At 37.1% G+C, this 288,358-nt stretch overlaps 6 protein-coding genes across 12 annotated transcripts in view; 3 read left to right on the forward strand and 3 right to left on the reverse strand.

Annotated features, from left to right (window-relative positions):
* Positions 1-37,406: 37,406 nt before the first annotated feature.
* LOC117932215 (sodium/hydrogen exchanger 6-like) lies at positions 37,407-78,682 on the reverse strand. Its single transcript, XM_034853334.1, has 22 exons — positions 78,335-78,682; positions 78,172-78,223; positions 77,594-77,653; positions 77,447-77,471; positions 77,263-77,348; positions 77,057-77,168; positions 74,269-74,331; positions 74,127-74,146; positions 73,949-74,046; positions 64,581-64,609; positions 64,447-64,478; positions 64,302-64,349; positions 64,158-64,218; positions 63,977-64,074; positions 63,802-63,877; positions 63,683-63,702; positions 63,362-63,459; positions 63,130-63,239; positions 59,449-59,532; positions 58,654-58,751; positions 58,479-58,567; positions 37,407-37,790 (listed from the first exon to the last, which is right to left on the reverse strand). Exons 1-22 carry the CDS (start codon positions 78,519-78,521, stop codon positions 37,747-37,749), a joined length of 1,590 nt encoding a protein of 529 aa, XP_034709225.1. The 5' UTR covers positions 78,522-78,682; the 3' UTR covers positions 37,407-37,746.
* A 3,874-nt stretch (positions 78,683-82,556) lies between these two features.
* LOC117932118 lies at positions 82,557-208,951 on the reverse strand. 2 transcript variants are annotated; one of them, XM_034853170.1, is made up of 47 exons: positions 208,328-208,951; positions 207,364-207,441; positions 203,886-203,998; positions 203,635-203,728; positions 196,481-196,524; positions 196,170-196,238; positions 187,810-187,871; positions 181,787-181,994; positions 177,051-177,119; positions 176,856-176,935; positions 174,615-174,764; positions 164,756-164,819; positions 153,696-153,797; positions 153,263-153,460; positions 153,064-153,191; positions 149,707-149,857; positions 144,848-144,946; positions 144,659-144,760; positions 121,037-121,095; positions 120,845-120,947; positions 118,027-118,212; positions 117,823-117,939; positions 115,014-115,297; positions 109,384-110,930; positions 108,025-109,277; positions 106,108-106,236; positions 105,857-106,012; positions 104,803-105,420; positions 104,658-104,729; positions 104,101-104,565; positions 103,792-103,975; positions 103,026-103,698; positions 102,798-102,914; positions 89,579-89,852; positions 88,743-88,856; positions 88,567-88,650; positions 87,589-87,639; positions 87,332-87,511; positions 86,933-87,258; positions 86,480-86,854; positions 86,198-86,261; positions 85,604-85,750; positions 84,767-84,871; positions 84,579-84,689; positions 84,389-84,493; positions 83,762-83,831; positions 82,557-83,603 (listed from the first exon to the last, which is right to left on the reverse strand). In XM_034853170.1, the coding sequence occupies exons 1-47, from the start codon at positions 208,422-208,424 to the stop codon at positions 82,906-82,908; spliced, it is 10,575 nt and encodes a 3,524-aa protein (XP_034709061.1). In that variant the 5' UTR covers positions 208,425-208,951; the 3' UTR covers positions 82,557-82,905. The 2 variants fall into 2 exon arrangements, with proteins under 2 accessions (XP_034709061.1, XP_034709062.1); XM_034853171.1 differs by lacking the exon at positions 196,170-196,238.
* On the reverse strand, positions 140,443-142,623 carry LOC117932119. Its single transcript, XM_034853172.1, has 2 exons — positions 140,978-142,623; positions 140,443-140,660 (listed from the first exon to the last, which is right to left on the reverse strand). The coding sequence occupies exons 1-2, from the start codon at positions 141,555-141,557 to the stop codon at positions 140,623-140,625; spliced, it is 618 nt and encodes a 205-aa protein (XP_034709063.1). The 5' UTR covers positions 141,558-142,623; the 3' UTR covers positions 140,443-140,622.
* An 11,385-nt stretch (positions 208,952-220,336) lies between the features above and the next one.
* On the forward strand, positions 220,337-228,382 carry LOC117931542 (geranylgeranyl transferase type-2 subunit beta 1). Of its 3 annotated transcripts, none has more exons than XM_034852509.1 (10): positions 220,337-220,479; positions 223,715-223,815; positions 223,906-224,056; positions 224,159-224,275; positions 224,647-224,713; positions 224,817-224,965; positions 226,956-227,089; positions 227,212-227,310; positions 227,435-227,510; positions 228,082-228,382. In XM_034852509.1, the coding sequence occupies exons 2-10, from the start codon at positions 223,750-223,752 to the stop codon at positions 228,174-228,176; spliced, it is 954 nt and encodes a 317-aa protein (XP_034708400.1). In that variant the 5' UTR covers positions 220,337-220,479; positions 223,715-223,749; the 3' UTR covers positions 228,177-228,382. The 3 variants fall into 3 exon arrangements, with proteins under 3 accessions (XP_034708400.1, XP_034708401.1, XP_034708402.1); XM_034852510.1 differs by lacking the exon at positions 220,337-220,479 and adding an exon at positions 220,562-220,655; XM_034852511.1 differs by lacking the exon at positions 220,337-220,479 and having other exon boundaries at positions 223,733-223,815; positions 223,887-224,056.
* Positions 228,383-255,993: 27,611 nt separating this feature from the next.
* LOC117932256 (probable methylenetetrahydrofolate reductase) lies at positions 255,994-266,408 on the forward strand. Its single transcript, XM_034853405.1, has 11 exons — positions 255,994-256,469; positions 256,996-257,056; positions 257,129-257,208; positions 257,886-258,059; positions 260,293-260,466; positions 260,582-260,682; positions 260,815-260,926; positions 264,833-264,913; positions 265,015-265,192; positions 265,578-265,912; positions 266,015-266,408. The coding sequence occupies exons 1-11, from the start codon at positions 256,065-256,067 to the stop codon at positions 266,099-266,101; spliced, it is 1,788 nt and encodes a 595-aa protein (XP_034709296.1). The 5' UTR covers positions 255,994-256,064; the 3' UTR covers positions 266,102-266,408.
* A 4,282-nt stretch (positions 266,409-270,690) lies between these two features.
* LOC117932143 (uncharacterized metal-dependent hydrolase YabD) overlaps positions 270,691-288,358 on the forward strand; it is a 24,504-nt gene continuing 6,836 nt past the window's right edge. For 2 of the 4 annotated variants that reach the window (XR_004654116.1, XM_034853221.1), the window contains exons 1-4: positions 285,810-286,003; positions 287,594-287,829; positions 287,918-287,991; positions 288,119-288,200. Coding sequence is in view for 3 of the 4 variants with exons in the window: in XM_034853221.1 (XP_034709112.1) it covers positions 287,695-287,829; positions 287,918-287,991; positions 288,119-288,200 (291 nt within the window). In the remaining variant the exon portion in view is untranslated. Of the gene's footprint in view, positions 270,942-285,809; positions 286,004-286,764; positions 286,832-287,593; positions 287,830-287,917; positions 287,992-288,118; positions 288,201-288,358 lie in introns of those variants that run through there. The other 2 variants (XM_034853222.1, XM_034853223.1) reach the window with 2 other exon arrangements.

The following is a 288,358-nucleotide window of genomic DNA, read 5'->3' on the forward strand; positions in this document are numbered from 1 at the left end:
GTTTAATTTCCTCCGACCTGTTCATCAATATGTTGGTTATTATAGTTGGATGCTATCACACACGTAATTTTTGGGTAAAGTTTTTGAGTTTGTGCAGCACCTAGACCCGCTCTAGGCCAACCTTCCTCCTAGTCACAAAGCGCACACAATATTTACGGGGCTCTCCCCAACTTGAATCTTATTGATTTCCAACATATTACAAGAAGCTCGACTCCCACAATACTCACTGGGTTGTTCACTTGCTTTTTAGGAGACACACCAGCTTTCCTTTTGTAAAGGTTGCACCAAGCAGTCTTAATCCTACCAGGGAACGAGGTCTTGAGTCCTAGTCCGACTCTAACTCAAGCTCAACAGATTCCACCTTGAGTAGGACTTCGAGTCCTACTCGATTTCAAACTCCCAAGCCATAGCTCACTGTCTCCTTGTGCATGAAGACTCAGTTTCCCAATCTGATTAGGAGACTTCAGGCCCTCTCCTCCTGCATCAGGTCTTAGTCTCCCACTCTAACTAGAATTCCCATGCCAATAGGGGTCTCTTATGCTATATATCAATCCACATTGCTTGCTGCTGCAGATGACCACACCTTGCTTGGGCTCATCCCAATGCCAAGACGTGTCTGACTCAATCTGCTTGCTTATGACTCATGTTGCTGCATTAGTGCATGTTGGGCTCACGCATCAAGGCCCTTGCCGCTAAGGCCATGCTCATCCCTATTGTAGCGAGGTCCCTTCATCCGAGGCATCCTATCCAAGTTCCATTCAGTCCCTTTGTAATTGTGCCCACAGGTTGTGCCAAATGAAGACACCCAGCTTGTGCATGTGCGTGAGTCTTAGCATGCTGTCACGCCAGCCATGCTTGTGTGTTGCTGCTGCCCAATCGTGCTAACAACTAACATACCGTTCTGAGGTAACCATCTCACACTTTTGCACCTTGCTTGCTCATGGATCACTCAAGGGGCCAAGGTGTTGCCCACATGAAGCTCTAGTGCCGCCAAGTTTAGATTGAGGGGCCAACTAAACCTCCCCCCTCCCCCTCTCTTGAACCTTTCGACATCCTCATCGACTTGGCTTGCAAGTACTCCTGTATCTTATCTTCAAACTGCCACAGGGTGGCACCCTTCTCCCAGCTTGCTTCACTCTCTTACATCCCCTTCCAATAAAAAATTCGGTCCACTTTACTTTCCAATTTCCCATATTCTTGTCTTTTAGAATGCTCGCCATGCCCCTGTTAAACTCCTTACGGATGTTAGGAAGTGGTCTTTTTGCTTGCACTTTGTCTGGATCAGGATCCTCATGATAGGGCTTTAGGAAGCTTATTTGGAATGAGGGGTGAAGCTGCAATCTCTCTGGAAGCTTTAGTTTATAAGCAACAAGACCAATTCTCTTCAAGATTTCAAAAATACCATCATACCTCGGGATCAAGCCCTTTTGATACTGTTTGCTTTTGATTTTCTTCCAAATCTAAGGAGTGAGCTTAAAGATCACTTTATCTCCCACCTCATACTCCAACGGTCTATTCCCTTTATCAGCATACTTTTTCATGTGTCAGTTTGCCTTCTTTAAACTCTCCCAGGCTTCATCAAGTAATTCTTGTCGGGTCTTAGCATACTTGTATGCTATAGGACTTAAGCACCATCCTGACTGATAATTGGCTTGCACATCCATAGGCATACGTGGTTGGAACCAAGGATGAAAATATTGGTAATTAGGGATATATCGGTAGTTCGACTTTACGGATATATCGGATATATTAGATTAATATCAACGGATATTTTGGAAAAAAAATTCGGTAGGCCAAAAATTGATCAAAACTAATGGAAATGTAAGAAAAACCTCATAACAATGTAATTAGAAATATAATATACATTTTAAAGTTGTTTTGTTGAAGAATTTGATATATGTATGATATGATTTGCAATATTAAATGTAATTATATCATGTCAGTCGATAAGAAATGTGAATTTTGTAATTGTACACTCATTATGAAGCTTCATGAAAGACTTGATTTCATTAAATATCAATATTTTGTACATATTACATTGCAATGACCTTTTACTACCAAAATGAGGACTGATGTGGTTCAATGGAATTGGCAAATGAAGGAACCCCATCTTGTTGTTGGAGACAATATTGGTACCAACTCATTGAGCCTTGATAATATTGATTAAAAATTATAACATGCCATGCATATATCTCTCGAGTCCTGCCCATTGCCTCTACATGGATAAGATACTCAAGGTTGACCCATGTGTTTATGTCAAATGCATTTGACATGAAACTTGCTATGACATTTGTGCAGTAGAGGGGTAGTTCGGCATACCATACTCTTCATCAGTTGAACTTGAAGTGACCATAACTCATCACATAAGGAGGATAGACCTTAGCCTCATTTGAGGAGTCACTAAATTGAGTTCCTATACTCGTAAATTCAAAACTCCCTAAAAGTAACTCCTCATTATATGGAGTCATCATTTGTTCTCTTCCTTTATAGGGCTTCCCAATAGCTCCTATGCCTGGACCAACTCTTCTAGAGCCATGGTCTTTATCTTGTATGCAGTGCATGAAATCATTTTCACTGGTGAATTGACTCATTGGATATTGACTTTGTTGGTGTTCTCCAATATCTCCTCCTGTGTTATCACCTTAATCATCAATTCCACCTCTTAAACCATCGTAACCAAAAGCAGAAGTACCAGCAACGCTAGGTCTACTACTTTGGCCAGCACTTGTGGAGTCAACCTCTTTGTGGGAATCTAATGCCCCTTGAAATGAATCCTCAATATCTTTGCCAAAAGTTTCATTATGAACTTCTTCGGACAACTCACATTCAACATTAACTCCAAATTCTCGAGCATGAGTGGTAATTCGTGGATCAGGATTACTAACTTCATCATCCAAGTGTATATGCCTGACCCATTGGAATAACTGGTTATCTTCTTCTTCACCCACCTTGGCTGAAATGTCAAAAAGATCAAGGTAATCTTTTTTAGCAACTCAATCATTTTCTACCTCCATATCGCGTAACTTTAGCTTCATATTATAGTAACAAAAAACTAATTGCTATAGTTGGGGGTAAACCAAACGATTTCGTTGCTTTATGTTGATTAGAGCAAACATGCTCCAATTTCTCCCACAAGCAGAAGATGACACAATTTGTGAGAGAACTTTAATGGCCAACTTCCTCAATGTAGGTGTTTGGTTCCCATACATGAACCACCATTCAACTACAAGGAAATTCATAATTGTATAAATACTTATGTAATGAATTTATAATAACGATAATAAATTTTTTTTTCTATTAACAAATAGTACTCACCGGGCACCATGGTTGACCTTTATGCAACCACCGCTCGATCACTGAATCCTCTCTTTGCATCTCGAAAAAGCACAAGCTATGTATTCAACATTTTTTTTATTAATATCATATTTATTAGTAAACATTCAAATAAAATTATGAATGAATTTATTCTTTGATTAGATTGAGCAAAATAAGAGTTTCTTATTTACCTCATTTCCAAATTGATAAATCAATTCAGCATTTGGGTCTAATTTAGCAAATACATCATAAATTGCTTGAATTAAATCCAAATCACTACCAACTCCAGGCCTATATTGAAACCTTTGATTCAAGAAGTATGCTACAATAAAATTATGTAGATTTAGTATTGTGTAAAAGAAAATGAAATAAAATCAAAGTAACAATTGATGAAAATTAAGTACTTGTTGCATGAAGTGGATTTCTTAGTGTTTTCTCCCAACGATCTTTGATTATTTTGAAGACCCAATCGCCAACTTGTTGATGAATGAGATTCTCTTTCATCACTTGCATAAGCTCGTACACAAATGGCATTGTAGGAACAAATTTTGAATCCATGATTCAAAGCACCACGTATAGTGGCTCAAAGTATGAAACAACATGTGTCACTCTATCCCAATACTAATGGTCAAACATTAGTTTCTCCATATCTCATCCAATGTTTGTCCGACTGAGCATGTGTAGTGCCTATTCATCATCATAAACAATTTCTTCAAATCACCCTTTATTAAGAGGACTTTCAAGAGTAATATAATTTGTAGCAAACCTTGTAGCTCCCAGTCAAACAATGTCTCCACCATAGTACTTTCTCATTTCTGCAAGTAACCAATCATGATTGTAAATGAAGTTAGTTATCTTGCGGGCACTGCGTATCACATCTACAATACTAGGTCTTTTCCCAATGTCTTCAAACAATAAGTCGATGCAATGTGCCGCACATGGGGTCCCATATAAGTTAAACTTTTCATCAACAATTTCCACGCTTTCAAGAACGTTGACCTGTTATCTGTGATAATTTGGACCACATTATCTACCCCAACTTCTTTGATAACATTATTCAATATCTTGTATATGTATTTATGGTCTTTGATATTGTTCAATGCATCGACTGAGTTAAGGAACACCGTACTCCCTTTTGAATGGACCATGAATTATACTTAATCTTGTGGGCCTTGTCCATCCATCTAACATTATGGTGCACCCATATGTCTTCCATTTATCTCTCTGCTAGTTCACATAAGCTTCCATATTTTTGTACTCCATTTCCAAGTACTTATTATTTATTTCATATGGAGATGGAGGTTCGATTCCCATTCCTATAAATCATATGTAAGAAATATTTGAAACATCACACAAAAGACTACACCTACTCAAGATATGAAACAATATAAAATTTGAGAACTTAGAAATTACTTGCTTGTTGTGCACCAATAATCATATTCTTGAAGTGGTGAAATATTGCTTTATTAGGTGCGACACTATCATAAATGAAGAATTTGCTTATTAAGTGTCCCATCGTTTCTTTAATTGAACCACCCTTTAATATATCTTTAATATTTTTTTGTCTTGCTCCAAAAGATTTATAGAAGGGGGGTACAATAGGTGGTGATAGGTCTAAATGTCACGTATTTTGAGATTTCCGCATTGTCAGTGCACCACTAGGGCATGACGACTCTCCTATTTTACGCTTGCTTCTTATAATAGTTTCATATTGTTGTCGCTCCTGTTAGAAAAATTCTAACCTATGGTAATCACCCTAGAGGGGAGGTGAATAAGGTGATGGTTTTTTTTTTTTTTTGTAAATTTAAAATATGTGAATGCAAGAGACAATTATATGCAAGTATATAATAAAACAATATAAAGACAACTGCATATAAAGTAATAAAGTAGGGAAGAGAGAATGCAAACACAAGATTTTATAGTGGTTCGACGCAACCCGACCTACATCCACTCTCCTTTAGCTTCAATCCTAAGCTTGAGGTTCCACTAATTTAAGGATTCCAAACCAAGTCTTCAAGCAATACAATTGGATTATGGTTCCAATTCACCCTCTTGGACTTTTGGTTCCAAGCACCCTTTACTCTTCTCAAGAGATACCCCACTCTTGAACAACCTCTCAAGTGATACCCCATACTTGAGAATCCCTAAGTGATACCTCACACTTAGATTCTTCCTCTCAAAGATATACAAATGATTAATCTCACAAAATCCTAATACAAAAACTTTAAGCTCAAATGATATAAGAAAACTAGGATTGAATGATGCACTAAAGATATGCAAGTTTTAGAACAATGATGCACTAAAAAACACTCTTCCAAGGCTCAAATATATTCAAGAAAAGTTTGGGAAGGTTAAGCTCATGAAACAATGAAGATTGAATCCTTTTTATAGTAGAAAACAACCAAACTAACCGTTGGGGGTTTGACCGATCGAGTTAGGGGTCGACCGATTAACTAGTCATTAGCATTTAATGCTTGGCAGGTGATCGTTGGACCCCGACCGGTTACTGTTCACACCTTGACCGATTGAACAATCGTTCTGGAAAAAAATAGAAGATTTTTTACACTCCTTGACCAATTGAGTTGGGGGGTCGACCGGTTCAATCGGTTGAGCCATTTTTTAGCTCAACAACCAATTTTTTCAACTTAAAACCTTTTAAACAAGTTTGGAAAACATTTGACACAAGGTTTTAGTTGAAAGCATGAAATCATCCAATTTTAAAAAATTTAAAACAAAATAACTCTTGGATGATTTTGGTGCATAAGTAAATAATGTAATGCATGAAAATCCTAATGCACCAACAACCTTACAAAGAGATCTTATGAAGCTTGGGTCTTGAAAAACACTTCTCTTTGAGTTGGTCTTCTTTTTTATGATTTCTCCTTGGCTTGATTTGTCTTTGTGATTTCCATTTTGGAAATTGTCTTGCCTAATCACACTTGAAATATAATCATTAGTTCTAAATCTTGTTTTGTTATCATCAAAACCGAGATTAACCAAACCTTGGTTTCACAGCTCTCATTTTGTTACCTTCGATGCATGAACCGCTTCTCGATAAGCATCCCGCTCATCCGGGTGCATATCTACTAGATACATGTACACTTCTTCATCTTCATCATCATCCTCGTCAATGACATGTCTATGTCTGGCCCCTAGAGTGCCACATAATTGAGCCTAGATCTCTTCAATATGTGCATCTTTCTTTGCTTTTGCTTTATTTTTTTCACGTAACATCTCTTATTTCTCTTCTTTCACTTCGGGTGGCACTGTAGGACACTTTTTAGTATTGTTATTTGGGTCTCTATATGCTAAATGATACTTGAATCGACTGATGTCCCCACTCTTCATCAATAGTCCACAAAAATTACAAATTGTCCCATTTTGGTTCCCTTCTACTGGTGAACAATACTTCCAAGCTACATCTCGGCCGAACATGTCACTACCACCACATCCATCTCCACCTCCGCCTCCACCTCTACCTCCACTTCCACTTCCACTTCCACTTGTACTAGCCATTGCAAATCTATTGAACAAGTAATTAAAAATAATTTAAATTAAACAAGTAACTAAAAAAAAAATTATTGCAAATCTAGTAATCATGTCAATCAAACTTATTGCAAATGTACTAATTAATTACGATTGAAAATAAATTTTTTTTGAAGAAATTGGGAAGTTACTAATATTGTTAATTAAGTTAATAAATTAACTAAGCTAAATTAATTATATGAAAATCTACTAGTTCATTCAAGAGTTAAAAAAATGTACTAATTAATTATGATTGAAAAGAAAAAAAATTGAAGAAATTGGGAAGCTACTAATATTGTTAATTAAGTTAATAAATTAACTAAGCTAAATTAATTATATGAAAATATACTAATTCATTCAAGAATTAAAAAAATGTACCAATTAATTATGATTGAAAAGAAAACAAAAATTGAAGAAATTGGGAAGCTACTAATATTCTTAAGTAAGCTAATAAATTAACTAAGCTAAATTAATTGTATGAAAATCTACTAATTCATTCAAGTGTTAAAAAATGTACTAATTAATTACGATTGAAAAGAAAAAAAATGAAGAAATTGAGAAGCTATTGATATTGTTATTTAAGTTAATAAATTAACTGAGTTAAATTAATTCTATGAAAATCTACTAATTCATTCAAGAGTTAAAAAATGTACTAATTAATTCAAATGTACTAATTAATTAAGATTGAAAAGAAAAAAAAAATTGAAGAAATTGAGAAGCTACTAATATTGTTAATTAAGTTAATAAATTAACTAAGTTAAATTAATTGTATAAAAATTTGCTAATTCATTCAAGAATTAAAAAATGTACTAATTAATTCAAATGCACTAATTAATTAAAAATGTAAAGAAAAAGAATTGATGTACTAATTAATGACAATTGAAAAGAAAAAAAATAAAATTGAAGAATTAAAGAATATATTAATTAATTACATTGCAATACAAAAATAATTACAATTTAAAACAAACACACCTTAAAAATAAAAAATAAAAAATTGAGTAACCTTGGGAGCAATAAGAGATCAAAGATGAAATGTGGATGAAATTGGTCAAAAATGAGTTATTTATGGAAAAAAGTTGGGCCAAAATAACTATTGGAATCTCATTTTACTGTTGGAAAAAAAAATTGGCCATTAGATCGAAATCTGGGCAAAATTTGACTATTGGATCATCATATAGTCGTTGGGGTTCAATTCTGGTTGTTGGATCACATCTAGATTCAATCTGGACTATCAGATGTATAGTGTATTGACCGTTGGAGCTCGGACCAGATCTGGACCATCAAATTAACATGAGGAAGCTCGAAGCCATCGAATTTTTTAAAAATCGATGATACATCATTAAATTTCACTAAAATTCTGCAATCACTGGCGATTAATTGAATATTTTGTCGATTTATCGTCTGAAGCTAATTTTTTGGCAATTTTTACCAAAATTTTTCAATATTTCTCCTATCAATATTTCACACCCTTATTTCGTATCGTCGATCGCTGAAACACGACATTTCGGCGAAATTTAGACAAAAAAATCCAAAATTTTCAACCATGGTTGGGACCCAATTGCCACCTCAAATGGGCTCTTTCCTATTGTAGAACTCTAATGTAAGTTGTAAGACAATTGAGTTGCATCCATAAGCTCTAGTTAGTTCTGCTATGTAGCTAATACATAGTGCCTTAGGTATTCTTCCAACAAAGAATTTACACTCTTAGTTTGCCCATCTATCTGAGAGTGATTGGCATTGAAAAACTTGCACTCTGTTCCTATCATCTTAAATAACTCTACCCAAAATATGCCTATAAACCGTAAGTCTTTGTCACTCAAAATATCCTCGGGTATTCCAAAATATTTTACCACATTGTCGAAGAAGAGTCTTGCAGCTTCCTCGGCAAGACATTCATTTGGCGCTGGATTAAACATTGCATACTTTAAGAATTTGTCAACTACCATGAGAATAGACCGATACCACTACACCTTAGGGAATCCAGTAATGAAATCCGTTGAAAGACATTACCATGGTCTTTCAAGGATAGGTAAAGGATGCGACAAACCTGCTTCCTTCTTCTGCTCTGTCTTGTCCATCTAACATACCATACATGATCTCACGTAAGCCTGCACATCATCCCTCATCTTGGGCCAATTTAAGGATTGTGAAATCAAATCAAATGCTCTCTCTTCTCCTTAGTGACCATCCCACTTAGCATCATGTGTTTCCTTTAACAATTCCCATCTCAATTTGCTAAAGGGAACATATACTTTTTGCCCACATAACATAATAGACCATCATCCAACCAGTAGCGTCTAGTGGTGCCTTCCTTCACTTGTTCCACTAGTTTATTGTATGTAGAGTCTTATGGAACTTCTTGTCTCACCCTTGTAGTGAAATCTACCACAACTTGGGATAAGGATCCCATAAATTTTGTTACCTTCTTGTAACTCAAGCCATCTACAACCTGATTATGTCTACCCATTCTATGCACCCACACAAAGTCAAAGTTTGCCAAGAACTCCTACCATCAAGCTTGCTTAGCAGTCAACTTCTTCTGAGTTGTAAATAACATGTTAGCCACATTGTTTGTTACTACCATGAACTTGGTCCTGATCAGAAAATGCTTCTATGTCTCAAGGTAGTGAATGACCTCAATCATCTCTTTCTCATGCGTGAAGTACCTTTGTTCTGCTACATCTAACTTCCAACTCTCAAATGCTACCGAGTGCCCTTCCTGCACCAACACACCCCCTAAAGCTTTGTCTGAGGCGTTTATCTGTACCTTAAACGAAAGCTCGAGGTAAAGCAGTCTTAACATTGGCTCTAAGGTAATGGCATCTTTGAGCCTTTGGAAGGCAGTCTAATACTCTAGTTCCCATCTCCATTCCCTCTCTTTCTTTAACAAGTTAGTGAGATGAATGACTATCTTGGAGTAGCCTACAATAAACCGTCTATAATAGTTAGCCAACCTAAGAAATGAATGTAGTTTTATTACCTTAGTAGGGGTAGGCCAATCCTAGATTGCTACCACCTTAGACCCATCCATCTAAATCTGATTATTAGACACCAAGTGCCCAAAAAACTTGATCTCGGTTTGTGCAAACTCACACTTCTCCTTCTTCACATACAACTGATTCTCCCTTAGTCTCTGAAATACCTTCCCAAGGTGGACTAGGTGATCTTGTAGAGTTTGGATATAGATCACAATATCATCCAAGTATACCACCACAAACGAGTTTAGAAAGTCGAATAAGGCGTCATTCATGAGATTACAAAATGTGGTAGGGACATTAGTTAGCCTAAACAATATAACTAAAAATGCATAGCTCCCATATCAAGTCACATAAGTAGTCTTAGACTCATCTTCCTCAACGATACGAACTTGCCAATACCCTAATTGCAAATCCAACTTTGTGAAGTACTCAGCTTTAGTTAGCCTATCAAACAAGTTCGCAGCCAATAGAATCGGATACTTGTTCTTGATAGTGACTTTGTTCAGTGCACGATAGTCTACACACATCTGTAGTGTCACATCTTGCTTCTTTTAGAAGAGAATCGATACCCCATACGGTGCCCTTAAAGGTTGGATCAACCCTGCATCCAATAACTCAGTCAACTGTCTTCTCAGTTTCACCAGCTTAAAAGGAGTCATGCGATAAAGGACTTACGCAGGCGGCTTAATCCCTATCACTAGCTTAATCCGATGATCATTAAGCCTCCTTGGTGGAAGCTTCTTAGGCACCTTCAAAGGCATCACATCTACATATTCTTGCAATATTGGCACAATCTCATTGGACACTTCCACCATCTTTTTTGGCTTGATCTCAATCAAGGCAGCAACATAAGTGAGTTGCCCCTTCCTCAGACCCTTCTCCACCTGTAGGTTAGAGCCCCTCCTTAGACGGTTTCTTAGGCAGCTTGCTCAGTCCATGCATGTAGCAAGGCTACTTCTCATTCAAATGTGGCAGCAATGCTACTTTTGTCCTATGGAAAAAGTCATTGCCCAATATGAAGTCAAAATCATACAACGACACACTTAGGAAGTTGATGGTGCCTTTCCAGTTCCCCAACTGTACCATCATATTCTTTGCTAAGTTGTGGGTCACCTATGCTTGGTTGTTCATGACTTTCAGCTAACTATCATCCTTGCTAAGCTTCAAGCTTAGCTTCGTTGCTTCCGGCGTCGAAACAAAGTTGTGAGTTGCCCCATTATCCACCAAAGCCACAACTTTCTACCCACCCATAGCCATCTTAACATACATCAATCCCTTATGAGTCTCTACTCAGATTGCATTCAAAAGCTGAAGAGGCTTACCTCTCGTATGGGTCTTCGACTCACTATTGTCCTCATCAGCAACAATAAGAGCATTTATCTCATCTTTCTTTGGGCAGTCCCTTGCCCTATGTGGCTTGTTGCATACAAAACAACCAGCTGGCCTGGTTGCTAGTGAGGAATTTGCCTTCTCCTCCACTCTAGCCAGTGAAGACTCAGGTTTTTTGTTCGGTTTGCCACCATTCTGATTACTACTTAAAAAGTTCTCTTTTATAGCTTGTGAAGAATCCAGCAAATGTTTTAACTCAATTGGCACATTAAAGACCCTTGCAAATGTTTCAGTTTTGGGCAAGTTTTGATGTTTTTGATAGCTTTTTTATCATTAAAACAAGCCAAGAATAAGGGAGAATTTTGTATAGTCCATGGCAAAGCAAGTTGAAGCTCAAACACATGAAGAATCCAAGGTTTGGAGAGCTTCGTAGCCTTTTCCAAATCAATCAATTATGCAAGGAAGAGAATCAGAGAAGGAATCTAAGATCCAGCAATTTTGCATGGCTATGCGAAATGCCCAAAAGGAGTACAAGCTGCAGGACAGAGAGCAAGACTGTGAAAAATGAATTTCGCACCCTATGCGAAATTTCACAAGCCTTGCGAAATTCCTCCTGTGTAATTTTTAGATATTTTTTGCACCGACTCCGTTAGATTTTTATCTCAAGATATTTTGTGTAATTACCTATTTTCTCCTTGTAATCAGCTGAATATATTTTTAGATATTTAGGATATCTAAATGAGGGGTTAAAAATATCTCTCTATATATGTCTTAAAATATCTCTTTTGTAATATCTCGAAAGAAATTCCAGGGAACACTTGTAAAAATTCTTGTAGTAAAAAATACACAGAGCGTTGCTCTGCCTTACCTATTCATTTTGTTTTTATTTTCTTTCTAGCCAAACAACCTCTGAGGATGTTTTCTCAGAGGATGAGTGGCTAGGTTTTTCGTTTCTTGGACTGAAGGAAGCTAGGTAAGGGATCCGGATACAAAAGTGGGAGTTTTTCTTGCTTTAAACGAGGAGAGTTATTACCCGTTAATGGTTTTTATTTTTAAGGTTTAACTTAAAATCCCTTAAAATCACCTGGGCCAATACTTGGTAAGCTTTTCGGACTCCCTGAAAATCTATTAGTTATCTCTTACGAGCCTCTGGGAGGTGGTTTAAAGGTAGGATTACCTAGAATGGCCAATACTTGGTAAGCTTTTTGAACTCCCTGGAGATCCATTAGTTATCTCTGACGAGCCTTTGAAGGGTAATCCAAGGTTAGGATCACCTTGAATGGCCAATACTTGGTAAGCTTTTCGGGTTCCATGGAATCCATGGATATCTATTAGTTATCTCTTACGAGCCATTGAAAGATGATTCACAGTGAGAGGTCTTTAGTGTTTGAAACCATTAATGGGAAGCAATTGTAGTTTTTCATGGACCAGTGGGATCAAATCTTGATTGCTAAATACACACCAGTTCGGGAGGTAACCATTCTTCCCCAATGCGAGGAAAAGATTTGGAATCTCCCCATTTTGTCTAAGGAACCTGAACCTAGTGACCTAAAACTCCAAGAAACCTTTTCTTTGTAATTAATCTCAGTTACTATTTTTGGTTAACTTAAAACCAATCATTTTCAACCAAAATTATGTTTTCTTTTAAAGCTAACTCATAAAAGAAAAAAAACACCATTTCAATAATTTAATTAATATCACTTATGATATGCCTGTGGACGATCCTAGAACCACTATACTATGCTAGCTATGCTACCCTAGTGTATAGTGAATTAGGTTTATAAATTTTGTTGATAACTCCCATTTAAGGACTGAATTAAATAGATCACCAATTGGAGACGAATCACATTCTTCTTAGAGAGCTTAAACTCCTCATTTTTACCTGACTGATGCTATTGGTTCTTCCATTTCTAGCTCATAGTGGAGGAAGAGCTCAACTTGTAGTATACCAAGTCGTCAGCAACCGCCATAGTTGCAAGCAAGTCTTACACACCTTGCCTCTTTAATTCTGCCTGAGCCCACCATTGCAAGCCAAACATGAAGTTGAACAACTTGTTTTCTTCGGACATGTTTTTTATGTTAAGGATCAACGAGCTAAATTCCTTGACATAGTCTCTAACAAAACTCGTTTGCTTGAGTTTCTTTAGAGACTATTGGGCCACCCACATTGTGTTCATAGGTAGAAACTGATCCCTCAGTTTCTTTTTCAACATCTCCCAAGTGTTGATCCATGGTATACCAATCACAACATCATCACTGGTTCTCGTTTGCCACCAAAGCTTTGCATCTCTAGAGAGATACATGGATGTGATCATTACTTGTTCATTTGTAGGGATACAGGCAGCACTGAAATATTGTTCCATGTCCCAAAGGAAATTCTCCAAATCATTGGCATTCCGGGCACTGTCCAAGGGTTTGGGCTTAGGCACTCATACCTTTGCAGGGGCTAATTCTAAAGTGGAAGGTGTGCCCTACAACATAGCCTGCTTCAGCAATGCGATCTCCTCTTCAAGAGATCCAACCTATCCCTGGAATTCCTCTACTGCCAATTTGATCGTATTTGTGAGGGATTCCATCTGTTCCTCCACATATTTGCCCCAGATTTAATTTCTACGAGTCCACATTGTACTTTGAGTTCCTCAACGGTTTCTATCACTCTTACAAATAGAGTGGAGCCTACATTGCAATTACCTATGGTTGCTTCCAACCATGCTACCTACTCGCATAAGGCTTCCAAAGCACTACTCTTTGAAGCTATAGGCTTTGATACCAACTATCACACATGCAATTTCTAAGTAAAATTTTTACGTTTGTGTGGCACCTAGACCCGCTCTAGGCTAGCCTTCCTCTAAGTCACAAAGCACACATAATATTTACAGGGCTTTCCCCAACTTTAATATTATCGATTTCCAACAAATTACGAGAAGCTCTCTACAAGGACTCCCATAATACTCATCGGGTAGTTTACTTGCTTTTTAAGAGGCACGTAGGCTCTCTTTTTATAGAAGCTACACCAAACTATCTTAATACTACTAGGAAAATAGCTCTTGAGTCCTAGTTCGAGTCTAACTTAAGCTCAAAAAATGCCACCTTGAGTAGGACCCTGTGTCCTACTTACTTTCAAACTCCCAAGCCACAACTCATTGTCTCCTTATGCATGAAGACTCAGTTTCCTAATTTGATTAAGAGTCTTCGCGTGTTAGGAGGCCATCTCCTCATGCCTCAAGTCTTAGTCTCCCACTCTTACTAGAAGCCCTATGCCAATAGGGGCTCTCATGTTATATATCAACCAATAGTGCTTGCTATTGCAAATGACCACACCTTGATCGGGCCCATCCTAATGCCAAGACGTGTCTGACTTAATCTGCTTGCTCATAACTATTGTTGTTGCATTAATGCATGCTAGGCTCACACATCAAGGCCCTTGTTGTTAAGGTCATGCTCATCCCTGTTGCAGCGAGGTCCCTTTGTTTGGGGCATCCTATCTAAGTCCTCTTCAGTTCCTACGTCATTGCGCCCACAGGTTGTGCCACATGAAGACACTCAGCATGTGCATGTGAGTGAGTCTTAGCATGCTATCGTGGTGGTCATGCTTGTGTGTTGTTACAGCCCAATTGTGCCAACAACTAGGATACCATTCTGAGGTAACCATTCCACACTTTTGCACATTGCTTGCTCATGGGTCACTCAAGGGGCCAAGGTGTTGCTCGCATAAAGCCCTAGTGATGCCAAGTTTAGTTTGAGGGGCTAATAGATGCTCACTATGTAATAAAAGCATGGAAAAATTACAAGCCTGTTTTATGAATTGTTTTTAAAAACAAGTTTTTTGTTATTTCAAATTCAAAAACATGTTTGATAATTTTTTTTTTCTTTTTGATAACTAGAAAATAGTTTCTAATTACTAATTTTGAAAATAGGGAATTTTTTAGAACATATTTTAATTGTTTTTACTTATTTTCTAGAAAAAAAGTACAAATTTAAAGAATTAATGCTTAAAAATAAGATATTACAAATAAAAGTTAGTTTTAAGATATATTTAGAAATACAAAAAGTAGGTTAAAAATATTCCAAGTTTTCAAATAAACTTTTGTTTTATAAAACATTATAAACTTGTTTTTAAAAGTCTCAAACAAACCTTTTAATCAATTGAGGCAAAATCCTCGATCATTTGAGGATTGGTTGCCTAACTAGTTGAGTTCCAAACCCCCAATGGGTTAACCGATTATTCAACTAGTTGAGTCCAAGTGTTGGGTTTTGGGGTCCTTGAGCTAAGTCTATAAAAGCTTTTATGAATAAGAAACCTTGAAGAATCAATTTCTTACCAACCAAAAATCTCATTCAAAGCTCTTTAGTGCAATCATCGCTTCATTTGCAAATATTTTGTGCACTCAATCCTAATTTCTCTTGTATTGTGAGTCAAACTTGTTTCATTAGGATCAAATTATGTTTTCACTTTACCTTTCATTCAAACATGTAAGAAGTAGTATTCAAGTGAGGTAGATCACTTGATGTGTTTTGTGAAGGTCCAATATTGGAATCTTCGAATCCAATTACACTTATTGAAGACTTGGGTTGAAGCCTTAAAAAATAGTGAAACCCTCACTCAGAAAGGAGTTTAAGGAGAGTGGATATAGGAGGACTATCAAACCACTATAACCTTGTTTACAATTTCTCTCTTTATTTTCTTTATATTTGCATATTGCACTATATTAATTCTTTACTTTAATTGATTTTAAAAAGTGACCAAGATTCAATTCACCCCCCTCTTAGGTGTATACTTAGATTTGAGTCAACATATTTTCAAAAAATGAAAGAAAAAGAAGACATTGACATTTGATTTGAAATTGCATAAAATTGAACTAAAAGTGTTTGAATTCAAAACATGAACAGAAAATGCTAAATTACACAGAAAAAGCTTAGGTAACAAGTCCAAGATATAAACACGTCTTATTCTTAAACTATTAACTTAAATCTACTAAAAAAAAACTTCCCAAAAGCTTGCTCTTTGCTGTTGCTAAAGAACATTATTTGTAGTTGAAAGGTCTCTTGATCATGGATTGTTTTCTTTATCTTCTCTATATATGTCAACCCCCATCCTTATTAATTGGTTTGCTTCCATTCTCCTACAACTCTTAGGTGACATGCATGTCGCTTTTATTGGGAAAAAAAATCTTTACCTTTTTATAGGTTGATTACTCTTAGGTTTCAAAATGACATGCTTTGTGAAGAAGGAAAAGCTTCAATGATGTGCCTTTGTGTGCTTTGATGTGGAGGAAGAAGATTGGAAGTAAATAAGAGGGGAGAAGAGCATAAGAAAATAAGGGGAAAACATCATGGTCATTTTTGTTAGGCTTCTGCTACTCTCAAAGTAGTAAAATTAATGAAATGAGATTTCACTAAGCTTCTACTACTCTCATTGTAGTGAATTAAGGCTTGCAAATTGGGTTATTTTTGCATCATTTGTTGCTTTTTGGTTCGATTTTTCTCAAAAAAAAAAAAAAAAAAAAAAAAACTCGCACAATACATATCAAGACACCTTGTGATAAAATAATTCAATTAAAATATACATTTTAGTGCTTGATTGATGCAAAAAAAAAAAAAAAAAAAATGCCTTGATTTTCATGATTAAATGTATCATATTTCATGCCATTAATCATACTCCCCTCAATCCCTCTTTAGTTGGTCCTTTAGCTAAAAATGAGTTAGAAATTGGTTAGACTAAAATTTGGAGCTAATGTTATGGTTATCAAAGTCATTCAACTTGATCAATTATTTGTCTAGGTGGTCTTTTTAAAGTTCCCCTTGGTTTTCTAAAAATGCTTTTCTAACACGTGGATATTCTCTCATATACTAGTAACTTGATTAATGAAATTATAATCTACAATATCAATATATCAACCACCAAGCTCAATCACACATCAAAATGCACTAGATTATTGATGAACCTGAGTTTTTGTCAAAGAATAAATAGAACGTTAATGTTAGAATATGTAGCTTCACAAGCATGAAATTAATTACATGAAACAAAGTATTTTAGAACTACATAATAATAGAATATGAACAATGAGAACACATCGTGAAACCCCATCATTCCTATTCCTATTTCAACAAGAATAATCATTTTGTCCACTTTATTTGTACAAACCACATATAATTAGGGTTTTACCTTCTCTAACACCCGTTTTATTATGCAAACAAGAAGATCTAAGTTGTTCATTGGACACATGTTTCATCCACTAAGAAGGCACAATAATTGGACTAACATATGTGGGCACTCTTATTCAATTTACACAGGATTAAACAATGGTGCACAAGTGCTAAAGTATGATTGAACAAATGATCTACAATCAATTGCATAAAAATGATATGCTAGCTACTAGAATATGATTCAATGTGAATATATGACCGAAATTCTCTATTGTACCAAAATACTTAGCCTTTTTACGTAGTAACTCTGGTCAAGAAAAACTAGAGAAAGAGTCACTATTGCTTTTGTAGTATTCCGAGTATCGTCCTCAAGGACCGGCTTATGAAAATCGTCAATACTAGAATAAATGAATTTTTTTTGTTTAAATCTTAAAGTGAAAAACAATATGTGAATAATGTGAAACTAAGTAAAAGAAATTAAATTAATAAAAAAAATGAATATTGATTTTAAATTCAACTAATTCCAGTTTGGGGTTTTCCACAATCCAACCTAGGGTATCGAAATTAGAGAAAACAAGGGTCTATTAAGTAATATGATTTTAGGGTTATGGGATCCTTGGCCGCTCACGATCAAGTTGAGTTCTATAACTCAAAATTGCATCTGAAACCTAATTTTTCCTTTTTAAAATAGATTCCTAAAATCATCAAATGAATGAGATTGATTACCAATTTAAGATTTGGATTTTTAACCCTTCCTACTCCTTATACCTTTGTTTAGGGGCAAATAATGATAGGGAAGACGAGGATAACTATTGATCAAGAATTACTAAGAATCACTAGTATCGGGTAATAACCTACCATATCATTCCTTAAATGAACTCACAAGGATAGGATAAAAAAATGATAAATTGTCACCCAACCAATAATTAATCTCATTGTTATAATAATTTACCCATTGTCCTATATGTTTCCTAGCCCTTAGGTTTTCATGCTTCAAGCCCCAAGTTGGCTCTTAGCCTCTCATGGGGGTAATGTCACATTCACAATCCATAATAGGGTAAAAATCCATAATTTGAATAAAAAGAAACTAAAAAAAATATATTTAATAAAGAAGAAAAAGAAAACAAACCAAATTTCTCATCTTTTTCCACCGCCAATGTCAAACTCTCCGGAAAAAAATCCAAGATCCCTAAAACCTAGAATTGAGAGAGTTTATATAATACCATCAATTACTTAACATGTGGCACACTCTCATTGGCCACTTATTACAAAATAATTTCCTAAAAATGATTAAAAAAATAATAAAATGGTGATTTATAGTCGTGAGGGGTCCACTTAGGGGGGATGAAGTGCCCTAAATGCAATTCCCGAGGTAGAGGAGGTGAAACATCAAAGTGGTAGTGGGTGAATTCGAAATTAGTGTCATTTTGAAGTGGATTTCGAATTCATAAGTTGAATAGATGCAATTCCCGAGGTAGAGGAGGTGGAACATCAAAGTGGCAGTAGGTGAATTCAAAATTAGTGTCATTTCAAAGTGGATTTCGAATTCATAAGTTGAATTTCGAAATCATAAGTTGAATTTCGAAATCATTTCGAAATGACCCTCCAGCTTGGTGCAGTTGTCTTCAAATGGCCATAACCTTTTCATTTTAGCTCTAATTTGCAAACCGTTTGAAGCGTTGGACTCCTAACTTCCCAAGCTCGAAAAAATATATATTATGCATTCAATGGACTCCAGGAAGTCCTCTAAATTTGTCCTCAAAATCAGAGTATATAATGCCATCAGATTTTTTAGTTCTAAATTTCCATGTAGCTGAATCTTGCTTCATGCCTCATTTCCTATGTTTTCTTGTCTTCTTTCTTACTCCATAATGGTCATTTCTCATCTTACAAATGCATGATATCCTTTTCTTGCCTTTCCTTATGGTCCATGAGTCTTGACTCACTTATTTCCTCATTTAGCCCTTTCTTGATATTTCAAAATCTAAAGTGATTCAACTTGCACCATTTTCTTCCCTTGAACCTGAGATAAGTCTCCAAAGTACAAATTAAACTCATGGATAAATGTCTTTGGTGCACAAAAAGTGATTCAACTTGCACCATTTTCTTTCCTTGAACCTGAGATAAGTCTTCAAAGTACAAATTAAACTCATGGATAGGGCCTTAGCATCTGATTGTAATAAAGAATATTAAAAAGAAGCTCAATAAGGAACAATTAGAGATGTTCAAGAATTCTAGCTATGGACATTTTTTTGTTTATACTAGAACTTAAATTTTCAACTTGAATTGTGCACATGTTATTATGTCAATGTCTTATAAAGAAGGATGATGAAATGTGGTTTTTAGTAAGCTCAAAGGGATTAAGATTTGGTCAAGATGAGTTTGGATTGATCATTGATTTAAGTTTTGGCCTCATCCCTCAACATAATCAAACATCATTGAGAATAAGGGATGTTTGTTTTAATGGTGAAAACAAAGTGTGTAATGATCATTTAGAGAAAAATTTTCTCTCTTTTGGTAAATTGAAAAAAAAAAAAAAAACCTTGATAATCTTAAAGATGAAGATATGGTCAAGTTGGCCTTATTGTACTTTCTCGAGCATGTTCTACTTGGGAAAGAAGGAAAAAAATTAATATACATGCAATGGGTTGGTCTTTTTTATTGTTTAGAAGTTTTTAATAAGTATCCATGGGGTAGGATTTGTTATGAAATAACATTTTTTTGGCTGCAACAAGCCTTAGAGAACCGAGTGTTAAAATACCAAGGTAAAAAGCAACAAAAGGGTAATATAGCACAAGAGACATATAGTCTAGTTGGATTTGCATATGTCTTCCAAGTTTAGGTGTATAAGGCTATTCCGATTATTGAAATGAAATATGATAATCATGTTGTTAAGAGTTACCCACATATATTAAATTGGAGTATTACTTCCACACCGAGGTTCATTGAGCTCCAACAATTTTTTTTTGTATATTTTGATAGTATTGTTACTTATATACTTATATATGTTTAAGTTTGTTGATTAAATTACTTAACTTGAATTCGATAGTTATCCTTGTGTTCGCTGCTTAAACCTACTCTAGAGGAATGTCAACAAGATTATTACAAGTATTTGAATAAGTTAAAGTCAATACAAGGTGTTCCTCCAAAAGTTTTAAGCCATCCAACAACCCAAAACATGATACTATGGGTGACCTAAAAGACGAAGATGACCCATTTGAAGCCAATGCATATGTTGCTTCTGTTGTTGTTGCTGCTGTTGCTTCTACTGCTGTAATGGAAAACAAGAATAAAGAGGATCACTCGTAAATGTATTCCAAAAATTTTAAAATTTCTAACTGATGATGCAATGGTTCTTACTCGAGGAATCTTTTGGGTTTAGCTTAAATCTTTTATTGAATCATCATAGTTTTAATATGAATTTGAGGTTTCAATCCCACCTTTAATTGAGGTAACTTCACTATCATACATTTATTTATAAATGTCATTTTTAATATTTCAGTTGTAATACAAAGTTCAAGTGAATATTCAAATCGAAAACTTAACCTCGATTAAGTTCTTCACAAATGAAACTTAATCATAGCCAAGTCAAGGTGGATACTTTGATGAACATAACTTAACTATCATAGGTAGACATCAATTTTGTAATCTCAATTATAATATAATAATGCCCCAATTTTTATTTTTTTAAGTTATGACTATAATTTTAGTGTGATTTCTTCTTACTATTGGGCCTCATATTACTAGATAAATTATGTTAGTTTAACTATTATTTTTTACCTCTTCTTATGTAGCAAAATGTTAAAGCAAGATGAGAGAAACATGTTAAAACATGAAAGCAATTCCAAAGGTAAGCAGATGACGTTGTTGTTGATTATGCCAATGAGTTTCACCCAATTCCTTCCATGAAATGGTTTGAGGTGGACATCATCTATGTCCCTATTAATGTTTGAATTATGCATTGGGTATTGAAAGTATTTCACCTTGCTCAAAGGAGAATATTTGTGTATGACTCATTAATAGACATTAATAGTAATAATCGATTGAAGGGTGCCATCATATCTTTAGCTAAGTTTTTACTGCATATTTTGCATAACGCATCATATTATGGGGATAATGGTGATCCTAAGAGTGATCAATAGTGGGGCATGATGTTCCTCAACAAGAATATGAATAAGTACTCAAATATCTAAACTTTCATTTTATCATTTCACCTCTAAGTCTTATACAATAAATTTTTTTTAACGATCTTAGTTTTAATTACTAGTGTTTCATACAGTGGTGATTATGGAATGTTCTTAATTAAATATGCAGAATACTTAATGCATGATCATCCATGAGCTCACTGACCGATGCCCGTATGGATTGATTTTGAGAGAAAGTGGCAACTGAATTGTTCTACTTCAAAATTTTTCCCATGTAGTGGGTTTGAATTTGACTATGTAATGGATTTATATATTGTTTAGGGTTGACTGTTAGTTTGGATGAATTTTTCTTGATGCTTAAAGTTATAATTTTTGTAATATAGTTTTCTATGTTAAAATGATGTTCTTAAACCAAAGTGAACATTTTGATTATAATATTATATATTTTGTTATTAACACTTTATTTGAATGGGTCTACAAATTAACTTGATCACTTACCCTAGCATATTTAACATTAAACTCCCTCGAGTTGATAGCTCATAACCTGATGATTTATTAAATCTTAAGTGCAGCTTCATGTTAGCTCATGTGGTAAGCTTGGTTTTCATTGACAATGCTTGTTGTTAGCAATTTGAAAGCCATCTCTAAAGTAATTCTCTCAACTCTTTAACCATTCACAACTGGAAGATCTAGCTCTTACATCTTTTAATACAACATTCATGCACTCAACAATCCTTGTAGTCATGATATTATATATTTTTCCATTATAGTGTGACCGTATCTACCGCTCAACTCTTACATCCACTAAATATCCGATTGCTCTTAGAGAAATCATCTCTAACATACTAAATATAACCTCAAACTCTAGCATTCAATATGCACAGGAAGCATCAGGAAACAACTTAATGTACAACAACATTCTTGAACTTTGTTTTCAAGTTTTGCCCTAAATGGTAAGTGCATAAGCTATGGATTGCATGGGGAAGCAACTTTCGTACTACTTTTTCAATGCTATTATGATGATTTGAAACCACCACTAAGTTATCTACATGTCCAATCACAACACATATTGTAAGAAACCACTCCCAAGAAGCATCATTTTTTGAATCACCAATTTCGAAAGCCAATGGGTAGATTTGATTGTTTCATCAATTGCAATTATTTTAACTTCAAGAATGTCCCATCAACCACAATTATTGGCCTTACTGATGTACGAAACCTAGAAATACATGCACCAAATTCCATAAATAGATGCTTGAATTGATTATCAACATTAGTAACAATATTAGTTCTTATCCCAATATTCTTTTGCTCTAATATTTAACAATAAGATGGTAAAGCACCATAAGACTCTTTACATGATCCCCTAATGGAGTTAAGGGCAAATTTTCTTACTCTCCTTGCCTTATCATAACTAATCTGAGCATCATACTTGTTTCACATATTTGCTATAATGTCTTTAGGTCAGTATTGATGGCCAACTTGATAAGTTTGTCTCATACTTTCACCCACCAACCAACTACTTGTTTGGCGATTATCATGAGAAATCATTGAATTCTGTTATGTTTTCATCACCAACAACATTAAGAGATTCTATTAATCCATCATTTACATGTCCACCTCCATGCACAAACATTGACTCTACATTATTTTCAAATCTTTTATCCAGAATGATGCCTAATGGAGTTGGTAACTTGTTGTTAGTGCAATTTAAACGAATGAAAAATTTAACATCTCCATCATCTCTTAGTTGAATTGGTGATGTCAATATATTACTACTAAGTGCATTCTTCATTAAAATTGAACACTTAATTGGATATAGTTGAAGAATGTGATACACAACTCTCAAAAATGCATGATATGATATATTCTTCTTCACAGTAATGCATTTACCTTCACTTCCTTCAAAGTGGTATGTGTTCCCATCTTATACCCAATTCCCTTTGTACAAAAGCATTATTCCTACTTCATTAATGACTGAAAAAATAAAGATTCCAAAGTACCATGTTAAGAATGAAATAGTAGAACATAGGATATATATACTTGATTGGAGCCAAAATATGTGCTCTAATTGCACATAGACAATATGATTTGTGCACCAAAGTACAGTCAAATTACATAACATGACCTAAATTGATGCTAAGGCCTTAGCCATGAGTTTAGCTTATATTTTGGAGATTTATCTTAGGTTCAAGGGAAGAAAATTGTGCGAGTTGAATCACTTTAGATTTTGAAAGATCAAAAAATGGTTAAATGGGGAAATAAGCAAGTCAAGACTCATGGACCATGAGAAAAGGCAAGACGAGGATATCATGAGTTTGGAAGATAAGAAATTATCATTATGGATTAAGAAAGAAGCCAATAAAACATGGGAAATAAGGCATAAAAAAAGATTTAGTTACATAGAAATTTAGAACTCAAAATCTAGTGGCAACATATACTCTAACTTTAATAAAAAATTTAGAGCACTTTATGAAGTCTATTTTAGGTATATTATATATCGTTTCAAATCTTGAGAAGTTAGAAGTCCAAAAATTCAAACAGTATACAAATCGAAGTTGAAATGAAGAAGTTATGGCCATTTGAAGACAACTACACAAAGCTGAAGGACTATTTCGAAATGATTTCGAAATTCAACTTATGAATTCGAAATCCAATTCGAAATGACCCCAATTCCGAATTCACTCACTTTGATCTTTCCTCCTCCCCCTCTCCCACCTTGGGAATTGCATCTAGGGCACTCTATCCGTCCTAAGTGGGTCCCACATAACTATAAATCACCATTTTATTTTATTTTTTTAGTCATTTTTAGGTAATTATTTTGTAATAAGTGGCCAATGAGAGTGTGTCACATGTTAGGTAATTGATGATATTATATAAATTCTCTTAGTTCTAGGATTTAGGCATCTTGGATCTTTTCGAAGAGTTTTGACATTAGAGTAGAAGCAAACGAGAACTTTGGTTTATTTCATTTTCTTCTTTATTGAATATATTGTTTTTAGTTTCTTTTGATTCAAAATATGGATTTTTATCCTATTATGGATTATGAATGTGACATCACCCCCATGAGAGGCTAAAAAGCCAACTTGGGTTTGAAGCATAAAAACCTAAGGGCTAGGAAACCTATAGGGACAATGGGTAAATCATTATAACAAGGAGATTAATTATTAGTTGAATTACAATTTATCAAATTTTTTTATCCTGTCCTTGTGAGTTAGTTTAGGGAATGATACGGTAGGTTATTACCGATACTAGTGATTCTTGGTAACTCTTGATCATTAGTTATCCCGGTCTTCCCTATCATTATTTACCCTAAAATAAAGCTATAAGGAGTAAGAAGGGTTAAAAAGTCATATATTAAATTAGTAATCAATCTCATTCATTTGATGGTTTTAGGAATTTTTGTTAAAAAAGAAAAATTAGGTTTCGGATGTAGTTTTGAGTTATAGAACTCAAGTTGATCCTGAATGGCCAAGGACCCTAAAACCCTAAGATCACTTTACTTAAGAAACTCTTATGCTCTCTATTTATATATCTTAAGTTAGATTGTGGAAAGCCCCAGACTTGAATCAATTGAATTAAAAATCAATATTCATTTTGTTATTAATTTAGTTTCTTTTACCTGGTTTCACTTCATAAAAGTTGCGTCATATATTGTTTTTCACTTTAGGATTCAAACAAAAGCAATTTATTTATCCTAGTATTGACAATTTTCATAAGTCGGTCCCTGAGGATGATACTCGAAGTACTACAAAAGCTGTTGCAACTCTTTCTCTAGTTTTTCTTGACCAAGTTGCTATGTAAAAGGCTTAGTATTTTGGATAATAGAGAAAATCGGTCAACACTTTTATTAAGTTTAAACTCTAGACTATATAATGAATCTTAAAACATATATATATATTAAATGACTCACTACATAATAATATGTCAATAATTTAGTCTCAGTTTTAAGTACAATAATATAAAAACAGAGTTTTGCTTTGAAATAGCAACACATAAACTCAACTTATAATGTTAAGTTAAACCTAACAAATAGTAAAATCTGTTGTACAATCAAGCAATGCAACACTTCCCATAAATCAAGGTCCAAAGGAACAATATATAACTACAATGGGTATAACCATACGAGCAATACTAAAACCATAATAATTTTACATGCATGTGATTTATTGCTTACCATCATTTAACCTTGTCATATAGCTAAAGCTTTTCAACTTCTTTTGGACTAACTATTCCCTTTTGCACATTTCTAAACTCCTTTTTCATAACTAACAATGGAGTCCCTATTTTTTACCTACAATGGTAAAGTGAGGTTTTAAATTTCTAGGAAACAAAAAGAAATAAAATGATAATATTAAAAAAAAAAAAAATGTTAGTTGCTTACATTTTTAACATCTTTTCGTGACCAAGAATAAAAAGTAGATGAAACAATAGTGAGAACTTAGGCTTTTTCTCTATTGGGAAACAAAAAAGAGCAAACAAATGACCAAATAAAAAAAATATAAAAAGTTAATGTGCTATAAAATAAAAGGAAAGGGAAAGTTGTCTTAGAGGGAAAAATGAGGGACGTTTGTGTCCCAGTCGAGTCATTTTTTATCCTTTTTAAGGGATGAATTATTCTTGCAAATATGGGAGTTATTTTAACCACTTTAACCAAATAACTCTTTAAAAAAAAAAAGGCTACATTGCATGATAGTTTGAAAGTGAGCTTATACATAATCTTACTTGACCAGAGAAGGCCATTTTGGCCCAAAAATTCAAGAAATAAAGGCATGAGGTGGTTTTATAGGAAGTAGAAGATTAGAAAAATAATATATGTTTATATTATTGTAGAATTTCTGAAAATTTTTATAAAATTTTTTTGTAAAGAATTAATTTAAAAAAATATAAATGTATTGTCTTATATAATTTACATTAGAATTTTTAACTAAAGAATATCAATAAGAAATATATATTATAAAATTAAGGTGATGAGAAGATTTAATAGAAAGTATGAGATTGGTAAAACATTATATGGTCAAATTATTGAAAAAAAAATGAGTGTTTTTTTTTTAATATCAAACTTTAAGTGATCTATAACTTCTTATATATCTCTAAAAAAAATCAATTAGAGAAATTATAAAAAAAAAATAGAAGAATTGAAATAAATTATTATTAAAATGTCGATATCTTATAGATTCATATATGAACTATAATAAAATATAATACTACTATAAAAAAACAAAAATAAATTATTATTATCTTATACAGTCACAATTTGGATTCATTCTTTTTGCTTTCATATGAAAAAAACTAATAATTTTATGGTACTCACATGGTAAACCTCTTTTTTACATTTTTTTTATCTAATCAATTTAATCTAAAATTGACTTTTATAAATATATAAAATAAAATTTTATATACAAAATAAATTATTTTAAAGGAATATTTTTTTATTTATTTTATAATTTAATTTTTATTTTATTATAAATTATCAAGAATAGTTTATAATACTAACATTAAAATCAAATACCTAGAAATAAAGCCTATGGATGATTTTATAGGAAGTACCAAATTAGGTAAATAATAATTCTTTATGCTATTAGGTAAAATTATTTTATCCTATGCATTAACACTTGAGATTAATTTTTATGCTCGAATAATAGGAGGAAGACTTATAATATTATGGTTTTTACATATGTGTATAACCAATTTAATCCAAATGGAACACTTATAGATAGATAAAATATCAAGTTATATACTAAACAAATGGATCTGAATGTAATATTTTTTTTATTTTTTAAATTTAGTTTTTATTGTATTATATATTAGGACATTGAGTCTTGTTTGTATGTTAGAAATTTTGTTCCTTTTCATGTTTGGTCATAAAAGTCCTTCTAGATAGTGACTTGCTCTCCATTGAAGATCAAGAGTTGTTATTCGTCTAATCGAGAAGTCACGGGTACGTCTAAAAAGGTTTAGCTTGTGGCAAGTTAGGCTCCTATGAGGTATAGAGAGAATCAAATTTGTTTTTGAACTTAAAATGCTTTAAATTAATGTTTTGAAAAATGGAAAAACCTCTCAAGCGACCTAAAGCGCTCAAGCATTGAAAATCACTCAAGTGCTCCACACCGCTCAAGTGGCCAAGGCGTTAAAACAGTGCTTCAATTGTCTCGAGCAGTCATGCTAATTATGTCGAGATTTTTTCACTCAAATTCAATTTAAGAGTTAAAGATCTTAAACTTATTAAGACGGTTTCATTAAGCAGAAAGCCTAACATGCCACACCATTCTTGATATCTCATTCAAGGATTCAATCTTTGAATCTTGAGTTGAAGACCTTCATCCCTTTAGCGAGGTTGAAGTGTATCCATTAGAGCAATTGAAAGTTGTTGCATTGTAGATGTGGATCAAATGGTAGGTATTGGAGAGTAAGTCTTTAGGATAAAGCAGTCAGGTAAATCTGTGTAACTTGATCTCATATAGTGGATTTATATTAGTGGTCTTAGACCTCATGGTTTTTTATCTCCACAATTAGTGTGGGGGTTTTTCACATAAAAATCCTTGTGCCTCATTGTTTATATTTTTCATTATCTTAATTGTAATGTATTGCCTATCTTTAATTGAATTGATAATCATTAACTACTCGCAGGTAAAAAGTTGATAATACATATAAATCTTTATTTAAATTTTTAAATACACCCATTCACCTCTTGCCCCCCACCCCCTTAGGTGTTACCCTACTAGACCTCAAGATTTTTTCATTATATATTATCAAGTATAGTTCAAAGTATTTACATTGAAATGAAAAAAGATAATAGGTGATTTTATAAGAAATGTAAGATTAAAGGAATAATAGATAGTTATATTATGATAGAATTTACTAAAGTTTTTCAAATTTTTATAGTGGATTAATCTTTGAAAATCTAAATTTATTGCATTATATAGTTATTATTAGAAAAAAAAATCAACAATATCAATAAAAAAATACCAATAGACAAAATTGAGGAGATAAAGTAGTTTATGGAAATCAAGAAATGGTAAAACCTTATTTGGTCAAATTATTGGAAAACACATAAGTTTTTTATTAACTTGAAATGACCCATAACCTTTCATATATCTTTAAAAAGATTCAACAAGAGGAATTGTTAAAAAAGAAAAAAAATGAAATAAATAATTATTAAAATATCATTTCCTTATAAATTCATATACTAAAACCATACTACATCTTGATTAATCCTTTAATTATGTCCATATGCATATTGAAATTTTCTACCTTAGTTTCTAAGACTACTCTGCACATAAGTTTTTTCAAGCATATGCCCTTTAAATTAGGTCATAAACCAGCAACATGGTGCATACAAATCTAATGACATGCATTTGTCTTGGACCAATCAAGATAAATATTGGCAATTACAACCATAATGCTTGGATTGACCATTAGACATTAATAAAATTAAAACCCCTTCTTTTAGTGTCTCAATTTGCAATACATGCTAAAAACAACCCTAACCATTAACATTTCCACTCTCAATAAGTGCAAAATTAAGAGGAAACAATTGATTATTTCTATCACAATCCATGACAATAATTATAGTGTTCTCTGTTAGGATAGAGCCCTTAAAAATATGACATGATGTAATAGATTTGGAATCTTATTATTTATTTAACAATATTCTAGTTTCACTTTTATCTATCATTATTCCATGCATTACACTTTATGAGCATTCTCGCCTAACATCTCTAGCATTGTACATGACTTGAGTGCATTAGGAGTTGCATAAAAGATCCAAGTCACGGGTTCCTTGCAAGTAGATGATTTGTTCATAGCTGGTATGTGAACTCAAACAATCCATTTAAGGTTGTAATGTTAGGATAAAGCCTTTAAAAGCATGACATAATGTAACAGATTTGGAATATATTATTCATTTAATGATATTTTAGATTCACTTTTATTTATCTTTATTCCATGCATTATATACTCTATGAGCATTTTGACCTAGCATCTCTTACATTGTACATGACTTGGGTGCATTAGAAGTTTCATGGAAGATCGAAGTCATGGGTTCTTTGCAATTAGATGATTTGTTCATAGCTCATTTGTGAACTTAGGCAATCTATTTGAGGTTGTAGTACACCACTTCCAAATTAGAGGGATGACTGGTCTTGACTATCGAGATGGAGTTCTCATGATGAGTCCACTAGTGTGTATGGTTATACATTGGACAAGACCTACGATGAGTCATGATATAAGACCATCAGGTAGTCATGACTTTACCAAGTTGTTATATTGTATAGTCTCTCAACCTTGAGAGAATATTAAGCTTGTGAAAAAGTTAGCAGTATCTTTAACCTATAGGTGAGATCGTAAGTTGATCATATATTCCTTATGGATTGGGTCATTATTTATGAAAGTCAATAGCAATAGGTATTCTCAATAGAGGCACCATGGTATCTCATGGACTTGAGACAATGTGTCCACTTAGGTGATCCTAAGGACGTGTGATCATGAAATCTATGGACCCGTAATAATTCCTTTAGTGGAATTTAGCATATGCTCTTAGTAAGCTAAAGTATGTCATTTGATCACATAATAGGAGGATCTGTAACTCAAGGATTGTAGAGGTAGTCTTGAAAGCCTGATAGCTTTCACTTTGTTAGACTACAGACGATCAATTTATAGGGAGACCATATACGATGGATAGTAGGTCACAGAACTAAGCACTTGGTGTCTCGTTGTTATATGCATAGGGTATTGGAGTGTAATTGACTCTCTATAGTGGGATGTTGAGTCAACTTTAGAATTGAATTATAAGGGAGCTAGTATGTCTTATAAGTCCCAGTGGTCCCCACTCAAACTCATATTCCTTGATGGCACAATTTATGAGAGTTGGATGGGTTTTTAGTTCACTTTTGTGCATAAGGGTGTTTTAGAAATTATGTAAGGTTGCACAAGGATAAGTGAACAGTATCTCTGAACTAGGCTAATTGATTAATTAGAACCCTATTAGGTTAATTAACCTTTTTAGGTTAGATTAAGTGACCCAAGCCCATGGTGGGCTTAAGTCACTTAAGTCTAATACGAAGCCTATAAATACCCCTTTTAAGGGTTATGATTTCTAATTTTTATCATTTTCTCCCTATAGTCCAGAGAAAGAACTCTAGCCTCTAGCCTTGAGATCTACACCATCTTAGTGCCTAGACTTAAGGAGGAGTCATCGGGTAAAAGATCATAGTGTTTACAGGATCAACTATGAGTTTAAAGTATTCTATATTGACTGGAATCAATCCAGGAACATTCAGATCAAAGGTATATGACATTATTCTCTAGATTTATGTTTTCTATGGTAGTAATATTATTTTTTGAATACTAAGTTTTCGGTTGAGATAGATTTAGAGAGCTTATGATAGATTTTTATGCACCCTAACAATCCAAGGCATAGGAATAGAGCAATCCAGGGTTTCCTAACATGTAGTGCACTACCTCTTAATTAGAGGGATGGTTGGTCTTGGCCATCAAAATGAGTTTCACATGGTGAGTGCACTAGTTTGTATGGTTAGACATTAGATAGAACCTATAATGAGTCATAACTTAAGGCTATCAAGTAGTAATGACTTCACCAAGCTACTTCATTGTGTTATGATGTGAACCTCAATCGACACACTTTGAGACCCAACAAACAGTATTGGAATAATTGCCCAAGAAAGCTAAAATACAGATTTTTTATAGAACCCTGACCCAACGTTTATAAGTGAAATGCGAACTAAAAGTATAGGTAATAGACCTTGACCCAATGATTACAATGGAATCACGAACAGAAGGTATAAAGTTGAACGCCATAAGGAAGAATCCCTAATAAGTTCACAGTTCTTGAAGAACCAAAAGAAGAGCAAAGTCTCACTTTTTTTTTATTGTTTTATTCAATAAAAAGTTATCCCATATTACAATGAGTGCATGCTATTTATATGTCATGAAAAAAACTTACTAAATTTTAAAACCCTAAATAAAAGTTGATTTGGTCTGAAATTAGCAGATCCAAAATAGGAAAATAGCTAAAAAAAAAAAGGTATTAAATATTAAAACCCTAAATAAAGGTTGATTTGGTCTGAAATTAGCAGATCTAAAATAGGAAAATAGCTAAAAAAAGGTTCTAAATAATAAAAACCTAAAATTAAGGTAGATTTGGCCTGAAATTAGAAGCTCTAGAATAGGAAATAACTGATATGAAGCTAGAAAGTCAATCAGTCATTAATCCACACCATAAATCATGCCCAATCAAGCTAGATTAGCCCTCAATAGCTTGGATTAAATTTATTACACCTTCATCTTTCTTTGGGCCAAGCTTGGAATGTCCTGTGTTAGAATCAACCCAAATCTCTTGAATTAGCCCATTAAGTGCTTCTTTGATCTTCTTGGATCTTGCTTTAGTAATAGGCCCAATTGGAACATGCAATGGATCCTTGAATGCTTGTTGATTCTCATCATGTTATCTCTCAACCTTGAGAGAATATTGAGTTTGTGCTAAGTTAGTAGTGGCTTTGACCTATGAGTGAGATCGTAAGTTGATCATGTATTCCCTATGCATTGGGTCATTGTTGATGGAAGTCGATAGCAATAGGTATTCTCAATAGAGACCATGATATCTCATGGGATTGAGACAAAGTGTCTCATTGGGTGTTCTTAAGCAGGTGTATTCATGAAAACTATGATAATAATAGTTTCTTAAGTGGAACTTGACATAGGCTCTTTGAAAGCTAAAACATGTTAGTTAAACACACAATAGGAGTATCTATAACTCAAGGCTAGTAAAGGTAGTCTTGAAAGGCTGATAGTTTTCACCTTATTAAACTATGAACAACAGTTCATGGGGAAACTAAACACAATGGATAACAAGTCATAAACTCTGAGTACATGGTGTGTCTTGTTGTTATTTACATAGAATATTAGAGTTCAATTGATTCTCTATAGTGGGATGTTGAATCAACTTCAAAATTAGATTATGAGGGAGTTAGTACTCTTATAGGTCCCAATGGTCCCCACTTGACCTCATGTACCTTGTCGACATGGTTTATAAGGGTTGGATTGGCTCTAGGTTCAGTTTTGTACATAAGGGCATTTTTGGTAATTATAGAAGGTTGCACAGAGGTAAGTGAACAAGGTCTCTAGATTAGGCTAATTGATTAATTGGTAGACTTTATTGGGTTAATTAATTAATTAAGACTAATTTAGGATTAGATTAAGTGACCCAAGCCCTTAGTGTGCTCAAGTCACTTAAGCTCATTAGGGAACTCTATAAATATCCCTTTAAGGGCTAGGGTTTCCATAGCTTTCCCATACAATTGTCTTCCACCTTTAGAGAGAAAGAGAATCATAACCTCCATCATCTCTTCTCCATCACTGGAAGTGTGCTAAGATCAAGGAAGAGTCATCGGGTGGAAGAGGTTGAGTTTATGAGACTTTCATTGACATCAATTTGATTCTTCAACACTTAAATTTAAGATTTGGAACATCCAAACCTAAAGGTTAGTATTTTAACCTTAAGCCAACATCCTTATACTTCCCAAACAAGTGTTTGTCATCAATAGTTAAAACAAGGTGATAATGCTTGAATCCCTCTATAAAAGGATGAAATGTCTAAAAAACTCATTGAAAGTCCTTGTTTCACATATTCCATAAGCATGTTTTAAATATTACAATACATCTTAGATTTACTTGCTCTAAGCCACCAAAACAATGTGGCAATTTTGCGTATGACTTATAGAGATCACCAAATCATTTAGTCATTGTTTTAAGCTTTCCTTTAGAATCTTGGTGTATGAGATTTGACACCCAATTTTTTAAATGCCACTTGTTTGAAGGACAACCACAAAAAGTGTGAATTGTGTTTTAATCACTCTCTCTATATGTGCAACAATTAAGTTGGAGTTCAATTGATGATGGTCTTGGTTCATACAAGGATTCACATAAGTGTGTGTGCCACTATATTTGTTTATTTCAAATAAAGATATTCATCCCATGGCATAAAGTTTCTATGGATACTAAGACTCTTTAGTTTCTTACATCTTAGGATCAACAACTTCTTTGTCGATGACACAATAATATACTTTTAGTGTAGTTAATAGAGTATATTTTCGCAACATGTTGCAAATTTTCTTTGGAATTAAAAATTTATCTAATTATGAACTCTCCATCTTAATTTCCTGTAAGAGTGCTTCCTTATGGGGTCTAGCACTAGATACAACATGATCAATGTTTTTAATATTTTCAAACTATGGTGATGATGCAAAACGATATTGAATTAGAGAGAATAATTAAATAGGTCCTCTAGATCCTTTAGATCTAAGTTGTTTGACATGTTACAACCTTTCCCATTCATAACCATATATCTCCTTTGTTCTCTTTCAATTATCTTATGAATATCTAAAAAATGTGACATATGTCACTATCATTGTCTTCATCATTATGAAATTCAAACACCCCTGCTCTATCGTTTTCAACATCCTCAACTCCCACACTGTCATTATCACATTTTCTTTCTTCACCTTTTTCCTTGTTTGCTTCTCCTTTATACTCAAAATATATGGAATTGAAACTCTTGACATGTTATAACCTTCCTCATTCAAAACTACATCTCTTTTTTTCTCTTTCAATTGTCTCATGAATGTTTTAAAAAAATGAATAAATATCACCATCATTGTCTTCATCATTACAAATTTTAAATTCCTCTCTCTATCATTTTGAACATCCTTAGTGTAAGGAAACCTAGATCTTTCAATTTTTTATCCTAGGTTAGGTTAAGTGCATGTGAATTTTTATAGACTTTTTCTAAATCCTATGCACAACGAAAACAAGCATATTTTTATACAAAACGGATTTGGATATTAGTACTAGAAAACATTACCTCAAATTTGGACGTTCCCAAATTTATTCCTTTCGATGTAGATGAAAATTGAATCCTCCAGAAGTCTTGTACACCCAAGATCTTCCACCCAATGACTTTTCCTTAATCTTTGTGCACAACCAGTGGGATGTATGGGAGGGTGGAGGCCATGACTATCTCTTCTCTTTCTGAGAGGTGGAAAACAACTCTCTTGAAAACCTTATCCTCTTAAGAAGTATTTATAGGGTTCCTTAAGTGGGGCTTAAGTGTCTTGAGCCCCCTACGGGCTTAGGTTACTTAATCTAATTCAAAATGAGTCGTAATTGATTAATTAACTCAATATGGTCATCTAATCAATCAGTTAGCCTAATCCAAAGATTTTGTTTATTTACCCTTATGCAAGCTTACGTAATTATCAAAACACCCTTATTCACAAAAGTAAACCAAGAGTCAACCTAACCCTTATAGATTGTACCAACAAGGTGTATGAGAGTGAATAAGGACCAGTAGGAGCCATATGACAGTACTTGTTCTCTCATAAGCCAATTCTAAAGTTGATTCAACATGTCACTATAGAAAATCAAATGCACTCTAGTACCCTATATAAATAACAAGGACATACTAAGTACTCAAGTCCATGACCAACAATCAATTGTGTTCTGTCTCCCATAGTCTAACAAAGTGAAAGTTATCAACCTTTTAAGATTATTTCTATCATCCCTAAGTTACAACTTCTCTTATTGTGTGCTCAGTTGACATGTCTTAGCTCTTCAAAAGCTTGTGTCAAGTTCCACTTAAGGAACTACTATGGTCATAGTTTACATGAACACATCTCCTTAGGATTGCCCAAGGGGACACTTTATCTCAATCTCGTGGGATATCATAGTGTCTCTATTGAGAATACCTATTGCTACCGACTTCTATCAACAATGATCCAATCCATAGGGAATATATGATTAACTTACAATCTCACCTATAGGTCAAAGTCATTTTTAACTTTGGCACACGCTCAATATCCTCTCAAGGTTGAGAGATAACCTAATGAAGTAGTTTGGTGAATTCATGACAATTTGATAATCTAATGTCATGACTCACCACAGGTCTTGTCTAATATATAACCAAACACATTAGTACACTCGCCATGGAAAACCCATCTCAATGGTCAAGACCAACCATCCCTCCAATTAAGAGGTAGTGCACTACAACATCTAATGGGTTGCCTAGACCCATGAACTGACTATGAACGAGTCATCTACTTGCAAAGAACCCATCACTTGGATCTTCCATGCAATTCCTAATGCACCCAAGTCACGTACAATACAAGAGATGCAAACCAAAATGCTTATAAAATATAATGCATGGCATGAGAATAGTTAAAAATGAATTGGAAATTTATTAATAAATTTCAAAACGATAATTGGTTTTGCACAAGAATAGAAGTATAGAAAAGAAAAGAAAAGGAAATGGGCGTTTGATTGGATTAACACCATCTAGAAGAATGGTTGACTCTAAGTGGAGGTTTGTTTGAGCAGTATTAGGATAGAGCCCTTAAAAGCATGACATAATATAACAAAATAAGATTTCATCAATATATTTTTATTATGATTTAGGTTTTCACTTTTCTATCCATGATTGCATTATTATTATCTAAGCATTTAGGTCTGCATCATTTATATTATACATGACTTAAATGCATTAGGAGTTACATAAAAAATTCAAATCATGAGTTTCTTACAAGTTGAGGAATGGTTTATAGTAGATTCATAGACTTAGGTAATCCATTTAATGTTGTAGTGAACTACCTTCTAATTGGAGAAATGACATGTTTTAGTCATTAGGATAAGTTTCACGTGGTACATGTACTCACATATATGGTTACACATTAGATAAAACCAATGACAAGTCATGACATGGTTATCAGATAGTCATGACTTCACCAAACTACTATGTTGTACGAACTCTCAACCTTGATAGTATTGAGTTAGGGTCGAAGTCTTCAATGGTTTTAACCTATGAGTGAGATCCTAAGGTCGTCATCTATTCCCTAAAAATTGAGTCATTGTTAATTAAAGCAAGTGGAAACAAGTATTCTCAAGATAAGCATTATAATATCTCATGAAATTGAGACAATGTATCCCTTTGGTGATCCTAAGGATTTGTGATCATTAAATCTATACTAGCAATAATTTCTAAAGTGAGATTTGGCATATGCCTTGTATAGTCAAAATATTTCAATTAGTCACAAAATAGAAGGATTTCAAACTTTAGGATTGTAGAGATAATTTTAAGAGACTAATATTATCATCTTATTAGATTACAAACATCAGTTCATAGAGAGTCTACATGCAATGAATGATAGGTCTCAAACTCGAAAATTATTTAAAATTAGATTTAATAAATTGTTATCTCAATTTAACATTATAAAATATTATAGTGGAGTTGATTCTCTTTAATGGAATGTTGAGTCAACTCAGAATAAGATTCTAGAAGAATCAATATTTTCTTATAGATAGTGCTCAAACTCACAATCTTTGTTGGCACAAAGATTTGAGGGAAATTAGATTTAATCATGTGTATGTATAAGAGCATTTCGATAAATAAATAAATAAAGCAAGATTGCATAAGAATTTATGATTATTTTTTAGGGCTTTTGAATTAAACTAATTAATCAATTAAAGCTAATTATGACTACTTCATTAATTAGAACCCTATAGGCAAAATTGACTCAAGCTCATGATGTACCCAAGTCACCTAAGCGCACATGAGAATTTATATAAAACCCAACTAAGGCTCATGATGCACCTAAGTCACCTAAGCCCACATGAGAACTAATTACAGTGTAGGATTAGACACTTTGTGCTCTTCCATCTTAAAAGTTGTGTAGCTCTACACTAGTGCCAAACTATAAGGACAAAGCAAAAGACAAACCTAATTTTCGAAATCTCCACATTGGACAGATTTTTAACACCTAAATCTAAAAATTACTTTTGAAAATTTTATATTCTTACACTGTAATTAAATCTAGTAGCCCCAAGATCTTAGTAAATATGCACCCTAGATTACTTAGCTAAATTTCACTAGAGAATCTGTAATCAAATCAAGGAGAAATTCATGCAAACAATCACCTATATAAGCATTATATTTTTGCACATTTGGGTTTAATGGGTACATAGAATGTGAGGCTAAGGAACTAATGCTTAAGTGGATCAAGTGAACATGTTTGATTGCATTGATTAGTGGACATTTTCTGAGCTCTCCTGTGAGTTCTACAATGGTATAATGGTATTTTAATTAGCTCCTATATGAAGTCAATGATGATTTAAGCACAGCCATTGCTTGCCTTCATCTTCCTAGCTACTTGTGGAGTGCAACTCAATCCATACATCCTTTACAAAGTTGACTCCTCTTGCAGTATATGAATTTCTTAATAAATTGGACACTGGGAATTTTAGCCATGGAAACTTGCTCTTCTGGAACTGGATGCTGCTTCACCTGTTAATACATCAAAGAATTCATACATGTGATAGAATAACTGGAAAACTTCCCAACTGTGCATTGCAGATATAAACTTCGTATCTAAATGAGGACTCATACTTTGCATTATGAAAATATAAACACTTCAATTTATTACTTTGAACAGTTGGGCATATATATGCATACATGAAGTTTTCAATTATGTACAAAGATAGTATGATTCTCCAATTCATAACTTTTTTGTCTTCTCCCATTGTTTTGTAGGACAACTACACAATATTCATGTGCTTCAAATATTAGTTGATAATTTTCCAATTTACAATTTTTGTCTGCATTTATATTATGCAGTATCTCTATGATTGATTGATGTAAAATAATACAGAGACACACTTCAGTCTAATGTAATAAATTAATATTTATAAACTTTTTAATAAGCGACTATTACTATTTTAGTATATGAATGGTTTATCTTACTATTGTAAAATATTTATGGATTGTCTATACATTTATTAGATTTTCTGTGTTGATGGCCCTGTTTGAATGGGTTATGCTATTTTGGGATAAGATGAGCCTTATAAGATTCTGTTTAGCATTCTCTATTAGCTAACTATTATGTACTTTTTGCAATCTAAAGACTCCAGATCATGTATTTCCGTATCTATTAACATTTCCTAAAAGTTCACTTAAAATTTTCATATTCTGTGATTAACTATTATTATATTTTCCAAATTGAAATTGATATGTCAAGAAATTATTTCCTTTTGCAAATTGATGTCTTGCCTGATATTTTTTGTATGTTTCTGATCCATCATATCTTCACTGATACAAGGATTTAAGACTTTTGATTGTAAGTCAACTGAAGCATTTCCTTAATGGTCCTTTACCCTCCAAGGAGTACAGGAGAACTCAAATGCAGAAAGCACTCATTGAAGAAGGATGGGGAATCTTATTCATAAGATGAACTGCTTATTTTGCTTTTGAATTGTGATTTGTTTTATTCTCTTTCTCTTTTGATCACATCTTGCAAGTTTTGGAAGGATTTCTCATCTTCATTGTACCTTTTAATCCACTTCAATGAAGTTTGCTGTTTCTGGTCAGAAAAAGAAGCATCAGAATCCACTGTCACTTGCTACTTCAATTGTCCATGTGACAATCTAATTTATCTGCCCTACTTTGATTTGACTGGTATTAGTTGTATGCCATGTTGAAACTCTCCCCCCACATCCACTTATCCTAGTTTTCTAGGCAAAGAGTTTTTAAGGAGTAAATTCCTAGCTTCTATGTGACAAGAAAGGAAGAAAAAAACTCCAAAGACAAGGTTGAGAGCTGGTAAGATAGATTTTTTTTTTTCATTTCTTTTATTTAAGTCATCATCTCCAAAGTCCTTGAAAGTTTTCCTCTTAACTTAACTGGGAATCCAATGGCAACTCCAACAGTGAAAGGCTTGTCCTAAGGGGTAATGATAGGCACTGTCATCTCTAGAGTTGCCACTGCCCCTGACTGGCCAGGATTACAATAAGAAAATAAAATTTGTGAAGATGGAGAGAAAACATTGAAGAGGAAACTGTTTGAATTCAAAGAAAAAGGCAATGGAAGGATTTGGTACTACCAAAAAAAAAAAAAAAAAAAAAATCCCATGGGGCATTGCTTTCCTTAGGTTTTGAGGAGGAAAGTAAAATTTCCATGAATTGTCAAACAGATGGAGAGGATTTTTTACTTGGAAAACTTTCTGGTTTTCGATAGGAAATACAAAGGATGTTCATGAGCACAACTCAGGAAATCTACTGGAATAATAATTGAAGGTTCATATGCCTGACAGAATTTGGAACAAATAGAAGACCTCCTTTCTTGGTCTTACTAGAGATATCTAATAGCAGTGACTAGAAGTATCTAGAATACTCCATAATCATGCAGATACAGGGCCTCATGAGCAGAGGCCACCTCTGGAGGGGATTGCTCTCAAATATTTGGATTGAGTTGACTCCATTGGGTTGGAGATACCTTTTCCTGAAGAGGAGATAAAGTCTGCTCTAGACAGCTTATGCAGGAATAAAGTTCTGGGCCTTATGGTTTCACTGTACATTTTTCACAGAATCGTTGGGATATCGTCAAAAAGGACATGTTAGGTATGTTGAGTTGAGTTTAGATCTTTTGAGATAGTTTTAACACTACTTTTTTTGCTGATCCCTATGGAGTGGGGAAGGGAAAGATTCAAAGGATTTTAGGCCTATAAATTCAGTAGGTCTATACAATATTTTGGGAAGGATCTTGGCTAATAGATTGGAGAAAGTTGTAAGGACAATTGTGTTATAGACCAACATGAATTTTCTGAAGGCCATCAAATTTGGATGCAGTTTTGATAGCCAATGATGCCATAGATTCTAGAATGAAGAGTTAAAGAGTAGTGGTTTGTAAGGTGGATTTGAGGAAGCCTACGAGCATGTAAATTGGAATTCCCTACTTAAAATGGGGCGACTCAAAATGGATCCATTGGATAAAATAGTGCATATCTTCTGTAAAAATTCTCTGTGATGGTAAATGGCTTTCCTTATGGCCCTTTTCAAAGTTCAAGGGGTTGAGACAAGGGAATCCTCTATCCCCTTATTTGTTCCTACTAGTCATGAAGGCCCTTGGTTTGTCATAGACCAGGGGAAGGGGAATTCATAGCAGGTTTTAAATTGGGGAGAAGAGGAAAAGGAGAAGAAGTTTCTCACTTACACTACTGATGATGGTCTTTTCTGTGAGGAGACCACTAGAAAATATTATATTTGAAGTGGACTCCTTTCTGGTTTGAAGCTGTCTTAGGTTTGACCATAAATTTGGAGAAGAGCCAATTAATCCGTATGGGAGAGGTCCCTAAATTGAAGATTAGGTTTGTTGCTCAGTTGTAAGGTGGGCAAATTACTTTCCACTTATCTTGGCCTTCCTCTATGTGCTCTTTTCAATCTTCTACAGCCTGGGATGTCATGGAGGAGAGGGATTTTAAAAAGTTAGATTCATGTAAGTGTCAATATTTATCAAAGGATGGCAGACTAATCCTTTTGAAGAGCACTTTATCCAGCTTTCCAATTTACTTCATGCCAATATTCATTATCCTAAGGAGGGTGGGTCGGTAAGAGATTACAAAAGATTCAGTGGGATTTTCTGTGGGGAGGTTGGTCTTTGGAAATGAAACCTCTCCTATTTATTTGGAGTGCAATTTGCATGAATAAGAAAAAAGAAGTCCCAGGTATTGGAAGTCTTTCAGTTATCAACAGGCTCTGTTAGGCAAGTGGAATTAGAGATTGCCACATGTAGGGATAAATTATGGAGATGGGTTGTCCCTAGGTAAGCTTAGCAAGAAGGTGGGAGTATGGGTCTCTGGAGAAAGGATGGAAGGTTATGGAGTTGGCTTTGAAAAGCAATTAGGAAAGGATAGGAGATGTTTCAAGATAGAACCAATTTTGAAGTGGGTGACAACAACAGGTGAGTGAGGTTTTGGCATGAATTGTGGTATAGTGGTGCTATACTAAGGGAATCTTTTCCGACTTTGATTTCAATAGTAAGGTCAAAAAATGCTTTAGTGGACCTTTGGGGAGCTATGGGAGAGGGTGGGTATTAAAATCCTTTTTTTTTTTCAGGGAGCGTCAATGACTGGGAATTGACTATTGTGGAAGCTTTTCTTCAACAAATTCAATATGTGTGGGGGTGACTAAAGGTTGTGAGGATAGGCTGCCATGGAAAGACAAAAGAGGATGGGAAATTTTCTATAATTTTTTATTTTTTTAGCTCTTTGAAAGTTACTTTGGAGTCTCTTTCACATCAAAAGAAATATGGAACTCAATGACCCCCACAAAAGTGTGTTTTTATGCTTAGGATGCAGCCTTAGGGGGCAATTTGGGAGAGGATCGTAATATTGGATCAAATGAAGAGAAGAGGAAGGCTTCTAGCTAACTGGTGTTGTTTGTGTAGAAACAATTAGAAAACAGTCAACCATATCCTCCTTCATTATGGTATAGTGGGTGGTTTAAGGTGGTTGGGTTGTGCACTTTTTGGAGTCACATGAATGCTGCTAAGGTTGGTTAAAGAGTGACTGTCTAGGTGGCATGGGAATTTTTCAGGAAAGAAAAGAATACGAGTTTGAAGAATGTCATTTCTCTATTTGTTTTGGACCATTTGGAAGGAGCAAAACCATAGGATTGTTAAGGGGAAGGAGCTCTTTGCAAGATGTTTTCTGGTTGTTACCTATTTTTATGATCTAGATGATGTTTGGAAGTTTATTATTCCTCTCTTTTTCTCTTTAGTGATTGCATTGGTTGTAGATGACTCTTTTGTTTTTCTATTGGTGTCCTAGGGGTGCATTATTTGCATATCCATAACCCACTCCCAACCATGTAGATATCGTCCAATCTACACTCAAAGGGTCCTCATGGCTTTAAAACGCATCTACAAGATTAAGAGGAGCTCATACATATATAGCTTTAGGAACTTTTTCCCCTATCTGATGTGGGATATCACAAGGAATGTTCCCGATAGCCTCTAGAAACATATTCTCTTCCTTTGCTTAGTGTTAGCTTTGAATTTGCTAGGATAAAATCTAGCATCAATTAGAGAAAAGTTAACGTAGAAACATCAGCACCCTTGAGTTGGTGTGAATGCCGCATGAGTACTCAAACAAGGATTAAGTCCATAAGATATGCTATAGATTTTATTTTAGATGAAGAAGTTGGTAGTGCCTATGAGTTTGGAAAATAATGGTACTTTGATCCTTATTTTCTCACTTTGTTGAATGCACAACTTTTTTGGAAATGGTGCCTATCAAAAAGATTTGAAAAAAAAAAAAAAAACCTTCAGAAATTCCCTTCTCTCTCCATTTCTTACTATCCCACACACCTAATCACCATTGCAGGGTTCTATGCCTCTTCCTAACCTCATTGTTGGCAGCCTTGGACATGAAAAGTTGTTTGAACATGGTGCTTCTACTATCCTTCTAGTTGTGTTGCAAGGCCTTAGAGGTTCTAAGGAGGCAGCTCCTCCTCATGAATACTCTTCTAAAGACCCTTGTTCCTCTTATTAGAACCCTTTTGGCTTCCACAAACATTAGCCTCACTAAATGCAAGCACAGAAAACATCTCTTAAGTAGAGGTCATAAAACACTAAATTTACAGAAAGTTTTTTAAAATAGCAGGAAACTCAAATATTCCAAATTGCAGTCCATGTTTGTAAGGGTGGAATTTTTTAGATTTCTTTGGCATTTCAGGTCCTTTAATCATCTATGAAAATTTGAGTGACTAGAAGTAGTGCGTAGAAGTATCTACTTTTGGTTCTTCAATGGAAATCTCAGATTCATTTGAGATCCCAAATGTTTTAAAAATACATGAGACTAAAGCCTGTGGTACTCATACTCTTTAACTTCACCCAATGTAGGCATGACAAGGGGTGTGAAGAATGAGATACTTATACACACCCACACCAAACACCTAAACTTGAACCCATGTAACATAGATTGTGGCTAGTCTTGCCATTGAGGCTTGACTCAAGTGGTGAAGGGTTGTGGAGGGTTAGTGGGAGGTTCCAAGTTCAAGTCCCAATGGGGAAAATTTTACCTATAAAAATAAAAAAAATAAAAAAAATAAAAAAAATTGTGGCTACTCTTTTTCAGTATGAATCAGACTCTTCTCAAAATGAGGAGAAATTTTTATTTTTCCTGGTATATTGCTTGAATTGTCTAAGACCTAGAGTTGGAGGACCTCTTTGATCCAACATATTTGTCCTAGGATAGGGGAGGAGGTTTTAATGTCATCAACAGTGTCTTAAAGAATATCTTGGCATTCTAGACTCATGGAGCATAAAGATTTTTGATAGAGTTGTTAGAGATGATGACCTTGTTAATCCCACATTCAAGAACGAAATCTTTACTGCGTTTAAAAATGCAGGATACCCATCTTCAAAAGAGTATATAGATTTTTACTTTCCAATGACTAGGTATTTCGTTTTCCTTGTAATGATAGAAAACTCCCCCAACTTGTTTTAATCAATTGTTAAACTGTTGTGGACCCTAATCCATTTAATTGGGGTTTGGTCCCATTTCAGTTTGAGGCTTTTACTGAGTGTGGTGAAGAGATTCCCAGATTATTGTTTGGGAGGTCACAAGCTTATGTGAAAAAATTGCAGCTTACTAAAGCTAAGCTAAAAGAAAAGGTTCTATCTTAAGGGATATTGAAACTGGCAACCCCAGAGGAATAGGTAACCAGTCAATTGATCTTAAATCCCTTGCTTTGAGGAATATGGAGTTAAAAGATATTCTTTTGAGGGAGGGGGTGCTTTAGAGGCAATAATCAAGAGCGGAATGGCTCAACTAAGGAGATTATTAACTAAATTTTCTATAGGCCAAAGGTAGAAGATAGTAGAAATTGACAAAATCATGGCCAATAGACTTTTTCTATAGGGTTGCCAAAGGTAGAAGATAGTAGAAATTGACAAAATCATGGCCAATAGACTTGGGGTAATGGTAGATAAACAGGACTGCATTTAAGGAGGTTTTTTAAGGTTTTCTGTTGGATTCATGAACAGCCAAATGGTGATCCCTAGAGGACTGGGATTGTGAACCACTCCCCCATCTTTAAAGAGGGCTAGTTTGTTAGAGCACCCCTTTTCTGAAGAGGAAATTAAAGAGGTCATCTTCAAAATGAATAACAAGCCCTAATGGTTTCTCTTTAGCTTTTCATCAGGAGTATAGTTAAATTGTAAAAGAGGATTTGTTAACAGCAAGGCGGTGGATTGAAGCAGCGATGTCACTTCTATCACCTTTGTTTTTTCAGAAAGGCTCAAACCAACAGTGTATTTGACTTTAGGCCTATCAGTTTTGTAACCAGTCCCTATAAGATTTATTGCTAGGTGGTATCCAAGTGTCATCTCATCTCACAGGGAGCTTTTGTGAAGGGAAGACAAATCTCAGATTTAGTGTTAATTGAAAATAAGATGACAGACACAAAATTACATTCAGGTGAGGAAGGGGTAATAATCAAAATTGCCTATGAAAAAACTTATGATCAACTTCACCCTGGCTTCATCAATCATGCTTTATACAAGATTTCACCCTAGATCAGAATCACTGGATTTGGGCTGCTCATCCTTCCTAAGTTTTTTGTATTAGTTAGGACACGCTATAGGTTGTGTAAGGCACTTAGCAGGCTCAGACAGGGAGAGAGCAAATTGATGCTTACAGCAGAAGATAGATATTTGTAAGAAGACTTCTTAGTAGGAAAAAATACACATTAGAATTTATACTTGCATTTGTGGATGATACTATTTGCTAGTCTAGAGCTAGAGAAAAGGATATTAAATGTTAAGCTTATCATCTTAGTCTTTGGGTGGGTCTTAGGGCTTAATCTAAATCTTGATAAAAACACCCTTTCCGAATGAGTCATCACCATCAGAATAGTCTACACTCCATACTAAGTTGTAGAACTTTTTATTGCCTTTGTGCTCACACTTTTCAAGTCTATTCAGAATTATCACAATTAAAAATCTTCTTATCACATAAATCCTTAAGATCTCTTCCCCTTTCTCTAGGAACCTTTATTTCCATTGTAACCTCTCTAATTTGGAGATAGAAGAGCTTGAAAAACTCGTGTCCTCTCTCACTTGTGTGTATTTATCTCCATTCATCCCAAATGTGAGAGCTTAGCCATCATCTTCTTCAGGATTATTTATAATAAAGTCTTTCTTTTTAGCCTTGTCCAATCCATCAAATTCAATTCCTTTCTACTCAACTAATTTGTTATGGAAATCTGAAGTATCATCTAAGGTTAAGGCCTTTACTTGGCTAATGGCACACAAGAAGGTAAACACCAATGACGTGCTACAATTGAAAAGAACCTACAAAACCCTTAGTCTTGATTATTGCATTTTGTGTATGAAGAGTAGAGAATTGATTGATCATCTTTTTTTACATTCTCCGTTAACTTTAAAACTATGACATAGACTATTTAGACTAGCCAACTTGGATTAGATTCCTCCTAGGAGTATATGTCACATGATGACTATCTCATATGGGGGATTGGGAAGCTCTATCAGAGGCAAGGTTCTTTAGCAAACCTCATGTCTCATGTTGATATCGATTGTTTGGTGAGAAAGCAATGTTAGGAATTTTTAAGATAAAGTAAGGACTTCAAAGACTGGGATCTCATTCATTTCTCTTCCTCCTTTTATGCTTCATGAACCTTAGCATTTAAGGGAATTCCTCTCAATGTGGTCCAGGCCAACTAGTATTCAATGTGTAGATTGAAAGGGTTGGGTTAGAAAGGAGAGGAGCATTGATTAGGTCTCTTTTGGAAGTAGACATTTATTTGATATTAGAGCAATGAGATGTCCTTTTTGTATATTCCCATGTGGTGCTATACACACTTTTTTCCTTTTTTCTTTCTTTTATAACCAAGGAACCTTCTAAGACAAGGCCCTTCAAACTTCCTATGGGTACCTAAACCTTAAAGAGTGTTGACCATGCCCACTACAATTAGCAACAGGTAATTCAGGGCATTCAACCAGCTATGGGAATTGAACCTAGGATAGTGTGCCTCACCACACATCCTGACATCCCCCCAACCAATTAGGCAACCTATTCATCCATATTTAATACATTTTTGTTTTCTAATAAATAAAAAAAATCATGTAACTCTCATTTTTTAAGACCCTTTTAGGAAGGATCTCTAGAAGTTTAGATGGGTGGAAGATAACTTAACCAAAAAAAAGGCGAAACAAGTGGAAGGTAGCTTAGCTATCCTTACAAGGAAGAATTACACTAATACTATGGTCAGGTTTTTGTGAGGAATAGCGTCTTATTAAGTAAGTGGTCTTAAAAGTTTCTTAAGGAGGAAAATGATCCACGGCACAAGGCTATCAAAAGCATTTATGATTCACACTCCAACCGATGAGATGCGAAATTCTAGTCAGGCTTTGTGATTAGAAAGCTAGTACTAAGAGCATCCTTGATTTATCTTATGTTACCCTTTTTTGGTCAATAACAATTTCAAGATTCATTTGTGGGAAGATCTATGATGGGGAGACCAACTACTATGAATTCAATACATAACATGTTCTCTTAGTCCAAATGTTGTAGTCAACATATATTCATAGATGTGATTTAGGTAAGTTACAACTGTGAATTACAATTGTAATTTATTCTATTGTTGTCATTTATACAACTGTAAATATTTTATATAGTTGTCTATTATTTTGTATAGTTGGATATGTACTCTATATAAATACCTATGAGATATATGAAATATTCATTTAGCAATTTATCAACTTGGTATCAAAGCAAAAAGTAGAGAATTTTCATTGTTGCCTAGCTGACACTTCTTCCCTTCTTTTCACCCTCTTCATTATCATATCATGTTTGCAAAAACATATGTAAGTATTTCTAATAGCAAAAGATCATCCAAGGTGACCATTCATGAGAATGCCTCTCCAACAATTGCTATAAAGTTGGATGGTACTAATTATCGTGTTTGGTCTCAAATTTTGGAGATGCATATTGCTGGCAGAAATAAGAAGGGATATATCACAAGAAGAAAGGTTGCACCCACAGAGGATGACCCAAACTATGATGAATAGGAGGTCGAAGACGCTCTAGTCAAGTCTTAGTTCATCAATTCCATGACTAACTGATTGATATCACACTTTGTGCAATGTGGAACGGGTAAGGAAGTTTGGGATTCAGTCAAGAGGAGTTATCTTGATGTCTCTAACTCTTCTCAAGTATATGAATTGATGAAAAAAATCCTTTCAATCACTCCAAGGTGACCACCTTGCAGAATATTACAATGAGTTAAACTCAAAATTCATAGAGCTTGATTATCGAAGGCCTAATGATATGGTGTGTATAACTAATATTGAGAAACACAGGAAGCGTATTGCTGAGGATTTCCTTTATATATTTCTTGCAGGTCTTGATCATAATTTAGATCAAATTAGCAGTCCAGTTTTGGCCACATTTCCTTTACCAAGTCTAGAGGAAGCCTATTCACTAATCCGTCATGAAGTGCAAAGGCAGGTCACCACGGGAACAAAAGATCACTCTGAAGTTTCCACAATGGTTGTCCATAAGAATATCACACAAACAACATCTTTTACTCCTACCAACTCTTCTTCTCGCTTCTGCACTCACTAGAATAGCACTAGACATACGGTAGATGTTTACTAGAATAAACATGGATATCCGGAGCCTAAGCAAGCTGAAAGAAAGAACAAGAAATCAACTCAGGCTGCTCTTACTAACACTACTCTTCTAGCTTATCCTTCTCAGGTTTCTTGATTGTCTTTTCAAGAAGGTAATTCTAGTTTGGCCTTTATCTCTAATGTCTCTAACACTTGGGTAATTGATTCGGGGGCTACTGATCATATCACTAGTCATTCTTCCTTGCTAGACCCTCTAATGCCCTCATCTGTTAAGTCCATTCAAGTTGCTAATGGGACTCCTATGCCAATTTCAGAAGATAAAAATATCTCACTTTCCCCCACTCTGTCTTACCTGCCCCTAATCTCTCAAATAGTCTTCTTTCTATTAGCAAGATTACCAAACATCTCAATTATTCTGTAACCTTCAATTCTACTCACTGTGTGTTTTAGGACAATCTTACGAAGATGATGATTGACATTGGGAAGAAGAGGGGAGGTCTATACCACTTGGAGGGGGCAAGGGACTTAAAATTTGAATCTAACTGTGGTTTTCAAGTAGCAAGAGAGATGTTTAATAGAGAAAAGATTCTTTTATGGCATTGTTGATTAGGTCACTTATCATTTTCTTATTTGGAACGTTTATTTCCTCAGTTGTTTTGAAATTTTTCAGTTTCTAATTTAAGGTGTGAACAATGCATTTATGCTAAAAATCATCATATACCTTTCAAAAAAAGTCTCAATAAAAATCCAATTCCTTTTACCCATGTTTTTACGAACGCTTGGGGTCCCTTTTCTACTCCTGCTTTGGGCCATAAATACTTCATGTCTTTTATTGATGACTATACTAGGGTGAGCTGGATATATTTGCATAAGTCTAAGAATGATGTTTGACATATTATTCCTCACTTTTCCAAAATGATTGCTACACAATTTAATACTCAGGTTAAGGTCTTTCACTCTGATAATGGTCGTGAGTTTGTGAATCAATCCCTTGTTGATTTATTCAAAGAAAATAGAATCCTTCACCAGAGGCATACATACATGCCACAACAGAATGACATAGCAAAGCGTAAAACCCACCACATTCTAAAGGCGTCCCGGGCTTTATGCTTTACTATGCATGTTCTAAAACGTTTCTAGGTTGAGGCTATCTGACTGTTGTCTTTCTCATTAACCGAATGTTTGCTTGTGTTATTGATTATCAAACTCCTTTGCGAATGTTATCACAATTTCACCCTATTCCTTCTGCTTTGAATTTTTGTCCTAAAGTTTTTGGTTGTGTATGTTATGTTCATATACACTTTCATCAAAGGGATAAGCTTGATCGTCGTACTCTTAAATGTGTCTTTCTTGGTTATTCTAATTCCCAAAAGGGCTATAAATGTTTTCATCCTCCTATAGGCAAATATTATATCTCCATGGATGTTCAATTTTGTGAAGGGGACTCTTATTTTTCTGGGAATGTGTCTTTGGTTCCTCTTCAGGGAGAGATTAGTAGTAAGAAAGAGGAAAAATTATGGCTCGAAGAGAAGAGAGTATGGATTTTAGGTCAAGGGGAGGATTCAATTGATTTGGGTAAGGGGGAGTCTTTAGATGCTCCCAACCCTATGGCACCTAACTACGAATTTGAGGAAAGAAGGGATGAAAGACTAGCTAGATTATTCCAACAAGTTATACAAGGAAGAACAAAGATGCTATTGTCATATCCCCTCTAGGCTCCAATACTCCTCTTATTGATACTACCATGCCATCGAATAACTCTTCCAAGTCAATCTTGAGATACATGTTCCTTCACCTTTAACTTCAAAAACTATTACCTTGAATCCACAAGTTGGTGATCAAGGTAGAAGATATAGTCTATATGATTATAAAGAACCTAATAGATTGGTTTCTCAAAATCATTCTCTAATGTTGTTTATCCCATTTCTAATTTTGTCTCTTATCATCGTCTATCTAAGACTCACCTTGCTTTTACACTTCATTTGTCTTCCATGTCTATTCCTAGTCATTTTCAGGAAACCCATAAAGATCCTAAGTGGAAGTCTGCTATGGTTAGAAGAAATAAAGGCTCTCCAGAAGAACTCTACTTGGGAGATGGTTGAGCTCCCTCAAGAAAAAAAGATAGTGAGATGGGTGTTTTCAATAAAGTACAAGTCAAATAGGATAATTGATAGGTACAAAGGAGTGGTTGCCAAGGGATACACTTAGACTTATAGAATTAACTATCAAGAGACTTTGAAATGAAGGACTTGGGTGCTCTAAAATACTTCTTGGGCATTGAGGTGTCTCAATCCAAGCAAGGACTTTTCCTCTCACAATAGAACTATATGTTAGATCTTTTGGTTGAAACTGGTAACTCCGCTTGCAAACTTGTTGATACTCCCATTGAGATAAATCATGGCTTGTTCATCTATCCTGATCAAATTCCAACGAACAAGGAAAGATATCAAAGACTAGTGGGGGAAATTAATGTACTTAACCCACACTAGACATGACTAGTCATATGCAGTTAGAGTTACAAGTCAATTCATGCATAATTTGAGTGACCAACACATGAATGAAGTAAATCGCATCCTAGCCTCTTTGAAGTCCTCTCCAAGAAAAGGTATTATGTTCTCCAGACACGAACATCTAGATATTGAGGGTTACATAGACTCTGACTTTCCAGAATCCAAATTGGATAAAAAGTCTACTTCGAGATATAGGTCATTTGTAGGAGGAAATTTGGTGACCTAAAGGAGTAAGAAACAAAATGTGATCTCATTGTCTAGTGCAGAAGCTGAATACTGAGTGTTCAATCATGCAACTATGAACTTACTTGGCTAAAAATTCTCTTGAGCGAGCTTGAGTTTGGTCCTAAGAAACCTATGGTACTCTTTTGTGATAATACTATTAGATAGTGTACAGTTATTTCAGTTATTTACTTTTCCTTTTTTTTCCTTATTGTATTGTGGGTCCCACTAGCATGTATATATATATCCAAGTCCAATGTGTATTATTAATAGTTTTTAATAACAAAAATTAGGTATTCTCCCTTTTCTCTCTTTTCACATGGTATCAGAGCCTAGTGTCACGAACTTAGTCGTTCACTAAGCTCGTGCGGCACTTAGGCAAGTCAAGACGCTTGATCTTGCTAAGTCAGCCTTGCTCCCAATGCTTAGCTTGCTAGACTAAGACGTTCCCGACTCGAAAGCTTAAGAAACTTAGTAGGCAACTCTTTAAAGAATGGAAACTTTTATTAACTCAAGGAAGCTTTTACAAGTGCTTGGAAGCTCACTTGCTTGGTTAGGAAGTGATTTGGGTGGTGCCTTGGCCAAATGAGGGTCTCACTTACTTATAGGCACCAATGGAACTCTCTGGAACCTTAGAGGGTTACTTACAAATCAAGAATATTCTAGAACTCCCTACACTAATTTATGTACAACCCTATGTACAATAATATACAAGAGATCTCTAGAATTCTCTAGAAAGCCTTGGACTTCTCTCATGCCTTCCACCATAGTGTAGAGATGTGTGGACATCTCTAGGCATCTCTAAAACCTTCCACACTCTTCCCACCAATGTCTTAGTATAGATGGTTCCAGGAGTCTCCAGAAGCCTCTCTCCTCCTATATAAGCCCATGGGAAGGGTCATTTGAAGCATCTTGTGACACTAGGGAGAAAAAAAAAAACCTAATTATTTCCGTTTTATGTGTGAATCAATTCTGGGAAACCTTTCAGTGACTGTGTTTCATTCCGATTACCTTCCCCATCTCCTAAAACTTTCCGGTCAACTGTATCGCCGTCAAAAAACCCTCACCGCTGTCAGAAAACCCTCACCGCCAGCGAATTTTCTGGCGAAGTCCTTTTCCGACACCGACCATACCATCAGGTGTGCAAGGAGGAGATCTTCAAGTTTTGTCAAAGCACCGGAGGGAGAATCTCAGTCACACGCCGGCCACACGCATTTCTTCTCCAGCGGCATGAACCTCACGCACCGTCGCGTGAGGGCGCGTGGAGCACTTTCCGGCAACGCGCTTCCACCTCCAGCCTCGCCTGACGCCGTCTAGCCACTCTCCATCTGTGCTTGTGCCATCCGAGCCCTGCAAGTGCATTTTTTTGGGTTTTTGTCTCCGCCGGCCCTCTAAACAGCCTTTCCGGCGACCTCCGGTGACTTCCTCTCCACCCCGAGCCCTGCACATGTCTTAGGAACCACGATCTGAAGCCGTATTAGGGCTCTCTTCGATCCAAACATATTTCGTTCTCCAGATAAGCAGATATGGCTACTAAAAGTTCCATTTTTTCCTCTGTTATATCTAGATCTCCTATGATCACTTCGGAGAAATTAGTTGGCAGTGAAAATTATTTGTCTTGGTCTGCCTCTGTGGAGTTTTGGTTTATGGGTCAAGGTTATGAGGATCACCTTGTTACGTAGGAGGTGGATATCCCTGAGGTTAACAATGTACAATGAAGGAAGATAGATGTACAGTTATGTAGTGTGTTATGGCAATCAGTTGATCCTAAGATTCTGCTTCATCTTTGGGCCTACAAAACATGCTTTAAATTTTGGAATCAGACGAAAGGGCTATACACGAATGATATCCAACGTCTTTATAAGGTGGCTTCTACTATTGTTAATGTCAGACAACAAGACATGGATTTATCTACTTATATTGGCCAGATTACCTCTCTTAAATAGGAATTCTTGACCGTGATACCTCTTACTACTGATGTTGGGGATCAACGAACACAGATTGACAAGTTCTTCATGGTTCTTACGCTTATTGGCCTCCGTCCAGATCTTGAGACCGTCCGCAATCAAATTCTTGGCAGTTCCTCCGTTCCATCCTTGGATGATGTGTTTGCTCGCCTCCTCCGTATCTCCTCCACTCAGACTTTGCCATTTGATAACACTTCAGACTCTTCTGTGTTAGTTTCTAAAACTAACTCTCGAGGAGGACACAGTGGAACCGAGGTAGAGGCCAACGTCCTCATTGCACCTATTGCAATAAGTTTGGCCACACTCGTGATCGGTGTTATCAGTTGCATGGGCGGCCTCCCCGCATTGCCCACGTGGCCTAGTCATCTGATCCTCAGCCGCCTCAGCCTCCGAGCTCCTCCACATCTCAGGGTATTTCCCTCACTGATAGTGAGTATGATGACTATCTCCGCTATCAGGCCACCAAGTCAGCTTCTGTTACTTCTGTTGCCCAGACTGATAATGCTTCTGCTTGTCTTACCCACACATCTTCTCTTGGACCTTGGATTATAGATTCTGGCGCTTCAGATCACATATCTGGTAATAAGGATCTTTTTTCTTCTATTACTACTACCTCTGCCTTACCTACTGTTACCTTAGCTAATGGTTCTCAAACTGTGGCTAAAGGCATTGGTTTGGCACATCCTCTCCCTTCTCTACCTCTCACTTTTGTCCTTTATACTCCTGAGTGTTCCTTTAATCTTATTTCCATCAGCAAAATCACTCATACTCTTAACTGCTCTATTACTTTTTCTGACAAATTTGTGACCTTGCAGGACCAGAGTACGGGGAAGACGATTGGCATAGGACGTGAGTCTCAAGGCCTCTATCACCTCACCTCGCCTTCAACTCCTGCAGTTTGCATTTCCACTGATGCTCCCCTCCTCATCCACAATCGCCTGGGCCACCCTAGTCTATTCAAGTTCCAAAAAATGGTCCCTCGTTTTTCATCTTTGTCGTCGCTTGCGTGTAAGTCCTGTCAGCTTGAGAAACATACTCGTGTCTCGTTCCCAAAGCGTTTGAATAATCGGGCAAAGTCTCCTTTTGAACTTGTCCACACTGATGTTTGAGGTCCTTGTCGGACCGCGTCTACTTTAAGATTTCAGTATTTTGTCACTTTCATTAATGACTATTCTCGATGTACTTGGTTATTTTTAATGAAAAATCAAGTTGAGTTATTCTCTATTTTCCAGAAATTTTATGCTGAAATCCAAACCCAGTTCAATATTTCTATTCGTGTATTACGCAGTGACAATGTCAGGGAATATTTTTCTGCACCATTTACTTCATTTATGTCCCAACATGGGATCCTTCGTCAGTCTTCTTGTACTCATACTTCTCAACAAAATGGGGTAGCTGAACGTAAGAATCGATATCTTGTTCAGACAGCTCGTACTCTCCTTCTCCATAGTAATGTTCCTTTTCGTTTTTGGGGGGACACTGTTCTTACAGCATGTTATTTGATTAATCGTATGTCCTCATCTGTATTACACAATCAGATTCTTCATTCCCTTCTTTTCCCTGACCAACCACTTTATTTCCTTCCTCCTCGTGTTTTTTGTTGTACTTGCTTTGTTCATATTCTCACTCCTGGACAAGACAAACTTTCTGCCAAAGCCACAAAATGCATCTTCTTGGGATACTCCAGACTTCAAAAGGGTTATCGTTGTTATTCCTCTGAGTCTCATCGCTACTTTCTCTCCGTTGATGTCACCTTCTTTGAGGACTCACCATTCTTCTCCACCTCTGAGTCTCTTCCTGTTTCTGAAGTCTTACCCCTTCCCATTATCTCCCCACCTGATGCAGTGCCTTTTCGCCCACTTCAGGTTTATCATCACCGTCATCGTGTCGCTGTTCCTCCTTCTTTGGCCGAGGTACCTGCTGACTCACTTCCTATCCCTTCTACTTCTCCTGCCCCGGCTTTGCCACCTTCTGCTGACTTACCCATTGCTCTTCGAAAAGGTAATCGATCTACTTATAATCCTCATCCCATTTACAATTTTTTGAGTTACCATCGATTATCTTCACCCTATTCTGCATTTGTTGCTGCTATATCTTCTGTTTCTCTTCCCAAGAGCACCCCTGAGGCTCTTTCCCATCTAGGCTGGCGACAAGCAATGGTAGATGAAATGGCTGCTTTACACTCCAATGGCACTTGGGATCTTGTTGTTTTACCCTCTGGTAAATCTACAGTTGATTGTCGTTGGGTCTACACAGTTAAGGTTGGCCCTAATGGTCAAGTTGATCGCCTTAAGGCCCGCTTAGTTGCTAAAGGCTATACTCAGGTTTATGGTTCTGATTATGGTGACACTTTCTCTCCCGTTGCCAAGATAGCTTCTATTCGTCTATTGCTCTCCATGGCTGCTATGCGTTCTTGGCCTCTTTATCAGTTAGATATTAAAAATGTTTTCCTTCATGGGGATCTTGCTGAGGAAGTTTATATGGAGTAACCACCTGGTTTTGTTGCTCAGGGGGTCTGGTTTAGTGTGCAGGTTACGCCGTTCTCTATATGGCTTGAAACAATCTCCTCGAGCATGGTTTAACCGTTTTAGTTCTGTTGTTCAGGAGTTTGGCATGTTTCGCAGTATAGCAGACCATTCCGTTTTCTATCATCATAACTCTTCGGGGCAGTGTATTTATCTGGTAGTTTATGTGGACGACATCGTCATTACAGGCAGTGATCAGAATGATATTCAGAAACTAAAGCAACACCTTTTCACCCACTTTCAGACTAAAGACTTAGGGAAACTCAAGTATTTCTTAGGGATTGAAATAGCTCAATCCAATTCCGGTGTGGTTCTTTCCTAAAGGAAGTATGCTTTAGACATCTTGGAAGAAACCGGTATGTTAGACTGTAAACCGATAGACACTCCTATGGATCCAAATGTCAAGCTTATACCAGGACAGGGGGAGCCTTTACGAGATTCTGGGAGATATCGGCGACTTGTAGGTAAACTGAACTACCTCAACATTACTCGTCCAGACATTTCTTTTCCTGTAAGTGTTGTTAGTCAATTCCTACAGTCACCATGTGATAGCCATTGGGATGCTGTAATCCACATTCTTTGATATATCAAAAGCACACCAGGCTAAGGTGTGTTGTACGAGAACAGAGGTCATACCCAGGTTGTTGGTTACACAAATGCAGATTGGCTGGCTCACCCATAGATAGACGTTCCACTTCCGGGTATTGTGTTTTTATTGGAGGTAACTTAATATCCTGGAAGAGTAAGAAACAAGATGTAGTGGCCAGATCTAGTGCTGAAGCCAAGCATCAAGCTATGATCTGGCAACATGTGAACTCATATGGCTGAAACATCTTCTTCAGGAGTTGAGATTTGGAAAGGATGAACAGATGAAGCTCATCTATGACAACCAAGCCGCTTTGCATATTGCATCCAATCCAATCTTCCATGAAAGGACCAAACACATTGAAGTTAACTGTCACTTCATTAGAGAGAAGATCGCATCAGGATGTGTGGCGACTAGTTTTGTCAATTCAAATGATCAACTAGCAGATATTTTTACTAAATCTCTCAGAGGTCCTAGAATTAAATACATTTGTAACAAGCTTGGTGCATATAACATATATGCTCCAACTTGAGGGGGAGTGTTAGATAGTGTACAGTTATTTCAGTTATTTACTTGTCCTTTTTTTTCCTTATTGTATTGTGGGTCCCACTAGCATGTATATATATACCCAAGTCCAATGTGTATTATTAATAGTTTTTAATAACAAAAATTAGGTATTCTCCCTTTTCTCTCTTTTCACAAATACAATAGTTATTAAGATTGTAAATAATTCGATAGAACACGATCGAACTAAGCACATTGAACTTGACAAGAACTACATCAAGAATAACCTAGATTCTGGCATGACAAGGGTTCCCTACATCAAAAGTGCAGATCAATTGGTGGGTATGATAACTCATGTTGTTATTACTAGTGGTCCATTCTATGCATCACTATCCAAGTTGGGCAAGTGTAATATCTATGCACCAACTTGAGAGGGAGAGTCAACATATATTCACAACTATTATTTACAACTGTGATTTAGGTAAGTTGCAACTATGAATTACAGCTGTAATTTATTTTATTGTTGTGATTTATACAATTGTCAATATTTTGTATAGTTGTCTATTGTTTTGTATAGTTGGCTATCCTAAAATAAGTTTTGCGTGCTCTATATAAGTACCCGTGAGATATGTGAAATATTCATTCAGCAATTTATCAACTATTATCCTATCTTTGTCATTTTAATTCTTTTTTGTCCTCTTTTCTAACCATTCTTTGTCATCCACCATAAGCAATTTCAACTTTTTCCATAACTTTTAGGACTCAAAAATTGATGACCTTTCGATCTTGCATTCCTTATCCCATGTTTACTACTTGTCCTCCTTTCCCAATGACAAAGTATAGTTGTTAACCCTATAAGGTTGTTGTGCTTCATTCTTTCTTTCAGACTTTATTCATATCTGAGGATCTATTACTTCCCCTCCAGCCAATTTCAATTGAAAACCCAAAATTCCATATAATGCTAGTCTTTGGCTTGGCCTAAGCTTAATAGAAAGACCATAGTCAATGACATATTGCAATTTAGGAGACCATTTAAAGATTTCAACCTGAAGCATTGTGTTACGTTCCGAGGTAGCAGTGAGATAGTTGACCATCTATTCTTTAAGTGTTTGATAATGGCAAAAGGCTTGCAGCATAGACTTGTTGGACTTGTTAGGTTGTTTACATTCCTCCTAGAAATATAACAAATATGACAGTGGTTTTTTGAAGAAAAGACTAGAAGCAGGGTTTTCCGGTGAGTGGCTATACTTGCTATCCATTGGTAATTTCACTGGAGAGAACTGTCAGGATTTTCAAGGGTAGATGGTGCCTTACAGAGTCAACTGTACTAGTTACTTTTGGGTTCTCAAGAATTCCAGTGTCTAATCATGTTGGATGGAGGATCTTTTCGTTGCATGAGTAAAAAGTTTAAAGAAGCGCAAGTTGAGTGGGTACCACTCCTCATAATAGGATGCCTAGGTTTAACTTTTGATGGATACTCAGTGAAAACCTGAGGCAAATAGATATTATGGAGTATTTGAAGATCACACGGATGGAGTGGGAGGTGACTCGGCCATCATTACATCCTAGGTTTCATAGAAAAAGCAAGGACCTTAGTAACTGGATGCTCAGATGCATAAGATCATCAACTGGTCTACAAAATTGAAATTCTTTTAACACTAGAATCCCTTGATTAGCTAAGCAAAGAGTGGAGATGGTGGTTAAATGAGATGCCTCAGAGCTAGAGGTTTTATAGGGGATTCCATGCCTCCTTCAGTCACAAATTTTTGGATGGTTCCTTGGGTATTTTGATTGTTTTTTCTGGGTTGCTTTCTTTCTTTTTTATTGGCTCCACAATCACCCTAATTAGTAACTACTCATATTCTTGCATTTTTTTTTACTCATCTTTCAACAAATTGTTGTTTCTGATTAAAAAATAACATCCACTGAGTCTACAGCAATGGTAATTTCCTAAAGCCAAATATCTGCACCTCTAAACCTATAATAATTTCCTCAAACTTATGATTTAGAATAACAAGTTCATTATCTATGATTAGGTTAAACATAAGGTGGTTTTCAACTAGCAAGTTAAGCTGGAGTTTAACAAATTATAGTGACATTACTCAACCATGCTCAAAAGGATCAATAATGGCATTAACTATTCACATTTGTTGAGAGATACTCAAAATTTCAGGTAGCAGAGTCATGACTTCATTTCTTAACAAGTTATATATTATCAACTCTGAACTTACCAAAGTATTCTTGTTCTTCATCATCTCCAGTTTGAGTTGTAAAGAATGGAGTGAGATAGTTCTTATCTAGTGCTCTAAACGTTGCCGTGCTGCAAAAAGAAAACAAAATTAGATGCATTCAAAATTAATGAAAATGCAAAACCTATTCAGGTAATGACAGGCAGATCTCCATTACTTCTTATGGAACTCTTTAAGTCTCATCTTGAGCCTGTTCCCAGATGACTCTTCCTCATCATAAGGAGGAGAAATATAGCCATTATTCACTTCAAAGCTCTGAAACAAAAATATGAAAATCAATAAATAAGTAAATAAAATCAATATAATAAACAATCAAGATTTTGATGAGTTAAAATAATCATCAAAAAGTACAACAGTTCACTAACTCATGATCTGCAGGACACTAAAATACCAAAGAATAAGAACCAACTGGTTAATAGAGAAAATGCAGCTGTTACAGTTTTTTTTTTTTTTTTTTTTTTTTTTTTTTTTTTTTTTTTTTTTGATAACCTAGGAACCTTCATGGTCAAGACCTTAGGACTCTCCATGGGGACCCAAACCTCAGGTAGCTGTCACAGTTGCCAATAAGTATACAAATAACTTTCTTTTTCCTTGTCTCTTTTGAGAATAGAGAACAAAAATGACATCTTACTCATAAGCCCCTGAAAGGGCATTTGCATACAGATCAATGTAGGAAATAGAGGTTTGAGCTACCATTTCAAAATTTTCTTTACTGGTGTCAACTTTCTGATAGACAGTTTTAAACTGGGATATTTTTTCCTGCATGAGCAATAGGTGGGGCCAAGGGGAGAGAGATGTTTTCTACCCAAACAGATGACGACAGTTTAAGGTGGTGTATATTCTTGGCAAAATTTTAAACAATAGAAGAACAATATAAACCAGGTCCAATAGATCTATGTACTGCCACTGAAATACACTAACTAGCAAATAATTAATCTTCCACATGACATACTTCAGCAATGGGACCATCATGGCCATCACCTACAACTTGTAAAGCTTCCAGCATGGTACCTGTTGATCCTCCAATCAACAAAACCTACAGCACCTCTTAGAAGGTTAGTGGTAAATTACATGAATATGGAAAGCAAATGAAAATTTTACAACTAGAACATTATGAGAGAAGCTTGTAAAAAAGAAAATTTGAATTACTGATAGCCCATAAATTTGGTTGTCAGCTCTGTTACATGGGTTCGGGTGTTGGGTGCAAGTATGTGTATAGTTGTCAAATCCTTTGCATCCCAAAATCTTAAGACACATGGATTTGGGTGAAAAATGATATCAACTATGAGTGAGGGTACTTGGATACAACTTAATGAAAATAAATCAACACTAAATATAACAATAGTAAGATAAGTTATCTATAATACCGCATGGTTAATTATAGTTATAAAATATATTTATTATATCTTTTCTATTATAATAAGATAGTTAGAAAATAAATTTATTATACTTTTTTAATTTGACAAGATGCTAAACATTGTTTTACTTTTAGTGTTACCACTAATAGGACATGAAGAACCTATTTATTATCGGTCTTTAATTTTAATATGATGTTGAGAAAAGTTCTTAAAAAAATATCATACCACATTATTAGTAAAGTTTGATTAGTTTAAAACTTTAAAAGTTTATAGCGATTTTATAATAAAAATCTTCTAATACACTAAATGTTGATAAAATATAATACATATTTAATTTCTCATCATGCAAAAAATTTTGACTTTTTTTAAATTAATTATAATAACTTACCCCTAGATTTTTTAAGAAATTAATTTTGATATTTATCTTTAGATTTTGTTTGCTATTAATTATCATATTTACCTTTAAATTTTATCTATTATAAGTAAAAAGAAAAAAAAAGTAAGAAAGAGAGATAAATAGGAAAATAATTCTCAAATGCAATATAAATACAATTTAAAAAAATTAAAAAGTAAATAAAATAGTAATGAGATAAATAGCTATATCCAATAGAATATAGTTTTAATCATAGGTTATTTTCTGTCACTTGATGTTGAACATTCCAGTTAATCAAAATGAGAGCTTCAACGGGGCTCCATTTAGTTATGCCTGGGAGAAAAGAAAAATAAAAAAATAAATGAAAAAAGGCTCATTTATTGCTTAAGAGCAACGTTTTTAAAACCAAACAGGTTATTAAACCAAAAAAGTTATCTGTTCACGATTCACTGGTCAAATCGGTGATTGAACCACAATTGAACCGGTGACATCATAAATATAATATATATATATAAAATTAAAAATTTAGTAATATTTCATTTTTATATTTGATATATCAAATTAAATGATAAAAGTAAATATAAATATATTTTTAGAGAGCCTAATTTTTAAGCCCATTTATACCCATTTTTAGAGAGTCCATTTAAACCCTCCATTTTCACACTTCATCTCCACTATCCATTCAAAAATGAACTTGTATTTGTAGTCTATCAAATACAAGGTCTCGAGTTTTAATCATAAGTTATTTTCTATCACTTGATGTTGAACATTCCAGTTAATCAAAATGAGAGCTTCAGCGAGGCTCCATTTAGTTCTGCCTGGGAAAAAAGAATAATAAAAAATAAATGAAAAAAAGTTCATTTATTGCTTAGGAGCAATGTTTTTAGAATCAGACCGATCATTGAATTGAAAAAGTTATTGGTTCACGATTCACTGGTTGGATATATGGTTGAACCACAATCGAACAAGTGACATCATAAGTATATAATTTATATATTATTAAAATTAAAAATATTTATAAGAAATTAAACATATATATATATATATATATAATATTAAAAAATTTAATAATATTTCATTTTTATATTTGATATATCAAATTAGATAATAAAGATAAATATAAATATATTTTTAGAGAGCCCAATTTTTAGGCCCATTTATACCCATTTTTAGAGAGTCCATTTGGAACCTCCATTTTCACACTTCATCTCCACTATCTCCCACCAACCACACCTCCCACTTTCTCTTCTTCTTCTTCTTCTTCTTCTTAAACACACACACACACACACACATATATATATATATATGATATTTCATTTTTATATCTCTTCACATTACCAGCCGCACCTCCCCACCTTTCTTTCCCTCTCTCTCTCTCACCATACCCATGCCTACCTTCACCACTGGCCACCTCACCGCCAGCAACAGCTCCCATTTCATTTTTATATCTCTTCCCACTACCAGCTGCAGCTCCCCCCTCCCCCCTCCTCTCCTTTTCTTTCCCTTTCCCTCTCATTATACCCATGCCTACCCTCACCATTGGCCACCTTGCCACCAGCCCTCCCCCTTTCTTTCCCTCTCCCTCTCACTATACCCACGCCTACCCTCAACACTGGCCACCTCGTCGCCAGCCCTCCCCTTTCTTTCCCTCTCCCTCTCACTATACCCACGCCCACCCTCCCCACTGGCCACCTCGCCGCTAGTCCTCTCTCTCTCTCTCTCTCTCTCCCTCCCTCCCTCCCTCCCTCCCTTCCTCCCTCCCTCCAATGAACCATTTAGTTCACTAAGAACCGACCAGTTCACTCAGTTCATTGGTTCAACCACCAATTGTAACGGTTCAAGGCTGAATCAATAGGTCATCGGCTCAAAAGGGCGAATCAGATCAGAAAGGTCACCAGCCGATGGTCGGACCGGCCACCCCAGTCCAGTTTTTAAACATTGCTTAAGAGAGTTTGTCCTATCAAGTCGTCTCCATATGTGTTTAGATAACTTAAAACTCCAAGTGGCATTATACCTTACAAGATTTCCATGCAAACCTGATACACTTTGGGACTCAGATTTCCAATATTTCCATTTGGAAAGTTCTTGGATTGTGTCAAGAGCATTGGTGTTGGTGGCAGCAGGAAGATGAGGTAGGGGTTGTGGAGGTGGAAGTGGTGGGTTGCAGTGAACTGCATCCATTAGTGTCCCGACTCCTTGGAAATTTGGGTAAAAGTTGGTGTTCTGGTAGATTTTTCTAAGGGGAAAAGAAAATCCATGATTACTTTTAATCTGAGAAACCTTTATTATAGAAATCTACAAGTAAATAGAAAGCCACAAAGATAATACTATATGATGAAAAAAGAGCAAAGGAGAAACACAAGCTTTACAAAGCAAGGAACATAAATCATAACACTGGAGAAACAATTCCAAATTTCCAAATAGCTAATGAATTGTTTATATTGCCCATTTTATAAACCTAATACAAAGGAGTGGAATATTTTATGACCAGATTGCTGGCAGACATACACATCATGCATATCTAATATCCATTACCTCGAATTAACCCTCACATTCACTCACATATGTAATAATAGATCTAAATTGGAAAACACAGCAACCAGGCTGCATCCTGTTAAGCCACCAATATGACCCAAAATCGTAAGTTCATACATAACAGGCAAAAAATGTATACCAGCCTAACCATCCCTTAGTACAACAAATCATTGATGACAGAGAAATAGATGGGGAATGATAGGGAGATGCAAACTCAAGGCCTCTAGTAAACCGGAGCTCTGATACTATGTTAACACATCAATCTGACCAAAAACTAAATCTAGTAAAGGTAATGGATGAACAATATATACCAAGCTAACACCTGCTAAAGGATTTCAATTAAAAGGACATCAACTGGGTTGCTTACCGTCAAAACAACTATTGCTGTGGTTGCAGTGAATATTGTCTGGCCATGCCCTTCTGGGAGATCATGAACAGATTGTAGAGCAAGGGCAAAAGCCATAGCTCCTCGAAGACCTAGTCATGTACATCATGCATGATTATTCTATAATATTTCTTAAAAAAAAATTAAGAAAAAACAAAACACAACAGAAAAAGAGAAAACAAAGAAACTGGAAATATTCTTCTTATCTTCTTACCACTGTACCAGAGCGCCTTTTGATGCTTTAAAGGTATTTGTCGATGAGCAGGCCGAATCAAATTGACCATATATGCGCAAGAAAAGACATTTGCCGCCCTTCATGAAACAATTACACAAACTGGTTAAAGGTTTTCATGCAATAATCTTCCAATCACAATGCCCACATGCTCTCACCAATCAACACAATATGAGTAATTGTTGATATGCATTAAAATGACCAAAAATATGAAAAGTACAAGATAGGTAAACACTGTATAATGTTGTAAATGGTGATATCACAGTTAAGGATACATAAGTTTAGGCAACAAGCCATACATACCTTGCAACTATGATAAACAGCTGGAGCAATAATGGAGCAAGTTAAGGACAACAGGCAATTTCAATAGACAAAGAACTGAAACCACTAATTTAATTCTCACAGTGATGACACAAGGATACAATTGAGAAAAAGATGAATCCAACATGAGACCAACTATGTTGTTCCATGGCAATATCAAAGCCCATGTATATAAATCTGCAGATCAAAAAAAAAAAATTCAAGAAGGTATAGGAGATTTTATAAAGAAATGCTAAGTTCAATCACTTAATATAAGAAAATTAAATGTTCCCTTACACAAATGTCTCTGCTAATGATGATATCAAATGAAAAAATGCAGAAACAAATCGCTGAGAATTTTCCGACAAATTTGAGAATGTGTAATGCTTCATAACCTGGAAAGTTAACCCCAGATTTCTTTAACAGCCTCAACTAAGAATAGGTGATCTGACAATCAAAATAATTGATATCCACTTACAATCCCAGTGAACAATATTGACACAATTCCAGATAGACCCAGACCTTCTGCTAACATATACCTAAAAAAAGATTTCTACATTAAACTGTTGCATGAGTCAAGAACATTCATAGAACAAGAAAGAATGGCCTGGGAGATTCTTACGAGAAATATGGAAAAAGAACAAATAGACAGCACTCCAAGTTCAGAAGACTGAGCAAAGAATGGGTAAAGTTTTACCATCAGGACCTTTCCAGATAAATTGTGAATTACAATTTAGCAAAAGGAAAAACAGATATGCAATACTCACTTGTCAATGTCCAATCCTGCATACTTAAAAAGGTTCTGGAGGTTAAGGTTTCACATTACATTCCAATAGCTAAAAGGTAATCGCTAAGTTTAGATGGTTGATATAGAAGACTGGTAATTGATTAAAAAGGATATCAAAGCAGCAGTAAATCCAACTCCAACACCTGTACAGCCATAAATAATGCATTGTTAAAAACAGTGAGAGGAAAACAAAAACCTAGGAATAGATGGCAACAAGAAAACATCTAAGGAAATAAAGAAGTGTCTCAAATTCTTATTTGGTATATATGTTCCTTTTGGTAAAAGATTATTATATAGATTATTTTATGTATTGGTATTTCCTTGTAAAATTATTTTCCTTCTAGAATAAAGAAAGCTGTTAGTAATACTTGTAGAAATATTATAGGTCATGAGAGAGAAAAGTGATGGAGACAAGTGTCAGTCACCTTTAAAAGTTTATCAAAGGCACAAAGGAGTGGGCTCCAAGGCCCAAACTTTAATTTGGCGCTCTATGGACGATAATGGGCTTAGTTGGGATCTTATATAATGCGATATGGATTTAGCCTGGACAGTACTTTCCAGAAATCAATTTATGGGCCTGGTCAATGGTCATAAGTTATTATTTTTAGTTATTACTATTATCATTTTCCAAGAGTCTTTAATGCGGTCTAGTAGTCAGTCCAAGTTTTTATTATTTTCAAGTTGCATTATTACTATGTGACTAGTTCCAAGGAGTTATAAGTCCCTAGAAAAAGTTCTATATGGTAGTTGATCAATCTTTTGAAAAGAATCAATGAATGAATGATAAAATTTCCAGCAGCAAATATTTTCTTTGTGTGATACGAAGAGCACTTGGGTGTGAAGCCTAAAGGTTTCTAGGAATGGTTTTTTTTATAAGAAGGTATCTAGGAATGATTTCTAGAGTTCTTTCAATGACTCCAATACTCTCCTTACATTTTATTTCGTGTCCAATATCAATTTTGGTATCAAAGGGAGGGTGACATCATGGCTACACGATCTGGAAGGAGTTTTAGAGGAAGACTAATTGATAGCTGGTGTGATGAGATACTGATTTAGATGGTGGATCAGCTTGATAGTCTCCACATTTGGCTAAGTAAAGTTGAGACACGAATATCTCAACCCACAATCAGTCATCACATGTTGAGCAAGAGGAAACATTTCAAGCTAGCAACCAAGAAAATGTAGAGGAGCAAGAGGCAATTTAAGCACCACAATACCCTATGTTTGAATGGGCTAGAGGGTTGCTTGAAAGAAGATGCGAAGCTCGTGACGCTGTTGGAGATACCACAAAGAAAGTGAGAATGGAGGCTCCTAATTTCGAAGTTACTCAATTTGTTGATTGGCTAGCTACAATTGAAGAGTGCTTCAATTGGTATGACATGATTGTAATAGGCCTCCCATACGTTATGTGTTTACTAGAAAAGGGAAGAAGAGTGTACTGCCACCTTACTAAGGCTAGGTCACAATCTGGATACGGGCTAAGGGGGGTTTTAATAGGAAAAATAAGGGAATTAGGGGGCTGGATATTGTGTGGATATGGTAGGAGAGTGATAGCGTCTCAAATCGCTATCTGAGTATCAGTTAGGTCTCTTGTTTCTTGAAATTCTTGAAATTCTATAATAAATCTCCATTAGATACCTATCAATTTGGTATCAAAGCATCGATCCAGATGGCTCAAAAAAAGAATGAAGGTCGGGTGGATCTTCTAGAGAAGGAAGTTGGAGAAATCAAAAAGGGGATGTAGCGCTTACCAAGAATGGAAAAGGCGGTGATGGACCTTGCCTAGAACATAGTGCGAGTTCTGCAGTCACTGGAAGAGACACAAAAGGTGGTGACGGCATTGTCAGCAGGGCGGGTTACGACAACTATTGTGCAATGAGAAGACCATGCAAGATGGATCCCTGGAGTTGGGGAACCCAGTGGGGGGTGGACGGCGTCGGATGAGACTAGGCGAGGCGGAAACGGGGAATGGCGTGGCGGCCAACGGGTGGAGATGCCTGTATTTATGGGAGAAAACCCGGACGGCTGGATCTTTTGAGCCAATCGATACTTCGCAACGTACGGACTCACGGAAGAGGAGAAATTAGTTGCCGCCGCGATGAGTTTAGATGGGGACGCATTCTCTTGGTACCAGTGGATTGATTTGAGGGAGGCGTTTGGGAGTTGGGAAAACTTGAAGAGGTGGTTGTTGCTTCACTTTCGTTCGACTCAAGAAGGGAGCCTTTGTGAGCAATTCCTGGCAGTGCGACAACGAGGTTCAATGGCAGAATACCGGCGGGAATTCGAGATTCTAGCGACTCCCCTGAAAGGGATTTCGGAGGAGGTAATGGAAAGCACGTTTATGAATGGGCTGCTTCCTGAGATCCGGGCTGAGCTACGTCTACTGCAACCATATGGGGCAGGGCCACTTGATGGAAATGGCCCAACGAGTCGAAGATAGGAATTTAACCATGAGGTCGGCCCATGAACCAAAGGACCCAAAGAGCACCAAAATACTGTCATCTGCAAATCAAGGTGATTGGAAGATTGGGAAGAATTTTCAGACTAAGGCAGTGGTTGTTAGCGAGAAGACAATGAACCAACAGCATGAGATTCCAATAAAGAGACTGACGAAATCGGAGCTTCAAGGCCGTAGAGAGAAGGGGCTCTGTTTTAAGTGTGATGAAAAGTTCTCACCTAGTCATCGCTATAAGAAAGAATTAAGGGTTTTATTGGTGCACGAAGACGAGGAGGAGGAGGATAATCAATTTGACAGCAGAGCAACCGAAGAACCTTCACTAGTCGAGCTGAAAGACGCTGTGGAATTATCTCTAAATTCCGTGGTAGGTTTAACTACGTCGGGGACGATGAAGATCAAAGGAACGATCAGGTCAAAAGAGGTAATCATCCTTGTAGACAATGGGGCTACCCACAATTTTTTATCCCTTGAGTTGGTTCAACAATTAGCACTACCATTGACTACAACAACCAGTTACGGGGTGATGATGGGAACCGGGATATCCATAAAAGGAAAGGGCATTTGTAGGGGGGTTTGTATTTCGATGCAGGGGCTCACTGTAGTGGAAGACTTTCTTCCACTTGAATTAGGCAACACTGATGTAATTCTCGAAATGCCTTGGTTGGGGACTTTAGGAGACGTGAAAGTAAACTGGAAGATGCTAACAATGAAGATCAGAATGGGGAGTGATAGTGCTAAAGGGAGACCCGAGCCTTAGTTGGACTGAAGTGTCTCTTAAGGCAATGGCTAGAGCACTGCAGCACCATAGCCAAGGGGTATGGGTGGAACTCTGTCAGACTTCCACCACTACAGATTTGAGTGAAGAAGTACAAGAGGTTCCGAAAACAGTCAAAGAAATGTTAGCTCAACATTAGCGAGTTTTTGGGTCAATAACAAGGTTACCACCAAGTCGTGATATTGACCATGCCATTCAATTAATTCTAGGAGCATCTCCGATTAACGTTCGTCCCTACCGGTATCCACATATTCTAAAGAATGAAATAGAGAGATTAGTGCAAGAGATGCTGGAGGCAGGAATTGTTCGGCCTAGCTTAAGCCCATTTTCTAGGTTAAAAAAAAAGATGGAAAATGGAGGTGTTATATGGATTACCGTGCTCTCAACAAAGTTATAGTCCCAGATCAATTTCCCATTCCGGTGATCGATGAGTTACTCGACGAACTTCATGGTGTGACCATTTTTTCCAACTAGACCTCAAATCGGGCTACCACCAAATTCGAGTCCGACAACAAGATATCCACAAAACAGCATTTCGCACCCATGAAGGTCACTACGAGTTCTTGGTGATGCCTTTTGGGCTAACCAATGCACCAACGACTTTCCAATCATTAATGAACAATATATTTCGGCCACACCTTGGGAAATTTTTGCTCGTATTTTTTTATGACATATTGGTTTATAGCAAGGACTTGAAGGAGCATTATGATCATTTGCAAAGTGTGTTGTCCATTCTGGCGAACCACCAACTGCACGTCAATGGAAAGAAATGTCTCTTTGCTAAACCACAGCTAGAATACTTGGGCCATTTGGTTTCTGCCAAGGGGGTTGCTGTTGATCCCAATAAGATTTCAGCCATGGTAGAGTAGCCCACACCCATATCCATTAAAGAATTACGAGGATTTCTAGGATTGACTGGATACCACCGTCGATTTGTCAAGGGATATGGAGCTATTTCTTGGCCCTCACTCAGCAACTCAAAAAAGATGCTTTTAATTGGAACCCAGAGGCTAAAGCGGCCTTCCGAAAATTGAAAACAACTATGACAACAATTCTTGTTTTGGCTTTGCCCAAATTCAGTCAACCTTTCATTGTAGAGACGGATGCCTCGGGGTATGGTTTGGATGCCATTTTGATGCAAAGTCATAGACCAGTAGTTTATTTCAGCCAAGTCCTCTCAGCAAGGGAGCGACAAAAGTCCATATATGAAAGAGAGTTAATGACTATTGTCTTAACAGTTCAAAAGTGGCGTCACCACCTGCTTGGTCGCCACTTTATTGTGCAAACAGATCAAAGTAGTTTGAAGTTTCTACTAGAGCAAAGAGTGGTGAATGAGTGATACCAAAAGTGGGTTGCGAAACTGTTGGGGTATGATTTTGAAATTCAGTTTCGGCCTAGACTGGAGAATAAAGCAGTTGATGCCTTATCTCGCATCCCCATTTCTATGGAGTTGGCTGCCCTCATGATTCCCAATCGCTTAGACACGTCGTTGATCAATTCACAAGTTAAAGCTGACCCACACCTTGCTAAGATTCAGCAAAGGCTGTTGGTTGATCCGGATGCTTATCCTCGGTATTCTTTGGACCATAGCATTCTCCTCTACAAGGGGTGCCTAGTTCTTCCCAAGGCCTCACCCCTTGTTCTTTAAGAGGGCCATGCTAGTGTGATTGGAGGGCATTCCGGGTTCTCGAGAACTTGCAAACAACTCACACGAGATTTTTTTTGGGTTGGCATGAAGAACGACATCAAAGAGTTTGTGGAAAAATGTCTAGTATGTCAATAAAATAAGGCCTTAACTTTGTCACCTGCTGGGTTACTACAACCATTGCCTACAGAAAAAATATGGGATGATGTGACGCTAGACTTTATTGAGGGGCTTCCTAAGTCTGAGGGTTATAACTCCATTTTAGTTGTTGTGGATTGGTTGAGCAAATATGCTCACTTCTCACTGCTCAAGCATCCTTTCACAACTCAAACAGTAGTTGTTGTCTTTGTTCGGGATGTTGTCAAATTACATGGAATTCCCCGTTCAATTGTTAGTGATCGTGACAAAGTATTTCTTAGTCGATTTTGGATAGAGCTATTTCGGTTGCAAGGTACTTCTCTCTGCCATAGTACCGCATATTATCCTCAAATGGATGGACAAACAAAAGTGGTCAACCATTGTGTGGAGACATACCTTCGATGTTTTTCATATAACAAGCCCAGACGTTGGTCTACATGGCTCCCATGGGCAAAATACTGGTATAATACCACATTCCACTCCTCCACTAACATGACACCATTTTGAGCAATTTACGGGCAAGACCCACCACCATTGCTACGTTATGGATCAGATTCCACCTTTGTTCTAGCAGTGGATCAGTTATTGCAAGAGCGTGATCTAATTTTAAATGAACTGAAGGATCATCTCTGCTGTGCACAATCCAAAATGAAGTCATCTGCAGATGCACATCATCGTGCAATTCAATTTGAAATTGGGGATTTTGTCTATATAAAACTTCGTCCATATGGACTTCTTTCCCTTGCCAAGCGACCCAATGAGAAGCTCTCCCCACAACATTTTGGTCCTTACAAGGTGGTGCAGCAAATTGGTCCAGTGGTGTACAAGTTGGAGCTTCCTTCTTCGACAACTATTCATCTAGTGTTTCATGTTTCACAGCTTAAACGGGCTCTTGGTTCTACTGATTTATGTCAGCCACTTTCCCCTGTTCTTGCTGATGATTTGGAATGGTGGGTGGAGCCTGATCAAGTCTTAAATATTCGTCAGTCTCCCAATAACAATCAGCTTGATATTGAAGTACTTATTCAGTGGAAAGGACTTCCTCAATTTGAAGCTTCTTGGGAATCAGCTGACACAATTAAAGAACATTTTCCTGACTTCCACCTTGAGGACAAGGTGTCTCTCATTGAGAGGGGTAATGATAGGCCACCCATACGTTATGTGTATACTAGAAAAGGGAAGAAGAGTGTACTGCCACCTGGCAGTTAGTTGTAACAGCCTTACTAAGGCTAGGTCACAATCTGGATACGGCGCGGGGGGAGGGGGGTGGGTTTAATAGGAAAAATGAGGGAATTAGGGGGTTAGATATTGTGTGGATATGGTAGGAGAGTGATAGCCTCTCGAATCGCTATCTGAGTATCAGTTAGGTATCTTGTTTCTTGAAATTCTATAATAAATCTCCATTAGATACCTATCAGATTGATGATCGAAGAGTATTGCTAAAATGAAACTTGTGAGCTTAGCCAAAGTTTGGTGAACAGGTGTTGAAGGAGACATTAGAAGGATGGGGTCAGCACCAATCGACACATGGCAAGAGATGGAGGCTAAGCTTCAGGAGAAATACATGCATACAAATTACAATGATAAGCTATGTGACCAATTCATTAATTTAAGGCAGAACAACATGCTTGTTGCTAAGTATATGAACAAGTTTGATGAGTTAAAAACAAGGAGTCTAATAATAGAAGACCCTCAACAAATACTTACAAGATTCAAAGTTGGACTAAGACCTAAAATCAAGCGGGAGTTGTTGCGTCAGCCATTATATAACTTGGAACATACTATTTGAGTTACATTAGACATAGAGGAATATGTGGGATATTCATTCAACAAGAAGTTGGGAGTTATGACTATGGAATCTACACATAAGAAGCTCCATGACACAAATCGCAGTATGAGGCCAAGATCACCTCATCTATTCAACCCACCTACAAGGTCTAAACCATCTTCTTCTCAAATGGTTGATCCAAAGAGTAAGGGTATAAAATGAGCATTTATGGGACACATCCTAATGGATGGGATATCAACATGTTGGTTAGATGGTCACATAGACGCCCCTGAAAGCCTATTACACAAGTTTTTCAGGATTTGTCCCCATACGTTCGTCAGGTGGTGGGGAATGGGGAGAGAATCTGATTCTAGGAAAATCTATAATGGGGATATCAACCTTTATGTTCACAATTTTCAGGTCTATATGCAGTTATCTCAATGAAAAATCTCACCGTCTCAGCTATTCTTGGTAATTCCCATCCTTCTCTTGGAATTTTAACTTCCGTCACAATCTCACTGATATAGAAATTGAACTTCTTGAAAGACTTATGTCTTCACTTAATTCAGTGCACTTGGCTCCTTTTGTAGTTAATTCAAAAGCTTGGTATTTATACTCCTCAAATTAATTCACAATAAAATCTTTTTTCGTGGCCTTATCCAATTTCTCAAATTCAATCCCATTCCCCAAGCCAAATTTCTCAGAAAATCAAAAATCCCCTCAAAGGTCAAGGCCTTTTCTTGGTCAATTGTACATAGGAAGGTCAACACCAATGACATGCTATAATTGAGAAGACCCTACAAATCTCTTTGTTCTCATTGGTACATTTTATGAAATGGAGATGGAGAATCGATTAACCACCTTTTTCGACATTGCACATTCACCTTAGGGCTATGGCATAAGCTTTTCACTATAACAAGGATTGATTGGGTTCCACCTAGAAGTATTGGAGATGTGTTGATTATTTCATCTAAAGGATTAGGGACTTCAATCAAAGGAAAGACTCTTTGAAAAATCGCTAGCCTCACCTTACTGTGGTTGGTCTGGCAAAAGAGAAATGTTAGGATTTTTAAGGAAAAGTGAAGACCGGATGAAATATTATGGGATTTACTTCATTTTTACTCCTCACTATAGGCCTCTTGTACTATCACTTTTAGAGGAGTTCCACTTAATGTTTTACAACTTAGTTGGCTTCGATTTATGATTCAAAAGGGGGTGGATAACAATGAGAGGAGATGAGCCCAAATGTTGAGATCGTTTGTGTTTTTTGAGGTTTGAGATAATTGGTGGTTACCTTTGTGTATGGTTTTCTGTTTAGTAGGGGAGTTTAGTTTCACTTTGATCAGGTTTTGTTTTTGTGGGAAGGACCTCTCATCCTTCTTATGTACTCTTATTATTATCAATATATATCGTTTCTTATAAAAATAAAAAAAAAGGGTAAGGGTATCAAATGTTTCAAGCGTCAAGAACCTAGTCATATGGCATACAATTGTCCAAAGAAGAACTTGCATATTGGGTTGGAACATGAAGAAGAACCAAAACTACAAAAGGATGAGCAAAATGAAAACTCATTTCCCAATAGGCTTCTTTTTTCAGAAGTTACTCCATTAGATGTAACTTAAAGGATCTCAAATCTTTGCCCATTTTAGAGGAAAGTGTTATGGTTCAAGAGACCTTTCCATGAAGACAAGACTCAGCTGGTAGGTGCTCTCACTTCCATATGAGAGGTCTTAAAATCTGGGGCTTCCCCATGCAGGGTTCTAGGGGGAGGGAATGTGTATCCTTGGTTTTCCTACAAAGGAGGGGGGAAGAGTGGATAGCATGTTTCCACTTTATCTATCTATTTATTAAATAAACCTTCTTTTTCCCCCACAAATCTCCCATTCAAAATCAGGATTAGATTTTTGAACCAAAAAATCTTAAAGCACTCTCCTCTTTCTAATAAATCACAATGCTTGGACATATCGAAACAAGACCTTTATAAGGCCAACATTAAAAGTTTTCTGAGAAACAAAAAAGCCCTGTTTGGACCAACCTTTCAGAAGCCAAAAACCCTTTTCTAAGCTCAATAAGAGCTTCCATATCTTTTTGACTAATTTTGTTCAAAGAGCTTATGACAGAAAAAAGAACTTAATATGAGAGCCAAGACAATGTTATTTCTTGTAGAAACTCTATTTTGGCTTATGCAAAAAGTTTTTTCATGTTTAGTATAATGTTTATAATACTAATACTGCCCCTTAAAAATTGTGACTTTGGTTTCAACTTCCAGCTAAATGCAAAAACAAGACACTATCCAAAACAACACCAAAGAATGAAATCCCCACCTCTATAGCATCTTCAGCTCCTTAGCCTTTTTAGTTGATCTCTTTTAAAAGCATATGTATATACAAGTTATCACCAAGTCCTCACCTTCATTCCTATAAGGATAACCGAGTTTTATACCCATCCCATCTAAGCATACGTTTTGGCATAAACCCCTTCTAAAGGGGGTGAATCAACCCTTAACCTCCACCCAAAGGTCCCCTAAGCCCTAAGTAGATAAGAAAATTAAGATCTTAATCCACCTCTGTCAAAATCAACCCTATATTAGGAAATGGCACCCATCAACTAAACAAAATTTCTGTTCCCTTCACCATAAGTAAGAAACAAATAAGTTCAAAACAGATAGAAGCACACAAAGAAGATTGTAAACATTTACCTGATGACATTGAACCAACAAAAGTCTCAAGAAACTTGACAATGACCATAAAGAAGTTTTGTTCAGATGGCACATGGCTTTTAATTAATGAAATCGTCCTGCATAGCAATGCAATTTCTTGTGACTAAAATTCCCACATTTTAATTACTAGAGGATACATGCAAGTTAATTTACGAACCTGTACAAGGAAATTGCCATCTTCCAATTGCACATCATACAAAAAGTAAATCACCCAGTAAGTGTTTTCCATCTTTAAGCAGAAGTTATACTCAAGATCCACTCGGGAATATAATTTAAAAAAAAAAACATTAAAAACTCACTGCATCATTCAAAACAGATTCTCCAAAAACCAAGGCATAAAGGTTCGTGTCGGTACCAAGTTCCTGCAAATGAAAGCCATTTCAAGTAAATGTTACCCTTAGATTGGAGGAAGGCAAAAATTTGCAAGAGGCTAAATGGAATATATATTCTCTTATAATACGCACCCAGTAAAAGCAATCCAAGCAAGAATACAAGCTCATGTAAGTGGGCTCGATGTAGGACAACCCTAAGATGGTTGCCTACACTCAAAAGTAGGTGGGCTAGGGTTTCTATTTTAGGTTTAAGGAAAGGAACAAGAAATAAAGTTCCTCGTAGAGAAAAAGATAAAATAAAATAAAATAAAAAGTAGAGAGAAAGAAGAAATGAAGAGAAAAAGATAGAAACCTTAAAGTCTCACCAAAGCCTTCTAGGAGTCTCACCTAGAAGAAAAATCAATGAAGTCTCACCATTAAGGATTGCAGCACTTGCAATGGAAAAAATCATAATATTATTAATATCAATCGATTCATTCATTACTTTGATTTACATTAATTAGTCTTATTTATAGACTTCTCTAAGACATCCAAAGTCTATTAAGATTCTAATAACCTATTATGACTCTAATTCTAATTATCTTATAACCAAATTAACTAATCCTAATTTGACTCCAAACAAATACTAATCCTAATTTAATTCCAATTAATACTAATTCTAATTAAATTCCAACTAATATTAATCCTAATTTAATTCCAAGTAATACTAATTTCACTCTAATTGCAACTAATACAAATTCCCTTTCTTGATGTGTATCTTAGAGATTCATCCTCATCAAGGCTGCCACAGAAAAAACATATGTTCAAGTGAACAAGACAAATTAACCAGCATGTAAGTGGCCAATATGATAATTGCCAAAATGATGGTCCATATTCCATGCACAGGAAATGGGGGGGAAACAAAAGCATATGACAAAAAAAAAAAAGTGTTAGTTGTTTCTATGACTTAAAAGAATTTGGCAACAATTAATGCTACAGGTTCAGGTCAGGTTAAGTATTTGATACAAACAGTTAGAAGGCATCCTAGATCTATTGATAGCTAGGAAATCATTTTTGTTGTTAAACGTGAAAAATATTATACACGTTCTTGTTTTTTGCAATAGGAATAATTAGGAGGTGAGAATGCCAAGTGAACATTGTCATAGCACCATCAGTACATGTATGTGTATGTGTGTGTTATCAGAAACTGAGAAACATTATGAAAGAGAGAAAGGAAAAAAGAGTAAAAGGCAAGATGAGATATCCTTCACATATATGAAGATCAAGCACATTTAGTAGGGGAAGCCAACTGCCCTCGAATCCAAAGAGATCAGGCCGAGAGGAACAACTGCAAACGCTTTGGTCATCGAATCCCATAGGAAGCTTAGGAAGGTAATTTCTCTCAGCACAGTTAAAGTTCTCCAGCTCCCCTCAAAAAACCTGACATTCCTTTCTAACCCAATGATATAAAGTAGCCAACATTGCACCATATCACAACATTCTACCTTTGTCACCCTAATAAAACCCTTAGAGAAATAACCATAATGCTATGGGCCTTTCTTGGAGCAAAACACTGGATCTGCCATAAAGAAGACAAGCTGTCAACCACAGGGCAGTGAAGAAAGACATGGTCCATAGATTCCCCACTCTCCCCACAAAGGAAGCATGCATCTGACAAATTACAATGTAAGCTCAGAGTCTGAAATAAATCATTTTAGTACGCACTCTCCTGCAACCAATATCCATTTAACTGATTTGATTTTATAGGGAACTTTAAAACACCAAATCAATTTGGCTGGCAGGAAGGCAAATGGAATCTTCAACCTTCAAAGTTAATTCCCTTATTTCCATTTCTGAAAAAGTTGCAATCCCTCCCTCTCCTTGTCCTGAAAACCAACATTCTCTAGAGCATTTGCTTTGCAAACTTCCACATTCCCTATAACCCCCCTTGTTCCAGATTTTCAAACCCTTGTTGAGAGCTTTCAGCTTAGCAGCTAGGATAAAGATGGATGAGCCCCTTACCTCATAACTATCCCTCCACTGTTTCTCCAAACATCTGAACCCATCTGCCTTCAACCACATATCCTCAAAACTTAAATGAACTCTACCCTTATTCCTCCCTCCGCGATCCAAGGGAATTAGGGAATGATTAGATGTCAGTCTAGGGAACAAGCACTACTAGAAAAATGGCATGCTCAAACCCACGAAACCAGACCTCTATCCTAGCCTCAACACCATGTGAAATTGCCACCATTCAGCGGAAGATCTAACTTTTCTATAAATTTACAAAACCTTCTCATGGCTGCTGAAATCCAACCATAAATTCTCCTTTCATGGGGAAATTGAATAACATTGAAGTGCCTCCCCGATCCACCAAGGATCACCCCAAAAATCCCCGATAAACCCCAATTCCTCCCAAAAAGCTTCATGCTCTCCCCCAACAGCATGACCATAAACCCTTTAAAACACACACAAAAAGTCATCCTTGCAGCATTTAAAACAGCTGGATATGGAAATAGCACCAACTTCCATCCCAATTAATGTCAATGCTCTATTATCCCAAATAATCACCACATCACTTGCTGAACCAGATGTATTCTAATAATCAACATATCTTCTACAACTTCAAAGGTGGTTTACCATGTTGTGTGGTTTCATGGATTCTTGTTTTCCCAATTTGGTTTCATTGAAAGCATTTACCATATTCAACAACACCAAACCCATGGTAACCACCAATTGCATTATGAATAAAAGCAGAGACTAGAGATCAAAGTACCTGAAATATGGACAAAACAGTGACAGGATCGGTTGCTGATATAAGAGCACCAAACATCATACATTCAAGAAATGGAAGTCTGTACATGAGGTAAATCAGACCACCAAGGTAACTGTGACAAAGAAAAAATTAAAGTAAAACAGAATGAATATTGTAAAGAAATTCAAATAAGATGGTGGTCATATTGGGATTATAGAGAAACTTACACCAGAATACCCGTAACAGTTGAAGCTATAAATGTTCCCACAATGGCAAATGTCACAATTGCCCCAAAATTTGAAAAGAAGGGTTTCTGCAGATTGCAATAATGAGAACAGAAACCAAGGAATGCAAATCGAAATACGAGCAGATTAGTTAGATATCTGGAGATGGAGTCGAGACAGAACTTACAGGAGATAGACTGAAACCAGACTGAGTAAGCAAAAAAGTGTCAAGAGAAACAATGCCGATACATATTGAAGCAGTAAAATAAATAAATAAGCTAGGAGATCAAACAAAGAAAGCAGTAACAAATTGAAACGACCCAAGTAAGGATATAATATGATTGGAGGTAGCAGAAAGAGGAAGAAAAACTCCTCGTGGAAATTAAACCATGCCCTGCAAAAACAAACCAAAAAAACAAACAAAATCAAACGGTCAGCTCAGCTACTAGAATCAAAGAAAAGTAGGGAAAAAAAGGGTGTCATTAAACAAAAAGAAGGGAATTTTATCATTTATAAATTTCCATCTAATTTTGCATGAACCCATTTTCAAAACAACCAAACAACAGAAAATACTTTTCCTATTAATCAAAGCCTAAATAGCAAAATGACGAGTCAGCTACTAGAATCAACGACAGGGCTCCTATCTTTCATCATCATTATAATCAACACCAAAATAGACATAAGGAACTTCATAATATATGTATTGAGACCCAATTTGCAATATCACATTTTCAAAGCAAACCAAAAAAAAAAATCTTGTTAAATATGGCCTCCAGCTACTGTGATCACCACCCACAAATAAGAAACTGTAGAAATGGGGTGGTATCAGACAGAAATGGGGAATTTCAAAATTTACAAGTTTCCATCCAATTTGGAGGATGATGATGATATTTTTTTCAAACAAAGTAGAACCTGATGTTAGTTTCTGTGTCGGAGATGTTGGCAAGTCCACCCACAATCAAACCTGAGAATCCATTTCAATTCAAAATGCAAAATTCAAATTCTGCATTTAGTTCAGGCTTTGCTATAATCGATTAAACACAAGACGGAGGATAGATGGAGAAATAGGAGAGACCTATCAAGAGAGAAGCGCTGGCCTCTGGAAGGTAATAGAATTTTTTGCGGCGAAGGACGTGGCCGAGGACGAAGGAGAGGACGAGCATCATGATCTGGAGGAGGATTCCGACGCCGGCGGCTTGCTGCTCCTTCCCGGGAGAGGGACTCCCCCGGGGCTCCGTCGGAGAAATGGGAAGGTCGTCCATGGCGATTGCAACCAAAACGACGACGTTTAAGGGATGTCCCTTTATGATGGGGTTCCAATTCCAAGTTTCCAACGACAATTCTCACAGGTGGTGGTGGCAGTAGTCAATAGCATGATGCTCTTGAAATCAAAGCTAACCCAACTCAAAATTTGTCACACTCCCGTCTCCCAATATTCCTTTTACACCCTCCTCATTCACTCATTCTTTTGTCTAACCCATTTCACAACTTCAAAAATAAAATTATTTTCTACTTTTAATACTTTCCTCCATTTTTTTTTTCCATCATATTTTCCATATCATCCAAACTAAAGAAAACCATTTTCCTCTACATTTTTTTTCCTTTCCTTAGCATTTTCCGAGAATCAAATATAACCTTAGAAAAAAAAAATATTTTCAAAAATAGCCCATTACATTCCCTACATTTAAAAGAGCTATGATAGAATATTAATAATTTTTTCATTTTGATAAAAGAAAATTAAATAGTTATTTTAATTTCAATTTTCCATTGTGAATATTTGAAAAAAAAAAGTGCTTATAGTATCCATTTGGATACTTTTTCCCTTTTTTTTTTTATAAATAAAAAGCCCAACATGTACAAAAATAGATTTATTGTGTGAAATAGATTTTAGAAATATTACTTTTTTCATTGTAAGTCTTTAAAGTTTTATATCTTATATAAAAAATATATCTAAGCATACAAACATTAAAACTTCCATGGATTGCCAAAAATAATATTTTTAATAAATTAATTACTTTTATTTGATTTTTTGTATATTAAAATTCCTATGAGAATTTAAAAATGATGAAATGAAACATAAACTTGAGGTATTAAATAAAAAAGTGTAGATGAATGCCACCTTCTACACCTTTTTATTTAATTCACCAAGTTTATGTTTCATTTGAATAATAGATGCTCTTGTACTTTCAATAACTTTGTATTCCTTTAGATCCAACTCGATGAAAAGTCAAGGTCAAATCACACCTTGTTTAAATGGTCTTATGGAAGACAAAAAACATCTGAATGACGAGGACCCTAGAGACATCCGCATTTCTCCTCCATAAGTTCCTCGTTTACTTTATGAAACATATATATATATATATATATATATATTGTAGACCATATTGATTTCTTCAAAGCAAATGGAGGGGATGTGGGTAAACCAAGTGTAAGGAAGTTAAACAAAGTATAAGATGAGTTGAGTCCATGGCCAAATTGCATTGAAAGCAGTAAGGATATTTATGTCAATCTATTCATTTTGTTGTATAAAAGTGGGCAAAAGAAAAGCCTACAATCCTAACATAACAACAGTTAGGATTACATCTTTTTAAAACCAAACTAAAAAAAAAAACCATAGTAGCGTGGAATATGTTTCTCACAAATTCTTTTCCACCCATACTAGATGGGTCCCAATATCAGGATCCAAGACTCTACCCACTTTCTCTATCAAAGGAGAAAAAAGGGAAGTAAAAGAATGAGTGGTATCTTGACAAAGCAGCAATCCAAAGAAAAAGGAAAACTTTGAAATCCAAATGACTCAACAGTTACAAACCCATTTGTATGGGCAGGGGCTAACTCAAGAGATCCCACTGAAATAAACTATCTGACCACTAATACAATGTGCTTGGGCGCATTCTGGGTGTCAACTTCTGTGAAATATTCGAACTTGGGGGAGGGGGAGCTTCACGCCTGCAACATTCTCTTGGCAAGAACCAACTTTAAGAGATGCATTCTGGACATTCTCGAGGACAATGTGTTTGATGTTCTCCCCAGCAACATATGATCTCTCCCATTGATTCTTTCGTTGACACAATCTTCTTCAGAATCTGACGAAATTGAACTGTTAGAGCATCAATCTTCTTCTTGAGGAGAGCATGACCTCTTGTAGCACCAACCAGGCGAGCTTTCATCACTCCAAGCATTGTAACAGTAGGAACTACATTCAATCGCTGGTTTTGACCAGACATTTTGTCCAAAATCTAAGTTGAAATCAACACAAGCAACATGAGCAACTGAGCTAGACCTAGGATTAGTAGTTTTATCATATCTAAACTTTTGAGGTTTCTTCCCTCAAAGCAACTCTCCAAAGAATCTAATCTAACTGATCGAGCCTTGATTTTGACGATTCTACTCAGTGACCTTTTTTTGACCAATTTTCTGAATTGCAACATATTATTGTAATTTTTTATTTATTTCTTACAATAAGCTATTTTTCTTTTTGAAAATTTTCTTCATTTACTATTAGCCAAGCTTTTATACTAGTAATGCTATTCAAAGTATCATATTTATCACTTTATTGTTTCTTTTTCTTATTTTTATTTTCTATATAGAATCATTATTTTCTCTTTTTTTTTTTCACTAGACAAATAAACTCCAAATTATTAACAAGTTAATTAAATTTTAAAAATAATTTCAAACTCAAATAGTGAATAAAAATTGGTTTAGAACAACTTTATTACTTCTCTTTTACATAGAATCTTTATTTTCTGATTTTTTTATATATTTTTTTTACTATGCAAAAGAACTCTAAATTAATTAAACAAGACTTAATGCATTAAATTCATTAACAAGTTTAGTAATTTTTGAAAATAAAACTCAAATAATAATCCTATCAATTCCATAAATTTATGGATAAAAATTGGTCTAAAATGACTTTATTATTTCTCTTCTACATAAAGTTATTATTTTCTAATTTTTTAACTAGATAAATAAGTTATGAATTAAACAAAACTTAATATGTTGAATTCATTAATAAATTTAATAATTTTTAAAAATTTGAAATTCAAATAATAAACTCATTAATACCAGAAATTTGTGGATTAAAATTGGTTCATAATGACTTAATTTTTTTTTTTCTGTACATAATTATATTTTTATAAATTTTCTCATTATAAAAATGAATTTCATATCAAGTGATATTTTGTATTGAATTTATTAATAAGTTTAATGATTTTTAAAAATAATTTAAAACTTAAAAAATATATATAATCATTAAAAAATAAATAAGCCAAAACCAATATATTATGAGTTATAATTTTTTATTTTTCCAATACAAACAAATATTTTTTTTGAATTTATGTAAATAAATTATAAATTAAGTAAGATATAATTAATAATTTAAATTCTTAAATGAATTTTTTAATTTTTAAGAATAATTTTAAATTCAAAAAACTAATCAAATTAATTACAAATTAAATAAAAAATAAAAAAGGTACATTCTTAATTTAATATTCAATGTGAACATGAAATGAACAACGGGGTCATTTACATGTTTAAAAATTTAATTCATTATTTATTTTAAATAAAATATTGTTAAAACTTATTATTATTCATTTTTAACAAAAAAAATTTATAAAGATGGTTAATATCCGTATGTTTTTAATATATACTAAAATAATATACTTTTTAATAAAAAAATATAATTTATTATTTTATTATAATATTTTTATTCATGTTTTACCAAAAAACTAAAATTGCATAAACTTCTAATCACTTCTAATTATATATCATATTTGATTTTTTCTTTCTTTTTTGGTCATTTTAGCAAGCCAAACATTACCAACAAAAAAAAAAAAAAAAAAAAAAATCATTTTTCCCTACTTCACATATCCAAACATAACTTTCCCCTTTGTTTCCTTCCCCTCAAAACTTTATAGAAAACATAGCCTAAGGCTATGTTTGGTTCCCAAAAAATACAAAGGAAAGAAAAAAAATACTAAAGAAAATGATTTTCTCATGTTTGGTTGTCTTATGAAAAATATCAAAGAAAATAAAATATAATTAAAACTAATTAAAAACTTATGTATTTTTAAATTATTTAATCTTTATATTGATGAGTTAAAATAAATAAAATGAGTTTGAAGTAACAAAAAAAAATAATTTATCAATTTTTAATCTATTTTTTTATTTTTCTTCACTTTTTCTTTCCTTCTATTTTTCCTTTGTATTTTCTTTCCCTCGCATTTTCCCTCAAATTTTTCGGGAACCAAACATAGCCTAAATAAACTTGCATTATCAACTGATTATAGAGAAGACAATTCAAGAGCAGAATGGATCTTTTTCATTTACAATGAAAATGACTACAAAAACCCTTGAGGGTGGCCCCAAGGCAAATTACTATAATTGAATACTGAAAATGGTAAAGGTGGTTTCCTAAATGTGATTTTAAAAGGTAAATAGATTTTTTTCTTTTTTTTTAAAAAAAAAACCAAAAAAAAAATTTCAACTATACACAAAATAAGAATGAATATAATGCTGTACATGATGTACATCATGGTGAGGATATCTACACTACTCTTGAAGCTGCCCCTCATTGGGATGTGGCTTAATGAGTCCCCAACTCTTGCTATTACTGTGATAAATAGAAAATGCAGTTTCAGTTTTAACCTACTTAAGATTGCTCTGGTGCAGAAGATACCCACTTCCCCAGCCTCTTTCTTTCCCTTGTTCGATTGCAGACAATAAAATTTGTAACAGTTCCTCGGCGTCTTCCTTGCATACAAATTCCAAGCTGGTTTGGAAAAATGGCAGTGGAGTGGGAGGATTGTTCCACTGCTTTGTCCTCATCCCAGTGCTTTTTCTCTGCGGCTGGTGGGTCTGCCCCAGCATCGTCTCTGAGCTACTTCCCACAATGTGTATCACTGCATCATCAGTATCAGCATGGATTACACTCTCTAACCCTATCTCTGCTTCTATCACCCATTCTGGAGTAGCAGGGACACCTTGAAACTCTGGTTTACCCAATCCCACCAAACTGGAGCAGCTAACAATCAAGATGAGTCTCTCTGTGATGATGAAGAATTTACCATCTTGTTTGAGTGCTTTGCAGATTATTAAGACCTCTTCCTTGAGCCTCAATTCATCATCTGCATCAGCAAGTACTGATGCTCCAACTGCTTCTTCCCATGAGTAAGGCATCAGGGGAAGTTCTCTGCTTAGAGGCCGTGGAAGACGAACCCTAAGGCGTCGAGCTCCCATTTGATAGAGCCTACTTCGATTTCTGATGCTCTGTGCAGTTTTTCCAGTGACTTCAAGAATACTGGCTGCTGGTCTTGCAACAAGTCCTGTAAGCCCTAAGGCCACTCCTGCAGAAAAGGGATGGGCAGGAAACACACCATCAACAGTCAGGCAACCAACAGAGAGCCTGTGCATTTCTTTTGATTGTATATTCCCAATATCAGTGTAAGCTGCCGCAGCTGATGTTTTCAGACAAATATGATGCAGTTTATCAGTGTAATAATACCTGAGAGAACTCCAGGAAGACCATGTTTCTCAGCACCTTTAATTGGCGATTGGAGGAGACCAGTGAGTCCCTGGAATAAATGGAAGGAACAAAGTTGAAAAGCCACCAAATTGCATAACAATACAATGCAGCTAGTTATTCTATCATGCCTTGAGAAGGTGGGGCATCACATTCTGTTGTAACTGTCAAAGTTTTCAAGTTTCCACGTCTCAATGACATATATGTTGTGTATGTGGTCTCTGTAGAGCGCGCACATGCGACAAGGTTTTCTAAGTTCCAATTGAAAATGCAAGAAAGTAGCATAACCACTAATATACAGTTTGATCTTGGTTTTTATGTTTGATGCACATGTAAAGCAGTTATTTCACTAAATTATACGAGTAGAGATATTATTAGATGCTAATTATGGTTATAAATTATCAACTAGCAAAATCAGAGAGTATAAAATTATCAAATGGTAAAGTTCAATGTTTTAACATATCAAAAATTTGACACCAGCATGCATTCACTGATACCCACTTGAAAAAATCCCAAATTTTACAATGACCAAACTTCCACCCCCTGGCATCGTTGGAACACTGGATAATTTATCTAATAAGAACTACTGAATAAAGAGAGATTCTGTACCTCCAATAATTCATTTATCACGCCTTTGCTATGTGAAGCTACACTCTTCTGTTGCTTTTCCATTATACCAGCAGCCTGGTCATCAAAGGTCAATGCAACAATACCCTACAAGTAGAATAATATCCCTTTAATATCAAGCATTAGAAACTGATCCAGGAAGTCCTCCAAATATTACCAGGCACTGAAATACCTTGTGTGCAGCTTTACTGAACTGAGTGGCAGCATCACTTATAGCATAGACTGTGCTACTAAGAAGACTTGTAGTGCCTTGTGCCATGCCTGTAATAAGTCCAGTAGGGCTCTGAAAAGCGAGACCAAATCTTTAGTACGCCAATAAGAAAAAAAAGGGCAAGCTTCAATCTTCACAACATTAAACACCTGCAAAACACTCCTTGCAGGAGCTGATAAGAAATCTTTGATGCCAAGGCCCACACTTCTTATGAATCCCACAGGATTTCCTATGACGCCAGCAGATCCAAATACCTGAAAATTAAATAATTACAAGAGAGAATGAAAGGAGAGTTGAACTTGTAAGTTAAGATGTTGAACTCTTGCTCCTAGGAAAGAAATTGAAATGAAATATTGCAATGAACTGTTGCCAAAAAATAAAATTACAATAAAGTGCTCATAATAGCATCCATATGGTGAAGGAATCAGCTATCAAACTCATCCCATTATGGACTGACCAAGGTGTTAAATCAGAACAGATGCTAAGGAACTGGAAGTCAAGAAGCACCTTCCACACATTGAGCTGGAATTTGCACGAATGGGCAGCATAAATAGTTCTCAAGTATATAAAAGAATTCCAGATTTAGTACTCCAAATGAAGATATCGTAAACATTGAGCAAGATTCATCATTGGAAACCCCAAAGGTTGCGGGATTGGAAAAATTGAATTTCAGGCCTATTATGGTAAAAAGGAATAAGCTGTCTTTAGGCATTGATTGAATTATATACCATGCAGCAACAGCCCCACTCTAATAAATCAAACAACTTGTTGCATCAGGATCTTACTCAACATGAATTTGATAGCATGTGGCCAGTTTAGAATCTAAATAAATAATTACAAATTTTGGTATTTCTTTTTTATTTCTTTTTTTTGGGGGTAAAATTCTGATTACATTTGACATCAGTAAGTTCTACTAATATTACCACACTTTGCCCATCAAACCTGTTAACAGACAAAATCCACAAAGCAAATCAGTTAATGTTCACCTTGTACATTTCATGAAGGAGTTGTCGAGTGTAATGCCTGGTGAGGATCTCCTCAATGGATTCCAAACTAGCCATATGATGCATGATGGTCAGTTGTTTGAGATAAATTTGAGCTCCCTCGATGTCAGCAAGAGCCATAAGACCTCTCTGCAATTAGCAAGAGTTAGACTAACAAACAGTAAAATAGAAGAAAATATAGCACAAAAAACCCAAATGCTATACCTTTTGCACATATTCATGCACATACACAGCATTTGTTTTTTGTAACAATTAACAGAGCTGTTAAGCCTAAACATTAAGCCCAAGTAACAACATAGACCAATACACTGCACTTAGAAGGGCAATGTAGAGGGAACATGGATGCTGCACGTGGTGAAACATGGTTGTAAAGCAGGACATCTGGGTTCCTGCATTACACTTGTACCTTGATTAGTGGTGTAGCAGTTCTGCCCAAAACAATCTATATATCATTAATATATTTCTGCAGAACTGGGAGAGTTTCCTAAGGCTGAAGGTGTGGACAAACAGTGAGGCCTCAATTTGTGGACCCTTCCTCTGTTACTAACATACTTGTGTACCCCTTTAGTTACTTACATGTATAAGAGATTCTCCTGATGTAAGAATCCCGTTCCTAAGCATCCATGGAGTGCTGGAAAAGCTGCAAGAAGAAAAGCATTATGGTAGTTGGTGGATAAATAATAGAATAAGTACAATTATTTAGTCTCTATTGGGAGCCTAAAACCTGCCACCTGCCACTTGCCATTTGCCACATCCCCACCCCAACCCCTTACCACTTGACCCAAGCCTCAAAAGCACAAGAGCTATAACTAAAAGCAGGTATAGCAGTTCACACAGAGGGAACAGTAACCGAGTCACCTTAAAGTCAGCTTGATGGGGGCCAAATCAAACACTTCAACATATATCTTCCTCTGTTTTCCAGCCAATAGGTAAATTTGCTGCCAAGGAGCTCCAATTGGAACAATTGAAGGTAGTGATGAATTGCTTTTGTGATTTCCAGTTAACAAGGGAAATTTAATTGATTGATGTTGGCCTCCATTTTCTTTCCCACAGTCATAAGACCTGTCATCTGCAGAGAATTTCTTTACATATTCCATATCATAGATAAGGGGGTACCATGTGGAATCCATAGATGGCATAACTCTGCTCTGGAACCTTGAAGAGACAGTTCTAAAAAATTCAAGCAAGCTTAATATCACTTCTTGCTCCAGCTCAAGACGAAAATCAGCGACTCTGCAAGCATTTCACATAACAATAAGCACAAAATTGTTAACTAAATAATGAATGTACTCTAGATGCAGCCATGAATACCTTAAGCTTATATACTCAAATGAAACCAATGAGATATCTTTATTCCTCCACTTTGCTGCAGCTAAGCAGAATACAGGTTCAAATGAGCTGTCAGAAGCAACTTGCATCACACTTTCACTCTGTATCATTGTGCTATTATCGTTAGTTCTTATCTGGCCTGCTGGGTTGCTTCTGTATTCATGATCAAAAGATAGGACAACAGGATATGGGGTAGTGTGCAACTGGTTATCGATTTGCAAGGATGAGATTTGGAAGGAGAACTTTTGATGATCCAGACTCTGAAGCAGGTCAATCCTTGTGTTCTTGGCACATGCAAAAAGCAATTCCTACCAAAGAGTGGTAACAATGTGAATTCAAAGCAGCGCGATGGCCATGAGAAAAAATTATTTTTTCACATACCTGAGGGTAAGAACTGATCAAAGAGATTCCAATAAAAGAAATATTAACAGAGATCTTCTCCTTGTAATCAAGAACAGCTTCCAATTCCTGATCATGCTTCCTTTTCTCCCTGAATTGACGTACACTTGGAACCTTCATATCTTTCAATATATGATAACTTGAGTCCATAATACTGAGCACCTGCAACACAGAGAAGCAACTGTTAAGGTAAGAAATGCCAAAAAGCCTGCTGATGTCTAACATCACCAGAAATGCACCTTCATTGCACCTTCAGCATGCACAGAGACAACCAATGTTCTTTCAGGCTTCTGAAGACAAAAAGCAAGTCATGAGACAAAATGACACATAGCAAACCAAACTTATGAAGCCAACCAAACAACTAAGAAATTGTATCAGGTTCAAGGCTTGATATTGATACATAATGAAAAGAAACCATGATATATAATACTTATGTTGGCATGCTTATATAGCATCTATGGAATAGGATATCTTTCTTACATAAATTGCCTTTTCAAGCTAGATTATTAAAAATGAGTCCTACAAAAAAATGTTAAGAAAAGGCATTTTCTAATCAACTTCGAACAAGATGGTTTCTGAATCGCATCCGCGCTTGTAAATTTGTAATAGCAAACCATATTTATTAACAAATTCACCACTTACATTAAATTGTAACTCTTGAAAACATGTTATCTTTCAGTTGCATTAGGACAATTACAGTATTTTATTTTGCCAGCATTGACAATGAGAAGCAAGAGATAGGTTTGAGTGGGGACGGGGAAGATTCTAGGCTTGATTCCTATAACAACTTCAACACCACCACAACCCACCCAACGACCAAAACCATGGTTTGTGTTGAGCTGTAAATAGAATAGAAGAATTATTTTCCTATTATGTTAGTTTCCTATTTCTGTAAATAGATAGTTTTATTAGTTTTCTATTTCTGTAAATAGATAGTTTTATGATTTAGGAATAAGTTAGTTTCCTATTATGTCTCTTGTTTCCTATTTTTTCTCTTGTAATCTCCTATATAAACTGTGTGTATAGTCAATCTAATAGACAAAACTTATTATTTTTCATCCCATATTTCGTGTCAGTTTGTGCAACACCACAGGGCATGGGCACGTGAAAGTTTAAGTAGGTGGAAGAATTTTAACATAAGCCATCTAGTCCCCAAATTAGTGCCATGACTATTCTAAGGTTAAACATACATAATTATGAATACCAAAATAACATACCTCAGAGGTTGAAGGTAAGCATATAGGCATATACTCCTTGACATCATCAAGGGCGTACGATCCCACAACACGCTCTCCAGGAACCTTACAGTTTCCAACTAAGGATTCATTAGCAATCAATACTAACTATTGTTTTAAACAGAAATAAATAAATAAATAAAAAGTAGTAGGTATACCTCAACAGTTAGACGGTGTGGGTAGCAAGGTTCATCCCAAGCATAAGGGCAAGAGGTGTAAGAGTGGACAATAGTTTCAAAAGTTTCACATCTTTGCTGGTAAATCCGTAGCCTCTACAAAGTGGCAAAAAAGTGTCTAAATCATATATTTGGGTTAAAACACAGCACACTAGAGCTTTCTAAAAATTCTAGAGAATGATATTACAACTCACTTTTGAACATTGTATAATGGAAGTATACTATATGTTAAGTCAAAACACACTATCTTAAGCCAAATAACTAATAATGAAGATTACAATAGCACTCTAGTGTCAGCATTTGTGTGTGTGTGTGTGTGTGTGTGTGTGAGAGAGAGAGAGAGAGAGAGAGAGAGAGAGAGTCAACAATAACTGCAATAAGAAAATGATCTGTTCAGTAATAACTGCAAAATGAAAGCGAACAGTTCAATAATAGTTGCAAAACAAAACATCTGCTCTCTATTAAGGGAGTGCTTTAGAAATGCGGGAAAAAAAGTTATCAGTTCTTTAACAGGGGAGCTCTGGTTCTCTGTGAGACCCACTTCAATCTAAATCTGTTCTTCATAATTATGCCTATGAAACTACAAATAAGAAAAGAAGTCTTCAAGTAGTTGGGATAAGGTGTGGCTGAGTTAAGTGAACTTATGCTCATGCACAAAAAAGATATGTAAATTGCAGATTTTAAATACATGCAGTGCACTAATAAAATTGGTACAAGCAAAAGAAAAATAAAGTAGGTTAATATAACAAGGAGCCTAATCCAAGGCCTACTTTGGAATAAGCTACTAGTATGATAGAACCTGTTAAACAACTACTAACCTCCTTTGAGAAATTATCAATCCTATATGGCATAAAACCTGTATCATCATCAGACAAGAGAATCAAGTTTGTCCCAGAATTTCCATGAGGGCTCCCAATGATCTTTTCATCTCTAATCGAAATATCAGCATTCTGTACTTCGACCCTTATCATATTTAATGCACCTGAAACATAATTCCTCATTTTCACTTGAGTGTCACCTAGATGATCGGGCAAGAAGCTGCCTGACCATTGCCATCCAGGTCCATTAAAACAAATGGAAACCAGCAAATCCCTGCAATATGTTTAAGAATAAACATGCAAGTAAGAAAAGAAGGATAAGAAATTAAAAACAAAATTCCCCACAGAATGAAAAAAACCTAATTGAAGCCAACTATTTCACTAGAGAAACTCCTTTCCTTATCTAAATGAATGCTGATAGATATCTAGGTCACAGTAACTATGCCTTTTACCATATAAGCAACACAAGAATAAATATGCAAGTAAGAAAAGAAGGATAAGAAATTAAAAAGAAAATTCCCCACAGAATGAAAGAAACCTAATTCAAGCCATCTATTTCACTAGAGAAACTCCTTTCCCTATCTAAATGAGTGCTGATAGATATCTAGGTCACAGTAACTATGCCTTTTACCATATAAGCAATGCAACCTCTGATATTTGTAAGTGAACCAGTTTTGGTTAGCTGTTGAAGTAGAAACACTTTCTTTGCTTGAGGATCTCAAAGTTGCAAGAGAGTTGGGTGTAATCAATTTGAGTGGAGGGGAATTCTACAGTTTTGTCTTGGGTGACTAACAATTAGAGAAAGTTGGAGGTATGACTGTTAGATTTGGAGGATTTTGGACTTCGTCAAGAATTCATGTTTCTCCTTCCTATAAAAGCCTATATCAACTACTCATGAAGTTGATAGGTTGGCTAAGAAAGGAGCCTTTCCTCTGGTTTTATTTTATTTTTTATTTTATTATTTATTTATTTATTTATTTTTTAATGATCTCATGCCTGCTTGAGTTTTTTCCTTTCTTTCTCTAGGGGTGGAAAGCCCAATGCTTTCCATCAAGAGATCATTCTTCTATACACTTACACCATACATTTTCACTTTTTTTCCGAAAGATTTTCTCATCCTTCCTACTTTTGTACACACCATTACTTTTTGCTAAATACAACAATAGTTTCTCATTAAAAAAATGATTTAATGTTTAAGAATTAAAGTTAGCCAAAAACATTTTCCAAAAAGACTACATCTCTAAAAGGATGAACAAATAGGCTGCTCTTGATGTTTGTAAGAAAAACAAGCTTGACATACCAATAACACAGCCAAGTACAAACAGAAATGTAGGACCTCCTTAGAATTCAACAAGGAACCTAAGGTGAAACTTAGTTTGGGGAATAATGCTTGAGAATGGTTGCTGTATTGCCATTTCAAAAATTCCTTTGTGGAACAATAATTTTAAAATTCACTTTATCTGTAACAGAAGTCAGCACCCACAAATTGCAGGCTTTCAAAAACATGTCACAAAAGGAGGGTTTTCAACTGATGTAGCACACAATCATCATTAGTTTCCTACATCATTAGTTTCTATTTTAGGTTCATCATTAGTATCTTATATCATTAGTTTCTATTTTAGGTTCATCATTAGTTTCCTATTTTAAGTTTCCTATTTCAATTATTTCCTTTATTTTTGCATTACAAACACTATTTAAAGGCTGATTGTAATTGTTAAAGAAGTTCAATATATTTTTCAGAATTATTCCCTAATTTTTCAGATCCTATTGTGACCTTTGTGCTTCTTCTTGAGTGTTTTCTTTTATTTATTTATTTCATTTCGAAGCAAATTTTCCATTGCACCAAAATTGGTATTAGAGCAAGGATTTTTACCTCAATTTGATGCTGACGATGATTCTAGTGGAAAACGAACCATCAATGTCGAATAACAGCTCAAAAAAGTCAAGCAACGACTCAATGAGATCAATGAGACTCTTTGCAACCTCACATAGATGGTGGCTGCGTTGACTATTGAAGGGAAACGTGAACCCATGGAGCGATGACTAGACCAACATGGCGATTGGTAGAAGGATGACTACGACGACCAACGCCGGCCATAGATCAGGTCAGAAATCAATGGCGGAGGCACGATTTGCAAGGGGTCCAGCCGCAAATCGTGATTTTTACAAGTTCTATTCGTTACGAGTGTACGAGCCTCATAATCGAGGAGTTCCTAGGCGTTGTGACAACGATAACCTCCAACGAGGGGTTTTTGATGAACAAGATGAGTTTTGTCCACTTTTTTGAGATGGTGATGATTTTCGACTTCCTCAGCCAAGGAATATTCAACACAGGCAACAACAGAGGTTAGGTTATTCATCTAGAGAAGAAGATGATTTCCGTTTCAATTATCGGGCTAACAATCGGGGTCAAAATAACCAAAGAATTTAAGATAAAGATGGATTTACCAAGTTTCGATGGTTGACTACACATTGAAGGTTTTCTTGATTGGGTCCATACTGTTGAAAACTTTTTCAACTATTTGAATATTTCTAAAGAAAGTCAAGTAAAGCTCGTGGCGTATAGGTTGAAAGGCGGGGCTTCTGCAGGGTGGGAACAACTTCAATATAATCGTCAATGACAAGGAAAACAACATGTTCATAGTTAGCCCAAGATGAAATGGTTATTACAAGGGCGATTTCTCCCTCCGGATTATGTACAATATTTATACCAACAATATCAAAATTGTCGACAAGCAAAACGGATTGTGAATGAATACACATAGGAATTTTATCGATTAAATGCCTGAGTTAATTTGTTTGAGATGGAGGATCAATTAATTGCTCGTTATATTAGGGGTCTAAAGCTGGTTATTCAAGGTTGATGGGCGCTTCAAGGGGTTTGGACCATGACAGATGCATTGCCATATACTTTTGTTTTTTGGTGTTTTGACAAAAAGATTGTTTTGGTGTCACAATCTCAATCGTTATAAAACAATTTGGTAACTAAGAAAGATAAGCCGCTATTCACTAAGATAGTGAGCTTAGATTTCTTTAACCAAGTCAAGGAGCCAAATTTTGTTGTAGCATTGGTGGTTAAGGGCAAATCTGAAGCCACTATTGATATCCTCACCAAGTTTCAAGAGGTACTAGCTGATTTTCTTGATTTATCTCCCAATGAATTACCTAATGAGTTACCTCTTATGCTAAATATTCAACACCATATCAACTTAGCACCTAAAACTAGTTTACCTAACATGCCACATTATCGTATGAACCTAACTGAGCATAAAGAGTTGCAGTGACAACTTAACGAGTTGCTTGATAAAGGCTTGATTTGTGAAAGCATGAGTCCTTGTGCAGTCCCAGCTTTACTCACTCCAAAGAAGGACGGTAGTTGGCGCATGTGTGTGGACAACTGCTCTATCAACAAAATGATGGTCAAGTATCGCTTTCCTATCCCACGTCTTAATGACATGCTTGACAAGTTAGAAGGTGTAGTGGTGTTGACCAAACTTGATTTACGAAGTGGCTATCACTAGATTCTCATTCGACCAAGGGATGAGTGGAAGATGGCTTTCAAGACTAAAGATGGCCTTTATGAATGGCTAGCGATGCCATTTGGGCTATCAAATGCGCCAAGCACTTTCATGCAGTTGATGAACCAGGTTCTTCGTTCATTTATTGGAAAATTTGTGGTGGTTTATTTTGATGATATTCTCATCTATAGTAAGGACGAGGAAGAGCACTTATCACATCTCAGGGAAGTCTCTTAGCCTTACAAGCTAATAAATTGTATATCAATCTTAAGTTTAGCTTTATGACTAGCCATCTTTTATTCCTTAGATTTATAGTGAGAAAGGATGGTATTCAAGTTGATGAGACGAAGGTGAAGGCAATTCGAGAATGGCCAACTCCTACAACCGTGCGTGAAGTGCAAAGTTTCCACGATTTAGCTACTTTTTATAGGCATTTTATTCGAGTATTTAGTACAATCATGGTGGCCATTATCGATTGTCTGACGAAAGACCAGTTCTAATGGGGCAAAGCACAAAAAGACAACTTTGAATCAATAAAAGCAAAGTTGTGCATTGTATTGGTGTTAGCACTCCCCAATTCTGGGAAAGTGTTTGACGTTGAATGTGATACATTAGTTCTGGGAATTGGGGCTGTCTTATCTCAAGGGGATCGCCTAGTGGAATTTTTTAGTGAAAAGATTAGTAAACCTTGACAAAAGTGGTCCGCTTATGATCTTGAATTTTATGCAATTGTTCGAACCTTAAAGCATTTTTTTTTTTGATAGGAAACGATAACGGAATATATTGATAAAAAGAAGATACAATTAGAAGGATGAGAAATCCTCCCACCAAAGAAAAACAAGACTACAAGTAATCAAATATAAGATATACAACGAGAAAAAGACTAACGGCCTATTTACACACCGCTAACCAATCAAGTTGTAACACGTTAAGAGGTATCCCTTAAAACCTTAGAACAAAAAGCCCATAGAGAAGCCAAAAAACGAATAGAATCCCAAAGATACCCTGAATTCCTTGCTTTATCCTCAAAAATCCTTGCATTCCTTTCCCGCCACACCACCCACATTAACGCGATGCACGCGTCTTGCCATAAAACAACCCCTCTCTTAGAAGATCCGAAACCATTAAAATTAGTAAAAAACATGTCAGATATGCTCCTTGGGGAGACCCAATCCATCTTTGCTAACTGAAATAATCTGTGCCACAACCCCTTGGTCAAAGAGCAATGGAGGAAAAGGTGATCTACTGTTTCTCCATGCTTCATGCACAACTTACATATGTCGGGACTAAGTGCTTTGTGGGGTCTCCTCAATTGTAGCAAGTCATTAGTATTAACCTTCTTGTGCGCCACCAACCAGACAAAGGACTTGACTTTGAAAGGGACTTGAGAATTCCAGACAAACTTAGTAGGGAACACTGGAGGCGACTCAGAATATTGGGATAAGGCCAGAAAGAAAGATTTGACTGTGAAGAGACCTGAAGGAGATAAGGACCATGATCTCTTATCTGGAACCGAAGGAGATATGTGTAGACGATCAAGAGACCGCATAAGGCTTTCTAAATCTTCTATCTCAGGATCAGTAAGATTTCGGCGAAAGTTGAAATTCCAAGAGAAAGGACGGGAATATCCAAGAATTGATGAAATAGGAACATTTTTATCCGTGACTACGCTAAGTAATCTTGGATATTGTATTCCCAAAGGTTGATCCCCCCACCACAAGTCATCCCAGAACCGAATTCTATCCCCGTCCCCTACCACAAACCGAGTAAATTTGGAAAACTCTTGGAAGACTAGTGCAATGGCCTTCCAAGGACAACGATGAGACCATCTAACAATATTGTTGACATCCCAGCCATTGGAGTGAGAACCATAAATGCTTAAGATAACCTGATGCCACAGAGCAGAACCCTCCCTAGGATATCTCCACAACCACTTCCCTAAAAGAGCGACATTCCTCATAGAAATCTTTCCGAAACCCAAACCCCCTCTCGACTTCGGTTTGCACACAACGTCCCAATTAACCAAATGGTCTCTTTTGCCTTCCCCTACGCCTGACCAAAGAAATTCTCTTTGCATTCTCTCAATTTTTGCTGCCACAGAAGCGGGAATCTTAAAAAGGGAGAGAAAGTAACAAGGCATATGGGTTAGACAAGATTGAATGAGAGTTATCCTACCTCCAAAGATAAATACGCCTTCTGCCATCCATCTAATCTCCTTGATATCCTCTCAATCACAGGATCCCAAAAGCCACTCGCCTTAGGATTCCCTCCCAGAGGAAGACCTAGGTAAAGTATAGGCCACCCAGAAGCCTTGCAGTCAAGCATCTCGGCCAGCCTAGAAAGGTGATTCTGTTCAATATTAATGCCATAGATGTTGCTTTTATCAAGATTAACTTTCAAACCAGATATATATCCAAACACTAGCAGAACATTCTTAAGCGTCATCATATCCTCTTCTCGAGTACTGGAGAAGAAAATGGTATCATCTGCAAATTGTAAATGGGATACCCTTGTTCTGTTCCTACCCACCCTGAATCCTTCCAAGACGTTTCTCTCCTCAGCTTTCAATAACATCCTACTCAATACATCTGCCACTATAGTGAACAAAAAAGGTGATAAAGGGTCGCCTTGTCTTAAACCTCTAGATGCCTTAACCCACCCTTTCGCATTACCGTTCACTAGGACTGCATAAGAAACCGAGGATAAGCAACCTCTCATCCATTTCCTCCATCTAAGACTAAACCCTTTCATCTCCAACACATGATCCAAAAATCCCAACTCACATGGTCATAGGCCTTTTCAAAGTCAATTTTAAATACAACTCCTTCCTCCCCTGTTCTTCTTTTCTCATCCACTATCTCATTGGCTATGAGAACTGCATCCAAAATTTGTCTCCCTTGCACGAAGGCTCCTTGAGTGGAATGGATAGTCTCGTGAAGTACTCCTCTTAGTCGCCCTGCTAACACTTTGGCTATTATCTTGTAAAGACTAGTGATCAAGCTAATGGGTCTAAAGTCTGAGATTCTCCTTGACATGCTTTTTTTGGGTAACAAAACTATAAAGGAAGCGTTAGTGCTCTGATTGATAATTCCACTCCTATGGAATTCTGCAAACACTCTCACTATATCCTCCTTTATCACTTCCCAACAGTCTTGAAACACTGCAATGGTAAAGCCATCCGGCCCAGGAGCCTTATCCCTATCCATTTGAAAAATGGCCTTATAAATCTCTTCTTCAGTAAAGGGGGATTCCAATCTAGACGCATTCTCACCAGAAATAGGGGACCAATCTAAGCCTTCCACTCTCCACGATTCTCCAGAAGGACTCGCGTAAAGCTTTTCGAAATACCTTAGGATCTCCTCTTTTATACTCTCTGGATTATTCAACATTAGACCACTTTCATTCTCCAACTCCTTGATAAATTTCCTATTTCGCCTGCCATTGGCCACCTTATGAAAAAATTTTGAGTTGCAATCCCCTTCTTTTACCCATTTCACCCTAGCTTTTTGTCTCCAATGTATTTCTTCTCTCAAAATCAACTCCTCTAGCTCCCCTTTTCTTAAAGCTCTTTGGACTAAAAGTTCATGGGATAGTCCCCCTTCTTGCTCCAAGGAATCAAAGTTAGCTAAGACAGATAATATATCTTTTTTCTTTTTACTTATCTCTCCAAAAGAAGTCTTATTCCACTCTTTCAATTTGGCTTTAACGAACTGTAATTTCCTCATGAACTTGTGTCCTTCCCACCCATTTCCTTGAAACTCTCTCCACCATCTTCCAAAATTCTCCTTAAAACTAGAATGTTGCAACCACATATTCTCAAACCTGAAAGGCGTTGGACCCCACTTGAATGGATTGGTTTCCAAAACAATCGGCCAATGATCCGAAGTCCACCTTGGCAGTACTCCTTGAAGACTTTGAGGAAATACTTGTTCCCACTCATTTGAGTACAAGAAGCGATCTAATCTCTTGCATACTGGATTCTCTTGCATGTTTGACCAAGTATATGATGCGCTCCTTAAAGGTGAATCTATCAATTCGCAATCTCTTATGAAGTCATCAAAATCCTTCATGCTTGGAGTTAATCTAGAACCACCCAATTTTTCTGAACTTCTCCTTATAACATTAAAATCACCGCCCACACACCAACGCGGATGAGAGAGCCCAACAATGTCTGAAAGCTCCACCCAAAAATCCTTCCTTAGAGCTGAGTTGTTTGGGCCATAAACTGCAGATAACCACAAAGATTCGCATCCATCCAACGCGAACTTGATTGAGACCGAAAATGAGCCTAACACTACCTCCTCCTTACGCAACTTTTTAGAGTCCCATATTACCAAAATCCCACCCGAAGCCCCACTTGCCGGAAGGGCTGCCCAATCTTTATTTCTGGCTGACCAAACACTACCCACAAACCTTCTGTCACACTCCTCCTTTTTAGATTCCTGAATCATCACTACATCCGGCTTTTCTGATCTCAGAAAATCCTTAACCACCCTTCTCTTTTTCTTAGAACCCAAACCCCTGGTATTCCAACTGACTATCTTCATATAAAACTCTCTGACCCTGATCCCGGACCAAATCCAGTTGGTCTCACAATCCTGTAGAGCATCTGCTCTTCCTCCTGGAATATACCTTGATATCCAGAGACTTTAAAACCTCACGTACTTTTGCCATTTTCCTAGGGATAGTCCTTCTATTTGGAACTCGCCTGGAGGAGAGCCCGCACAGGCTCCCAGATAACTGCAGCCTGACTGGAAACTGAGAGAGGGTTGACGCTCTCGCACATCTGGTTGGACAAGCAGGCTGGGTCACCTCCATTTCTGAAATAGGGATATCAACAGGATTTTGACCTTTGAAAGCATCGTTGACTCTTTTGAAAAAAGATTTGGAATTTACTCGGTTTTCCGTAGGAGCCAAAGATTGAGAAACTGAAACGGGAAGAATAGGGGTAGAAGGACTCAGAATGGGGACGGAAGGGTTCAAGAGGGAATTAGTGAAGCCACTAGAAGAGGGAATAAGTTGCTGTGAAGACTGAAAAAGTGAAGGAGTTACCTCCAAAGACTCCACAACCATCGAACCACAATTCCCCAACAAGTTAGGCCCTTTACCTCTGGTTTCTGGCGAAGAAGGCATAACCATGGCTGCTGAGCCACGAGGAACAGACCCCACTCGGCCCAAAAATCCTTCCATATCTTCATCAGATGAAGCTTTGTTCGAAATCCCTTCCTCTCTCGGCTCCGAAGCCCTTTCCCCTAAATTTTTCTTGTGAATCCTTGGAAATCGAGGAGAAAAAAGAGAGCTTGCACTTAAATCTCTTTTCGCCTGAGATTCGGCACCTGAATCTTCTGCCCTTAAGTCCTCTTCACTATCCACCTTGTTTTTTCCGCGCAAAATGGCTCGCTGCTGCACCGTAATCCCCGTCGGTGCTCTGAGCTTGGGGGAAAGAAAGTTGCCCACAGCTTCCTTGAACCTTGCATCGCCTTCTTCTTCGCTATCCTGCTCGACTGGACCTCGAGGAGTCCGGGGTCTGATTTCCCCTTCTTGTTTGCAGAAGACGAGTCTTCTTCCTTGCGTAACGGAGCCCCAGACTCAAATGGAGTGAACCCTTCTGGGCTTAGGCCCAACCCCATTGGGCCTTTAAGCTTGCAGCCCGTTGAATCTACTTTTAGCCCAGGCCTTGCCAGCGACTGGGCCCTCCTCTCACAGGCCCGACAGCCCACATCGTTGATATCTTCGTCTTCTCCGGCCCACTTTTCTCCTGCTACTTCGATCCCGTCCATCCCATCTGTTTTCAAACACGACTGAGACGGGAGTTGGTAGCCCTTGTCACATTTGCCGGCTGAGGTAAGCATGGCCTTACCCTTTTCTCCCTCCTTTCTTTGTCTGCTGTCTTCCCCGACACGTTATCTCTCTTCCGCCGTTGATCTTCCACTCTCCCCTCGTCTTCCTCCACCTGTCCCCGAGTGAGAAGCGACAGCCACCCGAGTCGACTCACCTTTTTCGCCACCTCTCCTTCTTTCTTCATCTCCGATCACTACGACGACGACTGTAAACACCCAATCCCCATCAGACACTTCTATCAGAGCTGGAAGGATTGCCCTATCCCTCATTGTGATCTTTAACCTCTCCCTTCTGAGATCGAACAGCTTCAACGTGCGCCAATCGATTTCATTTACTGTCCCCCATTGTTCCACAATCTTCTTCAGGTGTACCTCCGACCATAGGTGAAATGGCAGCCCCCTTAATTCGATCCAGCCTTCTCTAAACTTCCCGTCTATTTCCGCGTTCTCCTTCGGCGACCATCTTCGCAACTGGATGAAGTTCCTTTCCCCAACCTTTATCATCCTCAAATCATGGAGAAATATGGCTTCCTCGATTGTTTCAACAAAGAAAACACCATTTCTATCTGAAATGGGTACTACCGTTACAACGCCTTTCTTCCCTAAGCTTCTCGCCACTGATCTTCCAACCTCAGCCCAATTCTCCCTGTCAAACTTGCTTTCACACACCACAGCTCGTGCCCATCTCCCAATTGGGACTAGACCACCTCCTCTTGGTCCTTCATCACTGACTACCTTCGCAAATGATCTGTGCATCGATCCTTCGTACTTGTGAGGCCAGCTTTCCCCTCTTATATTCCTTCCCTTTTCTGTTACATTCGGATAAGGGGCCATCAACAGAGACAATAACGCATTTTTTATATTCTCCCAACCTCTGCCCTTGTCACCCTCAGGAATGATCAGAATGGAAGGCTTTTTGTTGGTAATAAACTCCGAGATCCTAATAAACCTTCCATGGTTGTTGAAGCCAACTTCCATCAGATGCACCCTGCTTTTTCCTCTGAATTTTTTGTTGAACCCCATATGACTCTTCAAAGTTAAAGCTTTCGTCAAATAATCAACCAACCACCCAACAGCTTCCCTTTCAAAACCTAATGCGAAAACAGAGCCTCTACTTCTCTTTGTTATCGAGCACCATTCGCCTCCTTGCTCGCCTTCCAACCTGATCAGGAAAGTCTTCCTCTCAACCAATACCTTCATCATCCTCTATAAACAAACTCCAACCATCAAAAGGATTGGGAGCATTATTTGTTTCATTGAGAGTTTGTACTATTTACAGATCATCAAGCTTTAAAGCTCATCAATTCTCAAAAGACGATTAATCAAATGCATGCCTGATGGATTGCCTTTTTACAGAAGTTCACTTTTGTTATCAAATATAAGTCTGACCAATAGAATAACGTAGCTAATGCATTGAGTCGACGAGCCTCTTTACTAGCTACAATTAGTATTGAGGTGGTGGGGTTTGATTATTTGAAGGATACTTATGCCGTTGATGAGGATTTTGGTGGCATATGAGCGTGATGCAACAATAAGGAGTTTGTTACTGACTTCCTTATTCAGGATGAATTTTTATTTTGAGGTACACAATTATGTATCCCTCGTTCTTCTTTGCGTGAACATTTGATTAGAGAATTGCATGATGGAGGGCTAGGAGGACATGTTGGTTGGGATAAAACAATCAGCTTGGTAGAAGAGAGATTTTATTTGCCTTAGCTCAAATGGGATGTTGGGCGTTTCATTCAAAGTTGGCCAGTGTGTCAAAAAGCCAAGGGACAGGTTCAAAATACTGGTCTTTGTATTCCTTTACCTATTCTAGAGATGATTTAGCAAGATTTAACTATGGATTTTGTTCTTGGCCTCCTAAGAACTCAACATGGAGTTGATTCTGTTTTGGTTGTAGTTGATCGATTTTCTAAGATGGTTCACTTCCTTCCTTGTAAAAAGGCTTCATATGCTTCTAATGTGGCCGATTTATTTTTCTGTGAAATTGTTTGCCTGCATGGTGTTCCTCGTTCGATAACTTCACACTTCTTTGCAGTATAGTAACATGAGCCATCCCTAGACCGATGGGCAAACTAAAGTGGCTAATCGCACTCTTGGCAATATGATACTATCTGTTAGTGGAGATAAACCGAAGCAATGGGATGCTGCCCTTCCACAAATTGAGTTGGCTTTTAATAGTATGCCTAATCGTTCTACCAAGAAGACCCCTTTTTAAGTTGTCTACACTAGTGTTCCAAGGCATACAACGGATTTGATTCGTCTTCCCCTTTCTCATGATGTCAATCCTAACACTGAGGAGTTTGCAGAGCCTATTCAACAGATTTATCAACAAGTGAAGAAGAATTTAGAAGAGGTTAATCTTTGTTACAAAACTGCTTCAGACCGACATTAGTGCCTTAAGTTGTTCAATGAAGGTGATCTAGTGATGTTCCATTTATGCAAAAATTGTTTTCCTATTGGCACGTACAATAAGCTTAAAGACAAGAAAATTGGTCATTTCCGCGTCCTTCAAAAGATTGGAGATAATGCTTACAAGATTGATCTTCTAGCTAATATGAACATTTCTAATACTTTCAACATTGCTAATATCTTTGAATGCTTCCCTTGGATGAGTTTTCTTTGCAGCCACAAAACTCAAGGACGAGTTTTCTTCAAGTGGAGGGGATTGATGCAATAGACAATCATCATTAGTTTCCTACAATATTAGTTTCTATTTACGGTTCATCATTAGTATCCTATATCATTAGTTTCTATTTTAGGTTCATCATTAATTTCCTATTTTAAGTTTCCTATTTCAGTTATTTTCTTTATTTTTACATTACAAATACTATTTAAAGGCTGATTATAATTATTAGAGGAGTTCCATATATTTTCAGAATTATTCCCTAATTTTTCAGGTCCTATTGCAATCTTTGTGTTTCTTTTGGAGGTTTTTTTTTGTTTCGTTTCGAAACAAATCTTCCGTTGCACCATCAACACCCATTACAATTCCGTTCTTTACAATAAATAAAAATACCATGCGTACCCTTCCTTTTACTTTTCATCAATCTTTAATAACAAATGTATACTGCTATCATCCTGTAAAAAGGTGAGAGGAAAGATGAGAAGAGACAAGAAGAGAGTTATTTGAATGTCATTTTTAATAGCAATTTCATTTTTCTAGGACACCATGACTATCAATTTTTAACCTTAGGGTTGAATACATACTTCAACAAAAATGTCAATGCAATTCTACATTTTTATTTCATTTTTTCAATATTACATGATAAGTAAAACTATATATTTTATAACTATTCATTCTTTATAAATATTTTATTAACTAAAGTAGATAAGATCATATAATTCTATTCTGATTAGGCTTCAGCTCTTAAGCTTGTTGTTATATCTCTAGCTTATGTTTAAAAACTTGAAAATAGTTGTTTATTTTAATCCTTAGTTATAATGGACAGTATTGACTATTTAAATAAATTTAGATTTCTAAACAAAGGAATAAGAATAGAAACAATTTCCTATTCACATTCTTAGTGTTTTCTAACATTGAAATGGGCATTTCTAATCGTTGAGCTACCAATTCCTGGAGTAAATAGCCCAAAGCATTCAATTCCTGTTCCTTATATTATGAGAGCCAAACAAGGCCTTAGTGGAAAGGTGATCAATGCATTCTCCCAAAGAATATTATAGCCTGTTAAACACTTCTCAACAAGGAACCTTCCCTACTATACACCACCAGTTCCAGCAGTTACAAATGTTCAATTTATTTGCTTTTGAATGTGTAATTTGCATTTGTTTACAGCTCCATAAGTTTGAGATTATGTTCATGTTTTGAGATTATAACATCCTAATTAGGGAAGTTACCTTGATGTATCTGTCCAGTGAAGGTGAGAATGTTGTCCAACACCCAAATAAGAAACAAAATCAGTTCCCTTCTGCTTATAACATAGATCCTTGCTGCATGCATTACTAATAACATATCTACAAAGATTAAGTGTTAAGATACATCAATAGGTGAGAATCACTATTAAAAAGAAATGTACAGTATATTATAATGAATTAAGGTAATTAGCTTCATTGCAATGATGTTACCTGGGTTGGAAAGTGATGGCTCTAGTCCTCCCAGCAAATGGCCCATCAACCGCACTTGATGTCACAGATAATATAAATGCAGCATTTGTAGATGGTTGAGGAACAAGAACACTACATGAACCACTTGGTGGAACAAGAGAAAATGGGCTTGACCATGAAGAGTTTAGTGTATTCTCCACCAAACATTCAGACCTTCTTACTCTAACCATAGTCTCACTTTCAGAGGGATTGGGGTTAGGTGAATACATGCATGCCTTAACCTTCCCAGAATCAAGTTTGTCTGATTGCTCATGAATAATTGTAGAAGAACCAGATGAAATCATAGGTTTGCTCTGAAATCTCTGTGAATCTGTGTCAACGTTCTTCCTTGTTGAGATGATGTGCTCTTTTGAGGAAGAATTTCTCAGACTGGCAATAACTGGGGTTGTGGTAGATGCATCCATGTCAGAAGAAAGAAGACTGAGACCATCTTTCCTGCCTATATGTACTTCCCGTTCAACCAAAGTATAACAGGAAGGAATGGTGCAATCATTTCCTTTCATTTCATTGGCAGAATCTGAAACAATAAGTGAGAAACCAGTGCAATTGTATAACAAAAAGGGAACAAAGATGCAGAGTTCCCGAGCACCAGAAAATGCATCCATCACCTTTTCCACAGTAAGGTATGTAGGACCTACAAAAATGCGCATTCACGCTTTTACAAATTAATACAAAATATAGTCAGGTAAAGCAAAAAACCACTAGGTATCTGTATAGACTGTATTACCATTAGATAAATCAGGATCAAGAATCATGGTCTCAGATAAAGAAAACTTGGTTCCACTGAACTTAGCCATTGCAGTGAACGTTTCTGTGCGTGGGAATTTCATCACTGAAGGCTTGAATCCATGCATATGAAACACCATTCCCAGGTCTTGCGAAGAGTCAATATGAAAAAAAGAAGTTTCCACCTAAAAATTGGCAAGAGATTAGTTACTGAGTATCTATGCCACCAACTTCAGTAAAAATTAAGAACCAAAGAGGCAGAAAACTTCCCCCAGATTCGGACATTTCAAATTAGAAACATGTTACAAACCTCTGAAAGCAATGCACTACGAGTAACTCCACCACTTTCAATCGTCAATGATGCTGCCTCTGGAAGATAGTTGTTAACTATTAATGGTGTGCTTAGCGTAATTTGGTGAATTAACCGCTTCTTTGACTTGTCCTGATTGTGCAGAATTTGACTGCCACTTTCAACTGATCGTTTCACAGTATCTTTGGTATGAAGATATGAACCCTTCTTTGCCCTGCCAAATGAAGGCAGGCAGACATCTTGAACTGATAGGCAACATCGAAATGGATCATTACTTGGATGAGATGGATAGCAAACAAAGGATCTCAAAAAAGCAATCCTGTTTTCCTGTGAAAGAATATCTGAGAGTTTATAAGCTTCACTCCACAGGTAAGTGCTTCCAAGTGGACGCCACCTAATTCGACCAGATTCAGCCAAATGTAAAGGTAGTGGAAATTCCTGACCAGGATATATGGGATCTAGGATCTGAAATGACAAGATAAGTGTGAAGTTAAAATGGTAGAATAAGAGCCTTCGGTGAAGAATTCTAAGAATGAAGCAACTCTTTCTTTGAATACCTTTGGAGATACGCCAAATGGAATATCAAACCGTAGTTCCAAGGCCTTTGAGGTTGCATTCATGAGTATGACCTAAAAACATTGTGTAAGGGGAAGCTAGATAGCATTAAGAATCACAACAAACATTAATTCAATCTCTACATACCGTTGAGTACAGTCGTACCAATTTGCTATATCGCTGTATTGAAACATCAAACACAACAGGAACAACAAAGCCACTATTTGCATCTCTCTCATGGTTTTCTTCAATGATTTTATTGTATTTTGAAGAACTCCCAATTGTATTTATTTCTGTCTTATGCGATGCTTTTGAAAAATCCACCTCGAAGTAGGTGAGACCAACGAGATCCATTGAAAGGGGGTTGGAAGGCACAGATGTTCCATCGAGTTGAATAGTAATAAAATGATGAGCAACCCCATGTGATTGCTTCTCGTTGAGTCGATCTGAAGAGTGAACTGGTCGAAAACGAAGCATTTGTTCCTCAGGAGTTTCATTGATATAAATTGGAACGGAATGTCCAGGTTGGACAAATTTTCCATCATTCATTGCTGGGACATCAGAATCATCTGCATTAACTAGGTCTTGGTAGACATGGAATACTAAGGGCAAGGAAGTCAAATTTTGAAGTATGTATGGAACATATCTTCCTATACATTCATTTTCACCAATCTGGCGGTTTAGGAATCTGTTGCTTTCAGGAAGATCATTCAATCCAATCAGACCCCAAGCATCCTTAATCATCTCTATTACCCTGAAAAGAGCCTTTGAAGAAACAATTATGAAGTAAGTAGATTGCTTATTGTAACAGTTCATTAAAAACAATAAGCTGATGCTGCACTTAAAGAGTATAGAGAAACCAAAGATAAGTTGCCCATATAGAATCTAGTTGTATTGTGGAATCATCAATGGAAAAGAGAGTACAAACAATTTAATTGAAATGAAAAGAAATTAATTTTATTCTCTCCATAACATATATGCTCAATTTTAGGTTTTCTTGAGAAGAAATCTTGTACCACCATTTTTTAGGTGGTCACACTTTTCTACAATCAGCCCATATAGGATTATGGATTTTTTACATTTGAATGTCATGCAAGGCACAATTAAGCCATTCAATTTCCATGGGATGTTCACATGTTCTCTCAGCTAAATGTTGAAGTAGGAAGGTGATCTTTAAAGCAAGCAATAGATAATTATATACCTCAACAAGGGATTCTGTAAAATTCAAGTTAAGCTGGGCTGTTGATTTGAGATTGATATCTGTTGTGATAAAGCTGTTCAGCACTGAACTTTTTCTATGGCTTCTGATCATGTCTATCTGAAACATCCACGGCTCTACAAAGGGCTCCCACAAGACCTATAATGATTAAAAGCAAGCAATAAAACCATTAGAAGAATGCTCAGACATGGAAGAACTTAAAAAGGACAATGATATTTCCTTAATTAATTTACCTTGTGAATATTGTTGTAGTTCACTTGAAGGTCCCCAGTGATAGAGCCATCCATGTTCTCTTCGGTTATGCTGGCCTGCAACCTTAGATTCCTTGTAAGGATTTCTAGTAATGGTCCGTTGCAGCTCCACTAGAACAATACAAAGAGGTAAAACTATTATGACACAATATATGCAAGAAATGGGCTATTTATTAGCCAACTGTGAGTTTGCATATAAAGAGCTATAGAATTAATGATGAAGCACAAATATTTCAACGCCTGAAATTTGTAATAAAACAAATGTTGATTGAAATCACACAACTGTTTTACACACAATATTTTGATCCCAAAAATTTGTAAAGAGTAAATAAGACAGATATATAATTGACATTTAAAGGAAAATTGTCACCACACTTCATCAATCTCCATTTCCAACATAAAACCATCAAATTGAATTTAATGGTCCTAACATTGTTGTTGTTGTTGCTTTCTTTTCTTTTCTTTTCTTTTCTTTTCTTTGTGTGTGTGTGTGTGGGGTGTGAGAAGGCTCAGCCTTGATCCCATCACACCTACTATCGTAACAATAATGGATGGAATTGAAGGTTTTGCAGGGTCACTCTATTACAGATCAATCTTTGTCTTCTTTTCCTGTAGAACTTTAATTTCCACCTTACCTTGTATGACCAGGAAGTCAAAGGCCTCTGTTTGCTCATGTCATCTTTAATATTTATTTTTCACCGTCTTTCCTGATGAGATTTTGGTTACTGAATCTATCAGGTTTATTTTTCATTGACATCCTGTTTTAACAAGCAAATATAAATTGTATATTAAATAAGAGGCACCTATCTTAAGGGGGCATAACTCCAATGCATAAGAGATGTACAAGGAGCAGGAAATCTAAAAGTATCCTCAAGATCCATGTTGCAATGAAGGAGGCCTATTACTGCCCTTAGCCTTGAGCATTTTGTTCTTTTAAAGGGATTTGGTGAGACAGTTACTCTATTGCCCAGTTGCTTTAAGATAGTGGCACAGCTTATTTGAGATTGCTGGGATTGCTTAGTACCCGGAGAAATGTGATTGACAAAATTATTATTGGTTTTGTTGATTTATCTTTTCTCAAAATGTCCAATTCTCAGTGGTCCTTTTGCTCCGCTTGCAAGATATATTAGCTCTTCTTTGTGGTTTATCTTTTCCCAAAATGTTCACTACTAAAGTAGTCCTTGTACTCCACTTGCAAGATGTATTATTAGAGCAAACAAAGATAAAATAGAGGATATAAAAATTTTATGTGGTTTCCCCAAACTTGAGGTATGCCCATGGATGACACAGGTTCCATGGTGTTCCAAGACAGAAAGAGAGAACAGAACACAAGACAGTATACTTTGGCATTTGGTCATCCATATTGTTAGAGTAAATGATATGCATATTGAATCCAAATCCCACAAGTTCAAGCTTTTAGGAAAATTGGTAGTTCAACATTGTATCAAAGTTTCGTTTGGTGGGAGGTCCTGTGTTCGAACCTCACCACTGCATGTTTATTTGCTCAATTTATTATGCCCACATGTAAGCCCAAAAATGGAGGCTACATGTGAGGTAGGATGTTAGAGTGTATGATATGCATATTGAACCCAAATCCTACAAGATTAAGCTTTTAGGAAAATTAGTAGTTCAACACATATACATTCTCCAAGTGAATAGGGTTAGTATGGAACCAACTAGGGCTATGAAGCTGCACATAACATAACAAAAAGGATGTAGAAAAGGAAAAGAAAGCATTATATATCTACAAATAAAGAAAGAAAACATTCCTATCCCACAACTCAAAAAGTGTCATTCACAGCAGCTATGTAACAATCAATAAACATCACCAATTGCAATGAAATTATGAAAATACCAGTACAATAATTATAACTTTAGTATTCAAAAAAGTAATCATACCCTTTCATCAGTTAGCAGGAGAGAGAGCTTCCTCAATTGGACTTCAAAATACACATGACTGAATGTGAACTGAGAAGAACCTGCTTCAGGAATTTTGAACCCTGTACCATGCCAGAAGTGGAAAACTTGACGTGAAAGCCATACATCCAAATTATCACATTGAACCACCGTTTTGACATGCACAGGCTCCATTGGGTTATTACAAATTTCAGCCTCTACATTTACTTGAAATAAATGGAAGAAAGGCCAAGAGTGGACACTCTTGTCCTCACATATCTGCAGCGAACCACTCATTTGTTCCAAACAAGACTTCACTTTTATATCACTGCCATTAATAATGAGTACATTATTTCTGCTCTGCAATGTAACTTCAATAAATTTACTATGCTCCCCTTCAACTATGGCAGACAAACTACTCAGGGGTCTCTCCTCTTGAATCTCAGATTCCCGAATTTTGCTAAATGATTCTCCACTGACCCACACAGGAATATGAAACGTTATGGCAATATTATCAGACTTCATATTTAGAATAGTATTCTGCTTCATGGTTTGTGATACAAAATAACTCGACATGCTCAGAGATGGAACAGAATATTTGGAAACAGAAACTGCAACATTTTTTCTTCGATCTAATGGAGCTTTGTCTTCAATCAGTGGATCCAGTGGACCTGAAGCTATAACATCTGAAGATGAATCCTGCATTGAAGGTTCAGCCAATTGTCCAGCATAATAATTGAAAAGGTCAATGACCTCAGCCCACTTGAACAAATGTAACCAAATATTAAGTGAAGCAAGAGCAAAATCAAGCTCATTTTCACCCTGATCTAATCTTGAGAAATGCATGTCAAGAACTGAGGAGTTGGGGGAAGCAGAGATACAATGTACTAACATGAGACAATTCGGCAATGAGTATAATGATAGAGAAGAGAAACAAATATCCCACCTTAAAGGTATTTCATTTCTTAAAGAAGCAGAGAACACAAATTGCATATCAGCCTTAGCAACTGGTTCAAAAGAGATTGAGGGGTCTTTCAAGCAACAAAATTTTATAGACAGTGAATTCACAAAACATCTTGCTTCTGTGAACATCATGTTTGAGGCTTTTGATGGAACTGCCCTGCTTTCCCTTAGAGACCTCTTTGAGTGAAGAAACTGTAGCACATCAGATGTGAAACATTTAGATTCCTCATCAATTGAGGAGAACTGGAATATGACATCTATCAGTGCTTCAAATCCACTAAAAATGTAACCATCTGGCAGCAAAGACCCATAAAGGAAACATTAGTCCATGTAAGAAACAGAAAAAACAAACAAATGAAAAATATATTAAGCTCCAAGCGACCTATGAAACCATCCTACCTTCAGCAATAAGTTGACAGTTGCAGACCCTCACCATGACACACATGGGAGCAGGAGAGAATCCATTTAAGGTTTCACTTTCCCATGGTATTCTTACCCATACATCAACACTAAGTGGTGCAATAAAGGTGATATTTCCAGGTGCAGAATCTTGACCAAACATCAATAAATCATGGGCATCATCCTTGAACAGCAGCAGTGATAGGGATAAATCCCGTCCAAAGACATTTAAACTGCAACTTTTATCTGCAACTTCATGTGCTTGAACCAAACATTCAGGTGGGATGTCCCTCAGCACTTCTCCAGAACAGCTCTTATCCATGAAACTACAGTATAACTGTTGAATGTCAAGATTTAAAAATTGGCTGCCATTGCTTTTGACAGGTAAAATCAGAGTGGAGTCCACTATCTCAAGCTTAAATAAAAAGTCACTTTCAGGTTCTCTATTTATATGCTTGTGCTTTCCAAAAACAGGCTGCTTATTTGCATTTAAACCCCAATCAGGCAATGAGAAGTAACCAATTACAATGGCCAAATATTCAGGTGGTAGAATGCAGCATACATGTTGAACGCCGATGCTTAGTTTGGAATGAGAACCTATGGATTCAGCATTGCCCTTAGTCATGCGTATGTTTAGAATAGGAGAAAGATTTGGTAATGAGGGGCCCCATAGAAACTCATGAAAATTTTTGGTCCACCAAGATGAAGAGAGAATCAAACCTTCACTGGAACACAGTACATCCAAATAGTCTCCATGAATGGAAAGTGAAAATTTAGTTATAGGCATTGTAATACTCCCAACAATGCATTTGGAATCATGAAAATGTAGTTTGGTTCCACCGAGATTCAAATGCAACAGAAATGAATTGGATTCCTTCAATGCTGGTGCATTATAAGATCTAGATCCCTTCTTCATACTGAATTTTGGCCTCTTGATATTTCTATCCCTCAAATTGAAATTTTTCCTCCACTCAGGTGTTGCATAAAAAAGTGAACTCTCAAGGATACCAAGAGAACCAGAATTTTTAATTGTAACAAATGGAAAATTATTCAAAGGAATGCTTGCCCACTCAGAGGATCCAGTTTCAAAGTAGTTCGAGAATCCAAACCTTTGGAAACCAAAACTAGAAACAGGTGCAGGATTTTGAACATCCACGATTGGGCTAACAAGGTTGTCACCAACAGAAGAAGTACCATAGCCAGATATTTTATCATAAAACCCAACCAGCAAACCAAATATATATGGATAGCAGTGAAGTTCAACATCATTCAAGAAAACTGTACATTTATGACGAACTAAGTCCACACTTCTATAAGCTTCATAATGTAAAAGAAAGCATTCATCGACAGATGTCCCGCTGTCTCCACAATTATCAATCTTATTGCCAAGTCCAAATTGCTGGTCATGATGATGTCCTGAACTAGTGTCAAGTAACTTATAAGATGAGCATAAATTATGGCTCTCTCTGTCACCTCCCAATGAATATGTGCTGATATTGAGTGCCTTCAATGAGACCATGCACTCCTCAAATTCAGTAAGACCATACCTGTGGTTTGTACAACATAAATTCACTTTGTAGGAAATAATGCAATCTCACTTATCTTATGTACCAACTCTAAAAGGCAAATTGATGGAAGACTTGTTTTTGGACATTAGCATAAACATCATATAGTTCAAACTTACAATTTTTTTTTTGTTAATTTAATACTACAGACAAAACAGATGAAAGATCCTTAACAAGAAAAAAAAGAACAATAATAATGGTGATGATGATGATGATGATAACACTAATAATAGTAGTAGCAGTAGCAATAATAATATAAAGATATATAAAAATTGGAGGAAGCAAAACACTGCCCAAAAAGACTTAAGACTTTCAAATGCCATTCCTATCCCTGGCCCAAATAATCCACATAATTGATAAAGGAGAATTCATAATCTGATATTGTTTTCTCATTGACATACATTTCGACCCAGGAATAAAAACCTTTGCCTTTTTTCATGGAGCGTCACGTGTGACTATTACCCTATTTGCTTTTCTCTAGTAGTTACAAGAAAGAAGACACCATCTTTTGCTGATATACTTTTCTCTTTTTTTCTTTCTATGGATTTTGCCTTTTCTGCCCCTCCAATAACCAACTATTCTGTTGATATTACTTTGAGCCTGATACCCTGCAAGCGCCCTTCAAACATGAGTTTCAAGATTCCACTGGACCAGAGAGGTACAATATCTAACAATACAATCACATTTTTGACTCCTTAAACCAACCACTCTATTACCCACAGAAATTAAAATCAATGGGATACCATGTTATCTGGAAACCTAAATGGATGTGAAAAAACACTCACAACCTTCCTTGAATCATCCTGTACCTATGCTAAAAGATTCTAACATTCTCTCCATCTAGATCACCAAAACCATGGCTAAAATAGCACACTTCCAGAGACTTGCTCCAGCCCTCCTGTGGAAGCTGCTAGAATAGTATAGTCATGAGACCAGATATTTACTTGGGGCAAGGCTTTGAATCCCAGCTGAAGCAAACACAAAGTCATGCCATGGAGGCATTGGTTGATCACTGACTTACTGCTTGAAAGGAATACTGTTCATCTGGAGGATTAAGGGTTTAAAATGGACTTATCTGCAGATAGTGCAGCATGGTTAAAGTGCCTTATAGATGGAAACTCAAGAAGTTGTTTCTCAGTTGGATAGAGAGATTTTCATGCCCTTGTGACCTTTCCTTAGATGTTTATAAAGATTGTTGTCCAAAGTTGAAAGAGAACCAGCTGAAAATCTTTGGTAAATTTTACAACAGTGGAGTAATCAACAGTAGCACAAATACAACCCCTAATTGGCTTTCTACCTAGATAAGAAGCTACTACTGGCATTAAAAATTCAGGCTCATTAGTTGTAAGAAGTCATTATAAGTTTATCACCAAGACACTCTTTAAGCTCATTCATATAATACGCTGTGAGACCATTTCTCCAATCTTTGAGGTTTCTATTGAGGCCAGACAATTTTGGATTCCATACTAATAGCTAATGAGTTGGTGGATGAAAAACTTTTGCATGGGAAAGGAGGGGGTTGGTCTTCAAGATCAATTTTGGAAAAGCAAAATGTAACTCCCCATAGAAGAAAGCCTTTGACTCCCCTTCCTTAAAGGAAAAACAACAAAACCCAACAGGTATGAGATTCCCAACAAAATCCATGAAAGTATACACTCCTCCCTTCGCCAACTTATTGGCATCCTAATTAGTTCATCTAGACTTAAAGAAAAGAGCAATCTAGTCCTCACCCAAATCCACAATTTGCCGCATTGAAAAAGTGTATCCCCAAGACCCACTGTGGCCCCTATTCACCCAAGATAGAACAATTGCCGAGTCCACTTCCACTATTACATTGGTGACACACAACCATCTTGTGAATTTGAGATCGTCAAATAAGGCAATATGTCAGTGTCAATTTCCACTCCCACCTCTTTAAAAAGGCTCAAAGGCTTCTTTGGGGACAGCTTTCTATTTTTTTTCTTTTGCCTAGAAACTGAAACCAAAGCTAAAACCCTAATTTCCAAAGAGCAATATTTGTATTTTAAAACTTTCATTAAACATGAAACAACTTACATAGGCCAAAGTAGAGCTTCTAGGAGAAGCAACATTTTTTTTACCTTCCACATTAAGCACTTTTTGACAATTAACCAAAAATGTTCAAAAGATTTTATCAAGCTTATAAAAGAACTTTTAGCTTTTTAACCACCAATCCAAATAGGATTGAAAATTTTTGGCCCAATGATCTCCATGACATCCTTCAATACCAATATCACCCAAATTTCTCATAGAATATCCATAAAAAATTAAGCGTCAGAAAACTAATAAGCAGAGAAACCCACTCAGCCCCTATATCCGCCACCATCTTAATTGGAAGGCATACCAAACTCCAATCCTTCCAATTGGTGCTAAGAACTCCTCAAAACTCTTCCATAACGACATCAAAAGATAAGTGACAAAGAAAATATTCCCATAATTGATGAGCTTGCTGAGAGGTGAGCTTCTAGCTTTGTCAAGTTCCTACTGAATTTTATCCACACTGAGATTTTCAGGTTATTGGGTTCTGTTGTGTTCTCTTTGTTTGTGATGTATCTAGGCTGTGGTTCTCTCTCTCTTCTGTTTTAGTTTCTTTGAAGGATTTCTCACTGTTCTAGATGCTTCTTCTCTATCAATAATATTCTGCTTCAAAAACCTTCAGTAGTTTTAGTTGCATTTACTAATTGGTTAAATGACATGGCAATGAGGGCCAAGTTGTAACCTGATACACAAGCTGCTTTAAAAATAAAAATAAATTAAAAAACGAAACTAAACTTTTAGGCATTGTCTTGTCACATGCGATAAGTCTCCTACGGTCAACTTATGGTTTTTCCTCTCTAGAACCATATGTAGATATTGGTAAACACAATTTAAAAGCCCACCAACTTTTATTGATGCCAGCTGATGATCCTAGATCACTGTCACATGTTACTTAGAACACTTCATGACACAAGAGAGACTGTAATCTAAGCTTCTTTACATACATGAACTCTTGCACCAACAACTTCTCCCCAAAGTATCTCTCTCCTTAACGTCTTTAATCACCTATCCAATACATTTCAAAATCCAACCCTATCACTGTTGAAAATTCAAAATTATCAGACCTTGAAGTCAAAGTCATCAAAAGACAGTATGGATCTAATCCACACCATATATCTTCCCTGTCTAATGAAACAGTTGGACTAGGAATCTTAACCCATATGTTGCATTAAAAACAATAACCAGATCTTTGAGCCTTTTGCTTTTCAGGATAACCACAATTTCAACTACCAAACCTTGCCTCCCTTTCCTTATCTGAAAGTGTCCTCTTCCCTTGAGCTCATATCTGCACCCATTTTTGGGCTTCTTTGCCAACTTCTTCCCTGAGCTCCTCCACAAATGACAACATCATCACATCTTTCAATTGATCAGATCATAGCCAGTAGTCAAGTAAATGTCAAAGATCTTTATTCATTCCCAAGAACATGGATTGTCCTCCTTCAAATCGAACTCGTAGGATAATATCCACCATAATAAACCTGTCCCTCTCAAGTTTGACCAACTCCACATGCCCAGGGGCACACCCTGGGCCCATTCAGCTTGAACAAGGAAACACCTAGAAAATAAATGCTCTTTTACACCTAACAATTTTGGTTTACAGACCACAGGGTACTTTGGGCCAAGCAAGTTATATAGCTGCAGGTCAACCAAAAACTAAGCATTCTACTCCCCCCTTCCCCCTCCCTCACTTTTTTTTTCTCAGTTTAGGAGAAGTAAAGCAATTTTCATTAATAAAAGAATAATTTACAAGAAGAGAAGGATGCAGAGTTCAATATAAAAAAGGTTCAAAAGTAAACAGATTAAATTGCAAAATATATGATAATTTTTACAAGTAATATTATGGAATGATCATCCTGTATAATACACTTCCATCAAGTCACCAGACCCACCAAGACAAAAACAATTAAGTTCCAATGCAGAATATTACATGAAAGTATTTTCTTGTGTATGAGTGCATAGGCATTCAAACATGTAAATTCATAAGCACAAAATCAATGGTTCAAAACTTACCTAATATCCAATTCCCGCTGAGAAAGCATGAGGACAGAACTATTTGCTCCATCATTTTCAAGGTTAACATGGACGTTGACTGACTCTAAATTTGCAGAGACAGAGAAACAGAAATTGTTTGTGCTTGTAGTTCCATTTGACATGATATTAAGATAACCCAGAGAGTTCAGGCTTACAGGTTCTGACTTTGATTGCAGAATTTTAAAATGTGCCATCAATCCGATAACTGAACCGTATATCAACGGAGAAAAGTGTGCATGAAGGGACAACACACTGAAATAAACCTGGAACCAGTACAAAATTAAAAAAAACAGAACCATGATATAAGACGCATCATTTTTTCAATCTTATGCATGTCCAGAATTCAAATAAAAGAAAATGAGCATTTTGTCACTAAAAGATTCAAAAAAACATATACAAATATATTAATGGGCAAAATTGTGCACAAAGTGAAAACACACTGAAATAAACCTGCAACCAACACATCTAAGAACAATAGAAAAATGAACTAATGCACATTATTTATTCTATCTTATTCATGTAAAAAATTTGAAACAATAAAAAAAAATGAAGACTTTATTGCTAAAAATTCATGTACATGTGTTGTCATTGTGTGTATCATCTATAGATAATTCTGAAATCTTGTTCAATTCAAAGGGATCTTACCTCCAAACAATCTGACAGAAAATTCTCTCTCTCCAACCTCCTCCCTCTCTTTACCATACAAAGCAAGTAAAAATTCAACTCTTAAGAACTGAAGCTAAGATTGAATTGGAGGAGAGAATCAACTGAAGGAAACAAATTAACACGTGTTGTTTGGTTCTGAGTTAAATAAAATTATGGAGTATCTCAAGGTAGGAGAAGGTTATGGAGGTTTGGCCTATAAAATTTTGGAGTGTCCATAGGAAGCCAGGGTGCTTTCCTTCTGGGTTGCTTCTTTGTAGGAAAACTGGGATGGGCATGGAGGTTTGACCCATGGATTCACCACATTGTTAAGCTTTCTATAAGCCTAGGTTGCTCTTGAAGAGTTTGTTGGGGATTTCTGCCTTTGAACACTCATCTGCTCCAACTTTTGTTGGGTCTTACGTTTACTAGGCTCTTAGGTGCAGCTTTTGTTCAGAGCTTGTGGATGGGTGCTTGTTGTCAAGAGTGCACTCTAATTTTTCCCTTTGATTCTGGTTTATGTAAGGGTGCATGATATAAATTGCGAGTACAAATCCTGCAAGCTTAAACTTTTAGGAAAACTGGTTGTCTAATGTGGTATTAGAGCCTTGTTTGGGAGGTCATATGTTCAAATTTTATTGTATAGATATTTGCTCAATTTATTAAACCCAAGAGAGACTACTTTATTTCCTCAATTTATTAGAGCCCACATGTAAGCCAAAGGAGGCATGTGAGGAATGACATTAGAGTGCATGATATACATTGTCAGTCCAAATTTTACAAGCTTAAGCTTTTAGAAAAATTAGTTTTTCAATAGTTTCAAATGACCTCTAATCTTTTCACCTTTTTATCTTTATCTAATACTTAGTTTTCAAAAACAGCAAAAAAAAAAAAGAACTACCTAATATAAATACATCAAACAGGTCCATTAGTGCAGCAAACCTACTACCATCTAGAAGACAAGATTATTCCAAAAATCCAATATGTCAAATGGAAAGGGATGAGGTCCCTACAAGTCCCCACACAAAACAAACAGAAAGACAAGATGAGACAGGAAGATTTTATAAGTGATTGACACAGGCTTTGTATTCTCTATCCACTAACACAGGATATATAAACTTTCAGGTATGATGGTGCACTATAACACATCCAAACAAATAAGTCAACACCACATCACAATAGAAAAGCTATCCCACATCAATTATTACACACAATTATCTATCTTGTTGTAAGAACCTCCTTTTCCCAATTTCCTCTGTAATGTAATGTTAAAAGATTTAAAATATAATCTGGTCTGAGCCAGCATACACTAAAAGAAATTGCAATATTTTGAGCAAGTTAGCTTGTGAATCTTAAGTTTAGCCTGTTTAACCTTGACCAAAAGATAAAAAACTTGGTTCCATGATTTGTTAATCCAGGGCCACACCCAGGGTCAACGAGAATAAAAACCCAACTAATCTTTCAGTTGTTGATTATCACTAAGTAAACCACTCTTCAGATGATAGACCAAATGGAGGACTAGGGATAAGCAAAAGTACTTCTTTTAACCTGGTCAAATTTTTTATATAACTTAGTCATAAATGTCTACAGTTTACTCTAAATGGACAAGGAAAATGGCAATCTTTTTACTGCTGAATAGTAGAACTGCTGACACAGTCAACAATTAGGAAAAAGTTCAATCAAGTCATTGCATCATAGGTATAGCCTGGAACAGAAAGTTCAGCAGATGTAATTAATAATGCAAATATATAGAAAAACATGTATTTGAAGAGTATACAAAGTGCAAGTTCTGCATTACTGATTTCATAATGCAGAGAAGAAAAAGAAATTTGATGGAGGGATGGAAAGTGCTTGTACCAAAGTGGGGATGTTACAACAATATCAACACAATGGTCCACACGTAAACCAGCAGTCCACGCTTTTCAATTCCATGAATGCAAAATCAAAATTCAATAAACAGCCTTCTGAAGTTAAGTCCATTCAACCCAATAAAAATAATAAAAATAACAGTTTGTGTATTTCATGATAAGGAGTAACAGCTCTACAAATGAAAAAATAAGCAACAAGTAAACAACTATAATCCACTATATCAAACCATCTAATTAACAACAGAATCAGGACATATGTTCATAAAAGGTATCATTACCTCCAACTGTTTTAATATCAATTCATCTGGAATGATGCAGGATGCCAGGGTAACAGTGGCAGAAAATTTCTCAAGAACTGAGATTGCTTGCAGAGAGGAAGGCATCAATATCTTCACCTGCACAATATCAATTTCTAGTCTCATTTATCCAAAAGAAAAAATGGCATATCAAAGTTAATTAAAAAAAAAAAAGGGAAACCTGACCTCAAAATCATTTAGTTTGATCTCAAAGTGATCATAAAGATCATGAAGTTGGACACCCATAGGAATACTGATGGTGGAAATTGAACTTAAGAAACCTTTTAGGTTATATGATTGATCTTCATTATTTGAAGCCAAAGAACTCAGATCGTGCTTAGATGTAAAAAAAAGAGATCCTGATTCCAATACCTGCTCAATATAGTAGTTCAAAATAAAGGATATGTAAGTGGACAGACTTGATCAATCAAAACAGTAACATTGGAGCTGTTTTAACCCCTTTCTATAGGAATATAATATTTCTTAAATGATAGAGAAGAAAAAAAAAAAAAGCAATTGCATGAAGGATGAACTATCTGTCAAAGTAACATCAAAAGAAAATAATAAAATAAGAACCAAAGCAACCCCAAAAAATGAGAGACTAACTGAAGATGTGAGTCTGCATCACCATAGATAAGATCCTATATCCATAGGTTTTTTAATTCCTTGCAAGGTAAAAAATAAGAAGGGCCTGCAGCTGATGAAAGAAGATGATAGACATGATGGTATTTAGAAGATCTAAACTATTTGATGAAATATACACACAAACATAATGGTAAATGCCAAACTTGATACCAATCACTAACATTAATTGTCTAATAAGATCAATTAAGCTTATAGATCAGGTGAAGTGAATAATTAATTCAAAAAATCATGCCAGTTACACTCACAAAACAACACTCTTAAGTAGTTGATATATTAGACCCTTGTCCATACCCATCTTTTAAATATGAAGCAGTCAGGCCCAGAAAGTAAGGTGTGTTTTCCCATTGTAGACTTCCCCTACATTTTATACATATGTATGTATGTATGCTTTATCCAATCAGGAACAACAATTCATTGAGATTAATTGAAGTATTAATAAGGGCGACAAATCCATCCAAAACTTACAAGAACTGATCAAAACAAAAAGGAGATCATGAATAGCTCCAAAGCAAAAAGAAAACAAGATGTACAGCTTACATGTGTCAGAAAAAGGTATAACTTGAGATTAAAAACAAAAAAAAAAATCCCTTAAGAAGGACACAGACTAGCTCATTGGTCCTAGCTAGGATAATCGATCAGCCACATGAATTGCTAGATGAGGAGTCCAATAAAAGTACAGTCTAAAAAACTAGCAATATTTATGATTTGCTGCAACCATACATCATAGTGCATCAGGCCCCTTTCATTTTTGTGGAGCCTATGAAATAACAACTGCCTAATGGCCCTCTCTACCTAGATATTTCAGAGACCCAAAGCCCTAGCCTAGTCTGTCTGTGTGTGTGTGTGCGTGTGTGTGCATGCACGTGCACATGCAGGTCACACAAGAAACAGGAGAAGTTCCCCTCCCATCAACATAGTAACTAGAAAGTTATAGACATCATTTACAAATTGCAAGGAAATGCAAAGTAATGAATGTGCAATGTATTCCTTGATAAAGCCTCTAAGAGGTTGAATTGGAGATTTAAGTCAAATCCAGCCTTAATCAGGGTTGGGTTTCAGGGTGGAAGACTATAAGCACAGGGGAGAATAACCCCTATTGTCTAGCCCACTTTTTCTTATGGACAAATAACAGAAACTTTAAAACAAAATGATTCTTTAGCCTTTTTTATGTGTCAGTTTCTTTGCCTAGTAAGCATTTTAGGTGCATGAAGATCTACTAAATATTCTTGGCATTTCTTCAATATTTCTCTAATAATGCATTTTAATAAGGGTGCCTCAATTTCTCCCCTCTATAGAGGAATCAATCTCTTATAATGGGATAGAAAATTCACAACATAATGCTTATTCCCTTTTTGCTTTCTCTTCATTGTATATTATACATTAGGTATGTTATTTGTGAATACTATAAACCAGAATCAGATACAAGGAGCTGCAATTCTACAAAGCATTATATTGCAACTAACTTAAGTCAATCAGACATGTACTTTCCTCCATTCAGCTCTATCACAAACCACATCAAATGTTCGTCATGCATCGTCATGCTTTTTTATTACCTAATCCAACATTATTTTTGCCCTTCTTCTAAGTCGTCTGTGTCTCCTCTTTGCTGCACAACCAAACATTTAAGATTTCTCCCTCTTGTTTAAGGCTTGATGCAAGACTTCTTCATAACTTATAAAACAACCACAGGCTTTTCCTATCAATCCCAATATTTGAAATATTTTATGCATACACACACACACACACATATGCCATAAGGAAATTTGTTTTCCTACTATCTAAAACTTGACATCAACTGCTTTAATGGTAGATCATCCTGGCATAAGAACCAAACTGATATGCCTGACACTGTAATTTAACATTATCAGGAATTTTCCTCATCCGTTGATTAAACATATTTGTCAACTAAACTACATTATCATCAGCCGTACACTTCAAAGCCTCAGTGGAATTTTTTCAGCTCCTTATTGCTTTTACCATCTTTATTATAATTACAGCTTCATTCACCATTGTTACTTTAATTTTCTGAGGATAAAAAAAAAACCCTCCAGGCCCTATACTCAGTGCAGTTACTAAGTTCTCCAAATTGAAATTAGTTTGCATGGAGGCACAAACACAAGCAGTATTTTTAAAGAAAGAAATTGCACCTCACTATTCCTATTACAGTTATCAATGCCTGGTAAACATATATACTATAATGCACATATGTAGAAGTGAAACATGGACAAATTTAAATATTAGTATTAATAACAATAATTTTAATTACATGTTTTATTGGTGCATTCAGTAATCAACCATGAGAAAATGCAATACCATTCTTGAAAAAACCTTTTGGGTCAACAAATAACAAAGCAATTACCATACTACATGGCTCCAAATCTGCATTTGTCCAAGGAAGACTTATGATGATATTGTTGAAACTAACATCCCATAACACTTTCTTATGACTTGATAGAATGTATCTGCAAGAAAATAAGTAAAATAAATCATATATATATGCAAGTGTTGAGTAAAGTGATGCAACATCTCAAGTAGCAATAAGAAAACTCACTCAGCTTTTGATAATAGTCGAGATTTGACATTTTCAATCCCATTGAGTGACAAGAGAACCTACAGAAGGACATGCCCGGTTATGCCATGCCTTATTCTCAGAATTACATTTTTAATGGAAAATATCAAATCATAGGAAGACAGTTCTTCTAAAGGTTTCAGTTGCATTTGAAATTGAAAGCAATAGAAATACAACAAAAATTGAGCCATAAAAATAATATAAAATCATAAGCAGATGCACATATCGTAAGCAAAATCTCACAACATTAATCCTTCATCAAAGGAAATAATTGGTGGTTGAAAATCATAAATATTTTGAAGTTTGATCCATTCTCTACAGAACAAGCAGAATGTCAAAGAAATTAAAAATTCTCCAGGGCTTTCAGAAACCCAATTTAAAATGTATTGGAACTTCAATATATGAAGCTAAGTACAGGATCATTTAAGAAACAATGTCTTTCTAGAAGGAAGAGTTATTTGAGTTGTCTCAAATTATTGGCTAGAACCACCATTTCATTCCATTGATCAAAAAATAGTGCACATAGATACATGTTTTTGTTTTTTGATAAGTAAAAATAGCACGCATAGATATGATAGTGTCCCATAGTCAAACACCCAATTTACGATTGTCCTAACTACTAATTTGCAGCCATTCTAGTCAATAGTTGACTCTTACAATTTTCCTAATATGTATAGTAATTGACTAATTCTACATACTAATATACACCAAATATAACTCATTTAGAACTAATCAGGCCCTAAGATTAAGAGATTTTATTGATCTCCTACACTACCCCTCAAGCTGGTTCGAAGATATTAGGGTGTAAATGTTCGGATACACCTATAGATTAGAATCATAAGCTGAGGATACTTAGACAGAGTACCAATTGAGAAAAGGAGTCCCAATTGATAAAAGGAAGTCAATTAATAAACTTAGACACTCCTTTAGTGAATACATCAGCCAACTATAGTTTAAATAAAACAAAATGAGTGCAAATGAGATTACTATCAATCTTTTCCTTGTTGAGGAAGATACAATAAAGAAGAGATAGAAATTTTAAAGTCTCACCTAGAAGAAAATCAATGACGTCTCACCATTGAGGATTGTAACACTTGCAATAAGAAAACATAATATTATTAACTTCAATCAAATTCATTAGTTCGATTTACATCAATTAGCCTTATTTATAGGTATATCTAAGAAATCAAAAGTCTACTAAGATTCTAATTGTCTTATAACCTAAATAGCTAATCTAAATTTGTCTCCAACAAATACTAATCCTACTTTAATTCCGACTAATACTAATTATAATTTAATTCCAACTAATATTAATTCTACTTAAAAGTTTAATTATGTCTCTCCTTCCCTTTCTTGAATATACTTTAAAAGGCTTTCCCCCATCAAGTGTTGAGGTTCAAACACTTGACCCCCCACCAAGCAAGACTCTGATACTATGTTGAACAACCAATTTTCCTAATAGCTTAAGCTTGTCGCATTTGAGCCTATAATGTATAACATGCACTCTAACACCCTCCCTCATGTGTAGCCTCTCTTTTTTGGGTTTACACATGAACTTAATAAATTGGGTAAATAAACATATTGGGGTGAGGTTTGAACACTTGACCCTCCACTAAACAACGCTCTGATACCATGTTGAACTACCAATTTTTCTAAAAGCTTAAGCTTATAGGATGTGGGCCCACATTGTATATCATACACTTTAACAAACTCACAACACTAACAACATATTCAATGTATGGCCTTGTATGAGATAGGTTTATCAACTTGCCAACAAGCCTTTGATATCTTCTTTTATCAATTGGTACTCCGCCCAAGTTTATTCTCAACTTATGATTGGAATCTGTGTACCAGAAGGTTTACACCCTAACATTCCAATTTCTTCTAGAAGATCAAGAATGTACTTTCTTTGAAACACATATATTCCCCCTTTCGATTGTATGCCAAGAAAATATCTAAGACTTCCCAAGTTTTTAATTTCGAATTCCTTGGCTAATTTATCTTTCAAATCCTCTATTTCCTCAAAATCATACCCAATGACCATCATGTCATCAACATACACAACAAGAATAGTCATTCTTTTTTCTAGTGACCGTTTGATGAGCAAAACTTTCAAACCAAGCCCTTGGGATTATTTCAAGCCATATAATGATTTTTTTCAGCTTACACACCATCCCATCTAAAACTGCCCCTTGAATCCAAGAGGTACATCCACGAAGACTTCTTCTTCCAAGTTCCCATAAAGAAAAACATTTTTTACATCAAATTGTTGCATCTTACTTTATACTTCTCTGTAGAGTCACCAGCCTTGTACTTAATACAAAACACCCACTTACATCCAACCAAACATTTTCCTTTAGGCTGATCAACTATATCCCACATATAATTCTTGTACAAGCCTTCATTTCTTCATTTATTGCCTCCTTCCACTTAGGATCAACAAGTGCTTCTTGCATATTTTTTGGGACTGAACTCGAATTCAAGTTTGTAGTAAAGGCCTTATAGTTAGTTGTTGTTCATCCTATGATAAGACAAGAAATTCAAGAACGGATGTTAAGTACAATTTGTAGCACCTTCTCTGATGGCTATATGAATGTCCAAACCAGTATCAACCACTTGGACAACATTGACAGGAATTAAAATTGTAGAATCAGGAGGATTAGGAGACATGATGCCTTCTTCTAAGGTAAATGACTTATCATACCTAGGAGCATTTCGACCTTATTCCAACCTAGTTATAAAAGATCTTCCTAAGTAACAAAAAACTCTAAATCTTGAGACTTCCCTTGATTTGGTAGCTCAGAATTTTCATATATCTTTTAAATTCCATTTCTCTCACCCACCAAAGTAGCATTAGAAGAAGGTACAGAGCAGTCTTGGAACTGATCTTCCACTTCCAATTTCTCCCCATGAATATTAGTATTTTTATAACAAGGCTGGTTCCCAAAGAAGTTAAAATTCATTACTTCATATTTCTTTCGAGACGGAGGATGGTAGCATTTATAACCCCTTTGAGTGGAAGAGTAGCCTAAGAAGATATATTTGGTAAGTCTAGGGTCAAGTTTAGATATGTCTTTACTTGGGATATGAACAAAAACAATGAAACCAAAAACTTTGGAGAGAGAGACCTAAGCCATGGTATATGTGAAAAATAATTTTTCAAGGTTTCAATAGAGGTTTGAAGTCAAGGGCTTTTGAAGGCATCCACTATAAGGATAGCATCCCCTAAAATGTTATTGGAGCATTTCTTGCAAATATAAGTGCCTAAGCTACTTCAAGTAGATGCCTCTTCTTTTGTTCAACCACCCCATTTTGTCGAGGGTATCCACAAACATAGTAGATTGGTCTATAATGTCATTTTAAGTGAAATACTAAGACTTTCATTGAAGTACTTAGTTCCATTGCTAGATTTAATCACTTGTAGTTGGACATCAAATTGTGTTTGTATCATTTTGAAGAAGTATTGCAAGTTGGGAATAGTTTCAAAATTTCCCTTTAACCGATACACCCAAGTAGTCCTATTGCAACCATCAATAAAACTAATAAACCACCTAGCTCTAGAAAGATAAATTACCCCTGAGAGTCCCCACACATCAATCTATACAATAGAGAAAGGAACTTCACATGTTTTATTTTTTTTTGATAAGAACTTCACTTGTTTTATTACTTAAAGAATAGGGAACGCAATGGTTCTTTGCTAATTTACACACTTCATACTTGAGCTCAGAGCTATCTAGGTGGATACAAAGTTTAGGATACAACCATAGTAGGTAAGTGAAAGTTGGATGTCCTAATTTTCTCATACATCAACAAATTGCTTTAAAAAAATCCTTCAATAGTTCCCTTCATTAGATAAGCCTTCACTTTCCCTTCTTCCTTGGTGTCTAGGTGGTACAAGCCATTTCTCTCTGTGGCACTACCAATCATCTTCCCCAAAGTGAAGTCTTGGAAAAAACAATAATTTGGGAAAAAATTTATTGATCAGTTGCAGGTTTTTGTAAATGTTGATTGACAAAAGGTTAGAAGGCATTTTTGGGACATGCATTACAGAAGCGAGGATAATCTTTGGTGAAATACACATATTTCCTTTGCCACTAACTAGAGTAACAATTCCATCAGCAACCTGCACCTTTTGATTGCCAGAACAAGATATATATGACAAGAAAAAATTGAATTATTTGGTCTTATGATCACTAGCTCATGAATCAATGACCTAGGAGTTAGAATTAGATACAATTGTGGTTGTAAGGACTTTACGAAGTATACCTGATTGTGCAAAAGCACAAGTGGAATTGACAGTAACCGCTTATTTCCCCATGATCTTATACAGAAGATCAAGTTGTTTCTTCGTAAAAAGAAGATTCTCATCACTTGAAACGGGTCCATTAGCAATTAGCAATCAAAATTGGCTCCAATTTGTTTATTTTGGTGTATTCGGAGAGAGCACAACCGGAGGACCTTTGATGATGAAGAATTGTCATATCAAAGTTTGAAAGATCTCTTTATCCGATCGCTTTTAGAGTGGTCTCAACAGTTTTTGGATTCAGAAAATCCCTCTATTTTTTAATTTCTTGGATGCTCTTTATTGTGGCCAGCCTTGCTCTTTTCTATCTTAACCGGTGCTTGTTTTGGAATTTTTGTGCATACTGTCAATATACGTAAGGTGTGCCCCCTCTTTTTGGCATTTCTTAAAAAAACAGATTGGATTTGGTACTGTCTCAGCTTGAAAATCTTGCTAGTCTACATGTACAATTTTTCTTCAAGTCAATATACAATTATTCTCACATATGCCTATATGAGGGAAGTATTTCCACTACTTGTTTCCTTCAATCAGTTTTATATTTCGTGATTTTCCTATTAACCCTCTATCTGTCAACCAACCTACAGAAAAGCTTAAATGCTTAGTTACTTTCTTTCCCTGAGCTTTGCATATTGTAGTATCTATGTACGAGGAAGATGATTAGGGGCAGGCATGAACAGAATGCAATATATTATCTATTATATTATGGATCATGCATTTGACATGCACTCCTTTCCTCAATCTCCACAACATAATGGCAATTCAAATTGAGAATTCTTCATCCAAAACTTCCTCAAATTTCATGATTTCCAGGCTTATCCTTTAATCACAAGTCAGTCATATCACTAGGGAAACACCATTGATTGTTGTTTTCCACGTAACTCAAAATTAATCCTAAGTTGCTTAGCATTGGAATGATAAGGCCAGACATTACTTTTTCTGTAAGTTAAGTAGTCAATATACGCAGAATCTGGAACAAATTTTCTAAGAAACAAATTGTAGAATCCTCAGATATCTCAAACAAAGAATTGGATTGGTGTCCTGTTTAAGAAAGTCAAAATTTTGAATATGTTAAGTAGCTCGAATGCCAATTGGGTTTGTGTAGACCCCCTTTGAGGTTGGTATACCGGGCAGCACTTGAGAGAAGTGGGGGGCCCTCTTTTCTCTACACCCGGAAAATCAGCTGCATGGGCATGGCGGCAGGCATGCTGATGGTCAGAGACGCCATCCTTGCTGACGAGAGGAGCAGTGGAGCCGGTAGTGACTTGCTGAAGAAGACACAAGAACAGGGGGAGCTGGGGTTCAAGGGGGATCCAGAGCAGAAGGGCGAGGAGAAAGGCGCTTGAAGCCTAGCTGGTCTTGCGGGTAGGGAGTCCACTTACAGGTACGCATCCACATCCGCTCGGGTCATTTTCTATATGCATGTTTAGATTTTCACATGTGCATGATCACTCTGAGTATTCATTGATTCTCTCATCAATTGCCATGATTGCTTCATTTTATTAGTAGAGACCCGACTTTAGGGACTTAGAGGGGTGCTACGGTCTTTACCGTACCTTCCCGATAAGTAACCTGACCCCCGAACCCGATCCGGTTTTTCACAGGCCGCCTTTTCCAAAATAAGGAGTCACACTTAGGGTTTTTCTTTCTTATTTTGTTTACCCTTTAAAAATAAAACAAAAATAAGTGGCGACTCCAAGTCATTTTTCAAACAATAAATAAAATCAATTTTTCAAACAAAAAGATCGAGCTCACCATCGAGTGGGAAACGCATGAGCCGAAATGCGGGGTCCACAAAATGGCGACTCCACTGGGGATTGTTTAGAGGGTCAAGCTTGAACTTAAAGTGAAGCAAATGTGGTGTTTGATGAGTTTATCAGTGGGTACTCACTTCTTTGATTGCACATTGAGGGTTCTTGAGTTTTCACTTGGGACATTGACATGATTGATCGTATTGGTCGATTATCTTGATTGGGGATTCTGACACAATGATTTTCTTTGTGCTTCATTGATATATTTGTTGGAGATATTTGACATGTTGATTATGATGATTGATTCGTCTTGATAGAGGATTCTGAGATAGTTATTTTCTCTGTGCTTCATTGCCATGTTCGTTTGAGGTATTGACATGTTGATTGTATTGATTGCCTATCTTATTTCGCTTAGTATAGTGATTCTGATATTTGCCATGATTATTCTGATCGCCTTGCATGTATGGATTCGTTGTTGGTTTGATTTGACATGTCGATTCTCTGGTTTGTATATCCTCTTGACCGTTTTTGAGCATGATGTATATATGTATCACTTTTCATCCATTTGTCATAGCTTGTATGCGTGCATGAGTGATATATCCTGTACTTTGCTTGACCGCATGTCGCATGACTGCCCTTCTTCTGCTTGATTGCATGTCGCTTGTCCATGTGGGCCGCACTTCTATCCCCTTACCTCCAAATCTCTTGGTCTCGGTCATTTCCCTCATTTCGGTTCTCACTTTTGCAAGTGTGGGGCCTTCTGTGTGCTTGTTCTTTGACCGATCCAGAGATTAGGAGTAGGGTCTAGCGACGGGCTATACCGATGTCTGGGAGCGTTCTGGAGGAGACCGACATATCGATGCTGATTGGAGTCCGATCATTGAAGACCTGTATAGCCCCGAGCTAGGTTTCATGGATAGTTGTGCGACCAGTGTGTTTCCTCTCCTGCTCTAGATTCATAGGGTTTTCGGATGCACCCACACCGCTCACTGTGCACTTTAGTTGACTATTGAGTGTTGAGAGTGTGAAAGGTTTCACCATAGGAAACCCCCTGGGATGTCGAGGTAGTGCATGTGTGGAGGTGATGACCACCTTGCATGGAAGCGCCCCGTCTCTTCGGAGGCGTGCAGAGGGTTGCGTACCGCCGGAGGGTACGATCGCTTCTGCTAGGGACCTTTAAAGTCCACCCATATCCATTTAGAGCCACCTTGACCTCGTAGGATGAGCCATAGATCCTTCGATTAGGACTCCTTCCCTACACATGGGTGCATCTGAGGGCTTTCAGAGCCTTTGTGGTTACACTTCGGATTTGACACTCCCTCTTTTTAGTCTCCAGTTGAGAGTGCTCGAAGATCGGTATGAGTTTGAGTACGGTTGGATCACCTTTCGTCGTGTCATCTTGGATTATGTTTTTCACTCGATGAGTTTGGCATGTTTTCTCCCTAGGGTTTTCGTTATCATTTCTTGGCTCGACGCACCTCTTCACTTTGTCGTCATTTACTCGATACTTTGGGATATGTTCATTGATCATCTTTTTACACTGTACACCTATCACGGGCTCAGTACCTCATCATTTGTTTGATCCATGGTTCGATTTTTGACTCGATGCTCATATTTTCATTACAAAAAGGTGAAAGACACATTTTCATATTCACACATTTTTTGAGAGATTCGTCTTGATCACCTTATCATTTTTTCTCTTGTGGAGCTCGAGTTGAAGGTTGAATCAAGGATATTTTGGTCTATATTGAGTATCGATCTCGTGATAGTGTTCTTCACACCTCGATCATTTTCTGGATCATCGATAGAAATTCTTTAGTCATATTTGTAGTTGTCTCACACTAGACACTCATGTGACTCTAGAGATTCTATCGTATATCCAAATTTTGATTGTCACCATATGATTGTGTATCATACCCTGTCATGTATTGGGTTGTATTGTATCATGCTTTGGTCATTGTTCATGGCATCCCGTGTTGTTGCATGAGTCGTGTTTGAGTCGTTGTGTTTAGGTTCTTTTGTAGGGGTTATTTATAGTCCCAGTCTTGGTTCAGTGCCCTGGGTTGAGTGGGAGAGAGGTTGATTCATATCATTGAGCTGCTATAGACGAATTCACATTTGGTTTCGTTTGGTTAGCTTATCGCTTCTGTGGTTTCGATTCAGGGGGCATTGACCAGTTTGAGTTAGAGGATGGATACTCAGCAGAGTAGGCATGTAGTGCTCGAGGACACGCCATCTGATATAGTGACACCACCTGTTATACCTGTTCAGATGCCAGCTACACAGACTTTGCATGATCAGGCTGCTGTCATTCCACCCATTGTCACACCAGTTACCATTATTGAGGATCCTCGTTCTCGTATGGACAAACTCGAGCAGAGGATTAGACAGATGAGAGATCTTGATGAGATGATTTCATGGGATGACCCTGACGATGTGCCAGTGGCCACTTTGCCAGTCGGTTTCAGGATGCCTGATATAGAGAGATATACGGGTGTTGGATGTCCTCGTATTCATCTCAGACTCTATAGCACAGTTATGAAGGCTCTGGGTCTAGATGAGGCACAGTTGCTCACTTTGTTCCCATTGTCATTGAGTGGCATGACACAGAGATGGTACGCTTCATTAGAGACATCTCGTCGGAGAACTTGGGAGGACTTAGCACAGGAGTTTCTGAGACAGTATTCCTCCAGTGGTGATACGAGCGTTACACGTAGAGAGCTTGAGTTTCTTCGACAGGGATCAGATGAGCCTATTTCTTCTTTTATCTCCCGCTGGAGGGAGAGGGCCGCGGAGATGATTGAGCGACCTACCGAGAGAGATCAAATGAGCATGTTTTTGAGGAGTTTGCATCCTAGGTTTGCTCGACATCTGACGGGAGTCCCATTCCAGGATTTCAGATCATTGGTTCAGGCTTTATTCGATGTAGATGATGGCATCTCTAGAGGATTATGGTCAGATATTACTCATTCCCTAGATACTGAGGAGAAGGGAGTTGGTAGATCATCTGATAGCTATGGATGCATATGTTCTACGGACTTTCAGCATCGACGACCTGGTTATCATCTCTATGCGAGATCATTGCCGATACCTAGGAGTGATTTCCCGTCTTTACAGCATCGTCATCCTCATTCAGTTCAGCAGTACCCTTCTGTGCATCCTCATGCTGTCACGGTGCGACCTCCATCTCAGTTTCAGCGTCCACAGACTAGTATCCCACGACATGAGCAGTCTCGTCCCCATCGGCGACATCAGAGGACTTATTCTGATTTGGGGATGCCTTTGGATAGAGCTTTTGAGCGACTTAGACCTACTGGTTTTTTAGCACCATTGGCTCCTAGGCCACCCCCGAGTATCTTACCTCCACGTTTTCGTACTCACGAGTTCTGTGCATTTCACCAGATGGCAGGCCATCGTACTGATTATTGTGCTTCTCTACGTCACACCATACAAGATCTTATTGATAGTGGTGCGGTTAGCTTTCCCGTATCGACCACAGATACTGATCTCGGTTCAGATATGACTGTTGATTCCTTTCCAGCCTATTCCACACATGCAGTTCCTCCTCCTTCGGGCTTATACCATCATGTTTGAGACACCCAGGGCACTGATACTCACCAGACGTTATGATATGGCAGACCTTGTTGGTGTACTTTTGGGACTACGTTATTAGTTGGTCATTTTGAGTTTTTGTTCTCTTTTTTTTTTATTTGAGTCTTGTTTTATGGTTAGTGATTCGTGTTCGTACCTTGTGTTTCGAGAGTAGACCTTAGCGTCTTATTTTTCATGATGTACTCTCATTTCGCTTAGTGGTATTGTTGTTTTCTTGGGTATGCGTTTTTATCTTCTTTTTATTATTATCATTGTTTCGTATCATGCATTTTATGTGTTGTTATTTTGGGTAGCATCGTGTGTTGCTTTGTTTTTGTCTCTTGTATGTTTTTGTTTTAGAGTCTTGGACAGTTTTAGTGTCGTGACTGGTCCCCGAGCAGAGATTGATGGTATGATGATTATGATACAGAGCACCTTGATACTAGACTTCTTCAGCTGAGGTTCACCATGTCGGACGAGATCACACCCATTACTCTTACTGCTCTTTATGAGATGATGGTGGATTTGACGCGGAGGGTTGAGAGGATCGAACTTATTTTGTCAGAGCATCCATCGTCATCGAGAGAAGCTCCAGGAGTAGCGATGCCTTCATTACCACATTTGACTCCATCGATGTTTGCTGCTTTGGGTGCCTCACATCCACGGCCTCGCCCACATTCAGTGTTCCAGCAGCGCTCCTCATCCATTTCATTGGCTATGCCGACACGACCTTCATCCCGGCTTCAGGGCCCTCCAGTTATTACAGTCCCTCAGGAGCGACTTCACCCTCATCGACGATGTCAGAGACGCTTTTCAGATTTGAGCACACCCCTGAGCAGAGTTCTTGAGACGTTCCAGGCCATGGGATTCTTGCCTCCTCTGGCTCCCAGGGCACTTCCAGATCCTGTGCCTTCGCAGTTTCGGCTTGACTTGTATTGTGCATACCATCAATCAGCAGGACATCACACTGATCGTTGCACTGCTCTACGACATGCCATACAGGACATTATTGATTCTGGGACGTTTGGGCATCCTCAGTCCGATATGTTTCCTATTCCTACCTCAGCTCAGACCATGCATGTAGACTCCCCTCCACCAGCAGTCCCTGATCTTATTGACTTGGGCGATTGACTCATGTTTGACTTACCTTGGTGTGGTGGCGCTCAGATTTTGTTCCTTCTGTGGCCAGAGATGTGACGACAGGACCAGTCACTGTTTTTGTTTTTGTTTGTTTAGTCTTGTCTTACTTGTGACTTTTAGAGACTATAACTCGATTTCTTGAGTATTGTCTTTGTTATCTTTCTTTTTGCATGATGTACTCATCGGATTATCCCATTGGATGCATTTTCTTTTATGGACATGTGTTTGTGTTTTGTGATATTATGATTTGTACTTTTGACTTGAGGCATCTCTTCACTTGCACGTTGTGGTATTGAGGCTTGACCTATCATGGAGGATATTGAGCCTATTAGCCTAGGATCAGAGATTTGACCTAGGGAGTTCGAGACTGTGACACATCTTCTAATGATCAGAGCAGTACCTTGCTCACTTCCCACACCTTGACTTTGTTTTGACCTGCATTCCATCCATTATGAGCTTTGCATAGCATCACCTTCGAGACCATTATATGACATTTCTATCCTCGGCCTTTCTAGCTTTGCACATCCCCTCTCTGATTCGACCAGGTAGAGTGTGAGGAGTTTGAGCCCATGGTTGTTTTTTTATGGCGAGGGATAGCTTATGATCTTTGGGTGGCTTACGATATGAGGACTGGTCGAGTGCTTGATGAGACTATCACTTATTTTGCTGTGAGTATAGAGATTGATCTTGTACGATGAGAGTTGGCTTGTGACGGGTAGTCGTGCCTGATGAGATCACTGTTTACTTTGCCTTGAGAGGATCATCTTTGAGATTATTAGGGAGCATTCGGAGTACGGTTGATACATGATCCTAGAGGGAAGTTCAGACCCAACTGGAGCGGACCTTATTTCATCAGGGAGTTGACCCCAGAAGGCGCTGCATGGTTGATGGATTTAGATGGAAACCGATTCTCAGAGCCAACCAAGGTGGATCAGCTAAAGAGGTACTATGTTTGAGACCATGGTCGCAGGATGGGTGGCCATCATTTCGGTTAGCCATTACTTTGTTATTCCTTTGTGATACATAGTCCGTTGCTAGCCCATTGAGCCTCACAGGGGCATACCCCTTTCGGTCGATGATGGTTTTTAGGCATAGCTGTTCCTTGGAGGCGATTAGCACACTGGAGAACGAGATATGACCGGATGTTTTCTTTGATGTGATCACGGGAGCTAGCCTTCTCATCATTGTTGACAGATTTTCCAGATGATTGGATCAGGACACAGACACTTATGAGAGCATGTAGCGGAGTTTAGTCATTTCAGGGTTTGCCCTATACTGGGGCATGACCCTTTCATTGGTGGTTGATCTTAGAGATACCAGTTCACATTGGGACATGTTCTTTCTTTAGAGGAGGTCAGATACTCTCTTCACATTACCACGATGACTTTGAGGAGCGGAGATTCATTTTGGATCAGATGATGCATGATTGGTTATACTTTTCTCATGGATGTTTGATTTGGAGATGCTTACATTGGGGCATGGCCCATTCATCGGTGATGATTTTGTGAGATGACAGTTTATGCCGGACAGTTACTTTCTGGAGATCATTCTGCACTGAGAGTTTACCCATTCTGAGATGATGCATTCACACTAGGGCATGGCCACCTTGCTGATTTTGACATTGAGACTCCATTTCGTGTTTATGATTGCTGCTTTCGATGGATCAGGGAGTCATTGACACCCTGGGCTCAGTCTTCTCAGCGTACCTAGTTTGATTTGGATATTCACTTATCTTTGTTACGCACCCATACATCCTACATTGGACACCGTTATACCTGCACCCATCTTATCAGAGCCTTACACCTTTTGAGCTTACATATTTCATCATCTTACCTGACTTTATCCTCTTCTCTTGATCAGAGGAAGATGCAGACTAGTCTCGGGCTTTCTGGTTGAGTTTTCACATGCCTTTGGGCATTAGGTTCAACATCTTCCGTGATGGTAGGACCTGTTAGATTATTGATATATTTGTGATGATGTACTCATGTTGATAGTTGCCATATTGTGTCTTGATTTGTTTACATTTCAGACTTAGGGTTTTGGTCAGCATTTGTTTGATCCCTTATTTTGGTTTTGCTTTGTCAGCATAGTTTTGGTGATGTTTGGTCTTGTTTTAGCGTTTGTTCATTGAGGCTATGTATATCCTGTTCATTGCATCATCATTGAGCATATCCCAGAGTGTCTTGTTTGGTGACATTCTATCTTATGTTGGTTACTATCTTACACTGGGGCATACCCCCATCCTTGAGTTCATTAGATATTTTGCGGATTTTCTCACTACTCGATCTATTTCTTGATCTTTGCGAGTCGTCACACTGGGGCATACCCCCTTTAGTGCTTTTCTACTGGGGCATACCCCCTCTCTTTGGGTTTACCGTGTCTCGTTTTGATTTCATGGTTGTCAGACCCATTTGTCGATCTTTACGAGTTATCCCTTATGGCATCCCCCTATTGTCAGCTTGTTTAGGGTATCCCCCTATTTTCAGTTTGTTTAGGGCATCCCCCTATCTTTCAGTTTGTTTAGGGCATCCCCCTACCGTCAATTTGTTTAGGGCATCCCTTTTGTTTCATATTCACCATCATAGATTTTCATCTATGAGCATTTGTTTCAGATTCACCACCATAGATCAGACATCTATGGGCATTTCAGATTATCACCACCATAGATCGGGCATCTATGGGCATTACAGTTATTTCACCACCATGGATTTTCATCCTTGGGCCTTTGAGATTATCACCACCATAGATTTTCATCTATGGGCTTTGATCAGTTTTTCACCATCATAGATTTTCATCTATGAGCATTTGTTTCAGATTATCACCACCATAGATCGGGCATCTATGGGCATTTCAGTTATTTCACCACCATGGATTTTCATCCTTGGGCCTTTGAGATTATCACCACTATAGATTTTCATCTATGGGCTTTGATCAGTTTTTCACCATCATAGATTTTCATCTATGAGCATTTGTTTCAGATTTCACCACCATAGATTTTTATCTATGGGCATTTCAGTTATTTCACCACCATGGATCTTCATCCTTGGGCTTTTGAGAGTTTCACCACCATGGATCTTCATCCTTGGGCTTTGATCAGTTTTATCACCACCATAGATCAGCTATCTATGGGCATTTCAGATTCACCATCATAGATTTTCATCTATGAGCATTTGTTTCAGTTATCACCACCATAGACTGGCATCTATGGGCACTTTTATTGTATCACCACCGTAGGTCTTCACTTATGGGCCTTCTAGTTTAGCGTTTAGAGTTAGCTTTTTGGTTTGGCTTCCAGAGTTATTATTTTCTCAGTTTGGTGTTTAGAGTCAGTCTCGTCATTCAGAGTCACAGCTCCTAGCATTCATATTCATTGGCATTGCACGTCTCACCTTCATGGTTTGGCATTCGTCCCCGGTTTTCCTCGCTTCGTTACCCTGTGCTTATCGCATATTCGTCTCGTGGTCCACGTAGGGCAGTTTCCTTTAGACGCGTTCTTGTCTGTACTCCAAGATGGTTCGACCGTTACTCATCTTTGACATCGATCTTTGGGTCACTTTTGGAGACATCTTAGAGAGAGATTGGGTCCTTAGTGTGGCTTCAGAGGCGCTTTGAGATAGGTTTTCTTTTAGGATTAGAGCCTTTGTGTTCGTCTGCTAGCCTGAATGAGTTTGCGTTTCACTAGTGCCCCTATGGGGGTCTCCTTGGTTCTTCGGTAGAGTTCACTTCATTCCACTCATTACTCACACTTGCTTTCACGCCAGTGTTCACATTCTTTACACTCGTGAGCTCTACCGAAGAGAGGCATATTTGTAGACCCCCTTTGAGGTTGGTATACCGGGCAGCACTTGAGAGAAGTGGGGGGCCCTCTTTTCTCTACACCCGGAAAATCAGCTGCATGGGCATGGCGGCAGGCATGCTGATGGTCAGAGACGCCATCCTTGCTGACGAGAGGAGCAGTGGAGCCGGTAGTGACTTGCTGAAGAAGACACAAGAACAGGGGGAGCTGGGGTTCAAGGGGGATCCAGAGCAGAAGGGCGAGGAGAAAGGCGCTTGAAGCCTAGCTGGTCTTGCGGGTAGGGAGTCCACTTACAGGTACGCATCCACATCCGCTCGGGTCATTTTCTATATGCATGTTTAGATTTTCACATGTGCATGATCACTCTGAGTATTCATTGATTCTCTCATCAATTGCCATGATTGCTTCATTTTATTAGTAGAGACCCGACTTTAGGGACTTAGAGGGGTGCTACGGTCTTTACCGTACCTTCCCGATAAGTAACCTGACCCCCGAACCCGATCCGGTTTTTCACAGGCCGCCTTTTCCAAAATAAGGAGTCACACTTAGGGTTTTTCTTTCTTATTTTGTTTACCCTTTAAAAATAAAACAAAAATAAGTGGCGACTCCAAGTCATTTTTCAAACAATAAATAAAATCAATTTTTCAAACAAAAAGATCGAGCTCACCATCGAGTGGGAAACGCATGAGCCGAAATGCGGGGTCCACAGTTTGATTCTAAATCTGATTGGTGGAAACTTAGTTACTACAAGGAATAAGAAGCCAAATATTGTAGTCAGGGCCAATGCTAAGCTAGAATACTGTGCAATGACCTGTTCTACTTGTAAGCTGATGTGGATGAGAAATTTGGATAGAGCTTAGGATTACAATCAAAACTCCTTTAGTGATGTATTCTAGCAACCAAGCTGCAACTATGTAGCTAGTAATACAAGATTCCATGTGAGGACTAACCACATTAAGGTTGACTGTCACATCATAGAAAGGAAGTTATAAAAGGAGAGATGGTCACTCCATATATCAAGTCAAAAAGATCAAACTGGTGACCTCTTTACTAAAGTGGTACATAGAAGCTCGTTTCTTTGTCTTTGCTCCAAGCTAAGCATTGAAACTTCACATGCTCCCACTTGAGATGAAGTGTTAAAAATTACAAAAGATATTTTTTGAATAGTGTTTTTTTTTGGTTGAAATAAGTATCCTGCTCCATATCCTTATGAGATGGACTTTCCTTGTTGGTATAGGGGTCTACTTTATATATTTGTATTGTTTCTCAAACTTTCTCAGAAGAATATATGAATTTTCCCTTCCTTTTAGCAAAAGCATTTTCTCATACTAATGTAAAGAAAAGAGGATAAGATCTCACTCTAACATCAACATGCACAACTAAAAAAACCTAAATATACTATGCATCCACGCTAAAGCTAAAAGTATTGAAGGAGAGTAAGAGGTGTTTGGTAAAACTTAATACTTATTATTTAATAACTTAAGTTGACTTTAAATTAAATTATACTTAAGTTGTTGACTTAAAACTTATTACTTAATTCTTACTTTAAATATTAAGGTTTTTTTTATAAAATTAACTTAAAATTTATATTAAATCATCAAATTGACATACTTATCCTCATAAATTATAATTTGGGTAAAGGATGTCGGGTAACACTGAAAGTCATGTAGTAGCAAAAGAGATCGTGAAGGTAATTAGGGTAAATTGGGATAAAAAGAGAAATTAAAGGTATGAACTTAAAAATAAGTTAATTATTTTACTTATTACATAAAGTTGTTTTTTACTTTAAGTCGTGTTATTAAATTATTTTAGTAAACATACTTAATGACTTAAATTAAGTTATTAAGTCACTATAAGTTATTAAGTTGGTTTACCAAACACCCACTACGTATGGTGATAGAGATCTCTAAAGAGCTAGATCCCTCTTAGCCAAGCCATCAATAACCCAATTCATTGACCTAGGTCTTCAGCTGCCATTCACCAAGAATTTGCTTTAAATTTTGTTATATCTCATCATTAGATTGTGTTGAAAGAGAGAGAGAGAAAACCTTAATTCTCATTCATATGATTAACTTCTTACAATAGAGAAATATATATACAAGGCTAAGTTGAACTAACTACCATATATGTGACCTATATTAAGAAAGGAAAAAAAGATTGTACACTATAAATACATTATATTCAACACTCCCCCTCAAGCTAGAGCATATATGTCATATGCACCAAGCTTGTTACAAATGTATTTAATTTTAGGACCTTTGAGAGATTTAGTGAAGATATCTGCTAGTTGATCATTTGAATTAACAAAACTTGTAGCAACACACCCTGATGCGATCTTCTCTCTAATGAAGTGACAGTCAACTTCAATATGCTTGGTCCTTTCATGAAATACTGGATTGGATGCAATATGTAATGCGGCCTGATTGTCACAGAATAGCTTTATCTGTTCATCTTTTCCAAATCTCAATTCCTGAAGGAGTTACCTCAACCATATGAGTTCACATGTTACCAAAGTCATAGCTCAATACTCAGCTTCGGCACTTGATCTGGCCACTACATCTTGTTTCTTACTCTTCCAGAATATTAAGTTACCTCCAATAAAAACACAATACCCTGAGGTGGAACGCCTATCTGAGGGTGAACCAGCCCAGTCTGCATCTGTGTAACCAACAATTTGGGTATGGCCCCTGTCTTCATACAACATACCTTAGCCTAGTGTTCCTTTAATATAACGAAGAATGCGGATCACAACATCCCAATGGTTGTCACATGGTGACTGTAGAAATTGACTAACCACACTCACAAGAAAAGGGATGTCTGGCCGAGTGATGGTGAGGTAGTTCAGTTTGCCTACAAGTCGTCGATATCTCCGAAGATCTGTTAGAGGCTCCCCCTGTTTTGGTACAAGTTTGACATTTGGATCCATAGGAGTGTCAACAGGTTTACATTCTAACATACCTGTTTCTTCCAAGATGTCTAAGGCATACTTCCTTTGTGACATAACCACTCCACTAGATTAAGCTATTTCAAGTCCCAGAAAATACTTGAGTTTGCCCAAGTCTTTGGTTTGAAAGTGGTTGAAAAGATGTTGCTTTAGTCTTTGGATACCCTCCTGATCACTGCCTATAATGACAATGTCATCCGCATCACCTACCAAATAGATGCACTAGCTCGAAGAGTTATGATGATAGAAAACTGAATGATCTGCTTCACTCCGAAGCATTCCAAACTCTTGAACAACTGAACTAAAATGCCCAAACCATGCCCGAGGAGACTGTTTCAAGCCATATAGAGAGCGGCGTAACTTGCACACTAAACCAAACTCCCCCTGAGCAACAAAACCAGGTGGTTGCTCCATATACACTTCCTCGAGAAGTTCACCATGAAGGAAAGCATTCTTAATATCCAACTGATAAAGAGGCCAATGACACATAGCTGCCATGGAGAGAAATAAGCGAACATAAGCAATCTTGGCAATAGGAGAGAAGGTGTCACCATAGTCACAACCATAAATCTAAGTATAACGTTTAGCAACCAAGCGGGCCTTAAGGTGATCAACCTGACCATCAGGAACAACTTTAACAGTGTAGACCCAACGACATCCAACTGTAGATTTACCAGGAGGTAAAGAAACAAGATTCCATCTGCAATTGGAGTGCAAAACAGCCATTTCATCAACCATTGTCTGTCGCCACCCACGATGAGAAAGTGCCTCACTAGTGCTCTTAGGAAGAGAAACAGAGGATAAAGTAGAGACAAAGGCAGAATAGGATGAAGATAATCGATGACAGCTCAAAAAATTATAAATAGGATGAGGATTATGAGTAGATCGATTACCTTTCCGAAGAGCAATAGGCAAGTGGTCAGTAGATGACAAGGCCGGGGTAGGAGAAATCGGTGGGACAGAAGGTGAGTCATCAGGTACCTCAGCTGAAGAGAGAGGAGGAGCAACAGCATGATGTCGACGATGATAAACCTGAAGAGGACGAGAGAGCACATCTGAAGGGGGGGATATATAGAGAAGTAGCAACACTTCAGAAAAGGGAAGAGATTCAGAGGATGAGAAGAATGGAGAGTCCTCAAAGAAGGTGACATCAGCGGAGAGAAAATAACGATGAGTGTCAGGGGAATAACAACGATAGCCCTTTTGAAGTCGAGAGTATCCCAAGAAGATGCATTTTGTAGCCTTGGCGGAGAGCTTGTCCTGTCCAGGTGTGAGAGTATGAACAAAACAAGTACAGCCAAAGACACGAGGAGGAAGGAAATAAAGAGGTTGGGTAGGAAGGAGGGAATGAGGGAATGAGGGATTTGGTCATGTAATATAGATGAGGGCATACGATTAATCAAGTAACAGGTTGTAAGAACAACATCCCCCCAAAAACGAAAAGGAACATGACTATGGAGAATGAGGGTACAAGCTGTCTCAACAAGATGTCGATTTTTACGTTCAGCAACCCCATTTTGTTGAGTATGAGCACAAGATGACTGATGGAGGATCCCATGTTGGGACATAAAAGAAGTAAAGGGTGTAGAAAAATATTCCCGAGCATTGTCACTGAATAACACTAGAATAGAAACATTGAATTGTGTTTGGATTTCAGCAAAACATTTTTGGAAAATAGAGAATAACTCAGCTCGATTTTTCATCAAAAATAACCAAGTACATCTTGAATAGTCATCAATGAAAGTGACAAAATACTAAAATCCTAAAGTAGACGCGATCCGACACGGACCCCAAACATCAATGTGGACAAGTTCAAAAGGAGACTTTGCCCGATTATTCAAACGCTTTGGGAACAAGACACGAGTATGTTTCCCAAGCTGACACGACTCACACGCAAGCGACGACAAAGTGGAAAAATGAGGGACCATCTTCTGGAACTTAGAGAGACTAGGATGACCTAGATGACTGTGAATGAGAAGAGGAGCATCGGTGGAAATGCAAGCTGCAGGAGATGAAGGTGATGTGAGGTGATAGAGGCCTTAAGACTTACGCCCTATGCCAATTGACTTCCCCGTACTCCGGTCCTGCAAGATCACAGATTTATTAGAAAAAGTGATAGAACAGTTAAGAGTGCGAGTTATTTTGCTGATGGAAATAAGATTAAAAGGACACTCAGGGGCATAAAGGACAGAATGGAGAGGTAGGGAAGGGAGAGGATGAGCCAAACCAATACCTTTAGCCATAGTTTGGGAACCATTAGCTAAAGTAACAGTAGGTAAGGCAGAGGTAGTAGTATAAGAGGAGAAAAAGTGTTTATTACCAGAGATATGATCATATGCTCCAGAATCTAGAATCCATGGGCCAAGAGAAGGAGACTGAGTAAAGCAGACAGAGACATTACTGGTTTGGGCAACAGAGGCAACAGAAGCAACAAAAGCTGATGTGGCTGCCCGATATCGGAGATAGGCATCATAATCACTACCAGTAAGGGTGATACTCTGAGATGTGGAGCTCGCAGCAGAGTCAGGTTGAGATAGCAGAGGATCAAATGACTGAGCGATGTGGGCAGTGCAAGGAGGCCGTCTATGTAACTGATAGCAACGATCTCGAGTGTGACCAAGCTTATTACAATAGGTGCACTGAGGACGTTGTCCTCGACCCCGATTGCCACTACGTCCTCCTCGAGAGTTAGTCTCAGAGGCTAACACAGATGAATCTGAAGGACCATCAGTCGACAAGGTCTGAGTAGAGGAGAGGCGTAAGAGACGAGCGAACACATCATCCAATGATGGTACTATTGGACTAGCAAGAATCTGATCTCGGACAGACTCAAGATCTGGACGGAGGCCAATAAGGGTTAACACCATAAAAAACTTGTCAGTCTGTATTTGTTGAGTTTCAGCACCATTAGTGAAGGGCATCAAAGTTAAGAACTCCTCCTTAAGAGACGCAATCCGGCCAATATAAGTAGACAGATCCATGTCCTACTGTCTCACATGAACAATATCAAAAACCACCTTATAAAATCGTTGAATATCATTCATGTATAATCCTTGAGCTTGAGTCCAAAATTTAAAGCAGGTTTTGTAGGCATGAAGATGACGTAAAATTTTGGGATCAACAGATTGCCATAATACGCTGCATAATTGTGCATCGATTTTCTTCCATTGCACTTTGTCAACATCAGGTATAGCATCCTCAGGTGTAACAAGATGATCCTCATAACCTTGTCCCATAAACCAGAGTTCCACGAATGCTGACTAGGAGAGATAATTCTCACTACCAATCAATTTTTCCGATGTGATAGTGGGAGATCCAGAGATGACGGATGTGAAAATAGGATTTTTAGTCGCCATATCCACTTCACCTGAGATTGAATCACGTTTGGATCAAAGAGAGCCCTAAAGGGAGGTCGAATCACAGCTGTGGAAGAAGAACCCAGTATGTCAAGACCCAAACAAAGGAGAAAAGTGACTAGAGATGAAGAAGAGGCCTTCCCAAGGCACACACAGGTCTCGGCCAAGGAAGAGAGCTACCGTCGGAGGCCCGAGGAGGCTGAAAGAAGACCTGTAGAAGCTGAAATGCCAAAAAAATGGAGAAGCAGGGTTCAGAGAGGACTGACGGAGGCTTAGAAGTGCAAGACGGCGCCGGACGAGCCTGCTGGTAGAAGCTCGGCACCAAAAAGTGGGTCACGCATCCTCACACGCCAGCGCGTGCGATTCAGGCCGTCGGAGAAAAACGGCGCATGGGAGGCCCGTGGATCTGTTTTTAGCTCCGGTGCTTTGAGAAAAGTTGCAGATCTCCTCTTTGCGCTCCTAATGATGTGGTCGATGTCAGAAAATATCGCCGGAAAAAGTCACCAGAAAAGTCTCCGGAAAATATCGTCGGAAAAATGTTGACAGTGATGAGGGTTTTCTTACCATAATATGGCTGACCGAAAAACTTTGGGAGATGGAAAAGGTGACGGGAATGAAACACGGTCACTGGACGGATTCCCGGAATTAATTACACGGGTAAACCAGAAAGAATAAAGTTTTCTCCCTTGGCTCTAATACCATGTTGAAAGAGAGAGGGAGAAAACCTTAATTCTCATTCATATGATTAACTTCTTACAATAGAGAAATATATATACAAGGCTAGGTTGAACTAACTACCATATATGTGACCTATATTAAGAAAGGAAAGAAAGATTGTACACTATAAATATATTATATTCAATAGATTGAAAAGCTATTTTCTTAAGAAATTGGAGGAAAAATGGAAATACTTTGTCATAGGCCTCCTCCCCCCTTTGGTGTCTTCAAGATGAATTTTGATGAATGGGCCTTGCTGAGTAGAAACTAGTTAGCCAACAAAGGAGACCATGGGAGGGGTTACTAGAGATTATAATAGGTACTGTGATAACCAGACATTACTTCCAGTCAAGGTGCAATAGATGTTTTTCTTTTTCTTTTTGAGGAAATTCTGAATTATTTCCATTGAATTTTTCAATGGTGATGATTACTCGTTGATATAGTTACAAAGTCTAATCTAACCCAAGAACAAAAAAATGCAGCTGTACAATTGGATTCTACCTAAGAAAAGGAAAGTCATCAGTCTGCTAATGTACATAATTATAGGGAAAGAAAAAGTGAAGGGAAGTATCTAGGAAATAATATTCAGTAATTAGAAGATTGATTCATGCAATTTTGGTCCTTGACTTTTTCAACACTCCCCCTAAAGCTGGTTCAAAAATGTCTTCCATGCCTAGCTTGCCAATGATAAGAGTGAAATTGCTTACCCGGCATTCCCTTTGTCAAAACATTTGCTAGTTGCTTTTTTCGGTTGGAATGAATGGAGTGCAAACCAATCCTCCTCCTAGTTTTTCTGAGATGAAGTGTTTGTCAACCTCTATATATTTTGTTCTATCATGATACACAAGATTGTGGGCTATACTAATCATGGTTTTATTATCAAAATCAAGCTTCATAGGGCTGTCATTTATGATTCCAACTTCAATCAACATAGATTTTAACCACATTAATTCACAAGTGCCCTGTGCCATAGACCTGAACTCGGCTTCAGGACTAGAGCTGGCCAGAACAGGAGTGGAATGTTTGTTGCAGGGGAAAGTCTTTGGTCTCTCCAATCTCTTCGTAAGAGGAAATTTTTTCATGTCAAATCATGAGCAACTTAAAAAAAAGAAAAAAAAGGACCCTGGAAGTTTGAAAAGTGGTTGCACCAAATAATTAACATTTCTTTAGAGCTTGAATGTTCCTTCTGTTGGTCTCCTAATTTAGGCAATCATGCAACATATGCGTTAGCAAACCATGAAATCAGACATCTGGTTTCTTTTGCAAGAGATTTTTTACCTCAATCAATTATAATGAGCGTTGTCTTAACCATTTTGACATGTGTAGATAAATTTTCCATTTTGGACTAGTATACACTGATTCTCCTTAATCAGACTTTGTACTGAGAATTTTGTACTTGTTGGAAGGATTTCTCATATTTCTTTATACTTACTATTTAAATGCAATGAAATAACTGTTTTTGATCAGGAGAAAAATTTGTGACCATACATTAGATTGTACAGAAGAAGAATGATTTTGATTAATGCATGATCTCTCTTCACTGTAAATTTAAGTTGTAATTGGAGACAGTTGAATTTGGCCTAAGAACTGGCACTGCATCATTTTGTCAAAAATTTTGAAATGGTACCATTTGATACATATATCCAAAACAAACCAGAATACTTTAAAAAACAACAAGACTATGAAAGTGATAATTCTGGGCAGAAAACATATTGCATTCTCACATATGTTGCCATCATTTTTATCTATAGGAGGTCATGCAACAACACATGCTGGAACAGATAATCCGAGTACAGTTTCGGTGAGAAAAATAACAGCAAAGGCAAAGTAAACAACAATTAATCACTACAAAGAATGGATCACCAATTGGTCAAACTAAGATGAAAAGAATGAAACAGTATTACAAATATAGCTACTCATGCTTACACATACCAAGAAAACAAGAGACATACAAGAATGTAATGCAATGGAACAGGGATATTGGTCAAACAATGCATAGAAATTTTTACCCTTTTATGATGAAAATCGAACGATTTGAACATGTTGTAGAACTCCATGAAATTCAGAAAAATATCTGGATCACAAGTAACTTCAAGTGGTTCAAGCATGACCTGAATTACAAGTTGGAATGCAGCGATTCTATGTCAAAATTCCTGGCATAGGGCACAAAGTATTACAACAAAGGACGCTGGAAGTACCTTTATTGACAATTCAGCTTCTTGGCTGCTTGGCGATACATTGACTTGGGCGCTTACAGAAGGTTGCTCATGGGCCACCACATTTTCCTTCAAAAGGGGCTGCATTCAAAAATGTTACTCATTGATAGTACATTCTACAGGACAGACAACAAAATCTAATGAAAAATCAAAGAATTATGAATGATACCAATGAGCCCAACTAGAGGCAGATTAATTAATATTCAAGATTATCTCCCTTACAGAGGAGATAGAAAAAAGATCAAGTGATGACAAGACAACAACCATGTGACGTGTAAAGAAGCAGAATTTAAAAGACAAAGCATGGCACTTGTAGGTAAGTGACTTCACACCTACTTCCGAATGAACATAATACAATAATAATAATTTAAAACATGGAACCAAGGTAAGCCTTCTTTTTAAAAGTAATTGCACAAAAACAAAAGAGGATGAGAAATCCAAATGTACAGGTGTTGAAAAAGAGAAGAAAAACTAAAACCCTGCAGTAAGAGAAAACTGGCCTCCAGCCCCTAGTGAAACAAATTATCAAAACTCAAGCGAGAAAGAAATTCCCCAGGAAGCATCAACAAAAAAATAAATAAAAACCTCCTTTTTTAGCTGACCTGTCAGCTTTCTAATCAGCTAATCCAGGTTTCCATGAGAAAGAACAACCCAATCCTGTATTGAGTTCCATGATTTTCCTCATCCTATGATTATCTCCAAGATACGTCATGACCAGTAGCAAACCCCATATAAACTCCGCAGGTCCCCCTCTACTAGTAGTTTGGTGACCCCTAAACTCATGCAACTTTGAAACTCACAAGTAATGGAAGTATTTCCATTTCAATAGCTCACCTCAACCTAGAGAAAAAGCTCAAATAATCTCACCTCCATGATTTTGAGTAAGTCCTTCAATACTCATCTCACCTAGGTTACCCAAAGAAAACATCCATTTCAATTAAGCTTCAAAAAATGAAAAGGTACATACATCCACTTAGTTTATTTATTTTTATTTTTTTATCAAAAACAAAAACATTTTCATCAACAAAGTAAACAAGAGAAGGATAAGAAATCCTTCCCTAAATACAAAACCTAATAAAATGAAGGAAAAGAAAAATAAACCAAAAGACATCAATGTCTCAACACTACTATTTTGAACTACATATTAAAATCCAATCAACTTAAATAAAGTTGAGAGAAATTCCCTTCAAACCTATAGCAGTGGATGCCCTAAAGATGAATAGAAATAGACTAGGTTCCATAACATTTTGAATGTCCTCACTTGTCCTCAAAGATCCTTACATTTCATTCCTTCCATACTATCCAAATCAATATAAGACAAGCGATTAGTCATAGAACTTTCTCCTATTTATGCTCCCCAACCCTAAAAAAAGGGTCAACATGTCTAGGGATGACAGTGATAGGTTAACACTATTGAGAATGGACATGAGTCTTTCAAGATCCTCAACCTCTGAATTAGTGAGGTTTTGCCAAAATTTAAAATTACAAGTAAGAAAAGGAGAAAGTCTAAGGATAGATGAAATAAAAGAATTTTAAACTGATGAAACTCTGTAAAGACTCAGAAATTGCAAAGCCAAAGGTTAATTCCCCCTCCACAAGTCTACCTAGTCATGGATTTTTGTCCCATTTCCCACCAAAAACTAGTTATGAATAGAGAAATCATGGAAGAGCTAAGAACTGGCCTTCGAAAGGCAACTGTACGACCACCTAACTAAAATGTTGTCATCCCAACTGTTTAGACGCATTTCATATATGCTCAAGATAGCCTTGTGCCATAGAGCAGTACACTCCCTAGGGAGCCTCCACAACCACTTCCTAAAAGGGGGCTTTCTCAATGAAATGCTCTAGAACCCTAACCCTCCTTCCTCCTTAGGCCTACACACTTGGATCCAACTAATGAGATGATCTCTCTTGCCTTCCTCAAACCCTAACTAAAGAAAACCCCTTTACAATTTTTTTGATCTTTGTTACCACTAAGAATGAAATCTTGCACAACGAGGGGAAATAGCTAGGGAAGTGAGATAAACAAGACTAAATTAGTTTATACTTCCACTCAATTTATGCTTCCACCGCTTTCCTAACTAGGATACAAACTTAACTCCAATCCCACAAAATGAGCCTAAAGTGGACTCTTGAGAACTACTTGGTTACCAACATCCACAAAGATGTGACATAGCATATATATATATATATATATATATATATATTTTTATGGTAATCAGTTGATGTCATATTTGCTATGTCATATTTGGTACGTCATAAAGATGTGACGTGATTCTAATCACAACTATTGATTTGAATCACAAGCTTGGAGAAGCGAGGATGCACTACCAGAGATTGGTTGGTAGGGTGATCTACCTCTCACATAGGCGACCAAACAGGCTATGCAGTCAACCAAGTGAGTCAATTTATGTATAAACCGAAGAAAGTTCATCTATAGGCTATATACAAAATCCTACACTACCTGAAAGCAACTCCAAGAAAAGGAATTTTGTTTAAGAAAAGAACTGAGCTATCATTAGAGGTCTATACTGATGCAGATTATGCAAGATATTGGAGGTCTTCTACAGAATATTGCACTTTTCTTGGAAGGAACTTGGTAGCTTGGGAAGTAAGAAACAAAAAATTGTTGCAAGATCTACTGCAGAAGCCAAGTTTCGTGCAATGGCCCAAGGAATCTATGAGTTGCTTTGGCTCAAGATTATCTTGGAGGACTTGAAGATCAAATGGAAAATGTCGATGAGACTTTATTGTAACAATAAGTCAACCATCAACATTGCACATAACCTGGTACAACATGACAGAACCAAACATGTGGAAGTAGACAAACGTTTTATTAAGGAGAAGTTAGATAATAGCTTAATCTGCACACCATATGTGTCCATCAGAGATCAATTAGCCGATGTCTTAACGAAAGGATTAGCTAGTACTCCATTTCAAGAAATCATTATCAAGTTGAGAATGGATAATATTTATTCACTACCTTGAGGGGAAGTTTGGAAGATACAATTGTATGTGTACAACTACGTGTGTATACAGCTGTGTGTGTATCTATGTGCAATTGTACACATATATAGTTGTGTGGATTTGTGTATACAATCCCTGATTTGTAGGGATCTTTAATATTTCTTTATTATTTCTTTTTAGATGTTGTATATATTTCTTTTTCAAGAAATCATTATCAAGTTGAGAATGGATAATATTTATTCACTAGCTTGAGGGAAAGTTTGGAAGATACAATTGTATGTGTACAACTACATGTGTATACAGCTGTGTGTGTATCTATGTGCAATTGTACACATATATAGTTGTGTGGATTTGTGTATACAATCCCTGATTTGTAGGGATCTGTATTATTTCTTTTTAGATGTTGTATATATTTCAAGAGTTGTATACATTTAACATATGAATGAGAAATATATTTTTTTTCTCCACAATATTAAATGAGAGTGAGCAAACAATGAATATTAAGCTAATATGACTACAAAATAACAACCCTTAATTGGGATAGACAAGTAAGAGTGACACAAATTGCAAAGACGAGAACTAATCTTTGCGCTTAAAAAGATTCCTCCAAAACTAGAGATCCCACAACGAATTGTCATGCCAAAAGTATAAAACTTGAGATAAATCGCCAATGTAACATTGTCATCACAAGTGATCTCAAAAAAGAAATAGAAGATAAATCACTAGTACCAGAACATATATGATGAAAAAACTTAAGATAAATCTAAGCTATCACTTTCCAAGGGCATTATTAATAAGAGTTTTTTACCACGATGTTGGCATCCTACTATTATGTGCACACAATAACTACTCTCAATCACATGCCATAGGAAGTCCCTCTCTCTAGGTAAACACTGCATCCATTTTATAGTAAAAGATTGTTCTTTGTACCCCTTAAACCTAACTTCCCTCTCACTTAACCTTCCAAACTTGGTCCCATTCAACAAGATGGTTTGTGCAACCCTTTTCTGTTCTAGAGCACAAAAAATCTCAATCGAATTCTTTTGTTTAAAGCACCACCCTCATCAAAATTTTGCATAATGACATATAGTAAGAGGGGTTAAATTCTACGTAAGTTTGAATTAAGGTGGTTTGCCCTCCATTTTGCACTAGAGCAATTAATCAAGTCAAATATGGTTAAAATTCATTTCCTATTATTTCTACAACTATTAAGTTTTAAAGTACATTAAGTTAGTTAGGACTTATGGGTGATTCATTATCATATTGATCAATAAAATTAGGTTTTTTTAAAATAAAAAAAAATAAAAAAATTCTTTTGAGAATTCCACCAAAGAAGAAATTGACTTCTTTATTTTTTTTTTGCTTCATAAAATCAACTTTAGGGTCCTATTAAGAAGTAGATATTCCTATACCATATTGTATGCTAAAAGAATTGAATTGAATAAATCTATATCGACCAACTAGGTTACAAGAGCTTAACATGCATAGCTACCCACGGTTTGAAATATCAGTAAATACAAATATATCGGCACTTGGATTTTATATATATATCGGAAATATCAGAGAAATTTCAGCGATAAATCCTAAACACTGCACCTCCCCTCCTAAAGCAAAACAAAAATAAACTATAAAAATGAAGTATTGCAAAGACAATCCATATAATTACTCTAAACTGCTGACCTATTCTAAAATAGATACAATCATTAATTGATTTTAATGTAAACCAATAAGACTTGAAATGGAAACAAGAATCAGGAAATGAGCCACATTTTACACTAACGTTTTGAACATGCATGCAGGGGACACTATTAGTCTATAATGTTTAATAAAATAGGTAAGATTAAAAATACAAAAATGGCATATCAAATACTAACCCTTCCCACAAGTAGAATGAACTTCTTGCTACATGGATAGACCATCTCCACCGAGTTCACTGAGGCGATAATGGTGGCTGATTCCTCACAAAGTTTAGACTCAATAGTCACACCATTAAAAACCAAATCAGCAATTTCTCGATCTAACTCCCTAGAAATGAAAGCAAAACAAGCATCACTTGGTGAAAGTGTACGTTTGTCACATCTAAGAAAAATATTAATAAGTACCAATCCTTTTAGCCAATGGAAAAAAATTTGCACTTAAAACAATTTATCTATAAATTTGTGCGCAATAAAATAGCATTCCTAACAAGGACAAAATCAACAAAAAAGAAACAGAACCCCTCCAAGAAATTATCAAGTGAATGTGCATCCAAAAGTTTTCAAAACCCTTGGCAATAAAAATACAACATAAACATTGTACCTAAATTCAGAAAATGCATAAAGAGATAATAACAACAATTTACTGCCAACTTTGAAACAGAAAACACATAGGTATGATCCATAAGAGGAAAAAAATGCCTTGTAGTGGGCATCAGAAAATATTCACCAATACAATATCTCATAGAATAACTCTTACGTCCAAATAAGACATAGCACTGAGGTACAAGCTATATCACATGTACACAAGATATATCTCTATTGGACTTATAAGTTTACTACATAAAAGTTTGAAAATATCACCCTATGTGCCTATTCCATAAAATTGATAATGAAAATAACTAAAAAAGACCTTTACTTTTTGTTCTTTGATAGGATAAAAATGTTTAGTTGATGGAAAAAAAAAGGGGGATTTATAAGGCCAAGGATGGGAGATCTTTCTCAAAAGAGTATTGAAAAATGTAATAATAATAATAATAATAATAACTAAAAAAGACCTTTACTTTTTGTTCTTTGATAGGATAAAAAAGTTTAGTTGATGGAAAAAAAAAGGGGAATTTAGAAGGCCAAGGATGGGAGATCTTTCTCAAAAGAATATTGAAAAATGAAGTTCAACAGAGGATGCCTGTTGTATCCCAAATACAAGGCTTGATCTAAAACAGAAATAAATAGCTATTGAATGTGCCCAAGGATACCAGGACATGTGCTCATAATATAGATTCATTGTGGATGTTGAGCGTACTTTTGGATAATCCCGGTCAGCTAAGTATTGGAGAGCTATTTAGAGACAAAAAACAGGAGGTTCTCAGATATTTCTAGGGCAGCAGTTGCTGGTTTTGCTTCAAAGGCCGAGATCTTTGCCTTATTGGAGAGTCTAAGAGAACCAAGTGACAGGTGGTTTTCACTTGGGTAAGAACGAAATATTACAAAGTCCCTTAAATCCCTATTTGATATATATTCCTTTTGGTAAAGGAATATCATTTAAAATTTTCATAATTGCCAATTCCTTTAAAATTTAGTTTTTTCATAGAATAAGGAAATGTGACAGGAATATCACTATTAATACTCTTGGATATGACAGAAAAATGTTGTAAGATAGAGATGAGAATGTAAAGCATGCAAACCCTATACCAAATAGGTAGAGATGTGATGAAGAGTATGAGACACCCTATGAAGCGAGGACCCGTAGTTCATAATGTAATCACAGAAAGTGAGAAATGCAGAATGTTCCAAGTTTCCATATTTGTATCTGTTTTTTCTATTCCTATAATATATTATCTATAGTACAATGAATCATTTCTCTTTCACCTATGGATGTAGCCATAGTTGCCCAAACCACATTAAAACCTCATGTATCTTTATACCTAGATTTATTTTTATCTCTATATTATTGCATCAATACATCGCATTAAAGTTTCTGCTTGCAGACAAGTGGTATTAGAGCTTCCACTAGCAAAACACGAAGGAAACCTCATGTATCTTTATACCTAGATTTATTTTCAACAACTATCCACCCGCAATTAACAACTATCCTTTGTTAGGACATTGAGTCTTGTTTGTGTTGGTAGTTTTGTTCTTGTTTATGTTTGAGCATAGAAGTCTTTTTAGATAGTGACTTGCTCTCCATTGAAGATCAAGAGGAGTTGTTCATTCAACCACGAAGTCACAAGTATGTCTAAAGATGTTTGACTTATGGCAAATTAGGCTATGTTGAGGTATTAATAGGATTGATTTTGTTTTGAACTTAAAGGATTTTAAAAATGATTTTTAAATAGTGCAAGACCGCTTAGGAGCTTGGAGCTTGGAGTGCTTAGGACCACTCAAGCGGCCTAAGTTAGCTCAAGCGGTCAAGCTAATTCTTCCAAAACCAAGACTCTTTGGGCTTTTGCCTATAAATACCTCCCTCTTAACCCCTTGAGGGTTAGAGATTTGGGTTAGAGATCGTTAAGTGATTGAAAAGAGGTCACATATTCTCTAGAGAGGGTTTCCCATAGAAAAAGACTAAAATGTCACACCATTCCCGATCTCTCATTCAAGGATTTGACCTTTGAATATTGGTTTAAAGACCTTCATCCCTTCAGCGAGGCTGAAATGATCCACTAGAGCCATTGGAGGTTGTTGTATTGCGGACATGAATCAAGTTGTAGGTATTGAAGAGTAAGCCTTTAAGGTAAAGCAGTCAGATAAATTTATTTAATTTGATTTCGTATAGTGGATTTAGATTAGTAGGTCTTAGATCAATAGGTCTTAAACTTCATGGTTTTTTATCTCCACCGTTAGCGTGGGGGTTTTCCACATAAAAAATCTTGTGCCTCTTTGCTAAAAGCAATGCCCTGAGACCTTTCTGTGATAGAAATCCATTTCCCCCCTGGAAGCCTTCAAACCTAACCTCAAACATCTTTTCAACTTCAAAAAACTTCACCAACATGGGCATAGCCTCAACTGACTACCACTCCACTATGAACATACAAAATCTTTCGCTATGACGCCCATACACAATGACAACCACAAAATATAAAATATAATTAGGTCTTCCTTTTTTCAACATTAGTTTTTGTATCTTCTTAGTCTTTCTAGTATTCTTGGATTTATACATCAACCAATATCTTATACTTTTCATATTCCCATTAATAAACAAAGTAGGGTCCATTAAGGGTGAGTGGAGGAAGTTTGAAAACAATAGCCTTACTAAAATGAATAGAAAGGTTCCTTCATCCACACTGAATTTCAACCGAAAAAAAAGAAACAAACCTTGTCCAACAAAATTCTCATTTTTCCTAGAAGACTAAATTCACAATATACAAAATCTAGAATGATCCATAAAATAAAGACATGATACTGCATAATAGTAATAAGATATTACTTGACCCTAATCATTAAGGGGAAATTAGTCCATATGCAAGGGATGACAAATCACAGGTTTGTAGTGTTCAAGAATAAAACGATTTAACAGAACATAAAAAATTCACACCGTACGTTCTTCTTAGTGTTGCAGAAATTTGATGAATGCTGAACTTGACTGCGGATAGATAGATTTCATCAGCAGCAGCAGCATCCACATTGGATAAAAGTACAGGATGGAACTTTGTTGCCTCATAAATATCCTGTATAATTAGACATCAATCAATTTCTGAAAACAATACTTTCCAGTAAAAACTAATAAGAGAATAAATACCTTGATAACTTCATCAGAAACAACACCAGAAAATTCACCAGAATCATCTGTTCCACCAGCCCCAAGCATGCCAAGGGACAGCCAGTTCAGCCATCCACGAGACCTGCTTGATGAACGCTCATCGTTTTGCAACTTTTCTACAGTAGCATTTGCACTGGAAGTTCCCATAGTTGAAGTTGAAGAAGTCAACAGGAAATCCTGCATAAACATTTGACACAGATATTGAAGCAATAAAATGCCACTACATCTACAGAGTATGCAATGAAGTCAGAATATGAAATACTGGCTGCAAGAAAAATAATAAGGTCCAACAAACCAAGACAATGTGAAACCAATACAAAAAAGAAAAGGCCACAATGGTTGACAATGAATAAGGTACTACATAATACATCATTGCATGATCTCCTAGACTACACATTAATACCATTCGTACCTGCAGCTCACTTTCAGCAGTAGACCTATAATTTAAGATCTCATCTATTCCAGATTCTTTCTCTATTTTCTCCAATTCCCGAAGAATATGTTCATCAATTGGCTGATAATCACAAATTTACAAAACACGATAAACATTACTCAAAGGTCAGCAATTTTAACGAATATACTAATATTAAATTATCCAAAAAAAAAAAATGAGAATACATATACAGAGACTACACAAATTGAACAACTAACAGTGCAATCTGAAAACCATCTGTTTAAGAGAGAGAGAGAGAGAACAGTTCAACATGCGACATTGACATGGTTTTGTAATGCGACGACTAAGAGACACGGATATAGTCAAGGACATGTTGATCACACTATGTTCTACAACTTTCGGTTGATGGAAAAATTGTTATACTAATCATGTATGTAGATGATATTATACTTACAGGGGATGACATAGACGAAATGGAGAAGTTGAAGAGAGTTCTAGCAAATGAGTTTGAAGTTAAAGACCTCGACTTCTTGAGGTATTTCTTAGGAATGGAAGTGGCGAGAACCACACAGGGAATTGTTGTGTGTCAATGAAAATACACACTAGATCTTCTTAAAGAAACCGGGATGCTAGGCTGCAAACCGATTGATACACCTATGGAAGTTAACAAGAGGGAAGGAAATTTAGATGAGAAAATGTCAGTTGACATGGGGAGGTACCAATGCCTGGTTGGTAAGCTGATTTATTTGTCTCATACTTGCCCAGACATTGCCTTTGCAGTCAGTTGTCAACATATGCATTTGCCCACTAAAGATCATATGGAAGAGGTGTACAGGATCCTGAGATATCTCAAAACTACTCCTGGTAAGGGGCTGTTTTTTAGAAAAAATGAAGAAAGAGGAGTCAAAATTTACACAGATGCTGATTGGACAGAGTCAGAAAGTGATCGACGTTCAACTACTCGGTATTGTTCCTATGTTTGGGGAAATTTAGTAACGTGGAGAAGTAAAAAAGCAAAGTATGGTGGCTCAAAGTAGTGTTGAAGCCGAGTTTCATGCAATTGCTCACGGAATCTATTAAGGTTTGTGGATTAAACGAATGTTGGAAGAGCTGAAAATAGGAGTACACCAGCCAATGCAGTTTTTTAGTGACAACAAGGCAGATTTAGAAATTTCACAAAATCCAATTCACCACGATAGAACCGAACATGTTGAAGCTGATCGACATTTTATTAAGGAGAAGATCGAGAGTAGAGTCTTAGACATTACTTATGTGCCTACAAAAAAGCAAGTTGCAGATGTTTTAACAAAAGGCCTATCTAGAAGCAGCTTCGAGTTTATGGTTGGCAAGTTGGGCATGCTGAATATTTTCTGCCCAGCTTGAGGGGGAGTGTAGATAATTATGAGTTTTTTTATCTTATCTATTAGTTAGATAATTATGAGTTTTTATCTTATCTATTAGTTAGTACTTTATCCATTAGGCATTCAAAATAAATAAGGTCAGCTTGCAGTTAGGATTAGGACTCTTTTATTTTGTTGTTTTGGATTATTCTTTAGAGTTATCTATATCCCTAGTTTTTAGGAGAAGTCCTTGCTGATCAGTTAGAGCAAGAGCCTATTTATTTCCCTTCTTTTTTCACAAAGTTAAAAGAATAATAAAAAAAAAGTCTATGCATTAAAGACTTTACCTTTCAATATTCAAAGTTCCAATTAAGGTAGCTTATAGGATTGAGCAATCACATAGAGATTTTCTTTGGTCGAAGGTGGGGGAAGGTAAGAAAGATCACCATGTTGGATGGCACCTGGTGTGTAAACCTAAGAAAGATGGGGGTTTAGGTGTAGGTAGGATTTCTTTGAGAGATAAAACCCTCTTAAGAAAGTGGTTGTGGGGTTTCCTAGGGAGAACAATGTGTTATTGCACAACGTTACTTTGAATATCTATGGACCACATTCTAATGGTTTGGATGTCAATATTGTGTTTAGGTGGTAACACCCTTGTCCTGGGAAGGCTATTGCCAAAACCTTATATGATTTCTCTCATTTCACACAATTCTCTATGAGTGATAAAGATCTGTTTTTTGGGTAGATACCTTATGGTGATTTACCTTTATATGGTCAATACCTAAATCTTTTCAAGGTGGTGAGGTCGAGAAATTCCTTTATTTCAACTTTTTTTGCACCCTCATTCCGTACCCCAACCTAGAATTTTATCTTTCAACAAAATCATAGGAATCAAGAATCTGATGAATTAGCCCAATTGATCTCTTTTGTAGCCCATGTGTATCTATCACCTTCCTATCCTGACATTAGGGCTTGGTCTTTGACCTCATCATGTTTGTTATTGTTGAATATAATGAATTTATAGTGTACAATCTTTCCTTTTTAATATAGGTCACATGTATGGTAGTTAAGACTCCTAGCCTTCTATATATATATTTTCTCAATTGTAAGTAGATACAAGATGAATGAGAATCAAGGTTTTCTTCTCTCTCTCTCTTAACATGGTATCAGAGCCAAGGGAGAAAACCTAATTCTTTCCAATTTTCCCGTGTCATCAATTCCGGGAAACCTTCATGTGACCGTGTTTCATTCCGGTCACCTTCCCCAGACCCCAAAGCTTTCCGGTCGGTCGAATCGTCGTCAGAAAACATTCACCGCCGGCGACTTTTCCGGCGAACTTTTCTAGCGACGTCTGTTGAACTTTGGTTTATGGGACAAGGATATGAGGATCACTTGGTTACACAGGAGGCAGATATCCCTAAGGTTGAGCGCATACAGTGGAGAAAGATAGATGTCCAATTATGTAGTGTATTATGGCAATCAGTTGATCCCAAGATCCTTCTTCATCTTCGGGCCTATAAAACTTGTTTTAAATTTTGGACTCAGGCTAAAGGATTATACACGAATGATATCCAGCGTCTTTATAAGGTGGCTTTTGCTATTGTCCATATCAGCCAACAGGACTTGAATCCATCTACTTATATTGGTCAGATTGCCTCTCTTAAGAAGGAGTTCTTGACTGTGATGCCTCTTACTCCTGATGTTGGGGCTCAACAAACACAGCTTGATAAGTTCTTCATGGTCCTTACTCTTATTGGCCTCCGTCCGGATCTTGAGCCTGTCCGCGATCACATTCTTGGTAGTTCATCAGTTCCGTCCTTGGATGATGTGTTTGCTCGCCTCCTTCGTATCTCGTCCACTCAGACTTTGCCATCTGATAGCATTTCAAATTCTTCTGTGTTAGTTTCTCACACTACCTCTCAAGGAGGACGCAGTGGTAACCGAGGTAGAGGCCAATGTCCTCAATGCACCTATTGCAATAAACTTGGCCACACTCGCGATCGTTGCTATCAATTACATGGACGGCCTCCTCGCACTGCCCATGTGGCCCAGTCCTCTGATTCTCAGCTGCCTCAGCCTCCGAGCTCCTCCGCATCTCAGGCTTCTGTTGCCTCTGTTGCCCAGCCTGGTAATGCTTCTGCCTGCCTTACCCACACATCTTCTCTTGGACCCTGGATTCTAGATTCTGGAGCTTCTGATCACCTATCTAGTAATAAGGATCTTTTCTCCTCTATTACTACTACCTCTGATTTACCTATTGTTACCTTAACTAATGGTTCTCAAACTGTAGCTAAAGGTATTGGTTTGGCCCTTCCTCTGCCTTCTCTACCTCTCACTTCTATCCTTTATACTCCTAAATGTCCTTTTAATCTTATTTCCATCAGCAAAATCACTCGTACTCTTAATTGCTCTATTACCTTTTCTGATAAATTTGTGACCTTGCAGGACCGGAGTACGGGGAAGACGATTGGCATAGGACGTGAGTCACAAGGCCTCTATCACCTCACCTCGGATTCATCTCCTACAGTTTGCATTTCCACTGATGCTCCTCTCCTCATTCACAGTCGTTTGGGCCACCCTAGTCTCTCCAAGTTCCAGAAGATGGTCCCTCGTTTTTCCACTTTGTCGTCGCTTTCGTGTGAGTCATGTCAGCTTGGGAAACATACTCGTGTCTCGTTCCCAAAGCGTTTGAATAATCGGGCAAAGTCTCCTTTTGAGCTTGTCCACACTGATGTTTGGGGTCCTTGTCCGATTGCGTCTACTTTAGGATTTCAGTATTTTGTCACTTTCATTGATGACTATTCTCGATGTACTTGGTTATTTTTAATGAAAAATCGAGCTGAGTTATTCTCTATTTTCCAGAAATTTTATGCTGAAATCCAGACTCAGTTCAATATTTCTATTCGTGTGTTACGCAGTGATAATGCCAGGGAATATTTTTCAGCCCCATTTACTTCATTTATGTCTCATAATGGGATTCTTCATCAGCCTTCTTGTGGTCATACTCCTCAACAAAATGGGGTAGCTGAACGCAAGAATCGACATCTTGTTGAGACAGCTCGTACTATCCTCCTCCATAGTAATGTTCCTTTTCGTTTTTGGGGGGACGCTGTTCTTACCGCTTGTTATTTGATTAATCGTATGCCCTCCTCTGTTTTACATGATCAGATTCCTCATTTCCTTCTCTTCCCTGACCAACCACTTTATTTCCTTCCTCCTCGTGTCTTTGGTTGTACTTGTTTTGTTCATATTCTCACTCCTAGACAGGACAAGCTTTCCGCCAAAGCCATGAAGTGTCTCTTCTTGGGATATTCCAGACTTCAGAAGGGTTATCGCTGTTATTCCCTTGAGACTCATCGATACTTTATCTCCGCTGATGTCACTTTCTTTGTGGACTCACCATTCTTTTCCACCACTTCTGAGTCTCTTCCTGTTTTTGAAGTCTTGCCCCTTCCCATTGTCTCCCCATCTGATGTTGTGCCACCTCGACCACTTTAGGTTTATCATCGTCGCCCTCGTGTCGCTGCTCCTCTCCCTTTTGCTGAGGCACCTGCTGACTCACTTCCTATCCCTTCGGCTTCTCCTGCCCCGACTCTGCCTTCTCCTAATGATTTACCCATTGCTATTCGGAAAGGTACTCGTTCTACTCGTAATCCTCATCCTATTTACAATTTTTTGAGTTATCATCGATTATCTTCATCTTCACCCTATTCTGCTTTTGTTTCTGCTATATCCTCTGTTTCTCTTCCAAAGAACACCCATGAAGCTCTTTCCCATCCAGGCTGGCGACAGGCAATGGTGGATGAAATGGATGCTCTGCACTCTAATGGCACTTGGGATCTTGTTGTTTTACCATCTGGTAAATCTACAGTTGGTTGTCGTTGGGTCTATGCAGTTAAGGTTGGTCCTGATGGTCAGGTTGATCGCCTTAAGGCCCGCTTGGTTGCTAAAGGTTATACTCAGGTTTATGGTTCTGATTATGGTGACACATTCTCCCCTGTTGCCAAGATTGCTTCTGTCCGCTTGCTTCTCTCCATGGCTACTATGTGTTCTTGGCCTCTTTATCAGTTGGATATTAAAAATGTCTTCCTTCATGGTGATCTTGCTGAGGAAGTTTATATGGAGCAACCTCCTGGTTTTGTTGCTCAGGGGGAGTCTAGTTTAGTGTGCAGGTTACGACGTTCTCTATATGGCTTGAAACAATCTCCTCGAGCATGGTTTGGCTGTTTTAGTTCTATTGTTCAAGAGTTTGGCATGCTTCGCAGTACAGCAGACCATTCAGTTTTCTATCATCATAACTCCTTGGGGCAGTGTATTTATCTGGTTGTTTATGTGGACGACATCGTCATTACAGGCAGTGATCAGGATGGTATTCAAAAACTAAAGCAACATCTTTTTACCCACTTTCAAACCAAAGACTTGGGAAACTCAAGTATTTCTTGGGAATTGAGATAGCTCAATCCAGTTCCGGTGTGGTCCTTTCCCAAAGGAAGTATGCTTTAGACATCCTGGAAGAAACTGGTATGTTAGACTGTAAACCGATAGACACACCTATGGATCCGAATGTCAAACTTGTACCAGGACAGGGGGAGCCTTTAGGAGACCCTGGGAGATATCGATGACTCGTAGGTAAATTGAAGTATCTCACCATTACTCGTCCAGACATTTCTTTTCCTGTGAGTGTTGTTAGTCAATTCCTACAGTCACCATGTGATAGCCATTGGAATGCCGTAATCCGCATTCTTCGATATATCAAAAGTACACCAGGCCAAGATGTGTTGTACGAGAACAGAGGTCATACTCAGGTTGTTGGTTACACAGATGCAGATTGGGCTGGCTCACCCACAGATAGACGTTCCACTTCGAGGTACTATGTTTTTATTGGAGGTAATCTAATATCTTGGAAGAGTAAGAAACAAGATGTAGTGGCCAGATCTAGTGCTGAAGCTGAGTATCGAGCTATGGCTTTGGCAACATGTGAACTCATATGGTTGAGACATCTTCTTCGAGAGTTGAGATTTGGAAAGGATGAACAGATGAAACTCATCTGTGATAACCAGGCCGCATTACATATTGCATCCAATCCGGTCTTTCATGAAAGGACCAAACATATTGAAGTTGACTGTCACTTCATTAGAGAGAAGATTGCATCAGGATGTGTTGCTACAAGTTTTGTTAATTCAAATGATCAACTAGCAGACATCTTCACTAAATCTCTCAGAGGTCCTAAGATTAAATACATTTGTAACAAACTTGGTGCATATGACGTATATGCTCCAGCTTGAGGGGGAGTGTTGAATATAATGAATTTATAGTGTACAATCTTTCCTTTTTAATATAGGTCACATGTATGGTAGTTAGGACTCCTAGCCTTCTATATATATATTTTCTCAATTGTAAGTAGATACAAGATGAATGAGAATCAAGGTTTTCTTCTCTCTCTCTCTTAACAGTTATCAATTAGGTCCTTTAGAGCCCTTTCACATTCATCCTCACTTGTTCCTTTCAATCCACTTAATTTAATTTGGAAGTCTAAAGTTCCCCCTCTAAAGTAAAGGTTTTCAAATGGCTTTTAGCTAGTAAGAGGGTTAATACCAATTATGTGCTCTAGAAGAAGAGGCCTCTCAAATCGCTTAATCCAAAGTAGTACCTCACATGCAAAAAGAGCAATGAATCAATTGATCATCTTTTCTTCATTGCTTAGTAGTTTTGGGCTTATGGAATAGACTATTCACCCTTACGGGAATAAATTGGCTACCACCATGTTTGATGGTAGAGATAATAACTACTTCCTTTGAAGGTTTTGGGAATTGTGCAAAAGGAAAGGTTCTATAGGGTATTACAAACCTTAATATAATTTGGTCAATATGGCAAGAATGAAATGCGAGGATTTTTTAGGATGTTAGAAGGACAACAAATGTGGTTTGGGACTTATTTTACTTTTCATCCTCTCTTCGGGTCTCTACTTAGCAAGGCCTTCAGAGGCACCCCCTTGAGCCTTATATTACTAAATTGACATCTTGTATACAAGTCAAGGAGGTTGAACAGGAAGACCTCACAAGGTATATAACAGCAAGTGAAGGAGTTGTTAAGTGGAACTTTGATGGATGTTCTTTGGGCACTCTGGGGCAACTTTGGATTGGAGTAATAAGAGATCACCAAGGTTTAGTAATCAAGGAATATTCTAAACCTGCAAGTCATAATTTCACTATTGAGGCTAAGATTGCAGTGCTATTGGAGGGTATTGTTCCAACAAAAGATTTGTGCTTCTCTAACTTTGTGGTGGAGGGGATTTTTTTGTTGTTCTCATAGAGTGTCCACAAAGGAAAGAGGTTCATGAGACTTCATAAGTGGTTGCACCAAATATCCGATATCTTTACAAAGTTGGAATGATCTATTCAATGGGTTCCTCATTTAGCTAATCAAGTGGCAAATGAGTTAACTAAAGGAGTAGCAAAGCAATCGGTATCTTTTGTTAGAGATTATATGCCTCCTTGAGCCTACTTAATGGTTGTTCAAATGTTACATCACTTTTTGTAACTTCCCTTTTTTGTTTAGTTGTATGGTTCCTTGGAAAGAAGTTCATTCCCTTGTCTTGATCTAAGTTTGTACATTGTGGAAGGATGTCTCATCCTTCTTAGGTCTTTCCTTTCTCTAGAGCCTCCATGGAAGATCTACAAATTCTTAAACTAATCCTATTGTTTTTTTTTTTTGCGAACATATCAAGGCTAAAGATCAATTCAAACAAGAGCACTCGATCTAGTATCAATACAAGTCAAGATTTGATCATTATGTTGGATTTGATGCTTGAATGCAAAGTCTTAGGTTATCCTTTAACTTACTTGGGTCTTCCATTAAGGGGCAATCTAAAAGCAAGTGCATTTTGAGATTCAATAATTGACAAGGTTTCAAGGAGACTAGATGAATGGAAAAGGGTTCCTTTGTCTCTAGGGATTAAAATAATTCTAATTCGACCATGTTTGTCCCACATCCCTAACCATTTCGTATCTATTTTCAAGATTCCAATGTCAGTGGTGTCTAAGATTTGAAAATTGCAAAGAATTTTTTCTAGCTAAGAGTTGAGAAAGCAAAAAAAATAACCTTATTGAACCTAGTGTGTATGCCTAAGCAATCAAGAGGTTTAGTATTCGGGTTAATCTATCTAATGAATCATGCTCTATTAGGTAAATGGCTTTGGAGGTTCCCTAAGGAGAGTTTTTCCCCTTGACATCAAGCTATAATGAGCATTTATGGGACACATCTTGATATATAGGACACAACATTCTAGCCAAATGGTCACATCAATATCCAAGAAAACCATTGCCTAGGTGTTCTAGGTTTTTTCTAGTCAAACTTGCTTTGTGGTGGATGATGAGGTGAGAATTTGTTTTTGAGAGGATTTGTGGTGGGAGGAGCATTATTTGTGTTCATAGTTTTCATGTTTTTAAAAAGTTGTTACAATTAAAAATCTCACCATTTTAGCTTTTCTAGGCCACTCCTCTTCTTTTTCTTTGAATCTTAATTTTCGTGTAACCTCGAAAGACTCATGTCATCCCTCACTCATGTGCACTTGTCTCCATCTACCCCAAATGCGAGAGCATGGTCATTGAACTCTTCAGAATTATTCTCAATCAAATCATTCTCCATGGCATTGTTTTGTACATCAAATATAATACCTTTCTCCCTAGCCAAATTCATAGTGAAATCTAAAATCCGATCTATGATCAAGGCCTTTTCTTGGTTAGTGGCACACAAAAGGGTAAATACCAATGACATGCTACAGTTGAAAAGACATTTTAATCCCTTAGTCCTAACTCTTGTGTTTAATGTAAGGGGAGCGAAGAGTTGATTAACCATCTCTTTTTACATTGTCCGATAACTTTAAAGCATTAGACACTATCTATTCAGACAAGACAAGATTGATTGATCCCAACCAAGAGTATATGTGATAAGATGATCATTTCCTATAGGGATTTGGGAAGATCCATTAGAAGCAAGACCCTTTGGTAAATCACTTGTCTCACGTTGCTTTGGATTGTTTTATAAGAGAGAAATGCTAGTATTTGTTAGGATAAGTGAAGTAGATCAGAGAGGTTATGGGATTTACTTCACTTTTATTCCTCTTTCTCATCTGCATGCACCGAGGCTTTTAAAGGTATTCCTCTCAATGTTATTCAACTCAATTCGCATTCAATCTGTAAATCTAAAGGGTTTAGATATTATTAAGAGAAGCTTAGTCAAGACTTGAATAGAAGACATTGTTGTATATTGTGTTATAGTCTAAACCTTCTGTATAAGCTACTTGTACGGTGGAGGAGTTGAATCATACTTTGATCACATTTTTGTAATTATGAGGAGGACTCCTCATCCTTCTCATGTGCTTTTTAACCTTAATAAATACATCTTTTGTTTCCGATCCAAAAAATATATAGTCTTACCTTATGCCCTTAAAAATATTTTCAAAGAATTATAATTAGATGTACTAAAAAAAATTTTAACACCTCACATTTTTTTAATAAATTTTTAAAAACCATTACAATGTAAGCCTGTAATAATTCTTGCATTTCATATAGGTTACTACTATCTTTTGTTTTTAAAAACATAAAACATGAAGTGCATCCAAACATCCACACTATATTTTCTTGTTTTTCTCTTTGGAAAGACGGCCTCTACGCAAAAAGAAATCAAGTGGATTAAATTCTCATTTCTAAAATCAAAGTATCGGTCCTATTTAATGGTTGGTTGCCAATTTTGTTACAAAGTTCCAAAGCTTTATGGCGGAGGGATCTACTTTCTTTCTCTCTAAATATTGATGATAGTCTCTTCCTACCATATTAGTTTAGGCCATGTTTGTACATGGTTTTAATGTTACGAGCGACAAAACCATTGAATTAAGGTTTCTTCAATTCCCTCATGGTATAGTTTGGAATTCTTGGGCTCCTGTAAGAGATGGCTTTTTTTCTTGGGAAGCAACTTGGGCCAAGATTTTGACTCCAGATTAGCTCAAAAAGAGGGGTTGGAAGATGCCTAATAGATGCTATATGTGCAAAGCATAGAAGAAACAAGTGATCACATTCTCCTTCATTATTTGAAAGTTTGCATTTTGCGACAGTTGATTTTTGCTCTTTTTGATGTACAGTAGGTGATGCATTCTTCAATGAGAGGGTTGCCCTAGAGTTGGGGCAGCTCTTGTGTTGGCAAAAAACAAGAAAAAGGCTTGGAAAGTTAGTCCTTTATGCCTTTTTTGGTCCATTTGGAGGGAGGAAAATAGGATAGTCTTTGAGAATTGCAAAAGTTTAGACCAAGCAATTAAAAATTCTTTTTTGTATAATTTTTGGGATTGGGTCGGATTGTATACTAGGGATGGGTTTATGTCGTTAGACTTTGTGAATTGGCTAGGTTGTTCGTAGGGGCAATTGCTAGTTTTTGTGTATTCACTCTTTCTTTTTGTTTGCTTTGTATACGTCGTGTATACTTTTTAAATATTAATACAATTTGCATTTACCTATAAAAAAAAAAACTTTTATTCTTATTATTTGCAAACGAATTTTCAAGTGATGTCTAATGTTGTACCTAAGATATGGTAAATAAATGTCCTATAAAAAAAATAAAAAAAAGATATGGTAAATAAATGTGAAGTCTGCATGCATTTGTGTATTCACAAGATCCAACAAATAAATTTGATTGTTTGCATGTGTGTGTATGCATGTGTTTGTGCAGCTATGAAGAAAAAATCACCTTTTCTTGACGAAGAAAATCCAACTTAGTCTTATATAAGTTCACATACTTTCGACGACAACTCCTGTAATTAATAAAAAAAATTTATTTCATAAATCAAAACAAGAATGATTATCAAGCTATAAGTATTAAACAATTACTATATAATATTGAATAAAAACACAAATACAAGGGAAAACAAAGATTTTTGTATAATTTTTTATGATATATTTTATAAATTTTTTGTTCTTTTTTTTACTATAAATTTAACTTTTTTAACCAAAATTTGTTGTTTTACAAAATGAGTGATGTAAAAAATTTTAAAAAAATATGAAGACAATGGTGAGAAGAATAAATTTATTATCCATGGGATATAACTAATAGGATAATTTATTACATCCATCACCAATCAAACATGAAATAGGATAATTTATTATCTCATACTATATCCAACCAATTGAACATCAAATAAAAGATAAAAATCATAGCCCAACAACTTGATTGTAGACATCCGTTGAGGGTTGTCCTACATCACTTTTTAGTATCAAAGCAAAAGTTCTTAGCTTGAAGATATTTACTTGAGTGGAACAACTTAAATAACCAAGATTGAAGGATATAATTTTTTTCCCACAACTATTGGTGAACATACCAATGGCAAACGAAGAGGAGAATTGGCAGCGTGCTAGCATCTTTCAAATTCATGTTCCTCGTCAAAGGAGATTATGCACTATGATTGTAGATAGAGGTAGTAGTTCCTACTTAGCTTCAAAGGAAATTATTGAGAAACTTAATCTAAAGACAGAAGAGGATCCACATCAACTAGCAGCATCAATGACACATCTATTTGGTGCGTTCATATTGTCTAGTAACTTTTAACTATAGTAATAATTAGGAGTTATCAATATGGTGTGATGTTCTTCATTCTTACTTTTGTCTCATCTCCCTAAATATTCTTCTAAATTTTACTTTCAAAAAAAATCTCTTTTCTTTGATTAAGTAGAGCCTTTAAAAGTATGACATAATGTAATTTTTTAAGATTTTAGTTTCTCATTTCCATCTATCATATTTCGTGTTTTTTTTTTATATATATATATATAGGTAAAGAAAATTTCATATATAAAAGAGACGCCAAAAAGGCGACTCAAGGTATACAATACCTATACACCCACCTCCAAGAAGGCCTAAAAGAACAAAAGAAGGCTAAAAAAACAACCCTACTTAGAGCCCAACCAATCGATAAAATTAGCTATAATTAGAGAGCAATCAACTATGAACAACTTAGCCTCAGACCAAAAAGAAAGAATAAAAGAGTATTTCAGTCTCTGTATTGACAACATATCATCCTTGAATGTCAATCTATTTCTCGCCTTCCAAACCGTCCAAAAAATGTGAAGAGGAGCAGCTCTCCACACCTTCTTACGTTTTTTGCCCACGAAAGAACCACGCCGGCTTAGAAGAGTCTCTCTAACTGAAAAAGACAATACCCAAGACACCTCAAATAAAGTAAATAGTAAATCCCATAAAACCCTTGTTTTTTAACAATGTAGGAGAAGATGGTCTATGGTCTCCTCTTTCTCAAGACACATAAAGCATCTATTTGTCAATGCCCGTCCTCTTTTCTGGACCATATCCAAGGTTAAGGTTTTGCCCCACGTAGCCTCCCATGCAAAGAAACTAATCTTGGGCTGCACATTCACATTCCAAATATAGCTAGAAGGAAACAGAGACGGACAGCCCGCTTCAAGAGCAAAGTAGAGAGACTTCACCAAGAATTTTCCACTCTTTGTTTCAATCCAGGACACCATATCCTCCACATCCTCAAATACTCTCTCACCATGCAGCCGCTCCAAAAATCTTTCCGCCTCCTCTACCTCCCAATCATTGAAGGCTCTTGAAAAACAGGGGTTCCAACCCCCCCAACTCCCCTCAGCCAAGGGAAAGACACACACAAAGGGGAATCCCCGCACCCTCTATCCCTCTAAAATCTCACCCTCCTCCTATTACCAACAATGAAAACCATCCTATCGCCTAATCACTTGATTCCACAAAGCCTCTCTCTCATTTGCGAAACGTCAATTCCATTTAGCAAGAAGAGCCTTGTTGAGAATGGAAAGGCATTTGATCTTCAAACCCCCTTTCTTCTTACTTAAGCACACCAACTCTCATCTTACTAAATCAGACTTTCACTCCAAATTGCCACCACCCCAAAGGAAGTCCCTTTGGATTTTCTCTCATCTCCGTATGACTGAGCTTGGTAAGCACAACAGTGACATAAGATAGATAGGTAAATTCGATAACGTGCTTCGAATTAGAGTCACCCTCCCTCCCTTGGATAAATATTGTCTCTTCCATATGGCTAACCTTCTTCGGAAACGCTCTTCCACTCCATCCCATTCTGTTACTGACTTCAACGGAGCACCCAAGGGCATGCCCAAATAAGTGGACGGAAGACTACCCACTCTACAACCAAAGTCCCAAGCAAGATCATCAATGTTCTCTACCCTCCCTACAGGAATGAGTTCACTTTTTTCCAAGTTTATTCTCAATCCCGACATGGCCTCAAACCACATAAGTAACCAACTGAGATAAGTCAAATGGTCTTGAGAAGCTTTGCAGAACACCAAAGTATCATCAGCAAACAACAAATGGGAAATTAGAACCCCTTCTTCACTCCTACCCTTCACCCTACAACCCGATATAAAACCTCCCTCCACAACCCTTTTAAGAAGAGCACTAAAGACCTCCATAGCAATCACAAAGAGATAAGGAGAAAGAGGATCACCCTGCCTCAAACCCCTTGAGCTTTGGAAGAAGCCCGCAGGGGTTCCATTCACCAACACAGAGAAACTTGCAGTGGATATGCACCACTTAATCCACCTGATCCATTTCTCCCCAAAACCCATTTTTTGCATAATTGTGAGAATGAAAGTCCAGTCCACATTGACATACGCCTTCTCTATATCCAATTTGCAGAAATCCCTTCCTTAATTCCATTCTCCTTCATAAGTCAAACACCATTAATCCTAATTCTGTCCACATTGTTCCTCCTCCTATGAGCATTGGTCATCTTGTGGAAAAAACCTGTATTTCTATCACCCTCTTTTAGCCACACTTCCCTAGATTTTTGCCTCCACTTAATCTCTTCAAGTAAAACCCATTTTTTATATTCTTCCCTCGCTTCTTTTCTAGCTTCCAGCTATTCTAAAGACAGTCTACTAATCTTCTCCTTAGCATCCCAAAACTCCACCTGCTCCAAAGCCAAGTCCTTCTTATATTCAACCCTACCAAAGATGTCTTTGTTCCACTCCTTCAACTTAGCCTTCAGAATCTTTAGTTTTTCTGCCAAGATAAAACTTGAGGAGCCACTGAAGCTATCTCCCTCCCACCAAGACTTCAAGAGGTCCTTAAAACCCTCTACTTTTAGCCACATATTCTCAAATCTAAAAGGGGAGGGGCCTCTTCTATGACCCCCTCCGTCCAAAAGAAGCAGAAAATGATCGAACACAGATCTTAGTAGGACACACTGCCTCGCATCACCAAAATGGCAATCCCACCCCTCATTAACCAAGAAACGATCCGGCCTTGAAAAAGACTGGCTATTCACCCCTCCATTCCAAGTAAAAGGACCCCCAACCAAAGGCAAATCCTTTAACTCTAAATCTTCTATAACTTCTGAGAACCTTCTCATGTTTGAATTCAGGCTCCCTCCTCTATTGCGCTCTTCCGGACTTAATATGGCATTAAAATCCCCAGCAACACACCACGGCCCATTCCAAAGCCCCTTTATGGCCCAAAAACTCTCCCTATCTCTCCTCATGGTTAGGCCATAAACCCCTGTAAAAGTCCACATGAAACCGTCCTCACAATTCTTAAAAATGCAAGAAATTGAGAACAATCCTTTTTGAAAGTCAACCAAATCCAACACCCTGTTATCCCAAAACACCACTATACCATCAGCAGCTCCCCTTGAATCCACAGCTCCCCATTCAAGAAATCTTCCCACTCCTAAACTACGGATAATACCCCTTGACATTTCCTAGATCTTGGTTTCCTATAAGCAAACCAAATCCACCTTATTCTTCTTTATCAAAGCTTTGATCACTTTCCTCTTATCGCAATTATTGGCCCCTCTTACATTCCAGGAAAGTAGTTGGAGCTTCATTTAGACCTGCTCATACTCCCCCCCCCCCCCCCCCCCCCCCTCTTTTCTTCTCCTCCTCCAAGATAGTTCACTATCCATTCCAATTTTCTCAATTCTCTCTCGAATTTTGACAACTCCAATTTTTTCCTTTTTCTACCATTCAACTTTCCTTTCTGAAGTTTCCTCTCTTTCATTCTTTTGAGTAAAAACAAAATTTCCCCTTTGAAACCCTTTGTCGGCATTCCAAGAGAGCGGCTAAACTTAGCTAAGCTACTGGAATGCCAACACGGTTCCCCCTCTTCGTCCCTCTCCTCCACATCCTCTTAGGAAGCCCTTTCCGAAACCCCCTCGAAAGCCTTAAACTCCCTACCCGCCCAAATCAGCGACCTCGGCCTCCCTCCCATCCGCCAAAATTATCCTTAAAGGGCCCAAAACAGCTCCCCCAACTGCCTTTGAACCAATGCCCCGATCAAAAACCCTAGCAATGGCATCGCTTACCCCATCCCGCCCAAAAGGAGTAGAAGATAGAGAGATATCCCGCTTCCCTAAAGAAAACAAAGGGCAAGAAAAGTGATCTGTGTACCTGGAAGCCTCCTCCATCAAAGCTTCGTCAGTGATAACTGTAAGATTTAAAGCCTGTGAAGACGACCCCAACTCAGAACCAAACATTTCCCCCTTTTGTTCTAGACAATCACGAAGACCCCCGTCGCAAGCCCTAATTCCATTTAATTTCTCAATAGTGGGTCGTCCCTCCACCACAGGGCCTTTAAAAGGCACCGTCATGGGGCTGCCCACTTCCACCAATTCTTTAAAAGCTTCACTCACTTGGCCCTCCTCAGCGGGCCTTCTCCCCGAAGCCAACTCCCTTACCCGGCCCAACGATACTTGGTTCACAGGCCCGAAATGTGTAGTCTTCTCCCTAATAGTTTGCTGGCTTGCTCTAGTCACATCAAACTTTTCTCCTCTTACCAACACAAGTTCAAAGAGTTCAGCCTTCATATCTTTTCTGCAGCCCCCTTCACCAACTTAGCACGGCATGGCCACTTTTGCAGGCAGCTCATGCGTCTGTACCTTCTCCATTTTGAAATCAACGCGTGAATCTCCTTCTCCATCATCCTTAACCTCCCGCTCCTTACCCGTCTCATTTCTAATCACCGGAACCACTTCCTACACCCCTGGTTTCACCTCCCACCATAGCTGGATGGCATAACAAGAAGACCCAATTGCCACTTGCAAGGAGCTCGACCACTCTAAACCTTCAGATCTCACTAATAATCTGGCCCATTGGAGTTCCTTAAAGGCAGCAGTGTCTTCATCCACTGCGACAAACCCCCCGCAACAATCCCCAATTTTTCTAAATACTTCCCGACTCCAAAAATGTAGCGGCAAGCCCACTACTCTCACCCAAACATCCTTGACCCGCTCGCCATTTTGAGAACACCCCACCTTTGGGTCCCACCTATCCAAGTGCAAAAATGATTCCTTAAACCATCGATGTCCTCTTAAAAGCACCTTGCCTGCCTCTTCTTTATTCTCAAATTCGATTAGAATGAAAGGGCCCCCCAACCTCGCAAACTTCACCCCTCCTTTAACATTCCAAAGGGATCTTCCCCAGCTGCCAAGAGCGGAAATATATGGGGCCGACACGGGAGACTGTCCCCATCTTCTAACCAGGCATCAGTCCAAAAACTCCCTTTCGCTTAGCACATCTTTCTCCCCTAGCTGTAACCACACTGCTTCCCCTAATTTTTTCGCTCTTGTTTTCACCACATCAACATAGGATTTTTTGGCCTTCCCCTCAGATTCCCCATCTCTACACCCTGTTCCATATAAAGCGAAAACTCCCCTGGGCTCATCCCGAGTCAAAACTCCAAGAAAGCGAAGCTTTTCAGCCAACAAGACCCAACCTCCCAGAAAACCTTTCCCCTCTGGAAATACTAAACAATACCTCTTTGATTCCGAGTCAACCACTGAACACAATAAAAACCCGCCTGCCTCATTTGCACGACTTTCCAACTTAAACTTCCTTCCTCCATCTTCCCAACTTTTAACAAATCTCTTAACAAGTTCACCCCTACAACAAGCCTCCACTCCTTCCAACAAACAACACAAACTAAAGTTCCCAAACCTGATCCACGAAGTAAAACCTCTGCTCCTTTCCACAATGATTCCCTTAAGTCTCTCCCCAGACACATCCACAAAAATTTCAAAGGACTTTGAGTCCACTGCAAACCAACATCTGCCTCCTCTTCTAGCAGACATCTCTATGGCTCATATGGCATGTGTATTATCATATTTCGTGTATTATATCTTATGAGCATTCTAATTTGACATTTTTTGCATTGTACATGATTTAGGTGCATTAAAAGTTGTATGAAAAGTCCAAGTCATGGGCTCCTTACAAGTAGATTTGTTCACAGTGGGCTCATGGACTTGGCAATCTCATTCAAGTTGTAGTGCACTACCTCCTAATTGGAAGGATAACGGGTCTTGGTCATCAGCCTGAGGTTCCTATGGTGAGTCATGACATAAGGCTATCAGGTAGTCATGACCTCACCCAAGTTATTATATTATATGGTCTCCCAACCTTAAGAGAATACTAAACTTATTTCAAATTTTGCAATGGTTTTAACTAGAGATGGCAATGAGGCGAGTTTGGTACGAGTCACCCCCATCCCAACCCTGCCCCATTTATTCAAGATAATTTTCATCCTCACCCCCATTAAAAAAATTAACAGAACAAGATAGGGTGAGTATCTGAATCTCTCATACCCATCCCATCCCTTTTAATTAAAAAAATAAAAAATAAAAAATTCTAAATTATTTATAATTATTATAAAATTTTATAACTTATTTTATTGAAAGGTAATTTTTTATTATTTATATATATATTAAAAATGAGAAAATAAAAATTAAATTAAATTAATTTTTAAAGTTAGCTTTATATATAATTGGGGTAGGATAGGACAAGGCTAGGCAACACTAAACCCACCCCAACCTCGTCTCGAGCAGTGTTGTCAAAAGGAAAAGGCGATATCAAGGCGATAAGACTCCTTTTAGCCTAAGGCGAAAAACAAGGCGATAGCCTAACTATAGTAAGACGATAAAAAATATACATATATTTACCTATTTAATATTTAACCAATATAAGTGTTGTCTTCAACAATCAACACTATTTTTCATCACTCACAATGTCTTATAAAATTAACAAAATAGTAATAATTATTGAAAGTGTTAAATATCATACCCCATATTATAAAAAACATCATATTGTTTAAAGATATTCATTCTATTTAAATGTATATTCTAATTTTTCAAACATCTAAAAAGAAAAATAAAAAACAAAATAAGAGATTAAACATTCTAGAGAAGCTTTAGGCATCATCATTATAGTCATTATTGAAATTAAAATTGCCATTACTTCCATCAAGACTAGATTGATAACCCTCCATCTTATTATCTCTATGATTGATAATATAATATTTTATCTTATACTTTGTTTAATCCAATATTAGACTGAATGAAATGATAATCTAAGTAAGTTTAATCTTAATTCATGGTCACTATTAATGGAATTCGGTGATAACGGGGATTCTTAATTGAGGCATCATGATATCTCATGGAGATTGAGACAATGTATCCTAAGGAAGTGTGCTTAGAAAATCTATGGTCATAATAGTTCCTTAATTGGAACTTAACACAAGCTCTTTATGAGCTAGAGTATGTCAATTGATCACATAATAAGAGGATTGGAGGCTCAAGGATTATAAAAATAATCTTGAGAGACTCAAGGATTGTAGAAATAATCTTGAGAGATCGATAGCATTCACCTTGTTAGTTTACGAACACCAATTCATAAGGAGCTTCCATACACTAGATAATAGGACATGGACCCAAGCACTTTTATCTTGTTCTAATTACATAAAATACTGAACTACAGTTGACTATCTATAGTGGGATGTTAAGACAACTTCAGAATTGGATTCTAAGAGAATTAGTATTTACCTATGGGTTCCAATGATCCCTACTCAAGCTTAATTTCCATAGTGACACAGTTTATGAGGATTGGTTATGTTCTTTGTTCACTTGTATGCTCAAGGACATTTTGGTAAATATGCAATGTTGCACAAGAGCTTGTGAATGGTCTCTCTAGACTAAGCTAATTGATTAATTGAATTTTAATTGAGTTAATTAATCAATTACAACCCATGTAAGCTAGTTTAAGTGATCTAAGCCTAGGATGGGCTCAAATCACTTAAGCCCACTAGAAGCCTATACATACCTGCCTTAGGGGTTAAGGCTCCAATCTTGCATTCCACTCACTTAGAGAGAGAAACCCAGCCACCAACCCTCCCAGAGGTTTCCACCCCTCCCATGTCACAATCCGAAAAAAGCCATCGGGTGGAAGACTCTGAATTTATGAGATCTTCTACGGATTTAGTGCATTCTACACTGACAAGAATTGATCTGAGGTAAAGCACTATTCTCTAGATCTAGGTTGTTTTTTATACCTATGTTTTCCTCTGTGCATAAATCTAGATGCCTAGGAAGAATTGCATGCACCTAACTTGTCTGAGGATAGTGATTGGAGCAATCCAGAATTTCCTTACATTCTAAATGTAGTTATCTACTAAGGAAGTTAAAAATAAAAAAATAAAAAAGATCAATCAAAATCAAACAATCATCCTCACGCAAAACAGAGTATCAAACAAACACCTCACAACCACAACCATGACTTGTCATATCAAAACATATCTATTTGGTGAACTTGAAGAGTTCGAGCAATATAAATTACTTCTAATCCTTTTATGCTCCACTACCTATAGCTCACACTCTTCTCTTAGGCCAAACTTTGTTTTTTGACAAAGAAAAACTCATCTATCTTTTGTATATCCTAGTACAATTCAACAAATGAATTGTTTGTTTCTGATCCAAATATATATATATATATTTGTTCACATATATCTATTTGGATACTAACCACCAATGATTTTATTGGAGCTCGTACATGTACCCTTTTTTCTAAGGTAATTCTTATCCTTCATGCATATCTCACTATTTCTTAATACAACTACCAACCATAGTTTATTATGAAAACAAACAAACATTGAATAAGCACAATGAACAAGTTTTTTTTAATACATATATATATATATATATATCAAAAACAAAACAAATTCATTGAATAAAGAAAATTATTGGAAAATAATGAAAAAATAAAAAAAGAGATGTTTCTTTGCTTGGCTTGAAGGACAGCTTATCCTTCATTTTATCACTTCCTCTTGTATCTAACATGAGGAAGAAGGCTTGAAATCCCTAAAAATAGCTTTCCAAGGGCTTCCATAGGAAATTTTGACCATAGAATTGGCATCCCTGCCAATGATCAGTAGCCCATACTTACCTTTGAGTTTTGTTTAGTGTCTTAGTAACCTTATTACTTGTGGAATTTTGCTTGTCTTCCCCTGCTTGAGTGGCACATATCAAGCTCCCTTGCTCATAATCTACCTTTTTTTACATGTTCATGTCTTTAAGTAGTAAGAAAAAAGGAAGCAACCTTGGGTGAAGGATTCAGGATACATATTTGGGAAACAATGCAAGGAATTCAGATTTTGTTATGAAAAATGTTAGAAGCTTCAAATTGCAAATTGCATTATCAAACACACCAACAAGTAAATTCATGCTCGATGACATTCAAGAATGCCTTGAAATGGATCATATCTTGATGACCAATACACTTACAATCGTTGTCCAAAGTATGTCCATGACGTTCTTTTTAATTTCTTACGAACATCTGACAGAACAGATGCTTGTGCATAGTGCCACCACATCTTTTGCCAACCCTCAACCTTTCTGGATAGCAGATTAGAGGAAGGTCGATAGCGTCCATACCTGTAACATTCAATCACAATACAAACAGATTTAGACTGTTTTTGGGTTTTAGATGTTATTAATGCTAACTTGTTACAACAGATATTCTCACTCAAATATGACCATGCGAACCAAAGGGGGGGGGGGGGGGGGGGGTGGGAATCATTTTCCTTTTCAAAGGAATCAAAGAATTCAAATGCCACCAACACAATTTTCTCAATGCATGGACCATATCATTTCACCTAAAAACAAAGGAAAACAACAAAAAGTAACAACTCCAATAGACATGCCATCAGCTTTCCCCATTCCTTCTCATGAAAAGAGAAAATAAATTTGTGTGAAAATAGCTCAGTAAGAAGCTTATCATAGCCAATGAAAACTCACAAAATCAATGAGAGAAAATGTAATACCCCTTAAGCTCATAAGAACCACAACAAAATATTTTCTACCAATTCATGGTGATGCTCTATTCACCTTGCTAGAGTAGTTTGACTTGTTGCGCTGCACATTATACAAATTCAAGTTTAAAGGTCTGGGGTTTGTAGAGGTGCAGATGGGGAAAACATCTAAGCTAAGCAAGAACCTCCTTGACTGAGGCTTTTGATTAAGGGCTTCCTACCTTCTGAGTAATGCTTTCATGGAAAGCATTACGCCACTGTTTTCCATATCTCATTAGCAGCTCTAGCAAAATATGTCTACTTCAGCCTATTTCTTCTTATAATTGGTCTAAGGATAAACCATCCTTTTTCATACTCACTTATTTCATTAACAGACTCTTTCTGGTTTCCTACAAGAGAGAGAGAGAGTTTTGTAATAAATTTACTTTAGTCACTCCTTTTTTGTACTTGGTCTAAGGATAGAGCGCCCTTCCTTTTTTTTTTTTAATTAGAAACCAAAAATGTATTAATTAAAGATAATAAAACATAAGAAGGATGAGAAATCCTCCCAATGAAATACAAACTTGATCCATGAAAACCTCCACTTTACAAGGAGATTTGTACAAAAAGAATAAAAGACTAAACAAAAATGCAACTCGAAAGCTCAACTCAAATCCTCACCAAGTAAGTCCAACCCTAAGAAGTACATACAAAGAGCCAACAAAACTGAATGGCACTCAAAGGGAAAGGTTAGAAAACATCAGTATAGTATGCCCAAAATGAAACAAAGAAATGAATCAAGTCCAACATCATCACTTATTTTTTTTATTAACACACTTTACTTTAGTTTCTTTTTTCTTACACTTGGTTTAAGGAGAGCACTCTTCTTTTTATTCAGTTATCTTTCATTAACATACTTTATTGTGATTTCATATCACACACACACAGTGTATTGTAAGTAGCTTTACTTTAGTCTCTTTCTTTTTGTGAGTAATCTAAGGATAGAGCATCCTTCTTTCTATTCACATCTTTTTTTATTAACACACATCTTCCTGTTACCTATCAGAGAGAGAAATGGCAAGAAGAGAACATCTTCAAGGGACAATTACCTGCTATCTGTTAACACTCTCAAGAACAAATTCAAACAACATACACACCAAGAAACATAGAGAAAACCGGAAAATCAAGCAAAATCACAATCACAAAAAGTGAAATGCTTTCAGGAAAACAAAATGATTCCTTGGAACCATCTCAAATTAAAGCTTTAGAATTTTTTTTATAAAGAAAAAAAAATTTTGATACGCAAACTATGAGTATATATTAACCAACACCAACCAAAAAAGGGGGCTGCATGCCTAGTACACCTGGGGTAGTGCCAAAAGGCTAGAAAGAAACAAAAAACAAAATGTTAGCAGGATTCTCAACAACAAGAAAGTAAAACACAGGAAAATCAGCTTCCAAGCAACATCAACCTTTTTCTCACAAGAAAAAAATTATCAGTTAGTCAAGAAGAAAAATGAGTAATACATTGAACAATGAGCTACCATTAAAAAAAAAGATCGAAACCTACTCAGCAAACTACAAAACCAAACTTTGTGATATTTCCACAAGAAACAAGTAGCTTCAAGATAAACAAACATTAATGAGCAATCCATATTTATATAGAGACTTATCTACAACTGTCAAAGAAAAAAGGTAATAGGGACAAAAAATGATGACTTCATAGTGGACTTACTTCTCTCTCAATCGACTTGTGCATAAATAATCACATAGTCTCAGGATTTGTTGCAACTGAACCTCATCCAAAGACATGACCTAACAAAATTGCAAAAAAAAAAAAAAAAAAAATGCAGCTTTGATCAAGATTAACACATCAGTTGAATGAACAGACAGAAAATTTTATGTAACACCTATAGAAAACTGAACCAACCAAGCTAGTCAACTCGGCATTAATGGAATATTGTGGTGCATCATTCTCTAGCTTTCCTGATCTGTTCACCTACATAAAAGAACAAACAGTAGCTAATGCATTATCAGAAATCAAATAGATATCATTTCATTCTCCTTATTTCTTATTAAAGGTGAAATTTATTAATCAAACAAGAAAAATAGGAGGAAAAAGGGATTTCCTCTAGAGAAAAAGAGGAGGCAAACCACAACTTTACGAAAAGAATCCACATTTTATGATTAAAACAACTATATCCATTGAATTAACTTCCTTAGTATGCTTAAAATGCACAATTGATAAAATGGTGGATGTCTAGTGTCAAATCCAGAAGTAGCACATGTAAGGTGTCAAAAATTTGGCATTTCAATGGCACATAGTGTCCTTTAAAAAACATGAACTTTTAGCAATGCAAACCATAAAGATTTCAACTCAACAATTTTTTAATTGCAAAATAATAAGAAAGACAACTCAACAATGTTTCAAGTGCAAAATAGATAAGAAATTCAAGCACAATGCAAATTGAGAAGATAACAATACTTATAGTGGTTCCATTTCAAGTCTACATCCATTACCGACTCACATACTAGGAATCCACCAATTGAACACTTTTAGTCAGTTCCCCAAAATCATAACTACATAGTTTGGTTCTCATGTGACTTGAAGCAATCTCAAGTTTAAAAATCAATTTGGAGCAAAGTGAATTCATCCCAATGGGGGTGGTTGCTGATGTAGGGGACCTAACTATGGTATTGAGATGTAAGGTGGGCACCCTCCCCATCAAATATTCGGGGTTACTGTTGGGAGTCTCTTTCAGATATTCTCGAGTTTGTGATGTGATGGAGTAAAGATTTTAGAAATGACTTGCTATATGAAAGAGACAATACTCATCAAAAGGGGGGAGGCTAACATTGACAAAAATGCATACTCTCTAGCTTGTCAATTTACTTCATCTCCTTATTTGTAATCCCAAGAAGATGAACTTAAGGCAAACAATTAAAAATTCAAATGGATTTCCTTTGGGTAGGGGAGCGAAGGTGCTATGAAGAAAAAGCTTCATCTAGTAAATTGGTTAACATTTTGCATGGAAAACGAAGGAGGGGGGCTTAGCCTTTAGAAGTTTGTTGAGTCTCAATAAAACTATTCTAGGTAAATGGTGTTGGAAATCTTCCACTAAAAGGGAATCATTTATTTTTTATCAGAAACAAGACATCCATGCATTATGAATAAAGAGTTCATCAAAAGAATGAGGAATCCTCCCCACAAATACAAAAAAACTAATCAAGACATAATGGACTCCTCAACTATACAAGGGGATCTGAACAAAATGGGATAAACCACAGAAGAATATACAAAGATATCATCTGCTCAAACCCAGGCTAAGCTCCTCTCATTCGGGATCCAACCGTCCATACACCAAATGCCAATTGAGTTTAATGACATTGAAAGGAATGCCTTTAAAATATTCAGTACAAGAGGTCCAAAAAAGGAATAAAAGTGGAGTAGATCTTACAACATCTCTGATGTCCTCCATTTATCCTCAAAAATCCTAGCATTCCTCTCTCACCACACGATCCAAAGTAAGGTGAGACAAGCGATTTTCCAAGGGGTCTTGCCTTAAACGGAGCTCTCTAAACCTACATTTGAAATGTTCATCATGTTGGATAAACTCCTAGGTTGAACCCTACACATCCTAGCATGTCTAAATAGCTTATGTCATAGGCCAAAGTTATCGGACAATGTACAGAGAGATGGTCAATCGTCCCTTGACTCCTCATACATAAAATGCACCAATCAAGACTAAAGGCTTTCAAAGGTCTTTTCAACTTTAACACATCGATGATATTTGCATTCTTGTGTACCACTAATCAAGCAAAAGCCTTAACCTTAGATAGGACTTTAGATTTCCATAAAAAAAAAATTCTAAATGAAAAGGAATTAGACCATATATATTAGACACAATGAAGAAGAAAGATTCTACTAAGAATAAGCCTCAAGAGGATAATACCCAAACCCTTGCATCTAGGATGGATGAGGACAAGTGCACTTGAGTAAGAAAGGACATGAGTCTATTAAGGTCCTTAATTTCCTCATCAATGCGGTTGCAATGAAAATTAAGGTTCCAAGAAAGAGAGGAGGCGTTGCCAAGGATAGATGATATTGAGAACTTTCTAATTGTTACAGCTCTATAAAGACTTGAAAATTGTGAACACAAAGGTTAATCCTCTTCCCACAAACGAATTCTTGCCTCATCTCACACCACAAAACGAGTGTGTGACCATCTAATTATATTGTTGATGTCCCAACCATTAAGAAGTGTCTCATAAATGCTCAAAATAACCTAATGCCAAAAGGCATAATTTTTCCTATGGAACCTCCAAAACCACTTCCACAAATACAACACAAACTCTCAAAGAAATCTTCCCAAACCCTACACCTCCAAACTACTTAGGCCTACACACTAGGTCCTAAATAAAAGGGAGTAATTTTGGAAGAAGATGATTACAGGAAAGTATGGGCAAGAAGAGGGAGAATGGTGCTTAATTAGTATAAAATTGTTCACTAATTAGCATAGTAAATCATACAATTCACAACATTTCATACATAGGAGCATCTCATTTACCACATTTTATCAATAAAAGATGTCTTAACCATTTTGTGAGTTTTGCAAGAAAAACAAGGGCAAAAGGCGACTAAAACAAGGCACTTTGGAAGGGTTAATAAACCGAGAAGAAAGATGGATTACTACCTCCTTAATTCCACTTCGAAAACCAACATGTAGATGCAAGAAGTACGTGTTCGCTAGTCTGCCCACCAGGCTCCCCATTAGGTTGCCCGCCAGGCTAGTAGCAAACACTGAGTTCTCTAGGCTAAGAGCCTAGCATCCAAGACGACCCCTCTTTGCAATTGTAAGCTTTTTTCATGTTTTTTCAAGCCCGAGCAGCCTTGAGACCTTCCCAAATCCCTCTTTCTTCATTTCTCGCTCTCTATCTCTTCCCTTTAGTAGAGATTTGAACTTCAAATCACCAAATCTCACTCATTTCTTCCCATTCTCAAACTTCATCACGCATTCTTCAAGCAAAGCTTGCTAGAACCATTAACAACGCCTCGAGAAGGGAATCGAAGTTTCCACAAGCTCCAACTGCCATGGCATGCATAGCAACTAACAAGCATGAAAGGCGACCTCGTTATGCAACTATTCAAGATTGGCAAGGTGAAGGGACATTCCATTTGCCCTCTCAGTTGATTGTCTTCCCACATTAGCCTTTTCTTCTATAAATAGCAAGCATGAAGAGAGCAAGACGAAGAGGTAGAGAGCATTGAAGAGAAGGTAAGGAAGCTTAGTTAAGATTTTTATTGAGCAATAAGGCACAATCATTTCATTGACTAAGATGGCTACATAGTTCTTTTTTAGTTAAAATTCAACTCTCATATTTTAAATTTCTTTTTCAAATTTAATGAAAAGTCCTTTTCATTTTCTATCAATGTTGGGAGCATTTGGATTTAAATTTTCAATTGATGCATGGTTGATTTTCTCTTCACTTCCAGTAGAAAATGCTTCTTCACTTGAGTTTGTTGTCAGTTAAATAAATGAGGTAATTAATTAAGGTGAATGAGTGATTTTTCTTCTTCATTGAGTCTGAGGTACAAAGCTACGATTCTTGAGGCTAATTTTGGATTAGTTAAGGCAAGGAAAATTGCTCTATTGTTGTCACCACATGCCACCACTACTCAAGAATGTCCAAAGTGGATTGTAGATGGTACAGTGATATATGGGGTAATGAGCATTTAGGTAGTTATACCCAAATCTCCTTTAGAACCATGTGGGTAACCGAGGGCAGGAAAACCCTTCTAGTGGTGTTAGTCATAGACATGGGTCACAACATTTACACTACGAGGAAGCAAGGTCATGAAGGCTGTAATTCTTCCTCCTCTAATTTTCTTTTTCATTAATTTTTAGTCGATTGATTACTTATTTTCATCACTAAAATTCAGAGAACTTTCTCCTTTGATTTCCTTTAACACACCATAGTTTCACTATTAAACTATTCATTCTCAAGAACAATAGTAGTATTCCAAGTCACCAAAAATAATTCCCTATCCTTATGAAAAGAACAACACTCGGATCTCTTTTCAACTATATTGCAATTGTGGTTCTTGCGCTTAAGAACCCAACTTGTAAATATTTAATAATTTTTTAGGGAAAAAAAAAAAAGAAATATGATAAACTTTGCACTCTCACACATCAATATTTAAAAAAAAAAAAACAACAAGCAGATTTTAGGATCCAATGGTTGATAGAATCACAAGGAGACTGGATGGGTAGAAAAAAGGCCTTTTTGTGCTTTTTTTTTCACCCAAGGGGAGGGAGGGTTTGGAATTGAATAACTTTAAACAGAGGAGTTGAGTCTAATTTTGAGATGTTATCTTTATGCATCCTTAAATAGCCTATACCTTTATGTATAGTTCTCCTTATAATATTGGAGGTGTTTAGCCTTATTTTAATCAGTATTATGTATTTTGTGCGGAGGACCACTCATCCTGCTATTATACTTCTTTCATAATTAATATATATTTTGTTCCTAATTAAAAAAAAATGACAAAAGAATTTAAAAAATGAACAAAAAAAGGAAAAAACACTAATTCCATGAAATCGTGATTTAAATGACAAATAAGAAAGCAAAGCCTATTGTAAAAGGATTCTGGTCAAATATGCATACCAAAAGAGTCATAGACACATCAAATGGGGCCAATATGTAGTCATTTTTATTCCCTTCAAGTCTTGCATCTCCACCAAGTTTGGAGTCAGCAGCATCATCAATAGCAATCAAACTGAGAGTTCCTTGGGACGTGCTGCAATAAATTTCTAGACCTAGAATCTCCACAGTTTTGTTCACTTGACCTCCTCTAACTTTCCCATTAAATGACCTGACAAAAAAGAGAATCATAAATCAAGTGCCAGATGACTCTTAAGAATTCCATATGAACTTCACTAAGAATCAATCAGCACCATTGTTGCTGTAAAACACATACACACAGAGATAGATAGATAGACAAATAGATATACATACATACATAAATACATACATACATATATATATATTGCAAATATTCTAACATCCCAACCACAGATCCCAACAACCCTATATGCCTCAAATATTATTGAGTTGTAAACATCTTTTTTTATCAGAAACCAAATATTCTTGAGTTGTAAACATGTTTTTAAATGTTTTTTAAGGGGTTCGTAAAAGATCAAGATATAATGACCATAAGAGTCTGAATTTGTGTGTTGAGAGAGAGAGAAAAAAGAAAGACCTTGATTCTCATTAATGTAATGATCTACTTACAATTGAGAAATATATATATATACAAGGATAAGAGTCCTACAAGGCTAAGAGTCCTAACTACCATACATGTGTCCTACCATATATGTGTCCTATATTAACAAGGAAAGGTTATACACTATAAATACATTATATTCAACACTCCCCCTCAAGCTGGAGCATATACGTCATATGCACCAAGCTTGTTACAAATATATTTAATCCTAGGACCTCTGAGAGATTTAGTGAAGATGTCAGCTAGTTGATCATTTGAATTAACAAAACTTGTAGCAACACAACCTGATGCGATCTTCTCTCTAATGAAATGACAGTCAACTTCAATATGTTTGGTCCTTTCATGAAAGACTGGATTGGATGCAATATGTAATGCGGCCTGGTTATCACATATGAGTTTCATCTGTTCATCCTTTCCAAATCTCAACTCTTGAAGAAGATGTCTCAACTATATGAGTTCACATGTTGCCAAAGCCATAGCTCGATACTCGGCTTCAGCGCTAGATCTGGCCACTACATCTTGTTTCTTACTCTTCCAAGATATTAGATTACCTCCAATAAAAACACAGTACCCTGAAGTGGAACGTCTATCTGTGGGTGAGCCAACCCAATCTGCATCTGTGTAACCAACAACCTGAGTATGACTTCTGTTCTCGTACAACACACCTTGGCCTGGTGTACTTTTGATATATCGAAGAATGCGGATTAGAGCATCCCAATGGCTATCACATGGTGACTGTAGGAATTGACTAACAACACTCACAGGAAAAGAAATGTCTGGACGAGTAATGGTGAGATAGTTCAATTTACCTACAAGTCGTCGATATCTCCCGGGGTCTCCTAAAGGCTCCCCTGTCCTGGTACAAGTTTGACATTCGGATCCATAGGTGTGTCTACCGGTTTACAGTCTAACATACCGGTTTCTTTCAGGATGTCTAAAGCATACTTCCTTTGGGAAAGGACCACAGCAGAACTGGATTGAGCTATCTCAATTCCCAAGAAATACTTGAGTTTCCCCAAGTCTTTGGTCTGAAAGTGGGTAAAAAGGTGTTGCTTTAGTTTTTGAATACCATCCTGATCACTGCTTGTAATGACGATGTCGTCCACATAAACAACCAGATAAATACACTGCCCCAAAGAGTTATGATGATAGAAAACTGAATGGTCTGCTGTACTGCGAAGCATGCCAAACTCTTGAACAACAGAACTAAAACGGTCAAACCATGCTCGAGGAGATTGTTTCAAGCCATATAGAGAACGGCGTAACCTGCATACTAAACCAGACTCCCCCTGAGCAACAAAACCAGGAGGTTGCTCCATATAAACCTCCTCGGCAAGATCACCATGAAGGAAGGCATTTTTAATATCCAATTGATAAAGAGGCCAACAACACATGGCAGCCATGGAGAGAAGCAGACGGACAGAAGCAATCTTGGCAACAGGAGAGAATGTGTCACCATAATCAGAACCATAAACCTGAGTATAGCCTTTAGCAACTAAGCGGGCCTTAAAGCGATCAACCTGACCATCAGGACCAACCTTAACTGCGTAGACCCAACGACAGCCAACGGTAGATTTACCCGAGGGTAAAACAACAAGATCCCAAGTGCCATTAGAGTGCAGAGCAGCCATTTCATCCACCATTGCCTGTCGCCAGCCTGGATGGGAAAGAGCTTCATGGGTGCTCTTTGGAAGAGAAATAGAGGATATAGCAGAAACAAAAGCAGAATAGGGTGAAGATAATCGATGATCACTCAAAAAATTGTAAATAGGATGAGGATTACGAGTAGAGCGAGTACCTTTCCGAACAGCAATGGGTAAGTCATTAGGAGAAGGCAGACCCGGGTAGGTGAAGCCGAAGGGATAGGAAGTGAGTCAGCAGGTGCCTCAACAAAAGGGAGAGGAGCAACGACACGAGGGCGACGATGATAAACCTGAAGTGGTCGAGGAGGCATAGCATCAGGTGGGGAGACAATGGGAATAGGCAAGACTTCAGAAACAGGAAGAGACTCAGAAGTGGTGGAAAAGAATGGTGAGTCCTCAAAGAAGGTGACATCAGCGGAGATAAAGTATCGATGAGTCTCAAGGGAATAACAACGATAACCCTTCTGAAGTCTGGAGTATCCCAAGAAGAGACACTTCATGGCTTTGGCGGAAAGCTTGTCCTGTCCAGGAGTGAGAATATGAACAAAGCAAGTACAACCAAAGACACGAGGAGGAAGGAAATAAAGTGGTTGGTCAGGGAAGAGAAGGGAGTGAGGAATCTGATCATGTAAAACAGAGGAGGGCATACGATTAATCAAATAACAAGCAGTAAGAACAGCGTCCCCCCAAAAACGAAAAGGAACATTACTGTGGAGGAGAAGAGTACGAACTGTCTCAACAAGATGTCGATTCTTGCGTTCAGCTACCCCATTTTGTCGAGGAGCATGAGCACAAGAAGACTGATGAAGAATCCCATGATGGGACATAAACGAAGTAAATGGTGCTGAAAAATATTCTCTGGCATTGTCACTGCGTAACACACGAATAGAAATATTGAACTGGGTTTGGATTTCAGCATAAAATTTCTGAAAAATAGAGAATAACTCAGCTCGATTTTTCATTAAAAATAACCAAGTACATCGAGAATAGTCATCAATGAAAGTGACAAAATACTGAAATCCTAAAGTAGACGCAGTCCGACAAGGACCCCAAACATCAGTGTGGACAAGCTCAAAAGGAGACTTTGCCCGATTATTCAAACGCTTTGGGAACGAGACACGAGTATGTTTCCCAAGCTGACATAACTCACACGGAAGCGACAATAAAGTGGAAAAACGAGGGACCATCTTCTGGAACTTGGAGAGACTAGGGTGGCCCAGACGATTGTGAATGAGGAGAGGAGCATCAGTGGAAATGCAAACTGCAGGAGATGAATCCGAGGTGAGGTGATAGAGGCCTTGAGACTCACGTCCTATGCCAATCGTCTTCCCCGTACTCCGGTCCTGCAAGGTCACGAATTTATCAGAAAAGGTAATAGAGCAATTAAGAGTACGAGTGATTTTGCTGATGGAAATAAGATTAAAAGGACATTCAGGAGTATAAAGGACAGAAGTGAGAGGTAGAGAAGGTAGAGGAAGGGCCAAACCAATACCTTTAGCCACAGTTTGAGAACCATTAGCTAAGGTAATAGTAGGTAAAGCAGAGGTAGTAGTAATAGAGGAGAAAAGATCCTTATTACCAGATAAGTGATCAGAAGCTCCAGAATCTAGAATCCAGGGTCCAAGAGAAGATGTGTGGGTAAGGCAGACAGAGGCATTACCAGGCTGGGCAACAGAGGCAACAGAAGCCTGAGATGCGGAAGAGCTCGGAGGCTGAGGCAGCGGAGAATCAGAGGACTGGGCCACATGGGCAGTGCGAGGAGGTCCTCCATGTAACTGATAGCAACGATCGCGAGTGTGGCCAAGTTTATTGCAATAGGTGCAATGAGGACGTTGACCTCTACCTCGGGTACCACTGCGGCCTCCTCGAGAGCTAGTTTGAGAAACTAACACAGAAGAATCTGAAGTGCTATCAGATGGCAAAGTCTGAGTGGACGAGATACGAAGGAGGCGAGCAAACACATCATCCAAGGACGGAACTGATGAACTACCAAGAATCTGATCGCGGACAGGCTCAAGATCCGGACGTTGGCCAATAAGAGTAAGAACCATGAAGAACTGGTCAAGCTGTGTTTGTTGAGCCCCAACATCAGGAGTAAGAGGCATCACAGTCAAGAACTCCTCCTTAAGAGAGGCAATCTGGCCAATATAAGTAGATAGATCCAAGTCCTGTTGGCTGAGATGGACAATAGCAGAAGCCACCTTATAAAGACGCTGGATATCATTCGTATATAATCCTTTGGCCTGAGTCCAAAATTTAAAACAAGTTTTGTAGGCCCGAAGATGAAGAAGAATCTTAGGATCAACCGATTGCCATAATACACTACATAACTGTGCATCTATCTTCCTCCACTGTACGCGGTCAACCTCAGGGATATCTGCCTCCTGTGTAATCAAGTGATCCTCATATCCTTGACCCATAAACCAAAGTTCAACAGAGGCAGACCAGGAAAGATAATTGTCACTGCCAACCAATTTCTCCGAAGTAATCATAGGAGATCCAGATATAACAGCGGAAAAAATGGAATTTTTAGTAGTCATATCTACTTATCTGGAGAATGAAGTATGTTTGGATCGAAGAGAGCCCTAATACGGCTTCAGATTGCGGCGTGGCACCACCGAAAAAGGGAGACGGCCTCAGATCGCGGCGTGGTACCACCAGAAAGGTAGAAGAACACTTCCCAAGGCACGTGCAAGGATTGGAGTGGAGAAAAAGTAGTCGGAGCTTCGCCGGAAAGACTGTTTGGAGGGCCAACAGAGACAAAAATCCCCAAAAGAGGTACGTGCAGGGCTCGGATGGGAGAACCAGGGATGTAGGGAGGCTGGTCGGCGTCAGGCGAAGCTTGAGGAGGAGGCGCGTCGCCGGAAAAGGCCTCACGCGCCCTCACGCGCCGGCGCGTGAGATGCAACCGCCGGCCGGAAAATTGCGCGTGGACGGCGCGTGGAGGCTCTTTTGGTGCCGGTGCCTTCACAAAAGTTGGAGATCTCCTCCAGGCGCTCCTTCTGGTATGGTCGGTGTCGGAAAAATACTTCGCCGGAAAAGTTCGCCGGCGGTGAGTGGTTTCTGTCAACGATCCGAATAACCAGAAAGTATTGGGAGATGGGGAAGGTGACCGGAATGAAACACGGTCACCGGAAGGTTTCCCGGAGTTGATGACACGGGAAACAGGAAAGAATTAGGTTTTCTTCCTTGGCTCTGATACCATGTTGAGAGAGAGAGAAAGAAGAAAGACCTTGATTCTCATTAATGTAATGATCTACTTACAATTGAGAAATATATATATATACAAGGATAAGAGTCCTACAAGGCTAAGAGTCCTAACTACCATACATGTGTCCTACCATATATGTGTCCTATATTAACAAGGAAAGGTTATACACTATAAATACATTATATTCAACATTGTGTTCAAAGTGTTGGTTTTCTTTTTGCCTCTGTTGCATGAATGGTTGTTGATGCACTTGTAGCTTTAAGGTGTTTTACTCCATGATGCCATACCTTCACCCTGATAAAAGCGTTACTCCTCATAAATAAATATAGTCAACCATCAAAATGAGTAAAGGGATTTAAAAATCATATAGTCAAATATTTACAAAAATCAAGGGGTCTATATAACCAGACAGTCAACTATCAGCATGAAAAATCAAGGTCCCATATGGTTAAGAGATCCTTTCAAGATATTGACTGCTAACCCATATGACATTCACAAAATAAATACAAGAAAGAATTAAAACCCTATCAGTGCATCTAAAAGAACTTACCCCACAAGATTCTGTTTCATTATCGTTAGGGCAGAAAACCTTAAACCAAATGCAATGTGGGCCTGGAGAACATACAGGAAAAATAAACAGTTATGCATAGATATGAAATATGATAAATCATGAAAAAGCATATATTGTGAAAACCAACATAAAAACATTTCAAACCTACCTTGTATAACAGAGAATAACTGATGAGTGGAGACATGAATTTACTAGTAAATTATGACAAGAATTTTTCCAAACAACATGAGGTTTTGTTCAAAACAATGTGTGACATACCAATTTTTCTCCATCATAAAATTGTCCATGAGCAATGTAATTTGTACATGCCTTTTTTTATATCAAAAAATTTTCATTGCATCATGAACCAAAAGTACAATAAGAATGAGTTACCCTTCAAGGGTGAAAAGGCAAAGAAGAGAAAAGAAGGGGAAAAATAAGAAGGGGAGGGAGGGAGGGAGAAAGAGAGAGAACAACCTAAAAAACCATTAAAAAACAAAGATCAGAGGTGCACACTCAAGAAATTCCTCTACAATTTTGCCTATAAGCACCATGGTTGCCCAAGATATCAGCTGGCATGCATTTTTTTACAGGAAAGGAACTTTTTTTTTTTTAATCATAAACAAAAAGATGTATTAATTACGAATAAAAAGTTTATACGAAGGACAAAAAATTCCTTCGCACATATACAAAAATTGATCAAAATATAACTGAACTCCTACACTATCCAACAGAACCATACAAAATGGATTAGACCACATAAAACATTAAATAGATATCATCCCCTCAAACCCAGATTAAGCTCCTCCCATTGCCGACCAAACCCTTTTGATCTACACATCGAATCCCAATTGAGCTGAGCGATATTGAGAGAAATGTCTTTAAAAGAGTTGATACAAGAGGCCTTAAAAGAGGAGTAGAAGTGAAGTAGATCTCACAACATCTCTAACGTCCTCCACTTATCCTCAAAAAAGATCCTAACACTTCTCTCTCGTCACACAACCCAAAGCAATATGAGACAAGCAATTAGCCACAGAGTCTTGCTTGTACCGGAGCTCCCCAAACCCCTTAAATAAATAATTATCATGTCACATATACTCTTGGGCTAAACCCAAATCCATCCTAGCTTGTTTGAATAGACTGTGCCATAGCCCTAAAGTTGTTGGATAGTGTAAAAAGACAAGGTCAATCGACAATCTATTCCTTACACATAAGATGCACCAATCAAGACAAAGGGATTTGGAAAGTCTCTCAACTATAGCATGTCATCCATATTTACTTTCTTGTGTGTCACAAGCCAAACAAAGGACTTGAACTTACATGAGACTTCAGATGTCCATAAAAATTCAGCTAGGTAGAAATGAATTCGATCTAAGATAATTGACAAAGCAAAGAAAAAGATTCAATAATTCAAAAGAAAAAAAAAAAGACAAGATTACCAATGACATTATAATTCTAAGTTAGGTTTTTTAATATAGATTTTTTTGGGTAAAAATAGTTTTAAAAGGCTCAAGGCACACTGAGGCACAAAGTAGTCCTGGAGCCTGAGGTGCAAGGCGCACCTAAGGCGCGGACTTTAGTGAAGTGAGGCGCACCCTAATTTACATATATATTTTTATATAATATAATCAAATTTAACAATCATTTATTTGTCCTAAACACATAAATCATCAAATATCATCCAAAACTTCAATTTAATCAACAAAACACATAAAAATAAAGAACTTCAAGCATATAAACAAACCCAAATCCATATTGCTAATAGCCTAATACATATCCAAATCCAAAGTTTCCAAACCAAAACATGAAATTTGTCCACAATTCAAAAACATCATTAAAAAACACTTAAATAACAAATTTGTCCACAACAAGCAATCATCACTCCTCTAAATCAACAAAATCATCATCATCATCATCATTTCCATCACCACATTTGTAGCCTTCCCCATCTTTTTCATCTACTGAATCAACCATGTCTCCATCTTCATCTTCATCTATTAGTGAATGAGAAGGCAAAGTTCTAGAACTTGAAGCTATCCCCCTCGTTGGTGGTATTATGCTTGAGTTTGCTTTAGCTCTAGCTCTAGTATCAAACCTGGCCTCCTCAGCTCCAGTAGCTCTAGCAACATCACCCCATGTCAAATTATCATCATCAAATACAAAATCATCTTCTGCACCTCCATGAGAATCCCCATCATCCATTCTTCCTATCAATCATTCATTGCTATCATCTATATCTTTCAAAGAAATTGGGTCAATGGTGTTACGTTCATTTTATCTTTTCTTCAAGGCTCGATTATACTTAATGTATACCAAATCATTCAAGCGTTGATGATCTAACCTATTTCTCCTCTTGCTATGAATCTGCAAAATTCATAAGCTCATAAATATATTTTAAAGTTTTAACTTTTAAGTTACATTCAAGACACTATTAGACTATTACTTGTAATTATTTTGGTCACATACATTTTCAAAGATGCTCCAATTCCATTCACAACCTGATGCACTGCATGTTAAGTTGAGACTTTCGCAAACCTTTGCAAATTTGGAGCCGAATGTCACAAGCTTATTCAAATGAGCCTCCCCATAGCCCCTACTGATTGCACTACAGAGGAGACAGCAAGGCTATTCTTGAAACACATGGTCAAATACTAGGGGTTGCCTAAGTACATCATCAGTGATCGCGATCCATGTTTCACTGGGAAGTTTTGGATGGAGCTCTTGAAGCTTATGGGTTCAGAGCTTCACTTCTCCACAAGCTTTCACCCGCAGACAGATGGACAGACTGAGAGAGTGAACATCTTACTAGAATCATACTTAAGGCACTTCGTGAGTGTCAACTAAAAGGATTGGGCTAAGTTGTTAGATGTAGCCCAGTTCTCATACAACTTGCAAAGCAGTGAGACAACCAACAAGAGCTCGTTCGAGCTACCCATGGGACAGCAACCATTGACTCCTCACACACTAGTAATGGGCTATAAGGGGAGAAGTCCAACGGCTTTCAAGTTCGCTAAAGGGTGGCACAAGCAAGCTGACATAGCATGCTCATACTTGGACAAGGCCGCTAGGAAGATGAAGAAATGGGCTGATAAGAAGCAACGTCACACAGAGTACAAGGTCGGAGACATGGTGCTTGTCAAGCTCCTTCCTCAACAATTCAAGTCGCTAAGGTTGGTGCATAAAGGCCTTGTGAGGAGGTATGAAGGACCCTTCACCATACTTGGGAAGGTCGGCAAGGTGTCCTATAGAGTTGAGTTACCATCAAGGTTGAAGATTCATCTCGTCTTCCACATAAGTTACTTAAAACCATAGCATGGAGACAAGGATGATCCAAGCCGAGGGATGTCTAAGAGGGCACCTACAACGGTTGTGACCTCCTATGACAAGGAGGTAAAACACATCATTGCAGACCAAGTCGTCAGGAAACAAGGTGTGCCTCCTGCCACGAAGTACTTGGTGAAATGGAAAGGAACACCAAAGAGCGAGGCTAGTTGGGAGCCAGCAAATGCACTATGGGAGTTCTAGGAGCAGATTGAGCAGTTTCAGGCAGAAGGCGCGACGAGGACGTCTGTGGCTTAAGGGGGGAGAGTGTCACAGGATGCTTCAAATGAACCTCCCCAAGGGTTTATATAGAGCCCAAGAAGCTTCTTGAGACTCCTACACTTAGCCATTGATGGAAAGAGTGTAGAAAGTTCTAGAAATGCCTTGAGATGTCCACTCATCTCTATACTATGGTGAAAGGCATGAGAGGAGTCCAAGGCTTTCTAGAGAATTCTAGAGATCTCTTATATATGTTTGTACATAAAATTATGTAGAAAGTTCTAGATTATTCTTGAGTTGTAAGAAACCCTCCAAGGTACCAGAGAGTTCCATTGGTGCCTATAAATAGGTGAGGGCCTCATTTGGCCAAGCACCAAACAAATGAGTTCCAAAGCACTTGTAAAGCTTCCTTTGAGCAATAAAACTTACATTCTTTAAGTATTGCCTCTACGCCCTCTAAAGCTTCTAAGTCGGGTGCATCTAAGCCTAGCAAGCTAAGCATCGGGAGTAAGGCTAACTTAGCAAGATCAAGGGTCTTGACTTGTCTAAGTGTCGCACGAGCTTAGGAAAAGACTAAGTCTATGACACTATGTGCAAGAATATACAAGAATATACAAGAAACTTCTTAAATTCTCTAGAAAGCATTGAACTCCTCTAATGCCTTCCACCATAGTGTAGAGATGTGTGGACATCTCTAAGCTTCTTTAGAAGCCTCTACACTCATCCCACCAATGGCTTAGTGTAAATGGCTCCAGGAGTCTCCAGAAGCTTCCCATCTCCTATATAAGCCCATGGGGAGGGTCGTTTGTGCATCCTGTGACATAAGGCTGAGGGGTTGGAGGTTAGCAACTCTTTAGAGATTTGTAGGGCTTCATAGGAGAATTTGGGCTTTAGGAGCCTCCTCGATAAGTTTGTTGCCTTCAGTAGCTTTCTAGTTTTACTATTGACAAGGTTTGAGAAGGAAATCAATTGTCTTCTTAAGAAATTGGAGTCAAGAAAGGGTCATGGAGTTAAGATTACTGGGGGGAAAAGAAGAAATCGTCTTTAGCTACTCGATTATAGAGAGAGATCAGAAAACTAGAATACTTTGTCAATTATGATTGCTCCCCACTCTCGGCCAGGGGAAGGGGAGGGGCTATGGAGTCTGTGCTCCCTCCCTTTGAGGTTGCTATCTTGTTTTGCAACTTGGTGGCGAGCATTGGGGTCCAAATGGTTTTTGGGGTGTTTTATGTGTTCTCTTGCTATTTAGAGGGGTCAATTTTGTTGGGGGTAGTGCTTTCTATAATAGCCTTTCCCTTTAGTGAGAATTTGGTTGTTTTCTAGTTTTTGTGGTCGGAGATGGTTGGGTTTATATATATATCATTAACAACAAATGTATTAATTAAAAGTGAATAAAACATGAGAAGGATGAGAAATCTTCCCCACAATATACAAACCTAATAAAATTTTCTATTAAAGCCTTGTACAAAGAGTTGGAGCCAAAAAGACAAAACAGATTTTCCAAACAAACGTTATTTGGAATTCTTAAATACCGCCCAAGGCAAGCGTCTTCGCATGAGAGGCCACATGGAACAAAGTTTTAACTTTGGATCACATTCAGAAGAGAGGGTGGGCTATGGCGAATAGATGTTTCCTTTGTTGCAAAGAAGTGGAATCGGTTGATTATATTCTCAGCCACTACAAGGGTTGTTTAGCATCTCCTATTTTCTCTTTTTGTTGTGTCTTGGGTCCTACCCTCTTCAGTGAGAGAGACACTCACAAGTTGGCACAGGTCTTTTGTAGGTAGGAAAGGGAAAAAGGTGTGGCGAGCGGTTCCCTTATGCTTTTTTTGGACAATTTGGAAGGAAAGGAATAGTAAGGTGTTCGAAAACAACAAGCATTTTATTCATAGAATTAAACTTAATTTTGTGTAATCATTGGGCGTGGTTCAATTTGTTTATAGCTCTTGGCCCTTCTTCTATTATAGAATTTGTTGGTTGGAAAAGGTCTTGTTGACGGGTGTTTTTTTTTTTTTTTTTTTTTTTTTTTTTTGGTGGCTTCTTAGGCTCCTGTTGTCACTTAAAATATATATCAGAAAACCCAAAGAAACCTCCACTATACAAGGAGGGCTATACAAAAAAAACAAAAAAACCTAAAACAAGTATAACATCTCCTGAAGCTCATCTAGGAACCTAACCTTATAGGTATAGAAATGAAGCAAGTCCCACATCATTTCCGACGCTTTCCAATTATCCTCAAAAATCCTAACATTCCTTTCTCTCCACACAATCCACAACAAAGTGAGACAAGTGATCTTCCAAAGAGTCTTACCTCTAGTAGAATTCTTAAAGCGCTTGAAAGAAATAACCATCATATCATGAATATTGTCTAGATGAACCCACACCATCCCAACCTGTGAGAATATCCCATGCCATAATCCCAAAGTAATCGGACAATGTAGGAAGAGATCATCAATCATCTCTCTATTCCTCCTACATATGATGCACCAATTAGGGCTAAGGACTTTAAAAGGTCTTCTCAACTATAACATGCCATTGGTATTGACATTCATATGTGCCCCTAACCAGGCAAAAGTCATGACCTTAGAAAAGACTCTTGATTTCTGATGCAGGACACAATCATTATCAGTTTCTATTTTAACTTCATCATTAGTTTCTATTTTAAGTTCATCATTAGTTTCCTACATCATTAGTTTCTATTTTAGGTTCGTCATTAGTATCCTACATCATTAGTTTCTATTTTAGGTTCATCATTAGTTTCCTATTTTAAGTTTCATATTTCAATTATTTCCTTTATTTTTGTATTACAAACATTATTTGAAGGCTTATTGTAATTGTTAGAAAGGAGTTCAATATAATTTTTCAGAATTATTTCCTAATTTTCAGATCCTATTGTGATCTTTGTGTTCTTGAGTGTTTTTTTGTTTCATTTCAAAACAAACCTTCTGTTGCGCAATTTCCACAAAAATTAGCTAAGTAGGAAGGAATCGAATCTAAGAAATTACACAAGGCTAACAAAAAATTTTATTGAAAATACTCCTGAAGAAGAAGGTACCCAAGCTTTCGTATTTGGAACAAAAGGAGACAAATGTACATAGGAAAGTAAAGACATTAGTCTTTCAAGATCCTCAATCTCCATATTAGTTAGATTCCGATAGAAGATAAGCTTCCAAGACAAAGAGGTGTCATTACTCAAGATGGCTGAAATAGATAGGTTTCTAGTTGTAGTGACTGAAAAGTCATGGAAATTGTGAGCACAAAGGTTGATCCCCTCACCACAAATCTTCCCAATTCTAGTTCTATCACCCACCACAAAGCGAGTGTGAGTAGAAAGAACTTGGAGAATAAATGCAATGGTCTTCCAATGCAAAAAATGTGACCATCTGACTATATTGTTGGCATCTCATCCATTAAGATGTGTCCCATAGATACTCAAGATAACTCGATGCCAAAGGGCAGAACTTTCCTTAAGGTACCTCCAAAGCCACTTTCCTAATAAAGCTTGATTGCTCAGATTAATTTCGCAAATTCTAACCCACTGAACTCCTTAAGCCTACACACTATATCCTAATTGACCATATGATCTCTTTTACTCTCCCCAAAACTCGACCATAGAAAATTTCTTTGCATTTTTTCAATCCTTAAAGCTATTGAAGCTAGAATCTTGAAAAGAGATAAAAGGTAGCTCAAGATGTGCAATAAATGAAACTAAATTAGGGTAATTCTACCTCCTAAGGACAAAAAAGCTTTTTCCCACTCATCCAACCTCCTAAAGACTCTATCAATCACTAGATCCCAAAAGGAGATTCATTTTGGGTTCCCCCCTAAAGGAAGACTTAAATAAGCTAAAGGTCAATCTAAGACTGTGCAATCAAGCAAAGAAGCCATCCTGGGGATTTGATATTGACTAATGTTGATTCCAGAAAGAGTGCTCTTATTTAGATTGATCCCTAGCCCTGACAGATATCCAAACACCAACAAAATTAGCTTAAAAGACTGCTACTCTCCCAAGGAAGCTCTAAAAAAAAAGATAACGTCATCAGCAAATTATAAATGGACACTCTAGTCTTATATTTGTCCATTAGAAACCCTTCAAATAAACCTCTCTCCTCCACTCTCACCTCCATCCTACTTAAAACAACAGCCACAATGGAGAAAAGAAAAGGGGAAAGGGAATCTCCTTGTCTTAGGCCTCTATATGGATTGGTTTTTCCGTTTCTCTTTCTCCCTTGCTAGCCTTTAGACACGGGTTGTATACTTCACTGTGTAATTGGTTGTGCCTTTGCGCTTTTTAATATATTCTCTCATTAACCTATCAAAAAATAATATTAATAATTTTTATCCATATTGTGAATTCAATTGTTATTATGGCATTATGAGGACATACTGCTTAGAGTGGCAATACTACTGAATTTTCTTTTTATTCTTGTTTTTTCCAATATGTTGTTTCTTTGCTTCATATTCTCTAAAATAAGTTTTAATCCAAGCAGAATAATTTTAAAAAAAAAAAAAAAGAATAGAAAATGATAAAGCTTATCAATAGTATTAACTTGAGAAAGGGGCTTATTAAAAAAAAACATGCACACACACACTCTGGGGAAAGATTCAGTTACTCAATCCAATGCTTAAAACCATTACAAACAGAGAAGGCATGTAATATTACAGACAATTCTAAGCCACCAAAATGATAGCAATTGAGGATAGCAATAGAACTGCCTCACAAATATCTCTAATAAAATGTAAATACAAAATATGACACCAAAAGACGACGAGCAACATATAAATGATAGAAAAAAATTATAATATAAGAGTAACCCTTACTGAGTCATTCTGCACATCACGATATAGAACATGTACATTCCTAATGGACACTTGAAGACCATCAAGAATCTGGAGAAAAATAAAATAAAATACAAAGAAACATTACTGTGTTGTAGCCAGGGATAAATCCCAGACAGTCATGAAATTGAATTCTCAGCATGAATGACATTTTTTTTATCAGATTCGACATGAAAAACATTAACTGGTTAAAAATAACATGCCAAAGAAAATCAAAGGATATAAATAAATCTACATAGAAAAGACAGCCTCGCCAACCATAACAATAATAAATCACAGCAGCACAATGTCACCTTAGCAGTAATATATGATATAAATGATTTGCCAGCCTGATTATCTGCAGGGAAAAAAAAATCACGTAAGCACAAAATGGGATATTATGTCCTGCCTCAGAGTTTAGATGGCAGCATGAAGATTGATATCAAATGTTCCAATATATGGGTGTGCGTGTTTATATTTCAAAGGACTGATGATATTATGTACTGCCTCAGTTTAGAAAGGAGCATGACCTTTTTTTTGATAGGCTAATAAACATTATATTCATCATATGAACAGTGCCTAACAAACGAGCTCGCTACAGTATGCACAGTGTATTCAAGGGCACCAAAATAGAGAGCAGCATGAACAATATACATACATAAAATATATATATATATACATTATATATATCAGAATTTAGAAAGCAGCATGAAGATTGATGATGCACTAACCAATACACAGACATCCTCTTATCTTTCTTCCTCCTTTCACTCACAAATCTCTAACAACAAAGCCTTATTAAGGATGGATAAGTTTCTGATGCCCAAATCCCTTTTTTGTTTTTCCATGCAAGAAATAAACTATCGCCAAATGCTGCTTGTGAGTCCCCTCCCCATAGAAAATCCCTCTAAATCTTTTCTAATCTCACAGCCACTCTCCTCAGGATGGCAAAGAGGGACATGAAATAAATCAATAAACTGGACAAAGTGTTCTTAATTAGAGTCTATCTTCCTCCCTTTAAAAGATATTGTCTCTTCCACAAAGCAAGCTCTGAAAGCACTCTTTCACTTCTTCCCAAACCCGATAGGACTTCTAAGGGGCTTTGAAAGGTAGGCCTAAATAGGTGGTAGGAAGAGCAACCACCTTACAACCTAAAATCCCAACAAGCTCCTCCAAGTTAGAGACATCTCCAACAAGGATCAACTCACTTTCTCCAGGTTAATCTTTAGCCCTAATATCACTTCAAACCATATAAAGATCCAACTCAAGTACTCTAAATTCTCCTTGCTAGCTTTAAGGATTGAGAAATTACAAAGAGATTTTCTATGATCGGGTTTTGGGGAGGGTAGATCACTTGGTGAGTTGGGACATAGTGTGAAGACTTAAGGAGTTTGGTGGATTAGAGTTTGGGAAAATTACTCTGAGGAACCAAGTTTCATTAGGGAAGTGGCTTTGGAGGTTTCCTAAGGAAACTTTTGCCCTTTAGCATCAAGTTATCTTGTGTATCTATGGAACACATCCTAATGGATGAGACGCCAACAATATAGTCAAATGGTCACATCGTTGCCCTTCGAAGGCCATTGCATATATTCTCCAAGTTTTTTCTACACACACTCGCTTTATGGTGGGCGATGGGATCATAATTCGTTTTTGGGAAGATTTGTGGGGGGACCAACCTTTATGCTTACAATTTCCAAGACTTTTCAGGGTTACCACAACTAAAAACCTTCCCATTTCAGCCATCTTGGGTAAACGACACTTATTTGTATTGGGATCTTATCTTTCATTGCAATCTAACGGATGTGGAGATTAAGGGTCTTGAAAGACTAATGTCCTTACTTTCCCATGTTCATTTGACTCAAATCTATTCCAAATGCAAAGGTTGGGTACCATCCTCTTTAGGAGTTTTCTCAGTAAAATCTTTTCTTTTAGCCTTATCTAATTTCTCAGATTCTATTCCTTTCTACCCATCTAATTTTTTGTGGAAATCAAGAATCCCCTCTAAGCTCATGGCCTTTGCCTGGTTAGTGGCACATAAGAAGGTAAATATCAATAACATGCTACAATTGAGAAGACCTTTCAAAACCCTCAGCTTTGATTGGTGCATCCTTTGTAAGAGGAGTAGTGAGACGGTTGATCATTTCTTCTTACATTGTCCGATTACTTTGGGATTGTGGCATAGGATTTTCTCACCTGAGGGGATGTGGTGGGTTCAGCCAAACAGTATTTATGATATGATGGTCCTTTCCTTCAAGTATTTTGGGAACTCTATTAGAGGCAAGACTCTTTGAAGGATCGCATGTCTTTCTTTGTTGTGGATTGTGTGGAGAGAAAGAAACGCTATGATTTTTTAGGATACTTGGAAGACATTGGAGATGATGTGGCATTTGCTTCATTTCCTTGTTTCTTTTTGGGGTTATTGTACAAATTTTTTTAAACCCTACTCTTTGAGTATAATTCAACTTAGTTGGCTTTCAATTTGTACACCTTAGAGTTAGGTCTACAAGGTCAAGAGTTGTCACACTTGTATAGGCTTTTTATTCTTTTTGTATTACTTAGTTCTTTTTTATCAGGTTTGTATTTCTTGAGGAGGATTTCTCATCCTTTTCATGTTTTATTTATACTCAATTAATAGATATGTTTGTTTCTGATTCAAAAAAGAAAAAAAATACTAGTATTTTTTTTTTTTTTTTTTTGATAACCGTGGATGTCCGGGTCAACTTACACGCACCTCGACTAATCCCACGGGACCCTGAAGTTAACGACCGGGTAAAACCTCCAGTGGCCCTGAGGGGACTCGAACTGGTAAAAAAAATATACATATATATCCTTACTAGCATCACAAAGAATGAGTGTGTCATCTGCAAATAACAAGTGGGAAACCTCCACCCCCAAACCATTTCTACCCCTTACTAAGAAGCCAACAATAAAACCCCCTTCTTTTACACTAAGTGGAATACAAGAGAGAGTTTCCATTGCCAGAATGAAGAGGTAAGGGGATAAAGGGTCTCCTTGTCTCAACCCCTTGGAGCTTTGGAAGAAACTTGAAGGAAATCCATTTACCAAGACTAAGAAGCATGTTGTAGAGATACACCATTTAATCCAATTAATCCACTTAGATCCAAAGCCCATTTTCTCCAATAGAGCAAGGACAAAACTCTAATCAACATAGTCATAAGTATTTTCAATATCAAGCTTGTAAATGATTCCTTTTAGGTTGCCTTTAATTCTAGAGTCAATGGCCTCATTTGCTATCAAAATAGCATCTAAGATTTGTCTACCCGCCACAAAAGCATGCTGAAAATCCGAAACTAAGTTGCCCACCACCCTTTTCAAGTTTCTTTGCAAGGACCTTAGCTAGAAGCTTGTATAACCCTCCTACTAAGCTAATCGGTCTAAAGTCCTTTAAATCTTCTGCTTCCCACCCCCCCTCACCCTTGTTTTCTCCTTCCCCCCTTTCCCTTTTCTTTGGTACCAGAACTAGAAAAGTGGTATTCCCTAAATCATGGAATTCCTAGAAGAACCCTATAACCTCTCTTGCCACAAAACCCAACAACACTGCTAGAAAGCCATAGTGAAGTCATCCAAACCAAGGGCTTTATCCCCACTTAAGTTGGACAAGGCAGCTAGGACCTCCTCCTTGGAGAAGGGGATCTCTAGTGCTTCTGATTCCATACTAGACAAGGAGTCAAAGTTCAACCCACTTATGCTTGGCCTCCAATCCCCCAACTCAGCAAGAATCCTGCTAAAGCATTTGCTACACCTAATATAATGTTGTCCTCATCGGTTAGCAGTTCACCATCCACTCTTAACTTGGCCAAAAAATTTCTTCTTCTTCTAGCATTGGCCAATTTGTGAAAAAAAAATGTATTCTTATCCCCCTCTCTTAGCATAGTCCTAATACCCTAGTTGGGTCAAGGTTGCTAGCTTCTTAGTAGAGACATTCCCAAAGGCCTCCTTGTTCCAAACCTTAAGATCTTGCTTCAAGGCTTTTAGCTTGGCCGCCAAAATGTAGCTAAACAAGCCCTGTACATTACACCCCTCAAACCAGCTTCTCACCAGTTTTTTGAAGTCTTCCACCTTCAACCCCGTGTTTTCAAATCTAAAAGGTGTTTTTCCTTTCCCAATCCCTCCACCATCAAGAAGGATTGGCACATGATCAGAGACAGGTTTTGGAAGGATGCTTTGGAGCAAGCCACTGAACTAGTTCTCCCAATCTTCAGAAACAAGGAAATAGTCTAGGCTAGAAGCTAGCCTATTATTTAACCCGACACACCAAGTGAAAGAACCACCAGATAGAGGAAGATCAATTAATTCCAGGTCCTCAATTATCTCTTAAAAGCGCCTCATAGAAGTCGAGACCCTTTTGACAATTTCTTCTCTCCTCCGGGAGCCTCACAGCATTAAAGTCCCCTCCCGCACACCAAGGATCATTCCAAAGACCTCTAATATCACTCAATTCATTCCAGAAAGTTTCCTTCTCCTCAATTAGAACAAGGTCATAAACTCCTGCAAACATCCAAACAAAATTATCCTCACAACTTTTGAATTGACAGGTGACTGATAAAGCACCTTTCTCCATCTCAATAAGGTCCAGCAGCTGGTTGTCTCAAAACACCAAAATACCCCCTGATTGGCCTCTAGCTTCCATTGCCCCCCATTCCAAAAATCTCTACCCACACCCAAGCTCCTCACCAAAAGGTATGACATCTACTGCACCTTTGTTTCTTGAAGACAAACAAGGTTGACTGAGTGAGCAAATCAGTGACTTGATGACTCTGCACTTGTCCCCCTCATTGATCCCTCTAACATTCTAGGAAAGGATGTGTAGCTTCATTGACAGACTCTTGCTAATTCCCAAATGTTTATTCCTTCTGGCCTGCTAATAGTTGAGCCAGTCTTACAGTTAATAGAGCACTCCAATTTCCATAGTTCCCTTTCAAACTTTGAACCAACAGGAAACCAATTTTTCTTCCCCTACCTTGTAACCTTCCTTTTCTTTCTAAGTTCCAGTCTCCTCAAAAGCTCTAAGATCTCCTCTTCAAAACCATCAATTGGCAGTCCCACAAAATGGCTAAAAGAAACTAGCTTATTGAAACTGTCCTCGATCTCAGTAGGGTCCCTCACCAGATTTCCTCCAATGCACTCCTTAACCAAAGCTAAACCCTCTTTCTCCTCCCCTAAACTATCTCCAAGAACGACAACCTCACGATTAGCTTGAAGGCCCACCGATGACCCATCCTTTAGAATCATTCTAAGTGGGCCACCCCTTGCAACATCTTCCACTAACAAAGGCTCCCTATCCCTTTCCTCTGCATCCCCCCACCAAATCAACCCCTCTTTCTGATGAACAACACTAACCACCCCACCGGTGGAGATGTGAGAGGAGAAGCAGAAGAAGCAGCCCCTCAACCCAAGAGAGAAGAAAAAGGGTTCATCATACCTTGGAAACAAGATGATTCCGCCACCAAAGCTTCATCCACTAGAGTGAAGTAGAACCCGTCACACTTCGTCGATGAAACACTGTCGACAGATTCTCCTACTAGCACCAACCCCCACTTAGGGCACAAGTCTCCCTCAAAAGAGGAGGGAGGGCCTTGATGGACCTTAGGCCTTTTAAATCCACTAAGCCTTTTTGCCACCCACGGCCCAAATGCCCTTTAACTGGTTTGAAGCCTCTTCTTTGGAAGGCTCCACTCCAAGGCCTAACTACTTAAGAGGACTAACACAATCCACCTCACCAGCTTCTAAAGTTGCATCTGCTGCAGAAAGTGAGTTGTCTTCCACCCCAACCCCCCCAAAATCTTTCTGTCTCCTACACATCCAACTGCAGCTTTTCCACAGACAAAGCCGATGAGGCCTTACCATCAACAACTTTCACCCCACCAAAGCTCAACACCTTAACCACTTTTTTCCATTGTTGACCTCACACAAATTCCACGCTCCATGGCGCGCATGAAGTAACCATCATCTTCTCCCTTTCTTTCAGCCTATCATTGCAGGGAACCACTTGATTCACCCAAGGTGGGAGTTCCCACCACAGCTGGACTGAGAAACAGGACTGCCCTATGGCTACCTGTAAACTGCCAGGCACCTTCCTCCCATTTGTCTTGACCAAAACCCTAGCCTACTGTAGATTCTTCCATCCTGCAGTCTCCTCATCCACCCCTAAGAATCCCCCACAAGCATCACCCACCTGTTTAAAGAAAACTCTGTCCCAAAGGAACAACGGTAGTCCCACCAGCCTTACCCAAGCACTTTTTGCCTGAACGCCCTTTCTGAAACAGCCAACGTCTGGGTTCCATCTATCAAGCAAAGGAGATTTTTGTTTATAAACCCACTCACCTTCTTGCAGAACCCTATCTGCCTCCCTTGTGTGCTCAAAATAAAACAAAATTAGGGAGCCTCCCAAGAAGGACAGAGATAGATACCCTTTTAATCACCAAAACTCCCTAGCCCAATCCTTTAAAAGGGTTAAAGATGGGGTCTCATCCATGGATTCTCTCCAACTCCCCACTAAGCACCAATTAAGGTGATGAATTGAAGGCGTTAACATCCCCAAGTAGTAACCACACCGAATCAAACTCGCTTCCCCGAGGCACTCCCCCCTCCTTAGCCAGCGAGGTATCAGTCCTAGTCACAATATGTTCCATCTGAACAGTGAGAGCCCTAACATTTAACACAACAGCTGATTCAGACCGAGACTTCACCCCACAACTTCTCAACTTCTAAGCGAGAACTGACCACCCTCCCAATAGCCCCTTACCTTCAAGGAAGATCAAAACAACCTCTTTGCTTCCACTAAAAAGACTAAACACAAAGTTGAATTTTTAACCATGATAAATGAAAGGAACTTAGGCTTTATTTCTCAAAAATAAATAAATAACAAGGTTGAATTCCAAGAATGAGCAAATTTTTTTAGAGACTGGATTGCATTAAAGCCACATGGAAGTGCAAGAAGCATCCTTTTCAATTTCTTATATAGGATGGGATTGCATGAAGCATCATTCAACCCAAATTATATGACCCAACTTGGCATCAAGCCACATAATATCCTAGTTTTATGACTGGAAAAACTATGAATTTCATAAAATGCAAGAGTTATGAAGTGCGGCAAACAAAGGTAGGCACTTATGGGCATTTTTCCTAACTATGATGTTGGAGAACTTGAAAAAGGAAACATCTTTTTCCCCTGCTCCTCCACAATCCTCTAAAATGTTAAGGTCCATTCTCAGTCCATTCCTTTTTGTTTAAATAGCATATCTTACAACCCATACACATAGGAACTGTAGTTGGATAGCACTGAGCCATTGGAACACTTTACTATTCAATGCAATTTGTCATTGGTTTCAGTGATTCAAATTTGTACAACCCATGCATATACAATTGTTATTTGTGTTATTTATTCAAAGAAAAACATATCTATGATAACCAACAGAAGTTTGACAGTGAAGGCCAAATATCTCACCACATACACGCTTTGATAATTTTGCCAGCTCTGCTGCAGCAAGTTTGGCCTTTTTGCCAGCAAGTTCTCTTCTTTCAATTGCATCCAAACTCCACTGCCACAAAGAGGGGAAAATATGAGTTACCAATATTTAGATGAAATATAAGCAATTTTTTTTGTAAGAATTTAAAAAAAAAATAAACAAGCCTCCTAAAACTGAAACATAAATCTATTTCCTTTTTATATAAACATATCTGAGACTGACAAATTACCTCTTGGTCATCCCTCTGGCAGGCACAAATGAATACATCCTCCAAGATAATGATGATGGGATCCCAACCAAGCTTTTTCCATGGAATTTTGATGCTTAACCTCCCAACCCGACCTATCAAAGAAATTCACATTTGAATGCAGTTAGTAAGAGAAATATGAACTCCCAAGTACTTGGGAACAATCCAGCAAACATCTTCGAAAGGAACTGCCATTGGTCTCCATCTTTCATTCCTTCTCTTTTATGGGCACAAAAGTAGATTATATTTAAAAAGCAACTAATAAAAAGCGGGGATGCAGCCAATGTACATACGATGTATACAAGCAATGAACAAATAATAAACAAAACACTTTAAGTGAACTACTCAATCCTCATATTGTTCGGAAAATCCAAAAGGACAAAAAAGAGAAGCTCATCACCACCCAAAAACAAAGTCTTGACAAGCATATCTTTCAGCTCCGTGTTTGCTTTTGATAATGCTGAGTTATTGGTCCAAAGGATGAAAAACTCTTTTGTTTGTAATTTATGGTCGTGGACTAGGGCATTTATAGATGTGGACTCTAGTTCACTTATTAGTTTCATTGATTGATTAGGTTCTAAATGAGGGCAGGTGATATTTTTTTTGTTCTTTCCCTCCCTTTCTTGGCTAAGTTTTTTGGCGGTCACTGTATACTCCCTATATACTTCAGGACGCTGTTTGGGTGTTTCCTTTTAATACATACTCTTTTGTTTTACCTATCAAAAAAATTATATAAATATATCAAAGATTGAAATATTCTTTTGTATGTAATCTTTGGTCTTGGGTCAGGGTTTCTTTAGTTTTGAGCCTTTCTTCTCTTGTAAGTTTTTTAGACTGGTTAGGCTCTAAGTAAGGAAAGATGGTGTTTTGCTTTCCTTTCCCCTTAGGGGTGTGTCTTTGGGCTTGATTGTATACTCCCTGTATACTTGGAGGGCACTGTTTTTTGTGCTTCCTCTTTTCGTTTAATATATTTTCTTTTTATCTATCAAAAAAAAAAATTATATATATATATATATCTTTCAGCTCCATGCAACAAGCTCCAAACCTTCGAATATTCTTCCTTTCTGCCCTTTCCAAGTGATCCAATATATACATAATGGAATCAACCTCCGACTGTCTTGCACTTTGCTCCAACAAAAGGAAGATACCCGCTGAGAACAATGTTTCTAAACAAATTGAGCAGTACCTAAGACAGGCTAAATTATGAAAACACTGTAGACCACAAGCTAGAAGTCCACTTGCAATGAATGAGAATATGAGCTGCAGATTCAAGGTCTCCTCACAGAGGCAACACCCATTGACCAAACTTCATCCTCTCTTCATGAGATTGTCTGAAGTCAAGAAATTTTCCCAAACCATTTCTCATGCAAAAGAACTTCCTTATTGGACCCCTCCAAAGAATATTTCCACTTCGTTGGACACCTTATCTTCTCAAAAGATACTAATGATATACAAATGGTAAGGAAAAAAATACAAATATATATCGGTTGAAAAGATGTATCCTACATGGAGAAATTTTACACAAAAGGATATAGGTCCTTCCTAGAAATGTAAAAGAGGTGGACTAGAGAGACAATAATCAAATAATACAGAGTCTCACCTCTTCCACTATATCTCCATCCCATAAAAACTCAGCTACTTCTCCGGTTCCAAATAGCCCAAAAAACTATGAACATTATCACTGTTCCCATAACTAGGCTTTTCAAGCCCCAAGCTTGGCAGTACCTACTACCAACCATCTATCAGCTGAATCACAGAATGGGTCCTTGAGACTTAGTGCAAGAGGTAAGGTCTTGGGATTGGAGCTATGGGAGGGTCCTGGTTCAAGTCACAATGAGGAGTAAAAAAAAAATGAAAAAACTAACCAGAAAAAAGGCTTACCCATCAAATAAAAAATCACAGAATTAGAGACAAACTCAAAAAATCCAGAACTGCTAAAGAACTTACTCAAAATATCAAGCAGTTACCCAATTCAGGATGATCCTTGCTAGGATACATCTATTGCACAATGTCCAATTTCAACATATCAAGTTGTTCACTGCTAGGTTCTTATTAACAGCTACTAAGCCTGTTGGATACATTTTATCCAACAGGTTCTCCAACAATCAAATTCTAAGACTTGTAAAATATATGCAACAAGGACTACAGACTAGGGCACTTCCCATCCTATTTAATAAATACCCGCACTTGCATCTTTCTCCATTGCCAAGTTTGTATCACATGAAAGGAAAATCTTTTTTTTTTATAGGCAATGATGTAAGTCATCTAAAAAAAGAAATAGAACAACAAAGTACACCGAAAGTATACAAAGAGGGCCAAAGAAAACAACAAAAAAAAAAAAAAAACAAGAAGCAACCAAGGCAGGATTACAAAAAGTACATACCTCCCTTAATAAGTACCCAACCACTCAACAAAATCTATTAGATACATTGAACCATCACCTATCTACAACTTTACCCACAAGAGAAGATTACTAAGGAACATGTTTTTCAAACTTTGGATAGACATTTGCTCATTCTCAAATCACCTTCGATTTCTCTCTTTCCATAGAGTCTAAAATATGCACAAAAGAGCAACTCTCCATAACTTCTTCCAATTGTTACCAACAAAAAGAACCATACCACTCTAACAAGTCTCCCTCACCATGCCTACCTAAACAAAGAAAACAATAACTATGAAAGAACCCTTACGCAATGACAATGGAGAAGGATATGATCAATTGACTCTTCATCCATTCTAGATAAGAAGCATCTATTGCCTACTGTCCACCCTCTTTTCTATAGTTGGTCAAGACTCAAAACCTTTCCCCAACAAGCTTTCCACCCAAAGAAACTTGCTTTAGATGGAACCTGAGGATTCCAGATGACCTGTGCTCAAAAAGAAGTTGAGCTCTCCTTCTCTAAGTTAGCATAAAGAGACTTCTTTGAGAATGTTTCTTTCATCAAAATCATCCACACTGCCCTATCTTCTTCTCCATTCACCAACATGCCTAACATTTTAGCAAAAAAAATGTTGTATGTTTTCAAGCTCCCAATCATTAAGATTTCTAGTAACACAAAGGTTCCAATAAACCCCGCTCCCCTATCTGCTCCCACAAATCTTATAGAAATAAAATTTCAAGTAATCCAGGTTTAATCTAAACCTTTAGTATGTTTTAATCAGGGATCGACTTGGGGTCTGTGCGTCGTGCCAACTGCAGTCTCCTAAAAACACATTATTAGTTTCCTATTTCTAAATTCTAATAAATTGAAAAACTAGGTAAGATATCCACAATATTAGGAAGTTTTAGAAAGCTTCATCTAAAATAAAAATCTATCATGAAAACAAAGCATCTTTACGTCTGAAAAATGTAGACCATGCAATTATAACTACAATAGTAGACCATACCACTAATAGTAACTCTACAAGAAAAGAGAAAACAAAAAATCTATTCATAGTAGCAGTAATGAGATTGCAATACCTTGTTTTAGAGCAAATGGCAACTGGAGGTAATCAAAGGCTTCAAGAATCAGCTCTACATTCTCCAATAATACTTCTTCTGCAAAAAAATAAAACTACCTTTAGTGCTCTAGAATTTTGTTATCATGTCATTGAGCCTGCCCATAAAATCTATCAACATATAATGCAAAGCTCGTAATCATGAATACTCAGTAGAACTGCACAATTAAAAAAAAAATGGAATGATGAAAATTTTTAATAATTATAGAAAATAGAAATATCTATCCTTGTAACTTTGTTTCTTTATTAATACAGGTAATAAGCACTGCATTAAATAAAAGCTGATTTGCACACAAATGAAGAAACACCAGAGCTAATTTTACAATGGTCATGATTGTAAGAATGAAAATTTAGTCCAAATATCCCTAGAACTCAACTTTAATTCGTTCTAGAAACAAGTCTTAACCAATAAAGTTGATAATTTAAAATAAATAAAAACAAATAAATAAATAAATAACCATATCTCAACTGTCTAAAAAACCAATAAATAAATAAAAATTCAGAAACTCCAACTAGGCCCATTTTCAACCCAAGGGAACACTCTTAATCCAACTTAAAATTAATACAATAAAAAACATTTGTTTTCAAAAAAATTAAAAAAAAAATAAAATAAAATAAAAAACCTTTAAGAAAATAAAACACTAATAAACCACTGATACAGTAACTTGAGCAGTACCCCTCTACAGAAAATTGCTGTAATCTTGCAGGGCGGCTAATTGCTAAATCCTAAGTTATTTTTCTAAAAAAAAACCCCACTTAGATTTATATACCAATAATTAAACCAACTGGTAAAGTCTCATTACAATGATCCAAGCACAGAAAACAAACATTATCAACATATTAGAGATTTTCAGATTGAGCTGAACCAATAAAAAGAAATTTGGATTAATCCAAGAAAGAAGGAACGGAGAAATTAATTATTGTACCGTTCCAGAGTGTGATCTTGAGCTGCTCCTTTTGGATGTCTTTGATGTATCTACCTAGATAGCCCAAAAGCAACTGACGAACGAGTCCTTCGAACATTGCCGATAAACCCTATCCAGTCTTCCAATTTTCAGAAATTGGGATTTTCCGTTGAGGGTTTCATAGGAGTAGATAGATTGTAATCCGCCATGGGGATGAGTTTATCACGATGATGGTTCGGAGTTTGCTCTTTTGTGAAGATATCAGCGAAGGAGATCCTCCACAACGGCCAGAATCGGCCCGCTTTCCCGATTTTCCACAGTGACTGTAAGTTACGAAATTTCGGTGAAGCTGCCGAAAAAGAAGCGATTTCCGACGCCGAAAAATCTACGCTAACGGCACTGGCCGGAGGTGTACGAGAACAGGTTAGACGACGAGGAGTTGCAAAGATAGAACTGGGTTAAATGAAATTTTCGACTTTTGTGTGGCCGAAAATTTAGGGTTTCCCACTCATGAAATAGCATAATATCGCCGAGACAGTGTACTATCCTTCTCGGCTTCCCCCACTCTGTATTTTGCTATTTTGCCTATGTCATACTTCTCGCAAGTTGCATCTGGCTTGAACCCTTCCTCCCAAACAACTCATTTTGAATTTTGGCCGCTCCCCAACACGTGAGAATTTTCCTCCCTCTTGTGTCACCTCATAATCGCTTATTTAACATCTTTTTTAAAAACAATGTATATTGATTTCATATAAAACAAAATGATAATTTAGATGACTTTAGATTCTTTTTTTCTTTTTTTTTTTAAGAATAAGACTAATAACTACAAAAAAAATAAAGATGCATTTAAATTATTATTTATGTAATTCTACATTTAAAATTAAATCCATAGTAATAAGTGAAAATGATTTATAACTTTTTCTCGTTCGTCCAAATTGAAAAACTTATGAAAAGTATAAACATATTATTATTTTAATATTTTTATATGAAAATTAAATAATTTTAAAATATACAAATTTTTAATAAATTTAATTATATTTAATTTTCCTTCATATTTTTTATACTTAAACCAAATATAAGAAAAAAATTTGGCATTTTTTTTATTTCCTTTGTACTTTTCAATAATGAAACATAACGAAGAAGTTATAAAGTTTATGATGCCTAGTACCTCAAAAGTCATTTGATTTTCAATCTTGATAAAATCATTTATATATATTTAAAAGCACTAAATACTCTAATGTCATGTGTATGAGAATAAATAATGCAAATAGATATTTTGTTTTTATTTTTATTTCTCCTTTACGGTCATGTTTGGTATATAGGAATGAGGAATGAAAATGAAAATTTTCTTTCCATTTTTATTTCTCCTTGAATAGGAATGAATTTGGTGATTCAAATTCTCGTATTTGGATGCATATGGAAATGAAAGGTTATAATGATTATTTGTGTTCATTTCAATATTAACTAATGAGAGTGAAAGAAAAATAAATAAATTGACAATAATATCTATACATATAAATTAAAATAATTTTTTATTCTCATTAAAAAAATATAATAAAAAAAACATATCTGAGTGTTTTTTTCCTAAATAATAATAAATAAAAACCTATTTGGGCTTGTGATTTAAGAACAATTTTTTAAAAATTAATATCATTGTTTGTTTGTAATTATTGAATGGATTTCAAAAACAAAGTAATAAGTTTAATAACTTTTAAAAATAGTATAAGCAATTATTAAGTTTAAATTATTATTATTTATTTTTAACAAATTTAAAACTAGTCACTCATTTGTAAAGTCTAACCTAATTGAGTACTATTTGTTATTCAATAATTAGAGTAAAATATTTTGAATGCATTTGATTTGAATTTGATATGAAATTATTTTAATATAAATACGAAATTGAAAAGTTTTTAATGTTTTAGCATGTTTAAACTCAAAAGTTTTTTATGAGAGGATTATACATTATATTTCCTATTTACAAACATAATTGAAAATGTTTGATCCATTAAATTATATTAATATTTTCCTTATTAGGCTTTGAGCTCATCCCCTTCCATTGACGATTTTTCAAGTACTCTTAGTTTCGGACAAGGAGTGATGGTTAGGATGGAAAATTATTTTTATTAGGATTTTGGTTTAAACTTTCCTCCTTGTAACTGGTGAGGATTAGGTGAGGGGTAGCTACCCCTCGGGCCCTAATTGGTTCCATCCTTGGTGGTAACTTTCAAAGGTTGATAACATTCACCTTGTTGAATGATAGATACTAATTCATAGAAAGCCCACATATAATGAATAGTAGGTCCTATATCCAAATTATAGTATCTCATTATAATATCATAAGATACTGGAGTAGAGTTAATTATTTGTATTAAGATGTTGAGTCAACTTCAACATTTGATTTGAAGGGAACTCATATTTTCTTATGGGTCTTAGTGATCCCCACTCAAACTTATGTTCCATGGTGACATGATTTATGAGGGCTAATTGTGTTCTTTGTTCACATGTGTGTATAGGAGTATTTGGGTAAATGCATAAGGTTGTGTGAGAGCTTGTAAATGGTATTTCTCAACTAAGCTAATAATTGATTGAAACTCAATAGAGTAAATTAATCAATTAAGACCAAAGTAAAATAATTTAAGTGACTTAAACCTATGATAGACTCAAGTCACTTAAGTCTACAGGAAGCCTATATAAACCATTTGATAAAAATCTTTGATTTAAACACAATAGATTCAAGCAAAAGAATCACAAGTATAAAGAGATAGGGTTAGAGAAAGCAAACTCAAATTTTATAGTGGTTCGACACCCCTTGCCTACGTCCACTATTCTCAAGCTCCTAACCAAGTGAGGGTTTCACTATACTTGAAGCTTCAACCAAGCTTCCAACACCCTTACGCCTGGATTTTGGCTCAAATGGGCTCTTACACAATCCCTTGAAGTTTCTTCTCACTTGAAGCTTCTAACTCTCACAAAAATACTTAAGTACAACTTTAAACTTCTCAACCTAGCTCAACAAAAGCTTAAATACAACTCAAAGGCTATGAAGAATCACAAGGGTGCACTAAGGAATATGAAAATGGAGATTTAGTGCAATAAGGAAATAATGAGAGCTTTTTAGTGAAGAACAGGTAGGTAACAAATAAATGCAGGTGTTCTTGTACTCATAAATGAAGTGGAGTTTTCAATTTATAGATTTCTAGCATTGGGAACCAAAGTGCTAAAAAGTAGCCTTAATCGGTCGAGTAAGGAGTTGATCGTTTGATTAGCCGTTGGGCAATAAATGCATGGCAGGTTATCGTTAGGCCTCGATTGGGCCTTGACTGAACCTTGACCAGGAAGACATAGTAATCAACCAGGAATGCAAGGCTATTGAAAGAGAGAGGAGATTTTTGCATCTCTTAACCGTCCCTCGATCGGGAAAGTATAATCAGTCGACCGGTACCCTAACCGGTTGAGTCGGTCGACTAGTGTCTCGACTGGTTCACCATTTTTGGCCTGAAAACCTATCATTTTCTATTCCTTTTACTTATAACACTTAGGCAAAGTCTTTAGGTAAATGAATATGCCAATTTTGAAGTGATTTGCCTAAGGTTCATATATTAAAACTTGGGTTTTAATTGAAATTTAACTTTAATGCATAAATTGAGTTTTTAAAGATGCATGAAAAGATGTGAAAATTCTAAGGGTGTTAGCCCAAGGTTTCTCCTAATCGGGTTTTGATGATAACAAACCATGGTTAAGTGACTAATTTGTTTAATGGTTAAAAATCTCAGGCATAAACTCGAAAATTCATCAAATGACCAAATGGATACAAGATCGAGACGTTTGGAAGACTTGTGATCATAGGAAACTAATGTAAGATGAATGCATGAGTGCACTTAGGATTTTCACACGTTTCATGAACTTACAAAACTCGGTTTATTCTTTAAAACTTCGATTTCATTAAAACCCGAGTTTTTAACTAATGTACCTTAGGCAAAATGTTTTATAATTGGCTTAATAATTCACCTAAAGACCTTGCCTAAGTGTTAGAAAAGAAAGGAATTAAAAAAAAAATAGGTTTTCAGGGCCAAAAAAGCTCAACTGGTCAAGGTTATGGCTAACTGGCTCAACCGGTTGAGGAACCGGTCGACCGGTTGTGCTCGTCCGGTCGAGGGATGTCAAAAACTTTCTCTCTCTCCCAATGGCCTTCTCTTCTCGGTCGAGGTGATTCTTTTCCCGGTCGAGGTCCGGTCGAGGTCCGGTCGAGGCAACGGTAACCTGCCAAGCATTAAATGCTCCAACGGCTAGTGAACCAGTTGACCCCTAACTCGACCGGACGAGGTTACTTTTTGCTGTTTTTGACTCCCGAGCTTAGAAACCTATAAATTGAAAGCTCCACTTCATTTATTGATAAGAGAACACTTGCATTCAATAGTTTACCTACCTGTTCTTGATCAAAAAGCTCTCATTTCTTTCATAGTGCACTAAATCACCACTTGCATATCCTTTAGTGCACTCTTGTGTGTCATCCTAACTTTGTCTTATATTTGAGCTATCCTTAAGCTAGGTTGAAGGATTATTTCTTGTAAAAATCTGAGTGTTAAAGCCTTCAAGAGGTTTGAATCTTGAAGAGATTGTGTCAGAGCCCATTGGAGTCGGAATCCAAGTGTAAGAAGATTAGAAGCTTGGTTGAAGCTTCAAGTTAGTGGAACTCTCACTCAGTTAGGAGATTGAGGAGAGTGGACGTAGGCAAGGAAGTGTTGAACCACTATAAACCCGAGTTTGAATTCTCTAAACTCTATCTCTTTATCTTGCTTATATTGTGTTTGAATTTGTTGTGATTGAAAAGATTTTAAAAACCCAATTCCCCCCTCCCCCCCCCCCCTTTTGGATGTTTTTCTTAACTAAGCATAGCCTTTGTTTTCTCAAAGGGCACCCATGCATTCATCTTCAATATGTTTCTTATGATCGAAGGGTCTTCCATTTGTCTTGATCTTGCATCCGTTAGGTCCTTTGATGAATTTTTTGGACATCCTTTTGAATTTCCAAACTAAAATCTGAAATTTTTTATAATTCAAACCAATTAGCAACTTCATCGTGGTTTGTTATAATCAAAACACGATTAGGAGAACCCTTAGGCTAACACCATCCCTTAAAGGTTTAAGGTTTTGCTTTTTACCACTCTCGTCTTCAAATCTCCAAACAGAAAAGAATCGTAACCACCAATACTCTTAGAGGACTCCACCCCTCACGTATCAAGATATAAAAGAAGCCATCATGTGAAAGGTTATTGAATTTGTAAGATCTATCAGATGCATTGTGCTAGGAATTGATTTTGGAATATGCATATTTGAGGTAAAGAATATCTTTCTATATCTAAATGTTTTTATATGTACATTGCTTCCATTACTTAGATCTAGAAAGGCTTAGGGAATTTTAGCATGCATCTTAATGATCTAGGGATAGGAATTAAACAATCTAAATATTCCCTACACCTTTACATGTCTTTGAAAATAGTTTACTAAATCCCAAGTAACCAAGATATATTTGTGCCCTACAATCTCGAGGGAAAGACCATACATCAATGGGACATTCATGGCCTTTAATGTCATGATTTGTTGATATTGTAGAAAATGATTTTCATGGATTTGGTGTTCTACCAAATAAGTTGAATTTTAGGATAGCAAATCCTTGAAGTGGCTATTGAATCATGTTTGAAGCATAAAAAGAATCTTAATAATTTTATCCAATATGCTTGTGACATTTGGTATCTTTATGTCCTTCTTGAGGCCTTATTCCCATCATTAATGAATCTACTGGTGTTCATAAGTAAGATCACGAGTTTCATGATTAGTTGAAGAGAACAACAACTCCCCAATTGACTTCGTTGATACTTTTCAATGATTGTGGTAGCTATCTAACTGATCCTATGAGAGAAGAGCATTGGAATCAGTGAGCTAGGCACTTTCTCATCTTATGCTAGCCAAAGTTCATTCTCTTGTACCACCTATTCAATGATTCTAAAAAAGGCCTTCACGATCTGCATGTTGCATCCCAAACTGTTATTGCAAGACACAATTATTCTTCCATGATAAATGTCTTAGCATTCTCAATGATAAAAGTTGTTTTATTTGAACCATTTCTAACTCTTTTATGAACTAACAACCATCAATCATTAGATTGGGGTACAAGATGACTTTTTTCATATTGATATTTTAAATTAAAATTATTAAAGAATAACTTAAATTTTATTTTTAACTATTGGATCCAAAATGAAAGCTTTAATATTGTATGAATTATATTTTTTTTCCTAGAATATAGATGTAATAGTATAAGAAATATATTATGTATATGTGCAAGAAGAGAATATAAAAAGACTGAAATAGAAGCGTTGGTTTGTGAATAATATCTTGATTTTAATATGAATAGAATGATTGCAATACATTATTAGCTAATTCAAATAAAAAGAAAAATTATGTATTAAAAGGGATGAATACCATAAATATTTTTTTTTCAAAAGGTACCTATACATTTTCCTTGATTTGGGTTTGGGGGATAACAAAATAAGATTAATGTTTCAAATATTTCAATCAACTTACTTATTTGATGTTTTTAAGAAAAGCATGTTTAATTTAAATCAATTTAGTGCTCAATCAAAATCAATGAAGACTTTACATTATTCAAACCTTATGAATGGTTAAAAATCAATGTAAGGTTTCTCTTATTAGTGCTCTTGAGTCTTTTAAAATCATTTATGCAATTATAGTTTTCAAAATCATCCATATATGTTTTTAAATTAAATACACTTTTGTAAAATTAAATGATTTTATGTTTTTAAATAAGATTTAATATGAATTCTTTCAAAAACATATTGAAACGGTTTATATATTGGTATAAAAGCTTTCCATTAGGGTTTCCAATTTTAATCCAATCTCATTTTTACAAAATTACTTCAACTGGTAGAGGTGTAGGGGAGAATTGTTGCTCAATTGATTAAGCTCTAGTTCCCAATGATCACATGTCAAAGCATTAAATGTCTAGTGATTAGTCAACCAATTGAATCGACTACTTGAGCAATTGAACCAAGTTTTGGGTTCTGGGGTCCCCGAGATGCTCAACTATATATTGACAATTTTAAGAGCTTTTATGAATAAAAGGCGTTGAACATTCAATTGCATACTAGCCAAAATTTTCATTTAAAGCTCTTTTAGTGTATTCATTCATTCGTTTGTAAATCTTTATGTGCACCTTCAATCATAAATTTTTCTTGTATTGTGAGCCAAACTTACTTCACTATGTTTGAAGTTTCACTTTAACTTTCATTCCAAATTAGTGAGAGTAGTGGTATTCAAGTAAAGTAGACTGCTTGACATATTTTATAAAGGTTCATTGGAATCTTGAAATCTAATTTATAGTGCAACATCCATAGTTTTTAATATTAATATTTTTCAAGTTTCCTTTTAATTACCTCTTTTTTAAGGAAGAACATCACCTTCTTGCCTATCTCTTACCAAGAACGAGGTATTCATGGTAGGCAACTAAGCACGAGGTGTCTAAGGTGGGCAACCAAGCATGAGGTGTCTAAGGTGGGCAACCAAACATGAGGTATCTAAGGCAAGAAACCTAACACAAAGCGTCTAAGGCAGACAACCAAGCATGAGGTGTCTAAGGTAGGCAACCAAGCATGAGATGTCTAAGTTGTTGCACTTGCCAAGTAATTGTAAGGATTAAGCACATGACACATGTCACACCTGCTAAGTAGTTGGAAGGATTAAAAACGTGCCATGTATCTCACCTACCAAGCTGCAAGGATTAAGCACGTGACACATGTCGTCTCCATGTAATAAGGAAGACACTAATCACTTCCCTTTGATCGACACCTAGCAACGAGTCACCTAGGTGTTTACTTGCTTAGGTTCCTATAAATAGGGGCATTCGCCCACCAAGAACGGAAACTAGAGAAGTATGAAAAGCTCTTATGGTGGTACTATTCCAAATGTTGGATCTTTGAGTCCTCGTAATAGATGTAGTGTGATAATTCCACTCTAAAAGGTGAGTGATCTTATAATGCATGATTTTATATGTTTTTAGAATTATATATCTCATGTTTCAAATGTTATATATGTATTCATTAGTTTTTTTTAAAAAAAAATATCTTGAGATATTCTTGAAAATATGTTGGTCAAATGTTATGTTAATGTTAAATATGTGTTCTTTACATCATTGATATATATGGATACAAATAGTTATAATGATTTAGTAATCATGAAGAAATGGGTATGGTTTAAGGAAACTTTGTCTAAGGAGGCTAGGTTTTAAGTAGGACCATTGTGACTCCTCTAGTCTTTCGTGGGAGCCTACCTAATACGTACTATTCATTGAATATCACTAGTACTGTCATTGTGGTACTTTACATTATTACTATGAAAGTGATTGTAATATACCTTGGACCTATATTGTGTTGTAGAGATGGCGGGGCGTACTATAATCGATTGACCAAGTGATCTTTTGTGCTGTGAGATGAAGAGGCACTGGAGCAATTTGTATGAGAAGTGCATCAAGAGATGTAGGGGCACTGTGTATATAAGGCACCATGATATGTGAGACATACGTTGTCTGCAAATGCATATGTCATATGTAGATGCATATGCGAGACATATGTCATCTGTGGATGCATATGTTATATATGCCGATGGATGAAGGGGCATTGTAGTAGTTATATTGCATGATATTGGGGTGTGCCGAGAGTGGAGTGGCACCATAGCCATGGATTATGCATGTGTTTGATTGATTATACATCGGGTTATCGATATTGTATGCTCACTTGATTGTTATGCTCTATATTATATATGTTAAGTGTTACATGCATGATAAAAACTTTTTTTTCTATCTTGGATTGACCATCTTAAAACTTGCATTATATGATCATTCACTAAGTTATACTTTGTAATTTCCTAAAATTTTCATATGAGGACCTAGTATAACCAAATACTGAACAAGTTTTAAAGGACGGATAACAAGGCATATAACCAATGTTGCCCTTTTCCTTTTTGGTTCTTTTGGATAGACTGCTAGCATGTAGCCATTTCCTTAAGTATGCACAAATTTTGGTCCCTTAAGTCCCACCTTGGTATACTAAAAGCTTTGTATATCAAAAGAGTAATAATTTTATAGCACCTTTAATATGCTTCCTTGTGCTGCTTTGACATAGTTTATTTGATCACAAATTAAATTCCTTTTGTAGGATAATATCCCCGTCTCAGTTTTTAAACTAGAGAGGAGACACTGTCGTGCGGGGATGGCGCTTGCAAGGGCCGGTTGTCACATGTAGTCATTGAAAGTTTTGATTAAAGCCTATGAGAATGCTATAACCTTGACTCGAATAAGAATTTGAGGAAAGTGGTTATAACCAGGTTGTTGGATTACTATAAATCATGTTTGTAATATCTCATTTTTATTCTATTTGTATTTGTCTATTGCATTATATTTATACTTTGTATTAGTTGATTTTAATTTTAAAATGTAACCAACACCCAATTCCTCGATTTTGGGGTGTATACTTTAGATTTAAGTTATCTTATTTTCACAACAATAAAAAATGGATTAAGTATTTTAAAATTTAAAATATAGATGTGATTGTATGAGAAATGTTTTATATATGGACAAAGGATATAAAAAAAAATTGCATTGAAGGAGTTAGTTTTACAAAGGTTATGTTTGGTTTCCTTAAAATATTAAGGAACGAGAAAGAAATTAAGAAAAATGATTTTTTAATACTTGGTTTATTATAAAATTACAAAAATTAAGAATAGTTAAAATTAACAAATAATTTATATATTTTCAAATTATTTAATGTTTATAGGAAAAACCAAATAATTGGAATGCATAAGAAAATATTATATAAAAATAATTTATTAATTTTAAATATATTTTTATGTTTTTTGCAACGTTTTAAAAACTGGACCGGATCGGCCGATCCAATCGGTTTGACCATTGATCAGTGGCCTTTCCGGTTCGATCCCTTCCTCTAAACCGTTTAGCTATTGAACTGGTCACAAAAAGTCTAAACTGATGGTTGGACCGATAAACCGGGTGAGTCGGACGGTTATTCAAGAATCGAACAGTTGAATGACCTGTTGATGGCAAAATTCCCCTGCTACAGTAGTCATGACCAGCAACAGAATCTTGATCAACGCGTTACAGTGAATCCTCCTTCTTCCTGCAAAAAAGATGTCCGGATGGGTTGTCCGGACACACCCTCCGATGATTAAATTAGTATTTTGGAAGCTGTTAGAAAAAATAGGGTTTTCCTTTGGGAGTATTGCTCCGTGATTTTTTTTGTCAAGGATGTTTATCCCTTAGCAGGATGTTTATCCCTTGATGCTTATCTCTTTCTCTTTTTTTTTATCTCTTATCCCTTACCTTCCTGAGAGTCTCCTTAGAGTTTATATACGAGTCAGAAAGTATGGCCTCGCTGTGCTAGCGGGTCCCATCGTCATGATTACGGCTCATAAAGTGGCGAAGTAATCATGATGTTTCTGGTGCGAGGTGACGGTTGTCAGGAAGATATTTAAGCGGTGGATGTCGCCTCAATTTATGACTTTAAATATCGGGGATGTGTCAGAAGACCTGAGAAGACTTGGGAATGTCTTGTCGAATGTATCTTGCATTAAAGATGAGTGACAGCTCATGAGACTTGATCGTTAGTATTGTCGGTGCTTTTTTATTGTGGGCGGAAATGGATCCGGCGAATCGCGAGCGTCTGACGAGCCAAGCTGTCTAGGTAAGCGTCACCAGAGTATCCGAACATGTCTGTCCGGGGAAGTTGAATCATCCTCCTCTCCCATCCGGCGGAAGGCGCCGGATGTGAAATATTCGGAGAAGGTGGAATGTCGATCGGACATAATTACGGCTGTGAGACATCTGGATAAGATAGAACGTCAGCCGGACATAATTCCGGATGTGAGACATCCGGGTGGAATGTCGGCGGAGAAGAATTCCGGATGTGATATACCCGGGTAGAATGAGCGATGCAACGTGTCGCAAGGAAGAGAGAGACACGTGGCATATTTTAGGGAGGATCCCACATGACCCCTATTTTTTTTTTTGTTCAAAACAACCCCTTTGCTCATTAACCTCTAAGTCTCTAACAACTTCCACCTCCAATCCACCAAAAGGACGATATCGGTGACTGGCTGATGTCCACTGGCGTGGTGAGGCTAGGTGGGATGTGAGAGAAAATGTAAGAGAGAGATTGTGAGCTATAAGAGAGAGAGAGAGAGAGAGAGGAGAGAGAGAGAGAGAGAGATGATGAGATGAGAAGGAAGAAGGGGGTGTTGGTCGGGGTAGTGCCCGTAGCCGCATCGTTGACGATGGTTGACGAGAGTGGCAGTAGTGGGGGCCGATGATGACAAGTTGTAGTAGGTGTGGTGAGGGAAGAAAGAAGAAAGAAAAGAAAGAGAAGGGAAAGAGGGGAAATGAGGGTGGTTGATGGCAATTAAGGCTTATTTTTGAATGAACGGTTAGGATGAAGCCTAAAAATGGAGGGTTTAGTTAGTTCTCTAAAAATGGATATAAAAAAAACGAGTTTGGACGTTAGACCAAATAAAAGGCCAAAAAAAAAAAAAGAAGATTAAAAACCACAATTAAAAATGAACTTGAAATAATTGTTGAGGTTTATAATTATATATATCATATTTAATAAAATTTAAAATATCAATATATTTATATTTGTCTTTATAATTTAATTTAACATATCAAATATAAAAATAAAATAATATTAAAAATTTTAATTATATGTATTTTAAATTTCTTATAAATATTTTTTATTTTATATAATATATAAATTATATATTTATGACGTCACCCGTTTGACCACGGTTAGACCGTTGGTTCGACTAGTGAACCATTCGTGAACCGTAAATCGATAACTTTTCCAGTTCAATGACAGTCCGATTATGAAAACATTTGTTTTCTACTTTCATTTGTGTGCAAGAAATCAACCCACTTACGCTCTGTGCCAGCCCAAAGCTCAGCCCATTGTAACCGACTCACTCCTAAATGCCTAAAACACACACTGGTCACGACTTTTACGCCATGTTTGCTTGCAGAAGGCCCGGTCTCACTTTTCACATTAGCGTTTAATCATTTCTTCTCCAAAAGCTGCTTTTTGATCGATCTCTCAGTTTAAGGTACTTCTGCGTTCTCCATTCCCAAATTATTGAATCGGCTCTTAGGTTAGATGGATGCTGAGAAAATGATGACAAAATGAAAGAAAGTGAGAGAGATAACACAGGAATCTAAGCGTGGTTTCACTTATTTTTCTTCGTTTTCTTGTTAACCAAACAGAGGGCTCGGATTTCACTGAGTGAGTTTTGAATTATGGGGTTTCTTTTTGAACAACTGTGGAACTTTTGCGAGTTCGGACAACAGCTCGGACTGAAATTTTGTTCTTGTTAGATGTGCAGTCTTTGTTATCTGGGAATGTTTTCTTGTATAAAAAGGAATTAAAAGTTTGAATTGTAAAATTTTCATCAGCGAGGATTTGGAAATACAGAAAAATGTCATTTTACCGTTTGACTTAGTTGACCCGAGGGTTGTTTTTTGGGAAGCAAAAGATTAGAAATAACATGGGTCATTGCCCCATTTTCTTGGAAATCGAACAGGGGGCTAGGGTTTCTCTTTGAATGCTTCTAACTTGTCAATGCTTTTTTTTTTGAACATCTTTCCAACTTTGTTTGGTTTCCCATTCCTCTTAAGGTTTTTGGGTGCGAGGCTGTCGTTCATGTTCGTGAGTCATAATCGGAGCAAAAAGGATATAAATGCTTCCGTCTTCCTTGCAAAAAATACTTTGTTTCTATGGATGTCACCTTCTTTGAAGACAAGTCATACTTTATCCGAACTTCTCTTCAAGGGGAGAAAAGTAGAAGATCAGTTTTGGTTTGTTCTACCTATGCCTGTGCCCGAGAGTCCCTTGCTTGTGAGTCTTATATCTTTGCTACCAAAGAGTCAAAAGAAGGAGAGCGTGCTTGAGAAAAATGTCAGTGTCAATTGTGAGAGGAAGAGTGTGCCTATTCCCAGTGAACCACTGCAGATGTACACTAGAAGGAAGAAAATGGCTAAAAATCTTCCTCAACATGGCCAATCCTCTACTCTTGACATGGTGGAATTGAACCGTAGTGAGTCACAATTTGATTCTTTCATCAATAAGTGTGATCTTGATGTGCCAATATCCTTTAGAAAGGGTTTTAGATCTTGTACTCAACACCATATCGCCAAGTTTATCTCTTATCATAGATTAAATTCAACTTTCAAGGCCTTTACCGCTAACCTTTCCAATATGAATACTCTTAAAACTATTAAGGATGCTTTGGAAAGTCCAAAGTTGGAAGAGACAGTGATGGGGGCTTTGCACAAGAATCAGACATGAGATCTTGTAGAACTACCCCATGGTAAGAAGGTAGTGGGTTGTAAATGGGTGTTTGCAACAAAATTCAAAGCAAATGGAAGTATCAAAGATATAAAGCCAAACTAGTGGCAACAAGGTTTACTCAAACATATGGGATTGACTATTAGGAGACATTTGCATCAGTGTCCAAGATGAATATAATGTGGGTGCTCTTGTCTCTTGCATCCAATTTGGAGTGGCCACTATGCAAGTTAGATATAAAGAATGCTTTCCTCCTTGGTGATCTTGGAGAGGAAGTGTACATGGAACTCCCTCTAGGCCTTGAAGAAACCTTCGGAAGAAAAATAGTCTGCAAACTAAAGAAATCACTATGGTTTGAAACAGTTTCCAAGGGCATGGTTTGTAAAATTCACTAACTCAATTTGTAAGATAGGATATGTTCGAAGTCAAGGTGACCATACTTTGTTCTACAAGCATGTGGAGGGAGATAAATTTACAATCCTCATCATGTATGTTGATGACATAATATTAATTGGTAATGGCATGGTTGAAATGGAGCGGTTAAAGCGGCTACTTGCACAGAGTTTGAAATTAAAAGTTTAGTTAACCTTATATATTTCCTTGGAATTGAAGTTGCTAGATCAAGAAACAGAATTTTTTTTATCACATCGAAAATATATTTTAAACCTCTTGAAATATACTAGCATGTTGGGATGCAAGCCTAGTGATACACCAATAGATGCAGACCACAAAATTGGAACATCAACAGCATGTACTGCAGTTAATAAAAAAAGCTATTAGAGGCTAGTTGGTAAGTTAAGTTTCTTGTCGCACAGAAGATCCGATATTGCATTTATTGTGAGTGTTGTTAGTTAATTCATGCATGCTCCAAATGAAGAACACATGAATGCAATGGTGAAGATATTGAGGTATTAAATTGTTGGGGAGGGTCTTCTATTCTCTAAGAATGATATCTAGAGGTTGAAGCCTATTCTGATGCAAATTGGGTAGACTCTATAATTGATAGAAGATCTACTTCTGGGTATTGTCAGTTTATTGGAGGTAATTTGGTGACTTGGAGAAGCAAAAAACAAGTTTTGCCTAGATCAAGTGTGGAGGCAAAGTTTAGGTGTATGGAACAAGGAATTTGTGAACTAATGTGGCGAAGTTCTCAAATGAAGGAACTCAAAATAGCCAATGGAGGGTCTATGATGTTGTATTGTAACAATAAAGCAGCTGTTAGCATTGCTCACAATGCGGTTTAGCATGATAGAACAAAACACGTTGAGATAGATTGATGTTTCATCAAGGAGAAGCTGGGTAATGGTCTGATTTTTAAACCATTATTCTCAATGAAAGAACAATTAGCAGGCATTTTTACTAAAGACCTTCCAAGACAATTATTTCAATCCATGATTAGCGACCTGGGAGTGATAGATATATTTGAACCAGCTTGAGTTGAGGATATTATGCTTATTCTGTTGAGAGGACTATGTTATTTCCTGCTGTAAATGAGACTTAATTGTCGATACTTTGTTAATGTACTCTTAGAGATCAGAATGTTATTAGGTTAGGCTTGCTGCTAGCTGTTTTTCCTTATTGAGCTCTACTCAGTCATACTATTTTGTATTATTTTTAAAGTATTCTACTCATTCAGAAAAGTAAGAAAGAAATTTTTCAAAGCTCTCTTCAGCTTTCTTCAACATATATATATGTATGTATTTAAAAATTTTCATGCTTTGTCTTGTTTTGGTAGGTGAAAATGGATTATCCTCTTGAAAGCAAAATTGTGTCTTGTGTTGGTTTGGTTGGTGAGAAAGTTTAGAGTTTGTAATTAGTTGCCAATAAATTGGAGGAAATGCTCAGAAAGGGTAATCTACTCCAACATATGTGTTAATGTAAAATTGCTAAGTGAGAAGAATTTATGTGAATAGAAAAATCTCTTATTTGAATCCCTTTGTATTTCCCTGTTTCTTCTTCTGATAGATTATGGATGATCTAACAAACTCTAATTGTAGGTAACTTGTAATCTTGGAGCAAGATCAAATTCACAATGGAAGGACAAATAGGAGACTTGGAAGTAGAGAAACATGTTCAATACATTTTATCAGTTGAAAAGGTGCGTTTTGTTTTATTAGCAATCAATTATTCTTTTCTTTTTTGGTCATGCCATATTTAGTTGAATTTCAGATGATTTTGTTGTACTCAGAGGAAGGACAATTTTGAATCAGTGGTGATGGAACATCTAAGAATGAATGGGGCATACTGGGGACTGACTACTCTAGATCTTCTAGGAAAGCTGGACATGGTTGATGAAGATGAAATCATTTCGTGGGTAATGGAGTGCCAACATGAATCTGGTTTGTGAAGCTGCTATCATGGTTCCCTCATGGTATCTCTTTTTACTAAATTTTATTATAAAAGTGGATCACATGATAAGATCACACATTTTGTTTATGTAGGTGGTTTTGGGGGTAATGTTGGACATGATCCACATATATTGTATACTCTCAGTGCAGTACAAGTTTTAGCTCTTTTTGACAAGCTAAATGTTCTTGATATTGATAAGGTCTCAAATTGTATCCTTGGGTATATACAGTGGTGTGTTTTGAAATTTTATTCTAAATATGATGCTACGCAATGTTATTATCTTTTTTACATTGCCAACAATTCTTACTAACAAAAGCTCGTGTCACTACTGTTATCCATCTTCAATTTTCAACTACTGGACTTTGTTGATGGAACTACGAGCAGGTCAACTTGCAGATCTTTTTTTTTTTTTCCTTTTTTCCTTTTTTCTTTTTGCAGATCTTTTGCCCAAATATTGGCCATAAACAGACATTAACAAGCAGGTCTAAGAAATTTATATGTTGGCAAAATTGGAAATTTTGGTTTGCAATGTAAAACAGGGTAATTTCAGTCATTTTGTTGTTCTTGACCCTTGAGTTAGATATTGCGGGGCTGCAGAATGAAGATGGGTCATTTTCAGGTGACATGTGGGGCGAAATTGATACGCGGTATTTCTTTTGCCCCAGATCTTTTGTTATTCTGGCTCCATGCATCCTTTGAATTTAGTTTCCTTAAGTTGAGGAAGTCTTTAACTATATAAATTTTCTGTAGGTTCTCTTATATTGCAATCTGTTCTCTTTCTCTGTTACAACGTTTGGATAAAATTAATGTTGAGAAGGCAGTGAACTACATTGTGAGTTGCAAAAATCTCGATGGTGGATTTGGATGTACACCTGGTGCGGAGTCCCATGCAGGGCAAAGTATGTCATACATGTTACAATGGAGTTTTATTTTTCAAGTCTTCAATTTTTTTCTAGTATTGAACAATTCCAGCCTTTTTTTAGTGCTCCAGTGTCAGTTTTCTTTGTTTATTATACTCTTAAGGGTAGGAAAATCTTTCCATATAAGCAATTGCTAAACTCTTGCTAACGTGTCAAATTGATTGCCACTTTAATGTTATCATCATTTCATCTTGGTAGCATAAATGCCTATCCAGGAAAAAAAAAAAGTCAAAATCTGGGTAGCATAAACTTAGTCGAATGAATGTTCTGCAGATAATCCTTTTAGCTTCTTAATTAGATTTATTTTCCCTTAAACATCCTTCCATTTTTCAACTCTCAAAGTACCCTATAAGACTATATGTCTTTGTGGCAACCAGATTCCAAATCAGAATATATTTTTTCTTCTAGGATCAATATTCCCAGTGCCCAAAACATCCTTCCATTTTTCAACTCTCAAAGTACCCTTTAAGACTACATACCTGTGTGGCACCCAGATTCCAAATCAGAATACATTTCTTCTTCTAGGGTCAATTTTCCAGTGCCCAACCAATACTGATTAATGTATTCCAAATCCGCTTTATGCATTTATACGAAGTCCTATTTCACAACCAAAGGATTTGCATTTCAACCAAACAAAAATGTGACATTTTCTGATAAGAAACATGACTTTGATGAAACTATTGAAGAGCAACCTTCCTTGAATTTTGAAAAAAGTCTTGCAAAGTTATGTGTTATTTAAATTTAGTGGACACTTCTTAACTCTTGGATGATACTGATGTATGCATCCCACTCCTTACAAGGAATTTGGTAATTTTCCCTGTGAACTTGCAGTAATTAGTACCAAATTCTAACACCACTGTAACACATTTGCAAGAGCTATTCAGACTGTACCTGCACCCACTAATGATCTAAAATGGTGAGCTCTCCCAGTCGAAGAACCAACAAGCTGGAGTGAAAATTAGAAACCCAGTGTGAGCCTAAATAGTCTGTACGAAGTTGTTTAGTCAGCCAGATGCATGACTGATATTTTAATCATCTGAATCATGTAAAACATGATTGCGCACAACAAGGGTAGGGGTTGTTGGCTTTTGGGAATGAGGTGCTTTCACTCCAAAGGCTGAAACATTCTTTTGTATGTAATCTTTGGTCTTGGGTTAGGGTGTTTATTGTTTTGAGCCCTTTTTCTCTTGTTAGCTTTTTTGAGTGGCTAGGCTCTAAGTAAGGGTAGGGGTTGTTGTTTCTTTCCCCTTGGTTTCGAGTCTATGGGCTGCTTTTGTATACTCCTTGTATACCTAGAGGGCACTAGTTCGGTGTTTCCTCTTTCTGTTTATTATAATTCTCTTTACCTATCAAAAAATAAATAAATTGCACACAATAGACTTTTTATATTAAGATCTGAGATGTTGCTCCTTTCTGAGGCAGGTTTTGGTTCTGGGATGTTTTTATTGCCTTTATTTTACTATTTTCTTCCCTTGTTTCCATTTGGGGTATCTTGCATAGTGCATACTTTGTGTATCCAGGTTGAGCTCCACTTTTGCACCTTTTCTAATGCTATTATTAGTTGCTGCTTATTAAAGAAAATGAAGACTTGTAAATCCAATGAATAAAGTTTGCAACTTCATTTGCTTATTTTTTGACCTTATCAAAATTAGCAAATTATCTGTTGATTTCTTATGTTACCCTTAGAATTCATTTTCATTGCTAATAAAGAACTTGCACAATGGGAAAAAATGGTCCCTAGAACCAACTGTTATTTAGAGTAATTTATTTGATTGTGCTACTACATCATGTCTATATGTTCAAGTGGTTGAGAAAAGTCATCAATGGTTTCAAAAGCATCTACATATGTGTAATGTTTATGTTTTCAAACTAATCAATAGGTTTGGCTTGAACATTACAAATTGCTACTGCCTGTCCAAACTAGACTATAAAATTTGCTGTAAGTTTTATTTTGCCCCCATGATTGCAGTATTCTGTTGTGTGAGTGCTCTTGCTTTGACGGGTTCTTTGCATCATGTCAACAAGGACCTCCTTGGGTGGTGGTTATGTGAACGACAAGTTAAATCTGGAGCACTAAATGGTCGTCCAGAGAAGCTTCCTGATGTATGATTCTTTTTTTCTTCCATATATTTATTTATTTGTTATTTATTTTAGAGAAGCCATAATTTCCTATAAAAATCATTTTTATAGTTTTCTTACTATAAGTTCCTATTGTATCACTTCAGGTCTGTTACTCATGGTGGGTGCTATCAAGCCTGATCATGATTGACAGAGCTCATTGGATTGACAAGGAAAAGCTCATTAAATTCATCTTAGATTGTCAGGTCAGTTCTAAACTAAGTGAGCTGTTATTTAGATTCAGATAACCTACACAGAAATCCTAGCCCTTATTTAGATTTAGTTTAACTTAAAAAGGTGGTTAAAATTCTCAGTTTGTGGAAAATGCAGGATAAGGAAAATGGAGGAATTTCAGATAGGCCTGATGATGCTGTTGATGTCTTCCATACATACTTTGGAGTCGCTGGTATCTAGCAAGCTCTCTCCCTCTCTCTCCCCTCCCCCCCAATACACTTTCCATCTTTGGTCTGTGCTAATTATTTATATAAATAAATGCTCATGGAAGTGTGAGACAGGAAGTGTCCATTGTGTTCCCTTGATTCATCTAGAGCTATTTGGACTTGACTTTGAATGTGATTCATCTAATATTTACTCATTCATAACTTTATAGGAGTGAGATAGTGTGGGGTTCCACCAGAGAGGTGGGGTGGGAATTGGAGTGAAAAAGAAAAATTTTGAGATCAAGAAGTTGGACCTCAGATGAAATTTGCATTTAGCCTCTATTTTTTACCCTGCTATTTCAGCAATGGGTGGAGTTTACTCTTTCTATTTTTTGTTCCCATAGTCTAGTTCGTGGTCTGAAGCCCCCATCCTTGCTATTCCACATGCAGTGCTGGCAGGCAATGGTCTCAGACATCCTATTATGAAATGAGCTTGGTCTTGTTGTCGAGGAATGGAGCAAAATAGATATATATTTGTTTGACATGCTGTTACAAATATGATTATTTTCCCCTCTTCTCTGTTTGGTGTTAATGCAGGACTTGCACATCTTGAATATCCGGGACTGAAAGCTGTAGATCCAGCTTATGCTTTGCCAGTTGATGTGGTGAATAGGATTTTCTTCAGCAGATAATATGAGTTAATATACGTCCCATTTTTTAGCAGTGGTAAACCTTCAAACTTCTGCTTTTTATATTTTAGGAAGGTAAATTATTCATGTTACCAAAATAAAACTCACTTGGTTCTTCAGATATGAAGTTATCATTGTCACATTAGTTGTTCCCTAACTAGTATTGATTAATATCTTTTACCTTTTTAATGGAGGTATAAGTTTCTTCATTTGGTCCTTGTTCAATGAAGTTCTTTGGTAGTTCCTACTTTAATGAAACTGGTTCTGTCTTACTTTCTACAGACTACACTTATTGAGATCTCCCTCATATGTTAGTTATAAGCAGTGACCATCTTTTCTCTAAGAGAAGTTTTGGGTGAAAGGTTGAATATTTTGTAACTTCTTCAAAGATCTAGCCATAAAAATTTCAATTGTGGGAGAGGAGTGTTTTACTGTGCCAACATCCAATGCAAATAGTGATTGTGCTTTTAGGAAATGATAATTCTTTCTTAGAACTTGGAACAAAACAACTTTTTTAAGTTTTTAAATTTTACATTGAAATCAGTATGAAAAACTGTTGAAAGAAATAGAAAGAAGTGGCATCTGGGTAAAAGAAACACCACTATCCATATTTATGCCACACACATTTCATGTGCCCACAAATCCATTTGAGGTTTATGGGTTTGTTTAGTGGTGAGTTCTTTTACAGGACACATAGAAAATGTTTTGTAGTCTGCTACACCAAAATGTTATCCACATTCAATGGCATGTTTGTGGCTCACAAAGTTATGCTTATTTGATATCTTATATCTATTTAGCGAATTTAAATTTTTTTAGAAAAATGTAAAAATCAAGAGGCGGATTGACGTTTAGCAGCTGCTGAAACCGGCCCAAAAAGGCTTCCATTCCCTAAGAATCATTCCAGAAAGTCATAAGGAGCTCTTATTCCATCCAGCCATGCACTGGATAGACAGACGAGGAAGTGGTTCACATTATTTCAACTCTTCTTTGAGACCTCCATAACCATTAGGGAATTAGCATGAATGAGAAGTCAGAGCAAACCTCCAATACGGAGCAAAGAAAACAAACCAATACTGAAGCATAGGCAACCCTACCCTTGTAGATATTCAAAAGCTGGTGATCATGGATGCAATGGTTGCTAAATTTGAGGCTCTCCATATCACGGGAAAAGGGGTTGGCACTAATTTAGGGTTGGGCAGAAGATATGCTACTGAGGCTGATGAAGCTGTTGATTTATCTAAACTGCCAATGGTTGTCTGAGGGAGGGGAAAGAGAAACTGTTGGAAGATAATGAACTATTCATTCAGTGCCTAATGTCACAGGATGCTTCAAATGAGCCTCCTCATGGGTTTATATAGAGTCCAGGAAGCTTCTGGAGACTCCTGGAGCCATCTACACTAAGCCATTGGAGGGAAGAGTGTGGAAGGTTCTAGAGATGCCTAGAGATGTCCACACATCTCTACACTATGGTGGAGGGCATGAGAGGAGTCCAAGGTTTTCTAGAGAATTCTAGAGATCTCTTGTACATAGAATTGTGTAGGGTATTCTAGAATCTTCTTGATTTGTAAGGAACCCTCCAAGGTTTCAGAGAGTTTCATTGGTGCCTATAAATAGGTGAGGGCCTCATTTGGCCAAGGCACCACCCAAATCACTTCCTAACCAAGCAAGTGAGTTCCTAAAGCACTTGTAAAGGCTTCCTTGAGTAATAAAGCTTCCATTCCTTAAGGATTGCCTACTACGCCTTCTTAAGCTTTCGAGTCGTGAGCATCTTATCCTAGCAAGCTAAGCGTTGGGAGTAAGGCTGACTTAGCAAGATCAAGTGTCTTGACTTGTCTAAGTGCCGCACGAGCTTAGGAAACGACTAAGTCCGTGACACTAAGGTGAAAACAAGGAGTCTTAAGAGGAAAGGAAAGCTCAAACATGTACCTCTCCACAAGCAATTTCAGAGAGGTGATCCAACAGCAAAGTTAGGAAGGCATAGGAAAGGAAGAACACTGCTCCACGCATGATTAGGATGACCATTGGGGAGATTCTTAGAAAAATTTCACCTGCTAAACCTATAAGATTCTATCAAACAGTAGGTAAGCATGGATATAAAGTGTCAAAAGGATGATAATGAAACAAGACAAGGATCAGACTCATCGTTCAGCATGGGGAGGATTTAAATGCTACTTCTGAAAATCCTGAACTCAAAACATGTGAATGAAGAAAAAAAAAATGTAGAGCCTGAAACTACAGAGAGCTGACTGTGTTGGCTGAAGAGTTTGCCAGGAGAGATTTGAGCCCTGAGATTACATTTCTCACTGATGAGCTGCTACATCACCCTAAGACCTGTGGGCATCAGAACACCCTCCTGCTCAGCACTAATTCTCAAATGTTAAAGCTACAAGCAGTAGTGTAGGCTCGGCTGGTTACAGAACTTAACTCTTCACCCAACTGATGGACTCAAGCAGCTCTTCAGCATTTATATGCTCCCCTTTGAGCTATGAGAGGAGTTATTCACAACAGTCCTTCAATTACAGCATCCCTATGGTGGATCTTCATCCCAATGAGGTTCCTAATGACTATAGCTTGAGGGAAGTTTCAAGAGCTCTCTATCTCAGTTATGCAGAAGGGTAGAAATCTGAGCAGAGATAGACAATTTTAAAACATCCCTGATGAGCAGATCTTAGGGAATTTGGCATTTGCATGAAACATTTTTCCTTGGGGGAGGCAGCAGAGACAAGTAGTGAAGAATTATTATTATTTTTTTTCCATTTTACTTGTTGCTCACTTGCACAACCTGTTTATCATGTTAATACATATGAGATACGACAAACAAATAAGCATAATGCTTTCAACTAATCTATAGTAAAATAAAAGATGATGCAGCCATCAAAGCAGGAAGAGGGAAATATATTTCAGATGGCAGATCTGAATTCAAAAACAGAGCACAAGTCCTTAATGCATTAGCCATCTAGTGGATATGAACTTCTGGGACATGAGAAATCTTAGGCTAATCCAAGACCTATTTCTTTTTGGCAGTGACTTTAAGGTAGGGCAATGAATGGTTGCAGGTCGTGATTTCAAGTTTGGCCAAATAGCAAGACAAACATAATCCTCAAAAAATTTCATGCCTACATCATCCTCATTATGTAACAAAATAAATTCCTCCTGCAACAAAAGAAGAAATCTAACTCTGTAGCACAGCAAAATGTTCAATTCCCTGACACAGATGTAACTCTCCACATCCATAAATAAAAATATAAATACACAAACAATTTATATTTTTTCAACACTTTTTCAACAGATTGATTGCAAAATGATAAATGACCGAGAGATCAAAAGCAAAAAGAAAGGCATATTAATTTAACCCTTTCCACATCTAAATTTTATTCTACTAACATGTGGGCATAAAGCAGAAGGAAGCAGGTGATGTAGAAAAATTCTTTCTTCATCTGTGCTAATGCATGAGAATCAGGTTCAAAGAACTGCAAATTAGAGTATAACACTTGTAGGAATCGACTTAAATGGTTAAGAAAAAAATATTGCATTACAAACCCAAAATATATGGTACATAGCATGCTTGAAGTAAAGAGCAGAAGTCCTTTTGACTAGCATGCCATCATCATCCTCATGATCTACAAATGAAGCTCTTTGTACCATTTATTCTAAGGTCTCAAGGGAGTTAAGATGTTGAATCCATTAATACAGAGGCATTAGGCTATCGCACCTTAGGAGTTTCAAATATTTCAGAGAAACAAGGTGTGACAGCCACTAATACAAAGACATTAGTTGATGACGTACTAATGTTTAGCTAAAGTATAATTCATAACAATAAAGAGGATTGACTTACTAAGGGAAAAGATGAAAAAATTTCTATTAATATGACTCACTAAATTGTGTACATGGTTGCTACTAAATATATACATGAGTAAGGCTAGGATCAATGCTAAAAACTAGGAAGAAAAATTGGGAAAACATTTGTAACATTTTGTAGATAATTTATAGCTATAGAATAATCTAAATATAAGAACAAAATCAACCTAATAAATCCCAACATTTTAGGCTATTCTACTAAATTTTGCTATAGAATAATCTAAATATAAGAACAAATCAGCCTAATAAATCCCACAATTTTAGGTTATTCAACTAAATTTGACTTCTTATCTTTGACAGCAAACTCCTCCAAGTCGTATGATCTAATTTGATTTCAAATTTTCAACACTCCCCATCAAGCTAGTTCCCATTGAAAATTCCCAGCTTGCCAAGGATTCCTTGGAATTATAGCTTCTATAAATCCTTAGTTAGCACATCTACTAATTGTTTTCAAGTTTACATGAATGGTGTCCAAATTGGCCTGTTATCTATTTTTTCTTTAATGAAATGTCAATCAACTTCAATATGTTTCATTTTATCACGTTGCACTGAATTGTAAGCTATACTTATGGTAGCCTTGTTGTCGTAGTTCAACTTCATAGGTCTATCATTCTCCATCCTTAGTTCTTTTATGAGAGATTCTAAACATAGGAGTTCACAAATTACCAAGGCCAATGATCTAAACTTAGCTTCTGCACTAGATCTCTCCAAAATTGATTGTTTTTGCTTCTTCATGTCACCAAATTGCCTCTAACAAATGTGTAGTACCCAGAAGTAGACTGTTTCTCATTGTTACAACCTGCTTAAATAGCATCTATGTACGCCTCTACCTCTAGGTTGCTAGTTTTTGAAAATAGAAGTCCTCTCCTCGGTGCTCCTTTGGGACATCTCAAAATTTTGATCACTGCATTCATTTGTTGATTTGGTGAATGCATAAATTGATTGACAATTTCAAATGCAAAGACAATATTTGGTCTAGTATGGAACAAACAAATTAACTTGCCCACTAACATTTGGTAACTCTTTTTATTCACAATGGGGCTTATTTCCAATGTTCCCACTTTGTGATTGACATCAATTGGGTGTCCATTGGTTTCCACCTAAGCATTTCGATTTCCTTCAATAGGTTTAGAGTATACTTTCTTTGTGAAAAGAAGATTCCTTTCTTTGTGATAAGATCCTTTTCTTTGATCTAACCACCTCAATGCCTAGAAAGTATCCTAACTCCCCCAAGTTCTTAATTTCGAATTCTTTAGCAAGGGAATCCTTCATATTTCTAATTTCAGCTAGGTTTTTTCTAGTCACAAATATATTATTTACATATACAATTAGAATAGTCACCTTACCTCCTTCATGTTTGTGAAACATTGTGTTGTTAGCTTAGCTTTGCAAATATTGACTAACTTGGTAAAATTTTCAAACCAAACGTGTGGTGACTACTTCAATCCGTAAAGATAATCTTTAGACTTTCCTTCTCCTAAATTTTTCCTCAAATCTAGATGAAAATTCCATGTATACTTCTTCCTCTAAATCTCCATGAAGTAAAACATTCTTTACATCTTATTGGTGTAGAGGCCAGTCTTGAGTGGCAGCAAGTGAGAGTGGAACTAGAATAGTGTTCATTTTTGCAATTGGTGCAAAGGTTTCTTGGTAGTTAATCCTGTAAGTTTGTGTGAATCCTTTGGCAACTGGCCTGGCCTTGTATTAATCCATTGTCCCATTTGACTTGAATTTTACTATGAACACTCACTTGCATCCTATGACCTTCTTTCCACTTGGAAATTCCACAAAGTCCCATGTCCCATTTTTGTGTAGGGCTCTTATTTCTTCTTCAACTACTTCTGTCCATTGTGGATCCAAAAAAGCTTCCTAAATATAACTTAGGATACTCACCTTAAAAAGATCAGCAGAAAAGACTTTAAAGGATGGGTTAAGCCAACTATAGGAAACAAAATTAGAGATATGGTGTTGAGTGCGAGTTAGGACCCCTTTTCTAAGAGCAATATTTGTAATACTAATCCGTGGATAATAATAATAATAATAATAATAATAATCATAATATTAGTAATTATCACAATAATAATTATTATTAGTAGTATTATTGTAATTATTTTAATATATTATTATTTCATCAAATCTGGTGGTGGCATGAGTTTAGGTAGTGAATGTGGGGCATTTTGATTTGGAAAATAACATAAGGGAATAAAATTAAAATAAAGATGATACGAGATGCAATACTTTTCATATGTTTAACCAAATTCATAATTTTTAAAGCATAATATTAGTATTACAAATATTTTATTATACATGAGGTTAAAATAAAGCTCATTGGGTGCTAGTTATTGCGAGGTGGTCAGCATCCTGAGGTTTAGGTCCCATAGAGAGTCCTAAGGGTTTAGTCATGGAAGGTTCCTCGGTTATAAAAATAAAAATCATAACTTATATCAAAGGTAATATTTTCCATGTGTTTTAAAATTTTATATTAAGTTCTTTTTAAATATAGTTTTTTTAATGAAATTAATCAAACAAATATAATAAATCGTATACATATTACTTCCACAAGTCACTTCAAATAAAGCATAAGGTAGCTAAAACTAAAGGGTTTTTCAATCTCCGCGTTAGTCTTATCATAATGAACAAGAACGAAAGAGGTTTGAAGTGTTCCTTTAGATGAATTTTCTTTTTATAAAGCAAGGGCCAAATATTAATCTCTTATATACCTTGAGCATTGAGACTTCTAATTGTGCAATTATGTTTACTCTCTAGATATTGCTATTCTTAATTAGATTTATGTAGTTCTTTTATCCATGTTTTTCTATTTTTCATTTATATTTATTTGTTTGTTCCTTGTCAAAGGAATGTTTCTCATATAAAAGAAAATGGAAGCTAACTTTTAAAAAGGAAGAATCGAAGGGCCTTTAAGGAATAAAAGGGTGGGAGTAGTTGAAAATAACGACTCCGAATGTTGGGAATGTGGCTTTGAATGCCTAACTATGACTCTAAAGGCTTGAAAAGTGAACAATGGCTCTAAACACCAAATTGAGAAAAGAAGGTGGTTTTAAATGCCAAACTATGAACCACAGCACTAAACACCAAATTATGAACTGATAGCTCTAAATGTCAAACTAAAAATGATGACTTTGAATGTTGTAACTGAGAAGAGACGATGGCTCTAAGCGCCGATCTACAAGGAAATGATGAGAGGGAAATATGCCCTAATGTAGCGTGCCACCATAACTCTTAATCCACTGAAAGTGCTTGAAAAACACTCTATGAGTCTCAAAAGATGCTCTGCTAGCGAGTTGGAATGGTCAAATCGACTATAAATATAGCCTCACAACCCATCTGACTAAATCATAAGGCATGACGAAGTTTCATAATAATCTAGATGCCTCTGACTCAAAATGCTTTGTTGAGAAGTCGAAAAGACGCATCCATCAATACCTCTAAAGCAGTGCTCTATCGAGATCTGTCTCTATCACCACGCATAATCCAATGAGAACTAAAGAGGTGAACTGATCTATCTCGAGGAATGACATACAAGAAAAACTATCACTATCTAAAAGCTCCCAATAAAAACCCATATATGCATCTCAAAACATGCTTTGGTAGGGACTATCTCTGTCCCAGAAAGCGCTCCTCTAAGGATAGTAGTCACAATGCAATCATGTGACCCTATCTCAAAGCACTCCACTAAGGAAACTATGACTGTATTCAGACATACATGTTGAAGAGTGTCTATATCTTAAAATATGTTGCCCTAAGTTATGAAAATGTTGTATCAATGACACTCGACTAAGAAAATCATCACTACCTCAAAGAAATACTCTACTGAAGGAATCCATCGTTGTCTCAAATGAATGATCCATTGGGGAGTCTTAAGAAAAATAGTCCATCAGGGAAACTGTCACCACCTCAACATAACGATCTACTGAGGAGTCATAGATAGTGGGATAGTCAAAACCCAAAGGTCATGCTCCTCTGAAGGCTCATCTCAACAAAATCATCGAAACTGTGACCAATAATGCAAATAAATATCCCTCGGTCGAATAAAGAAAACTATAACAGCTCTGTGAGAAAACAATCATCTCCACATCAGAAAAGGGGAAATATGCCCTAGTATATCAATTGATGCATCCCATCATGCAAGTAACCAAATAGCTCGAGCCAATCATCTTTGTATCTAGAAGTCAAACTATTCACATCTTTGAAAGCATAAGCATATGGTCTACCCTGGTGACTCAACAAGAACCCAATGATGACCTGAGAAGATCAAACTGTACTATCTCACTAAGAATCAATGTGTGGGATCACTAGCTCAAAAGTGCTCCACTAAGGAAAAATGAATGTGAATTTGCACATCAATGGCTCAACAATGACCTACTAAGGAAGCCTATTTGTCAATGACTCAAAAATAGTCCACTAAGGTAACTAATGAGAGAGAATGTCATCAACCCAAATGCTTCGTTGAGGGTGGTGAAAGTGTAGGAGTTTGTCATCAACTCAAAAATGTCCCTTTAGTGAGTTTGCTTGTCGCTGACTAAAGAACACCTCAATGGGGATGTATAGGATGTCTAGGAAGTCTAACATGTGCTTTGCTAAAACAACAGTATGGGAATCTATGCGCCTTGAGATAACTCCATCAAAGAATCACATCAATATCAGAAAGTGTGAGCCTTACTGAATAGCCAAAGGAAGGCTCCACTGGGGAATCATAATGAAACAAAAATAGATCATCAACTTAACATGTGTCTCGTAAGTGGGAATGATCATGCAAATAAATGAAGATCTATTAATCTCAACCAAAATGAAATATGCCCTAATATGGCATCAGATGTGTAGTAGGTCGGAAAATCAAACATTGGATCATCCATCACCAAATGTTTAATCCTAGTCATCCATATCCACAACTGAATGGATCCAAAAATCAAAGAGGTATCTCCCAAAGGAAGAAGCATGATGACATCTAAATATTGAAAAGTGTGAGCCCGACTGAATGACCTAAATTATTTGAAAATTGAATTTTTGAAAATTGGAGTTTGAAGATTGAAGTTTTGAAAATTAGAGTTTTGAAAATTATTTAAAAATTGGAGTTTTAAAAATTATTTGGAAATTGGAGTTTTGAAAATTAAATTTTGACACCAAAAGATGAAAAATCAAAGAGGATGACACGTGACATTTAGGTGGTGCATTGGAAGGTGGCCATGCATGGCCATGCTCACGTGGAGGGCTTGGGTGTGGGATTGCATGCCAAAGGTGGCCATGCATGGGTGTAGAAATGGGCCCGGGGTACCTTATCTGGAATGTAGATTTTGAGTGGGTGAAAGCAAGTCTTAGCAAGAATTTGCTAACACTAACGAGTCCATAAGCAAATGACGTGAGAAGATATCTTGCCTTCTCTTCTACCTGGATCTGTTTCTCATATTGAAGCTATAGTAGGGTCAACTTCAACAAAGTTGGTGACATCCTCCATCCGTGGAGACTTAGCCATACCCATATGCTCCATTTCCTTTCTTATCTTCAACATATTCAGTTCCAAATAATAGTTTCTACTCCACCATTTGGCTATAAATACTTCAGGTTCTCGCCAAAATCTGGGTGGGTGATTTGCTTCCTTTCGCCGATGTGCTCTTGAATAAGATGAATTTGGTGAAAGGTACCTAGGACCCTTGTACATACAAAACTACCCAAGATTGTGACTTGTTTAGGAACTTGGAAAAGAAAGTCCTCTCTGAACCCATTTCACAGCTCATCTTCGAGACTTTAGATCTTTGCAACAAAGCAAAACAATAGCAAAATGCTTTGGGTGGTGAGAATAGTCATTGACGGGATGCAAAAGGCTCTTCTTACTGGTGTTGGAAAGTATCGCTTGATTGAACATTTTCCAACTTCCGAGTTGGGATATCCACTTGTAGACCCCCTCCCCCAGTTGGTTGAAACCCCAAGGCAAAGTATGGTTTTTTATTTTTTATTTTATGAGAGTGGGTGAGATGGGAAAGAATTGAGGTGGGGGTTGTTGGTGGCAGCAAGGGTGGCAGAGAACAGGAGAGCAGGTCCATGACTTGCGGGAGGAGGTCTTCATTTTCGGGTAGATGATTTTGCAGAGGGGAAGCTGGATGGAAGGAGGGGCGGTCTACTGGTGAGAGATTTTTTTTCGGAGGTTGGGGATAGAGAGAAATCTGGACGGTTCGGGTTGAGAGTAAAAAAAAACAAAAACAAAACGGAGAGAGGAAGATATTTTCTAAGGGTGAGCAGAGAGGGAGCTTTTCGGATGGAGATTTCATGAGTGAAAACCGGGATTGTTTGAGGAGTCTCCGGTTTAGGACGTCTTCATTTGGACAGCAATGGTGTCAAGCTATGTGCAGTTATGCCTTAGCGTGATTCCATCTCATGGGTAGCTATCATTGCTGGATATGCCCAACACGGCTACGGTGGAGAGGCTTTGCATCAATTTATGAAGAATAGTAGAGATGGTAAAAGTTATAGTGCAAACTTGGCCTTACATATTGTGTTTTTCTGTTTGTGTAGGTTCAAAGGATGCGGGGTGATGAAGGCTGGCTGGTAAGGTTAGTATTACTTCAATTTCTGCCGCTAGTATTTGGTTTGTGGGAAGATGAGTTGCAGTCCAGCCATTAGGATAATATTGGATGGATGCATTGTTGGTCTTTTAATTGCTTTAATGTCAAATGTCAAGCAAAAAGAATAAATGAGCTAAAGTGGAAGCCTGCAACATTAGCATTTTGTGGTGTTTTTTTATTTGTTTATTCATTCAAAGATATGTCTGTACACGTTGGGCCATTCTAAGGTTATATGTCTTTTGTTTTATTGTTTTCTTATTTTTTTCTTCTTTTTTCTTTAACTTTTGATGCCCAAAAATTTAAATTTTAAAATTTTAATGTTAAGATAATTTTTCAAAACTCTAGTTTTAATTTAATTTTTCAAAGCTCCAAATTTAATTTAAATTTTCGAAACTATCATTTTTAAAATTTAATTTTCAAAACTTTGACTTCCAAAACTTTAATTATTTTTAATTATTATTATTATTATTATTATTATTTTAAATTCCATCTTTAATTAACTCTTCCAAATTCCGATTTTCAAATTTAATTCCCAACTTCCACAATTCTAATTTTCAAATAATTTTTTTTAAATTCCAATTTCTTTCAAATTTAATTTCTAAAACTCCAATTTCTTTCAAATTTAATTTCCAAAATTCCCACTCTTAAATTTAATTTCTAAAATTCCATTTCCTAAATTTAATTTTTAAATTTCCAAATTTTCATTTTTTTTCAAATTCAATATCCAAAATCAAATTTCTTGTAAATTTAATATCCAAAATTCTAATTCTTAAACTTAATTTTCAAAACTCCGATTTTCAAGTAATTTTTGAGACTTCAATTTTCAAATAAATTTCGAAAATCCAATTTTCTCTCTAATGGTTTTAATTCCCTTCGGGTTTCAAATAATCTTCTGTTTCTCTTAATTTCGCATAAGCATGAACGAATTTTCCGTAATTCCGAATAATGGGATTTATGGGATTAATTCATGCAATATAAATCGGGCTTTGGTGGGGGCCCCATATAAGTGAATTTATAATTGATTGATTTAATTGCCATGAATGATAGATTTTATTATGCTCTGTGACATATCTCGTGATTGTTATTATGCACTAACCTCACTTCTTGATAGCGCTTCATGGATCACTGCCCAGGTACGCATCCACATCTGCTTTGGTCATTTTCGGTATGCATGTTTAGATTCTCACGTGTGCATGAACACTTTGAGTATTCATTTATTTCCTCATCAATTGCCATGATTGCTTCATTCTATTAGTAGAGACCCGACTTTAGGGACTTAAAGGGGTGCTACGGTCTGTACCGTACCTTCCCGATAAGTAACCTGACCCCCGAACCCGATTCGGTTTTTCGCAAACCACCTTTTCCAAAATAAGGAGTCACACTTAGGGTTTTTCTTTCTTATTTTGTTTACCCTTTAAAAATAAAACAAAAATAAGTGGCGACTCCAAGTCATTTTCAAATAATCAATAAAAATCAAATTTTTCGAATGAAAATCGAGCTCGCCATCGAGTGGGAAACGCATTGAGCCGAAATGCGGGGTCCACAAAATGGCGACTCCGCTGGGGACATTTAGAGGGTCAAACTTGAACTTAGGATGAAGCAAACGTGGCGTTTGATAAGTCGATCAGTGGATACCTTTCTCGTGATTGCACATTGAGAGTTTTTGATGTCATTGGAGACATGCATGGATATTATATTCATTTGAGCTTTGACATGCTGATTTTGATGATTGATTATCTTGATTGGGGCTTCCGATGCCGTGATTTTTTCTGTGCTTCATCGCTATGTTTGTTTGAGACATTGACATGCTGGATTGTTGTTGATTGTTCATCTTACCTTGCTTAGCATAGTGACTCTGATTTTGCCATGTTTTGTTCTGATCACCTCACATGTATAGACTCACCATTGTATCTCGTTCACTTTGACATGATTGTTTCTCTCGGTTATATATTATCTTGGTTATCATGGTTCATGCTATCATTGTCAGATATTCTTCTCGATTAGTTTGTGTGTAGATTTGGATGATATATACTTGTTTTGCATGACTGTCTGTTGCATGACTTCTCTCGTTCTATGTGACTGCATGAGTTGCTTGTCTATGTGGGACACACATCTATCCCCTTATCTCCGACCCTCTAGTTTCGGTCATTTCCTTCATTTCGGTTCTCACTTTTACAAGTGTGAGGCCTCGTGTGTGCTTGTACTCTGACTGAGATAGAGGTTAGGAGTAGGGTCTAGCGACGGGCTATACCGATGTTTGGGAGCGTTCTGGAGGAGACCGACATATTGATGCTGATTGGAGTCCGATCATTGAAGACCTGTATAGCCCCGAGCTAGGTTTCATGGATAGTTGTGCGACCAGTGTGTTTTCTCTCTTGTTTTAGCTTCTTAGGGTTTTCGGATGCACTCACACCATTCACTGTGCACTTTAGTCGACCGTTGAGTGTTGAGAGTTTGAGAGGTTTCACCATAGGAACCCCCCTAGGATGCCGAGGTAGTGCATGTGTGGAGGTGATGACCACCTTGCATGGAAGCGCCCCGTCTCTTCGGAGGCGTGCAGAGGGTTGCGTATCGCCGGAGGGTACGATCACTTCTGCTATGGATTCTTTAAAATCCACTCATATTCATTTAGAGCCACCTTCACCTCATACGTTGAGCCGTAGATCCTTCGGTTAGGACTCCCTCCCTACACGTGGGTGCATCTGAGGGCCTTCAGAGCTTCTTTAGTTACAGTTCGGATCTAGTATTCTCTTTTTTTTTAGTCTCCATTTGAGAGTGCTCAGAGATCGGTTTGAGTTTGAGTATCAGTCGGATCACCTTGGTCATGTCGCCTTAGTTTGTTCTTTTCACTCGATGAGTTTGTCTTGTTTCCTCCCTAGGGCTTTCGTTTTCTTTTTTGGCTCGACACATCCATTCACTTTGTTGTCATTTACTTGATGCTTTGGGACATGCTCATCTATCATGATCATCTTTTTACACTGTGCACCTATCACGGGCTCAGTACCTCATTCTTTGTTTGATCCTTGATTCAATTTTCGACTCGATGTTCATATTTTCATTACGGAAAGGTGAAAGGCACGTTTTCATATTCACACTTTTTTCGAGAGAGTCGCCTTGATCACCTTATTATTTTTCTCTTATGGAGCTCGAGTTGAAGGTTGATTCAAGGATATGTGGTTACAGATGGAGTATTGATCTCGTGATAGCGTGTTTTTCACACCTCTTTTATCTTGGATTATTGATAGGAATTCTCTGGTCACATTTGTAGCCATCTCACAGTGGACACCTTTATGACTCAAGAGTTCTCGTCATACATCCAGATTTTGGATTGCCATCACAGGACCGTATTTCATATGATGTATTGTACTTTTGATTTGAGATTTTCACTTATACATCATGATCACTTTGGTCTGACCTATCATGGAGGATATTGAGCCTTTTGACCTAGGATCAGGAGATCGACCTAGGAGTTCGAGATTGTGACCCATTTCACCTTCCGTTCAGAGCAGTATCATATCCATATCCATACCCTGACTCTATGGACTTGTTGACTTACCCATTTTGAGCTTGACATGACACTACCCTTAGTACTGTTATACGACTTTACTACCCTCGTTCGCCTTATCATGCTATAGTACCATTGCCTTTCCTTTCCATCATTTCCTTGATCTGACTAGGTAGAGTCCGAGATGGTTAGACCCGAGGTGAGCTTTACACGATGATAGATGGATCGTGATGAGAGAGTGACTTGGTCGTTTGGCGATATTGTTGAGATGGAGGGGTTATCATGGAGCATCCAGATTTGAGTCATTGCCTATGACTTCAGGTGTTTTGGTATGATCAGAGAGACTGATTTTATGATACGATGGTGAGTGGCTTATGATGATGGAGTGAGGTGATTATCAGAGGACATTGACGGTTATCATAGAGCATCAGTGGGAGCTTTCGCACGATTTCAGAGGAGTCGCCATGACTATGTTGGATGGATGCCAGTCTTTAGTATTGGCCATGTGAGATCTCGAAAGCACGATGTTCGAGGTTTTGGTCAAAGGATGGGTGGCCATCATTTCATGAGCCTATTTACTTTATCACCCTCACATATAGAGTTATCCGTTGCTAGCCCTTTGAGCCTCACATGAGCACATAACCTTTTCTTTCATCACCTCATTTACCTATTACACCGGGTTGGGGACCTTGTAGTGCTTGCATGCTATGTTTGGATACGTCATGAGTTCCAGACTTGACATACATATTCGAGCCTCATTCTTCACTCTTCATTGTGATATTTTCCTCTTTGACATCATCTCATCACTTTTTTCGACATCACATATCACTACTTGTGATATTCGTTCCGTCTTTTCTTTCATCATTGATTACTCGACATTATCTTGTTTCACCTTGAGTGGTGGTTTTTCACACGTCACTGCATGGAGGATTGTCACATTCTTTCCTATCATTCACCCCATGGGCAGTGGTTCAGAGATGTTATTTTGAGAGGTTGTCTTGTTGGTGAGGATTCATATTACATTCGTATGAGGAGAGGGTTTGATCATTTGGGCATGTATTTTCATGGGAGTTCATTCATTATTGATCAGAGTATGCGCAAAAAAAAAAAAAAAAAAAAAAAAAAAACCAAAAAAAAAAAAAAAAAAAAATGATGATAGCGCATTGTTCATTTTATTATTTTCCATTGGGCATGTGTATGGACGTGCTAGTTTGCTTCATTAGGTTCATGTGTTAGAGAGAGTTCGTATGAGAGCTTCTTTCTGAGATTCTATCTTGGTATATATTTTGGGTGAGAGTATGAGTCATCCATTCGATTTTTGTGAGAGAGGTGAGCGACTTTTCTATAGTATCTCTGGATCCTTGTTCTATCCATCATTCCATCTATTTCGAATGTGACTACTTTCTATGCTTTGATGCAGGTTGACCATCACTCATTTTTCTACCTTTTTGTTTTCTTGTATCCTTATTTTATCCCTCCATTTCACTCCATCTCATCTGTTTTCATTCTTTTCTCATCCTACTTGATGTTTGACATGAGTTCAGCATTCGCACTTCATGCTTGCTTATTCGATGTGACCATTCATTTATCATCACTTTTCGTGTGGGGACCCTTAGGTCCGGGACTCATGACGTTTTCTACACATTGCATCTCATGCACGAGGGGTATGGGGATTATATCATTGGGATTTTTGAGCCTAGTTTCCTTTCGTTTCTTTCACCCTATTACCTTGGCCTACGTTACGTCCCGTGTCTGAAGACCACCCTGAGGCCATTACTTCACATTGTGTTTGACAGCTCACACACGGGCAATACTTGAGATTAGTTGGAGATTATTCCTTGGAGCATGATGGATGAGGAGTCGAGATGATGATTTACACTAGGGCATACCCCTCTTATCAGTGATGGATTTTCGGATGCGTCGTTATCTACATTGGGGCATACCCCACTCATCGATGACAGTTTCTTTCGGGATGATGTTTTGCACTAAGGCATAGTCGGTTTGCTTCTTTCACATTGGATTATGATGGATTAGGAGTTGTTGGATGACCCTACACTGGGGCATAGCCATTTCAGAGAGCGCTTTTATTGGAGATACAGTCACTCTACTCGATACTCTGCATTGGGACACGTTCCGCTCATTGATAGTTGATTTTTGAGATGACGATTTACCTTGAGGCATGACCCTCTCATTGGTGATGGACTTTGATTTATCTTGGAGAATAGTCACTTCAGATGGTTTATACCGGGGCATAGCCAGTTCATTCGTACTCATAGAGCTCGGGGATTCTGATTCATATGGATTATGTTGAGGTGTTTCCATTTTTGGCGTCAGGAGTGGAGATCGATTGATTTATTGATATGCACTATGCGTGGTCCTTTTCAGCAGTTGTTGACTTGGATGCACTGATTTACACTGGGGCATAGCCGGGATGGAAGTCATTTTTCATTGGAGCATCGCTACCCTATTAGATCCCGTACACTGGGGCATATCCATCTTTTGGAGAGAGATCAGATTGGTTCTTTACATTGGACTATTTCATATTGCCCTCATTGCATACAGGGGCATAGCCACCTAGTTGGATGTTTCGACACCGAGATTTGACTTTCTGTTTGTGATTGCTGTTTCCGATGGATTATAGAGTTATTGACGCCTTGGGCCTAGTCTTCTCGGCATACTTCGATGATCTCGGATATCTCCCTACCTTTCATTTCATACTCAGACATTTCACCCTTGATACTTTCACGTCTTCTATCATACCAGAGTCTGATAATCACCTTCTTTTATCCTACGCATCCCACCGTGACACATGACTTCACCCCTTTCTCGATTAGGAGGAGATGTAGATCAGTCCTCGATCACCTTGGTTGTGTTTTCATACATCTTTTGGACTTTAGGTTCAACATCTTCCATGATGGCAGGGCCTGACAGATTGTTGACTTATTAGTGACGATGTTTTCATTTTGATAGTTGGCATGTTGAGTGTTGATTTGCTTGCTCTTTTCATTTTGAGCACTGATCACTATTGTTGTTATTCACCAGTTAGTTTTGTTTTGTCAGCATGGTGTCATGATACATGGTCCTGTTTGGCATTACCTATCTGAGGTTGGACATTTTCATTACATGATGGATGAGCATATTTCAGAGTACAGTAGTTTTGAGACATTGTGTCTCTCTGTCTGTTCATCATTGCATACTGGGGCATATCCCCTTTTCTCCGAGAGCACCAGACCTTTCAGTAGGATTCATTCACCTTCTGATCCAGTTATTAACCCCTGCGAGTTGCATACTGGGGCATACCTTCCTTCCCTGGGATCATCGAACCTTTCGCAGACCTCATCATCTTTTTGATCTAGTTGTTGATCCCTACGAGTCACATACTGGGGCATACCCTCCTTCCTTGGATCACCGGACCTTTCACAGGTTTCATTCACCTTTTTGACCTAGTTATTAACCCCTGCGAGTTGCATACTGGGGCATACCCTCCTTTTCTAGCCTTCTTTAGGATCATCGGACCTTTCACTTGCTTCACTATCTTTTGACCTAGTTGTCGATCCTCATGAGTTGTCATACTGGGGCATATCCCCTCCTTCCGAATTTGCTTGCATCGTTATCCTGGATATCCTTTGGCTTTGGGCCACTTGATTAGATCACCATCATGTCAGTTTTCTAGTCGGGACCGCACCTATATCGATCGGTCATCATCCTATCAGTTTGTGTTTCTGGGGCCGCACCTATATCGATCGGCCATCTCCTTGTCATGTCAGTTTTCGAGTCGGGACCGCACCTATATCGATCGGTCATCATCCTATCAGTTTGTGTTTCTGGGGCCGCACCTATATCGATCGGCCATCTCCCTGTCATGTCAGTTTTCGAGTCAGGACCGCACCTATATCGATCGGTCATCATCCTATCAGTTTGTGTTTTTGGGGCCGCACCTATATCGATCGGCCATCTCCTTGTCATGTCAGTTTTCGAGTCGGGACCGCACCTATATTGATCGGTCATCATCCTATCAGTTTGTGTTTCTGGGGCCGCACCTATATCGATCGGCCATCTCCCTGTCGTGTCAGTTTGAGTCGGGGCCGCACCTATATCGATCGGTCATCATCTTATCAGTTTGAGTTTGAGTCGGGGCCGCACCTATATCGATCAGCCATCTCCTTGTCATGACAGTTCAGTTTCTGGGACCGCACCTATATCGATCGGTCATCATCCTATCAGTCAGTTCGAGTTCGAGTCGGGGCCGCACCTATATCGATCAGCCATCTCCCTGTCATGTCAGTTTTCTAGTCGGGACCGCACCTATATCGATCGGTCATCATCCTATCAGTTTGTGTTTCTGGGGCCGCACCTATATCGATCGGCCATCTCCCTGTCATGTCAGTTTTCGAGTCGGGACCGCACCTATATCGATCGGTCATCATTCTATCAGTCAGTTCGAGTTCGAGTCGGGGCCGCACCTATATCGATCGGCCATCTCCCTGTCATGTCAGTTTTCGAGTCGGGGCCGCACCTATATCGATCGGCCATCTCCCTGTCATGTCAGTTTTCGAGTCGGGACCACACCTATATCGATCGGTCATCATCTTATCAGTCAATTCGAGTTCGAGTCGGGGCCGCACCTATATCGATCGACCATCTCCTTGTCATGACAGTTCAGTTTCTGGGACCGCACCTATATCGATCGGTCATCATCTTGTCAGTTTGAGTTGGGGCCGCACCTATATCGATCGACCATCTCCTTGTCATGATAGTTCAGTTTTCGGGACCGCACCTATATCGATCGGTCATTATCATGTCAGTTTCTGGGACCGCACCTATATCGATCGGTCATTATCGTGTCAGTTTGAGTCGGGGCCGCACCTATATCGATCGGCCATCTCCTTGTCATGACTGTTCAATTTCTGGGACCGCACCTATATCGATCGGTCATTACCGTGTCAGTTTGAGTCGGGGCCGCACCTATATCGATCGGTCATTATCGTGTTAGTTTGAGTCGGGACCGCACCTATATTAATCGGTCATTCGTCGTGTCAGTTTGAGTCGGGGCCGCACCTATATCGAGCGGCCATCTCATTGTCATGTCAGTTCAGTTTCTGGGACCGCACCTATATCGATCGGTCATTATCATGTCAGTTTAAGTCAAGGTCGCACCTATATCGATCGACCATCTCCTTGTCATATCAGTTTGTGTTTCGGGGCCGCACCTATATCGATCGGCCATCTCCTTGTCATGTCAGTTCAATTTCTGGGACCGCACCTATATCGATCGGTCATTATCGTGTCAGTTTGAGTCGGGGCCGCACCTATATCGATCGGCCATCTCATTGTCATGTCAGTTCAGTTTCTGGGACCGCGCCTATATCGATTGGTCATCATCATGTTAGTTGAGTCGGGACCGCACCTATATCGATCGGTCATTGTCATGTCAGTTGAGTCGGGACCACACCTATATCAATCGACCATTTTCCTATCTGTTTGTGTTTAGTTTGAGTCGGGACTGCACCCATATAGATCGGTCATTCATTCTTCCTATTAGGTCAGTTCGACGTCCAGGTCTTTGTTTCAGTATGACATTTAGAGTCACTTTCCTCACTTGGCTACTCTGAAGCTTATTGCTTATTCATCAGGCTCTTCTAGATTTCCCCTTTCACTACACATAGCATAGTCCTTTGAGATCACGAGATGTATTTTTGTCATGTTGTTGGGCACCTTACACCTAGTCTTCTCATGTAGTCCACATAGGGAGTCTCCTTTGGACACGTTCTTTCTCGTACTTCAAGGTGGTTCGACCGTTACTCATCTTTGACATCGATCTTTGAGTCACTTTTGGAGGCATCTTAGAGGGAGCCTAGGTCCTTAGTGTGGCTGCAGAGGCGCTTTGAGAGATCCACTTTTCTCTTAGGGTTAGACCCTTTTTGCTCATCTGTTGGTTTGAGTGAGTTCTTGTCTCGTTAGTGTCCTTTTAGGGGTCTCCTTGGTTCTTCGGTAGAGTTCACTTCATTCCACTCACTATTCACACTTTCTTTTCACTCTGGTGTTCATGTTCCTTACACTCGTGAACTCTACCGAAGAGGGGCATATTTGTAGACCCCCTCCCCCAGTTGGTTGAAACCCCAAGGCAAAGTATGGTTTTTTATTTTTTATTTTATGAGAGTGGGTGAGATGGGAAAGAATTGAGGTGGGGGTTGTTGGTGGCAGCAAGGGTGGCAGAGAACAGGAGAGCAGGTCCATGACTTGCGGGAGGAGGTCTTCATTTTCGGGTAGATGATTTTGCAGAGGGGAAGCTGGATGGAAGGAGGGGCGGTCTACTGGTGAGAGATTTTTTTTCGGAGGTTGGGGATAGAGAGAAATCTGGACGGTTCGGGTTGAGAGTAAAAAAAAACAAAAACAAAACGGAGAGAGGAAGATATTTTCTAAGGGTGAGCAGAGAGGGAGCTTTTCGGATGGAGATTTCATGAGTGAAAACCGGGATTGTTTGAGGAGTCTCCGGTTTAGGACGTCTTCATTTGGACAGCAATGGTGTCAAGCTATGTGCAGTTATGCCTTAGCGTGATTCCATCTCATGGGTAGCTATCATTGCTGGATATGCCCAACACGGCTACGGTGGAGAGGCTTTGCATCAATTTATGAAGAATAGTAGAGATGGTAAAAGTTATAGTGCAAACTTGGCCTTACATATTGTGTTTTTCTGTTTGTGTAGGTTCAAAGGATGCGGGGTGATGAAGGCTGGCTGGTAAGGTTAGTATTACTTCAATTTCTGCCGCTAGTATTTGGTTTGTGGGAAGATGAGTTGCAGTCCAGCCATTAGGATAATATTGGATGGATGCATTGTTGGTCTTTTAATTGCTTTAATGTAAAATGTCAAGCAAAAAGAATAAATGACCTAAAGTGGAAGCCTGCAACATTAGCATTTTGTGGTGTTTTTTTTATTTGTTTATTCATTCAAAGATATGTCTGTACACGTTGGGCATTCTAAGGTTATATGTCTTTTGTTTTATTGTTTTCTTATTTTTTCTTTTTTTTTTTTCTTTAACTTTTGATGCCCAAAAATTTAAATTTTAAAATTTTAATGTTAAGATAATTTTTCAAAACTCTAGTTTTAATTTAATTTTTCAAAGCTCCAAATTTAATTTAAATTTTCGAAACTATCATTTTTAAAATTTAATTTTCAAAACTTTGACTTCCAAAACTTTAATTATTTTTAATTATTATTATTATTATTATTATTATTTTAAATTCCATCTTTAATTAACTCTTCCAAATTCCGATTTTCAAATTTAATTCCCAACTTCCACAATTCTAATTTTCAAATAATTTTTTTTAAATTCCAATTTCTTTCAAATTTAATTTCTAAAACTCCAATTTCTTTCAAATTTAATTTCCAAAATTCCCACTCTTAAATTTAATTTCTAAAATTCCATTTCCTAAATTTAATTTTTAAATTTCCAAATTTTCATTTTTTTTCAAATTCAATATCCAAAATCAAATTTCTTGTAAATTTAATATCCAAAATTCTAATTCTTAAACTTAATTTTCAAAACTCCGATTTTCAAGTAATTTTTGAGACTTCAATTTTCAAATAAATTTCGAAAATCCAATTTTCTCTCTAATGGTTTTAATTCCCTTCGGGTTTCAAATAATCTTCTGTTTCTCTTAATTTCGCATAAGCATGAACGAATTTTCCGTAATTCCGAATAATGGGATTTATGGGATTAATTCATGCAATATAAATCGGGCTTTGGTGGGGGCCCCATATAAGTGAATTTATAATTGATTGATTTAATTGCCATGAATGATAGATTTTATTATGCTCTGTGACATATCTCGTGATTGTTATTATGCACTAACCTCACTTCTTGATAGCGCTTCATGGATCACTGCCCAGGTACGCATCCACATCTGCTTTGGTCATTTTCGGTATGCATGTTTAGATTCTCACGTGTGCATGAACACTTTGAGTATTCATTTATTTCCTCATCAATTGCCATGATTGCTTCATTCTATTAGTAGAGACCCGACTTTAGGGACTTAAAGGGGTGCTACGGTCTGTACCGTACCTTCCCGATAAGTAACCTGACCCCCGAACCCGATTCGGTTTTTCGCAAACCACCTTTTCCAAAATAAGGAGTCACACTTAGGGTTTTTCTTTCTTATTTTGTTTACCCTTTAAAAATAAAACAAAAATAAGTGGCGACTCCAAGTCATTTTCAAATAATCAATAAAAATCAAATTTTTCGAATGAAAATCGAGCTCGCCATCGAGTGGGAAACGCATTGAGCCGAAATGCGGGGTCCACACCACTGTCTGCTCATTTTTCACATTGTAATCATTGTGTTTCTTCATAAGAACTCCCACGACCCTCTATTATCATGAGGATGACCAAGTTCAGTTTGTTCGGAATCGCGACTTCTCCGTAAGAACCACATCCATTAGAGCAAAGGACCAACCAAATTGCAATTTACTAATGATAACTTCTCAGTTGAGCTGAATTTTGCGATGCAATTCCAATGAGCCAATGAGAGATCGATGACTAGTAGCTACTAAATTGATTCTTTTGAAGGTCATGGCTTATGGGCATTGAGAGCTATTTTCTGCGAGAACACGGAGGCAAGTTGCAACCTTCTTCTCGTTGCATGAGGACTGTCACCACGATCCAACTCCGTTCCTAGAACACTTCCAGTTTTGATTTGAGCAAAACATGCTTCTTTCCAACAAGTTTTCCTTTTGTCTCCATAAACTCTTTCAGTGCTCGCTTTGGTGATCAAGCACTTCGTTTGAGGTTCTGAAATTACAACAAATCATAAGCACAATAGTTGTACATCTTTCACTTTTTCGATCTTAAGGTGTGCTCTATGTCTTTCGGGCAAAATTTTAAGGTGCTCCTAGATGGTAGTTGTTGAGCTTCATAGGAATATCCATAGTCATTCTCCACATACTGCACAATCTTTAGATTTGGGATGGCGTCGGAGCACTTGTTGTACATGCATGAGATTTGAAGCAAGAACCCATGTGTAGGCAATCATCAACCGTAGATCAATCAAAGTAATGAGAGCCATCTGATTTATCTTCATACAAGTCGAGTAATGATCTACTAGTGGAGTAGATGAATCTCCTTCCTCACTTCTCTCATTGTAGAAAAGTCCCTCATTTGCAAGTTTGACAACACCAAACGACATAATGGTGTGGGCATCATGTCTACAACCATACATTCTCCCATCAACCCTGCTTTTGTGCTCCGTGAAATCCAATTTCCACTAGGTTACCTTCCAAGATGACCAAATGAACTAGCCTCACAAGTGAACAAGAAACCAGTGTCTGAAACAAAGCTAGAGTGGCTCCACACAACAAAACATGAGTTATGACAAAACTCTTCAACTTAACATGCTTGGGTTGCCAGTCGCTAACCATGTCCTCATGACCTGGTTGACCAGATTTCCTCTTTCCCACATTACTGTCTTTCCGGATTGCACTAGTGATGCTAAAATGGCTTGCATCATCCCTTTATAATTGTTGAATGGTTTCTTCTTCACCATGCCCACAACTGAATTCCAACAAATCTCAAAAGGAACCTGCGAGGGGGAAGTTGTGGAAGCCTCAGTGTGTGGGCTACATGGCAGTATAGGCATCCAACTTTTTTTTTCTGTGTGAAAAGTGGTCTATACAAGGTTCTCTTAGGAACATCCCAATCAAGATGGCCAACCTAGCTAGCCGAGATACTCATCTTCCCAAACACCAAAAAAAAAAAAAACAAAGGAATACATAGGAGAGCATAGACCAAAATAGAGTATAAATAAACAAACCAAAGACCATTAAACCTCGCACCATTTCATAGTTTGTCAATGAGCTTGCAATCTGATTGGCAGTGGCCAAAATGGACTTTAAATATAAATAAAAAAAAACATGGTTGCAGGCATCTTATAGAGAAACCAAAATAGAGCAAAAAAACAGAGCATGATTTCAAATTCTATATAAATAAAAGGAACAAATAGAAACTGTATGCAAATGATTTCAAGTATGCATGTTTTCTAATGTCCACACTCAATCATCAAAGACAAACACAAATATTTGCAAGAAACATAGCAAAATGGTGTGAAAATGGGAGAGTATAGAGTATACAACGGCTATACCTAAACGACTCCCTTTGAGCAAGGATTGCTTGGTTGCAAGCACTCGATTCCCTAGTGTTGGTGGCGAAATTTCCCTGCTACAGTGATTGTCAATCAGCAACGAAATCTCGGTCAACGCATAGTATCGGTCCTTCCTTCTTCCTGCAAGAAGGCGTTCGGATGGGATGTCCGGACGCACCCTCCGATGGTTTTGTTAGCCATGGCTCAAGAGATCAAGCTTTCAGGGAGAAAAACCTTACCTTCTTCTTTGTGTGAAGTCTCTTTTATATAGTGTTAGAAAGTATGGCACCGTTTGGCTAGTGGGTCCCATTGTCATGATTGTGGCCCATAGGCAAAGCAATCATGACATTTCTGGTGTCAGAAGGCGGTTGTCAGGAAGGTATTTAGGCGGTGGACGTCGCCGCACTTTATGACTTTTTAAATATCGGGAGTGTGTCAGGAAACCTGAGAAGATTTGGGAATGTCTTGTCGAATGTATCTTGCATTAATGATGAGTGACAGTTCAGTGGACTTGGTCGTCAGTGTTGTCAGAGTTATCTTCTTGATATGAGGGCGGAAGTGGATCCGGTGAATCTCTTATACCCAACGAGTTATGCTGTCCGGGTATGCTGTTACCAAAGTAGCTGGATATGTCTATCCGGGGGAGTTGAATCGTTTTCTCTTTCCCATCAGGTGGAGGGTGCCGAATGAGATATACTTGGAGAAGGTGGAACGTTGCCCAGATCCGGGGAAGTTGAATCGTCTTCCTTCTCCATCCGGTGGGAGATGCCGGATGTGATATACTTGGAGAAGGTGGAACGTCGCCCAGATCCGGATATGAGATATCCGGCTAAGGGGGAATGTCAGCCGGATATAATGGCGGCTGCGAGACACCCCGGGTGGATTGAGCGATGATTCCCCCGTCCGGGTGGAACTAACTGTGCTACGTGTCGCAGGGGGATCGTCCGCGTGGCCAAAAGAGAGAGAGACACGTGACACTTTTTAGTGGGGATCCCACACCTAGCTTCTTCAAACTTAGCAAAAGTCTCTATCTGCTTCCCCTCCACAACTCTCCTTTCAATCGCCCCCTATCTTACTTCCCCGAGCTTATTTTCTTCCTCTCCAAGCCTCCACCAGCTCTACTACTTTGCACCTTCCTCTAACAGTTGCACCCAGAGTCCCTCCACTCCTCCATTCAAAGATGTCTCCATCCTAACCACCACCATCCCGAGGTAGCAGTGTCCTTGGCTACGCGTCCCATGCAACCTGCTCACTTATGGAAGTTGTCCCCCACTCCCCTCTGTAGAGATGGTGTTTCACCATCTTTCCCCAAAAAGAACCAAGCTTCCCGGGTGGTAATAAAGTGGTGACAAAAAATCCCATAAAATGCAATCAATAAAAGTAATTAAAAAACAAATGTCCCTTGGTCTAAAAAAGGGGTCTACAGTTTGGTTCTCAAAAAATTTGTGGGAGAACACGAGGTAAGGAAAAAACGAAGAGAAAGAGTAAAAATAAAAATAAAAAATAGATTTAAAATCCATAGATTAGTTTTATATGTCACTCCAAACCCATTTCACTTATTTTTCCTTTTCTATGTAAAAGTTAAATAATTTAAAAATAAATAAATTTATAATTAATCTTAATTATATGCAATCTTCTTTGGTATTTTCTTAATGAAACCAAAAATGAGAAAAATATTTTTCTCAATATTTTTTTTCTTTTGTACTTTTCGATAACCAAAAGTAATTATAATATTTATATAAAAATATTAAAATAAGGAAACAATTTTGAAGTAGTATATAGAAATAAATTATTGACTTCAAATATTTTCTTTTCTTTTATTTTCTTTCCCATAATTTTTTTAGAATCAATCATAGTCTTGATAATTTGAAAATATATAAAATTTTAATTAATTTTAATTATATTTAATTTTCTTTCATATTTTTATGGTGAATCAAATATAAGAAAATAATTTTCTTTAATATAAGAAAATATGGTGAATCAATCATATTTTTTCTTTAAGTGAATAAAATACAATTACAATGATTTAGAAGTTTATATGTTTTAAAATTATTTAATTTTTATATAAAAGAAAAAATTCCTCTATTGAATTTGAATAAATATATAAAAATAATTTATTAATTTTTATATTATTTTACTTTTTTAAAAAATAATTTTTTTTATTTCATGCACACGATGGAACAAATAGTCCGCTTACGCATGAAAGTGTACTTTTCTAGGTATTGAAAACAACATCATTAATAATGGTGTCACATTTACATCTTCACATCCGATTATATTTATTTGTTCATATCTTTATAATTTTAATTTTATTTATTTGTATTTTAATAGAGGATTATGTTAAAACATTGGTGGGTGTATTGTCTACAAGACGTTTTGTGCATAACTGATAGAGCAAAAGAAGTCATAAAGAAAGAGAAGTTAAGGCCATTTCCTCACATTAGTCAATGGATGTAGCTGTCCGAGGTTGGTGTGAATGAATCCAAACACCGCAAAGATCTACCGATTTTTTTGAAAATAGTCATTGAATAAATATTTTTATGAAAAATAAATAAGAAAATTATTATTTTTAAATAAAATTTAGAAGAGTTTACTAAAAAGATGTAAATTATTGTTATATGAAAGATTAGCGATGATTATTATTATTATTTTTAATATGAAAAGAAAAATATTAGTTGAAATCAAATTAATAATTACTTAAAAAAAAAAACAAACCAGAGAGAAAGGGTGGGTTTGGGTTGGTGGGTGAAGCCTTGCCAAACATGTCATGTGTCAGTGTCCCACTCCCACCATAACCAAGAATGGTGAAAATGGAAGGTTTGGGGTTGGTGACTGGGACCCACAAAACCTACCCGTGAAAGTCTACATACACGTATGGCTTACTTCATCGTATGCCCATTCAACAATTTATTTTTATTCTATTTTTTTTTATTTATTTATTGCTGTGTGTACAATAACTTCAATATAGTTGGAATGGAAGTGATATAATTAATATTTAAAATTTAATCCTGGGAACTTTATTATTTTAATTATTACAATTTTAAGTTATATTTGATTCTATCAAAATACTAAAAACAAAAAATATTAAAATAAATTATTTTAATTTATTATAAAAGTATAAAAAAATTATGTTTACTTAAAATTAATTAAACATATATCTTGTATTTAATATTCTTAGATCTCACAGTATTTTATTTGAAGTTTTTTAGTTAAAATGATTTATCTAAAAAAGTCTTTTTTTAAAAAAATCATGTATCAAGTGCTTTTTTAAAAAGTGGTATTTTAGGTTTTTAAAAATATTTCATAAATTTTATTAAAGCGTTTAATGTTTTTTCAAAAACATTTTTTAAGATTAAAATCATTTTTTAAAAATAATTATAAAACCAATATTAAAAAAAATGATAATTTTCAATATAAAATTAAAAGTTCATTTAATAGTGATTATAATAAACGATTTTAATAATATTTGAAATGGTAGAAACACTTTCTATAATTACTTCCAAATCTATTCTAAAATAACACCAAGATTATTTCATGGATCATGATCCATGACCTTTCATGATTTTTATTGTTATGTGAAATTTTCATTGTTGGTATTTAGAAAACTTTATATTATATTGTCGGATTTGTAATCCGTATGGTAGTGACATCCAACAACCCCCAACAAAAGAAGTGCCAACCCAAAATCACATTTCTTCGTAATGGAATCACATTCCATTCCGCCCAAATATAAATACAGTGGGAGTGTAAGATTCATTCATATCATATATCTTTCATTTATCTCACCTTCCCCGTGTCGGTAGTGAAGGAGAGGAGAATGAAGGTGATTGAGAAGATCCGCGATGCGGCCACTGAGGAAGGAAAGGTGGTCTTCTCCTTCGAATTCTTTCCTCCCAAGACGGAGGATGGAGTCGACAACCTCTTCGAGAGGATGGATCGGATGGTGGCGCACGGCCCCGCCTTCTGCGACATCACCTGGGGAGCTGGTGGCTCCACGGCGGATCTCACTCTGGAGATCTCCAACAAGATGCAGAACATGATCTGCGTGGAGACAATGATGCATCTCACTTGTACCAACATGCCTGTGGAGAAGATCGACCATGCTCTCGACACCATCAAGTCCAATGGCATCCAGAATGTGCTCGCCCTCCGCGGCGACCCCCCTCATGGCCAGGACAAGTTCGTCCAGATCCAAGGCGGCTTCGCTTGTGCTCTAGATCTGGTTTGTGTTTGTTCTCTTGCAATTCCATTCTAACCGAGATCTACTAGTTTTGCTTCGTTGCTCCATTTCCTGATAGTTTAACATGAATCAATTTCTGGTTAATTGATCGTTTAACATAGAATTTGTGGGTTAATGCAGTATCCCTAGTTTAATGGGAGTACATTGTGGGTTGATTGATAGTTTAACACAGTATGTACGAATCGGTTAAATGTACATTGTTATCCATTATTTTATCCTATGTTTGGCTTTTGGAAATTAAGGGAAAAAAACAAAAAGAAAAAGAAAAATGATTTTATCATTCATGTATTTTCAAATTATTCCATTCTTATATAAAAAGTTAAAATAATTAACATAAATTGGAGGGACTTTAAATCTAGTTTTTCTACTTTTCTTCTTTATATCTATTTTTTTTCTGCCATTCCTCTCTATTTTCTTTCCCTTCCTCTTTTTCTCAAATTTTCCGGAACCACACAGAGCCTCAAGATTGCTTATCACATTCTAAGAATGTGTTTGTTTGTTTACACAGGTGCAGCACATCCGGGCGAAATATGGAGATTACTTTGGAATAACTGTTGCGGGTTATCCAGGTTGCGATTTTGCTCTGTTTCTCTTTTCATTGGATCTGTTTTACCATCATTATGACTGAATTTTCTTCTCAGAGGCACATCCTGATGTGATACTAAATGGTGTGGCTACTTCGGAAGCATACCAGAGTGATTTGGCTTATTTGAAGAGAAAGGTATTGTGCTTCTACCTATTAATTGTTTCATGCTTATGTCCTACATTAATCCGAAGAACCTGTGTTTTCAACTGCCTAATTTTAGAGTGTCAGTACTTTTTAGGTCGTGAAAACATTGGAATTGTTGTTTTGATGGGTTCTGCTTTGTTTGAACATGATTCTTAGCCCTTCTTTCTCTAGAAAATGCTTGTAAAACTTATGGCCTCTGGTAAGGGAGCTAAACCTCATTATTCCAGTTCAGAGCTTGGTGCGTCATCCATTGAACGACCATGCTGTCCTGCATTTTCCTTTGATGTTTATGAATTCCGAAACATAATTTTAACTCATTACATTCTCTTATTCCTTGATTTTGGACATCATTGAGAAGCTGAAAATCTTTTTGCTCTGAGTAGATTGTAATCCCATCCATGACAATTAAGAGTTATATGAGAGAGGAAAGGCATGTAACCAGGTTTCTTACGTTTTTTTCTTTCAAATTAAGAGAACATGCCTCCATAAAAGATTATTTTATTATTCATGATAAACAATAAAAATTAAGAAATTTGCTGTTAAGGATGGATGGAATAAACACGAATGACCTGGTTGCATCATTCTTGTGGAATTCCTTTGTTTTGGTTGTTCTTTTTTGTCTTGTTTTTACCTTTTCCTCATTTACTCATGTTGTATGCATTTGATAGGTTGATGCAGGAGCAGATCTTATTGTCACGCAATTATTCTATGATACTGATATTTTCCTCAAATTTGTGAATGACTGTCGGCAAATTGGAATAACCTGCCCCATTGTCCCAGGAATTATGCCCATTAATAACTACAAAGGATTCTTACGTATGACTGGTTTTTGCAAAACAAAGGTATGCAATTTCCTGTTGATTCATATTTCAGTATATTTGGGTTGAAAATCTTGCAAATGTTTAAGGATAATAGGTAGAGTGTATCATTTGTTTGAATGGACCATTTCTTAAGTCTTTAGTTCTTAAAACATTCAACAAACTTCAACTAGCCTGTTTTTGGTTGAATCTGTCAAACCAGGAGTTAAATAAGTTAGTTTCATAAACATTGTCCTACAATACATCATAATTAAGAGAATGATAAGAAGATGAAACTTGGATGAATCATGAATCAGTTAGTCGAAGAGAAACATGAGTAGCTTATTCATATGAAAGTTTCAAACTGCTCTGCCATGCTCATGGGAGATTTATGTCAACCTGCCAAGGACATGGCGCAGAATTTGCTAGCATCAGATTTGTTCAATGAGCTAGACCCTGAAGGTCCTATACTTCTTATCCTCACAAGTAGCCCATTCAATAGCAAGTGGATGCTTATCCCTAATAAAGAGCTGAATCCTGAATGCTTCTGAAAGTTAGCCAACTTCCTGAAGATCGTCATCAACACCAAATTGGGTATAAGGCAATCCTAATTATTTATAGTAGCTAGAATAGAGAAGCAGACGAGATTCCAACCATAAGGAACGGGTGCTACATGAGAATCCCATCCATTGCTATTAATGTCATATTATTTTTGTAGTTTTTCTTTCTCCAGAGGCTATTGACTTTCCCCAGTATGGTTTAAACCTCTCCTTTGCCTGGTTTATATCTCCTAAAAAGGGCAGCATCATTTTTTTTCCTTTTCTTTTTTCCCTTTTGGTCCTTAAGGGGATTTGAACCTTGAACTTCTATACCATTGCCACTGAGAAAAGGGCACCACCACTGGAAACATCTTGAAGGCACATATCTTGTTTGGGCACTACCACCTCTAGTGCTAGTCACCACAGACCAACCACTTTTGATTGTACAAGTTATATGTTTTATCACCACTTTGTGGATAATCATTAGATCTGAATATTTTAGATGCATGTGACTCGATTGTTCAAATACTATCTCTTAAAAAAAGGCATTCTTTTACCACTTTACAAAGAAAATATTTTCTTGCTAAGGAACAATGTTTAGGAGTTGTCCACACATAAAATCATAATTACTGATATGAGCTGTTTCTACAAATTTTTGTTGCAATAGAAGCAGAACTTATGTTGATTATTCAAGAGTCAAAGTTGATTTGTTATATATATATAAGAAGATATCAATGAACTTCTATGAAATGGTTTTATGGGATTCTGCCAATTGATAAGTCCATTACAATTCTATGAATCTATAGCACCATCTTGGCTGCCTTGCATTTTTTTGGGTAGTGAGTGGCAAATTTTGAAGGACATTATGATACAATTTTTTATGAAAATTGTCTTTCAAAAAAAAAAAAAAAAGAAAAGAAAATTAAAAAATAATAATACATATGATGTAGCACCTGGAGATTGTTTTAATCCTTCTTTCTTTCTGGGATTGGGGTGGTGTGGTGGGGGGCAGTTTAGTGTTGGTGACACATCATTATCATGTAATTAGATGCCAATATCAGAAATTTGGAAGAATCCAAATTAATGTGATTCTAGCTCTAACCATTTTGTTTTGGGACCTCTATAATTAACTTGTATCTAGCACCTAGTCATATCTTTATTTTGGCAATTTGAGTTGAACATTTCATAACTGGTAATTTTGTTGGTAGATATGATGGTAATTTTTAATAGGTAATAAGCATTGAGTAGTAGTAAATTCTGTGGTGTAATGCAATAAAATGAGTTTGTGCATATATGGAGAAAGAAGCTTTTAATTATTCCTCTTACCATTTCTCTCCTAATGTCAAAAATATTTTTCTTGAGTATTTTACTTTTCCCTTTTTCATCTTTTGTTGGTTGTTTCCAAACCCAGAAGAATCATAATTGTGTCAGATTTTGATAGCTGAACTATGCAACATAATCTGTTAATTATCAACAGCTATCGAAATGTTCGGAAATGGCATAAAAAGTTAGGGAAGTACTTGAGTTAAAAGTCTGGTCTCAAGCATGCTTACTATCTATCTATCTATCTATCTATCTATATATATATATATATATTAATTTTTCTTCTAGCAGAGACAAAATATTTATGTTTAGCTTTTCTGTTACCATAAGAAAAGTGGTCTCTCAAATATTTTTTTCATGGTGTGCAATTTATGTTAACATTTGATGTAATATTTGCATCTAATGACATGTTGTAGATACCATCTGAGGTTACTGCTGCCTTGGAGCCTATTAAGGACAATGATGAAGCTGTCAAAGCCTATGGAATTCACCTTGGAACGGAAATGTGCAAGAAGATTTTAGCTCATGGGATTAAGACATTGCATGTTTATACACTGAACATGGAGAAATCAGCATTGGCTATATTAATGGTAATTTATTTATTTATTTATATCCTTATCTATTTTGGCTTGAGAATGTGCAATCTTGTTTTCATGGTAGCTTCTGTGATCTAAGTTTGGCCTTACTATGGACTTGCCTTGGCAGAATCTTGGGTTAATTGAAGAATCCAAAATATCAAGGCCCTTCCCATGGAGACGCCCGACAAATGTCTTCCGTGTTAAAGAGGATGTTCGCCCAATATTTTGGTATGCAGAATCTATGAAAATCTAATATCTCTGTCTACAATTTAATTATTGATCTGGGTTGCCTCATTATAATTATATGAAAGTGTGTACATCTTTCTGAAATATCTATTCTTTTTGGATCAATGATTATAGGGCTAATCGTCCTAGAAGTTATATATCAAGGACCATAGGATGGGACCAATATCCACATGGACGATGGAGTGATTCTTGTAATCCATCATATGGAGGATTAACCGACTATCAGGTAGACTTATGGCTTCTCTTTTTAGACTTACTAAAAAGGTTCATCAAGTTCCAAGTCTCTTTGTTTAAGAGATATTTTTTGTGGTTATATTTTCTTTGGAATATAATCTGACATGTTTAATGGCTTGCCATGTTCTTCTTTCAAAATAAAAACTAAAAAAGAAAAATGAAAATTGTGCATCAGATGATTTGACTTCACATACTGCTTGTGTTTGGGCCTGTCAAAATATAAAGGTTTTTTCCACCTGCATTGCCACTGTTCACTATGAAAAAAATGTGAGAGCATAGAAAACGGAAAAAGAAAGTTGATATGGAAGAAAGAAATAGAAATGACCAAGTTCCCAAAGAATGTGAATGCCTAATGTAATTTTGCTCTATATATTAAAATACCTCTTAGTTTTTGCACTACTTTGGTTTATCATAGAATATAACAAAACATTAATTGTCATACAATTACAAAAAAGCAAGGGGATTGTCTCTCTCCTTGTTTTAGCAATGGAGGCCTTGAGTTGCTTCATATTGAAGGTGGTGGGTGGTTACAGCCAAGGCATTAAGGGATTTTGGTTGGGTTTGGTTTAGGTGTGTGAGGGGAGAACGAATCATGAGTTGGAGATTTCACATCTGCATTTTGATGATGATCTACCATTGTTTTATGATTCAAATGCCAACTTAGCATTGTAAAGGGGGACTTATGCTCAAGAAGAGGACCCTCTGTAGCTTGCTGGTGTAGTTAATTCCTCTCTGATGTCAATCTCAAATCAAGCTATGTTATAGCAGCTTCTAAGAGATCTTTTCTAGGAACATGGTTGCTGTGATAGGAAAGTGCATTTAAGCAACTGTTTGTTCTGCCAAGGACAAAGGTGGTTTAGGCATCCAAAGTTTAGTAATCATAAATAAATTTTCTTAGGGAGTTGGCTGTGGAGATTTGCTGTTGATGGAGTTGGGTTGTGGATGAAGGTCATTGTGGGGAAAGTTGGTAAGGGACATGGTGTTGGGTCTTTGGAAAACTATTAGAGAAGTTCATAATGCTTTTCTCTCTTTGGTTCTGATTTTTATGGGATGGGCTTGAAGTAAAAAACAGTATCATATGTGGTGAGGAAATATTTCTCATAGGAAACATTTCTAGATCTATTCTCCATTGGAATGAATCATGAAACTATGGTGGCAGACTACTGGAAAGTGTCATTGGAGCTCAACCTTCATTAGAAGCTCCCATGATTAGGAATAAGAGATGGTGTAAATGTTCCTGACTTGTGGTGCTGCTTGTTGGTGGGAAATATGTAGCATGTAAGATATATAAAGATGGTTGCCTTTTGGTGAAATCCTTGTGGAAGACTCTATGTCCAAATCTTAGCATCCCTTTCTCACCAATGATTTGGGTGTCACTCAGGCCTTCCGAAATTGGTTTCTTTGCCTCAGAAGCTATTTGAGAGATGATACTCGCTTGGGACTAGCTTAGGAGAAGGTTTATTATTCTAGAAAATTGGTGTTGCTTATGCAAAAGGACAATGGATCAAACTATCGGTTGCTTAGGCATTGTGGAGGCTTGAAGGTTGTGATCTCTATTGTTCCCATTTTCCAGTATTCTTTGGCCACTGCCTAAGTCAATCAAGGAAACTTTGATTAATTTGCAAGGTAGGTTGGTTTTTAATGTGAAGAGAAACATATAGAATGTAGTTCCACTTGCTTATTTTGGTTTTCATGGAAGAAATGAAATAGATGAATCTTTAATGATTTAGAGCAGTTTGATTTGCAACTGAAAATCTGCTTATTTTAGATTTGCAATGGAAAAATCTGCTTGTGAAATCTCTGTTTGTGTGTTGAACTCCCTTTTACTGGGAACCTATTAGTTTTATCTCTTATTTGCCTATGAAAAAGAAAGTACAATTACAAGAAATACCTTAAAAACTTTAATGGTTTTTGTCAACAATTCCTTGATGCTTTAATAATAAAATTGTGTGCTTTTGTGTGTGTGTTTCATAGAATCCTAGGAATAAGCAATCCATTGAAAATAAGAATAAAGGCAAGAAGAATGAGTTATCCTTACCTATCAAAAAAGAAAAAAAAGAAAAAAAAGAATAAAAACGAAGAATGAGTTATCCTACAAAACAGGGAAAAAAAAAATGTACAGTTAAGAAGGGGTATGTGTTTGTCCGAGTGTAGAATCACAGGAAATAAGTGATTAATTGAAAAAAAAAGAATAGATACTAGAAGAATGAGTTATTCTTCAGGACAAAAAGAAATAGAGCTCATTCAAGAAGCAAAATAGTTACACCGAAACCAATACTTGCATAGATGCCAACCTAAAACTCTAGAACAAAATGTAGTTCAAGGAGGCATAAAATCCCCATGAAACATTGCTAACATCTAAGCTGCCAGTTTAGCTAATGAATTTTCTACCTGGTTGGCTGATCCAGGAAACCAGGAGAAAGAACACCTCATAAACCTTGACATGTCTATAAATTTTCAAATTAGCATATCCTTCTTCCATGGACCTCTCTTAGGCTTAGAAACCAATTTGAGAATGATTGCTGAGTCCCATTCCATTAGCAGATTATTAGTCTCTCGCAAAGTCACTACCAACAACCCTTCTGATAGAGCTAAAATCTTTGCTTCACTATCTAGCCTTGAATTGACTGGTCTAGAAAAATGTGTGCTTTAAGTAACCTTCAATTTTTTATTTATGTTATGGACAAATCTCATTTAATACAAAGGATATATTTTTAAAAGTTCTGTAAAACCCCTAAAAGCCTGTAGAAGAATACTAAAATTCTTTTTAATTAATCATCTGCCCATCGGGTTTTCATTGTTTTGATTATGCTAATAATTCAACCTACTTGGTGTTGAGTACAATTTGCTGCTTGTTCAACGTTTTTTCATCCGGTTTCACTACAGGGCAATGCCCTAAGACTTGTAATTGAATGGTTTGGATTTTCCAAATGGTGCAAGTTTTGCCTAGATGGCTGATCAATGGATGGTAAAGTAAATGGATTAGTGGCATTATATGGAGTTTGGCCTTGTTGGGTTCACTTGTCAAGGCTCTTGATTCTTCTTGAGTACTTGTCTTTTATTTTATTCTATTCTTGGGATGAATGAAATAAAATTCACAAAGAGGAGGGAGGATGATGTCTCATGAGAGATGAGGGGAAATATGCAAAATTTGTGGTTGGGTAGGTTTTAAGAGAGATGGGGGTTCATATGGAAGGGTTTTCAAAGAGTACAAATAAGGAGTGGGTAATTTCTTAACATTTGTTCACTCTACAATCGGAGGTGGTGAGAGAATAAGATTTTTTTCCTGTTTTTGGTGTGGCGAATCTCCATAGGATTGGTATCTGATCTGTTATATCGTTAGTAGACAATAAAGACAGAATTGCAGGCTATTGGGATTGATCCGTAACAGGGGCCACTGGAATCCAGTTCTATGATTGGAAGTTGGATATGGTGGAGTCTCTATTAGATGTTTCTTCATGCACTCTAAATTGTGTTGCAGAGTTATACTATCCTAAGTGTTACTGGGAATGGGGTAAGACTAGGAGGCATAAGTAATTTGTGTTTGTTTGATATTGCTGTAAACTATTTGGGATACTGTGTTGAAGCAGAGGGCTAAAATGCATTAAGAGGCACCCTTTTTTTATTTTTTTCAATTATCCTGATATTTGATTGGGATATGCTTTTCTGGCTGCCAAATAGAACTCTATATATATATATATATATATATATTCTTCAAATTTAATTTTTTTAAATCAACTGTAGTAACTAGTAACCACAAGCTTGTTTAAATGACATCCCTCAAATAATTTTTGTTAAAAGTTCAAATCATTTTTTCAGTTGAAAATTCTCTCCTTTTTGTTGATATCTTTCTTATTAATAGTGGTCTTATGTGACCTAAATTTGATTCTCTTAACAGTTTATGAGACCACGTGCTCGTGACAAGAAACTTCAAGACGAATGGGTTGTGCCCTTGAAAAGCATTGAAGATGTTCAAGAGGTGCGGTTTCCAACTTATAATTTATTCTCTTTATTTTTGAAAGACAATTAAATATAGTTTCACACATAAAATGTGCCTGTTTTGGAATTGTTGAATATCAGAGATTTATAAAGTTCTGCCTTGGAAAACTGAAAAGTAGTCCCTGGTCAGAATTAGATGGGCTTCAGCCAGAGTCAAAGATCATCAATGAACTTCTGGGCAACATCAATTCAAAGGGTTTCCTCACCATCAATAGCCAACCTGCAGTTAATGGGGAAAAATCTGACTCCCTGTCTGTTGGTAAGTGCAGGCTGTCCCATATGCATGCCCTCTAACTTATATTCTTGTAAAAAGTTATTTTTTATGAAAATTTGTGTTTATTATTTTCCTTCTACAGTGGAAAATGCCAAAATTTGTGATGATATACATCTTGCAAAGTTTTACATTAACTAAGAGAAGATACAAATTTCTGAGAATATGGCAACAAATGGCTTAGTTCTCCATTCTATAGAGTAGTTTGAAGAACATGCCTTCAGTTCATGATTGTTATGTTCCTTGTATGGTATGTCAGGCTTGTCAAGATAATCGAGTGAAAAATTCTGTGTTAGAACATGATTCTAAGTGATGACACTAACTACAGAATTTTGCTTTACTAATTTCTTGGCATAACTGATATGGATTGCAGGATGGGGTGGGCCAGGTGGGTATGTTTATCAGAAGGCCTATCTGGAGTTCTTCTGCTCAAGGGAAAAGCTGAATGCTCTTGTTGACAAATGCAAGGGTCACCCATCTCTGACATACATGGCTGTGAACAAAGAAGGGACCTGGATGTCTAATGTTGGCCCAGGTGAGGTGAATGCGGTGACATGGGGAGTATTCCCAGCAAGGGAGATCATCCAACCTACTGTTGTGGATCCTTCCAGCTTTATGGTGTGGAAGGACGAGGCATTTGAAATCTGGTCAAGAGGATGGGCTCTCTTATACCCAGAGGATGACCCATCCAGAAAATTGCTTGAAGAGGTTGGTTCTCGGGTTTTTTCTTATTTGTTTTATACTCTCTAGTCTCTGCCAAGGATGGAGTTCTCTAATGGTGAACAATATGGCACTCTCGTTATTTTACAGGTACAGAACAGCCATTTCTTGGTCAGCCTGGTGGATAATGATTACATCAACGGCGATTTGTTTGCCATTTTTATGGAGTTGTTCTGAGACATGCACACTCCTCCCTCTCCCTTTGAGGCTTGCTAAAGACATTGAAGTTGATTCTGTGTCTCAAGTTGGATTAGAATTTCATTTCCATGGGAATAACTTGAATCATAATTCTATAATCTTACTATTATGTAATAATTGTTATTCATTGAGCTTTGTATCCCCCCACCTCATGCTGCAAAATGCATTTGAAGTGGGAGCTGATTTACAGAAGCAATTGCATACTGCTGTATTATGCAGTAGCGTAATTCTTACAGAGATATTTCTGGTCCAAGAATCCCATAATGAATGGTTATGATTTTCCCTATGTTTGGTTGTCTGAGAATTTTACAAAAGAAACACAAGGAAAATAAAAAATAAATTTATTTAACGTTGATTAACTATTTTTTCTTAAAACTTATTTTATTTTTCTTTTTTTATATCAAATTAGATAATTACCAATTGTATAAATTTTAAATTAATTTTGACTATGTTTGATGATAAACTAAATATAAGAAAATTAATTTTCTTACATTGCGTTTATTTTCCAAAAAATTTTATGTTTAGTTCTCGGAAAGTATTAAGAAAAAAAAAATACTAAGTAAAATGATTACTTTCTGTTTGGTTTTATTATGAAAAGTATCAAAGAAAATTAAATATAATTAAGATTAGTTAGAAATTTATATATTTTAAAATCATTTAATCTTTATATAATTGAAGAAAATAAGTAAAATGAGTTTAAAAAAACATAAAAATAATTTATTGACTTTGAATCTATTTTTATTTTTCTTCACTTTTTCTTTCCTTTCACTTTTCCTTCTTATTTTCTTTCCTTTACTTTTGCCTCAAATTTTTAGGGAACCAAACATAGTTTAAGGAAAAAAGAGAGAGAGAGAGAGAAATAAAAATAAAAAAAATAAAAGAAAATAGAAAGGGACTTAAATTGGACAAAATATTTTTCAACACATTTTTATCCTTCCTTAATTATAGGTCCTTCGACATTAATGCATATTCTATACTTCCCTAATTACTTAAGAAAAATGGAGAATTGTGTTTTGGGGTTAAGTTGGGCCTGATAATTAGCCCAAGGTCTTCCTATTACCCATATTTAAACTCAAAGCCCAAAGAAAGAGTAAAAATTGAAATGAAGGATATTCCCTAAAATACCTGTGGACCTCGTATTTCGGCTCATGCGTTTCCCACTCGATGGCGAGCTCGATTTTTAATTTGAAAAATTGATTTTATTGATTAGGAAAAATGACTTGGAGTCGCCACTTATTTTTGTTTTATTTTTAAAGGGTAAACAAAATAAGAAAGAAAAACCCTAAGTGTGACTCCTTATTTTGGAAAAGGCGGTCTGCGAAAAACCGGATCGGGTTCGGGGGTCAGGTTACTTATCGGGAAGGTACGGTACAGACCGTAGCACCCCTTTAAGTCCCTAAAGTCGGGTCTCTACTAATAAAATGAAGCAATCATGGCAATTGATGAGGAAATCAATGAATACTCAGAGTGATCATGCACACGTGAGAATCTAAACATGCATACCGAAAATGACCAGAGCGGATGTGGATGCGTACCTGGGCAGTGATCCACCATGCGCTATCAATAGAGGGGTTAGTACACAATTTAGGAATAATTTCGAGCATGTCATAGAGCAGGATAAATCAATCATGTATCATAATCAAATCGATCTATCTGTCAATCAATCGATCAATCACATATGTGGGGCCCCCACCAAAACCCGTTTATTTAGCATGACTTAATGTCACAGATTCCATTATTCTGGAATTATGAAGAATTCGTTCACGCTTATTAAAATCAAGAGGAGCGGAAAATCGTTTGAAAACCAGAGCGGAATTAAAACTATTTGAGAGAAAATTACTTTTGAAATTTAACTAAAAAAATTGGAATCTTGAATATCACTAGAAAATTTGGAGTTTTGGAGTTCATTTGAAGATCAGACTTTCAGAAACTAAATGTGAGAATGAGAATTTTTAGAAATTAAATTTGAGCGAGATTGGAAACTTGAAAACGATTTGAGAGTTCGGGATTTTAAATGAGAGGATGAGTGGATGAGTGAATAAGTAAAAGAAATGGAATAACAACGATGGCGAAATAATAAAGATTAGATAAATAATTACGAAAGATGGATTTTTAGAGACTTGAATATGTGAATTTAGAGTTTGAAAACTTAAGAATTTATTTGGAGATGAGATCTTTGGTATATGAATAACTGAATAAGTAAGTGGATGGGATAACATTAATAACGAGAATAATCATCGAACGTCGATATTTGGACGGTGGAGCTTTTGAGGTTGGAAATTAGATTTGGAAGTCGGGTTCTGATGAATTGAACTTTAATGATTGAAATAAATAGATAAATATGGAATAATAATGCTAATTAACGGAAATAACATTTAAACGAACAAAAAAATGAATAGTGGAATTTTTGAGATTGAATATTAAATTGGGAAGTCAAATTTTTGAATAACTGAACTTGAATTATTTGAATTCTTAAATGAAATAATGAAATAAATATGGAATAATAATAAATAATATTTGAACGGATGAAAGTGAATGGTAAAATTTTTGAGATTGAATATTAAATTGGGAAGTCAAATTTTTGAATAACTGGATTTGAATTATTGGAATTTTTAAATGAAATAATTAAATAAATATAGAATAATAACAAAAATAATAATAATAAATAATAATAATGACTAAATAAACAAGTGTAAAAAAATTGGAATTGGGGATTAGAATTTGAAATCCGGAACTTGGAGGAATTATTTAAATGGGTACACGGTAAACTAGAAACACATATAATAATAATAAATAAATAAAACCCATGTCTCATAAGCTAACACTTGGACCATCAAGTGACCTGGGTTGTTTTTTTTCTATTGCTACCTGAGAACATTTCCTTGGCTTGCACGTGGCCATTGACTCTTTTTAATAAATTAAATAATCTTTCCCCTCCACATTCTCCTCCATGCTTGTGCACCTCAATGTTCAGACATTCAACTGATGCACTCCCTTCTGCAGGCCCAGTAAAACGTCTAGAAATTCAAGCTCAAATATTCAGATTTTTTTTTTCTTTTTTTTAAAAAAACTTTCTAACACACCCTGCAGTCCATGCGCGCAAGCCCATTCCCACCCCAAACTTCCCACTTCCTGATCTCTTTGAGCCTTCCCTAAAACCCACTGAACACGACTCTCACCCTTCACCTCCGAGTCGGCTGCAGCGGTAGAGCACTAGACGACGCCGTGCTCTTCGAAATGGCCTTGAACCCGATCTCCGGCGGACCATCCCGCGACCCCGCTGTTTGGTTTGCGGGAAAGGAAGAGAGCCCAAAACAGTTTTCCAGCGAGAGAAAGTATAGTAGAGAGAGAAAGGTGGAGGAGAGTGCACAAGGATGACAGTCATGCATGAAAAGAGAAAAAACATATTGCTAAATCAAGCCTCCTTTCACGGAAACCACTAAGCTGAATACAGGTGGAAAGAAAAACTCGAGTCTATCCCAAGCAAAAGTGCGAACAGTGATCTTAGACACCTCGTAATGGACGTGATGAAGTGAACCTCACCAGTTTTTCTTTCAAAAAACCAATCAAGGAAACAGAGTAACCAAGCCAAAAATGAAAAAAACCTCCAAGAATATGGAAATACAGGGTTAACAGAGAACGTACCTCGGGTCCCTCCTTGGTCTCGGTTCCTTGCCTTTCTCAGCTTGCTCCTGGCATCAAAAACCCTCCCATCTCTCTCACCCACTCTCATGTGGCTTCCATCAGCAGGCATGGCCCCTCTGAAATTATGGCCATCCCTCTCCTCTGCCACCTGCAGCTGGTCCCCCCTTTGTTTAAAAGAGAAAATGCCCTCCGAAGAGGGAAAACTCTCCTCCCGGACCCCCACCATAAAAGGGGTCTACAATACCTTTGGCTATTAAATAGAAAAGCCATACATTTTTCTCATTTGTTTTCCCACTCTTTCACCTTCTCTCACCTATTTATTAATGAGGCCAAGTTGAATGATTTCCCAATCATTTTTTTTTTTCTAACAAATTGAACATGAGAAATAAATGATTAAAAATTATTATTGCCAAATACATTTTGATGTAAATAACTTTTAAATACCTCATCAAATATTATTCTTTTTTTTTTTAAACTTACATAATATATAATAAATATTTTTTTAAATACCTTGAAAACTTACATAATATATAATAAATATTATTATTTATTTCAAACTTACATTATTTCTCATATATATTAAACACCTCATAAAATATTAAGATTCTTTGTTTGTTCTAACTTGTAAATTAGACATCATCAATTTTTTTTTATAGAATATATAATAAATATTTTTTAAATACCTTAGCTAATATATATTTTTTTCTTACTTACAAAATAATAAATATATGTAGACCCCTCTTTTGGACAGAAGGGTAGAGGTATTCTTTATAAAGGGGAATAAGAGACCAACAGTTGGAGGAATATTATGCAAAAGGTGGTTTTTTCTCTTTTTGGGTTGGTTAGGGAGAGAGAAGGTAGGCAAATGGTAGGGCGACACATAGAAAGGATATTCTGTAGGCTATTGGTAGCTTGAGAGGAAAGAAAGAGGGGGAGATGAGTTGAGTATGGTAGAGGAGTTTTTTGAGATTCAAGGGTTTGAGTGAGAACTGAGAAAATGTGTGAAATAGAGAGAGTGAATTGGTAGAGAGGGGATTTCAGCTTCAGTGAAGGCCATTCTAGAGAGAGTCAGAGAGAAAAAGGGGGGCGTTTGGAACAACAAAGACAAGAAGAGAAAGAGAGTAGCAAAAGAGAAGAAGTAGAGAAGTAGCTCGTCGTTCTTTTTCTTGCCCGAGTATGATTACAACATATTTTACATTTTCCCATTTTAGAATATTCTCTCCCGCTTCCAGCTAATTTTGGGTTCATCTTGATGCTTGAATGTGGACTTTAGATATTGTGCATATTTGTAAAATCTAAGACCGATTTTTATGCATTTTTGTGTGGTTCTAGTCTGACTCTTTTAGCTATGTTTATGAATAACTTGTGCATATCTCTGCTCACGAATAACTTGAATATGAATCCATCACTTACTTTGATTGTTAAAGATCATGCTCTTGCTTCCTTTTGATTCCACCTATATCAAGCCCATTGACACTTACGAAATGGAGCTAGGTTTAACCGTTTTTTTTTCTTGTTTTTGTATGCTTTGTTTCTATTTTTACTCTCTTCTCTGATTATGTTTTTGCGTGCTTGGGGGTGTTGAGTATCTCATTGGGGATGACCATCTTGTTTGGGGGGCTTCTAAGAGAGCCTTATGCGAGCCACTTTGCATACAGTTGGAAATTTCAGGGTGCTTGTAAAACCATGTGAACCACTGCAATGGAGATGGATTTAGAAGGTGAAGAAAATGATGGTCATTAGTGTCGGGTTGGTTTAATAGATTCAGCTGCAAAAGGCATTGGTAATGCACCATGGTCTTTGAGATTCAACATCATTTAGCTCCACTGGTACGTGTGATTCGTCCCCAATTGGTGTACCTTTGATTCAGTCCTCAGACGGGAGTTATCAACAAAATTTATAAACCTAATTCACCATATACTAGGGTAGCATAGCTAGCATAGCATAGTGGTTCTAGGATCGTCCACAGAGATGGGTTTTCATTTCACACCTGATATTAATTTAAAGAATTGGATTGGTGCTTTTTCTTTTACAAGTTAGCTTTAAAAGAAAACATAATCTTTGGTTGAAAAAGGTTGGTTTTAAGCTAACCAAAAATAGTAATTGATTTTAATTACAAAGAAAAGGTTTCTTGGATTTTCAGGTCACTAGGTTTAGGCTCCTTATACAAAAGGAAAGATTCCGGATCTTTTCCTCGCATTGGGGATTTAACCTATAGTTATCCTCCCAACTGGTGTGTTACAGCTGCTTCCCATTAATGGTTTCAACGCTAAATCCCTCTCACTGATGCATCTTGCAATGACTCGTACCTCTCACCTAGCATTTTCTATTCAAGGTGATCCTTAACCTTGGATTACCCTTCAAAAGCTCGCAAGAGCTAACTAATGGATGTCTCCAGGGAGTCTAAAAGCTTACCAAGTGTTGGCTATTCTAAGTAATCCTACCTTTAAACCACCTCCCAGAGGCTTGCAAGAGATAACTAATGGATTTCTATGGATTGAGTCTGAAAAGTTTACCAAGTGTTGGCCCAGGCGATTATAAGGGATTTTAAGTTAACTAAAAATATAAAAACCATTACCGAGTCACAACTTCCTCTTCATTAAAAACCGAAACAAGGAAAACTTCCACTTTTGTATTCGGGTCCTTTACCTAGCTTCCTTCCGTCCAATAAACAAAAAGTCTAACCACTCATCCTTTGAGAAAACATCCTCAGAGGTTGTTTGGCTAGAAAGAAAAATACAATCAAGTGAGTAGGTAAGGCAGAGCAAAGCTCTGTATATTTCTTACTAAAAAATGTACAAGTGATCTCCAAGAATGTCTTCCGAGATTCTGAGATGATATTACAAAGAGATATCTTAAGATATATATAGAGAGATATTTTCAACCCCTCAATTAGATATCCTAAATATCTAAAAAGATCTTCAGTTGATTACAAGGAGAGAATAGATAATTATACAAAATATCTTGAGGTAAAAATCTAACGGAGTCGGTGCAAAAATATCTGAAGATTACATGAAGATTTCGCAATTGAGATATGGAGCTGCGAAAATTTCGCAAGAGGAAAAGGAGATGCGAAAATTTTGCAAGTGTTAAAAAGTGGCTGCGAAATTTCCTTCTGTCTTGCGAAAATTTCGCAAGTGGTTGCGAAATTCTTCAGTGTTAGATTCTTTCTCTGATTCTCTTCCTTGCACACTTGATTGATTTGGAAAAGGCTTTGAAGCTCTCCAAAACTTGGATTCTTCATGTAATTTAGCTTCAATCTTGCTTTGTCATGGATTATACCAAGTTCTCCCTCATTCTTGGCTTGTTTTAATGATAAAAAAGCTATCAAAAACATCCAAACTTGCCAAAAACTGATTAGCAACACTTGTAAGGGTCCTTAATGTGCCAATTGAGTTAAAAGGTAATAAATACTACTCAAAAGTGTTTAAAAGAGTTTATAAGAAGCTATAAAAGAGCACTTTTTGAGTAGTAATCACTCTCCCCAACTGACATATTGCTAGTCCCTTAGCAATGAAGGAGAGAAAAACAAAAATAAAAACAGTAAAATAATTTACAAAATCATGTTGATCACTCCAAAAAATCATAAGTGGCATGATTGTAAAGCATACTCTCACATGGAACATTAAAGAAGCAAAACTCATCCTTTAATAAGAGGATATAAAAAATCTTACCTGATCATAATTCATACAGAGTAGGCATTATACAAATTTAAGCAATGAGAGGATTTCCACTCTCCTAGGCTCAATCATTACTCTTCCACAAAGATCTATGTTTTAAGCTTATTAGTTTCCGAATATAGTACTCTGAACTAATCTCTCTCTCTCTCTCTCTCTCTCTCTCTCTCCCCCCCCCCCCCCCCCCCCCCCCAACCTAGTTCTTTCTCAGACTTTAGCAAACTGACGACTTCCAATAGGCTAAGAACGCACCTATTTTATTTCACAATTTTTTTCTTGTAGGCATGCAATGCTTAAGGTATTGTTTTCTAAAGTGTCCATGTAACGGGGATCCATTGATGACTCCCAACCAATAAAGGTTTAGGGCATCAAGCTTTAAGGATCTTTTGACCACTAACTCCTTGGATTATGCCCTAAACTTTTGAGATTGGAATTGAATACCCAAGCACCTACAATATGTTTGTAACGACCTGCACCCAACCATGTAGATATTGTCCCCTTGGGCCCAAAGCGGACAATATCTACATGGTTGGGTGCGAGTCATTACAAATGGTATCAGAGCTGATCCCCGACCCCGGTGTGGGGGTTTGCTTGGCTCCGTAAGGGGTGTTGGTTTGTTTGACCCTGCAATCCCGTGGGACACAACAAGGACGTTGTGTCTGCATGGGGGGGGGGGGGGGGGGGTGTTTGTGATGTCCCACATCGGATAGGGGAGAATGTTCTTGGCGCTATATATGTAGAGGCTCCTCTTAACCAAGTAGACGCGTTTTAAAGCTGTGAGGGCCCCCTTGGGCCCAAAGCGGACAATATCTACACAGTTGGGAGTAGGCCGTTACAAATGGTATCAGAGCCAATCCCCGACCTCGGTGTGGGGGTTTGTTGGCCTCGTAAGGGGTGTTTGTTTGTTTGGCCCCGCAATCCCATGGGTCACAACGAGGACGTTGTGTCCGCATGAGGGGGTGTTTGTGATGTCCCACATAAGATAGGGGAAAATGTTCCTGGCGCTATATATGTAGAGACTCCTCTTAACCAAGTAGACGCGTTTTAAAGCCGTGAGGGCCCCCTTGGGCCCAAAGCGGACATATCTACATGGTTGGGTGTGGGTCGTTACAAATGGTATCAGAGCTGATCCCCGACCCCGGTGTGGGGGTTTGTTTGGCTCCGTAAGGGTGTTTGTCTGTTTGGTCCCACAATCTCATGGGACACAACGAAGACGTTGTGTCTGCATGGGGGGGTATTTGTGATGTCCCACATCGGCTAGGGGAACAAGTTCCTGGCGCTATATATGTAGAGGCTCCTCTTAATCAAGTAGACGCGTTTTAAAGCCATGAGGGTCCATTTGGGCCTAAAGCGGACAATATCTACACAGTTGGGAGTAGGCCGTTACAAATGGTATCCCAATGGGGCCCTCACGGCTTTAAAGCGCGTCTACTTGGTTAAGAGGAGTCTCTACATATATAGCGCCAGGAACATTTTCCCCTATCTTATGTGGGACATCACAAACACCCCCTCATGCGGACACAACGTCCTCGTTGTGACCCATGGGATTGCGGGGCCAAACAAACAAACACCCCTTACGAGGCCAACAAACCCCCACACCGAGGTCGGGGATTGGCTCTGATACCATTTGTAACGGCCTACTCCCAACTGTGTAGATATTGTCCGCTTTAGGCCCAAATGGACCCTCATGGCTTTAAAACGCGTCTACTTGATTAAGAGGAGCCTCTACATATATAGCGCCAGGAACTTGTTCCCCTAGCCGATGTGGGACATCACAAATACCCCCCCATGCAGACACAACGTCTTCGTTGTGTCCCATGGGATTGCGGGGCCAAACAGACAAACACCCTTACGGAGCCAAACAAACCCCCACACCGGGGTCGGGGATCGACTCTGATACCATTTGTAACGACCCACACCCAACCATGTAGATATTGTCCGCTTTGGGCCCAATGGGGCTCTCACGGCTTTAAAACGCGTCTACTTGGTTAAGAGGAGTCTCTACATATATAGCGCCAGAAACTTACTCCCCTATTCGATGTGGGACATCACAAATACCCCCCATGCAGACACAACGTCCTCATTGTGTCCCATGGGATTGCGGGGCCAAACAGATAAACACCCCTTATGGAGCCGAACAAACCCCCACACCGGGGTCGGGGATCGGCTCTGATACCATTTGAAACGACCCGCATCCAACCATGTAGATATTGTTCGCTTTGAGCCCAAGGGGGCCCTCATGGCTTTAAAACGCATCTACTTGGTTAAGAAGAGTCTCTACATATATAGCGCTAGGAACGTGCTCCCCTATCCGATGTGGGACATCACAAATACCCCCCATGCAGACACAACGTCTTCGTTGTGTCCCATGGGATTGCGGGGCCAAAAAGACAAACACCCTTACGGAGCCAAACAAACCCCCACACCGGGGTCGGGGATCGGCTCTGATACCATTTGTAACGACCCGCACCCAACCATGTAGATATTGTCCGCTTTGGGCCCAAGGGGGCCCTCACGGCTTTAAAACGCGTCTACTTGGTTAAGAGGAGTCTCTACATATATAGCGCCAGGAACATTTTCCCCTATCCGATGTGGGACATCACAAACACCCCCTCATGCGGACACAACGTCCTCGTTGTGACCCATGGGATTGCGGGGTCAAACAGACAAACATCCCTTACGAGGCCAACAAACCCCCACACCGAGGTCGGGGATCGGCTCTGATACCATTTGTAACGGCCTACTCCCAACTGTGTAGATATTGTCCCCTTGGGCCCAAAGCGGACAATATCTACATGGTTGGGTGCGGGTCGTTACAATGTTAAACTCCACCTTTTTACCCTTGTAATGAGCATTGAGGTCGGTGACTCCCAACCAATAAAGGCTCAAGGCATCGGGCTTTAAAGATTTTCACTATATATTCCTCAGACCTTGCTCGGGTTTCAAAGCAAGTATAACACTTTATTCTTTTTTTTTTTTTTCAAAAGCTCACTGGCCTTTTATTAGGTGTCTCAACACTATTAAAATGAGGTCAAAGGTACCAAGTCTACATTTTCCTAAGTTCAGGAGGTGAGATAGTTTTTCATCTTATAATCAGAACCTAATGTGTATAGTGTGTGGTAAGATTAAAGTGGAAGAAATAAGGTTGAATTCAATAGGAGTTTCAATAATTCATCAACTTTAGTAAGCATAATACAAACTCTAATATTTAAATAAAAAAGTAAGAATTCAATTTCTCCCATTTCATTTTGAGAATTTTTCCTTAATAACCATGGAAAGTAGAGTAAAAACTTTTAAAATTAAGAAAAATTTTAAAATTAAGCAAAAAGTACTAAATTAACAAAATAACTTAGCATTATTAACAACTTCCTTCCTTTACTCTCCCCCCAACCAAGGTCAAATTGCCCTCAATGTGGCAAGAACGTAAATAAAGGGAGGAAGTGGTACCTCCTGAGTGACATGGAGTCTGAGTCGTGTAGGAGAAACCACATGATTAAAAAAAAACAAAAGATTAATGAGTAAGGGAGATAGAAAAGAAAATGCCAAGTATAAACCAAAATGATATGTATATATTACTTTGAGAAAGTACAATGAAATGATCATGTAAGACATCCAATCCCAGAATATAAAATATCAACACAAGTAATAATGTTTACTAATATACTAAGTAAATACAAAATAAAGAAATGATCAAGGAACAGGGTTTTCTGGTGGAGATGATGGTTTTGTGGCTGCCTCGTGAGTGGCCTGGGACGGGACATCAGCTTTGATGGTCCCGGAATGTCAGTTTGAGGTAGTGTCAGATGCTGCTACATCTAACAAAGGATAGCAATATGTTGGTCCTACTGAGCACGTTTGTCTCTCATCTTCCGGAATAAATCATTGTGCGTAGCGGTTAGTGTCTTGAACAACTGTATCATGGCACAAAACTCCGTGGCAGTTATGGTCATAGGGGCCTTCGATGTAGGAGGTGCAATTGGTGGAATAGGAGATGTAGCAGGAGGATCAGTAGAGGTGGCCTGAGGCATGGATGGTGTAGCAGGGGTGGGTGGATAAAACTCTGTGGGATGCTCGTCCTGCTGTGCCTGCTCTATCTGTGTTGGCATTGGAGATGTTGGCCTGGGTGAGGCTGCTTGAGGTGCTGATTCCGTTAGATTCTTACCTGCCAGTTGTGTCCATTGGTCGAGAGTGAAATGCTCTTGACAATGGTGGCGGCGCTCAAGATGGGGCTCAGTAGGATAGCCCATATGCTCCAATATATGGCAAAGTAGCCTCGGAAATAGTAATGGGATAGTGTCGGCTCGCTGTAGCTTCTTCCTGTAAACTTTCTCCTTAAAGTATAGGAGAGCGGCCATAATCAGGTGATGTGGCCCAAAATAGAAGCCCTCAGATATCCTGAATAACGCGTCCAAGATGGGTCCTCGCCTCTGCACTGAATGCTGAAGAGGAAAAATGTTGGACCGTAACAATACATCTACCAGGAGCATCCTAGATGGAAGCTCCTTACGTAGAAGGTATGAATCTCCAGAGGTCCCTCTCGATAGAATGCGGACTATGTCTTGCTGAGATATAGGGGACCACTGTCTGAAATGTGCTGGATCCTCTGACTGAAATGGAATATGGAGAGCCTCAGCAATGTGCCTAGCCTCTAAGATACCCTGGCGCCTGTCTATGCTGAAACGAATGGCTGTGGGACTTTGGGCGCCCTGAGTAGTCATGGACTGATAGAAATCCATTGCCACTCTGGGGTAGAAAAACTCCTTGGGAGTCATCAGGCGCTCAAGATGGTACCTTTGGAGCAGTTCAAATGAATCCCTAAGGTTCGGCTGCTGTCGCATAGCCTCAATGTCGAAGTAGAGCTCAGAATGAAATGACCTAGCTCTACAATCTGAATTGCCCTCAATGGGCGGTGCAGTAACCATAAGTCTCTTGATGATGGCTTCCGGAGCAATGCCGGAAGAATGCTGAGAATCCTCTATGCCTTGAGAATCAGGCTGCACATGCCTAGATATCTCTCTGGGGCCTGAGGTCCTGGCTCTCTTTGGCGAAATTCGGTGTACTGATGACTTTGAGGGTAGAGAAGTTGGCGGTCTCTGTGTTGAGTATCGGCGTTGAGGAGGGTTAGAGGGCACCCCACCCTCAGAAGATGGAACAGTCGGGGCCTAAGAAGCCTGAGATGAATCCTGAGGGGCGGAGGCACTTGGCCGAGCCTCGCGAGATGTGGACGGGTTTGTATGGCCCCCTTTGATGCGCGCCATGGCTGAAATAGGCAAGAGATAGAGGTGTCTTCTTCTTCTTGGTAGTCGCGGGGCGTGGAATGGCGAGGAAATTGCTTCGCAAGGTGGCGATAAGCTTCTCACAACAGAGGATGGGTCGTGCAAAATAAACAGAAGCTTTGGAGGTCTTTAAATAGGAATTTTAAGTGACCTTTAGTTTCCCTCTTGACTGTTGGAATTTTGCATAAGTGACTGTTCGCATTTCGCAAGGCAAAAATGGGTTGCGAAATTGCTGGCAGCCCTTGCGAAAATTTTCTCAAGTGAATTTGGTGCTGCGAAATTTTCCCATTTGGACTTGGCTGGTGCGAAATTTTCGCATTTAGATTTGGCTGGTGCAAAATTTTCGCATTTGGATTTGGTTGGTGCGAAATTTTCACATTTGACTTTTTTTCCTGCGAAATGCTTTGTTTTCCTCTATTTTTGAATTCCCCTGTATTTGATCATCAAAAATTAAATTAAGTCATAATAAAATACTCCTCAAGCATGGAGTATTTGTTTGCTTGCTTGAACAAATCATCCATAGTTGTTGGAGACTTCTTGGCGATAGATTCAAAGAAGGGTGTACTCAGGCAGATACTCCTTTTAAAGATTTGTAGGACGACATCCATGTTGTAAGATTCCACTTAGAGTACTATCTACCTGAACCACTTCACAAATTCCCTCAGTGATTCATTTTCTTGCATTTTTATGTTTTGCAGGGTATTGATGTTTTGCTTATGCCATGTTGAGCACAAATATTATCCCACAAACGCCTCCGATATATCCTAAAAATTATTCACAGAATTCATCGAGAGGCGGTGGAACCATGAAAGAATCTGGCCGTGGAGGCTAGCTGGAAAGACCTTGCACAATAGTGCGTCATTCCTTATGTCAAGGGTCATGAGTTGCCTATAATGTGTGATATGGTCAAATGGATCGTTGGTTCCATCGTACGTGGAGAACTTCAGGACCATGAACCCTCTTGGGGGCTTGTAGTTGATGATGTAAGGGATGAAAGGCGTGGAGAGCATGTCATCCAGCAGCCTGCCAACAGAGCCGGGGGACCTTGGTTGGTCAGATCCCCCGCTAGTTGTTGTGTTAGCGGATGGGGGAGCCAGCTTGTCATGGCTAGTACAGTAGAGAGACCAAGATATGCCTCCTAGAGCATTACTACATGTGGTTTTCCCCTCATACTAGGCACCTGAGGCCCTAGCCTGGCATGCATTGCATCTAACAACTGTGACCTTTTATCATGTCTTCTTTTTGTCGAGACACGAGTGGAATCGGAGCTTTCATCTAGAGGCGCATGGTAGGCTGATGAGGATCTTTCTTCAGGCTGCATTCCTTGTTTCTTAGAGGGAAACTTTGCGTTCCCAAGATACGATACCTCCTCATTTTGCTTGGAGTTCGTTCGCTGACTTTTAGGTTGTCGGCTACAAGGAGGGCCTGATGAAGACACCTACATACACAACACCTCGTTCTCTTCCTTGAGTCTCTTTGCCTCATGGAGTAAGGCTAGCACTTGACGCTCACTTTTTCACTGGCGTCTCTCCATACTTTCACTCCAGTCGAAGTAGCCCTCGCTACCATGGTTGATGATTGGCTTCTTGAGGGTGTTGACATCTTTATTTCATTCCCAGATACAACGCCAATGTTGATACCGGATCAACTGAGGATGGGTTCCTCTCTAGGTTGGGAGAGTGAAGACTTGTGTCCAGCTACTAAAGTCTGATGCTCTCCTCTTTCCTGCACGAAAGATGCCCGGACGGGTTATCTGGACATACCCTCCGAAGCTTATGTCAAACACTTAAGTGAGTAAGAACCCTTTAAGAGAGAGTAGATAAGAGAACTCACAATGTTGCCTCCCCCTGAATTCTACTTCAATGGGGTTTTTATAGGGCTCAATGGGGGAAAAGCACAGTAGTGCTGAGCTGGCCCTTGACTTAATGCTATAGTGATGATTACGCAGTAGTGACAAGGCAATCATCACAATTGTAAGGTGGCTAGCGGTTGTGTCAAGCAGCATGTCATGACACAACTTGTCGTCCCTTCAATCCTGTTGAAGGTATGGTATTAGACGTGCTAGTCTACTGATGTAGAAGTAAGGATGGGAAGAGTCCCATCAGTCATTCCGGTGTTAAATAGCCATTGTCTTGCATATCAGAGAGGATTTGGGGCTGTCAAGAAGATGTGGTCTGAGCAGTGGCCCAAATGGTCCGGATATAATGTTTCTGAGTGCTTTGAAGGTTGTCCGATCAGTGATGAAAGGAGTGACACGTGGTCCAGCTAGGGTTCTGCCATGTGGAAAGATGTGTAGAGGCACATGTGGGCAAATACGTGGGAGAAGGTCCCCACAGTTATCTCTTACCACACTATGGCTTCATGGGAACACGTTCAATGGGCCAATTCCTAAGAACATTGGAGAATTAACTTCTTTAAAGGATCTGTATGGAGCTGGTAAGTCAAACTAGGCAATTCGAAGCTACTACACTAGGCTACTCAACAAATCTTCAACCTGCAAGTACTCAAGTATATGATTTGGAGACACGGGTGAGATTAATGGAGAAGTGAGATTGATGGAAAAGGAAAGGAATATACTAGAAGCTATATGTTTTTTATATTCTCTAGATTGGATAACCATAATGAAGCTGATACTGGACCCCACTTGTAAAAACTTCAGCACTGTGACAAACCTTGAATAAAGATGTGTTTCTTAAAGACCTCAATGAATTCGTTGGTACCATTTCGGATGAGCAATGTTCTGATGACGACACCATGCATGATTGGAATGATACCGATAGCTGCTAGTGTTATATAGAATAGTATGATTATGGAACAAGGCAAGTACAGGAAGATCCACAAAGGTTAAAAAGACAGTTTAGAACCTCTATTTTTTTAAAGGTGTAGACCCTCAATTTTGTCCTTTGACACTTGCATTTATCTTAAGGGTGTCACATGCACCCATTTTTTTTCCATATGGCACCGCCATGACCCCTTTTTAGGCTTGATCGATGTTCAAGCCTTGTGTAGGTTCATCTGCGATCCAATGTAGTGCGAGTGTGTAGTTCATTTTGGAGTGTTGTCATGGCCAATTCCCTAGTTGTTCACATCATGCTAAAGAAGGGAAGTGAGGTCTCCCTAAAACTTCAGTTCAGTTGGAGTTCATAGGAGCAGGTTTGAATACGGAGCACTTGGGCTTGTTTTGATCATATCTCCTTCATTCAAACTCAGAATTGCACACCATTTTTTTAGATTCCTTATTCTTCAAGGAATATTGTATAAAAATTTTAGAATTTTTCTCAACCGGTTGATCAACGGGTTTGTCAAGTTTTTTTGAGGCGGTCGACTAGTTGCCAACCGGTTGACTGGTTCGTCGGGGCTACTAGTAAATGACACTGTTTTTGGCTCTTTTGATGCCCTGTTTCTGAATGGTTTGAGCCCGTGTGCTCCAGATAGGTTTGGGGAATAGTTTTAGGTCCGATTTTGGCCATTTTGTGGAGAGATTGTAACCCACGTTGAATCCATGTGGATTCTTGGTGAGTAAGGCATGTTAAAGTTACTAGGGGCAGCTACCCACCTTGGGAAAAGGAGAACTAAATGTGTTGGGGGTTCCAAAGCTGAAGGGGTGGATTTCCAGAGCTAAAGGAAGAGGAAAATGGTGTGGTGCAGATGCTGAGAAAGAAAGTTCGAGAGGTTTTTGAAGGGGAACTAAGAAAGAGGGGGGAGAAAAAAAGAATCCTAAGAAAAGACACTACAGAAGGGAAACTAAGAGAAACGTGGGGAAAAAATTCCTAAGAATCTCTGAGGATTTGGGTGACCTGAAGAAAAATAGGAAGAAGGAAAAAAGAGAGGTTTGAGGGAAAAATTGGGGAAATTTTTTAAAGAAAAACAGAGATAACGAGAAAGGAAAGAAAAAAAAATCTTGAAAAAAAAATGAGCAAGCCAATTTTTAATTAAAAAAGATTTGAAATCCTTCAACATCGATACCCTTGTACACCCTTGTACAGTTACCATATTTCACTTATACACTTAGTGTAAATAGCTTGTACAATGCCATAAATTGGACATAGCAACACCTGAACGTCTGCTCATACATGGGTTAACCATATTTGTGATGTCTTAGTTAATTGAATAGGGGAAAACTGAAGTCTAAATTTGTTCTCCAACTACTAGTCATCATATTATTAAAAAAAACAACTACTAGTCCATGAGTCTTACACAATAATCATACAAACAAATCAGTGAATGATGCACATGAAAAACCTTTCTACTGACTTCCTACATGCAAAACATTTAATATTCACAAACAATTTTCCCTATTATTATTGTCCTACTCAAACATAAAGGAGTTTCAATCATACAATTAATGGGGTCTTAAACATAAAGAATTTTTAACAAAGATGGATGTGACAATTCATCCCTAAAACTAATAAAAACACTCTCAATCCTCCACAAAACTGGGTTCCAATTCCACAAATTGTACTAACCCGAAAACCCCTACTAGTGTTGCAGTGGCTTTAGATCTTCAAGGGAATTCTTGCTTTTCAAATCCGTTTGACCTGAAGGAATTGTCAAGACATTGCATGATCTTCACACAATTTTCTTCCCTAAACTTTACCATTTCACTCTATGAACCATACTCAAATCCTCTCTCTGAATTTATTATATTGAACAATAGACCTAGGTCATAGCCACATACACATTTTAAAGATATCTAACATGGCGACTTCAATTGACCACATATGAAACCCAAAATTTACAAACATTTAGTATGGAAATTTGAAGGGTATATTTGTTTATTGATATTTTATATCCTCTCTCTCAATTATGCAACTTATATGGACAAAAGGTTAATTTTTCATTGGAAATGAGTGTGCGAGTTCTTCAAAAGTATTTGAAAACCTTCAAGATAGGTAGACGTGTACACCCTTGTACAGTTAGCACATTTGCCTTGTACACTTAGTGTAAATGCCTTGTACAGTTGCAGAAATTCCACATAGGTACAACTAAACAAGTGCTTAAGAGTGGGTAAACAATGTTTCCATTCTCACGGATCAAGAAAAATGAGGAAAAATTTGACCCTAATTTTGGTTCATATTCATGATTAGTGGAGGAGCTAATAGAATGAATGAACATGGTGGACATCAAATAAAATGCATGCAATGGGTGTGTGGTCAAGCAATGTGTGTGAGGAATGTCCCCCATGATTGGAAATAGTAAATGAGTAAGTTTTTGAAAATCATTTCAAATCCCTTAAGATAGTCACCCTTGTACACTCTTGTACAATTAGTATATTTGCCTTGTACACTTAGTGTAAATGTCTTGTATGGTGGTAGAAATTCGACATAGCTACAACTAAATAAGTGCATATAGGTGGGTTAACCACATTCCAATGTCATGGCTGAGCGAATAGGAGGAAAATGAAACCCAATTTAGGTACATATTTAGCATTACTACAGTAGCTCATCCAATGAATGTATACAAAGAGAAATGAAGAATGTATCCTTAGAAAAAGGGAAATGAGCAAGCCGGTTTTTCAAAAGGATTTGAAATCCTTCAACATAGGTACCCTTGTACACCCTTGTACAATAAGCACATTTATCTTGTACACTTATTGTAAATGCCTTGTACAGTGGCAAACATTTGACATAGCTACAACTAAACACATGCATATGGCTGGGCTAACCATGTTCCAGTGTGATGCCTAAGGGAAAAAAGGGAAATGAAACCCAATATAGGTTCCTATTCATCATTAGTGCGGGAAGTCATCCAATGAACATGTATGAAGTAATAAAATTGAATGGGATGAGTGCGTGATCAAGAAATGTGTCTGATGAATGTCCCTCATCCTTACAAAATGGAAATGATTTTAAATGGATTTGAAATTCTTTAATATAGGTACCTTTGTACATACTTGTACAATTAGCACATTTACCTTGTACACTTAGTGTAAATGTCTTGTATCAAGGAAGAAATTCCACACTACTACTGAATATCTGCTCATACATAGGTTAATCATGTTTGTAATGTTTTGGTTCATAAAATAAGGAAAAACTGAAGTATTATTTTTTTCCCCAACTACTAGTCATAATATTATTAATTTTCAACTCAAACATAAAGGAGTTTCAATCACACAATTAATGGGGTTGTGCTTTGGATCGTAGTAGAATAATTTTCAAAAATATGAATGTCACAATTCATCCCTAAATCTAATAAAAACACACTCAATCCTCCATAAACCTAGGTTGGAATTCCATAAAATATACTTACCTCATATATCTACTCCAAAAGGCCATACACCCTATTTAACATATTTTCATCTTCATAGGATGTTGTTGGGTCACTGCTATCATCATGACCACACTTGTAGCCGCTTTAGATCTTCATCGAAGTTCTTCATTTTCTCCGTTTTGTGTGGTGGACCAACCTCACAATCGTGACAACCATCTTCTCTGCTTTCAAGATACGTTTGATCCGAAGAATAGCTATTCTGGAGGAATTGCATCATCATCGGAGAATCTTCTTCCCCAAGCTCACTATCTCTCTCCGTCGACCATACCCATTTGTTCTCTCTGGACAATTAACCCAGCAAGCAGATTCTAAAATCAGATTTTTAAGACAGATGACATGCCATTTTTTAGGAGATCTTCTCCATTTTTGAGTTGTTTACAATCCTCAGTTGCTGAAGGAACAAATTCGAAGACGTTGGAGTTGAGGGAGAGAAAGGGGTAGGGGGTGGTGATTGGCCTTTATTTCAAATTTTAAAGACTAGTGACATGACATTTTTTATTTAACAAGTATGAAACCCATTAATTTAAAAGCATTTGAGTTGGAAATTTGAAGGGTATATTGATTTTTTCATATTTTATATCTTTCCCATCAATTATGGAATTTACATGGACTAAATCTTAATTTTTGGACCCACTTAGGCCCAAAACACAATTTTCCTAAAGTTCAATAGGTATTTTAGTTTATCACTATTTTATATCCTTTAAATCAATTAGAGATGATATATGTATTTTTGATCAATTTTCCCTCAAAGCGCAATTCTCCCTTGAGAAAAAGTGGGCGACTGGCCAAAATCCTCAGAATTTATCAACGCGTCATTCCCAGAACACGCCAGAGCCACGCGTCCCTACCTTCCATGTGTTGTGTCATCAGCCGTGATGTCCACACTCGCAGGGAATTAAAGCTCAAACGTCTCCAGGTCTATTAAAAAATCCCAACTTCTGATCCAGCCACCATCCTCCCCTTCTTCACCACCCAAAACATGGATGATTCATAGAAATTAAGCTCCATCCGAGGTAAACCCAGTTGCGTTTTTCAACTTTCTTGATTTCAGGGTTCAGATTTCTATTTCTCAAAATGTATTGCTGCAATTTGTACTCATATCTATCTGGGTTTCACAGTCCTTGAGTCTTGCCTTGTCATGGAGATTAATACCGTTTCATAGAGTCATCAGAATTCTGTTCTGTTCTACCTTATTTTTATTTGAATCCGCACACATGTATAATTTCCTGTTTCCATACCGTTAGTCGAAAAATCAGCAATTGGGATTTACTGTAATAGCTATGCTATTCGACTTCTGTAACTTGACATTTTAGTGGGTAACCTCCACTACTCATTATTACTGAGGATGAATGCATGCTTGTCTTTCTGGCACTTAAGGAACTTCCTTGAAATTGTTATGAATTGTTTAACTCCTTCATTCCTCGAATGCACATGTGTTTATGTGCCTTTATGGCTGGTCTGGTTCTGTGCCAGAAATAAAATTTATTTTCTATTTAATAGGAATTAGTGACCTTAGATAATGCAAATATGATTTTGATCAAATGAAAAGGCTTGGGCCTTTTTTTTTTTTTTTTTTTTTTTTTGTGAATGAAAAACCTTCTTTAAAGCTTGAGAATTGGTGACTACTTTCAGAATTAGTGACAATTGTGGTCAATTAAGCTCCTATCTCTCTTCATATGCAATAAAAAATGACAAAGAAATACCCTATTGGCCTAAGTCAGAGTCTTGATAATTTTTCCCAAGAGAATAACAAGATGACATTTTACTGTAATAGATGCTACTCATTGTTGGGCATCATAGAGACTCCAGAGGAAGGTGGAAAACACAGATGACCCTTGGAGGTATTTTGGATTTTCTCACTATGAAAATGTTGTTAGCCACCAAGATGTTGGATGATGGTATCAATGCATGGCAGGCTCACTGTAGATGGACAATTAGTTTTTTGAGGATGTGTTATGATCAGGGTGCCTGTTTTTCGTGAAACTATTTGCTCAATATTTAAGTTATGATTATGGGTGTGGTTTTAAATATTATTACCACTGTTATTATTATCAAATACAAATTAAAATGATGAATTCAAATAATTCTTATATCATGCCTGCATGATAGTGATTAACAATTTTCCATGACATGATTAAATAATGATACACTAACCTGCTTTCGGTGCATACGTGTTTATATTGATGATAAAACCGCTTGTGTGCTTCTTGTATTCTTCATGTGTACATGAGTTGTATCTCTTTTTTTGTTAGACTCTTATTCTAATACATTTATCTTAATTTCCCTATATAAAATAATAATAATAATAATAATAATAATAATATTCAAGGAATGTGGTTTTGTTTCACTGATTTTGATAAGAACTGCATTGAGCATGTGAATTTCTCAATTGAAGAAAGTTGTGGGCCTGCCCACAAAACTGACGGACCAAAATGTGGTTTTTACCTAGCTATTTTGGTTCTTATAGGCAGGTATCAATGTATCCAAGATTTTTTCTAGATGTATTATTTTGGAAGGGCACTTGCTTTTCTTACCATTATCTGTTGTTAAAATGACTTTGATGGAGCAGTGATGCTAGTAAGTTAAATTAATGGGCTTGACAGGGTGATATCCTTGGAATATGAAGAAGAATTCTACATGGAGTTGCAAATTTTCACAGGGTAACCTATAAAAGGTGGAGAACTTAATTAATAAGGGAAGAAACATGTGCGACACCATGAAGCTCTTTGATTCTCATTGTCACCTCCAAGATCCAAGAATCTTGAACATGGCACCACAACTGATTGAAACAGCCCTTAATTCTGGCATAAGACATTTTGCTGTTAATGGAGTATCCGAGGTAGTATATCAGTTGAATATCATCATTAAAATTCTTCATCTGACAGATACAGATAGTTAGTTGACAAGTTTTGTTGTTGTTGTCGCAGAATGATTGGCATTTGGTGAAACAAATGAGTGACACCTATCAATGTGTAGTTCCATGCTTTGGGCTTCATCCTTGGTAAAATCAATTCTTCTTGTAATCATTTTCAGATAGACTACTAATAAGTAGGTACTTATTAGTAGAGTGAGTCACTTAGTCTGAGGAGGGTGGCAATGTGATGCTTCTGTTATGGTTGTATTTGCAGGTATGTTGCAGAGAGGACTCCCTTCTGGTTCAATACTTTGAAGGATTTCTTTCATGCTACTCCTGCTGCTACTGTTGGAGAGGTTTTTTTTTCTTCCTTGTCTGATTCTTATTATTTTTGAATTACCCAACTTGTATGCCTTTTATCATAAAGGAGAGATTGATGCAAAAGATTCGAATGTGAACCTTTCCTTTCAAAATCTTTACCTGGCTGATCCATCCATGTCACCTCTTTGTTAGT

The sequence above is a fragment of the Vitis riparia genome, chromosome 15, assembly GCF_004353265.1.
Source record: "Vitis riparia cultivar Riparia Gloire de Montpellier isolate 1030 chromosome 15, EGFV_Vit.rip_1.0, whole genome shotgun sequence".
Classification (NCBI taxonomy): Eukaryota; Viridiplantae; Streptophyta; class Magnoliopsida; order Vitales; family Vitaceae; genus Vitis; species Vitis riparia.

Excerpts from the sequence above, each read along its gene's own strand:
- LOC117932119 (XM_034853172.1), bottom strand. The coding sequence starts at position 141,557 with ATGGATCTGTCTACTTATATTGGCCGGATTGCGTCTCTTAAGGAGGAG. Across the intron at positions 140,661-140,977 it reads TGCCTCTGTTGCCCAAACCA|GACCGGAGTACGGGGAAGTC; the intron begins GTAATGTCTCTG and ends GTGATCTTGCAG.
- LOC117931542 (XM_034852509.1), top strand. The coding sequence starts at position 223,750 with ATGGAAGGACAAATAGGAGACTTGGAAGTAGAGAAACATGTTCAATAC. Across the intron at positions 223,816-223,905 it reads ACATTTTATCAGTTGAAAAG|AGGAAGGACAATTTTGAATC; the intron begins GTGCGTTTTGTT and ends TGTTGTACTCAG. Across the intron at positions 224,057-224,158 it reads GGAGTGCCAACATGAATCTG|GTGGTTTTGGGGGTAATGTT; the intron begins GTTTGTGAAGCT and ends TTGTTTATGTAG.
- LOC117932256 (XM_034853405.1), top strand. The coding sequence starts at position 256,065 with ATGAAGGTGATTGAGAAGATCCGCGATGCGGCCACTGAGGAAGGAAAG. Across the intron at positions 258,060-260,292 it reads CTGGTTTTTGCAAAACAAAG|ATACCATCTGAGGTTACTGC; the intron begins GTATGCAATTTC and ends GACATGTTGTAG. Across the intron at positions 260,467-260,581 it reads CAGCATTGGCTATATTAATG|AATCTTGGGTTAATTGAAGA; the intron begins GTAATTTATTTA and ends TTGCCTTGGCAG.
- LOC117932118 (XM_034853170.1), bottom strand. The coding sequence starts at position 208,424 with ATGTTCGAAGGACTCGTTCGTCAGTTGCTTTTGGGCTATCTAGGTAGA. Across the intron at positions 115,298-117,822 it reads TGATATTAAAACAGTTGGAG|GTTTATTTCAGTGTGTTGTC; the intron begins GTAATGATACCT and ends TACTGGTTCCAG. Across the intron at positions 88,857-89,578 it reads TTGATAATTTCTCAAAGGAG|AGGCTACGGATTTACCAGCA; the intron begins GTTAGTAGTTGT and ends GCCACTTTGTAG.
- LOC117932215 (XM_034853334.1), bottom strand. The coding sequence starts at position 78,521 with ATGGACGACCTTCCCATTTCTCCGACGGAGCCCCGGGGGAGTCCCTCT. Across the intron at positions 77,654-78,171 it reads GACACAGAAACTAACATCAG|GGCATGGTTTAATTTCCACG; the intron begins GTTCTACTTTGT and ends TTGTTTTTGCAG. Across the intron at positions 77,169-77,262 it reads ACTGTTACGGGTATTCTGGT|TTACCTTGGTGGTCTGATTT; the intron begins GTAAGTTTCTCT and ends TCTTTGTCACAG.